The 288,358-nt window shown below is 42.2% G+C and overlaps 3 protein-coding genes, 1 long non-coding RNA gene and 1 pseudogene across 18 annotated transcripts; 1 reads left to right on the plus strand and 4 right to left on the minus strand.

Annotated features, from left to right (window-relative positions):
* Positions 1-18,258: 18,258 nt before the first annotated feature.
* On the plus strand, positions 18,259-213,981 carry COA1 (cytochrome c oxidase assembly factor 1). Of its 12 annotated transcripts, none has more exons than XM_065542070.1 (9): positions 18,259-18,417; positions 22,699-22,752; positions 67,994-68,371; positions 143,318-143,399; positions 203,024-203,076; positions 205,199-205,298; positions 207,427-207,575; positions 212,603-212,679; positions 213,568-213,981. In XM_065542070.1, the coding sequence occupies exons 5-9, from the start codon at positions 203,062-203,064 to the stop codon at positions 213,665-213,667; spliced, it is 441 nt and encodes a 146-aa protein (XP_065398142.1). In that variant the 5' UTR covers positions 18,259-18,417; positions 22,699-22,752; positions 67,994-68,371; positions 143,318-143,399; positions 203,024-203,061; the 3' UTR covers positions 213,668-213,981. The 12 variants fall into 12 exon arrangements, with proteins under 12 accessions (XP_065398142.1, XP_065398140.1, XP_045244992.1 ...); XM_065542068.1 differs by lacking the exon at positions 143,318-143,399 and adding an exon at positions 192,552-192,862; XM_045389057.2 differs by lacking the exon at positions 143,318-143,399.
* On the minus strand, positions 45,639-90,207 carry BLVRA (biliverdin reductase A). Of its 2 annotated transcripts, XM_005549715.5 has the most exons (9): positions 90,153-90,207; positions 78,956-79,063; positions 77,356-77,388; positions 65,722-65,843; positions 62,384-62,503; positions 60,939-61,036; positions 52,575-52,682; positions 49,350-49,521; positions 45,639-46,001 (listed from the first exon to the last, which is right to left on the minus strand). In XM_005549715.5, exons 3-9 carry the CDS (start codon positions 77,365-77,367, stop codon positions 45,743-45,745), a joined length of 891 nt encoding a protein of 296 aa, XP_005549772.1. In that variant the 5' UTR covers positions 77,368-77,388; positions 78,956-79,063; positions 90,153-90,207; the 3' UTR covers positions 45,639-45,742. The 2 variants fall into 2 exon arrangements, with proteins under 2 accessions (XP_005549772.1, XP_005549771.1); XM_005549714.5 differs by lacking the exon at positions 78,956-79,063.
* LOC102116367 (vacuolar ATPase assembly integral membrane protein VMA21 pseudogene) lies at positions 80,694-81,737 on the minus strand (annotated as a pseudogene).
* On the minus strand, positions 117,612-120,486 carry LOC135970161 (uncharacterized). The gene is made up of 2 exons (XR_010585682.2): positions 120,211-120,486; positions 117,612-118,364 (listed from the first exon to the last, which is right to left on the minus strand). It is a non-coding gene; the product is annotated as an uncharacterized lncRNA (long non-coding RNA).
* A 14,152-nt stretch (positions 213,982-228,133) lies between the features above and the next one.
* STK17A (serine/threonine kinase 17a) lies at positions 228,134-273,057 on the minus strand. Of its 3 annotated transcripts, XM_074035178.1 has the most exons (8): positions 272,718-273,057; positions 268,100-268,150; positions 260,368-260,580; positions 245,680-245,824; positions 233,554-233,680; positions 229,652-229,700; positions 229,384-229,563; positions 228,134-228,802 (listed from the first exon to the last, which is right to left on the minus strand). In XM_074035178.1, the coding sequence occupies exons 3-8, from the start codon at positions 260,511-260,513 to the stop codon at positions 228,478-228,480; spliced, it is 972 nt and encodes a 323-aa protein (XP_073891279.1). In that variant the 5' UTR covers positions 260,514-260,580; positions 268,100-268,150; positions 272,718-273,057; the 3' UTR covers positions 228,134-228,477. The 3 variants fall into 3 exon arrangements, with proteins under 3 accessions (XP_073891279.1, XP_005549779.3, XP_015302980.3); XM_005549722.4 differs by lacking the exon at positions 268,100-268,150; XM_015447494.4 differs by lacking the exon at positions 268,100-268,150 and having other exon boundaries at positions 272,345-273,057.
* Between the last annotated feature and the right edge of the window lie 15,301 nt (positions 273,058-288,358).

Raw genomic sequence — 288,358 nt, forward strand, 5'->3', positions numbered from 1 at the left:
AACCTGACCCTTCTAATCTTCATCCTGACATGAATGTGTTCTGACCTTTACCCTCACTCTGACCTTGACTGTGAGCTCCACTCTATCACTGATACTGAATCTCATTAGAACTTGATCATGTGCCTGGCCTTCACCATGCCCCCGACTCTGATCTTTACTTTTACCTTGAACCTGATGATTTTCCTTACTCTGAATAGGACCCTTACTCTGACCCTCACTTCCTCTCCTCTCACCCTGACCCTGACCCTTGCAATAATTCTGACCCTGATGTCAAACTGACATAATTTGACACTGACTTTGACGCTGAGCCTAACACTCACCCTGGTTCTTACTTTCATACTGACCTTGACTCTCTCACATAGACCCCGACCATGAATCTGAACCTGACACCAAATCGCACACTCACTCTCACCCTCTGACCCTCAACTTGAGCCTGACCCTCACCCTCACCCTGCACCTAATCTTAACCTGATTCTAACCCTAACTCTTACCCTCACCGAAATTTGTTCCTGCACTTGAAATTTGAGTTTTGTGGGTCAGAAGTCAGCCATGGGTCTCACTGGACTAAAATCAAGGGGTTGGCAGGGATGCATTCCTTTCTAGAGGCTCCAGAGGATAATCAGTTTCCTCACTGTTTCCAGCTTCTAGTGGCTGCCTACATTCCTCGGTCTGTGGCCCCTGCCTCCATTTTCAAAGCCAGCAGTAGCAGGTCAAATCCTCACTTTACATCACTCTGAAGGTTCTTCTCTGACTTTTCTTTTTCACTTTTAAGGACTGGGATTTTTTTTTTTTTTTTTTTTTTTTTTTTATAGCTTTGCTCTGTTGCCCAGGCTGGAGTGCAGTGGCATGATTTCAGCTCACTGCATCCTCTGCCTCTTGGGTTCAAACAATTCTCCTGCCTCAGTCTTTCGAGTAGCTGGGATGCTGGGATTAGAGATGCACAGCATCACATCTGGCTAATTTTTAGTATGTATGGGGTTTCACCATGTTGGCCAGGCTGGTCTTGAATTCCTGAGCTCAAGTAATTTGCCCACCTCAGCCATCCAAAGTGCTGGAATTACAGGTGTAAGTCACCATGCATGGCCAGGATTTGGGATTATTTTGGGTCCACGTGGATAATCCAGGGCATCTTTCTACCTCAAGGTAAAACGATTAGCAACGTAATCATCTTTGCCACGTAGTGGGATGTTCACAGGTCCCAGGGATTAAGGCATGGGCATCTTTGGGGGCCATTATTCTGCCCACCACAACTCTTAACTGTACCCTTGCTCTGATCTGACTTACATTCTCACACTGAACCTGACCATGAAGTTCAACACAACCCTTTCTCTGATCCTGACACTGAAGTTGACCATCAACTTGTCCCTGACTGGCACCATGACCCTAACTCTGAAGGTGTGACCTGACCCTCACCCTTACTCTGACCTTGGCCTTGACAACGAATAGACCTTCACCCTGACAGTCACCATGACCCTGTGCTGAACTTGACAGTGACTCTCACTGACTCTGGCCCTCGTGCTGACCCTGACCCTATTCTCAACTTTACCTTTATTCTGACCTTTATCCTCACAATGACACTGACCCTAAACCTCAACTTGACTGTGGTTGGCTGAATAATAGCTCCCACAGATGTGCATGTTCCAATTCCCAGAACCTGTGAATATGGTACTTTGCCAATATGATTAAGAGTCTTAATATAAAAAATTAGCCTGGTGTGGGCCTGGCATGGTGACTCATGCCTGTAATCCCAACACTTAGGGAAGCCGAGGCAGGCAGATCACAAGGTCAGGAGTTTGAGACCAGCCTGGCCAATATGGTTAAACCCCATCTGTATTAAAAATACAAAAATTAGCTGGACGTGGTGGCAGCCGCCTGTAGTCCCAGCTACTCGGGAGGCTGAGGCAGGAGAATCACTTGTATCTGGGAGGCGGAGGTTGCAGTGAGCCAAGATCCCACCACTGCACTCCAGCCTGGGCAACAAAGCAAGACTCCATCTCAAAAAAAAAAAAAATTAGCCTCTTGTGTTGCTGTGCACCTGTAGTCCCAGCTACTCAGGAGGCTGAGGTGGGAGGATTGCTTGCTTGAGCCTGGGAGATTGAGATTGCAATGAGTTGCAGTGAACTGTACCCCATCCTGGGCGACAGAGTGAGACTTAATTAGGTTGGGAATGGTGGCTCAGGCCTGTGATACCAGCACTTTGAGAGGCCGAGGGGGACGGATCACTTGAGCCCAGGAGTTCGAGATCAGCCTGGCCAACATGGTGAAACTCTGTCTCTACTAAAAATACAAAAATTAGCTGGGCATGGTGGTGCACGTTTGTAAACCCAGCTACTTGGGAGGCCAAGGCAGGAGGATCACTTGAACCTGGGAGGTGGAGGTTGCAGTGAGCCGAGAATGCATCGCTGCACTTCAGTCTGGGTGACAGAGCGAGACTCCCTCCCCCAAAAAATGTTCTTTAATTAAAAAATTTTTAATTAAAAAATTATTTTTAAAAAAGAGACAGGGTCTCATTATGTTGCCCAGGCTGGTCTTGAACTCTTGAGCTCAAGTGATAGTCTTGCCCCTGCCTTACTAGAATTACAGGCATGAGCCACCACTCCGAGTCAAAAAGAAGGGTCTTGAGATAGAGAGATTGTTCTGGATTATCTGGGTGAGCTCACTGTATTCACAAGGGCCCTATGTTAGTTGGGGTTCTCCAGAGAATAAAAATCAAGAGGATGTGTATCTATGTACCTACTTGAGAGATATGCTTTAAGAAATTTGCTTAGACCGGGTGTGGTAGCTCACCCTTGTAATCCCAGCTCTCTGGGAGGCCGAGGTGGGGGATCACCTGAGGTCAGGAGTTCATGATCAGCCTGGCCAACATGGTAAAACTCCATCTTTACTAAAAATACAAAAATTAGCCAGGCGTTGTGGCAGATGCCTGTAATCCCAGCTACTTGGGAGGCTGAGGCAGGAGAATTGCTCAAACTCAGGAGGTGGAGGTTGCTGTGAGCTAAGACCACACCATTGCACTTCAGCCTGGGCAACAAGAGTGAAAACTCTGTCAAAAAAAAAAAAAAGAAAGAGAAAGAAAGAAAGAAGAAAGAAAAGAAAGAAAGAAAGAAAGAAAGAAAGAAAGAAAGAAAGAAAGAAAGAAAGAAAGAAAGAAAGAAAAAGAAGGAAGGAAGGAAAGAAAGAAAGAAAAAGAAGGAAGGAAGGAAAGAAAGAAAGGAATAAGAAAGAAAGAAGGAAAGAATGAATGAAGGAAGGAAGGAAGGAAGGAAAGAAGGAAGGAAGGAAGGAAGGAAGGAAGGAAGGAAGGAAGGAAGGAAGGAAGGAAGGGAAGGAAGGAAGAAATTTGCTTACATGATTTTGGAGACTTTGTGCTTCCAAAATCTGATAGGGCAGGCTGGAGACCCAGGGAATAGCTGCAGTTTGAGTCCAGAAACAGCCTGCTGGCAGAATTCCTTCTAGGCAGAGGGAGGTTGGTCAGTCTTTTTTATGTTCAGGCCTTCAACTGCTCACCCGAATTATGGGAAATAATTTCCTTTACTAATAAAAAAAATCTTCTTCTTCTTTCTCCTCCTCCTCCTCCTCTTCCTCCTTTCTTCTTCTTCTTCTTCCACCAGGCTGGAGTGCAATAGTGTGATCTCCACTCACTGCAACCTCTGTCTCCCAGGTTCAAGCAATTCTCATGCCTCAGCCTCCCCAGTAGCTGGGAGTACAGGTGTACACCACCATGACTGGCTAATTTTTGTATTTTCAGTAGAGACAGGGTTTCACCATGTTGGCCAGGCTGGTTTTGAACTCTTAACCTCAAGTGATCTGCTCACTTTAGCCTCCCAAAGTGCTGGGATTGCAGGCGTGAGTCACCATGCCTGGCCAGAATAACGTTTCATGAAATATCTGGTCCCAATGGCCAAGCTAAGTTGACACATAAATATTAATCACCACAAGTCCTAAGGGAAAAAGGAGTAAGGATCGTCAGAGAAGATGTGACTAGAGATAAAAATAGTGATAAAGAGAGAGGGAGAGAATGGATGGAGGAGGAGAGAGAGGAATTTGAGGATGCTTCCCTGCTGGCCTTGAAGATGGAGTAAGGGAGATGAGCCATGAAATGCAAGAGACTTCTAGAAGCTGGAAAAGGCAAGGAAATAAATTCTCTCCTAGGGCCTCTAGAAGGAATACAGCCCTGCTGATCCATTTTAGACCTATCTTGGCTAGTAACTATCTAGGGCTGGTGGTGCAAGGAATTTACCAGGACTGTTGTAGATGAAGACAGATTTATTAGAGAAGATATGAAAATACTTGCAAGATTGCAACAGGCAGTACAGCAGAGAAGGGGCTGCCTGCAAAGAGACTGGGGCTGCAAGGAAATTTTGTTTTTGTTTTTGTTTTTTGTTTTTTTTTGAGATGGAGTCTCACTCTGTTGCCCAGGCTAGAGTGCAGTGGCATGATCTCAGCTCACTGAAACCTCCACCTCCTGGGTTCAAGCAATTCTCTTGTGTCAGCCTCCTGAGAAGCTGGTATTACAGGCGCCTGCCACCATGCCTGGCTAATTTTTGTATTTTTAGTGGAGATGGGGTTTCTCCATATGGTAAGGCTGGTCTTGAACTCCTGACCTCAGGTGATCCACCTGCTTCAGCCTCCCAAAATGCTGGGATTACAGGCATGAGCCACCGTGCCCGGCCTTGAAAGGAAGTTTTATAGGGTTTTGCTGGAGGGGGCTGCATGCAGAATGAGGTCATTGTGCCCTAGGGACGAGGTCATTGTGCCCATGGAATGAGGTAGAGGTCACTGTTTGTAATTAGCCATCTCTCAGAACATTGTTTCTTGTTCTTCCCCACCTAGAGCCCTCCTCAACCCAGGGCTCCTTCCTCCTGGTTGCTTACTTATCTTGTCAGGACTCCACACTTCTGATCTCCACAGCTGTAAGATAATAAATGTGTATTGTTTAGGCCATCAAGTTTTTCACTCCTGTAGTTCAGCAAGCAGGAGGGAGTGGTACCCAGTGGCCTCTTCACTTCTGTAGCTCAGCGAGCAGAAATGAGTGGCATCCAGCAGCCTCTTCACTTCCATAGCTCAGCGAGTAGGAGGGAATGAATGTTACAGCTCTTTCACTCCTGCCACCCATAGCTAGGCAAGCAAGAGCTTTACAGCCCTTTCGCTCCTGTGGTTCAGCGAGTTCCAGGTTCTTGTCCTGCAACCAAGAGGAATAAGGTACAGGGACACTGGAGAGTGAGTAAGGCAGAGTAGAGTTTTATTGAGCAACAGAAATAAAGCTCTTAGCAGTGAAAGGGTACCCAAAATCAGGTTGCTGTCTGAGGCTGAGTCCGAGGGTTTTATGAGCTTAGAATGGGGGAATGTGTGCTGATTGGTCCATGGGTAGGCTTGGATGAACCATTCGTTTGGCTAAAAGGCATCATTAAGAAGGAACCAATCAAGAGAGAATGGGTAAGATGGAGATAGAAGCTCTCACTCTGGTTGTGGACTGTACCCAGAAAGGCAGCTCAGTTTTCAGGTTTCAGACACTCCTTGGCCTGAAGGTCGAGTTTCACCAGGGACATGTCCCTGTTTGCCTAGGAATTTGTCTGTCTCCTGTCGCTATCAATAATGTATTACAGCAGCAATAGGAAACTAATATACTACTCAACCTTTAGATGTCAACTTAAAAATCATTTCTGTTTAAATTTGTAAAACAAATGTTAATTGAATCCCACTCAGTAACACACACTGGGCTTATAGCAACCATGTTCTGAGATGGATCTCCATTGTCTCTGACTCCCTCCTGTAGATTTCTTTGTAGTACTGATCACAAGTGCTAATGGAAGAGTGATCTGATGGCTTTCTGTTTAATATCTGTATCCCTGTGCCCCTAGACATAGGCCCTTTGAGGACAGTCGCCATAGTCCAACTTTCCAGGAGACCTGAAGGAAGGGGTTAAATGTAGGCTTTGGGTCCTGGGTCAGCACAAGAAAGGTGGTAGGTGAGGAAAAACTCACTTGGATTCTCATTTGTCCAGGCTCTGTCCTGGAGGGACCAGAGGGGAAGGAGAAAGGGAAAACCTGCCCAGGCCACTAGCCCCCGTGGGCCTATGAAATCAGTGTGGGTGTCAATGTGTAACAACTCGCTCTCCAGGATAGGGGCAGGGAAGCCATCTGCCAATTTCTGTGGTGTAAATGCTCCTGACATGGCTGATTTGCAGACGTCAGTGATGTTCCTGAAAGTGGAGTTGGGAAGTTTAGAGTGTGCTCTCTGATACCAACCAATTCTTCAGATTCTCTGATATCAACTGGGTGTCCAACAATTTAAGAAATAAAAATGAAATCCTAAACCTCCCAGCCAACTGAATGAACTCCCTCTTGGCCAAGGAGACCCCAGAGAAACCTTGAAAACAGTTACAGGCCATGACAGGATGCGAGGTTGGACACATCTTGCTATACCCCTCCCTAATCACAATTAGGCTTATTCCCCTAAGGGCTAAACAGAACAACCAACCAATTGCCTGCTGCTACCCCTTCTTTTGTGGTTTTGGCACAACCACTACCAATCATGAAGTGGTTTTGGCCAGTCTACAGAGGATGTGTAGTAAGGGTTTTTATGTCCTCTGCTTCACTTTTTTATGTCAGAGCGCTGAAAAACTCAACCTTCAGATCATGCTAACACCACTATTTTTGAACATGGGTTTCTTATAAAAGCATAAAGCTCAACTGGATGTGTGCATGGTTCTACATTCATAAATATTCATGACTCCTTCTATAGCTTATTGAATATGTATATTTGACCACACAATTCAGCTAAATCCCTGTCTCATTCTTCTGCCTTTGAAGTGTCTGTTTCTGGCTTCTGGAGCAATGCTATGCTCCCCAGCCTCTCAGAATGGCTACCCTGGAGACTGCAACCCTTTGTGAGAAATAAAGCTTTCCTTTCCACATTTATCAATCTCATTATTCTTCTTTGGTTGACAAATTCATTTCAATTCTGACACTAATCACCCAGATTAGCATTAGACCCACAAGTTAAATGGCTCAGTCCCACAAAACTGACCCCACTTCAGATACCCAGGCCACCTACCCATACCTCTGTCTGGCTGACTACAAATTGGGGGTTCCTACAACACCCTCATTATATTTGATAATTTGCTAAAATGGCTCACAGAACTCAGGAAAACACCTTTACTTACATTTACTGGTTTATTATAATTAAAAAATTTTTTTTAAGAGATTGGGTGTCAGGATATTGCCCAGGTTGGTCTCAAACTCCTGGCCTCAAATGATCCTCCCACCTCAGCCTCCCAAATGTTGGGATTATAGGCATGAGCCACTGTGCCTGGCCTACCAGTTTATTATAAAGGACACAAGTTGGTTTTGTTTTGTTTTGTTTTGTTTTGAGTCTCACTGTGTGATGTTACCCAGACTGGAGTGCAATGGCACAATCATGGCTCACTGCAGCCTCAACCTCCTGAGCTCAAGTGGTCCTCCCAGCTTAGCCTCCCCAGTAGCTGGGACTACAGCCACATGCCACCACACCTGGAATTTTTTTTTTTTTTTTTTTGTACTTTTTGTAGAGAAGGGGGTCTCACCATGTTGGCTAGGCTGGTCTTGAACTCCTGGGGTCAAGAGATCCTCCCATCTCAGCCTCCCAAAATGTTGTGATTACAGGCATGAGGCACTGCACCCTGCCTACTAGTTCATTATAAAGGCTACAACTTGGGAACAGACAAATGGAAAGCATGAATAGGGCAAGCTATGTGGGGAGGAGTATGAAGCTTCCATGCCCTCTCTGGAGACACCACTCTCATATTCTCAGTGTGTTTGCCAATCCAGAAGCTCTTGGGAGCTCATTGTTCAAGAGCTTTTACAGAGCTCAATCTCTAGCTCCCCTTCCTCCTTCCCAGTGGTCAGTGGGTACAGCTGAAAGTTTCCACCCTCTAATCACTTGGTCTTTCTGGTGACCAGTCCCCTCCTGACCCCACTTAGGGGGGCTCATCTCTTTAGCATAAACTCAGGTTATCAAAAAGGCCTTGTTATGAATAACAAAAGACACTGTCACTCAGGAAATTATATGTTTTAGGAGCTCTGTGCCAGCACAAAGACCAAATGTATATGTATTTTTGTATTACACCATAGGAAAAGATATGCCGCAGCATGTTACTGTAACATGCATGAATAAATATCCCTCAAGAAGATAGTGACATTCAAATTAAATTAAAATAATTATGGAAACTGACCAGGTGGTTGAAATAATTAAAAAATTAGATGTGATTGGTATTAGTTTATTTTATGAGACAGGGTCTTGCTCTGTTGCCCAGGCGGAAGTGCAGTGGTGTAATCTCTCACTGCAACCTCCGCCTCCTGGGCTTAAGCAATCCTTCCATCTCAGCCTCCCAAGTAGCTGGGACTACAGGCATACGCCACCACACCCAGCTAACTTTTATATTTTTTATAGAGATGGGGTTTCAGCCTCATCTTTGTTGCCCAGGCTGGAGATGTGATTGGTTTTAAATAGGTATTACTTTTGTTTTAAAAATAATTTAATTGTAAGTTTTACAATTGAATCGTTAATAATAGGTTAACTGCAAGAAATAAAAATAAAATTCTAAGCCACCAACAGACTGAATGGATCCTCTCTTGGCCAAGGCAACCCCAGAGAAACCTTGGAAGACTGAATTAATGGCCACAGTGGGAAGGGAGATCAGAAATACCTCATTATACCCCCTCCCTTACTAATGGCTATTAGGTTTTCTTCTGTAAGGACTAAATAGAAACCACCTCTTTCAAATACTACTAGCTTATCTTCCCAGGTACATAACAAAGACAAGATAAAAGTAATCAATTCTTCATTCCTCCGTGAGATCCCCTGCTTCATCTGTTCCCTTTAGCTTCAAATGTTCACTTTATCTTACACAAAACATAGATTTATTGGGTACTAACAAAACTCTCACAAACATGTAATTATTTGTCTCACTGCTGCCTATCCAGCCTTTTTTCTCTTTTTTTTTTCTGAGGCAAGGTCTCGCTCTGTTACCCAGGTTGTAGTGCAGTGGCTCACTGAAACCTCTGCCCCCCAGGCTCAAACTATTCTCCCACCTCAGCCTCCCAAGTAGCTATGACCACTTACTTGACCACAGGTGTCCACCACCACGCCCAGCTAAGTTTTTTTTTTTTTTTTTTTGTAGAGACGGAGTTTTGCTATGTTGCCCAGGCTGGTCTTGAACTCTTGGGCTCAAGTGATCGGTCCATTTCAGCCTCCTTAAGTGCTGGGATTACAGGTATGAGCCACCATGCCTGGCCCCCCCAACCTTTTTAAAGGAAAATGTATAAATAATAAATCTCTTTGGAAAAATACAGCCACAGAAGCTTCTGTAACTCATGTTTCCCCAGGCATACTCTCTACTTGACTGAACAAACTTTGATGATTCGCAACTTAGGTCTAAATTGCTCATTTTGGTGGTCATCTGTCAGTTCATAACATTCCTCAAAATTTAACAACTGGCTCATGTGAGCTGGTATAAGCTAGCCTCAGCATTTCACCTGTCCATATGACAAGCAATGAAATGTCTGGCAAAGATTTCCAAATATACGCAAACATTTTATATATATTTTAAAATACACATTTATATATTAATATACTATAATACATATTTATAACATAAATATAAATATATGTGTTTATATAAATATATAATGTAATGTATTTATATTATAAATATAGATATATATTTCGAGATAGAGTCTTGCTCTGTCATCCAGGCTAGAGTGAAGTGGTGCAATCTCAGCTCACTGCAACCTCCACCTCCCAGGTTCAAGCGATTCTCCTGCCTCAGTCTCCTGAGTAGTTGGGATTACAGATGTTCACCACCATCCCAGCTAATTTTTTGTATTTTTAGTAGAGATGGAGTTTCACCATGTTGGCCAGGCTGGTCTCCAACTCCTGGGCTCAAGTGATCTGCCTGCCTTGGCCTTCCAAAGTGCTGGGATTACAGATGTGAGCCACCGCACCTGAAAACAAACAGATATTTATTTTATTTTATTTATTTATTTTTTTGAGATGACTCTGTTGCCCAGGCTGGAGTGCATTGGAACTATCTCAGCTCACTGCAACCCTTGCCTCCTGAGCCCAAGCGATCCTCCCAAGTAGCTGGGACTACAGTCACACACCCCTGGGCCTGGCGAATTTTTGTATTTTGTGTAGAAACGGGGTTTCACCATGTTGCCCAGGATGGTCTCAAATTTCTGGTCTCAAGCAATCAGCCCACTTTGGCCTCCCAAAGTGTTGGGATTACAGACACAAGCCACTGTGCCCGGGCTGCAAATATATATTTAAATATATTCTAGGCTTGTGTTCGAAAAGCGGAGTAAGAACAAACCTCACCAGCCCATCTGGTCTCGTTTCCAGTGGTCAGCATCTCAGAAGTGAACAGAGGCCTTTCTCCCGTGCCTCCTCCTGGATGTCCCACGGGCACCACCTCTACATGCTAGTTTCATGGATAGGCTACCCTGGTGAACAGACCACATTTGGAAATGCATATGTTTCTGTTTGCTTTCTGGCCCAGAGCCATTGGACAAGCTGAGTTTTTGGTGTCCCCATAAAGGCCAGTGACAACAGTGACAGAAGCTCATTTACTGTTGGTGGCAGCTTTGGCTTTAGGGCCCCAGGGGCTGTCTTCCCTTTATCCTGCCTGACTCAGAAGATGCCCACAATGGTTTATCAGTGAATCCAAAAGCATGGCCCCAGCCCCAGGTGGGCTGCCTGGACCCTGGTTTGGGTCATGGGCCTAGATCTTTCTACCCTCAATCCGCTGCCTTTTCACCCAGAGCACAGTCGCCAGAGCCCCAGACGGTGTGCATGGCTCAGAGACTGGCATCCTCAGCAGGCAGTGGGGTCAGGGTGGGAGCTGGCTGGTTTTGAGGAAGTGGAAAGAGTTTCCAAGTCAGATTGATCTGGACTGGTATCACTGGCCCACCAAGTCACTTTCCTTCTACCAACTGTTGTGAAGATGGTAATGTTATAGCCCAATGGTTTCTTCTTACCTGCTGCACAAATAAAGCCAATACATTAAGATAATGGCATTGCAGCAGAGAAAGAGTTTGATTATCACAAGGCAGCTGAGTGGAAAGACAGAAGATATTTCTCAAATTGGTCTCCCTGAGAATTTGGAGGCTAGGGTTTTTAAGGATTTTTTTCAAGGGCAGGGGGCCAGAGAGTGAGAAATCCTGATTGGCTGGGTCAGAGATAAATAATAGGAAATTAATTCCTGGTGCGGGTCACTGGTCTTAGTGGCATCAGTTGTTCCACCAGAATGCGAAGTCTGAAAAATATCTCAAACACCAGTCTTAGGTCTTACAATAGCAATGTTATCAATAGGGGCAATTAGGGACATTACAAATTATAAATCTTGTGACCACTGGCTACATGACTCCTGAGCAGTAAGCAAGTTACAAAACATGACTAGTTGTAGTTTATTTAATTTTTATTTATTTATTTATTTTTGAGACAGGGTTTCACTCTGTTGCCCAGGCAAGAGTGCAGTGGCACAATCACAGTTCACTGAAGCCTCGACCTTCTGGGCTCAAGAAATCCTCCCACCTCAGCCTTCCCAGTAGATGGGACTACAGGTACATGCCACAACACCTATCTAATTTTTTGTATTTTCTATAGATATACGGTCTCAAACTCCTGGGGTCAAGTGATCCATCTGTCTTGGCCTCCCAAAGTGTTGGGATTACAGGCGTAGCCACCTTGCCTGGCTTGACTATTTATCGTTTATTGATGCATAGGTCTTAGCAGAATTCAGACCTCTCCTATAATTTTAACTTTGTGGTCTTTTATTAGTTTTACAAAGGCAACTTCCATCCCTAGACAAGTAGGGGGGTAGTTTTGGGAAGGGACTATTGCTATCTTTGCTTTAAGGTTAAACTGCACACTAAATTCCTTCCACGTTAAGCTTGGCCTACACCCAGGAATGAGCAAAGACAATCAGCTTGTGAGGTTAGAAGCAAGATGGAATCAGTTATGTCTCTCACGGGCATAATTTTTGCAAGGGCAATTTCAGTAAGTCCTGTTTAGAGCACTTAGCTATTGGCAGCCACCCTGGTGGTGGAAATGGTGACAATGACAGTGACAATGATGATGATGATGGTAGTGATGATGACAATAATGACTACAATGATTAATCGCCCCCATCAGCACTGCACTGGTGAGGGATGTTCCCCTCCTCTCCACCCTTATATACAGAACCTTCTTTTTTTTTTTTTTTTTTGAGATGGGGTCTCGCTCTGTCGCCCAGGCTGGAGTGCAGTGGCCGGATCTCAGCTCACTGCAAGCTCCGCCTCCCGGGTTTACGCCATTCTCCTGCCTCAGCCTCCCGAGTAGCTGGGACTACAGGCGCCCGCCACCTCGCCCGGCTAGTTTTTTGTATTTTTTAGTAGAGACGGGGTTTCACTGTGTTCGCGAGGATGGTCTCGATCTCCTGACCTCGTGATCCGCCCACTTTGGCCTCCCAAAGTGCTGGGATTACAGGCATGAGCCACCGCGCCTGGCCAAGCTTTGGTTATTATCCAATACTACAGTCTTTTGTTTCTTAGGAATTCAGGCCTGCTTTGGTGACTGGGGGCTCTTTCCATTGGCTCCCTTTTGTGTGTGTGTGTGTGTGTGTGTGTGTGTGTGTGTGTGTGATGGAGTTCTGCTGTTCTTGCCCAGGCTGGAGTGCAATGGCGCTGTCTCGGCTCACTGCAACCTCCACCTCCCAGGTTCAAGCGATTCTCCTGCCTCAGCCTCCTGAGTAGCTGAGATTACAGGTGCACGCCACCACACCCTGCTAATTTTTGAGTTTTCAAGAGAGATGGGGTTTCACCATGTTGGTCAGGCTGGTCTCAAACTCCTGATCTCAGGTGATCCACCCAACTTGGCCTCCCAAATTGCTTGGATTACAGGTATGAGCCACTGCATCCAGCTATTGGCTCCTGTTTTACTTTGACTTAATGAAGCAACATTGTTGGTTTGGGGTAATACCTGAGGTTCGTTGCCTCATGCTGAGGAAATCAAGGATGCGGACACAAGTGGAGTGAGGTTAAGAGCAGAGGTTTAATAGGTGAAAGAAAGAGAGACTGGCTTGCAGAGGCAGTGTCTGATTTACATAGGGCCCAAAGATTGGTTGGACCAGGGGTGACATTTACATAGTGCATGAAGAAGCTGGCTACCCCACCCTAATCTTCTTATTAAGCAAATGGGTGTTCTACTCAGCCAGTGCCATGTTGTCTGCTCCTTACTGTACATGTGGTTGGCAAGGCAACAGGAAGATGGAGCCGCCATGTTGAACATGCTTGGCCCCCAGGTAGCCTTTTCCTACTGGCACAGCTGCCGGCATTCACCTGTGCAAACTCCCAGCTTGCTTATCTATGTGTGTAGCTCGATTTTATAGGCTGCTCTTTGTTAGAAAAGAAATGATTTTGGGGCTGCTTTTCATTAAAAGGGAAATCTTACTGAAGACTTCCTTACCCTCACTATCTGCCTAAATAATTTCTTTTTAACTCCAATATCATTAATTTCATCTGTTTTTTTTTTCCTGAACACTTTTTAACTTTTTTTGTTTGTTATTTTTCATCCTTCTTTGAATGTCTAAAGACCACACTTTTTGATAGTTCAAGATTATCCTAGCTCATATATTTACCGTCCCAACCCTAGTACCAGCCATTTCTTCAAACAGCCCTGACTCTTTTTCTTAAAGAATGATGGCTGGGCACAGTGACTCATGCCTGTAATCCCAGCACTTCGGGAGGCCAAGGCGGGTGGATCATGAGGTCAGGAGTTTGAGGCCAGCCAGGCCACGATGGTGAAACCCCATCTCTACTAAAAATACAAAAATTAGCTGAGAGTGGTGGTAGGTGCCTGTAATCCCAGCTACTTGGAAGGCTGAGGCAGGAGAATCGCTTGAACCAGGGAGGCAGAGGTTGCAGTGAGCTGAGAATGTGCCACTGCACTATAGCCTGGGCGAAAGAGCAAGACTCTGTCTCAAAAAAAAAAAAAAAAAAAAAAAAAAAAAAAAAAAAAAAAAGATATTAGCTGGATGTGGCAGCTCACGCCTGTAATCCCAGTACTTTAGGGGGCCAAGGCAGGAGGATCACTTAAGCCCAGGAGTTTGAGACCAGCCTGGGCAATGTAGTCTCTACAAAAACTAAAAAAAAAAAAATTGCTGAATGTGGTTGCATGCACCTGTAGTCCCAGCTACTTAGAAAGCAGGAGGATCCCTTAAGCCCAGGAGTTTGAGGTTGCAGTGAGTCATGATCACACCATTGCACTTCAGTCTGGGCAACAGAGTGAGACCCTGTCTCAATAATAATAACAAAAAATCTGGCTTTCCAGATTTTCTTTTTCTTTTCTTTTTTAAAAAATTAATTAGGCCGGGCGCAGTGGCTCACGCCTGTAATCCCAGCACTTTGGGAGGCCGAGGCGGGCGGATCACAAGGTCAGGAGATCGAGACCACGGTGAAACCCCATCTCTACTAAAAATACAAAAAATTAGCCGGGCGCGGCTGTGGGTGCCTGTAGTCCCAGCTACTCGGGAGGCTGAGGCAGGAGAATGGCGTGAACCCGGGAGGCGGAGCTTGCAGTGAGCCGAGATCGCGCCACTGCACTCCAGCCTGGGCAACAGAGCGAGACTCCGTCTCAAAAAAAAAAAAAAAAAAAAAAAATTAATTAGATAGAGATGGGGTCTCACCATGTTGCCCAGGTTGGTCTCAAACTCTTGGTCTCAAGCAATCCTGCCTCAGCCTCCCAAAGTGTTGGGATTACAGGTGTGAGCCACCATGCCTAGCCTAATTTGTTTCTTTATATTGCTGATTAGTATTCTATTGCATGAATATATCCCAATTTGCCCAAGCATTTTTGAGAGCAAAACTTGCCTCTTCTAACTTTGTTCCAGTGGTTGAAGATCTGTAAATTAACTGACAATAGATACATTAGCAGGGGGACAATACTTGGCTTCTTTTCCTGCAAGTATCTTTGTAGGACATAATGCACCAAATGGCAGGATGCAGTTTTCAAAGAGGTGAAAATAGCTCAAAGACAACGAACAGGATTAGAATCTGATCCTGTGAGATTCTAAAATCTCAAGAGTGAGTTATCGTTTTCCATTGAAACATAAAATTTTTTGTACAGTCACCCTTATTTTTGTTCAAATATAATCAAAGTAAAATTATTCTTGTTTGCAAAATAAGTCTAGATTAGACTTAGAGTTTGCCTGATTATTTACAAAAGTGCAGTAAGAATGGTAACCATATAGGGTTTTGTTTTTTTTTTGAGACAGAGTCTCGCTCTGTCGCCCAGGCTGGAGTGCATCTCGGCTCACTGCAAGCTCCGTCTCCCGGGTTCATGCCATTCTCCTGCCTCAGCCTCCCAAATAGCTGGGACTACAGGTGCCCACCACTGCGCTCAGTGAATTTTTTGTAATTTTAGTAGAGACGGGGTTTCACCGTGTTAGCCAGGATGGTCTCGATATCCTGACCTTGTGATCCGCCCGCCTCGGCCTCCCAAAGTGCTGGGATTATAGGCGTGAGCCACCGCACCCGGCCCCATATAGATCTTTTTAAGTTGGCTTTGCTGGAACTTTTCATATGGAATGTTAGGTTGAGGCCGGGTATGGTGTCTCATACTTGTAATCCCAGCACTTTGGGAGGCCAAGGTCAGGGGGTCACTTGAGCCTGAGAGTTCAACCAGCCGTCTGACCACATAGCGAAACCTGTCTCTATTTAAAAAAAAAAAAAAAGGAATGTCAGATTGGACTTTTAAAAGCCCCCTTGAGGCTAGGAAGCCAAGCCAAGAATCTACCACCAGACTTCACCTGCAGTAACTGTAGATTTAGGTGAATTCTTCTCTTCTTGAAGTCCCCAAAATATCCTGTTTTCTGGTCTTTTCAGGAAGTGACCATCTCTACTCACTTGTTAGGTTTGGAACTGTGTAATTCAGGTAACAGTATCCCTGTCACACAGAGGGTTTTGTAACCTAGAGGTTTTTGTGAACATTGGTTCTGTAAAGTCAACCTTAGTTCCTTAACATTGGCTGGTCATATCTGATCCTATGTACATCATTCTCAAATGGGACATTAGAGTCAACGCATTAGTGATATTACCAATTGTCTCAATTACGTCCTGTTATAAGGTAAAGAGATTCTTATTGAATTTATGCAAATAACTATATTGCCATGAAACTGAAAATATTCAATAAGAGTTTCTAAATTCTGGAGGGATCAGGCAGGGAGAAAAAGATAAATATTTCATTTCTGTTTATAAAAGTATAGTCTCCTAAATTATCACAAGATATAGTTAGCTTAAGAGAAAAAGTTTCTTTAAATCCAGAAAATAGAACATTAAAGAACCAGCAATAGTCGGGTGTGGTGGTGTATAATCTCAATTACTTAGGCAGCTGAAGTGGAAGGATGCTTCAACCCAGGAGTTCAAAACCAGTGTAGACAACATAGTGAGGCTCTAATACACCAAAGAAAAAAAAAAAAAAGCCTGGTGTGGTGGCATGTGCCTGTATTTCTAGCTACTTGGGAGGCTGAGGTGGGAGGATTGCCTGAGCTCCAAAATTCCAGGCTGCAGTGAGCTATGATGGTGGCACTGCACTCCAGTCTGGGACACAGAGCAATACGCTGTCTCTAAAAATAATAATAGTAGGCCAGGTGCAGTGGCTCATGCCTGTAATTCCAGCACTTTGGGAGGCCGAGGTGGGTGGCTTGCTTGAGGTCAGGGGTTCAAGAAGAGCCTGGCCAACATGGTGAAACCCCGTCTCTACTAAAAACACAAAAATTAGCCAGGTGTGGTGGCAGGCTCCTGTAGTCCCACCTACTGGGGAGGCTGAGGCAGGAGAATCGCTTGAACCTGAGAGGTGGAGGTTGCAGTGAGCCCAGATTGTGCCATGGTACTCCAGCAGCCTGGGTGACAGAGTGAGGCTCTGTCTCAAAAAAAAAAAAAAAAAAAAAAAAAAAAAGAAGATGTAAATTAGCTATGGTTAAGATCTAATGAAAGTTCATTATAATGAAACTGGCAAGGAAATTTGGTTGTTTCAGTGGCATACAACAGTTAAAATAATAACTGGGATTATGGCTGATAACATTACACTGCGATTTATCTTGGACAACGAGGACATTGACAAATTTCCAGGGACTTGACACAATTTCTGAAACAATAACATTTTACCCATACAAATATAATCTAGAGAAGGTTAGTATCTCTTTCTCTCTCTCTTTTTTGAGACAAGGTCTCTGCCACCTAGGTGGGAGTGCAGTGGCCTAATCATGGCTTACTGCAGCCTCGACCTCTTGGTCTCAGGTGATCCTCCCACTTCAGCCTCCCTAGTAGCTGGGATTACTGGTGTGTGCCATCACACCCGGCTACTGTGTGTGTGTGTGAAAGCAAGTTTATTAGAGAAGTAAAGAAACAAAAGTATGGCTACTCCATAGGCAGAGCAGCCTAACTTTTGTATTTTTTGTAGAGATGGGTTGGTTGCCGGGTGCGGGGTTGTCCAGGCTGGTCTCAAACTCCTGGGCTCAAGTGGTTCTCCCACCTCAGCCGCCCAAGGTGCTGGGATTAAGGTGTGAGCCACTGTGCGTGGCTAAGTAGTTGTCATTTGACATTGCTTTCCATGTGATTTAACGTAACTTTAGAATTTTTATAGTTTTGTCTATTATTACTTTTTTTTTGAGACGGAATTTTGCTCTTGTTGCTCAGGCTGGAGTGCAATGGCGCTATCCCGGCTCACGGCAACCTCCGCCTCCCGGGTTCAAGAGATTCTCCTGCCTCAGCCTCCCGAGTAGCTAGTACAACAGGCATGCGTCACCACGCCCTTTTAAGTTTGTGTTTTTAGTAGAGACAGGGTTTCTCCATGTTGGTCAGGCTGGTCTGGAACTCCCGACCTCAGGTGATCCGCTCGCCTTGGCCTCCCAAAGTGCTGAGATTATAGGCACGAGCCACGGCGCCCCGCCAGCTTTGTATTTTAAATTTATGTCAACGGACTACTTTGAATGTTGTGAAACTTGTAAAGTTTAGATCTACATTTATTTCGTTCCGATTAATTGTTCCTTTAACAGTTTTGAGAAAGACACAGGATAGTGGGCCCCATTTTAGTTTGAACGTCCAAAATCATGGCATTAAACAATCTGAACACCGAATTTAATTAATTCAGCTAGACAGCCAGGAGGGGGCACGCGGCCACCGCTAAACAGTGAGCGAGCGCCGAGGGCCCCGCGCTGACCCAGATGACCAGCAGGGGGCGTGCGAGCCGCCTTGTCGGACCCCTGAGAAGCCCCCACCTCCTCCGTGCTCCTCCGGTGGCCGCCAGCGCCAGGCCCGCAGTGAAGACCAGAACCTCGTTTTCCTCAGCACAGATCTAAGCGGACACCGCCTCACTTTGGGACAACTTGAGGCTGCGTCAATGGTGAGTAAAATCCTTCCTGTCACGGTCCTGACTACTGAGGAGCAGCCGGTCTTCAGAGCCCCCATTAGAGGAAGGGCTTCATGTGGAATTTTGGAAATAAAAAACCCCGGTTTCCACCACACACGAGGTCCTTCTCAACAGCTAAGACACAGTGGCTGCTAGCATAATGCCACGCAGCGGCCTTTTAATACTAACATCACAGTCAGAGGCTTACCAGGGAGACTGGTTTCCTAGTTTGGCGGAACTGGATTTGGGTCAGGCTTAGCTACTGGAATGAAGTTTGATGTCACCTCTGCTTTACTGACGCGGTATTGACGTGTTTGATTGACTGGTTGATTGATTATTTTTTTTTCTAGAGACAGAGTCTCCCTATGTTACCCAGGCTGGTCTCCAAATCGTGACCTAAGTGCTGGGATTACAGGCCTGAGCCACCATGCCTTAGCCTTATTTTTCATTTTTGAGACAGAGTCTCACTCTGTCACCCAGGCTGGAGTGCAGTGCTCACTGGTGTGAGTGCAGTGGAGTGCACGATCATAGCTCACTGCAGCCTTGAACGTCTGGGCTGAAGGATCCTCCTGCCTCATGCTCCTGAGTAGCTGGGACTACAGGCATGCACCATCATGCCTGGCTAATTTTTAATTTTATTGCAGAGAAGATGTCTCACTATGTTGCCTAGGCTGGTCTCCAGCTCCTGGCTGCAAGCGTTCCTCATGCAAGCGAACCCAGCCCACATGGTTGTTTAAAAAAGTAATTACTGAGGTCAGAAGTTCAAGACCAGCCTGGCAAACATAGTAAAACCCCGTCTCTACTAAAAATACAAAAATTAGCCTAGTGTGGAGGCGGGCACCTGTAATCCTAGCTACTCAGGAGGCTGGGGCAGGAGAATCGCTTAAACCCAGGAGGTGGAAGTTGCAGTGAGCCGAGATTGTGCCACTGCACTCCAGCCTGGGCAACAGAGCGAGACTCCGTCTCCGGGGGGAAAAAAATGTAATAACTTTTTGAGGCCGGGCAGGGTAGCTCACGCCTGTAATCCTAGCACTTTGGGAAGCCAAGGCAGGAGGATCTCTTGAACCCAGGAGTTCAGGATCAGCCTGGCCAACATGATGAAACCCCATCTCTACTAAAAAATACAAAAACAGCAGGGCATGGTGATGTGTGCCTATAATCCCAGCTACTCAGGAAGCGGACGCAAGAGAATCTCGTGAACTTGAGAAGCAGAGGTTGCAGTGAGATTGCACCTTTGCACTCCAGTCTGGGCGACAGAGGGAGACTGTCTAAAATAAATAAATAAATAAATAAATAAATGTGATTACTTTTTGATCATTTCATTCTTATGGAAAACTTGCAATAGCAATACAAATCCTTGTCCTTTCTATCAAAGTCTCCAGTGGTTATTGCTATACCAGATTTGCAATTTCACACAAAACACTCTTTTTTTACCCAAAGCAGGGACACTCTCCCAGGTAACAATCACTCATCCCCTCATCAGGAAATCAACAAGAATTGGAAAAATTACCTGGGCGTGGTGGCACACGCCTGTGATCCCAGCTACTCAGGAGGCTGAGTCAGGAGAATCGCTTGAACCTGGGAGGTAGAGGTTGCAGTGAGCAGAGATGGACTCACTGCACTTTGGCCTGGGGGACAGAGTGAGACTCAGTCTCAAAAAAAAAAAAAAAAAAAAAAAGAAAAGGAAAAGAAATTAACATTTAACATGGCGTCCACATGACAATCTAGTCCTAAAACCTAATTTGCTTCATCACCTGCTCCAATGTGGGTGGGGAAAAAGATTATCTGCACTTCAAAAATTTTTTCTAACTCCTTGAGTGGCACATAAAGCAATTTTTATGCCAGACAGTGAACTTATATTATGGCTCTGAGCTCAATATTTTAACCTGTCTGATCTTGAGAGCCTAACTTTTCTAAACATTTATATAATTATTCTAGACTATTAATCCTTCAATTACCTGTTTTGTCACCATACACAATTGTTAGGCAGGCAAACCTAAATTTACATTTCCGAAAGGGATAGCTCAGGTGTCTAGGTTGTTTATCATGGAACTATTGTTATTTGTAAAGTCATTAATTTGAAATGACTTTAAGTCTTTCTTTTAAAAATCTTGGCTCAAATGTCATAAGCAGTGATTTTTATCTCAACACCAGCAGAAAAGTCAGCAGATTGAAAGTAGGCAGAAAAAAAAAAAATAAAATAGAGAGATAGAGAACTTCGAAGATTCTGCTTGTTAACCCCATAGTTGGCTGTAGTTTTCTTAGAGACCATCTGAGCTCTGAACTTTCCTTGATATAATTTACCCATCTGTTTCAAAATGTGCATGAGAATGAGCCATATTATTATGTCAGCATGGCTTTAGAGTTTAGGATTCCATTTCTTTTTCTTTTTCCTTTCTTTCTTTTTTCTTTCGTTTTTTGTTTTTTTGAGACAGACTCTTGCTCTGTTGCCCAGGCTGGAATGCAGTGGCGTGACCTCAGCTCACTGCAACATATCTGCCTGCTGGGTTCAGGCGATTCTCCTTTCTCAGCCTCCCGACTTGCTGGAACTACAGGCGTCTGCCACCATGCCTGGCTAATTTTTCTATCTTTAGTAGAGATGGGATTTCGCCATGTTGGCCAGGCTGGTCTCAAACTCCTGACCTCAAGTGATCTGCCCACCTCAGCCTCCCAAAGTGCTGGCATTACAGGCGTGAGCCACTGCACCCGGCTTCATTCCATTTCTTATTAATCTCTTGAGAGCCCAGAAATTCCCATAAATCTTTTCAGGGAATGTCAGGAGTTTGGACCAATATTTTACATGAATTTCAGTATGGTAACCACATTCCTTCATCGAAGTAATACTTTTCACGACACACTGCATAAGTAACATTTGTGGAAACGTCTTTTAAAAATAGTATGTAAATAACATTTCAGAAGCCTGTTTAACATGACTACAAACACTTCACTACATTCATTACTTCCTTACATGGAAGTTACACTGTTCACAACAAACTTTGTAAGTAGCATTTAAAATTTTTCTTCTACTTCTTTCCTATTTGGATGTCTGTCACGCTTTTTCTTGCTTGATTGCTGTGGCTAGGACTTCCCATACTATATTGAATAGACATGGTGAGAGTTGGCATCCTTGTCTTGTTCCTGATCTTAGAGAAAAAAATATTTTCACAGTTAAATATAATGTTAGCTATGGGCTTGTCAGAGATAGTCTTTGTTGTGCTGAGAAACATTACTCTTCTTTCAACATTCCTCTTTTGTTTTGGAGACAGGGTCTTGCTCTGTCACCCAGGCTGGAGTACAGTGGTGTGATCTTCTCTCACTGCAACCTCTGCCTCCTCAGTTCAAGTGATTCTCCTGCTTCAGCCTCCTGAGTAGCTGGGATTACAAGTGTGTGCCACCGCACCCACCTAATTTTTGTATTTTTAGTAGAGATGGGGTTTCACTATGTTGGCCATGGCTGGTCTGGAACTCCTGACCTTAGATGATCCACCCACCTTGGCTTCCCAAAGTGCTGGGATTACAGGTGTGAGCACCACACCTGGCCTAATGGGAGAATTTTCATTAGTGATTAAATCTGCTTATTCATTACTGGTCCTTTCAGGTGTTTTTTTTTTTTTTTTTTTTTTTTTTGAGATGGAGTCTCCCTCTGTCACCCAGGCTGGAGTGCAGTGGCACGATCCCTGCTCACTGCAAGCTCCACCGCCTCCCGGGTTCACACCATTCTCCTGCCTCAGCCTCCCGAGAAGCTGGGACTACAGGTGCCGCCACCACGCCCGGCTAATTTTTTTTTTGTAGTTTTAGTAGAGACGGGGTTTCACCGTGTTTGCCAGGATGGTCTTGATCTCCTGACCTCGTGATCCGCCCGCCTCGGCCTCCCAAAGTGCTGGGATTACAGGCGTGAGCCACTGCGCCCGGCTCCTTTCAGGTTTTATATTTCTTCATGATTCAGGCTTAGTAGGTTGTATGTGTCCAGGAATTTGTCTGCTCCTTCTGAGTTATCCAATTTGTTGGCATATATTGTTCACAGTAGTCTCTTATAAGCCTTTGTTTTTCTGTGGCGTAGCAATCGTATCTCCTCTTTCATCTGCTTTTATTTGAATGTTTATTTTTTCTTAGTCTAGCTAGCTAAAGGTTTATTAGTTTTATTTATCTTTTCATAATCTAATTTAATTTTGTTGATTTTTCTATTGTTTTCTTGTTGCTATTTTATTTATTTTGCTCTGAACCTTATCATTTCCTTCTTTCTGCTAATCTTGAGCTTAATTTGTTCTTTTCTAGATCCTGGAAGTATACTGTTAGTTTGTCTATTTGGAATCTTTCTTCTTTTGTGAGGTAGGCATTTATTACTATAAACTTTTCTCTTAGAGAAGCTGCATTCCGAATGTTTGGTATGTAATTTTCACATTTTTGTTTGTCTCAATAGATTTTTATTTTATTTTTTTGAGACGGAGTGTTTGTCACCCAGGATGGAGTGCAATGGCATGATCTTGGCTCACTGCAACTGCTGCCTCCCAGGTTCAAGCAATTCTCCTGCCTCAACCTCCCAAGTAGTTGGGACTACAGGCACGTGCCACCACACCTGGCTAATTTTTGTGTTTTTAGTAGAGATGGGGTTTCACCATGTTGACCATGTTTCACCATGTTGGCCATCTTGATACTCCTGACCTCAGGTGATCCACCTACCTGGGTCTCCCAAACTGCTGGGATTAAAGGCATGAGCCACTGTGCCCGACCTCAATAGATTTTTAAATTTCTTCTTTGAGGCTGGGCACAGTGGCACACACCGGTAATCCCAGCATTTAGGGAGGCCAAGGCAGGCAGATTGCTTAAGTCCAGAAGTTTGCGACCAGCCTGGGCAACGTGGTGAAACCCCGTCTCTATAAAAAATAAACAATTAGCCAGACATGGTGGTATGTGCCTATAGTCCCAAGCTACTGGGGAGGCTGAGGTGGGAGGATCACTTGGACCCAGGAGTTTGAGGTTGTGGTGAGCTATTGAGGGACTAAGTGGCTAAGTTGGCTGGACTTCCTGGGTCAATAGGGACTTCCCTAAGGGGACTTTCCCCTAAGCCAAAATGAGTCATAGCTGCAAGCTAAGGGATTGAAACTTCAACCAATCAAAGGGGACTTTCCCCTAAGCCAATATGAGTCACAGCTGCAAACTAAGAGATTGAAACTTCAACCAATCATATAGGGAGTTTAAGCTCTAGCTGCAGCCTAATGTTTTTAACCAATCAGGCCCACCAACCCACAAGCGGATAGAAAATAAGCTAATCCTATAGGACAGGAAAAGGAAAAGGGGAGGAGTCATAAGGGCATATGAGCATAAGACACCGAAGCCAGAAACTGCAACCCTTCTGGGTCCCCTTCCATTGTGTGGAAGCTTTACTTTTGCTTTCGCTTTACTTTCACTTTTGTTTTAATAAATCTTGCTGCCACACACTCTTTGGGTCCATGCATTTCTCTAATTGAGCTGTAACACTCGCCACTGTGGTCCACGGCTTCATTCCTTGAAGCCCGTGAGACCACAAACCCTTCCATTGAGAAAAACCTTTGATTGGAAGAAGACTTATCATCTCACTATGGTGTCACTGCACTCCAGCATCTAGTATGACTGATAGAGTGAGACCCCATCTCAAAAAAAAAAATTTCTTCTTTGACCCATTGGTTGTATAGGAGCATGTTGTTTAAATTCTACATATTTGTGAATTTTCTGAAATTACTACTATTATTGATTTCTAGTTTCATACCATTGTGATCAGAAAAGATACTTGTTATGATTTCAGTTTTCTTAATTTGTTATGACGTGTTTTGTGACCTGATACTCTATCTTGGAGAATATTCCATGTGCACTTGAGAAGATTGTGTATTCTGAATGATATGGTTTGTAGCTGTCCATAAGATCTGAAACATTATTTAAACATGTGTCTTCAGACACTTCACTACATACATTACTTCCATTCACTAAAATAACCCTGTTCATAACACATTAAGTAGCTCTGTCACCCAGGCTGGAGTGTAGTGGCACGATCACAGCTCACTGCAGCCTAGAACTCCTGGACTCAAGTGATCCTTCCACTTCAGCCTCCCAGAGTTCTGGGACTACGCCACCATGCTCTGCTAATTTTAAATTTTTTGTAAAGACAGGGTATTGTTATGTTGCCTAGGCTGGTCTTGAACTCCTGGACTCAAGCAATTCTCCTGCCTCGGCCTCCCAAAGTGCTGGGATTACAGGCATGAGCCACCATGCATGACCACTAAGTAGCTTTCAAAGAAGCATCTTTCAAACAAGTATGTTTGTCATTTATTATATGCATGAGTGTGGTAAACCACTTTCATCCACTGAGTTAACACTGTTAACAACATAGTGTGTAAGTTACATTCTTTAGAAACATCTTTTATTTTTTAATAAAAATAATTAATTAATTTTGTAGAGTCTCATTATGTTGTCCAGGCTGGTCTGGAACAAAAATTAGCATAGTGGCATGCACCTGTAATCCCAGCTACACGGGAGGCTGAGGCAGGAGAATTGCTTGAACCCAGGAGATGGAGGTTGCAGTGAGCCAAGATTGTGCCATTGCACTTCAGCCTGGGCGATAGAGCGAGACTCTATCTCAAAAAAAAAAAAAAAAAAAAAAAAAGTTGATTCAGTTCACAATTAATGCAAATGTTTTAAAACTGGGTTTCTGATATTTGTAAATGTCGTTCTTTATTACATAAAAGTGTATTACCATTAAAGTTGGTATTGTATTGCTTTCAAAATGAGAAGATAGGCTGGGCACAATGCCTCACACCTGTGATCCCAGCACTTTGGTAAACCAAGACAGGATGATCACTTGAACCCAGGAGTTCAAGACCAGCCTGGGCAACATAGTGAGACCCTGTCTATACCAAAAAAAAAAAAAAAAAAAGGGTGCAGTGGCATATGCCTATAGTCTCAGCTAGTCTCAGCTACTCAGGAGGCTGAGATGGGAGGACTGCTTGGGCCTGGATGGTTGAGGCCGCAGTAAGCCACACACCACTACCCTCCAGCCTGGGCAAAAGAGCGAGACTGTCTCAACTGTCTCAAAAAAAAAAAAAAAAAGAAAAGAAAGAAATATGGTCTGTAAAACTCTTAGCACCTTGTCTGAAACATAAAGCTTGCTTAATAAATGGTAGTTAATGTAATTTCTAGAAGTTAGCAAAAGAGACTAACTGCCCAAGGGGTTCACCTTACCCACTGCCCAGACAAGAGCCAATTCATCAAGATAGGGGAATTGCAATAGAGAAAGAGTAATTCACATGGGGTCGGCTGTGCAGGAGACCGAAGTTTTATTATTACTCAAATCAGTCTTCCCCAGCATTCACCCACCTTGGCCTCCCAAAGTGCTGGGATTACAGGTGCGAGTCACTGTACCTGTCCTGGGGAGCAGTTTTTAAGGATAACTTGGTGGGTGGGGGGAAGCCAACAAGCCAGGGGTGCTGATTGGTCAGGGATGAAATCACAGGGAGTCAAAGCTGTCTGCCTGTGATGAGTCAGTTCCTGGGTGGGGGCCACAAGATCAGATGAGCCAGTTTATTGATCTGGGTGGTGCCAGCTGATCCATCAAGTATAGGGTCTGTAAAGTATCTCAAGTCCTGATCTTAGGAGCAGTTTAGGGAGGGTCAGAATTTTGTAGCCTCCAGCTTCATGATTCCTAAACCATAATTTCTAATCTTGTGGCTAATGTTAGTCCTACAAAGACAATCTAGTCCCCAGGCAAGAAGGAGGTCTGCTTTGGCAAAGGGCTGTTACCGTCTTTTAGTAAACTATAAACTATAAACTAAGTTTCTCCCAAAGTTAATTCAGCCTATGCCCAGGAATGAACAAGGACAACCTGGAGATTAGAAGCAAGATGGAGTCAGTTAAATTAGATCCCTTTCACTGTCTCAGCCATACTTTTGCAAAGGTGGTTTCAATCCCTCCCTTTGGGTTTTATAACACCTTAATCTGAAGGTGTAGGCTATGAAGATGGGAAAAGGCCATTGATCACTTTGGCTTCTTCCTGCTGAAAGGGGACATAGTGGGAATGAGAGTGAAACCCAAGGTGGGAAGAGTGGAACTGCTTTGCAATTGTCTGAGCATATTCATGCAGACCTGGTTGAGCTTCTAAGGCTTGCAAGGCAAAAACATTAGTATTCTCATCTATAGTTTTAGTGCAGTATTTATGTGAACAGCATACTATAAGGTAAATAATGAGTCCTAGGATGAGAAGTACAATTCCCAAGTTTAAAAGCAAAGATTTGAAAGCATTAGTTTGGTGATTTCTAACCTACAAAGAATTTAGAATTTAGTCTAAACTGCAGAAAAAACCTCAAGAACAGCTAACAACAGTGTACTTTAGTTTTTCTTTTGAAGCACAAGTTTTCTCTCTCCAGTCCCTGTTTTTATTAAAAACAAATCATGATAGAACTAATTTGCTTACAAAATAAACTTCAGTCTTACTGTACTTGGTCTGATTATTTGCATAAAGTGCAGCAAGAATAATTATTTTTCAATTAGGTTTCTTAAATTGGCTTTGATAGAACTCTCTTCCATGAAGAATCTCAGATAAGACTTTTTAAAAGCCAACCCCAGCCATGGATTTGTACCCTCAAATACCTATGAGTTGGGTGAATTCCTCTTCTCTTGAGGTCCCAAGATAACTTGGTGTTCCTGGGCCTATTAGAAAATGACATTCTTTACTTACCACAGATCACAAACCTTGTACAGGGACTCTGTGTGGACAAGGTATAAGGCCAGATGCCCCAGTGGGCTTTAATTGGCTCTAAAAGTCCACTTTGATTCTTTAAAGGAAGCATGTCATTCAAGTCAAAGCCTTGGTAAAATAACCAATTTCTCCAGTTGTGTCCTGTTACAAAAGAAAACAGATTCTTATTGCACTTATGCAATTAACTATACTGCTGTAAGTTGAGAATACTCACAAATAGTTTCCAAATTATGGAGAAATCAGGTAGAAAGGAACAAATATGCTCCAAGTTTTGTTCACAAGAGTATATTTTACTCACTTGTTAAAAGTTGCAAATAGCTCTAAAGAAATAAGTTATCTTGACTCTGAACACAAAAGGTTTAACAATGTTTAACACAGTAGCTCTCCATGAGAGTCCTAGAAGTTTGGTTTTTTTCCTCTATTCCAATAGCACATTTTTTTTTTTTTTGAGACAGAGTCTTGCTCTGTCACCTAGGCTGGAAGTATAGTGGCATGATCTTAGCTCACTGCAACCTCCACCGCCCAGTCAAGAAATTCCCCTGCCTCAGCCTCCTGAATAGCTGGGATTACAGGTGCATGCCACCACGCCCAACTAATTTTCATATTTTTAGTAGAGATAGGGTTTCACCATGTTGGCCAGGCTGATCTTGAACTCCTGACCTCAAGTGATCTGCCCATCTTGGCCTCCCAAAGTGTTGGGATTACAAGCATGAGCCACCACACCTGACCAATAGCCCAGTTTTTAAAATTATCTGAGACCTGAACTCAGAGTCCTGTATCTGATTATAAACTACATTTTGAAAAGGACTAAAGCAAAACAAAATGTCTGTGAATGACAAAAGTCTATAGCTACAACCGACTAGGAATTTTGGTTACTTCTGTGGCACACAACAATTTTACATAGCAATTATAATTATTGATAAAGTACACTAAATTATATCAACATTTTAGAAGTTTCTCATAATTTTGGAACACATACCAATAACGTATTTATGCAAACATAGTCCAAAGGAAACCAAACACTATTCACTCTTATATTTGAAAGGTTTTTTTTCTATTCTAATGTCACAATATCCCAGTTATTCATCAGAAACCTGGATTTAAGAGTACCTGTTAGGCTGGGCGCTATGGCTCACACCTGTAATCCAAGCACTTTGGGAGGCCAAGGCAGGCAGATCACCTGAGGTCAGGAATTTGAGACCAGCGTGGTCAACATGGCGAAACCCCGTCTCTTCTAAAAATACAAAAATTAGCTGGGTGTGGTGGCAGGTGCCTGTAATCCCAGTTACTTGGGAGTCTGAGGCAGGAGAATTGCTTGAACCCGGGAGGCGGAGGCTGCAGCGAGCCAAGATTGTGCCATTGCACTCCAGCCTGGGGGATAAGAGCGAGACTTTGTCTCCAAAAAAAAAAAAAAAAAAAAAAAAAAAGCACCTGTTAAATTTTATAGCTGATTATAAAATTACCTTTTACAGAGGAGCAAAGTGAGACAACAATTGTCTGTGGATGACAAAAACATTTTAGGGCAGCCACAGTTAAAGGCACAATTGACAAGGAAATTTACCTTTGTGGCATACAGTCATTTTTGGACTTTAGAGGACCCAATAGCTAAAATATTAGGTTAGAAAGAGACATAATTTATAATTTGATTTTGGGACGTTTGTCAAATATCGAAGGTTTAAATCAAATAGATTCTCGAACTCCTGACCTCATGATTCGCCCACCTTAGCCTCCCAAAATGCTGAGATTACAGATGTGAGCCACTGCGCTCAGCCAGGCACTTATTTTTCTAAGCCAATTAATTAGAGCTCTTTTATATATAAACACACACACACACCACATATAAATACAGACAGACAGAAGATTCAGCACTTGAAAAATTTTTCATTGCCAGTTTCTTAATTGGATTACTGGCTTCAGGCTGGAGCCCTTGGAGGAACAGGACCAGGAGAGCATCCATTTCTAGGGTCAAATAAGCAGCGAATAAGCAGCTGAAGCCAAAGGCAGAGCCCCAAAATTAAGGGTGCCATTTTATACTGGATCCCCAAAAGGAGAAGACAGTGCAGTGCTTCCACTCTGCATTTCACTGCAGGTACCCAAAGCTAATCAGCCCATTTTGTAATTAGCCCATCCTTCATGGGAGTCTCATCTCCCAGTGTCGGGTGGGGATGTTCCCTTATCTTCCAGGTGGGAGCATGCTTCTCTGATCCAAGTATGCAAAGAGTCAAGTATCCCTCCATAAGTACTATTAACCATCCCTTAAAGTATATTTCCTACCTAGTGGTTATGCACAAAGCTCTCTCATAATGCAGAGTAATTTCTGATACCCCCAAAACTCAAAACCGTCAGATAACGCAATGTAAAACACAGCCTTTGATTTTGAGAGGGAGCTATCCGCTTTTAATTCCTAGGGTTTCATAAGGAAAACAGATGTTTTTTCCCAGAACGGGGTCTGTGATACCTCCTCTGTTTTTCCCAATGAATCCCAGGCTACCAGAAGTTATCTCAGGGCCTCTCATGTGTGCATGAAGAGTGGCAAGACAAAAAAAAAAAAAAAAATTGGAGGAAAATAACTCAGTTGACTGAGAAGAAAAAAAAACCTTTTTCCAGAAAAACAAGGTCCAAGAAGAGAAAAACATAAGGGCCTTTAAAATACATCTATAGCTTGGTTATCCACTTTTAATTAAGCTGAGTTTTAACCATAGTGCTCTTTAAAAAAGAAATCCTTTCAGATCTCTTATTACCTGACTTAGGCATGCCAAGCCGCCAATATTTCTAGTTTCTGAACTTTACCAAAGGTAACCTCCTAGGTGCTTCAAAGACATGGTAGGCAGTTTCTTTTTTATAAGATTTAGAATCTCCACAAAGTAGCTCAGAGAAAGGAAAATTCAAGAGAAGAAATTAGAAGCTATCCATTGGAGGGGAGAAAAACCTCAATAAGCGGCAAAGTTACAGAAGTAACAAACCAGAAAGGAGTCATTCCAGATACCAACAATTGAACCTAGGGCACTTACAAAAGATAATGCTTTAGTTCCTGAGCTATCTGGCATTGAGCAGTTTCTAGCTTTCCCCAGAAGGAGCCTAAAGAAGCCAGTTTCAAACTTGCAAGACTTTTAACTGTTCAAGAAAAAATTTTAGGACTATGATATGAACCCCCAGATTCCTGTCTTTTGGATGGTGGAAACCGAAAGAAAGTATCTCCACATTGTCACAAAGTTAAGTTCTTACGGACACACACACAAAACAAGACAGAGAAATTTCATACAGTATTGGCTTCAGGAACCCGCAGTAAAGTTTGTAACTGACCAGCCTGCTGAGCTGGATTGAAAAGTAGGCTTATAGGGGTCCTAAACCCACGTTCCGTGCTGTGATACCCCTCTCTCCATTACAGAACGCAGAAGGACAAATTCTTAGCACAAACTACACCAGATTTGCTACAGCCTAAGACTAGTCTCGCAAATCCTTTTTTCTACTAATCAAACTCTCGCAGAGGAGACAAATGGTTTACTGTTTACCAAGACAGAGAAAGAGAGAGAGAGACCAGAAACTTGGCCAATAAGAATTTCTTACCCTTTTTGCTGGCGTATCAGGTTTCCGGGTTCCCTTTCTCTGCAGCTTCCAGAAGAACAGAGTGCCTTCTGACGCCCCTGCTTGCTTGTGCTATAGCTGTGGGGTTCAAGCCACTTTACAAGAGAAAATCACCCTTTACTGTTTTATGGAACCACAGACAAGAGTCTTAATTTGCAAGATGCTGCCCAGTGGGCATGTTAATGGACAGATTAACATTTCCAACCCTGCAAAATACACATATCAAAACAGACATTAGTTACCTCTTTCAGCACCCAAAATCAACCTAGCAAAGCTCAAACTTCCCGTTGGTCCCTGCTGTCTTTGATCCACTTCAGGTGTGGGGGGACAACCTCTGAATGGTAATTCACAGTTGGGGTCTCTGGGCAAGGCAAAGAACAGATAGTCACCCCAGAGACAGGCCTGTTTAGCCTCCTTTAGGGCTCATTGAATGTGACCAGACAAATAAGGAGGGTTCTCTGAGTTGGGCCTGCTGGACTTCCATCAGCAACCCCTTCTGAGATCCCTTTCACATGTACAAACACACACAAAGACGAGATGGATAGAACGTCTTCCAAATCAGATCCCTAACCAAGAACTCCAAGAGTATCCCTTCCAAACTATCCTCCTATTCTCCATCTGAGAAACCTCCTTGAAATCTTCCTGATTGAGGAGAAGTCTCCCAAACCAGGACTCTTCCTACTAGTTAGAAAGAGTCAACTGAGACCCCCACAGGAGCGGAACAGACATCCCTCAATGGGGCTACAGACACAGAGACCCCAGGGTGGAGCCACAAACAGACGTCCCACAATGGAGCTACAGACACCCCACCATAGGGCTACAGAACCAGTCAGGAGAAGGAAGGCGGCATTGGCAGTGCCTAGGATACTCACCAATCCAGACACCCCGCGATGGGGCTACAGACAGACGTCCACCATGGGGCTACAGACAGACACCTCGTGATAGGGCTACAGTTAAGGGATGTCTCCCCAGGACTATTACTGCATTGCAATGAAACCCATGCACATTGGGTTGGCAGCACCCCGCCAGTAGAGAGAGTACCAGAGACAGCCCCCAGTCCAAGAGAACTAGGTGGCTGCTTGGGCTTGCTTCTGGATCCATCGCTGGAGGGGGGCCACTGAACCATGGGCAGGTAGCCACACAGGCAATGCTGGGACCAGGCGGTTTTAAGACTTTCCTGTTTCTTAGTAGCTCATTCTTATTCCACAACTAAAAAAAAGAAAAAAAAAGAAAAAAGAAAAAATCAAGAAAAGCTGGGTTTAGAGAATTTAAGGTACCTCTTACATTCAGGGAAAGTGCTGGCCTCAGATGTGGCTGTACACAGGGCTTCTGCACATGCTAGTCCCTCTACCTGGACTGCTCTCCCCATCCCTTGCCCACCGGCACCTGCTGAAACTCATCGATCTTCAGGTTTTAGCACATTCTTTAGGGAAGTCTCCCCTGACCTGCCTGGAAAAAACTCTCCCTAGTTTAAGCCTTTAAAAATCTCTTTGTAGGCCGGGCATGGTGGCTCATGCCTGTAATCTCAGCACTTTGGGATGCCAAGGTGGGACAATCACTTGAGCCCAGGAGTTTGAGACCGTCTCTATAAAAAACAATTAGCTGGGGTGGCCTATAGCCCTAGCTACTTGGGAGGCTGAGGCAGGAGGATTGCTTGAGCCCACAAATTTGAGGTTACAGTGAGCAGAGATCACTCCACTGCACTCCAGCCTGTGCAGAAGTTTAGCTCTCTTGGGCCTCTTACTCCCTTTACACCTCCATCTCCGATGTTACAACTAATTGACTGGGTTATCAAGGGATTTTCCAAAAACAAGCCTTTTCTGGAGGAACTCAGGTGTCATTGACTAAAGTGTAATACTTAAAAATTTTTGACTTGATTCCTTGAGGTGGAGGATCGTGAAGTATATTTTTGGGATTTCAAGGTCCAATAAGGAACATTTTTTTCTCTCCTTCCAATTTTGGGGACCAATTAAGCTATAGATGCAAGAGAGAGACAGAGAGATGAAGTTTTAAAAAATAGTTTTATGGTAAAGTTGGTTGGGGAATGTGGGGATCTGCAGCCAAATAGGTTTGGCTCTGTCTTAGGTTAACTCTGTCTTAGGGTAATACAGAGCACCCGATCCTGTCGCTGTTTGGGACGCCACTTGTAACCTGCAACGTATGGCTGGAAAGTCCAGGGTGAGTTTAAGGTTGTGAAAGTTCTTTAATAAATAAACAGAGTAACCTTAGCTCACTGGGGCTAATAAACTGAGATCAAATGATTGAATTATGTGGTCTCTACTAGAGAGACACTTTTCCATCTTTACCAGACCTATCAGTCAACAGTGTTAAAGCATTAAGTATGGGGGAGTGCAATACCACTTCAAATTGCCTTTTACTTAAAGGAATCCTGATCATATCAGGGTCATAACTTAGCAATTGACTGCATTAATCATTAAGATGGCAAGCTGAAATAAGTAACAAGAAGTTTAAAAAGAAAATCTGAAAGCATCTCTAGAAGCAGAGACTTAAATAATAAACTTTAACCATGTGCTTAAAGCCACAGGCAGAATAGCTTAAATCTTGTAATTGAGTTTTCAGGCTGGCCAAGTTTATGGAGTTTAATCTAGCAAACAGTCTTGAAAACGGTGACTCACTAGCTGGGGACTCACTAGCTGGAGAACTCTTAGCAAGTACAAATCAAAGACTATCTGTAATCAGTGGGTTAAGATAGTCATTCATGCATAAGTTTTCACTACACTTACAAGCAACTTTTCTTCACTTTCTGAGAAGGACACAACATTTTTACCTTTTAATTTAACTGTAGCAGGACGAGCTGCAGACAAAACCCCTCAGACACTGAGTTAAAGAAGGAAAGGCTTTATTTGACCGGGAGCATTGGCAAGACTCACATCTCAAAAACCGAGCTCCCTGAGTGAGCAATTCCTGTCCCTCTTAAGGGTTCACAACTCTAAGGGGGTCCATGTGAGAGGGTCGTGATTGAGCAAGCAGGGGGTATGTGACTGGAGGCTGCATGTACCAGTAATTAGAACAGAACAGAACAGGACAGGGATTTTCACAGTGCTTTTCTATACAATGTCTGTAATCTATACTGTAATCTATAGATAACATAACTGATTAGGTCAGGGGTCGATCTTTAACTCCCAGGCCCAGGGTATGGCGCTGGGCTGTCTGCCTGTGGATTTCATTTCTGCCTTTTAGTTTTTACTTCTTTCTTTGGAGGCAGAAATTGGGCATAAGACAATATGAGGGGTGGTTTCCTCCCTTTTTCCCCCTCTTTGAGAACTTCACTCATTAGTGGGAGTTCTCACTTTCATTCTCACTACCCATATCTTCTTGCAAGACAAATCGATAGTGATTCACATAGTACACTTGTGCTAAAGCATTCTGGTGAACTAAGGTAGTGATGAAGCTTTTTATCATTTGAAGAAGCACAGGTAGCAAACAAGGGAGCAGTAAGCAGGTTCCTATTACAATTATGACTCCTATTATAACAGCTTTAAATCCTCCTAGTGCTGGGAACCATTTTCCAAACGTGGGCTCAGGATCAAATCCATGCCACACTTGCATGGGCACATGTGCCAGTTTTGTCATATCTCTAGCTATGTCTTCAACTACTCGCCCTTGATCAACTATGTGTAGACAGCAATTAGTAAGGTTAAATTTCCTACAGACCCCTCCTTCAGCTGCTAGCAAGTAGTTGAGAGTCAATCTATTTTGATAGATAGCATTTCTCATCTGAGTTTCTTGCTGGGCCAGAATAGTCAAGGCTCTGCCAGTCTTATTAGTGATTATTTCTTTTTTTTTTTTTTTTTTTTTGAGACGGAGTCTGGCTCTGCCGCCCAGGCTGGAGTGCAGTGGCTGGATCTCAGCTCACTGCAAGCTCCGCCTCCCGGGTTCACGCCATTCTCCTGCCTCAGCCTCCCCAGTAGCTGGGACTACAGGCGCTCGCCACCTCGCCCGGCTAGTTTTTTGTATTTTTTAGTAGAGACGGGGTTTCACCATGTCAGCCAGGATGGTCTCGATCTCCTGACCTCGTGATCCGCCCGCCTCAGCCTCCCAAAGTGCTGGGATTACAGGCTTGAGCCACCGCGCCCGGCCATTAGTGATTATTTCTAAGAGAGCTTGTAACTGTATGATTCGGTTGAGCATGTAAATGGGGGTCCAGTATCCTCACAAGCAGTCTTGTGCCCAAGTACCAGGCCCATAATATTGTATGATTCTCTCAGGGGGCCATTCATCATCTTTCCAGTTTCCTATAGCTATGCTGCTCTTTTCGTGGGAAGCATAGACAGGGAAGCCCAGGAGCTCGCCTGTCTTTATGGGCAGTAGGAAGAAAGATGGTTTAATAGTGCCAATAACACAACTACCTGCCCACTGGTTGGGTAATTTGGTGTAAGCTGTATGCCCACATATCCAGTATAATCCCGTGGGGGCTGTCCAGTCCCGATGGGACTCCGGGTGGGTTCACACGGTTTGCAACTTTGGAAATTTACTAAATGGATTTTTCTTAGTGTGGTTTGAACTGCACTAGGTGGCTGTTTTTGTAGTACTATTATACAGTTTTTGCCCAAGGCAGCTGAGTCTTCCCACAGGAAGGGTGAAGTCCTTCCCCACTCTTGCTACACAGTATTGTCTAATGATTGAGGCTTTTAGGACCCAGAAGTTATCAGGGTGATTCTTTTGAGCTGGGAATTCATCAGGAACTGGGTCTGTAGGTACTAATTCTCAGGCTTCCCATGGCCATTGATCTCCCATTACAGTTCCTCTACATACATAACATGAAGTGACATTGAGAGACTGGGCTACATGCTCAGCTAATTGCAAAAACAAATTTATTGTTTTTCCCGAAATTTCTGGTACTGGCACATTATGTTCATCATAGAAGGTTTGAAATACTGGCTCAGCAGAGCGTTTATAAACTTCTCCTCAAACCACGATATTTACTCGAGGATCCAGTCCAGTCCCATCGATTCCTAGGGTTACACACTCCCCTTTTTTCCAGCGAGGATCAAGGGGATTGGTTATTACTAGTTTTAAGGGGTTACACTGACCACTGGTACAGGAAGGGCCACTTTTCCCTTTCTGAAGGTGGACAGGATCCTTTTCATTTTTTATCCAAGTAGCCTAAATGATACAAGACCAGTATCCACATTTATTTCCACACGGTCCTAATTCATGACAAATGTACTTTTTTTTCTGCCATATAGCCTTTTTCCTAATTAAGAGACCTACATTTTATTTCTAACTTATTACTATTAATGATAGCACAGACATTAAAAAGGTGACTTGTTTGGGCACCACTTTTCCTTTTGTTTTGGCTAACACTTTACTCATATCATTTATGCGCCCCCACCAATCCTCAGTCCTTAATCTTATTTCAAAAACTGTGGTCATGGGAGGTTCAGATGGGTCATAACACATGCATACCTTGCATAGAAAAGCATTATACAAACAAGTTCTTTTTAGAGTCCTGGTAAACGTATAACCATAAAATAATGAGACTGTAGCAACTTTTTGTCTTACCTGAGTGACTTGATGTATACACTGGGAATAGTCCTCAGTCTGAGGAAGGTCAGTTGAAGTCCTTACTGTACAAGTCCACATTTTAAGGAAAATGAGCCCCGCAATGAGTTTTCTCATGCTTTGGCTCTGCGTGGACCAGTCAGTTTCTGGGTGTGACTGGAGCAGGGCTTGTCGTCTTCCTCAGAGTCACTTTGCAGGGGCTGGCGAAGCTGCTCCCGCCCACATAACGTTCACAGTCTACTGATGTTCAAGGATGGCCTCGGAGGTTGGGCCCACTAGAATAAACTGAGTCCAATACTTCTACACAGTTGTATTCAACTGGGCTCTCTGATACTGGCAGCAAGGTGGCGGGGTTTAGGGTGTTGCAAACTTTAATGATTATGTGGGGATTTTCACATAGCAAGCTTTGGTACTTGGTTAATCTGGCATTTGTTAGCCAATGATGTCCTCTGGTATTCATCAAAGTTACCACAGCATGGGGGGCCTTTATATTCAGGTTTTCCCCAAGGGTTAGTTTATCTGCTTCTTGTGCTAACAGGGCCATTGCTGCCAGGGCCCTTAGATATGGGGGCCAGCCTTTGGAAACCCCATCTAGTTGTTTTGAGAGATAGGCCACTGGCCTTGCCCAGGGCCCCACAGTCTGGGTTAAAACTCCACCTGCCATTTTTTCTCTTTCTGACACAGAGTGTAAAGGGTTTTGTCAGGTCAAGTAGCCCCAGGGTTGGGGCTGACATTAGTTTTTCTTTTAACTCATGAAAAGCTCATTGCTGTTGATTGTAATAGATGTATTTTATCCAATTTATATTTTTATTAACTGTCACCCACCAAAATATCAACTCAAATCCTGCAGCTATTTGATTTCAAGTTTTAAATTGATCTGGTATTCCCTGTGGCACTCCAATTGCATCTAAATAGACGTGAGAGTCAAAAGACCCATAAGGGGCTTCTCTCGCTTTACGATGTCTTATTTTTCCTCCCTCTGGTTGATGAAATGCCAGGGTGAAAGGGATAGCCAATTGGACTAAAGCACAAATGCCACTCCAGTTATTTAGCAGAGTGCCCAGTAAAGGTCCACCACGATACCACTGCACATCCGCTCGGGGATGAACAAGGGCTGACTGATTGATAAGCTCTTGAAAATTCTTAAGCTCACTGTATCCCTTCAGGTCTCCAAGGAATGCTGAGTTTCCTCCCTGTCGTGAGAGACATGAAGTAAACTTAGTGTTGGGAGATGGAGGTTGGATGGCCCTTTGGGGCTGACCTGCAGGGTGCCAGACTTTGGGATATAACAGAGAGAGCTTGGCATGACTTATTACTCCAGGCTGTAGAATCCTGGAAAAGAGCTACCATGCAGCCCACACCAGCTCGACTGGAGGACCACCTTAGTAGAAAGGGGACAGTCTGGGCCTCTGGCCTGCCATGTGCACGAGCATAACAATTGCTTTTGTTTAACATGTGGATGGAATATTTGATCCATTCCAACCGGCATTTGCATCTTGGTATCCTGTCTTAATTGCCAAAGTTTGTTTTAAGTCTTTAACTTCTATGATCCTCTAGTAAAATGAATGTATTATTTTAGGAAATTACAACAACCAGTTGGGGCAGTCCATCCTTGCTCTTTAGTGGTCCACAGAATGTTGGACCAATTACGGCATAAAAGCTTTACATTGGGGAGCAAGACTCCTGGTTGACACTGCAGTCTTTATTGAAATTTCCCGGGATTAAATTGTTCTAATTTACTAATGCCCAGTCTAAGGAGAGTCAGGAGGGCCAGAGGTACTTTTCTGAAGTAGAGAGCTCTCTTTGACTTGGCAAGACCCCACAAGTATAACAAGACAAGCATTAAATGCAATCGTTTGAGGCAAAATTGACTTGGTTATGTTAATAACTAGATAGTCAGCAATAGAGTGAGGAAAAAAGAAAGACTAATAGAATAGATGAAAGAGAGTTAAATTTTTCTTTGCTTTAGTTTGGTAAGGTTTTCCCCTGGTACTATGGCACAAAACTCTGGAGGGGGTAGTGCTTTCTTGACTCGGTTGTGATGAGTCCATCCTTTCTTCGCTATACGAACAGCAGTCACGGTGGTTAGCAGCACAAGGTAGGGTCCTCCCTAGGCTGGCTCAAGTTTCCTTTCTTTTCACCCTTTGATGAGACCGTGATCTTCAGGCTGGTACCGGTTTACTGGAAATTCTAGGGGTGGTACCTGTGCTAAAAGACTTTTAGTTTTGAGGGAAAGGGAAGTGGAAGATAAACCAAATATATAATTTCTAAGAAATTGACCTTTTGTTTTAAATGTGGGGACATCAGCAGTGGACTTTATAGTCCTTGGTTCCTTTCTGCTGAGAAATTTCCTTTAGCACCTATTTTTATTAGTTTTTGGACCAAAGAAGCCAAACACCATTTTATATTTGACAATGCTTCCTGTATGGTTTTTATACCAAATAAACTAAATTTAACTTTATATTGGTGTGTTAGTTTTAATAAAACTTTGTGTACATATTTATTCAGCTTTTAATGTTGGACCATAAGGTAAGATTTTTATAGACTCTTTTTAACCTTTTATAATCTTCATTAAAGAGCAGGTTAGTGCTTTAAGAAAAATCTGTTGTGTTTTTACTTTAATGTCCAGTTCACAGAAAAACTGGATGGTACCCCTTTAACTTTAGCTAATATGTTTACACACAAAATTTTCTTTACAACTAATGTTTTAAAACTTGCTTAAACCTTTAAAACAATAATTTTTTTAACCTTTTAATGTAGGTAAAAATTTACATTCTTATGCCTCCTTATAATCCTTCTACCAAAGGTATATTTTACTTTCCTTATACACCTTGCATACAAACTGGTTTTTTTTTCTTTTTCAATAGTTTTACATTCTGGAGGCCTAGTTACTTTTAAATTATACAACATTTCTTGCATAAATTCTTTTTTTATAACATTTTTCTCTTTCACAACTTTCGCAGACAATTCTTCGACATGCCTCAACTTTTTGATTTATTACATACATTTATTTTTTTAAACAACCAGTTAATTTATTTCAGGACAAGAATTTATCATGTAACACTTTTTTTACATCAATTCTGCCCCCGCCTTTTTTTCTTTTTCTTTTTTTTTTTTTTTTTGAGACGGGGTCTCGCTCTGTCGCCCAGGCTGGAGTGCAGTGGCCGGATCTCAGCTCACTGCAAGCTCCGCCTCCCGGGTTCACGCCATTCTCCTGCCTCAGCCTCCGAGTAGCTGGGACTACAGGCGCCCGCCACCTCGCCCGGCTAGTTTTTTTTTTTTTGTATTTTTTAGTAGAGACGGGGTTTCACCGTGTTAGCCAGGATGGTCTCGATCTCCTGACCTCGTGATCCGCCCGTCTCGGCCTCCCAAAGTGCTGGGATTACAGGCTTGAGCCACCGCGCCCGGCCCGCCTTTTTTTTCAAAGATGATAACCATTCTTTTCCAAAGCGAACTTCCTTTATGTCTGTGGACTAGACTGTCTAAGGCCACAAGATTAGACCTTTATATGGTAATTAAGATTTAGATGCCCTATTAGGAAAACTTCTGGGTTAAGGGAATTTTCAGTGGTTAACGTTAAATCATCCTTTTTTTTTTTTTTTTGACTTAGGATAGTTCTGAACTGGTGAGGTGCACTCACAACGAGGTTTCCTCTAAAAGCTATTTTTCTACTTTCTTCTGCTAGGAAAACACGCTCAAATGCATTTAATCTGTAGCGGCAACTGTTTTCCTAGCAGAAGAAAGAGGGAGTCAGAGAGAGAGAGAGGCAGAGAGAGACAGGAAGAGACATAGACAAAGAGGGAGTCAAAGAGAGAGAGAAAGAGACAAAGTCAGAGAAAGAGAGAGATAGAAGCAGTAAAGAGAAACCAATGTACCCTATTCCTTTAAAAGCCGCGGTAAATTAAAAACCTCGAATTGGTAATTGAAAGTCTTCTCCATGACGCTATAACACTCCAATACCACCTTGTTGTCAGTGTAAACAAAAGCGTAGCCCAAAAGCACTGAGGCCACTTACAACCCATAGCTTTTGTATAAGGATTTTTTATACGAGCCAATTCGAGGTTTTAATTTGTCTGTCTCTCTTTCTCTCTGTCTCTCTTTCCCCCCTCTCTCTTTCTCTCCCTGCTACTTTCCTCTCTGCTGTTCTTTCCCTGCCTCTGCCAGCCATGTATGCTACTGTTCTCCCCTCTCCTTCCCCTTCCCCTAGGGGAGGAACCAGCAGGAGTGGAGCTACTCTTTCTTCCCCTGAAAAGAGGATGCCCAAGATGGACATTAACTCAATCCAAGTTTATAACTGAGGTCCTAAGATTTGGTCAATTTGGTCTGCCACTCCCTAAGCGTCATCTAGTAGCGGTTTAAGCTCCTTTTTAAAATTCTAGCCTTCTGAACTTGTTAAGGGAGCATTTACAAAGCCAATGCCGCCCCACCCCCCTTGTGGTACCTCTTTCAAAGGGAAGAGGGTCAGGGCTGAACCCTTAGATACAGAGGGAAATGGGAAATTCTGAATATTCTTTTTTACTTTGTTCTACCTCACACTGGAGTCCTTTTAGAGAGGGGTATTTAGGTTGGGAGGGAACAGGCTGGTGGGACGGTAATTCCCAAGAGTCAGGGTTATAAGGAGGAGGGATAACGTGAGTGGAGGGGGGGATTTGGAACAGGATCTGAGGCGGCGGTGGCTGTCTGAGGGGAAAGATTGGGGACACTGAACGGGAAAAGATAGTCTAGGGGATCCTGTGCGCTGGAACTTTTAGGCATGAGAACTGGCTCCTCTGACTTTTCATTTTGAGGTGCCAAATTGGGTTCTTCCCTACTTGTTTTTAAGGGCAAAAGGAGAGCAGGTCCTTGCCTTCAGCAAAGGGCATAGCCTAATTCTTCTTGAGATACTGGACTTTTATCATTAACATATCGGATTAGAAGCTGACGCATTACATCCTCATTTGACACAAACTTTGGCCAGAAGATCGAGGATTTGAGGGTGGGTCCCTGAGTCCAAATAAAACAGCAATATTTTTTATCATTTGTTGCTTTTTCCTATGTTTAGTCCTTTCATTATCCTTCCAGTATTTTACCATGGGACCTAGGGGGCTATCCAGGGGGATATCTTTGTTACCATCTTTATTTCTCTTGCTCCCTGTCTTGCTTGGGGTATTTCCCATCTTGATGGTTTTGGGTTAAGGTTCAAGGTTCAACTTCCCTTACTGGAAACTTCTTGCCTTTTGGAGTGAGGCTCAGTTCCCCCACTGGAAATTTCTTGCCTTATAAGATGAGGCTCAATTTCCCCACTGGAAATTTCTTGCCTTTTGGGGTGAGGCTCAATTTCCCCCACTGGAAATTTCTTGCCTTTTCTACTACTGGGGTTTGTGTGAGGTTCAACCCCCCCACAATGGGGATGTCTTGCCTCTTTTTAACCTCTATGCCTCCCTGACCAAGGAGTACTTCATCGCCCCCGCCCCGACCCCTCCCGCGGCTTTCTTACCTTGGCCCCGACCACCAAGGAAATACTTTACTGGTTCCCATAGTATCTTTTCCTTGGTCCATGCACAGACTTGCATGGCCCTTATGGAGAATCCTTTAAGCTAGGTTGCTGGCCAGTTTCTTTCCACGTTGCTGAGAGCTCTGGTTATTCCTTGCACTGGGTGGGTCCTAATTTCTCACCCTTGAGGCCACCACAAAGGGGTGGGGCGCGCCTCCTCATGAGAGAGGAGCTGAGACCGCCCCTGGAGGGGAATGTAATTACAGGCAAGCCCCCAAATTGTTATAAGTAAAATTTCGGTGCCGCAAAAGAAATAGCACTAGAATATAACATTTTCTTTTTAATTCTCAGCAAGTCAATGTACTTCTATAGAAGGGTGCACCCTTACAGATGGAGCAATGGTGAGCGTACACTCAGACAAGGTAGGGGAAGGGGGTCTTATCCCTGATGCACATGGCCCCTGCTGCTGTGTCATTCCCCTATTGGCTAGGGTTAGACCACACAGGCTAAATTTACTCCAGTTGGCTAATTTCAAGAGAGTGATGGCGGTGAGTGGTTTGGCGGGAAAAATGGTTATGGCAGAGCAGGAAATTGGAATGAGTCAGGGTGGAGCAGGTAATTGAAAAAGATTGCTTTACAAGGAAGTTAAGTAAAAGTAGAAGGCAAAGAATTGAACATACTGACACTGATTCTTTGAAAAGAAATTTAGAACTCATATCTAACAGACTGATGGCTGTGGCATATCCTCTGTCCTTTCTCCTATCTATTGGAGGAGGAGGCTTAGGTAAGACCTCTGTTTCCTGTTATTTTGGCCTGGTGATATTGGGGTTGGGGGAAGAGGAGGTGATAAGGCAGGTGACATTTTCTCCTCCTTCCTCTTTTTAGGCTCTTCTGTGTGTAACTGAGCCAAGGCTGCTCTAATTAAAGCCCATAACATTAAAGATTTTACTGGGACTTGATGCCTTTGCACCTGATGTTGTTTAAGATTTCTCCCCACAGCCGGGCGCGGTGGCTCAAGCCTGTAATCCCAGCACTTTGGGAGGCCGAGACGGGCGGATCACGAGGTCAGGAGATCGAGACCATCCTGGCTAACATGGTGAAACCCCGTCTCTACTAAAAAATACAAAAAAAAAAAAAAAAAAAATAGCCGGGCAAGGTGGCAGGCGCCTGTAGTCCTGGCCACTCAGGAGGCTGAGGCAGGAGAATAGCGTAAACCCGGGAGACGGAGCTTGCAGTGAGCTGAGATCCGGCCACTGCACCCAGCCTGGGCGACAGAGCGAGACTCTGTCTCAAAAAAAAAAAAAAAAAAAAGATTTCTCCCCACTTGCTCCCAGAGTTCTACATCTAGCATTCCTTCCTCTGGGAACCATGGGCTTTGTACTCCGTTACTGACCACATTAATTTTCAATTCCTTCAACAACTGAAATTCTAGTGTGGTGTGTTTGTGAATAAACTGCTGTGGATTATTTGGATCAGGCCTTACGGAAATAGGAAAAGCGCAAGGTCCTAGGGGCTCTCCAGGTATGACAGCAGTGTAAAATTCTTTGTATTGGGGTTTCTATTTCTGCTACCGAAGGAGGCGATACGGATGTTTCTGCAATTGGGGGAGGCAGTATAGGCCAATTTGTATCCTCCCTCTCCTGTTTTTTATTTTCAACTGGAGCTGTTGGTGGGACAACAGATTCTTTCAGATTTTTAGATTCAGCCTGCTGTCCCACAGAATAAGAAGATGATAATGGTAGAAGTACAGTACAAACTAAACTCTAAGTGGAGAAAACAGAAGAATCAGCTAAGACCTTTTTGATGAGCCTGTTTTAATCCTTCTCCTGCTTTATCCCAATTTTCCACATCAAGAGTGTCTGCCTGTGGAAACCATGGGTTATGCGCAATAACCTTTTATGGCTCCTGCAGGAGGTTAGTTCGTGTCTGCAAATTAACCTGAGCTCCAGACTGTCTCAACAGAACTTTAAGCAACTGCACATAACGTTTTTCTTCAATAGACAAATTCTTCCCCTTATTACTCTGATTCAGAAAACTTCCTATTTCCAGTATTTCTTTAAAGCACTGCTCCCAGTACCTCTTTATGGCACTGATCAGTACCTCTTTAGGGCACTGACCTTCTATCTGCTGCTGCAGATTCGTTTCGGGGTCCCCATTCGCCTTGTCAATTTCAGTTCCTCTGCTCCAGCAGACCTTCTTCATTCATGTCCTCGAAGTCCTGTGTTTTCAGATGCCACTATGCAGAGTACCTGATCCTGTTGCTGTTTGGGGCGCCACTTGTCATCTGCATAGACCTTGGGGGACTGAACAAAGGGGGGCGAGTGCGGGAATAAAAGACAAGAGACAAAAGAGTGTATTTGGAAGAAGGGGTCAGGGGCATCTTGCCTCTAGTGGACAAGGGCCCTGAGCTTTACACAGCCCTCTGTATTTATTAGGCGAAAGAGATAAAGGGGGAGGATGGTTGTCGGGTAATTGTCGGTCAGTCGTTTGGTTCACAGCAGGCTTGTGGGACTGCATCCTTTGAATAATAGGCACTAGATTTCTCAATAGATAACTTCCAGGAGCCTGGCGCCAGGGAGTGATGTCCCTCAGCAAACCTTTTGGTGGCAAGGCAGTGTGAGTTTGCCCACATCCTGCATTCATGATAAACAGTTTGCTGTTTGATCATATAGCCTCCAGCGGAATGCTGAGTTGGTCACATCCCACGGGCCTCTGGCTCCCTGCAGGGTAACTCTGTCTTAGGGTAACTCTTAGGCTCCACCTTTGGGTAACTCTGTCTTAGGCTCGTAGGGTAACTCTGTCTTAAGTTAACTCTTAGGCTCTGTCTTAGGGTAACTGCCCTGTCTTAGGGTAACTCAATTCTTCATCACAGCTGCAGGTCATCTACTTGCAGAGGAGGAGTCTGCCTCAGTCATCTGCCACGTGGACAAGCTCCAGCGCATCCTAAGGATGTCGGTTCAGAGGGAGAGGGTGGCTGGGTGTCATGTGCTTAGTTCCTCTTCCAGCTTCAACAGACAGGCACTGTGTCACTGCTGCCACAGGGAGAGGGGCTGAGGGGCAAAGGGCACCGCTGTGTTAACTCTTGCCTGGAGACACAAGGCCCTCCTGGAGGATCCCCCAACACTTAGGAGCATTAGTACAGTGGGATTAAGGGCTTTTTTTTTTCTTCAAATTGGACAGAGGGACAGATTGCTGAGGAATACATTTGGATTATTTCCTTCTGTGACACTCTGAAAGAACTGTGACTGGGGCATGGGGTGCCACTTTCAGAGGCAGGAGTGCTTAGGAAATGCCACAGTGGCACATGGCCTGTGTGGGCTCCAGCAGCAGCAGCAACCCCCAGGGTAGAGAGGGCAGCTGAGAACACAAGAGTAGAAGGGCAGTGGCTCCATCATCTCAGAGGGTTCTGTTCAAACAACATTTTCTAGCATACGGTGAAAAGAGACCTGGTGCCAGGCATGGTGGCTCATGCCTGTAATCCCAGCACTTTGGGAGGGGCTGAGGCAGGTGGATTACCTGAGGTTGGGAGTTCGAGCGAGACCCGCCTGGCCAATGTGGCGAAACCTCGTCTCTACTAAAAATACAAACATTAGGCAGGCGTGGTGGCATGTGCCTGTAATCCTCAGCTCCTTGGGAGGCTGAGGCAGGAGAACTGCTTGAACCCAGGAGGTGGAAGCTGCAGTGAACCGAGATGGTGCCACTATACTCAGCCTGGGTGACAGAGTGAGACTAGGTCTCAAAAAAAAGTCTGCTAGTACCCATCTCATAGGGCTGTTAGGAGGAGTAAGTGAAATCAGACTTACAAAGCATTTAGTTCAGCTCAATCAACGAGTTCATTCTCGCCTTGTCCCCACTGCATAGCCCCTAACCCCAAATATCCCAACACAGCTCATAACAATAAGATTCTTGTTTCCCCAACATGTTTAATTGTAAGAATAGAGATAATGGTCAACTCTTGAGAAGAACCAAACTCTGGTGCCATCTTGGAAGTGCTGCATCACCTCCTCTTCTTACTTCCTTGAACAGCAATATTTCTGGATTTCTTCTGCAAGCCCCAGGCAGTGCAGGATGCGTTTCTTTTCAGCAGCCAGTTCCTTCTCAGAGAACTGGCCCAAGAGTTTCTGGACAAATATATTTTGATCTTTCAGAAATATATTCTTATTCACTCCTACATTTGGCACATTCTCCAGGGACCCAGACTTGAAATGGAAGCTTAAATATCTGTTTCGTTTTAAACCAGGCCCTTTTTCTTCAATCCATGACAGTGGACTGCAAAGACAGAAGACAAAAGAATCATGTTAGAGATTACACAAGAGCACAAGTGGGTGCTTGCTGGCACCAGACCGCCTGGTAACAGGTCCTTGTCAGGTACCCATCCTCCTTGCAGTCACTAGCCTCCCAGAGGCTGTGGGTGACTGTGTCAACCTCACAGCCAAAAAGTCTTTTATTTAATTTTGCCATCAAGCAGGGGAATTCCTTCAGTGACTTTCTTTTTCTTTTTTTTTCTGGGATGGAGCCTTGTTCTGTCGCCCAGGCTGGAGCACAGTGGTGCAGTCTTCACTCATTGCAACCTCCGCCTTCTGGGTTCAAGCTATTTTCCTGCCTCAGCCTCCCAAGTTGCTGGGATTACACACGCCTGCCACCATGTCTGGCTACTTTTAAAAAAGTATTTTTAGTAGAGATGGGGTTTTGCCACGTCAGCCAGGCTAGTCTTGAATTCCTGACCTCAGGTAACCCACCTGCCTTGGCCTCCCAAACTGCTGGGATTACAGACGTGAGCCACCGCACCTGGCCTCCCATGACTAGTTTTAAAAGCTCATAGTGCAGTCTAGCAAATGTTCTAGGAGATGGTAACAAAGATTAATTTTAATGCAATTTATTTAGTGCTTTATTTTGACACCAAATAAAAATAAACGAGGTATTCTACATAGTCTTCCTAAGAAAATTTCTCATGTCCTTTTTTTTTTTTTTTTTAATTTATTTATTATTATTATACTTTAAGTTGTAGGGTACATGTGCATAACATGCAGGTTTGTTACATATGTATACTTGTGCCATGTTGCTGTGCTGCACCCATCAACTCGTCATTTACATCAGGTATAACTCCCAATGCAATCCCTCCCCCCTCCCCCCTCTTTTTTTTTTTTTTTTGAGATGTTTGCTCTTGTTGCCCAGGCTGGAGTGCAGTGGTGCAGTCTCGGCTCACTGCAACCTCTGCCTCCAGGTTCAAGTGATTCTCCTGCCTCAGGCTCCCCAGTAGCTGGGTTTACAGGCACCTGCCACCATGCTTGGCTAATTTTTGTATTTTTAGTAGAGATGAGGTTTCACCATGTTGGCCAGGCTGGTCTTGAACTCTTGACTTCAGGTGATCCAACTGCCTTAGCCTCCCAAAGTGCTGGGATTACAGGCGTGAGCCACCGTTTCTGGCGTCTCGTGTCCTTATAAATAATATGGAATCTTGGGATTTGAGGGAATGCAGAATGTCAAGATCTTTCTTGTACCTCAATTTCCTTACTAGTAAAAATAAGTAATGGTAATAAGTATACAGCTTTACCTATCCTGCTGTGACACTGTGAGATAAAAATGCAATTTGTGGCCAGGTGTGGAGGCTGATGTGGGTGGATTGTTTGAGCCCAGGAGTTTGAGACCGGCCTAGACAATATGGCAAAAACCCATCTTACCCAAAAATACGAAAATCAGCCAGTCCCATAATCCGGTCTCAAAATAAATAAATAAGGAGATAAAAAATTTTTTAAAACTGCAGTTTGGGACATGGAAAGTACTATGATTTTAAGAAGTTATTATTATATTATATTAACTGCTTTCTGTCCCCACCCCTCATCTGATACTTGCCTCTCCTGTGCAAAAATGAGAGTCAGGGCCAGGTGCAGTGGCTCATGTGTGTAATCCCGGCATTTTGAGAGGCCAAGGCGAGCAAATCACTTGAGGTCAGGAGTTTGAGACCATCCTGGCCAACATGGTGAAACCTCATCTCTACTAACAATACAAAAATGAGCCAGGCATGGTGGCAGGCGCCTGTAATCCCAGCTACTCGGGAGGCTGAGGCAAGAGAATCGCTTGAACCTGGGAGGTGGAGGTTGCAGTGAGCTGAGATCGCACCACTGCACTCTAGCCTGGGTGACAGAGGGAGACTCTATCTCATTAAAAAAAAAAGAGAGAGAGAGTGAGTCAGCCTCTGCCTCCCCCACATCTTGCTTCCTCATTGACTCCTACTCAACTTCAAGACCAAACAAGGCACTGCCTCTCGTCAGAAGCATGAGCTGACCTAGTACAGGTTCCCCTTCCCTGTGCTCCTACAGCACCCTACAGTATCTTTACCTCTAATTACAGGGTACTACAACTGTCTGTGTACAGGTCTGACCATGGCTGCAATCCTAACACTCACATGGCCACACTAGAGCCTGGGCCACCACTGTCGGTCATTCCATAGGCAGCACTGCTGAGTTCCATGTGCTTTGCCTTCATCTGCCAGGCCTCTCTGCCTTTTCCTAGCGAAGAAGAAACTCCTCAAAATGGACTAGATCAAGCTTCATTCAGGGACTCAAATTCTTTTTTCTTTTTAAAATACCCAACATCTGCTTCTTTTACTACCAGGAGACCCACCTCTCTGGAAAGGCATCTAGAAACACTCTAAATCCCTTACTGTTCTAAATAATTGACAGAGCCCAGGTGCTTTGGGAGGAAAATTATGAATGTGTTTTTGTTAAAAAAGACTTGGTATGAGAAATAAGTCAGAATGTTTTGGGAACAGTGTGACAGGGTGATGGGATGCTAAAGCTGAAGCACAGAACCTCACACTCTGGCTCCACCGAGGGGTGAATGTGTGGCCCTGCAGGGAACATGTACAGTGTTAATGGCAGAGTCTAGGTGGACGGGTGTTTACTGAAAAATTCTTTCAACTTCACAATATGCCTGAAAACTTTCATAGAAAACACTGGAAAAAAATCAGGTCACAGAGTTAACATAATTTCTTTTTCTTTCTTTCTTTTTTTTTTTTTTCCAAGAAGGAGTCTTGCTCTGTTGTCCAGGCTGAAATGCAGTGGCCTGATCTCAGCTCATTGCAACCTCTGCCTCCCAGGTTCAAGCAATTCTGCCTCAGCCTGCCAAGTAGCTGGGACTACAAGCGTGCGCCAACACACCCGGTTAATTTTTGCATTTTTAGTAGAGATGGGGTTTCACCATGTTGGCCAGGCTGGTCTCAAATTCCTGACCTCAGGTGATAAACCACCACCCTTGGCCTCCCCAAGTGCTGGGATTACAGGCCTGAACCACCATGCCCAGCCAAGTTAACGTAATTTCCACTACTAAATCTGCTATGAATGACTTGTGTGACTTAGGCAACCTGCTGGCATTCTGTAAGCCTCTGTCTACTGACTGGCAGATGGGATTATGTTTGCCTTCTTTACCTCACAGGGCTGCTGAGAGGATGAGATGAGGCAACACAAGTGCAATCTCAGCACTCCATCTGCAGAAGTAGACAGCCCTTCTGGAGCTGGGAGTGAGGGTCTAGCCCCTCGGGGCTCCCTTTGGATCATACCTGCGAATGTACTAGGATGTCCTTAAATCTCCTCCTCCTCATGGCTTCTCATGACTTACCTTTTCTTCTCTGTCTCCAGACAAACTGTCATTTTCATATACTGATCTTCCTTTCGCTCTTCCAAAGTGGCAGACACAAGAGAAAGCTCCCCAAAGAGGGAGACCAGCCAGGTCAGGCGAGAGATGCCACTGAATGCAGGGAAGCCAAACCGCTCTTCTTCCAACGGGCCAGCTGTGGGAAATCACAAATATTGTGGGAACTGGGAAGGAAGAATGCCAGGTGGAGAGCAGGACCCTGGGCCGGGGCTGGCGGGGATGTGAAAAGGTGTGGCTGAGTGATCAGCACAATGGGACCTTGCCTTATGTGGTAGGCAGGCAAGATGATTAATGATACTGATGAAAACTCAGGTGACTGAATTTAAACTCTATCATAAAAGCATTTCTGTGTTTTCCTGTTTATTAAATTCAGTTTTAGTAAAACATTCTACTGGAAACAGCAGTCAATCCAGCCAAACAGGATAATAAAAAAGTTTCAGGCTTCTAATATATATATATGTACACATATGTAGATACACATACATACACACACACACACACACACAACATGTACCTACATATACATACATATATATCCTTTTTAATTAACGATTTAAAGTAGTCTGGTAAAAGTAGAAAAATCAAGATATTTTAGCCCCACAAGCCTGTATTCTTATAACTATCCAATGTGTAAGTGGCAATAAGGTGTGAAGGTATGGAGAAAATGGTAATACCTTTGAGCTATTTCAATATCAAGAAAATTGATACAATGTTAACTGTTTTCTTAGTCTTCCTACTCTTGTGAACAAAAAAGTATACTCAAAAGAGTACTGGGGTCAGGCGTGGTAGCTCATGCCTGTAGTCCCAGCACTTTGGGAGACCAAGGTGGGTGGATCACTTGAGGTCAGGAGTTCGAGACTAGCCTGGCCAACATGGCAAAACCCATCTCTACTAAAAAAAAAATACAAAAATTACCCAGGCATGGTGACGGGTGCTGGTAAAAGCTGCTCAGGAGACTGAGGCAAGAGAATCACTTGAGCCTGGGAGGTGGAGGTTGCAGTAAGCCTAAAAAGGCCGAGTACGGTAGCTCATGCCTATAATACCAGCATTTTGGGACGCCAAGGCTAGCAGATGGCTTGCGCCCAGGAGTTCAAGACCAGCCTAGGCAACATAGCAAGACTCTGTCTCTACAAAAAACACACACAAAATTAGGCAGGTGTGGTGGTGCACACCTGCAGCCCCAGCTACTCAGGAGGCTAAGGTGGGAGGATCATCTGGGCCTGAGGAGTTCGAGGCTGCAGTGAGCCATAATTGTACCACTGCATTCCAGCCTGGATGACAGAGTGACACCCTATCTCAAAAAATATATATATAAATATAAAAAAGAGTATTGGTGTGAGAAATCCATTTGGTCAAGATACTGCTCCTGTCTGCCTCCAGCCAAAATCTTAAACATAACCTAAGTTTAAAAGACTTCATATCTGTTACATTACATTATAAACAAAACATTTCTTATGGCCTTGATATTCACTGAAAACAATGACTAATAACAATGAGTATATTCTTAAAAAGTAATGTTATATATAAATCCAAACAAAAATTAAAATTTTCATAGACAATATGGTTTGAAATCACTAGGGCCTAAGTATCAAACTTACAAAATAAAAAGACTTCCCCAGGGCTGGTTACTGTCTGCTCTAGTTCTTTTTTGTTTTTTTTTGTTTGTTTGTTTGTTTTTGAGACACAGTCTCGTTGTCACCTAGGCTGTGCAGTGGCGCGATCTCGGCTCACTACAACCTCTGTCTCCTGGGTTAAAGCGATTTTCTTGCCTCAGCCTTTCAAGTAGCTGAGATTACAGGTGCATGCCACCATGCCCGACTAATTTTTGTATTTCTTTAGTAAAGATGGTGTTTCATCATGTTGGTCAGACTGGTCTCGAACTCCTGACCTCAGGTGATCCACCTGCCTCAGCCTCCCAAAGTGCTGGAATTACAGGCATGAGCCACTGTGCCCAGCCTAGTTCTTCGGACAGAATACTAAGCAGCCACCCACAACAGTTCTAGCCACTTAGAGAGCTAAGCTCCAATCCAGCTCTGTCTCATGACCGCTACATTACCTCTGTGAAGCCACTCGTGTCTTTGAGCTTCAGTTTATCTGTATAATGGGGGTGGTGAATACCACTTTATAGGATTGTCATATGGATTAAGATAATGCACATCACATACTTAATACGGTACAAATTAATGGTTTGTACTCACATTACCATTTTCAAGGATGAAGACAGATTTTGAAATGAGGTTCTACTATGTATCAGTGGCTTTACTATGCAAAAATGCAAGGCCATGTCCCCCAGGGTCTCCTTTCTGTAATGAAAGCCCTCAGGAATGGTGGCTCAGGTGCCCAACGATATAGCCAGAGAAGGGGCCCATCCGAAAGTGACCACAAGAGCAGGAGCTTCCTGCATGCCCATTTCCTATTGCTAACGGAGCTGCTCAAAGAGAACCAACATCAAGTAAACAGCTACATATACAGCAGATCAGATACAGCAGACCAGATACAGCTGGTTACGGTGGCTCATGCCTGTAATTCCAGCACTTTGGGAGGTCAAGACAGGCAGATCACTTGAGCCCAGGAGTCTGAGACCAGGCTGGGCAACATAGAGAGACACTGTTTACAAAAATTTTTAAATTAGCTGGGTGTTGTGGCGCACACCTGTGGTTCCAGCTACTTGGAAGTCTGAGATGGGAGGACTGCTTGAGCTTGGGAGATTGAGGCTACAGTGAGCTATGACTGCACCACTGCACTCCAGCCTGGGCAACAGAGTAAGACCTTAGCAAAAAAGAAAAAAAACAATATTGTGGTTGCCGCCAACATCCTTATAACTTGCTAGAGGAGGAAGGGAACTCTTCATATTGTATTTGCCTTGTAAGGAAGTATAAAAATGTTCTCCTCTCCGAGCACCTATCTCTCAGTCCTTTTAAAAGAGTTTTAATGTACAACTTCCTGTTGAAAAATAATCTCCAACTAGTTAATAGATTGGGACAGAGCATAAATAAGCTTTGAGATTTCTAATATACTCTTTACCTAAGGGCCACCAAGCAATTAAATCCCATCTGGGAAAATTAAATTGGCCCTGAGTCAGAGAGTCTTGAGCAGAAATGAATACAAGCTCCCATACTAGAGAGCCAGGAAAGAATCTGGCTGGTCTTTGGACCTCACACGTGACCTGTGATCCCACCTAGCACTGACCTGTGAAGAGGAGTGACCCTTTCAGCAGGTCTTTCCCCACCACTTCTTTTTTCAGGAATGCAAATTCCTCCATCAAGAGTTCAACATGCTCCTCGTGCAAGACTTTTCCTGTAATGACAAAAACGGAATAAAAAGGGCAGTTGTCAGTTGTGTCTCGGTGTGCATCCCGGAGTGTACTCTGTCATCCCCTAACACAGGACATGAAGCACTGATAACTGCCCTGGGCACACAGCCAGGATTGCCTCCCTACCACTGTCACCCACCCCAGCTGAAGAGGCTGCCACTTCTAAGCTTACAACAGAAATGAATGAAGGCCAGGCACAGTAGCTCACGCCTGCAAACCCGGTACTTTGGGAGGCCAAGGCTGGCGGATCACCTGAGGTCAGGAGTTCCACACCAGCCTGGCCAACATGGTGAAACCCAGTCTCTATTAAAAATACAAAAATTACCCAGGTATGGTGGTGGGCACCGGTAAGCCCAGCTACTTGGGAGGCTGAGGAAGGAGAATTGCTAGAACCCGGGAGGTGGAAGTTGCAGTTAGCCAAGATGGCATCACTGCACTCCAGCCTGGGCGACACAGTGAGACTCCATTTCAAAAAGAAAAAGAAAAAAAGAGAAATTAATGAAATGAAAACCTAAGAAATGAAATGAAAATCTAAGAGAACAAGATGGTATCTACCCATGTCCAAAGGCAAGATGAGATCAGTGATGTATCTGTGGGCCAGGAGAGAGTTAGCTACTGTTCTAACAGGAGGAGGCAGTACAGCAGAAAAATCTAACAGAGTAAGAACGTGGCCAGGCATGATAGCTCATGCCTGTAATCCCAGCACTTTGGGAGGCCAAGGCAAGTGGATTGCCTAAGCTCAGGAGTTTGAGACCAGCCTGGGCAACATGGCAAAACCTGGCCTCTAAAAAAAAATACAAAAATTTAGCTGGGTATGGTGGCATGCACCTGTTGACCCAGCTACTTGGGAGGCTGAACTGGGAAGATCACTTGAACCTGGGAGGTGGATGTTGCAGTGAGCCAAGATTGTGCCACTGCACTCCAGTCTGTCTCAAAAAAGAAAAAAATTAATAAAATAAAATAAATTTTGGATTATAAAAGAAAGCTGTTAACAATTTTTTTTTGCTGTATAATTTTTTTTTCATTTCTAGGCCAGAAGCTTCCTAAAGCACCAGAACTATTTTGTGATTAAGTACAAAGTGTGGTTATGATCTAGTTTCACTGAAACAGAAATCTGGGCCAGTGGGAGATGCTCCTGGGACAGTTGCCTTTGTCCAACCCAGCTTCACAGCAAATGCTGCCAAATGCTCTGGGCTTGTCCTGCACCTCACGAGCAAGGAGGATGTCTGTCACGGGAGTCTCCAGAAATGTCAGGTGTGTGGGAGGATGGGGTCCTTCCCATCCACTCCCTAAGACGTGAATGTGGCAAAGAGAACTTGTGATAAGTAGAAGCTTTCTGGCACAAAATGGCTTTGCAACAATTAAATGGCACAAAATGCTTTGCAATAAGTAGAAGCTTTTCTCCTCACAGGTAGTTTCGCCCACCGCCTCCCACCCCCACTGCCATGAAACTCTGGGGAACATGTTGTATTTTCCCCAGCACTATGTAACAGTCTCTGTGTTTCCATATCCATGGTTATTAAAGAAACTATGAATTTTTCAACTGTGTCTTTGGTTGTTTTTCTGTCATTCACTCAATGCCTGATTGTGATAAACACACATGGTAACCACAGTACACACACATATCCGTATCTATATATTTCCAGGTCTGTTCACTGACAGGGCTTGCAGAGATAGCCCAAAGCCATAAGCACACCCGGTGTCCAATCTTGCCATCAAAACGTTACTAGCCATTGGAGAATTGACTAATTCCAAGGCTGAGACAGAGAAAGTACAAGATGAACCTTAACCACTTTGTGCCAGAAAGCAAGAATTCAAAGAATAATGGAAACATAACAAAATGACAAGGGAGCTGGCAGGAAGAGGCTCCCCACTGAGCAAATTTGGAACAATGTGGACATCAATATGAATAATAAAAAGTAACAACAGCACTGAATAGAAAAACAAAGCCATGAGTTCCTACTGACATAAAATAACAAATGAATATCAGAAAGTGTGATGAGAATGGATATTTAACTAGTTATAAACTACCTTCTTACAAAATAAGCACTGATTACAAAGGGAAAAAAAGTAACTTTCAGTGGAAAAGCCCGTCAGACACCACTTAATGAAGTTATATCATTAGTAATTAGATGAACTGATAAAGGATGTTACCTGACAGAACACAATGTGAAAAACAGCATCGTTTCCTTTTTTTTTGCTGTGTGTGAGATGGAGTCTCGCTCTGTCACCCAGGCTGGAGTACAGTGAATGTGATCTCGGCTCACTGCAACCTCTGCCTCCCGGGTTCAAGAAATTCTCCTGCCTCAGCCTCCCGAGTAGCTGGGATTACAGGTGCCCACATCATGCCTGGCTAATTTTGTTGGTATTTTTACTAGAGACAGGGTTTCACAATGTTGGCCAGGCTGGTTTCGAACTCCTGACCTCAAGTAATTGCCGGCCTTGGCCTCCCAAAGTGCTAGGATTACAGGCGTGAGCCACTGTGCCTGGCTGCTTCCATAATATTTCTGTGAAAGATGCATACCCCATCTAATCATGAAGAAACATCAGATATATTCAAACTTAGGGACATTTTACACAATAACTAACTGTAATTTTTGTGTTTTTTTTTTTTGAGACGGAGTCTCGCTCTGTCACCCAGGCTGGAGTACAGTGGCCGGATCTCAGCTCACTGCAAGCTCCGCCTCCCGGGTTCATGCCATTCTCCTGCCTCAGCCTCCCGAGTAGCCGGGACTACAGGCGCCCGCCACCGCGCCTGGCTAATTTTTTGTATTTTTAGTAGAGACGGGGTTTCACCGTGATAGCCAGGATGGTCTCGATCTCCTGACCTCGTGATCCGCCCGTCTCGGCCTCCCAAAGTGCTGGGATTACAGGCTTGAGCCACCGCGCCCGGCCACTAACTGTAATATTTATAATTGTCAAGAAAAGATGGAGGAACTGTCCAGAATGAAGGATACTAAAAGCGACATGTCAACAAAAGATAATACATGGTTTTGAACTCAGTCATTTTGCCATAAAGAATGTTATTGGGACAACTGGTGAAATTTGAATGAGGTTTGAGGATTAGATTGTTGTAATGTACCAGTGCCAATTTCCGGATTTTGATGGTTGTATGTGGTTACATGCATACCTCAGAGATTCTGCATGTTTCATTCCAGACCACCACAATAAAGTGAATATTGCAATAAAGGGAGTCACATGAATATTTTAGTTTCTCGGTGCATATACAAGTTATGTTTATACTATATAGTAGTTTGTTAAGTATGTGATAACACTATGTTTAGGAAAACAATGTATATACCTTAATTTAAAAATACATTATTGAGCTGGGCATGGTGGCCTATGCCTGTAATTCCTGCACTTTGGGAAGCTCAGGCGGGTGGATCACTTGAGGCCAGGAGTTCGAGACCAGCCTGGCCAACATAGTGAAACCCCATCTCTGCTAAAAATAGAAAAATTAGCTGTGCGTGGTGGTGTGCACCTATCATCCCAGTTACTCAGGTGGCTGAGGCACAAGAATCATTTGAACCCAGGAGGTGGAGGTTGCAGTGAACAAGATTGCGCCACTGCATTCAAGCCTAGGCAATAGGGCAAGACTGTCTTAAAAAACCAAAAAAAATAAAAACAAACAAACAAACAAAAAATGCTACCATCTGATCCTCCATCTTTTTGCTGGAGGAAGGTCTTGCTTCCATGTTGATGGCTGCTGACTGATGTGGTTGTGGATTTGATTTGCATTTCTATAAGGATTAGTGGTATTGAGCATCTTTCCATATGATTGTTTACCATCTGTATAATTTCTTCAGAAAAATGTCTATCCAAGTCCTTTGCCCATTTTAAAATCAGTTTATTTGGTTGGTTTGTTGTTCTTGAGTTGTAGAGTTCTTTAGACATTCTGGATATTGGTTTCTTATCAAAGATAAGATTTGCAGATATCTTCACCCATTACGTAGACTGCTTTTTCACCCGGATGACTGCTTCCTTTGAGGCACAGAAGGTTTTAAGTTTGATTAGTCCATTTGTCTGTTTTTGCTTTTTTTGCCTGTATTTTTGATGTCGTATGTAAGACATTATTGCCAAATCCAATATCATGATGCTTTCCCATGTTTTCTTCTAACAATATTATAGTTTTAGGTCTTAAATTTAGTTCTTTAATTCATTTGAGTGATTTTTAAATATGGTGTAAGGTAAGTGTCCAACTTCATTCTTTTGCATGTGGATATCCTGTTTTCCTGGGACCACTTTTTGAAGACACTGAAACACTTGGTAGAATTCTCCAGTGAAGCCATCTGGTTTTAGGCTTTTCTTTATTGGGAGGTGTTTAATTACTGATTCAATCTCCTTACTAGTTATAAATCTGTTCAATTTTTGTTTCTTCATGATTCAGTCTTAGTAGGTTATATGCTACTAGGTATTTATCCCTTTCTAGGTTATCCGATTGTTGGAGTATAACAATTGTATAACTGTTCATTGTAGTCTCATAATCCTTTTTATTTCAGCAGCATTGGCTGTAAAGTCTCCTCTTTCCCTTCTGACTTTAGTTTGAGTCTTTACTCTTTTTTTCTTTTTTTTTTTTTGGAGATAGAGTCTCGCTCTGTTGCCCAGGCTGGAGTGCAGTGGCACACAGTCTCTGCTCACTGCAAGCTCCGCCTCCTGGGTTCACGCCATTCTCCTGCCTCAGCCTCCCAAGTAGCTGGGACTATAGGCGCCCACCACCACGCCTAGCTAATTTTTTGTATTTTTTTTTTAGCAGAGACAGGGTTTCACCATGTTAGCCAGGATGGTCTCGATCTCCTGACCTTGTGATCCGCCCGCCTCGGCCTCCCAAAGTGCTGGGATTACAGGCATGAGTCACCGCGCCTGGCCTTTTTTTTTTTTTTTTTTTTTTTTTTTGTGAGACAGGGTCTCGCTCTGTTGCCCAGGCTGGATGGAGTGCAGTGGCACAATCTCAGCTCACCACAGCCTCCACTCACCACAACCTCCACCTCCCAGGTTCAAGTGATTCTCCTGCCTCAGCCTCCTGAGTAGCTGGGACTATAGGCACGTGCCACCATACCTGGCTAATTTTTGTATTTTTAGTAGAGACGGGGTTTCACTATTTTGGCCAGGCTGGTCTTGACTCTTGACCTTGTGATCTGCCCTCCTTGGCCTCCCAAAGTGCTGGGATTACAGGCGTGAGCCACTGTGCCCAGCTGACTATTTTTTCTTAATCTGCTAAAATTCTGTCAATTTTATGGATTTTCTTCAAAAAACTAACACTTGGTTTTGTTGTTTTTTTTTTCTATTGCTTTTCTACTCTTTATTTTATTTATGTTCTAATATTTACTTGCTTTTTTCTGCTAATTTTCGATTGAGTTTGCTCTTCTTTTCCCAGTCCCTTGAAATGTAAAGTTAGGATGTTGATTTGAGATCTTTCTTCTTGTTTAATGTAAGCATTTACAACTATCCACTTCTCTCTTAGCACTGCTTTCATTACATCTCATCAGTTTTGTATTGTTTTGTTTGAACAGAGTCTCACTCTGTTGCCCAGGCTGGAGTGCAGTGGTGCGATCTCCCTCACTGCAACCTCTGCCTCCTGGGTTCCAGCAATTCTCCTGCTTCAGCCTCCCTAGTAGCTGGGACTACACGTGTGTGCCACCACACTTGGCTAATTTTTGTATTTTTAGTAGAGATGGGGTTTCAGCATGTTGGCCAGGTTGGTCTTGAACTACTGACCTCAGGTGATTCACCCGCCTCGGCCTCCCAAAGTACTGAGATTACAGGCACAATCTATATTATTTATTTATTTATTTATTTATTTAATTTTTGAGATGAAGTCTCACTCTGTCGCCCAGGCTAAAGTGCAATGGCGCAATCCTGGCTCACTGCAACCTTCACCTTCTGCATTCAAGCGATTCTCGTGCCTTAGCCTCTGGAGTAGCTGGGATTACAGGCACACGCCACCAGGCCCAGCTAATTTTTGTATTATTATTAGAGACGGAGTTTCACCATGTTGCCCAGGCTTGTCTTGAAATACTGACCTCAGGTGATCCACCAGCCTCAGCCTCCCAAAGTGCTGGGATGACAGGCATGAGCCACCACACCCGACTGCACAATCTGTTTTAAACTGCTAACAACTTAACTTCAAATACAAAATTCTTCACATACAAAATTCTACTCCTTTATATCTCTGACCCCCCATTTGTTATTAATGTTACCAATTACATCTTTTTATACTATATATCCATTAACAGAGATTTGTATTTTTGTTTTTGTCTTTTAAATTCTATACCAGCATTTAAAGTGATATTTATTTATTTATTTATTTAGAGATAGAATTTCACAGTGTTACCCAGGCTGGAATGCAGTCATACCATCTCAGCTCACTGCAACCTCTGCCTCCCAGGTTCAAGCAATTCTCCTGCCTTAGCCTCCTGAGTAGCTGGGACTACGGACATGTGCCACCACACCCAGCTAATTTTTTTATTTTTAGTAGAGATAGGGTTTCACCATGTTGGCCAGGATGGTCTCGAACTCCTGACCTCAAATGATCTACTTGCCTTGGCCTCCCCAATTCCTGGGATTACAGGCTTGAGCCACTGCGCCTGGCCTAAAGTGATTTATATGTCAACATCAGAATACTATGGAAGTCTGTATTTGTCTGTATATTTACCTTTACCAGAGAGCAATATTTTTGTGTTGCTGTCTAGTGTTTTCTTTAACTTGAAAGACCTCCTTTAGCATTTCCTGTAGGGCAGGTCTAGTAGTGATCAACTCACTTGGTTTTTGTTTGTCTGGGCAAGTCTTTTAAATAATTTTTATTTTTATTTTTGAGACAGGGTCTTACTCTGTTGCCCAGACTAGAGTGCTGTGGCCCGATCATGGTTCACTGCAGCCTCAACCTCACAAGGTTCAGGTGAACTTCTAAGTAGCTGGGACTACAGGGGTGCACCACCACACCCAGCTGATTTTCATTTTTTCAGTAGAGATGGGGTTTCGCCATGTTGCCCAGGCTGGTCTCAAACTCCTGGGCTCAAATAATCTACCCATCAGAGCCTCCCAAAGTGCTGGGATTACAGGTGTGAGCCACTGTGCCCAGCTGAGTCTTTTTTTTTCCTTCTTGTAATTAAAAATTTTGTACGCCGGGCGCGGTGGCTCATGCCAGCACTTTGGGAGGCTGAGGTGGGTGGATCATGAGGTCAGGAGCTCGAGACCATTCTGGCCAACATTGTGAAACCCCACCTCTACTAAAAATACAAAAATCAGCTGGGCATGGTGGTGGGTGCCTGTAATCCCAGCTACTCAGGGGGCTGAGGAAGGAGAATTCTTTGAACCCAGGTTGCGGAGGTTGCAGTGAGCTGAGATGGTGCCACTGAACTCCAGCCTGGGTGACATAGCGAGACTCTGTCCCCCACCAAAAAAAAAAAAAACAAAAAAATGTTGTAAAAGATTTTTGTAGAAACAGGGTCTTATTATGTTGCCCAGGGTTGTCCTGAGTTCCTTGGCCTCCCAAAGTGCTGAGATGACAGGCATGAGCCGCTGCGCCTGGTCTGGGAAAGTCTTAATTTCTCCCTTCTGGAGGGTGGTATGGCTTAGGGGAACAAATATGAACTTAAGAGCCCAGTAGGATTTGATTCAAATCTCTACCTCCCGTTTAGTAGTCATGTTATTAGCTTCGTGATCTGGTACAAATTACCTTCTTTGAACCATGTTTTTCTATACAGAATCTAGAGAAAATATATACCTCCAAGGGTTTCTAGAAGAATTAAGCAAAATAACACATGAAATGCTTAGCAGAGTTTCCAAGTTCCTAGCATATACTAAATATTTAATAAATGGTTGTTCCTGTTTAGAAACAACAAAAACTACCAACTATGCAAGTAGGACAATCAGTTTCTCTGATTTGAGCATTTTTAGGATATCCCAGCATTTAGCAATATAAGTATCACATGAATAAAGCCAAAATAATATCATGACATAAGCATAGGTGAAAACTAATTCATATTTTTTCCTTAGAGTGAGTAAAATAAGCTGATAAGCTTTAACCAAAAGTTTCCCACCCGTCCTTCTGCCCTCCACCATGTGTGCTTACAGTGTTGGGGTGAGGAGGCAGTTGGGAGCCCACAGTGCCAGTGTGGCCAGGAGGAGACATCTGAAATGGGGTTAAGTTTTAAAGGCATAAAGATGATATCACAGAAATCCTGGAGGCAGAAACTCTTGGTAAGAGGGTCTGTATTCCAGACAGACAGAGTGTACATTACCTTTCTGCTCAGCCAGCTCCCACAGTTCCTGAGCGGCTGCCAACGACAGTGTCATGGGGTATTCCACAAGGACGTGCTTGCCAGCATTAAGGAACTGCCTTTGGTACACGAGACAAATACAGAGAAAGAACACTTCGAATAAGCTTCACTAAAATGCTCTGCATAATAGAGAACAGAATGTTATAAAGGCATGAGAGTTTCTGTGTGTGAAATGTGTCATGACTGGGGGTAGGAGTCAGTGCCACGGGACACGGAGGAAGAACTATATCCCACATTGTTTTCTCCTATCCTGTGACAGAACGACTTTCTAGTTACGTGTTAATTTTGAGCATTCAACCATTCATTTATTCAACTAAGTACTATTTACCAATTACTCTGGAGGAGAAATAAAGACACATTAACAAATAAATTTCCTATTACCACATGGTAGCTATAAAGGCTACAAAACCCACAGCAGCTAGCTTTGCCTGAGGCAGTCTGAAAAGATTTCACTAAGGACCTGTGAATTGGGTCTCAAAGTATGAGCAGACATTTTCCAGGTGCAACATGATGAGTATATTTCACTGTGAGCACCGTATGTTGGGGCTTGGGCATTTGTGGGGCTTTGTTCAAATGACAAATTTCAGTGTGGCAGGGGAGTGGGCTACAGACCGTGGAAGATAATAATGTCAGAAAAGTAGCTGGGAGCCTGACCATGAAGGACCTAGAATTCTGTGCTCAGCAGTTCAGATTTCATTCTGTGGATACCAGGGTATAAATATTTGTAAGCATGGGACTTATGACAGAATCACTTTTCTTAACGAAATACACTCTAGTGCCAGAAAAGGTTAAGGAAAGCCAAGGAAAGGTATTTTTGTCCACTCTAGAGCTAGACTGATAAAGAGGAAGCATCTTACCCGTGGGAACAGCATGGTGGGAGCAGCTGTAAGAACCTAGAAGGAAGCTAGACTGAGGAAGGCAGCTGGCACTTCCCTGTTAGCTGCCAGGTCCTGAGGGTTAAAGGAACTCTCACTGTTATTTTATGACATTGAAAGTACAAAGGAGAAAACGTTGGAAGCTGATCCAAACTGAGAAAGGAGTATAATTCGCCAAGGATGCTGGCTCCACATCCTAAACTGTCTGGTGAGAAGGAGGAGGCCACTACTGTTAAAAACTACTCTCGATGGGTTTTTACAGAAAAATAAAACACTTTAATTCTGAATGTTTCTAATGTTTCAAATTACACATACTAAATACTAATTTTACTATTTTTTCATTTCCTTATATATTTAGACCCAACAATAAGAATTTCTTAATGTTTTGACATTTCTGTGATTGGTCACAGAGCAACTGTAATTTTCTCATTGACTCTTCTGACACTTTTGCAGGGTGTTTTAGCTTGCTTGCTCATTTTTCCAGTAGTGCACTGCTGCGTAAGGCAAGGACTGCCTGTGTGGAAAACCCACCTGATGTAGTCCTCATGGCTGGAGCTCTCACTGCAGATATAGGCAACCTCCACCTCTTGGCTGGAAAGAGCATCCTCCAGAGAAATCTGCTGGACTCCATCAATGCTCCCAAGCTCCCTTCTATTTCAGAGTAACAGAGAAATGGAACTCAATGGTAGACAGAAGAAAGGAGCACCATCCTTCTCCCCTCCTCCCAACAAGGTCCTGGGGACCCGCTGCCAGAAATGAAGAAATGAGCTGCTTCTCTCCCACCTCCAGGTTGTTTTCCACTGTGGAGTGAGAAAAACAGCCTCAGGCTTCAAGTCAGGGGATCTGGCACCGAGTGCCAACAGTACCATTCACAGCTTGTATGACCTCAGAGAGTCTTGAATTACTTCATCTCTAAAATAAAAGAAACAGCTGGGCGCAGTGGCTCAAGCCTGTAATCCCAGCACTTTGGGAGGCTGAGGTGGGTGGATCACTTGAGGTCAGGAGTTCAAGACCAGCCTGGCCAACATGGTGAAACCCTGTCTCTACAAAAAATACAAAAGTTAGCCAAGCGTGGTGGCGAATGCCTGTAATCCCAGCTACTTGGGAGACTGAGGCAGGAGAATCACTTGAATCCGGGAGATGGAGGTTGCAGTGAGCTGAGATTGCGCCACAGCACTCCACCTGGGTGACAGAGCAAGACTCCTCAAAAATAATGTAAGATAAAAATAAAAGGAACAATCTACTTTTATCTCATGAGAAGTGATCTCTATGGTCACTTCCAGTTCCAAGCACGTGGCCAAACATTGTGACTACCAAACCTAATCCAAATCCAATACACTAACATATTTAGGGTGCAAACTGGCATGCGACTTCAAGCTCCTTTATAGCTAAGCTAACGAAGCCCAGTAGTATGTACGCATACGTGTGTGTGTGTGTGTGTCTGTGTATGTGTGTGTCTTCCTCCCTCTGGCAGACTGAGCTCATTGGAAGGTGAGGAATTCGTTCTCCACGATTTCTCCTACAGTGCCTAGCACATAATAGGCAGTGATAGCCTTGACTAACCAGGAGCAGAGGCAGGAGGGCAACCCAAGGCCTTCTGACTCTTCTAGAGCATGGGGGAGCTGCAGTGTTCTAAGAGCCAAAGCCCCAGCAGTCCATACACCACCCAGTGCAGTGGCTGGGGCAGGAGAGTAGCCCTCTAAGGGTGGCAGTCATGGGAGAATGTGGGACAGCCAGCAAGTAGGAGGCCCTCAGCCAGCTCAGAGCTCCAGCTGAGCTGCAGCAGGCAGAAAGCATTTGGGGAAATTTAGTTCCCAAAAAGTATTATGCTAGGTTTCTTCTAATGGGGCCACCCAAACTAAATTGCTCAATTTCAGCAATACTTATTGCTAGCCTATTATGTACTATGCGCTGTAGGAGAAATCATGGAGAACAAATGAAAATCCTTGCCTTTCAATGAGCTCAGTCTGCTAGAGGAAGACACACACACACACACACACACACACACACACACACACACACACGTGTACATACCACTACCACAAGACTACCAGGAGAAGTGTGGTGCTTGGAAGTAGGAGGTGGAGACTCAGGGAGGGAAAGGAATACACCAGAAAAGGCTTCCTGGGGAGGTGGTAGAACTTGGCAGGTAGGTCGGGGGGAAGGGTATGTGAAGAGGGAAACTGTGTGAGTACTGGCAGGGCTGTCATGCAGCGGTGTGACCTGGCCATCCTCCCACACAACCTGGGTAGTGTACCTGTTCCCACTGAGCTGATCTGCAAGCCAACTGGCAGAGGACTGGGGCTTAAGGGAAAAGGAGAGGTCCCACTTCAGCCTTGAACCCAAGTGCCGTGCATGGTTCCAGCTCCAGACAGGGGTGTGATGGGGTTACTGTGCTGCCTGATCTTAACTTTGCTCTCCCATTTGTGTGCAGCTCCCTTGGAATCTTATGGGGAGGAGAAGGCTGGCCAAGCGCAGATTCTAGCACTCCTAGGTCTCCCTGGTGCCCCAAAGCCCATTTTAAATCCTTAAAAGTGGGGCCACGTTTTGAGACAGGCAGGAAGAGGATGGCCCCATTAACGAAAACATGAAAAAACTTCTGCATGGACCATCACAATCGTTACTTACGCTTTGTGTAAATCTTTATCTGATGTCTCTAAAGCACTAGAAAAAGAGTTGCCTAACTTGTTCACTGCCATGTCTCCAGGCCCAGCCCAGTGCCTGCACCTAGTCCACAATTAAAATGGATAAATGATGTTACACAGAATTAGTCTGATGCTGGTATCTAGTTCACGATTAATATTGACAAATGATGTTATACAGGATTAGTCTGGTGAGTGGTGTGTGTGTGTGTGTGTGTGTGTGTGTGTGTATGTGTGTACAGGGGTAAGCGGAAGAGCTGAGCATGGGGCAGGGAAGAAGAAACAAGGTGGTAAGTTTGATTCTGATTGGAGATAAATGAATCCTTAAAGAAAAGCGGAAGGCTGGGTGTGGTGGCTCATGCCTGTAATCTCAGCACTTTGGGAGGCTGAGGCAGGAGGAACACTTGACCCCAGGAGTTTGAGACCAGTCTAGGCAACATAGGGAGAAACTGTCTCTACAAAAAAATAAATAAATAAATTAGTCAGGCATGGTGGTGTGTGTCTGTAGTCCCAGCTACTCAGGAGGCTGAGGCAGGAGGATCACTTGAGCCCAGAAGGTCAAGACTGCAGTGAGCTGTGATTGCACCACTGCACTGCAGCTTGGGTGACAGAGTGAGACCCTGTCTCAAAAGAAAAAAAAAAAAAAAAAGTGAGGCTCAAAATTACCAATGGGAAAAGAACACATGGTGTTTAAAAGATGGGCTTTGGAAACAGACTTCTGCTCAACTTCAGTTCTTAGACTTTCCAGCTGTGTGACCTCAGGCAGATTACTTAACCTTTCCGTGGTTCAGCCTCCTTATCTGTAAACTGGGGGGTTGATAACACTACCTAGAAGGCAATATCACATGTAGACCCCAGAACCACCTAGGACGGCTGTCATGATGACTATGTCAGGATTCCCTGGTGCACACTGAAAGCCTTTCAGGCCAAAGCCCCATACATATGTTGGCTGTGCCCCTTCTCTAACTGTCAGCCTTGAGCTCACCCTCCTGCCTCTGTCTTCCAGTCTCCCCAGGCCAACCTACTGTGCATCCCAGCTGCAGGCCCAGCAAGCTTCAGTTCCCAGACCCATCCCAACCTGAGATCTCGTGGGGCTGACCCTAAACACTATTCTCGGTCAGGAGATGGCTCTCCCTGCCCTGGGTCTGAAAAATCTCCATGTCCTGCGGCTAATCTGCCTCACTGGGCTTTCCACAAATTGTGAAGCACAAAGACAGTGTGAGCCACCTGGACACAAAGCCAATCAGGTTCAGGAATGCTGAGGAAGGGTGTGGATTCCGCAAGTCCCTCATCCGCACGGAGCCGGCTCTGCCAACACCAACCACCACCACGCCAAACTTCCTCTCGGGCTGAAACACAAGGGACCAAGGTGGAGTTTGAAAACACTGCAGCCATTGAGCAGAGAACAACAAAATAAAGGAGCCAGCAGGGTCCCGACAAGCAAGTTGGAAGCCAGCCCAGAACACACAGGAAGCCACAGCATCAGGATGGGATGAGACAGTCCCCGAAATGGTGGCTTGGAGAGAAGTCAGTCCCGCCAAAACCTGTTCCTGAAGGTGCTCCACCATGTCTTTAGGTTGAAAACCTTCCGAGCACCCACAGAAAGTGTTCCCCCAATTTGGCTCTCCACTTCTATTGCCCCATCTCCAATAATGAAGGAGCTTTCCTCATTAAGCCAGACCCAGCCCATGGCCTGGTACTTCTGCCCTCCCTGGGTCCCTCTTCCAGTAGACACGTGAATCTGATACTGCTGGGAGTCATTCAGAGGGCACAGCTTCTTCATCAGATGCTGGCAGAGGAGGCAAATGGGCAAACCATGACTGGTCACCTTACTCAGCTTGGGAACCACAGGCTTTTACTCTTCACTACAGCCTTCTGAGTTCCACATTTAAGATACTGCAGTATCTTAAATATTATTTAAATGCACTGCTGGAGGCTGTATGTGAGCAGTATTACGGTGAAAAATCAAACCGACTTTTAAGTTATACAGCAACTCAGTATGATAAAAACTGATAAAAATTATCTCCATGCACTGGGCGTGGTGGCTCACGCCTGTAATCCAGCACTTTGGGAGGCCGAGGCAGGTGGATCACCTGAGGTCAGGAGTTCGAGACCAGCCTGGCCAACATGGAGAAACCTCGTCTCTACTAAAAATACAAAAATTAGCAGGATGTAGTGACAGGTGCCTGTAATCCCAGCTACTTGGGATGCTGAGGCAGGAGAATTGCTTGAACCTGGGAGGCAGAGATTGCAGTGACCCAAGATTGTGCCACTGCACTCCAGCCTGGGTGACAGAGCAAGACTCTATCTCAAAAAAAAAAAAAAAAAAAAAAATCATCTGCATGCATTCCTTAAACTCACTTCTTGGATGCCTTGGAGCATAGAAACATGAATGTCATCTCAGATTTGCCCCTTTTCTTCACCTTTGTACCCAGTTGTCACCATTTCCCACTGACTCTGCCCCTCTTCCTGTGCCCACTGCTCTTGTCTTCTTCCAGGATTTCTTCCAAATGTTTGGGGATTTGCCAAATGTTTTCCTATTATTGATTTCTCATTTAATCCCACTGTGGTTAGAGAACATTCTTTAAATGATTTGAATCCTTTTAGATTTATTGAGAGATTTTATGATCCTTGATGTGGTCTGTCTTGGTTAATGTTCTGGGCACACTTGAAAAGAATTTGTATGCTACTATTGTTGGGTGGAGTGTTGTATAAGTCTGTTAATCAAGTTGGTTGATTGTGTTGTTTAGTTATTCCGTATCCTTCCTCATTTTCTGTCTCCTTGCTCTAGCAGTTATTGAGGGTATTGAAATCTCTGAATATAATTGTATATAACTGTGTATTTCTCCTTTCAGTTCTATCAGTTTTGACCCACATATTTCAAAACTCCGTTATTAGATACATACATGTTTAGGATGGTTGTGTCTTTTTTATTAATTGACCCCTTTATCTTTCTAAAATGACCGTTTTTATTCCTAGTAATATTTTTTGCCCTATAATTTATTTTGTCTGATATTAACAAACCATTCCCAATTTCTGTTGATCAGTGTTAGCATAATACATTTTCCCCCAACCTTTCACATTTAATCTATATGTGTTTTCATATCTATAGTTTCTTGTCGGCAGCACATAGTTAGGTCTTACTTTTTTTTTTTACTCAATCTAACAATCTCTGCCTTTTAGTTGAAACGTTTAGACAATTTACATTGTGATTATTGATATGGTTGGGTTTCCATCCAAATTCTATAGAAATCTTGCTATTTGTTCAATCTGTTCTTTTCCCCCTCTTTTCCTGCCTTATTTTGGATTAATTAGAATATTTATTATGATTCCATTTTATCCCATTTGTTGGCTATTAGCTGTAACTCTTTTTCAGAAGTTAAGGGTTTTATATTATATATTTTACTTACCACAGTCTACTTTAAAGTAATATTATGTGCTATTCCACATATACTATAAAGAACCTCACAACAGCATACTTCCATTTCTTTTCTCCTAGACCTCGTACTGTTGCTATATAATTCAATATTGAAGCGAGAGATTCTCCAGAGCTTGCCCAGAAGCCAAGATGTCTGGAAAGGATCTCAGCCTCTCTCAGCCTGCAGCTTGGGAAGAGTGATTCACAGAGCCTGACTGCCCATTGCTGCTAATCTGCACACCGGCCTTGGCTCACACATCTGACTGGAACTGTCTCCTGTGAGTAACTGCCTCTCTTTATTCAGCCTTGCAAGTTTCCTGGGAGTGCTTCTAACAAGCGGACTTCACACATAAAAGGGGACTCTGGGAGACCTAGTTCCTGGCTTCTCTTCTGGAAGTCAGGGAAGAGCACAGGAAGGAGTGGCCACAGTGCCCAACTGACAATTGACAATTTCACCAAGTAAGTCCTTTTTGGGTTACAAGTCTAGTTTTTTTCTTCTTTTTTTCCCCCGTAATTTCTAATTACCAAAAAGCAGTAAGACAGCCTCTGGAGAAATCTGTATAGTCAAAACACATATTCATGATAAAATATTAATATCTGTTTCCCTTTCAATCAAGAAAAGAAGACTAGCAATCCCCTTATTAGGTTAAATATTTATGGCATTCTTAAGGTTACCAAATTACTACATTCCAGATAATAACCAGGATATGCTTCTACCAGCTTAAAAAAAAAGCCACAAGGTTAAGAAACAGCTCTATTATCTATAAATAAGCCAAACTGCTTTTTAAGATTTCACTAGTTAATGATACACACAAACTTGCATACAAAACCTGGCTTGCACAGTGTGTCACGCTAAATTATAAACTGCTTTAGGATTTGGTTTCAGTATTATTGCCTTGCAAAACTGACACACAGGGACAAGATATGGGTGAAAGGCCAGGTGCAGGGGCTCATGTCTGTAAACCCAGCACTCCAGGAGGCTGAGGTGGGTGGATCACTTGAGGTCAGGAGTTCCAGACTTGCCTGACTAACATAGTGAAACCCTGCCTCTACTAAAAATACAAAAAAATAGCCAGGTATGGTGGTGGCGGGCACCTGTAACCCCAGCTACTTGGTAGCCTGAGGCAGGAGAATCACTTAAACTGGGGAGGCAGGGGTTGCGGTGAGCCAACATTGCGCCTCTGCACTCCAGCCTGGGTGACAGAGCAACACTTCATCTCAAAAAAAAAAAAAAAAAAAAAAAAAAAAAAAAAAAAAAAAAGATATGAGGGAAAACACTGGTATCTTAATAGTCAAGCTCCTCTTAGGGAAAGAGCTTTATTTTTTTTTATTTTTTTGAGACGGAGTCTCGCTCTGTCGCCCAGGCTGGAGTGCAGTGGCTGGATCTCAGCTCACTGCAAGCTCCGCTTCCCGGGTTTACGCCATTCTCCTGCCTCAGCCTCCCGAGTAGCTGGGACTACAGGTGCCCGCCACCTCACCCGGCTAGTTTTTTGTATTTTTAGTAGAGACGGGGTTTCACCATGTTAGCCAGGATGGTCTCGATCTCCTGACCTTGTGATCCGCCCATCTCGGCCTCCCAAAGTGCTGGGATTACAGGCTTGAGCCACCGCGCCCAGCCAAGAGCTTTATTTTTGAGAAAAATCACTTGTTAGGACTTTTAATGTGAGCCTCTTCATTTTATGTGAGGGATCCTGAAGGTGCATTCTGAAGGGAAACTGCAAATCAGAGATGGCTAGACCACTCTGTAGTAGCAACTAAAACTTTGGGGCTAGGAACCAGTAGGAGGCAGAGGAAAGGGGAAAGCGCATGCAGGTTAGCAAAAGGCTGAAACCTGCAGAGAAGGGAGCCAGTAAGAAATGCCCAGAAGAGGAGGGAGCAATGGACTTCTAGAAACCAGGACATCTACAATTCCATTTTCAGTTGTCTGCTGTGCTCTGCTATCCTGAACCTTTGGGAAGATGCCACTACAAACGGCCCCATAGAGGTGGTATTTAAGGAAAGAAGAACAGGAGCAGTTTTGAGACAGCAGAAAATGACACATAAGCACAGCAAAGTGACTAAAAAACTCACTCAGGTCCAAATCACAGTCACAGAATGAACTTGCGCCCCACCCTTGGACTTAAGAGAAGCTGGTGTTTGGCACTCCAGACACAAAAATGGAGTTCATAGAAAGTTAGGAATGTGCTCTGCCAACTTAGAAAAAAAATTTTTTTTGAGATAAAGAGGGTAGAAGAAAAATGTAAAAACTGTAGAAAAACTTCAAGGTGTGAGGCATGAGGACAGGTGCTGAAAAGGTGGAAGGAGAGTACAGGCAGTCAGACAGAACAAGCTAGTCATTTTCATCCACTATTTGCAAGAATTAAAAAGAAGTTTGACAACTCATTGGTTGGCCTGGGAAAACAGGCATGTTCATATGTTGCAGGAGGGAGAGAAAAACCTAATTTATGGAGAGCAACTTGGAAATACTCACTACAAATTAAAATGCAAATGCCCTTTGCTCTGGTAAATCCAACTGTAAGAATGTGTCCTACAGAGCTACACAAGTCAAGTGACTTAGGCTTACTGCAGCCTTGCTTATAACAAGCAAAAGATGGAAACAGTCTATATGTCATTATAACAGACTGGCTATGAAAGTTATGATAGACTTGTGAAATAGAGTATTACACGGCTATAAAAAAAAAAAAAAAAAAGGAAGCCCTTTATGTATTGAAAGGGACTGGTCTCCAAGATAGATTATCAGGTGAAAGAAGCAAAGGACAGGCTAGTGTGCACTGTATGCTACAGTCTGTGTAGTAACAGGAGGGGTGGGAGCCAAAGAGAAAACATACTGTCTATGTTTAGGATCTCTTTGAAAGGACAGCCCAGAAACCTGTAATGCTGAAACTGGCGACACGCTTGCTGGGAACATGAAAAACAGAGTGGCTGGGAAACAGGGCTAGGAGGGAAGAGGGCTTCTCATAGAAAATCTTTTTCTCTTTTTTTCTTCTTTAAAGTTTAGAATCACACAAATGTATTCAGTATCTAAAATATAAACAACCCCTGAAAACAGACATAAATATCAGAGGGTTGCTCCAAGAAGGTGAGAACTCTGCAGTGTACAGCGCCTTGGCTCACTCTTACCTCCCTTCCTGGGGCTCCCTCTACAGTGCTCAGCATCCTCTGCTGCCCCTGTCCCTGCCCTGCCCCATCCAATGACCCCAAGTGCTCCTGGCCCTGCTGCAATTGGTTTTCACTCCCATGCTTCCCTGCTTCACCATGGGTCATCCAAGACCTTCTCGTCACCACATTCAAGGGCTCTTCCTCAGCCACATGCTCCTGGACTTCAGACATGGACAACCCTTACCTGGACCTTCTTCAAACTCACTCCTTCCTTTCTTCCCTCACCTCATGCCACCAAGGTTTTCTTTTCACATTTCACTTTCTTTCTTCATTTTGCCCAAGAGGTGTATATTTCCCAAAGCTCAATCCTCATCCCTCTATTCTTCTCTCTCCCCCATATCCCCAGAGTATGGGGGTCCCTCATTCTCAGGGTTTCCATGACCACCTCTATGTCAAAGACCACAAGCATCCTGAGCTGGGGGCCATCCTCTCTTCCAAGCCGCATTCCCAAGACATTTCAACCTGGTTGTCCCACTGCGCTCTGGATCTTCATGCTCTGTGCTAAACTCCAATTATCCACCCTTCCTGACGGGCTGTCCTCTGAACTTGTGGGCAAAAGCCAGTAGCTCTAGGAATCCTGGCAGCACCCAGTTTTTTTTTTTTTTTTTGAGACAGAGTCTTGCTCTGTCGCCCAGGCTGGAGTGCAGTGGTGCAATCTTGGCTCACTGCAAACTCCGCTTCCCGGGTTCACGCCATTCTCCTGCCTCAGCCTCCTGAGTAGCTGGGACTACAGATGCCCGCACCACGCCTGGCTGATTTTTTTTGTATTTTTTAGTAGAGACGGGGTTTCAACATGTTAGCCAGGATGGTCTCGATCTCCTGACCTCATGATCTGCCTGCCTTGGCCTCCCAAAGTGCTGGGATTACAGGCGTGAGCCACCACGCTCAGCCAACACCCAGTTTTAAATGCTTGGAGTGATTCCTGCATTTAACAAATATCCTGAGATCAAAGGCTGACTGTGGCCGATGGTCCTTCTGTGCTTTCTCCCTCCAGCCAGTCTCCAGGCCACAACAAGTTTTGCTTGAAAATTTCTGTCATATGATTTCCTTCCTCTACATTTTCACTGACCCTCCCAAGCTGTGGATTGCATTAGATTACTTAACAGTCTCTGAATCATCCTATCATTTAGGCAACAGACATTTAGTGAAGATAAGCTATGCATGACGCATCAAGCCAGATGCCATGGGGATGCTAAGATGAGCGAGGAACCCCGACAGCTACAGTCAAAGCGGGAGGGGAAGGTAACAAAAGAAAAGACACATAAAGCGCAATGGAAATTCATAAGAGGGAGGTATGACTTCCCGAGAGAGGACTCTGAGAAAACTGTTTGTGCAGTACAAAGGACATTTGAACTGGATGGACGGGATTAGCTGGACACAGACAAGAACAAAGGCATTAATGGGTCAAAAGCATTGGGGCTTAGATCTCCATTATGCCCCTTAACCCCCTGTGACTTAGAGCAATTGACTTCTGGGCTGCTGTGTAGCAGATTAACTATATATGTTGAACATGCAGAAAAATGAAGAATGAGATATAAATGATATAAAATGCAATTACATACATTAAAAGTATATCAGGCTGGGCACCGTGGCTCACGCCTGTAATCCCAGCACTTTGGGAGGTCGAGACAGGTAGGTCACTTGAGGTCAGGAGTTCAAGACCAGCCCGGCCAACATGGCAAAACTCTGTCTCTACTAAAAAAACAAAAATTAGGTGGCGTGGTGGCCCACTCCTATAATCCCAGCTACTCAGGAGGCTGAGGCTGAAGAATTGCTTGAAACGGGAGGCGGAGGTTGCAGTGAGCTGAGATCACACCACTGCACTCTAGCCTGGGTGACAAGGGTAAGACTGTTTCAGGAAAAAAAAAAAGTATATCACACAGGAGGTGATATATGTTGCCAGGGGTCAGTAGCAAGGGGAGGTTGTGGCTATAAAGGGGAAACACAAGGGAATGTTTTGGGGTGAGGTTCTGCATCCTGACATCCTGGGGTGATGGTTATGCATGTGTTTTAATGGGTAAACCTGTACACCAAAAAAAAAAAGAGGCAATTTTACTGCATATAAATGTTTTTGTTTGTTTGTTTGTTGAGGCAGTCTCGCTCTGTAGCCCAGGCTGGAGTGCAATGGCACGATCTTGGCTCATTGCAACCTCTGCCTCCTGGGTTCAAGTGATTCTCCTGCCTCAGCCTCCCAAGTAACTGGGATTACAGGCATGTGCCACCACACCTGACTAATTTTTGTATTTTTAGTAGAGATGGGGTTTTGCCATGTTGGCCAGGCTGGTCTCAAACTCCTGACCTCAGGTGATCTGCCTGCCTCAGCCTTCCAAGGTGCTGGGATTATAGGCATGAGCCACGGCACCCAGCTTACTGTATATAAATTTAGAAGGTATTTGCACAAAAACAAAATTTTTCATGAACATACATAAATAAAAAAGGAAAAACAATTCATTAGAATAGTTGTCTTTGGCAGAGTGAGAATGGGGATGGAGAAAAAAGGAATAAAAAATAAGTAAGTCTGAGAGCAGAGCCTTGCACAGCGCAATAGAGGCAATGTGTCAGGAACTGGGCATGCAGACCATCCCTGTGCCTGAGGTCTCTTCCCCCTGCCTTCTAAAAGGGAGAGGGAATGGCCTAGAGGAGGGTGAGGAAAGCAAAGGAGAAGAAAAGAATTAGTGAGGAAGTGATGAGGAGGCAGGAAGTAGGGTAAGGAAGGGACAGACTGGAAAGTTATGGTGGTCCCAATTAGTGGTAAGTTCCATGAGCATGAGTACCACACTTACATTTTTACCATTACAGACATCAAGCCAGGTCTAGAGTCTGGCACAGTGTGGTGTCACATAAATTTTGGTGACTACATCAAGGCAATAACAGGATTTACAGCCTTGGTCACTGGCTGCTGGCGTGTGGGAACAGTGAGGGGACTGGAGCGCCAGGCTGATGGATGGCCCTTCGAGGAAGAGCAGATTTGGGGCAAGTGAAAGCAGCAAGTCCAGCCTGAGTTATAACAGGCTTGGGGTCCCTGTGGCAGCTCTGACTGAGATGAGTGACAGGCTGCTGGACGTACATGTCTGGAGCTGAGGAGGTACCTGTGTGAACAGATCCATCTGGGACTTTCCCAAACACACAACCGACAAGAAAAGCTGTGGGAGCAGATGAGCTCCCAGGGCAGCAGGCAGGGTGCTGGGAAACAGACTCCCAAGGAGTAGGGAGAAGAGGAGCCTAAGAGAGACTCTGAGAAGTGGTCTGAGAAACAGGAAGAAACCCTGGGGTATCAAGGGGACATTTCAAGAAAAGTGTGGTCAATAGTGTCAAATGCTTAAGGAAAAAGTTTCTGCAAAATTTGGTAATGTGGGGCTCACTGGTACCTTCCCCTGAGAAGTAGAGCAGTGAGAACACAGTCAGACTGCAGTGGGACTGGACAGAAAAGAGAAGGGAGAAGGTGGTCTGACACCAAGGGACAGATGTGTAAGGAACAGCCAGGCACAGTGGCTCATGCCTGTAATCCCAGCACTTTGGGAGGCCGAGGCGGGAGGATCACTTGAGGTCAGGAGTTCAAGACCAGCCTGGCTAACATAGTGAAACCCCATCTCTACTAAAAATACAAAAATTACCCAGGTGTGGTGGTGCTCCTGTAATCCCAGCTACTTGGTAGGCTGAAGTGGGAGAATGGCATGAACCCAGGAGGCAGAGGTTGCAGTGAGCAGAGATCACGCCACTGTACTCCAGGCTGGGTGACAGAGTGAGGCTCTATCACAAGAAAAATAAAAAATAATAAATAAATATATATATGTGTGTGTGTGTGTGTGTGTGTGTGTGTGTAAGGAACAGCAAAGGAGGACCCAAGTCTAGGAATGTTCTTACAAGGTTAAGAGGAAAAGCCATCAAAGAGGACAGAAGAGATCACTGATGACTGATGGAACTGCTCCTGGACCAGGGTGTATAAGCTTAATATTAATGCAAAGCTTCCATTGTTTCTTTAGAACTTAAAAGACCCTAAGAATTAGAGCAAGCCACAGGGTGAACCACAGGGGCCTTCAGATAAGGAGGTCAGAGGCACAAGAAAGTGGTTACCAGAAGTCAGCCCCAAGTGGAGCAGGGCTGGTCGAGATAACGTAATAGGGAGACTTACTTTTGGTTGTTTTCCATTCTGTAGTCTGAGTTTTGCGGTATGAACATGTATCTACATTATTACAAGATACATTTTTATAAAATTTGCAGAGATCATCATTGACCCTGACAAGACTCATTTCAGTATATAATATGGGAAAAGAAACCAGACCGCAACAGGCTGAGAATGACCCAGGGAAGAGAAAATGGAGAAATTAACTGCAGGTATCTTTTTCGAGAAGCCTGCCTTGCAGGGGATGAGAAAGATAGGATAACAGTCACTTGACAAGATGTGAGGTGTTGTTTTGTTCTGAAGAAAGCATTTTGAAATATCGATGAGAAAGAGGTAGTGGGAATTAGGTTAATGATGCAGATGGCAAAGGAGATAACTAAGGAGCCGGCACAAGGTCTGAGCAGGCAGGAGTGTGCAGTTTCAGAGCAGGAGAAGGGTACACCATCACCAGGTGATATGGTTATGCTTTGTGTCCCCACCCAAATCTCGTCTTGAATTGTAATCCCCATAATCCCCGTGTGTCAAGGGAGGAGCCAGGTGGAAGTAACTGAATCACGGGGGCGGTTTCCCCCATGCTGTTCTCATGATAGTGAGTGAGCTCTCACGAGATCTGATGGTTTTATAAGGGGGTCTTCCCCCTTCACTCAGCACTTCTCCTTCCTGCCACCTTGTGAAGAAGGTGCCTTGCTTTCCCTTTGCCTTCCACCATAACTGTTAAGTTTCCTAAGTCCTCCCCAGCCATACTGAACTGTGAGTCAATTAAACCTCTTTCCTTTTTAAATTACTCAGTCTTGGGCATTTCTTTATAGCAGCATGAAAATGGACCAGGAATGTCTCATACCAGAGAGGGATACATACCCCTTTCTCCTTTCCATACCCAGCCCTGGGGCATGGGGGAAGCTGCTCCAGGATGGGCCTGAGTAGTTGAAGCCAGACACAAAATCCCTGCTCCTCAGACACACTATGGTCCAGGACCTGATTCTGGCCAATAAGACCGAAGGTGGCATTTGATGGGGCTTCAAAAAAAGGCTCCCACTCCTCTGAAGGAGTGGCCAGAAGCCACTTCTTCGTGCTGATGAAAGGGAATGCGAACATGTGTGGCCTGCCCTAGGATGTAACCAACAGCTGGATGGAGAGCAGAGAGGTGAAAAGCTCCTGGATCCTTGAGGAGGTCACTGAGCCACAGGATCGACCAGCCCTGAGGCCTGCCCTTCACCTGGACTTCCAGGAAAAAGGCACATTAACTCAGGCTTTCTGGTGTTCACAACTTGGAACTCTCACTGACAAGCATCCCTTGCACTGTGACAGGAGGAATAGGACTAATGGAGAGGCAGGAATGGAGGGAGATGATGTCAGATAGAATGTTTACATTTTCCTCTGTAAAATGAAAAGGGATCCTGATGCTAAGAGTGAGGGGGACCTTCGAGGAGGACAGAGCTTAGGGAGAGGGATGAAACCTGGAGCTGGGAGTTCAGGACACTGGCAAGGAGCTGCCTAGAGTGACAGGGGGCCTGGCGGGTGGTGCTGAGCACCAGATAAGGACGCTGAGACATCTGCCAGCTGCAAACAGCACAAGGGTGTGCCACTCACCAAAGACCCCCCTCTTGTGGGGACGGCCTCTGTGTTTGCCGTGTGGATGGACAGGACAAGTGGGAAAAGCATAGTGGGCATCAGCACAGCAGTGGTTGAAGTGATGAACCCCAAGGTCTAGGCTCCACTTGGAAGGGAGTGAACAGAGGAAGGGGCTGATGGATGAAACAAAAGGAAAAAACAAAGGGATGAGGAGCTAGACATCTCCATGCATCAAAGAACTGAAAGTGAGAGCACCAAGGAGACAATGCAAAGTGTTTCCAGAATAACACAAAGCAGGGATCTGGGCCCAGCAACCTCCATGCCCCACTACTAGCCAGAACTAGGAGTGTTGTTTCAGGATTAGCTGCAGTGGGTAAGTTTGAATGAAGCCAGACAGACACAGATAAGAACTCAGAGGGGCCTAGTTCTTCCTGCGTCACTCAGAACCACGTGCACATCAGTAGACTGGAGGGGAAGTGTTCTCAAGTTTGTGCTGATGTTTCTGAAAGGGAATGGAGACCCTGCAAAGGAGAAATGAAGGACACAGTAAGAAAAGCATCCCTTAAACTGGTCTTTGTAAAGAACTCACCTCTGTATTCATCTTGGTTTCTTCCTTCGGTCACTGTAAAGACAAAAGCAGAGGTTCAGGTCCCTGGTGGCACCTGCCCAAACTCCATGCAAACACTCCCCTTTGCCACCCCACGCTCCCCCACTGCTTCCTGTCCCATTGGTCTCATCTTCCCCAAATGCCTTCACCACCTGTGCCTTCCAGCAAGGATATCCAGGCCAGTGTCTATTCTGGCCTGGTGACAGCTGACTTCCCTGGGATGTCATACCAGCAATGCTTCCTTAGAGAAGGGCATTTCCAAGCCCAGGTCCATCTCCTACATTGGAAGAGCAGCTGCAATTGGGATGCCTCCATGGGAAGGATGCACTTCCCAAAACTGGTGCTTGAAGAGGACAGCTTTTTATCTGGCTTTTTAAATGGGGACAAGCAAGGCAATAAGAAATATACACTTTTCTTTTCTTCTTAGCTGAGTTTCCAGAGGACTGCAATTTAATATGTTCAAAGAATAGTTCAAAAAGCCACTCCGGACCCTCAGCATTAAGACAAAGGAAGGAGGGGGCAAACAGGTGAGCGGGAAGGAGGGGTGACAAGAGGAGATGAGGGGAGACCACAGAGTAAAGGAAAAGAAAGACAGCAACAGCACGGCTTAATAGGGGTCCTCAACTTTAATGTACCCCTAGGATTCTTGTTGAAAATGTGTATTTCTGGGTTTCACTCTCAGATTCTGATTTGGAAGGCCAAGAGTGGAGGGGAGGCCACGAATCTGCATTTTCACCAAGCATCCAGGTAAATGCACACAGACGGTCAGGAGCCATACCTGGAGAAACACTGGAATGTCGGTAGAACAGAGGCCTGTAAAAATTAACTTTTTCCCTCACTTGTTAGAGCCACTAGAATTGCCACTGTATTTTTAACTAAAACTGGGCAGGCAAGGGCAGGCAAATGGATAACCAGAGGTGATGAAAAATGCACTACAGATGCCTCTCCAGCCCCTCCACCTGCATAGGCAGTCCAGGAAGCCAATGCCGATGACCACTTGTAGCTTGCAGAGGGCCTCTGAAAAGGGAAGACTGTGGCAACCCCTGCCCTTGGACCCAGCACAGCATTTGATCTTATTCTCTTTGGTTAAGCACAGGGATGAGAACCATGAATGACAGTGAAATAACCACCCCCATTCCAAAACAAACAAAACCAAACCTTGGCAACCTTAAGATTACCTGGGGAAGGGTGCGTGGGTGATTGTGTGGGCTTTGTGTTGAAAATAGCCTGCTTTTGGGGCTGGACACTGTGGCTTACGCTTGTAATCCCAGCACTTTGGGAGGATGAGGAAGGCAGATCACCTGAGGTCAGGAGTTCCAAGCCAGCCTGGCCAACATAGTGAAACCCTGTCTCTACTAAAAATACAAAAACTTAGCCAGGTGTGATGGCGTATGCCTGTAATCCCACCTACTCAGGAGGCTGAGGCAGAAGAATTGCTTGAACTCGGGAGGCGGAGGCTGCAGTGAGCCAAGATCGAGCCACTGCACTCCCAGCCTGGGCAACAGAGTGAGACTCTGTCTCAAAGAAAAAAAAAAAAAAGAAAATAGCCTGCTTTCGGCAACTCCCCTCCCTTCTCTCTTACCATTGCTCCTTCCTGCTTTGAGAGCGGGTCTCATGACCCAACCTGGCCAGCACACATGATGCCTTTCCTTTTGCAGTCTGGAGCCTTTTCACATCTCCTGAAACAAATCTGAAAAAGGGAACCTACTAGAAGAAAAACTCCAAAAAGCAGAATGTGACAAAGAAAGTGGACTTTCTTCTCAGATCCTGGGGAGGCAATGTAGGTGTGATGTCTCTTTATGCATAAAATATCTCAGAAAGGCCAGGCACAGCAGCTCACGCCTGTAATCCCAGCACTGTGGGAGGCTGAGGTGGGAGGATCACTTGAGCCCAGGAGTCCAAGACCAGCTTGGGCAACATAGCGAGACCCTGTGTTTACTTAAAAAATTAGCCAGGCATCATGGCATACGCCTATAGTCCTAGCTACTTGGGAGGCTGAGGCAGGAGGATTGCTTGAGCCCAGGAATTTGAGGCTGCAGTGAGCTATGATCATGCCACTGCACTCTAGCCTAAAGTGATAGTGACATGAGTCACTGACATGTCACATGTCATCACCTCTGTCACTCACAGGATGACAGAGACCCTATCTCTTTTTTTCCCCCCAAACTACTTTGTACCCAGATGAGAGACCTTGTCTCATTAAAAAAATATATATATGTATCTCAGAAGGATAACTAAGACACTGAGAGCTGACCCACAGGCAGTGGGTGGGGTGGGAGCACCAGCACTAAGTGGCGGATGCGTGAAGACACAGCAGCAGAGGGTCCCCAGCAAGCACACTCTGCTCGTCCTCCCCTGCTACCTGGAGGCCCCACAGAGATGCCCTCCCCAACACCCTGCTGTGCTTTACTTCTGTTTTTAAGAACTTTCGTTCAAGTCTCCCTTGGAGCTTGCACATGAGTGACAGAGTCACATAACAGAACACCCAAACGTGAGGAGGATGAGAACAGATATGAACCTCTCTGGGTCAGCTAGTTCATACACATTAACCCTAATCCTCAGAACCCTGGCAAACAACAACAACAACAACAAAAAAACCAAACTAGTATTAATTCCATTTTACAGATGAAGTGCCTGGAGTTCAGGGAGGGTAAAGCACCCTGCCTCACAGCCAAGGCACTACAGCACTGCCCTGCAGTTTCCAGACTTCCTGGTTCTAGACTCAAACCCCAGGCTCTGCCAGAGGCCTTGACAGGTCCTGTCTTACATTCACCCAGAGAGCTTCCATGCTAAACAGGAGACCTGGTGTCCAGTCCTGTCAGTCCTGAACTACCCAAGCAACTATGACAGTCAAACAGGTCACAGGCTGTAGGCTGAATGGCTGGACTTCATCTCTAAGGTCTGCTCCAGCTCTAAATTGCTCTATGGTTTCCAGACAAGGAAATTCAGGTAACTCTTGTAACAGACAGAATGATACCCTCAGTCATGATCACAGAATGTAAATTATGATTATAGCAAGAAGGCCTAGCTGACTGACAGATCAAAATGTTTGCCAGAGTGTGGTGGTTAAAGTGTGGTCAGGAATACACTCTGACATTATTGGGGGACTAAAAGTGGGTAGCATCTCTGTGGAAGGCGGTGTAGCAATAACTCTTAAAATTCCAATCTGACCTAGCAATTCTACTGCTTCCTATTTCTGTCTCCAGCCCCCAAACTACATTCAGAAGAAACTGCCCTGAGTCTTTTGACCTTGAAGAAATCTCAGTACTACTTGCTTTTTTTTTTTTGTAATAAACATATGTATTTATAACTAATTTAACTTTTCCAAATTCTCATTTGCAAATGAGATTTATATAGTTAAAACTGAATATACAAACCAACATATTAGGAGGATCAAAATTTACACTACTCAAACGTGACTCCTTAAGACTGACTTTAACATGTTCTTTCAACTTTATTAAAATCAGATGTCCCCCCTCCAGCATATATCATTTTAAAAAAAGAATTTAATGCTATCAAAAGGTGATGTTCACTTTAATCCTGTTTGCCTTCACACCACTGTCGTGAGTCTTCATTCCAGGCCACATACATAAAGAGGGCCAGCACCACATGGCCGCCGACCACTGCAACACTAGCAGCATAACAATATCTGTCCCTATTGGACATCCCAAGGGTGCCTTCAAATATGTAAGATTTAGTTGTGAAATATAACCCAATAGGAACGGTGATCATTAAAGCTGTGAAGAACAGGAGTGTCTTCAGTGTAGATGCTAATGAGCTTTCTTTTCTGAACTTAGGAGGCTGCAGTGCGTTCAGTGCCGCTTTATCCGGGCGCTCCACGGTGTAACTGTGCTGGCACAGGCACTCGGTGGCAGGCTACTTGCTTTTCCTTTCTAATGAGATCTTAAAGGAAAATTTTCCTATAAAAGTGGTCTACAAAACATTACTTATGAACTTTATTGTTTTCCTACATAATCTGGGGAATGCAAAACAAAAGAAAACAAACAAACGAAAGGATGTGGACAGATGCATATGCATGAGAAAGAAGCCTACCTGGAACTCGTACACTGGGCATCAGGGGTGTACCAGCTAGAATAAATGGCATTGCTGTTTATTTGTTTATTTTTCAGGGTCAGGGTTTTGTTCTTTAACCCAGACTGGAAAGAAGTGGCATGCATGATCACAGCTCACTGCAACCTCGAACTCCTGGGTTCAACTGAACCTCCTGCCTCAGCCTCCCAAAGTTCTGAGACTGCAGGCATGAGCCACTGCACCTGGCCACACTGCTGTTTTTAAAGCACATTCAGCTGGGGTACCCCAACTCGTTGCTCACAGAGCTTTGAGTGACTGGCAGGACTTGCCATGGTCACATAACTGTAAAGGCCAGACAGATCCTTTCTGTGCTGTTTCCCCTTCTGCTTTCAACTCCCCCTTATAATAAGATGCACTGTCAGGAGAGGCAGCAATCCCAGGCCAAGCGAGATCTGGCTCCACCTTACAACTATCTGCCTGCCCATCACACAGCTCCCTCTCCTTTCCTCCCCATCATCTGGCCAGGACTAGTTAAACACTGAACAGAATCCAGGAGGAACTTTATTCTGTATTTTAATATATCTTAAAATATCTAAGACCTAATCCTGTAACAAAAAGGTTTTGGTTTGTTTAGTTTTTCTTTTTATTTAAATGTCAAAGGTTTAGTATTTAAATGGTCAAACACAGAAACATTCTGTTTTCTAAGTTTTAGTATTATGCTGAGAAATATTTTCCCAAAAGACATATTAAATAGATATATTTTTATTTTCTTATAGATTTTTAACTTTTTTTTTTTTTTTTCTTGAGACAGCTTCACTCTTGTCACCCAAGCTGGAGTGCAATGGTGCGATCTCGGCTCACTGCAACCTGTGCCTCCAGGTTCAAGCCATTCTCCCATCTCAGCCTCCTGAGTAGCTGGGATTACAGGCGCCCGCCACCATACCACCACGCTAATTTTTATATTTTTAGTAGAAACGGGGTTCCACCATGTTGGCCAGGCTGGTCTGGAACTCCTGACCTCAGGTGACCCACCCACCTGGGCCTCCCAAAAAGGTGGGATTACAGGCATAAGCCACCACGCCTGGTCTTAACCTTTCTTTATTTACATTTTTATTTTTTAATCAAATCTAAACAGTATTTTGGTATATGGCAAGAGATAAGGCTATAAATTTACATTTCTCCAAATAGTTGTTCCTATGTTATTTATTGAATATTTAATCCTTTCCCCCAGTGACTCCACACTTAAATTTTTATGAATACAGTTATTCTTTTTTTCATTTTTTTCTGCTGTGCCACAGACCTCTATTCCCATGGTTATAACATACTGTTTACATGATTGTGGCTTTACAGTGTTTCAATACCTGGTAATTCAAGTTCTCTCATTAATCTTGTTCAGTATTATTATATATTCTTACTTGCCTAGACCGCCATATTAATTTTAGAACATCTTACCAAGTTAAAAAATTCCACTGGGACTGCGACTATGATTGCATCAAATTTATACATTAAATTAGGGTGAATTAATAAGCCTTCCCATCCAGAAACATGGTATGCCTTTCTAAGAGCAGCCACTTTAAAAATAAATAAATAGGCCAGGTGTGGAGGCTCATGCCTGTAATCCCAGCACTTTGGGAGGCCGAGGCGGGCGGATCACTTGAGGCCAGGAGTTCAAGACGAGCCTGGCCAACATGGTGAAACTCTGTCTCTACTAAAATTACAAAAATTAGCAGGGTGTGGCGAACAAGCCTGTAATACCAGCTATTTGGGAGGCTGAGACATGAGAATTGCTTGAACCCGGGACGCAGAGGTTGCAGTGAGCCGTGTTCACGCCACTGCACTGCAGCTTGGATGACAGAGCAAGACTCTGTCTCTAAATAAACAAATAACTTAAAAAGAAGAATCTTGAGTTAGTTCCTGAATTATTGCATAATGACAAACAACAGCTTAGGCTGTAGTGGCTCACCAGGAAGTTGAAAGAAAAAAGTCAACACCTTTGCAGAAACAACTTGCTTGAAGCAATTTAAAGCAGGTTTCTCCTCCCCCCATATCTACTGCAGCCGGTCTGCAAAACAGTCTTGGTGTTTGAGCCTTTATTTGCTTTGACTCCAAAACACAATGGGCTCAGGTGCACAGAGATGAACTGTCTCTCTAGGGGATGAAGAGCCAGCCTGTGACCCCAGAGAACAGAGTTCTAGACCTGGCTTGGCACCAGGTGATCAAGAGCAGGGCACGGGGTCCCTTGTGCCTTAGTTTCTGTACCTTGAAATAGAAGAGGGGGCAGATGAATTTAGATGACCCTTATGTTCTCTTTCTGTGCTAACATGGTATCACTTTAACCCACTTTACTTCTTTTTTTTGCGGGGGTTGGGGGGTTCTCTTTCGGTTTAACTTTCTTGGTGTCTGGCTTGGTTAACTGAAGGTTTTTAGCTTCTCTTCTGGCTCCACAAGCAAACTAGGTTGAGGCTCAGGTTGCAGCCATTAAGGCCCCAGGCACAAAAGTGCTGTACAGATAGGGCTTCTCCTTGGCACTCTGCCAAAGAGAAGCCACTCTCTTCTCTGCCCCACTTTTTCAGCCCCCATCTGCTCTATGTCCCTTCTGTTCCTCCTCCTCACCACTTCAAAAGCTTCTACCTTTTACTGAAAGTGATCTTAATATAACAGGAGAGAAATGAGATGAGGTCAATGACTTTCATTAAGCCTAGTGTATTTAAACTTGGAAGGGCATAATCATGTTTGAAAAGAGCTGCTTATTAACTCAAATAATTGTAGAACAATGTGCAACTCGACTTCAAAATAGGGTTGAGAGCAGAACTTTCTGGAGTCCCATACAGGTTTTTGGGCACTGACCCCCGCCAGAAGGTCCAGGTCATAACTATGTTCCCTTACTGTTGAAAGATGAGTTCTGCCCAGCCAAGTGCAACAGGAACTGCCTAGACAGGCACAACTCACAAGTGCGGGGGTGGGAGAGGGGTGGGCAGGGGAAGGAATACAAATCTTCCACAGAGCCAAAACATGTGTGGGTCTAACTTTTGTTTCTAACATTTTAAAAGCTCAATAATTATGCTTTCAAAGATCTCTAGAGAGAACATCTTTCTTCAGCAGATCAAGATTTTTTACAAGCAAGATTTCACAATGTGTTATCTGCATCCTCAATATTAATTACATAAATAATTTTATTCTTTACACCAATTGTATCATGTTCTTTCACTGTTTTGTTTTCCCTTAGATTTTTTAAGGTGCTCCAAGTTCTCAGATTTCAGGTGAGGAACTTCAAGGTCTTTTCAAAGTCTGAGGTTTTCTGAGTTTATCAAAGAGAAATAGCTAAGTTACAAGAAAAATCATTACGTATAAGTGTGAGTTATATAAAATATTCAACTATTCACTCAGACATCAGCAAATATTCGTTTTAGCACAACAAACAGCACACATGAGTTGAAATAGGGTGGACAGAAAAAAACCTAAAGAAATCCTGTAGCACCTAAAAAAGAGAATGACATGACATCACAGCGTGAAACAGAGCCAGGGGTCAAAAGCAGCAGTGGCCCATGGGTGTGCAGTATGTGTTTTGTTTTTCAAAAACATTTTTTGCCTATTTCCTTTTATTCCCATAATATCCCTAAGAAGTAGAGCCCCCCCAACCTTCATTCTGCAGAGGCAGAAAGACATTGGATCCCTTGCTGATGGTGATCCCCAGTGGCCCCTCCAATGGCCTCATCAGGCAGGCTGACTGTACTCTTAGCGTCCACCTGGGTTTAGCCAGTGGAGGAGATCAGCAGGCAAGGAACAGAAAGAGAGAGGCTGGGGGTACTTGTGCTCCCCCTGCCCAGTCCCCAGGCTGCTGCTCTGGCAGTAGCTGCATTCTCTGATGGCCACAGCAGCTCTGGATGGGGGTGGCTCCTCCAGCAGTACTCCAGCCCTCTCCTCCCAGCTCTGGTCTCCTCCCTACCCCTTCAAACCAGAGTGGGGGTGCCCACTGAAGCTCTTTCCTGTGTGCCTCACCATCACTTGTTGGTTCCTCCAATCCTGCCCACTCTTCTTTAAAAATTCTCCTTAAAATTCCTTTCATTTTTATGCTTTTCACTGTTGGGATCTCAACTGATAAACCTGGTGGTATATCAGTTTGCAGCATCCCTGGCTTTTCCCCACTAGATGCCAGTGGCATATACACTTTTCCCCCCAGCACGTCAATCAGAAATGTCTGTAAGAACTACTGGGTTAAGGGCTGGGTGCGGTGGCTTATGCCTGTAATCCCAGCACTTTGGGAGGCTGCGGCGGGCACGGTATGGATCATAAGGTTAAGAGATCCAGACCATCCTGGACAACGTGGTGAAACCCCATCTCTACTAAAAATACAAAAATTACCTGGACATGGTGGCACGCACCAGTAGTCCCAGATACTCAGGAGGCTGAGGCAGGAGAATTGCTTGAACCCAGGAGGCAGAGGTTGCAATGAGCTGAGATCGTCCCACTGCACTCCAGCCTGGGTGACAGAGCAAGACTCCATCTCAAAAAAAGAAAAGAAAACAAAACAAAACAAAACACAAAAAAACCCAAAAAACAACTACTGGGTTAATGGAAATCACTAAATTATTGCTGACAAAGCTCTAGAGTTTCACATTCCAATTTGCACGTGGGAGAGATGCAAAACCTCACAGTAAATTAATAGCACAGCCAGGACTAAACAGCTTCCTTGGCTTACATTATGTTTCCCTTTTGATTTCAGTCTCTCTCCCACATGCAAATTGGAATCTGAAACTCTAGAGCTTTGTCAGCAATAAATTACTGATTTTCATTAACCCAGTAGTTCTCACTGACATTTCTGATTGTTGTACTCGGGGGAAAAGGGTATGTGCCATTGGCGTCTAGTAGGGAAAGGCCACGGATGCTTCAAAACATCCTGTGATGCACAGGACACCTTCCTACCCCCACTACACACACACAACAAAGAGTTATCCAGCCCAAAATGTCAACAATGCCAGAGTTGAAAAAGCCTGGATTACTCATCATGCAGAATGAACTACAGCTGTGACCTTCCTCCTCATTCCAGAAGTATGGGGAAGGATAAGGGAGAGGGTGACCCTCTCAGGTGGGGCCAGCTGCCAGCCTCAGAGGTCTAAGAGTAAAGGTAAAAGCAACTCTTGCCCTGGAGGGAGTTGGATACTTTGGAATCTATTGAGAAAAATATAATAGCTACATGGGACACAAGTCTGGAAATATAGATATCAAAATATTAACAGTAATTACGTCTCTGAGTGGTGAAACTTTTAGTGACTACTTTCTTTTTGCTTATTTATCTAAACTTTTCTATAAAGGTTAGTTAGCATAATTATTCAAAACTCTAAAAAACATTACAAATTATGCCACTTCCATTGACTGCATCCCTCCTAGCCCCAATTCCTTAACTGAACAGACTTTCACAGGGCAATAACATATCAAGGTGCTCTGATAATGAAGCCCACAGAAAATTTTTCCTATAGCTGAGAATCAGGAAAGGTTCTGCTTCCTTCAAGGCCATTAACATTTGGGGGATCAATGAATGAATGAATGAATGAATGAATGAATGAATGAAGTTGCTATGTATGTTTTACTTTCAAATGACAAGAACCATGTAACTGACCAAGTTTACCTTTCTAGAAACAAATTTGGGACTCAACTACAAAAATATAGGCCTGCACTGACCTATAAGGGAGCCACTAGACAGAGTGGCTATTGGAATGTAAACTAACTAAATATAGCACATTTTCATAATCATAGAAAATTCTATTGGATAGTACTGAAACACTTTATTCTTTTTTTCCCTGCAATAGTTTCTTGTACTTATACTTTCTCTCATCTCAATTCCTGGCTATATTTATCTTCTATTTATTTGTTACTATTCTACATGATTTTGTTGCAAATGACCTTCATTCCTTTGTGGATCAATTTGGGGCACTGTACTTTTGAAATATCAGTGTGTATATATATATATCACTGTTTCTGAGAGTTCAACCTTCGTTTCTGACTGTAAGGCAGATCTAGCAGCTCATGTAATGTAGCTAGTTGCTCACAGTTCAAAGACTGAAGAGAGGCCGGGTGAAGTGGCTCACGCCTGTAAATCCCAGCACATTGGGGAGGCCTAGGTGGGTGGATTGAGAGCAGGAGTTCGAGACCAACCTAGCCAACAAGGCAAAACCCTAGCTGGTCGTGGTGGTGTGTTCCTGTAATCCCAGCTGCAGGAAGCTGAGGAAGGAGAATCACTTGAACCCAGGAGGCGGAGGTTGCAGTGAGCCAAGATGGTGCCACTGCACTCCAGCCTGGGCAACACAGTGAGACTCCGTCTCAAAAAACAAACAAACAAAAAGACTCAAGAGAACACTGTCAGGAACTAAGCTCCCCTGTCACAAAGGCACTACATTCAGTGTTTTTTTTTTTTTTTTAATAAACAAAAAGGTATATACACTGTCCATTAATGAAAAGTTTCGGCCGGGCGCGGTGGCTCAAGCCTGTAATCCCAGCACTTTGGGAGGCCGAGACGGGCGGATCACGAGGTCAGGAGATCGAGACCATCCTGGCTAACACTGTGAAACCCCATCTCTACTAAAAAATACAAAAAAAAACTAGCAGGGCGAGGTGGCGGGCGCCTGTAGTCCCAGCTACTCGGGAGGCTGAGGCAGGAGAATGGCGTAAACCCGGGAGGCGGAGCTTGCAGTGAGCTGAGATCCGGCCACTGCACTCCAGCCTGGGCGACAGAGCGAGACTCCCTCTCAAAAAAAAAAAAAAAAAAAAAAAAAAAAGAAAAGTTTCACTATTTGATTAAAGCTTAATTTGAAGCTGAGTCATGAAATGTCTTTTTCAAATTCCAAAATATATGGCTATCAACTTATTTCTAAAATCTTAAATATATGATTTATGACAAAAAACAAATGGCCCAACCTGTTACTACTCATATATATATGATCATGTCATCAGAGTCCTGGATACGCCAAAGAGAATCAGAAATGAAAACGCATGCAGCTCCTGCACCGTGGGATTCCCTGTCAGCCCACGGTTCTGGTGGAGTGTCGCCTCTACATAGAAGTCTATGCAATTTTGAGTATTTTACCAGATTTTCAGTTCTATAAAAAATGACTGGGAGTAATAAGTAGTGTAGATCAAAAACTAAATACAATTAGAACAAAGATGAAAATTAACAGATGTGGCCCAAAGTGGCAAATCTTTGACTTTAATCAGATGCTAACTGGATAGGCAGGGGGTACAAAGAATAAAAAAGTAAAGATCGGCCGGGCGCAGTGGTTCATGCCACGCCTGTTATAATCCCAGCACTTTGGGAGGCCAAGGTGGGTAGACCACCTCAGGTCAGGAGAATAGCTTGAACCCAGCAGGAGGAGGTTGCAGTGAGCCAAGATCGTGCCACTGTACTCCAGCCTGGGGACAGGGCGAGACTCCGTCTCAAACAAAACAAAACAAAACAAAACAAAACAAACAACAAAAAAACCCAGTAAAGATTACATATGAAATGCGGAAAAACACACTGAGAATTATTCCTTAAAAAGGCCAAGTATAATTAGAGACCCTTTTGTAATTTTTAGCTCCCTGGCTACAGAATCTCCCTTCTGATACTTTGTCTAACATTTGACTTAAGTTTGTTTTTCTGGAATGCATACCGTTAAGGGAAGGATGAACATATTTATCAATACAATCTTTTGGGAAATAATTAGCAATATACCAATACCTTTATTTCCATAATTTTAATATCTTCTTGGAAATCGTACCATAGAAATTACATTAATGATGGAAAAACTTTCAACACAGTATTGCTTGCTTTGTAGGTGGTGATGATGACAACTAACATTCACCGAATCCTTCCCATGCTGAAAACCCTATTGTAAGCTATTTATGTTCGATAAGTCACTTATTCTTCACGGCTATCCTACCAAGTAAGCATTATGATTATCCCCACTTTTACATGTGAAGAAAATCGAGGCACCAAGAGGTTGGTTAACGTGCCCAAGATCAGATCACACAGCGGTATAATAGGATGGTAAACTCCTATCATATAATGAACGTTAAGTGGAAAAAATTAGTATCCAAAACTGTAAGTCTGATGTCGCAAACTCTTTTTATAATTTAAGTAGTTTATAAATACCCTCATTACTAGCCATATTTCTGAGCACTTCATATGTAGAGTGCACTTTACAGAACACTGTCATGTAACCCTCACATCGTCTATGAAATAAGTGATAGTTTCCAGTTTCCAAAGACGAAAGCGGGGCTAGGAGAGGCCAAGTGCCTCGCGCGGCGCCTCAGGGTTCGCCCCCGCGGAGCAGACCTCAGGGCATCCCAGGCGGGCCCCGGCCGAGCTCGCGGCCCTGCGGTGGCTACGCCCGGGCCCAGCCGCTCGCGCTCCTGGAGCCGCCGGACTAGGCGGCACGCGGACGCCGAGCCTGCCCTCTTGGGTCTACATAAAAACCGAAACTACGGGCAGTCTTAACCGAAATGGAGACTTAATTTTTTAGACTGTCTTTTGTGTAGTTGAGAAAGCCCCTTGCCGGGACCTGCGCTGCTGGGCCTCCGACCGCGTCCTCACTCCGGGCCCGGGCGGGGCGGGGCGGGGCAGGCGGCGCCCAGGGTGCGTCCCGGCTCTGGCGGCCGCGGGCCCGGGCCTCTTGCGGGCCTGGGGCTTCAAGCTCAGGTCCGAGCGCTCTATGGAAGCAGCGCGCGACCCCCGCTCCCCTGCGCGCGACCCCCTTTCCCCGCGCGCGCCTCACCTGACGCGGGCACCGCTCTCCGTGCAGCCTCCGGGCGCCACTGGCTTTGCGGACCGGGGCGGGATCCCAGCTCCGATTGGCTGCCCCGCTGGGGGGCGGGGGCCCAGACGCGGGATGGCGGAGACCGGGAGAGGACTGGAGGCGGAGGGGAAGGGAGTGGACTGGAAGGGGAGGGAGGGTCCCGGCCTCGTGCGGTCGCGCGTGAGATCCCGGCCTCTATGCCCTGGGCCTGGCGCCTGGGCCCGTAAAAACCGTCCGTGCGCCTGACCTCTTCTCTGCACCCAGCTTGGTGGCGAGGGGTGGGTGGTAGGTGCTCGCCGGCCGGAGGGCGTATGGAAGTGGCTGGGCCCCTCACGGTGTGCCTGGCCCCGGCGTTGGGGGGTCGAGGGGGTGTCGCATCTCTCTTATCCGCCCCCCACTCACCACGTAGAACCCACTGAATCCCTTTGGTATTGGTGGCCCCGGGCCGACTGAACTGGCGCGGAGGCTTACTTGAGTCTTTCCTGTAAATGTGAGAAGCGGAGGGGAATATTCCAGGAGGCCGGTGTCTGCGATGTCCTGTTCTTGGGTAGCTAGGAAGTGAACGTGGTCTAGGGAACTGCCTGGGCTCTTATCCACCTGGGAATGGGCTTGTTGGGGATCCTGATGTGGGAGAAGCCAGGGAGCTTCTAGCCTAGTGGGGCTGAGGGGAAACCAGGGAGCGGGGTGGATTAGGCTGAAGGAAAGAGATCTCTTTGATCTTAAAGGCAGCGTTCTGACGGGTAAGGTTGACCGGCATTTTCCCCAACCAAGAGTTCTATTACTTTATTCCATGACCTGACAAGCCTGTTTAAGTGAGGTTTTGTTGAGTGCGGAGAGAGAAGGCTTGGCTTTGAATTTTTATCTCCAGGAGGGACCTGTCTCCTGAACGCCATACTCCTCTATGCAGGTGCCTACTTAATACCTCCTCTTGGATCTCTAAAATACATTTCAATCTCAACACATCCAAATCTGTGCCCCTGATCTCTTCTCCATAGCATCACCATCTCGATGGCAACTCCATCTTCCAGCTGTCAAGGCCAGAAACCTTGCTGTTATCTGGCACTCACCTTTCTCTCACATCCCACCTCCAGGGCCCAAAAATTCTGTTGGTTGGATCTCCCTAGCATACCCAGAGCCTGACCACTTCTTACCTCTGCCTCCATCATCTCCTACCTGGTCGTGACAGTGGTCCTCTTCCTGCAGCCTGTCCTCATACAGCACCCAGAGTGACCTTAATAAAAGAAAGCCAGATCAAATTCCTCCTCTGCCGAAAACCTTCCCAGTGGTTTCCCAAACTCTGGGTAAAAGCAAAAGCCCTGCCTGATCTGCTCCTCTGTTACTCCTGCAACCTCATATTACTGCCTCCCCACTGGCTCACTCTGCTCCAGTCATTCTGGCCTCTGTGCTATTTCTTGTGCAAAGCAGACAGGGCTCTGCTGCAGGGTCTTTGCACGGGCTGGTGTCTGTTTGGAATGCTCAACTACTTCTCACTCTTCTTGATCTTCGCTCAAATGCTGCCTCATTGAGAACTACCCTAATCACTCCATTCAAAATTGCTACCTGTCCTGCTCCTGAGTGACATTTATTTAGCTCCTGACTGAATTTGTTTATTTAGCTTATTGTTTGTTATCTGTCTCTTCCACCCACCTGCTACTGCCCCTTGGGCCATGATATGTCCTTTCTCGGAAAAATAACTGCCACTAATGAGGTACCATATTTTCACTGGCAAGGCCTAGGACATAAGCCAAACTCTGGGGTCTGATTGTGCTGTCACTTTAAATAAACCACAAGAGGAAAGAGTGATTCCCCAAAAGGACATGCTGAGTGCTACTGCTAGGAGAAGGGATGCTGGCTAGGCAAAACCACAGATGTTCACTTGCTGAGTCAGACCAGTACACCCAGAGGAGCTTTGGGAAAACCTGTGAGAGGGGCCCTCCATGTCCTTGAGAGCAGAATTTAAGGATGAGGCCTCTAACCCCCTCACTTTCTGGTAACGATGTGTTATGAATGCATTGATTTATTTACCTTATCCTTCTAAAGTCTAGTTTTGTATTCAGTTTCTACTTTTTGAATAAGAGCTTCCCATTCTACAAAGTGGTGACTCTCTTCAACCTGAAGAACTCTGTGGGAGGTTGGGGGGGACAGTAAGACTGCTGTAGGCCACAAGTGACAGAAACCCCATCCAAACAGATTAACAGTTAGGAGGAGTATTAAGGCTCCAGCTCCATTTCTGTGTCATTCTCTTGGCTGTTTTTCCCCTATGTGTAACAAGATATGAAAATATAGATTTTGATTAGGACAACAAGATACACTGATGTGAAATTCTAGGGACAGATCTCTAAGGATATAAGAAGGAATCGGGGGGGAGCCACCTGTAATCACAGCACTTTAGGAGGCCTAGGCAGGCAGATTGCTTGAGGCCAGCCTGGGCAACATGGCAAAACCCTGTCTCTACTAAAAACACAAAAAGTAGTGCTATCAGTGCTATCACTGCTGCACTATAGGCTGGGCGACAGAGTGAGACTCCATATAAAAACAAATAAATAAATAAATAAATAATAAAAGTAAAGAAATCAAATAAATAAATAAAAAGAAGGAATTTGAGAGTGGAAGGGGGGTTTGGTGAAGAAATCTCTGACAGAGGCCAGGTGCGGTGGCTCATGCCTGTAATCCCAGCACTTTGGGAGGCCGAGGCAGGCAGATCACTTGAGGTCAGGAGTTTGAGATCAGTCTGGGCAACATGGTGAAACTCCCTCTCCACTAGAAATACAAAAATTAGCCGGGCACAGTGGGGCGTACCTGTGTTGTTCTAGCTACTCAGGAGGCTGATGCAGGAGAATCGCTTGAACCTGAGAGGCAGAGGTTGCAGTGAGCTGAGATCTCCCCATGTCACTCCAGCCTGGGCGACAGAACCAGACTCTATCTCTAAAAAAGAAAAAAAGGGGCAGGTGCCGTGGCTCACACCTGTAATCCCAGCACTTTGGGAGGCCGAGGGGGGCAGATCACCTGAGGTCAGGAGTTCAGGACCAGCCTGGCCAATATGGTGAAACCCCATCTCTACTAAAACTACAAAAAAAAAAAAAAAAAAAATTAGCCAGGCATGGTGGCACGTGCCTGTAATCCCAGCTACTCAGGAGGTTGAGGCAGGAGAATCGCTTGAACCTGGGAGGCAGAGGTTGCAGTGAGCCAAGATCGTGCTATTGCACTGCAGCCTGGGCAACAAGAGCGAGACTTGGTATCAAAAAAAAAAAAAAAAAAAGGCCAGGCGTGGTGACTCACGCCTGTAATCCCACCACTTTGGGAGGCTGAGGCGGGAGGATCACCAGTTCAGGAGATTGAGACCATCCTGGCTAACACGGAGAAACCCCATCTCTACTAAAAATACAAAAAATTAGCCGGGCGTGGTGGCGGGCACCTGTAGTCCCAGCTACTCGGGAGGCTGAGGCAGGAGAATGGCTTGAACCCGGAAGGTGGAGCTTGCAGTGAGCCGAGATCGTGCCCCTGCACTCCAGTCTGGGCAACAGAGTGAGACTTCATCTCAAAAAAAAAAAAAAAAAAAAAAAAAAAAAAAAGGAAAAGAAAAACGAAAAAACGAAGAAGAGAAATCTCACAGAGCTTTTGCTGTGCTGTGAGTTTACCTCCTCCCCACTGAGGGAAGCTTCAGGCAGCCCATTTCCTTCACTTCATGCCTACAGGCTTCCAGCCATTTGGGGAGCTTGTCAGGTATGTTGGTGCACATGGAGACTCTCTGGTCACTTACTGCCCACCTGAAAAAGGCAGGCAGTGGTCGGCTGTCAGCCCACTCATGCAGAGGCGTCCCAGGATGTTTTTGTGTTTCCCATGGATCAGATATGGCCATGCAGGACACAGTGCCCTTGGATCCCGTCCAGTAAGGCTACTTGGAAGGGCAGGAAGCTGAGGGTGAATGCCAGATATGTAGAGGTGAGGAGGAAGTCAAGGTACATGCACCCAGGGATAATCACTGGAGAGAGGTCTGGCATGGTCATCTCCAAAGAGTTGATGAACACTACAGTCCAAAAAATAACATCATGTATTGTCGTAGTCTATTCGGGCTACTATAACAAAATACCTTGGACTGGGTAGTTTATAAACAGCAGAAATTTATGGCTCTTAGTTCTAGCGGTTGGGAAATCTGAGATCAAGGTGCCAGGAGATTCAGTGTCTGGTGAGGGCTCAGTCTGCTTCAAAGATGGTACTTTCTCACTGCATCTTACATGGTGCAAGGGGCAAGCCAGCTGTCTTCACCTTTTTTTTTTTTTTTCTGAGATGGGGTCTCACCCTGTCACCCAGGCTGGAGTGCAGTGGCTCATCTCAGCTCACTGTAGTCTCTGCCTCCCGGTGGAACCTCCTGAGTAGCTGGGATTATAGGCGCATGCCACCACGCCCAGCTGATTTTTAATTTTTTTGTAGAGACAAGGGCTTGCTATACTGCCCGCGTTATCTCAAACTCATGCACTCAAGAGGTCCTCTGCCTTGGCCTCCCAAAGTGCTGAGATTACAGGTGTGAGCCACCACACTCAACCAAGATGTTGTAGTTTTGAAAGCATCTCAGGCAGAAGCAGGAGAGTGCAGTATCCAGCATATATTAGCTTATTTATAAAGTCCTCTGAGATGCTACCAGGAGAGGGGGCCACTGAGTAAGGTTCTGCAAGTACAGGTAGAAATAATTATCTAGGAAAAAAAAAAAAAAAGGAGAATAAATGTAAATGTGAACTTATTTATAAATACAGGTGAGAGAGGTTTGAAAACAGAAAAATATATGTATCTTCTAAAATTTTGAATGTGAGGAACACACAGTGAGGGAAGGATTCCCATATTTTTCATTATAGCAGGAAAAAACAAAACAAAACCCAAATACCCTCGACAGAGATGCATCTGGACCGCCTTTAAGATTTGAAGGAACGGCCTGGTGCGGTGGCTCACACCTATAATCCCAGCACTTTGGGAGGCTGAGGTGGGCAGATCTCTGAGGTTGGGAGTTTGAGACCAGCCTGACCAACATGGAGAAACCCCATCTCTACTAAAAATACAAAATTAGCCAGGCATGATGGCGCATGCCTGTAATCCCAGCTACTCAGAAGGCTGAGGCAGCAGAATTGCTTGAACCCAGGAGGCGGAGGTTGCAGTGAACCGAGATCACACCATTACACTCCAGCCTGGGCAAAAAGAGTGAAACTGTTTCAAAAAAAAAAAAAAATTGAAGGAACTCTTCCTTCCTCAGAGGAGAGTGCACAGGAAACCAGGAAAATCTTCCTTATTTTTGAAAAAGGAAGCAGTGATTTAAAATGTTTACCATAAAAATGATTCAACTATTTGTTTCATCATGTACCTCTCCACCCCTATTGACTTCCTCTGTAATCTGCAGTGGGATTTTTTTATTGACTCCTTTTATTGACCAGTATTTTATTTTTCTTCTGCAAAATGTGCTAACTCATGCCAATTACCCACAGCTCTAGGACGGCACATCCACTTTTTTTCCCACCACCTGGGTGATAGACTTACCAAGAGTCAGGGTAGTGAATGGACTACCCTGAGTGGAATTGCATCCCCCCAAAAAAGATACATTGAAGTCCTAACATTTAGTTCCTCAGAATGTGACTGTTTGTGGAGATAGGGTTGTTACAGAGGTAATCAAGTTAAAATGAGGTTATTAGGGGAGTCCTATCTAGTATGACTGATGTCCTTATGAGAAGAGGAAAGTTGGATGCACAGATGCGTATTAGTCAGGATTCTCTAGAGGAACAGACCTAATAGGATATATATAGGAGTTTATTAAGGAGTATTGACTTACATGATTACAAGTTCCCACAATATGTACTATCTGCAAGCTGAGGAGCAAGGAAACCAGTCAGAGTCCCAAAGCTGAAGAACTTGGAGTCCAGTGTTCCAGGTCAGGAAGCATCCAGCGCAGGAGAAAGATGTAGTCTGGGAGGCTAGGCCAGTCTAGTCTTTCCATGTTCCTCTGCCTGCTTTCATTCTGGCTCCACAGGTGGGTGATTAGATTGTGCTCACCCAGATTGAGGGAGGGTCTCCCTTTTCCAGTCCACTGACTCAAATGTTAATCTCCTTTGGCAACATGCTTACAGACATACTCAGGAACAGTACTTTGCATCTTTCAATCTAATCAAGTTGACAATATTAACCGTCACAGACACCCACACAAAGAAAATGGCCACATGAAGACAGAGAAATGGACTGATGCATCTACAAGTCAAGGAGTGCCAAAGACTGCCAGCAAACAACTTAAAGACAAGGAGAAGTAGCGAAAGAGCCTTCCCCTCCAGGTTGCAGATGAAACGCAACCCTGCTGTCAAGACTTCCGGCCTCCAGAGCTGAGACAATACATTTGTGTTGCTTTAAGCCACCTAGTTTGTGGAACTTTGTTGGGTGGCCCTACAAACTAATGCAGCCTATGTATGCCAATGCCAGTTATGTTTTTTATTGTAATTATGTGATTTAGGTAAATATATAAGCTCATGAATTAATTTAAAAAGAAGTTGTTCCTAAGAAAATTAAGTTGAATGCTTTGGAAAGACTTGATAGAAGAGGATCATTTAAAAAACTGCTATTGGATTAGAAGCGGGAAAGCAACTGTAAAATGCTGGAAGGAAAAAATATAAGGTTCTGCACTCAAAGTACTCTGAAAATATTTTAAAGTTCTCCTTTAAATAAATATTAGAAATCTTTGATGATGCTTGTTGTGGGTCATGCAGAAATGATGATATGAAATTCTAGGCCAGGTGCCGTGGCTCATGCCTGTAATCCCAGGACTTAGTGGGAGGCCGAGACAGATGGATTGCTTGAGTCCAGGAGTTCAAGACCAGCTTGGGCAACATAGCAAGACCTTGTCTCTACAAAAAATACAAAAATTAGCCAGGTGTGGTAGTGCATGTCTGTAGTCCCAGCTATTTGGGAGGCTGAGATGGGAGGATAGCTTGAGCCTGGGACGTCAAGGCTGCGGTGAGCTGTGATCATGCCACTCCACTCCAGCCTGGGTGACAGAGTGAGAACCTCTCACCCACCCACCCGCCCACACACACACACACACATGCACACACACACGCCAACCTCTAATCATCAGTTACATATTCAAATAAATGCTTTGAATCTATGGAAAAGATTGACAATCAAATATATATTTATGTGTTTTAGTTTAAATTATGTGAGGTATGTGTGTGTCATTTTTAAAATTTTATTTTAATAAAAAAAATAGAGACAGGGTCTCACTATGTTGCCCAGGTTGGTCTTGAACTCCTGGGCTCAAGCGGTCTTCTTGCCTCAGCCTCCCAGGGTGCAGGGATTACAGGCATGAGTCACTGCGCTCAGTGTGTGTATAATTTTTTTATTTTGAGACAGATTCTCACTCTGTTGCCCAGGCTGGAGTGAAATGGCATGACTTCGGCTCACTGCAACTTCTGCCTCCCAGGTTCAAGCAATTCTCTTGCCTCAGCCTCCTGAGTAGCTGGGACTACAGGTGAACGCCGCCACACCCGGCCTTTTTTTTTTTTTTTTTGTATTTTAGTAGAGATGGGGTTTCACGTGTTGCCCAGGCTGGTCTCGAACTCCTGAGCTCAGGCAATCCATCCACCTCGGCCTCCTAATGTGCTAGGATTAGAGATGTGAGCCACCACGCCCGGCCCGTGTAAGAATTTTAAAGTAATTCTTCATTTTGACTTTTGTGGTTAGCTGATCATCTATGTGCAGACTAAATGAGTAAGAGGGCCTCTGTTGTGTTGTTTTGGGGGTTTCAGAACTAGACATGAGTTTGAAAGTTCGTTCAAGGAGCTGTGCATATTATGCATGGTACTAAATTTTTCTAAGTTTCAATTTCCTCATTTGTATAAAATGGGAATAATACTTATGACCCACAAGTGTTGTGAAATTAAGTGACACAATGAACTTCAAGGGTCTAGTAGTATTAGAGGTTTTTCCACTTAAAGTCGGAGAAAACTCAATCTACCATGGCTTAAACAAAAAGGGAATAAATTGATTTGTGACAATAATGAAATTCTAAGGGAGCACTGGCTCCAGACACAGCTAGTCTAAGTCCTGCAAGTGACGTCCCAGAATCTGCTTTCTCTGTGTGCATCTGTCAACTACTCCTTGTTGGCTCAATCCTTGGACACAATCTCTCTGGCAAGGTGAGCATAGCAGGCATTTTTTTCCCCCATATCTTCCTAAGTTCAAATTCAGTGGCAAAGAGTGCCTGCTGAAGCCCCTCTTGGAGCCCTGTAAAATGTTTTCTTGCGTCCCCTTCTGATATGGTTTGGATCTGTGTTCCCGCCCAAATATCATGTCGAATTGTAATCCCCTCCAGGTTGGAGGTGGGGCCTGGTAGGAGGCGATTAGATCATGGGGGCAGATTTTCCTCTTGGTGCTGGTAATGAGATCAGGTCGTTTAAAAGTGTGTGTCACCTCCCCCACCCCCGCTCTCTTGCTCCTGCTCTGGTGATGTAAGATGAGTCTGTTAATCCTTCCTCCATGATTATAAGTTTCATGAGGCCTTCCCAGAAGCCAAGCAGATGTCAGTGGCAGCGTCTGCTGCCATCACGCCAGCTGCAGCAGAGGCTGCACACTCCATGGGGCTGGTGGGAGCCTCGCCCCTTCTGAGTTGCGAAGGAAGCTCCCTGGGTCCCGCTGCAGCTGCTCAAACTGCAGCTGCAGACCCAGGCCTCCAGCTCTACCGAGCAGGCTGGAGCCATGCCCTCCTGGGTGGGGCTGCAGCCGCCCAAACCTCGGCTGTGGATCCAAGCCTCCCTGTGCTCTTGGTGGGGACCGTGAGCAGGTAGGATCTGCCCTCTCGGGTGCAGATGCAGCCTCCCGACCACAATTGCAGACTTGGGCCTTCCACTCCAGGGAGCAGGCAGGAGCCGGGACAAACGGGACCCCCACCCCTTCCGAGTTGGTGGGGCAAGAGCTCCTGGGGTACAGCTTTGGACTCCGTCCCAGGCGCAGGACCCAGGCATCTCTGCACCGTGCATCCCTCACTTAAACCTTAAGTTTAAGTCTAGGAAGAGCACCCCCCAGCCTCCCTGCAGGCTGGGGGTGTCTGCTTCTGCTGCCTGGCCTCTCTCCTCTCCGGGACCTGCTCTGATCTTGGAGAGGGGGTGGGGCTGAGCCCCAGGGCCATGAATGGCAGTGGGAGGCAGACAGATTCCTGGGTGGAAGGGGGCAGGTCCCTGGTAAGGCCCCTCCTTCAGGCCAGGGAGGGTCTGAAGCCTGGTGGCGGGGCTGCCAGTCCTGCAGACTGGAGTGGGGACTAGGTGCCTCTTCCGGCCGCCCATGTCCACCCATGGACCAATCAGCATGCACGTCCTCCCCTCTGAGGTCCATAAAAGCCCTGGGTTCAGCCAGAGGAGGGCAGAGGGTGGGGAGTACAGAGAGAGTTGAAAGGAGAGGACGACCAGCTGCAGAGAGGAGCCACCCTCTCTGCTGAGAGCTTCAGGGACCTGCAGGTATGTCAGGACTACCAGCTGCAGAGAGGAGTGACCCTCTCCAGGGCCCCCTCTCTGCTGAGAACTGAATGCTCCATGGGATGACCTCCCTACAGAGAGGAGCTGTCCCCTGCCCGTCTCCTCTGAGCTGTTCTAACAGTTAATAAAGCTCGTCTTCATCTTGTTTACCCTTCACTTATCTGCATATCTCATTCTTCCTGGATGTAGGACAAGAACTTGGACAAGAACTTGGGCAAAGGTGCCATCAGTCACAGAGGTTTCTGGCCGGGAAATTGACACCCCAAAGATCCCATAACACCGGCATCATGCTTCCTGTACAGCCTGTGGAACCATGAGCCAATTAAACCTCTGTTCTTTATAAATTATCCAGTCTCAGGTATTTCTTTATAGCAGTGCGGGAGAACAGACTAATACACCTTCATTCTGATTAGGCTACATAACTACCTCCAGGTTAATCAGTGTCCTAGAGGAAAGCATGATTTGATTTGGAGGGAGTAGGTCTCCACACAAAGCATGTGCACTGGGTGGGGCGAGGGAGTTCTCTCCAGAGAAACTGGAATGGTATTGAGAACAAGGGAAGTGGATTCTGGGTAGCTAAAAACACTGACTGTTCATACACTAGCTCTGAGGGTGATGTCTAGTAAGAAATCAGCATTAGCTGACTCCCTGCAGTGTCTTCCAACCCAAACCCTTAACTCCAGCTTCCCTTTTGGCTTTAGTGAGAGCACTGCCTTTGTTAGGAGAGATGTTCCTGGCATTCCCCCAACTCTGCTATTCCCTTTGGTTTTATTTTATTTTATTTTATTTTATTTGAGATGGAGTCTTGCTCTGTTGCCCAGGCTGGAGTGCAGTGGCATGATTTCGGCTCACTGCAACCTCTGCCTCCCAGGTTCAAGCAATTCTCCTGCCTCAGCCTCCCGAGTAGCTGGGGTTACAGGCACCTGCCACCACACCGGGGTAATTTTTGTATTTTTAGTAGAGGTGAGGTTTCACCACGTTGGCCAGGCTGGTTTCAAACTCCTGACCTCAGGTGATCTGCCTGCCTTGGCCTCCCAAAGTGCTAGGATTACAGGCATGAGCCACTACACCCGGCCCCCTTTGGCTTTAAATACTCAGCTGTGAACCCAGCTCATCTGCCAGGCCAGAATGTGGTGAATCTCCCCGCCTCCAGTCCTGCTCTTCCAACTGCCTGGCGATGTCCTTGGCTATTAGGGCCATTATCAGCCCATCCCTCCCACCCACCACTCCAGTTCAGTTCAGTGCCTCCTTCAAGTTTCAAAGTTGCCTCTTAGTTTCAGGACATCAAGATGTGGTAAAGTATCAACTTCTTCGTGAATCTATACATTTAATGCTTATCCTTGTTTTTTTTTTTTTTTGTCTTTTCGAACTTAAATTTTAATTTTTGTCTAAGCCACATATGGAAACTTAGCCATGTCCTATTGTTTGCATTGGAAAACTTGACTTTGTCCACTTCTTTAAGTGTTTGTAGTGTAGTAGTTGTCCACCCAGTAAAGTTGGCTGTTCAATACAATACTGCGGTAAAAACAAGGAATCAACCCCAATATCTATTCTCCTGCTTTTGGTTCCCCAAATGTTGGCTGGACACAGGCTGCCCAGAATAGACCATGTTACACAGCCTCCTTTGCAGCAAAATATGGTTATGAGATTAAGTTCTAATTGAAAGTATGCAAACTGACGTGACTTGTCCAATTTCCAAGGCATTCCCTTAAAAGACAAGAGTGTTCCCTCAACTGCTCACATTTCCTTCCATTTTGGCTGGAATGTAGATCCAGTGGACATGGTGGCATGCTCTTTTGCCTTTGTGGAAGAGGGCGACACCCTAGAACAGGGAATGGCACATGTCTTCTATAAAGGGCCAGATGGTAAATATTTTCAGCTTTATGGGACACCCAGGCTCTGTCACAGCTGCTAACTCTGCTGTTGTAGGGGAAAGCAACCACAGACAATATGTAAACAATGGGCATGGCTGTGTTCTAGGAAAACTTTATTTACCAAAACAGGGAGTGGCTGAATTTTCTCTGTAGGCTACAGTTGACCGACCCCAAATCTAGAACACAATAAGGCAACAATATAAAAAAAAGTGGGGCCAGGTGCAGTGGCTCACGCCTGTAATCCCGGCGATTTGGGAGGCTGAGGTGGGTCGATCATGTGAGACCAGGAGTTGGAAACCAGCCTGGGCAATATGGCGAAACCCTGTCTCTATGAAAAAAATACAAACATTAGCTGGGTGTGGTGGTGCATGCCTCTAGTTCCAGCTACTTGGGAGACTGAGGCCAGAGGATCACTTGAGCCTGGGAGGTTGAGGTTACAGTGAGCTGAGATTGTTCCACTGCATTCCAGCCTGGGCAACAGAGTGAGACCCTGTCTCAAAAAAGAAAAAAAGATAATAAAAAGCTTCTGGTCCCAACACTATCAAGGTATGAGGGGTAGGGGAGAGTTAACTGGTCTTCTGTAGAGAGATATCTTTTGTTTAAGCCACTGTATTTTGGGGAATCATTGTTTCAGCAACTGTCTTTTAATAATTTTTATTTTTTTAAATACCATCAAGCCAGAACCTTCTTACCTTTTTTTTTTTTTTCTTTTTTGAGACAGAGTCTCACTCTGTCACCCAGGCTGGAGTGTGGTGGCGCAATCTTGGCTCACCACAACCTCTGCCTCCCGGTTCAAGTGATTCTCCTGCCTCAGCCTCCCAAGTAGCTGGGATTACAGGCGCCCACCACCACCCCCGGCTAATTTTTGTATGTTCAGTAGAGACAAGGTTTCACTATGTTGGCTGGGCTGGTCTCAAACTCCTGACCTCAGGTGATCCACCTGCCTTGGCCTCCCAAAGTGCTGGGATTACAAGCTATGAGCCCCACACCCAGCCTCTTCTTAACTTTTTGGACCACAAAGCTCAGTCCTTCTCTCTCATTCTCTGACTCTGTCCTCACAGAACCCTGTGAGGTTATAAACTGGCTGGACTCCTAGAAATTCTCATGGAATCTACATAGCTCTCAGGCCACTCTTCCTGTTTTTTTTCTTTTACCAACAGACTTTGCTCAGTGTTTCTCAGTGTGTTGAAGTCTGGCTTCTACCTCTGTCCTCCAGCGTAACTAAAGATCCCTACTGCCAGCATGGGCTTCCCAGGTGTCACTCCACTTAGCCTCTCCATTGCATCTGCCATGGTGACCCCCTTCTGCAGCCCCTTCTCCCCACAGCCCCCTTCCTTCCTGCTTTCATGAAGCTCTCCCCCGTTGCGTTCTGCAGCACTAACCTATCCTGCCATGTTTCTTCCTCACACATCTCTGCCTAATTCAGCTTAGCCACTTTAATTAGTTATTCTTCCTCTGCCTAGCCCTTCATGTTGACAATATGGCCAGTTGCACCCTTGGTTCTCATTCAGTCCCCTCCTGGATTCCCACAAATTCCCCAGGCTTTCATCATGCATCATATTCTAATGACTTCTGAATGTGTACCTTCAGGCTAGATTGCTCTCTAAAGTTCAAACCTGTATGCCCAACTGCCTATTTTGTTCCGGGTGATCTTCTAAATCTGTCATTCTTGGGCTTGGCACAGTGGCTCACACCTGTACTCCCAGCATGTTGGAAGGCCAAGGTGGGCTGATCACTTGAGGTCAGGAGTTGGAGACCAGCCTGGCCAACACGGTGGAACCCCGTCTCTACTAAAAACACAAAATTAGCCAGGTGTGGTGGCACACACCTGGAATCCCAGCTAGTCAGGAGACTGAAGCAGGAGAATCACTTGAACCCTGGCAGTAGAGGTTAGAGTGAGCCAAGATGGTGCCACTGTACGCGAGCCTGGGCAACAGAGTGAGACTGCTTCAAAAAAATAGAATAAAATGAAATAAATCTGTTATTCTCCTTTTGTTTATTAGTTGGAATTCTTCTATTCAGAAGAATTTTCCCTCATCAGTTATTTGGTTACCCTGAAATATAATATATACAGAAAATGCAGGTGAATGCTTACTTGTTTTTCCTTATTTACCTATATTCAGAACACTGTGTTGGTGTTCTAACAACCACCAAAAAGAATCAGGAAATGTGTTTTCTGTAATTATCACTATGAACTCATAGGTTTTCATATAGATTTAATGAATTTTGATTCAAAATAGTCATTATTTATTTTGATTCTCAAATTTGTCTCATATTGGCCAGGTCCAGTTGATGTCTGCATTCTTTTCACGTGATTCCAGTAGTCTTTGATAGCTTTCCTGCTTTCAGATACAACAAGATATTTCAGGCTCATTTTTCGTATTTCCAATTCCATATCTGGAGATGATAAAGAGCCCTGGTTTCTCTTGGAGAGGAATGGTATTAAAGACCACAGTTTGGGCCAGGCGCGGTGGCTCACACCTGTAATCCCAGCACTTGGGGAGGCCAAGGTGGGCGGATCACGAGGTCAGGAGATCAAGACCATAGTGGCTAACACAGTGAAACCCCATCTCTATTAAAAATACAAAAATGTAGCCGAGCGTGGTCGCGGGCGCCTGTAGTCCCAGCTACTCGGGAGGCTGAGGCAGGAGAATGGTGTGAACCTGGGAGGCGGAGCTTGCAGTGAGCCGAGATCGAGTCCTTGCACTCCAGCCTGGACGACAGAGTGAGACTCTGTCTCAAAAAAAAAAAAAAAAAAAAAAAAGACCACAATCCGAGCACTAGAGATATTCATTGCTAATGGGTTATCATTATTTGTAGGACTTTTTGGTAAACAGGGCTAGGATATTATTTGTTTGTTTGTTTGTTTGAGACAGGGTCTTATTCTGTTGTCCAAGCTAGAGTGCAATGGTGTGGCCATAGCTCGCTATAATCTCCAACTGCTGGGCTCAAGCAATCCTCCCACCTCTACCTCCCAAAGTGCTGGGATTACAGGTATGAGCCATCATGCCTGGCCTGGAAATATTTATTTCTTTGGGAGAGAAAAATAAGTTAATTCTATACTTATTACCAATACTTTTAATTCAAAATAAAGACTACTAGGTTTTTATTCTTTGATTTTGTATTTGCATCTCATTTTCTTGTTGTGGAAATATTGGCTCCCAGCAACACTTCTATAATTATTTTTTGTCTTTTATCCTAATACACACATATACATTAAATATATGAACTATTATAATAACATCAAAATAATGATATTACTCCAAATAGAAATGTACTGAATTCAATTTATAATTTATTTGCAGATATTTTTGTCATGAGATGTATAGTTAAAATATAGTGCTTTAAAGTCATGATAATCATGGCCGGGCGCAGTAGCTCACGCCACCTGCAATCCCAGCACTTTGGGAGGCCGAGGCAGGTGGATCACTTGAGGTCAGGAGTTCGAGACCAGCCTGGTCAACATGGTGAAATCCTGTCTCTACTAAAAATAAAAAATTAGCCGGGGGTGGTGGCACTTGGCCTGTAATCCCAGCTACTTGGGAGGCTGAGGCATGAGAATCACTTGAACCTGGGAGGTGGAGGTTGCAGTGAGCTGAGATTGAGCCACTCCATTCCCAGCCTGGGTGACAGAGTGAGACTGTGTCTCAAAAAAAAAAAAAAAAAAAAAAGCTGGGCGTGGTGGCTCACACCTGTAATCCTAGCATTTTGGGAGGCCAAGGTGGGCAGATTGCCTGAGCTCAGGAGTTTGAGACCAGCCTGGTCAACATGGTGAAACCCTGTCTCTACTAAAATACAAAAAAAAAAAAAATAAGCCAGGCATGGTGGTGGGCGCCTATAGTACCAGCTACTCGAGAGGCTGAGGCAGGAGAATTCCTTGAACCTGGGAGGCGGAAATTGCAGTGAGTCGAGCTCGAACCATTGCACTCCAGCCTGGGTGACAGAGTGAGACTCTATCTCAAAAGAAAAAAAAGAAAAGGAAAAAAACCATAAAGCCATGATAATCTTTCTCCAAGTGTTTATACCATTACCTTTTTTTTTGAGACAAAGTCTCACTCTGTAACCCAGGCAGGAGTGCAGTGGCATGATCTTGGCTCACTGTAACCTCCGCCTCCCAGATTCCAGTAATCCTCTTGCCTCAGCCTTCTGAGTAGCTGGGACTACAGGTGCACACCACCACGCTGGGCTAATTTTTGTATTTTTAGTAGAGACAGGGTTTCGCCATGTTGCCCAGGCTGGTCTCGAGCTCCTGAGCTCCAGCAGTCCGCTTACCTTGGCTTCCCCAGGTGCTGGGATTACAGGCGTTAGCCACTGCACCTGGTCCTAACTTCATGTAGAATTAGTCTCATTTGTTTCATTTTTCCTTTGTTTTTAGAGTTTGACATTTAAATGTAATTTTAATTTAAATTTCTGTTTTAAATTATATATAACATATATCTGGTTCCAAAATATAACCATAAAACTTGGTATTTTCAGAGGATTACTTTCCATCTCTGTTTCCTTTTCTCTGTTCTTCCCCTATTTCCTATAAAATGGGAATTTATTTCCAATGCTATGCATTAAAAACAATGCTCATGGATGTACATTTTCATATTGCTTAAAGTTATATATTCACAGTAGATTCCCAGAAGTAGAATGGCTGTGTCAAAAAGTACCTATTAGCTTTGTTAGACATGGCCAAAATACCCTTTCAGAAGAGTTGCACAAATTTGAAAATCCACCAGCAATGAGGTTTATTTCCCTACAGCCTCACCAACAGATGTATTGTCATGCTTTAACATTTTTGCCTAAAGGTAAAGTATTATGTCAGCTGTATTTTTCTATAGTGAATGAGTTTACGCCTTTTTCCTATTTTTCATGACCTTTATATTGTGAATTGTCAGTTCATGTCTTTTTCCAAGTTTGTATTGGATTTTTGTTTCTTTATCCCTCAACTGACAAGATTTCTTTATAAAATAGGGATATTAGTCATTTTTACATGATGTATTTATTTTTATTTTTGGAGACAGCGTCTTACTTTGTCACCCAGGCTGGAGTGCAGTGATGTGATCAGAGCTTACTGCAGCCTCGAATTCCTGGATTGAAGTGATCCTCCTGCCTTGGCCTCCTTGGGACTACAGGTACATGTCACCATGCCTGGATAATTTTTAATTCTCTTTTTTATACAGAAGGGGTCACACTATGTTGCCTAGGCTGATCTTGGACTCCTGGCCTTAAATGATCCTCCCTCCTGAACCTCCCAAAGTGCCCCACAATACATCATGTGGCTGCACCCCCATGATGTATTGTACCCAGCCGCATAATATATTGTGTACCCAGCCACAAGATATATTGCAAATTGAGTATTTTCTTACATTTTCTAAGTTGTCTTCAGATTTTGTTTATGGTACTTTTGTCATGCAAAATTTTAAAATTTAATTTTCTGTCAAATTTATCAAATTTTTTTGTTTTGTTTTGTTTTTGAGATGGAGTCTTGCTCCGTTGCCTAGGCTGGAGTGCAGTGGCGTGGTCTCAGCTCACTACAACCTCTGCTTCCCAGGTTCAAGTGATTCTCCTGCCTCAGCCTTCCGAGTAGCTGGGATTACAGGTGCCTGGCACCATGTCCGGCTAACTTTTTGTATTTTTAGTAGAGATGAGGTTTCACCATGTTGGCCAGGCTGGTCTCCAACTCCTGACCTCATGATCTGCCTACCTTGGCCTCCCAAAGTGCTGGGATTACAGGCATGAGCCACTGAGCCTGGCCAAATTTATCAATCTTTTAATGCCTCTAGATTTGAAATCATAGTTTTGAAAACGTTTTCCTACTCCAAAGTGTAATAGGAATTCACCCATGGTCTTTTTTCCCCCTCTTACTTGTATAGTTTTATTTTTTACATATAGATTCTTAATCCGTTTGGAGTTTCTTCTTGTTTATGGTGTGAAGTATGAATATGATTTTATCATTTTTCCAAGTGGCTACCTAGTTTTCTTGGCATCATTTACTAAAATGTCTACCTCAGTGATTTGAGATATGGCTTCTATCTAAATTTCTGTATGTACAGTACTTGGGTCTATTTCTAGGCTTTCTATAATATTCCACTTATCTACTTATCTATTCATATGTCTGTATCATTGTTTTAATTATAGCAGCTTTATAGTATGTTTTAATGTCTAATAAGGCTACCCTCACAGTTTTTCTTTTTCATTGTTTTCCTGGCAACTCTGGAATCTCTGCTTTTCCATATAAACTTTTCTATATAAACTTAAGTATTGACTTGTCTAATGCTCTAAAATAGCTTGTTGGTAATTTCTTTTAGATTGCATTGAATTTATAAATTAACTTAGGGAGAACTGTCATCTTTATAACGTTGAGGTTTTTTTTTTTTTGAGACGGAGTCTCGCTCTGTCGCCCCAGGCTGGAGTGCAGTGGCGTAATCTCGGCTCACAGCAAGCTCCGCCTCCTGGGTTCCAGCCATTCTCCTGCCTCAGCCTCCCGAGTAGCTGGGACTACAGGTGCCCGCCGGCTAATTTTTTGTATTTTTAGTAGAGACAGGGTTTCACCGTGGTTTCGATCTCCTGACCTCGTGATCCACCCGCCTTGGCCTCCCAAAGTGCTGGGATTACAGGCGTGAGCCACGGAGCCCGGCCAAGGTGTTTTTTTTTTTTTTTTTAATGGTGGTATTCTAGTCTGTATATGTATCTTTCACGGGTGTTTTGAAATGTTTCTCAGGTAGGTTTTGCATATTTCTTGATAAATTCAATCCAAAAAGTATTTAATCTTTTTTTGTTGCTATCATAAATAGGGTTTTCTCTACCTTTTTGTCCTCTGTTTAATGTCTGTGTCTATGAAGGCATATATATGATCATCATATATTAACTTTATGGCCTGCATTTTTAATAAATCATGTCACTACTTGAGTTACTTTTATTATTGTTTATCTGAGGGTTTTCAGGTTTTACTATCATATCATCTGCAAACAAAAATAGTTATGGTTGGGCACAGTGGCTCACACCTGTAATCCCAGCACTTTGGGAGGCTGAGACTGGCAGATCACTTGGGGCCAGGAGTTCAAGACCAGCCTGGCCAACATGGTGAAACCCCATCTCTACCGAAAAATACAAAAATTAGTTGGTCATGGTGGTGTGCGCCTATAGTTCCAGCTATTTGGGAGGCTGAGGCACGAGAATCGCTTGAACCTGGGAGGCAGAGGTTGCAGTGAGCCGAGATTGCACCACTGCACTCCAGCCTGGGTGACAGAGTGAGAGCCTGCCTAAAAAAAAAAAAAAAAAATAGTGTTACTTATATGTTACTCATTCTTCTGACCGATTGGATTTCTCTCTACAATGTCACATTATGGTGAAAATAGTTACTTTGTTTCTGATCCTGGTGGAAATGCTTCCAGTGTTTCCCATTAAGTGAGATATTGACTTTAAAACTAAAATGTGTGTGTATATGTACATATGTGTGTAAACGTTGTCATATTAGGAAAGTCTCCTTCAATTCCTTTTTTCTTAAGAGGTTTCTTTGTTTAAATAATGAAAAGGTATGAGAATTTATTATCATTAATTTTCGTCATTTATGGAAAGAACCATGTGAATTTTTCCTGATATTGGACCAATGTTGCATCCTGAAATAAATCCATTTATTCATGGCGTCTTGTTTTCTTAATGTGTTGTTAGATTCCGTTTGCTAATATTTATGCTTCTGCATCAATATTCATGACATTGACCTGTAGTTTTCTTTCTTAGCACTGACTTTATCTGGTTTGGTATCAGTGTTACACTTGCTTTATGAAAGGAATTAAGTTTTTCTTCCTTTTCAATGTTCTAGAATGATGTAGAAAACATTCGGACTATTTGGTCTTCGAAAGTTCAGTGGAATTTCTCTATGAAACTATCTGGGCCTGGTGCTTTTGGGAAGTAGTTTCTTAATAACGTTCTCTATTTCTTTTATGGAAATAAGTTTTCTTATAACAAAGAATGTGATCAATTTTGGTAATCTTTTGTGCTTCAAAGAACACCATCAAGAAAGTGAAAAGACAACTCATAGAATAACATAATTTTTTTATTTTTGCAAATTATGTATCTGATAAGGGACTTGTATCTAGAATATACAAAGAAGTATTGCAACTCATTTTTTAAAAAAGACCAAGAAACCAATTTAAAAAGGGGTGAAGGATCTAGACAGGCATTTCTCCAAAGAAGACATATATAAGCACTTGAAAAGATGCTCAACACCAGTACTTATCAAGGAAATGCAAATACAAAACAAAATGAAATACCACTTTGCATCCAGTAGAATGGTGGTATAGTTTGTCATCTCATGGTGAATTGTAATCCTCAGTATTGGATGTGAGGTATGGTGGGAGGTGATTGGATCATGGGGGTGGATTCCTCATGAATGGTTTAGCACCATTCTCTTGGTGCTGTCCTCGTGATAGTGAGTTCTCAAGAGATCTGGTAGTTTAAAAGGGTGTAGCACCTCCCTCCAACTCTCTCTCTTGCTCCTGCTGTGTAAGACTCTAGCTTCCTCCTTTGCCTTCTGCCATGACTGAAAGCTCCCTGAAGCCTCCCCAGAAGCAGATGCACTATGCTTCCTGTATAGCCTGCAGAACTGTGAGCCATTTTCTTATAAATTACCCAGTCTTGTGCAGTGGCTCATGCCTGTAATCTCAGCACTTTGGGAGGCCGAGGTGGTTGGATCACCTGAGGTCAGGAGTTCGAGACCAGCCTGGACAACATGGGAAAATCCTGTCTATACTAAAACTACAAAAATTAGTCAGTCGTGGTCGTGGGCATCTGTAATCCCAGCTACTTAGGAGGCTGCGGCAGGAGAATTGCTTGAACTCGGAAGGTGGAGATTTCAGTAAGCCAAGATTTTGCCACTGCACTCCAGCCTGGGTGAGAAAGTGAGAATCTGTCTCAAAAAAAAAAAAAAAAAAAAAAAAAAGGTAAAATCACTCACATCTGCTGGTCGTAGTTGTTTTGTAAAGCACTGGAAAAAATCATCTTTCAGAGTAAGAGGAAGAACTGGAGAATAGAAATTTAATGACAGTAGGTTTGCAATAACCTTGGTATAAAGTGTCTTGGATAATCTGACTACTAACTGAAGGAATTTATTAGAAGCTTTAAAAATCCAAGGTGAAGATGCTACCAAGGTTCTCACAAAGTAACACTGGCTATAGTGAAAGCTATATTGTAACTGAAAAGACAGCATACTTGCCATAAAGTTATAGAGATGGAGAACAGATTAGTGGTTGCTAGAGCTTACAGAGAGGGTCTGGCAGGAAAGACAGGAATTGACTGTGGCTATGAAAGGGAAGTAGCAGGGATCCTTGTGATGAAATTGTTTGGAATCTTAACTGGGGTGATGAATAGAAATGTGATAAAATTGCATAGAACCACACACACACACACACACACACACACAAATGTGCATACAAAACTGGTGAAATCTGAATAAATTTTGTGGATCGTACCAATGTCAACTTCCTGGTGTTACAGGATCTCTGGGGTGTCAACTTTTCTGGTCAGAAACCTTTGTGGCCGAGGCGCCTTTGCCTGAGTTCTTGTCCTGCGTCCAGGAAGAATGAGGTATGCAGGCAAGTGAAGGGTGAAGAAGAGGAGTTTTATTTAGTGTTAGACTAGTTCAGAGGAGTGGGTAGCTACTCTCTGTAGGCAGGTCTTCTCATTGAGTGTTCAGCTCTCAGCAGAGAGGAGGCCCTGGAGAGGGTGGCTCCTCTCCGTAGGCAAGTCATGTGGATGTCTCTGCAGGTCTCCGGAGCTCTTCCAGAGAGGGTAGCTCCTCTCTGCCAGCAGGTCGTCTCCGCAGCTCTCAGTGGAGAGGGTACTCCTCTCTGCAGCTGGTCCTCCCATCCTCTCTCTGTCCTCTTCCTCCTCTGGCCATCCTCTGCCCTGCTCTGGCTGAGCCCAAGGCTTTATGGACCTCAGAGGGGAAGAAGGGCCTGCTGATTGGTCCATCGGCAGCCATGGGCACCCAGAAGAGGCACCAGGAGTCCCCACTCCGGTGGTGGGACTGGCAGCCTGGCCCCCAGTCTTCAGGCCCTCCCTGGCCTGAAGTTGGGGCCTTACTGGGGACCTGCCCTTTTCTGCCCAGGAATTAATCTGCCTCCTGCTGCCATTCATGGCCCTAGGGCTCGGCCCCAATCCCCAGTCAGAGATCAGAGCAGGTGCTGGGAGCGGAGAGAGGCCAGGCAGCAGGAGAAGACACCCCCGAGCCTGCAGGGATGTTGGCGAGGGGGAGGAAAGGGGGCGGCCACAGCTGCACCTGGGAGCTCCCACCCTGCCAACTCAGAAGGGGCAGGGCTCCTGCTTATCCCCACCTCCTGCCTGCTTCCTGGAGCCAGGAGGCCCACGTCTGCAGCCGTGGGCATGGGCAGCTGCAGCTGCACCTGGGAGGGCAGATCCTGCCTGTTTCTGGCTCCCCTAAGAGCACAGGGAGACTCGGATCCACAGCTGCAGTTTGGGTGGCTGTAGCTCTGCCCAGGAGGGCAGGGTTCCTGCCTGCTCCTTAGAGCAAGAGGCCTGAGTCTGCAGCTGTGGTTTGGGAGCTGTCCCAACTCAGAAGGGGCAAGGCTCCCACTGGCTCCATGGCATGTGCAGCCCCAGCCACGCTTCCCGGCTGCAGTCGCCATGATGGCAGCAGTCACTGCTGTCACTGGTTTCAACACTGTTGTTGTATAGCTATGTAAGATGTTACTACTGCAGAATACTGGGTGAAGGGTACACAGGACTGCTCTTTGCATTTTTTCTCCTAAATTTCCTGTGAATCTATAATTATTTCAAAATAATTTTTTTTTTTAAAAAAAACAAGATATTTGGAAATCCACATAAAGTTTCAAGAATTTTAGAAATTATCTCCTCCTTTTTGTAACTCTGCTTTGTCTCAGTATTTCCTTGGTGGAAATGCTCTTCTTTTCCATTGCCTAAATCCTACTTTTAAAGGACATCTTCCACGATGCTTTGCCTAATTAATTTTTTTCTTGTTCTTTTGTTGGGCTACTGGTACATCTTAGATCTAATCAGACTGTCTCCAAATATTTTCCTCCCTTCCTCTCATAGGTGGTTGCTGTGGTGCATAGCCTAGGAATGAAATGCTCATTACCCCACCGCTTAGGTGCTTCCTTCAGGAATTACCTCAGTGGAAAAGAACTGTTTCATCCTTGGTCGTGGTTCCCTCCTGGAGTGGCTGATATACAATGTGGGGTTGTTAAAGTTTAACCTTTTGCTTCATTTCAGGACATCTGTGAAGGTCATACCATCTTCAGAACTTTTAATGCTTGCAGGATCTGTAATAACTCCTCTTTCATACCTGATATTGTTAATTTGCTCTCCCTCCCTCCCTCCCTCCTTCCTTCCTTATCTCACTCTGTTGCTCTAGCTGGAATGCAATGGTGCAATCATAGCTCACTATAACCTCGAAGTCCTGGGCTCAAGCAATCCTCTCACCTCAGCCTCACATCTGTAGCTGGGACTGCGGGCGTGTGCCACCATACTTGGCTATTAAAAAACAATTTTGTTTGTTTAGAGATGAGGTCCTGCTATCTTGCCTAAGCTGATCTTGAACTCCTGGTTCCAAGCAATCCTCCTGCCTTGGCCTACCAAAGTGCTAGCTTTATAGGAGTGAGCCACTGTGCCTGGCCTCCCTTCAGTTTTTGAGTCTTAGATGGCTCAAAATGTTTGACACATGTATGTTTCAGGTGTCAGCCAGAAATGTGGGCAGCTCATACACATACAAATAGTTTGGTTTTCCTTCTCTCTGACTTCTTTCCTTCTTGCGTGATTTCCTTTCTTGGATTTTCCCCCACTTTCCAGATGTGCTATGTATCCCAAACTCTGTCTTCTGGTTTTTGAAGCCAGTAAGATTGAGAGTAACAACTGGGCCCTGTCCTCAAGCAGAAAACCCATGACAATGGGAAACTCCTTGGGTCCCATTCCTTTCTTCCCAGCATCAACTTCCCTCTGGTATCTACCTTCTTAGGGTGTTCTCCAGTATCTTCAGGTAGTTATTTTTTGTACTTCGTCCAGAGTTTTTAGTTTTTATCTATGGGAAGAACGGTCCAATAGGAGGTACTCAGTTGTAACCAGAAACAGAACTCCTTATTTTTCTTCTAATGTCTCTACTGATCTCTACTGATTTTTCTTCTTTCATTCCTGATATTGGTAATTTGTGTTCTCTCTCTCTTTCTTTTGACTGATCAGTTTAGCTAGAGGTTTACCAATTTTATTGGTCTTGTGGGTGGAGGATCACCTAGGTGCTGAGGCAAGAGACTGAAAGCACAAACTGTTTCATTATAATAAGGAAAATAGTTAGAATGAGAATAGCCATAATACAAATTAGATACAGAGATGATCATGGACAATTATCAATCATTATTATAAGCATTATTAATCATTAGCTTTTAACATTACTCTTTGTTGCATTATTAATATAATCTAGGAATAACCGGTGGGTATAGGGTCAGGTGCTGAAGGGACATTGTGAGAAGTGACCTAGAAGGCAAGAGGTGAGCCTTCTGTCATGCCCACATGAGGGTCGCTTGAGGGCTCCTTGGTCAAGTGGTAATGCCGGTGTCTGGGAAGGCACCTGTTACTTAGCAGACCGCAAAAGGGAGTCTCCTTTCCTTGGAGGAGTCAGGGAACACTCTGCTCTACCAGCTTTTTTTGGAAGGCTGGATATTATCCAGGCCTGCCCGTAGTCATCCAGAGGCATAAATCCCTCCCTGTGGTGCTGTGCTTCAATGGTCATGGTCCTTGTCCACTTTCATGTTCCTCCCGTATTCCTGGTTCCTCTTTGAAGTTCGTGGTAGATAGCGGTAGAAGAAAAAGTGAAAGTCTTAAAGTCTTTGATCTTTCTTATAAGTGCATAGAAGATGCTGATGTATGCTGCCTTCTCTTTTTTTCTCTGCTTTGGTTACCTAAGAAGGAAGGGCCCCCTGTACTATGATCATGTGACTTGCTTCACCTTGTCAATCACTTAGAAGATTCACCCTCCTTACCCTGCCCCCTTGTCTTGTATGCAGTAAATGTCAGCTAGCCCAGCCATTCGGGGCCACTACCGGTCTCTGCATCTTGATGGGAGTGGTCCCCTGGGCCCAGCTGCTTTCTCTTTATCTCTTTGTCTTGTGTCTTTATTTATTACAATCTCTTGTCTCTGCACACAGGGAGAACACCCGCTAAGCCCCATAGGGCTGGATCCTACAGGTCTTTTAAAAAAACCAGCTGTTTTAGCTGGGTGCAATGTTGAGTGCCTGTAATCCCCAGCTACTCCAAAGGCTGAGGTGGGAGGATTGCTTGAGCCCAGAATTTTGTGACCAGCCTAGGCAATGTAGCAAGACTTCATCTCAAAAATAAATAAATAAACTGAAAAAAGAACTAGCTCTTTTATTTAATTGATTTCCAAAATTATCTTTATTATTTCATTTTCTATTATTTTTAGTTTTCCCCCTAATTTCTTAAAGTGGAAGCTAAAATAATTTAACTTATACTTTTTCTTTTCTTATATTTTTATTCCTTATATTAAGCATGTAATGCTATAATTTTCCTCTCTAAAGAAAGCACTACTTTAACTGCATTCAATGCTTTTTGATATATATTTTTATTCAGTTCAAAATATGCTTGTTTCCTTTACCATTACTAATTTGACCCATGAGTCAAAGTGTGTACTTAATTTCAAAAGAAGTGTATTACTTAATTTCAAAATATTTGGGTTTTCCACATATCTGTTATTGATTTATAAGACAACATACTGTATACAATTTCAATCTATTTAAATTTATCAATGTTTATTTTATGAACTAGCATACAAATATTCTACACACTTAAAAGGTGCATTTAGCTATTTATGGAGTGTTCTATAAACATTAAATAGGTCAAGTTGGTTAGTAGTGTTGCTCCGGTTTTTTATGCACTTACTGATTTTTTTGTCTAGTTTTTCTATTAATTGCTGAGAGATGAAATCTCCACTACAATTTTCAATTTTTCTTTTCTTTTTTTTTTTTTAAATGGAGTCTCTGTCACTGAGGCTGGACTGCAGTGCTGCGATCTCGGTTCACTGCAACCTCCAACTCCTGGGTTCAAGCAATTCTCCTGCCTCAGCCTCCTGAGTAGCTGGGATTACAGGTGCGTGCCATCATGCCTGGCTGATTTTTGTATTTTTAGTACAGATGGGGTTTCACCCTGTTGGTCAGGCTAGTCTTGAACTCCTGACCTCATGATCTGCCCACCTCGGCCTCCCAAAGTGCTGGGATTATAGGTGTGAACCACCGTACAGGGCCTACAATTTCAAGTTTTTTGAATTGTCCTTTCGGTCTTTGCTTCACATTTATTGAAGCTCTGCTATTAGTTCCAAACAATTTTTTTTTTTTTTTTTTGAGACAGAGTCTTGCTCTGTTGCCCAGGCTGGAGTGCAGTGGTGCAATCTTGGCTCACTGCAACCTCTGCCTCCCAGGTTCAAGCGATTCTCCTGCCTCAGCCTCCTGAGTAGCTGGGATTACAGGTGCGCACTATGACACCTGGCCAATTTTTGTATTTTCAGTAGAGATGGGGTTTCACCATGTTGGTCACGCTGGTCTTGAACTCCTCCTGACCTCATGATCCACTCGCCTCAGCCTCCCACAGTGGTGGGCTTACAGGTGTGAGCCACTGCGCCTGGCCAGATTCACACAAATTTAAGACTGTTATATCTTCTTGATGATCTAATCCAATTATTATTATAAAATGTCCCTTACTTTTTGCAACCAGCATATCTGAACAGCTACAATTTCTTATAACAAAACTATAGGAGGTGCACATGATTTTCTATAATAAACATGTAGAGCATGTACTTGGAGTACATGTAAAAGCAAACACAAAAGCAAAAAACAAAAAACATTAGAGCAAGCATTAACTTTACATTAAACAGGACATATTGTAAGAGATAAATAACTTTTTCAGGGTTAAAAATCAGGATATCACAGGTGAATTTCTTGTAAACAAACTAGGCAGGACTGAATTTCATGCTGGTAGGAAGATAAGCAAGAAAGGACATTCATACCAATCTAGCTAATGTTAATTTTCTTAGTGTCTTTGAGGTAAATACTGTCTAACTTTTACTTATTTTTATGACAGGACACTATGGCATGCTCAATGCTTTGTTTTCTCAAAGCTCTAATGCCAACATTTTCTTCATTCTCTCAATAGGTGGATAGTTCCTTAACATGATAAAAGATATCTACTTCGGTCCTTAAAACCAACATCATGCTTAATGGGAAAATTCTAGAGATATCTCATTAAAGATAGGAATAAGACATAAACATCTACCGTCATTATTATTATTAAATATTTTACTGGAGATACTAGCCAAAGCAATTAGATATGAGAAAGTAGAGGTATAAAACTTGGAAAGAAGTAGGTAAAACTATTTGAATGTTGGGAGGCCGAGACGGGCGGATCACGAGATCGAGACCATCCTGGCTAACCCGGTGAAACCCCGTCTCTAGTAAAAAAATACAAAAAAATAGCCAGGCGAGGTGGCGAGCGTCTGTAGTCCCAGCTACTTGGGAGGCTGAGGCAGGAGAATGGCGTAAACCCGGGAGGTGGAGCTTGCAGTGAGCCGAGATCCGGCCACTGCACTCCAGGCTGGGCGACAGAGCGAGACTCCATCTCAAAAAAAAAAAAAAAAAAACAAAACTATTTGAATGATAAGATTGTAATCCTAGAAACTCTACAAGAATGAACTCCAAACAATAAAGCAACTTAGTAAGGCAGTGGATCACGATATTAATATGCAGGAAATGATACTTTCATGTATACATACAACCACGATGTGTAGTAACCCCATTCAGATTTGATAGTTCTAGGATCCTGCTGCTCTTGAGTGAATTTCTCAAAGTGGCCATTTAACCACTTAAAAGTACCCCTCATATGGCATTATAGTCAGTCCCTCCTCTCTCCACCTCCTACCCCTTCCCTGACTCCTTAGAAGTTGAGAAGTATCAAAACAGACCCTTTCTTTAAATATATAGAAAAAGAAGGGTAGACTGTGTATTTGATGAGTACTTCTGGCTATAAGAAACAGAATCCCTGACTTAAGGTGAGTTAATAATAACTAAAATTTATTAAGCACTCTTACAATACTTACAATATGACCAGCACTATTTTAACCCATTTAATCTTTATGGCATCTTTATCAGAAAACAGTAAGGATCCCAGCACTCCGGGAGGCTGAGGTGGGTGGATCACTGAGGTCAGGAGTTCAAGAGAAGCCTGGCCAACATGGTGAAACCCCTTCTCAACTAAAAATACAAAAGTTAGCCAGGTTTGGTGGTGCATGCCTGTAGTTACAGCTACTTGGGAGGTTGAAGCAGGAGAATCGCTTGAACCTGGGAAGTGCACGTTGCAGTGAGCTGAGATTGTGCCACTGCACTCCAGCCTGGGAGACAGAGTGAGACTCAGTCTCAGAAAAACAAGAAACAAAAATAATAAGGAAACTTATTAGACATCCCTACAAGGCGTTCAGATACAGGGTGAGCTCCAGGTTTGGAATGATGTCACCAAGGACATCATTTTATAACTTTGTTCAGTTGTCCTCAGCATTGGTCCATCAGTTTTATTCCTCGTGATGGGCAGGATGGCTGTTAATGACAGTGTGGGATAGATGTTTCCACCTCAAGAAGACAGTATATCAGAATTCTCCTGAGCATGAAATAGTGGTCCTTTCCTTCAGTCAGATTGAGCCAACTTGGGTCATATACTCATTCCTTGATCAGCAAATATTTCCAAAAAAATTCTGTATGATGACTGCTTTAATCAGTATCATTTTGATTCTGGAATAGGGCAGCTATCTGAATGAAATAAGGATTTTAGTACAAAGGAGTTAGAGGAAAATGAATATTGGATAGGTAATATTATTCACTATAGAGTTTTGTTTTTAATGTAAAATTTAGACAAAAACTTTAGCAGATTTAAGTCCAGTGATAGAAATGCTAAGTTCTGAGTTTTCAAGCAAATGGTCAGAAAAGCCTCTTTAATGTTTTGTTACGTACAAAGTAAACATATTTCTCTGTCTGGTACAGAACAGGAGCTAACTGATTTGGGGTTCATTTTCATGAATGTTGTATGAGATGCACATATACCAAACCTCATAAGCTTTTTATTAGTTGATTTATTCTTTGAACTATTAAGCTTGGTGTAAGGTATTATAATCTCAATCTCTTTCTTTGAAAATGTAAGAAGTCAATAGTCAATGTTGCATCAATGAATATTACTCAGTGGATGCCTATTTTATTTCTTCTTTTTCTCTAAGAACCATTTAAATAGTCCTTATGGTTCAAGTATCTCACAGTCTGATTAGTTTCTATTAATTCTTTGGAAAAGAAACATTCTGGGAACTCAGAATTGAACGGTAGGTTGCTTTGATAATGTTCTCATTTAGCTAGTGGATTCCAGAGAGATAGAATGTATGTTTGGCAACCTAATTGTGTAGGAAGAAAAGAACTTCTGTTAGCAGTTTTTTTAAGAAGTTTAAAAATTGTTTTTACCTCACTTAAAAAAAGTTTGATGTCTTGTGAAAGTTTTATAGCATGCATAATATATTAATGCCATACATGATACATGTAAATTTTTTTTTTTTTTTTTTTTTTTTTTTTTGTGATAGGGATGTGTGATCAAGAGTTTAAGAATGCCTTAGTCCAGGCCGGGCGCGGTGGCTCAAGCCTGTAATCCCAGCACTTTGGGAGGCCGAGACGGGCGGATCACAAGGTCAGGAGATCGAGACCATCCTGGCTAACACGGCGAAACCCCGTCTCTACTAAAAACACAAAAAATTAGCCGGGCGAGGTGGCGGCGCCTGTGGTCCCAGCTACTCGGGAGGCTGAGGCAGGAGAATGGCGTGAACCCGGGAGGCGGAGCTTGCAGTGAGCTGAGATCTGGCCACTGCACTCCAGCCTGGGCAACAGAGCGAGACTCCGTCTCAAAAAAAAAAAAAAAAAAAAGAATGCCTTAGTCCAAAGTTAGTCTTGGAGTCATGGCTTCGCAGAGGAAAGATACTGGATTTCAAGCTTGACATTAAGATGATAATAGTGGGCCGGGCGCGGTGGCTCAAGCCTGTAATCCCAGCACTTTGGGAGGCCGAGACGGGTGGATCACGAGGTCAGGAGATCGAGACCATCCTGGCTAACACGGTGAAACCCCGTCTCCACTAAAAAATACAAAAAACTAGTCGGGCGAAGTGGCGGGCGCCTGTAGTCCCAGCTACTCGGGAGGCTGAGGCGGGAGAATGGTGTGAACCTGGGAGGCGGAGCTTGCAGTGAGCTGAGATCCGGCCAGGGCACTCCAGCCTGGGCGACAGAGCGAGACTCCGTCTCAAAAAAAAAAAAAAAAAAAAAAAAAAAAAAAAAAATAATAGCTAACATTCACTGAGCGCCTACAAAGTGCCAGACACTATTCTAAGCGCTTTACATCCTCATAACAAACTTATGAGGTAAATGCTATTATTATCCACCTGACTTCTGAAATTTTCTTACCCCGGTACTCCCTGGTGTTAACTGGGCACTCAATTTGTAGAATAAAATAAAATTTAGTGCTGCCAAATTTGTCAGCTGAACGGGGCGGCATGGATTTCAGTGCTGGAGTGGGGGTCAGACGGCCCGGGGCTTTGTGTCCTTAGAGGCCAGCGGAAGCGCCACATACCTGCGAGAAATAACGTGAGCCGGTGCTTAAATTTCCTGGGTTAGTGCTACTGGACTGAATGCATTTGCAATAACCGGACGCAGAAAAAAAAAAAAAAAAGCGGGGACCAGGGGAGGCGAACCCCTTCCCAGCGCGAGTCCGAACGTCTGAGAAGCAGAAGCCACAAGTCCCGGCGACCTAAGTCCTGGATCCGCCGGCCCGAAGACCCGCGTTAGCATTTACAATCCGGTGTGAGCTGAAGCCTCCGGTTGCCCCGATTCGACGCTCTAGCCCTGCGAGCTGCAGACGCCGGAAGTCTCGACTGCTCCCCGCTGGCGCGCCGTACCGCGGTCATTTACCCGTGCTCCCCCCACGCCTGGAAGAACTGCTCACTCTCCACAGCGTGGTGGTTCTGTTGCTCACAGGTTAGTCTCCTGCGGCAGTAAGAGTCTCCGTCTTCCCCCGCCAGCGAGAAGCGTTTGTTCCTGCAATCCGGGCGGCCGCCTTCGCGCGCGGGGTGCTCTGCTGCTTGGAGAGTTCCCTCACGGGTCACATCGCGGAGGTTCGCGCCGGCTCCGGGTCGCGACCTCCCTGCGCTGCTTCTTTGGCTCCTGGTAACCCGCGCTGGCTCCGTCCGCTTGGAGTTAGGAGACTGTGTCGAGCTAACGTTGACTTTGTCCTGCAGTTTTTGCTGGGCATCCCCAACAGCACACTGTAAAGAGTTGGGGTCCTCTCGAAGAGTTGGGACTGGGTACTTTTGTTGGTAGTACTAAATTTCAACACCTGGGGAGTACGCTGCCCACATTATTGTAGGAAAGAATTATCTGGTTTAGTGGTTATAATACTTTTTGTCCCCGCCACACTTGAATGACAGAAAAACCCTACCAACAGGAGCTGACTACAAAAGTGAGTTTCTGTGTAGGGGACATTGGATGTATGTATCAGTGCCTGTCAGTCTGTATGTGTGTTTGGGGTGGATGCTGTGTAATTTTTAAAAATCTATGGAGATTCTGATAATTTGATAACCTGTTTCTCCAGTCTTCCCCTAATTCCTTCCCATTTTCCCCTGGGGGAAATGGTGCCTCACTTTTGGATAGAAGTAGCAACTCTTCGCTTACACTTGCACGTTTAAAACATATCTGATTGTGTTATTTCTGTCCTCAGAATCTTCCTGGACTTCCCGTTGCCTTCAGGATAATACACATTTCTTAGCCTAACTTAAGGGGCCTTCGGGGTCTTGATTCTGCTGAATTTTTCAGTCTTTGCTACTTTCATGGAAAACACACCTGCAGGTACACTCATATTATGCTCCCACCATGCCAGTTTACAGTAATTTAATAACTTTAGATACGGCAAAGTTTCATATGGTTTACCCAAGTTTTTATTTTTGTTTTAACATTTAGCCAAAATCGATTGAATTCATAATATTGCTAGGCACTGTTTTAAAAAACGGGATAAAATGAAAACAAAACAAAACAAAAGTCTTCAGTCCTTTAAAAAAATAAAACAACTTTCTGACACATAGTTCACCCACCATAGAATTCACCATTTAAAATGTAGCGGTGGCTCACGCCTGTAATCCCAGCACTTTGGGAGGCTGAGGTGGGCGGATCACGAGGTCAGGAGATCGAGACCATTCTGGCTAACACGGTGAAACCCCGTCTCCACTAAAAATACAAAAAATTAGCCGGGCGTGGTGGCTGGCGCCTGTAGTCTCAGCTACTCAGGAGGCTGAGGCAGGAGGATGGTATGAACCCGGGAGGCGGAGCTTGCGGTGAGCTGAGATCGCGCCGCTGCACTCCAGCCTGGGCGTCAGAGCTAGACTCCGTCTCAAAAAAAAAATAAAAAATAAAAAACAAAAAACCAAACCTAAAAGTAATTAGTACATTCACAAGGTTGTACAACCATCATCACAAAATATGCTGTAATCTTCTTCAACTTCATTAGTTGGTTTAATTTTATTAAGTCTATTTCAGACAGACTGCAGTAAGTTATTCTTGTATTCTTTTGTTCATGTTTAATGTGCTGCATTCAGTTTGTGAGAGCCATATTGGAACAATTTTCGAACATTTTCATCACTCCAAAAAGAAACCCTGTACTGATTCAGCAGGCTCACCTGACTTCCCCATCCCCACTCCCCATTCTAAGCCCTAAGCAACTATGAATTGACTGACTGTATATTTGACTGTTCTGGATTATTCATGTGAGTGAAATCATACAGCATGTGGTCTTTTTCAGCTGGCTTCTTTTACTTAACATTCATGTTCGTCTGTGTTGTATTTAATAGCATGTGTCAGTACTTCTTTAATTGCTGGTTAATCTTTTATTTTATAGGTATTACCACGATTTATTTTCCATTAGTTAGTGGACGTTTGGATTGTTTCCACCTTTTGGCTATTATGTATAATGCTGCTGTGAACATTCACCTACAGGTTTTTGTGTGGACATACCATGTTTTCATTTCTCTTGCATATGTGCCTAGGAGTGAAATGGCTGGGTCATATGGTATCTCTGTTTAACATTTTAAGAAACGGTCAGACTGTTTTCCAAAGCATCAGTGTGCATCTTTTTAACATTCTCACCAGTAGTGTATTAGGGTTTTGATTTCTCACTCCTTGCCAACACTTGTCATTATCTGTCTTTCTGATTCTGGCCATTCTAGTGGGTGTGAAGTGTGTGTCATCGTGTTTTCATTTTTTGTTTCGTTGACATGTAGTAATTGTACATATTTAGGGACTACAGAATGTTATTTTGATAAATGTATACAATGTGTAATGATCAAATGAGATAATTAGCATGTCCATCACCTCAAACATTCATCTTTTCTTTGTGTTGCAACCATTAAAAATCTCCTAACTTTTTGAAAATATTGTGGTTTCAAATCGCGTTTCCCTGATGGCTAATGATGTTGAGCATCTTTTCAAGTGCTTATTGCCCATTTATGTATCTTCTTTGGAGAAATGTCTGCTCAGATCCTTTGCCCATTTTTAAATTAGGTTCTTTTTTGTAATTGAGTTGCAAGAGTTCTTTATATATTCTAGATACAAGTCATTTATCAGATATGTGACAGTCTTTTAGATTATGCTACCGTTCTTTTAGATGAAAAGCACATGAGATTAACTTTTAGTAGCCTTGGAGACCTCCTTGTGGGTGTGTGATTGTAGTTTAGAGAGTGATGGTTTTCCGACAGCTACATGGGAGGCCAGGCCCAGGAAAAATGCTGTGAAAGAACCTGTGAGGAGTGTTTTAAGACTCGAAAAATGAAGCAAGGGGAAACTTTGTAATTTGCCATTGCGTATTGAGTTTTATCTGTCTTTATTGATTTTTAGGAGTTTCTTCATGCAGGAATATTAAGCCATTGACTGTTAGGTATGTGGCAGATATCTTCAATCTATTTAGTTAACTTTGTTTTATCTTTTTTACTATACTGTTGTTTTACATTTTTGTGTAGTCAGGACTTTTCCTCTAAAAGCCTTCTGGCCAGTAGTTTAGAATATTGTTCTTTAATTATAGGAGTTAGAGAAACTGACATAGTACTTCCCAGTTAGTGTGACATCTGAGTCCCTGGTGTTATGTTTAGCCTAATAGTGTTCATTGTTTCAGACATTGGTGCCTCCCTGTCTCTCTGCCTCGAAAAATATGCCATGATCTGCTTCAACTTTGTTCATTTAACTCTCTACTTTAAACAGACTCTAAGAAGTTATTCTTTTATTCTCTTGTTCATGTTTCATATACTGCATTAGATTTGTGAGAGCCATATTGGACAGTTGGTCACCAAATATTAGGTACTTTTTTCATACTAGCAGGTATTTATTTGAAGATTTAATGTATGCAGAGGTTGAGTGTAACTATTGTGTTCTGTATTGTTTGGGGCGTGTTGGAAAAATTAGTTTTATAAAATCCTGTTAACATTGTAATTTTTTAAAAATTTTATTGGTTAAAAGGCAGTAGTAGTTATATACATATGTGTGTGTGTGTGTGTATATATATATATATATATATATATTTTTTTTTTTTTTGAGATGGAGTTTCGCTTTGGTACCCAGACTGGAGTGCAATGGTGTGATCTCAGCTTACTGCAACCTCTGCCTCCTGGGTTCAAGTGATTCTCCTGCCCCAGCCTCCTGAGTAGCTGGGATTACAGGAGGCTGCCACCACTCCCAGCTAATTTTTGTGTTTTTAGTAGAGACGGGGTTTCACCATGTTGACTAGGTTGGTCTGGAACTACTGACCTCACCGCCTTGGCCTCCCAAAGTGTTGGGATTATAGGTGTGAGCCACTGCGCCCAGCCAGTAGTAAAAGTATTTTTAGAAACTGAGCATTTTGACAATCTAAGGGAAGTGATGTACAATAGCTTCCAGAAAAAAATTGCATCTCTCTGTTTACATATAATGGCCAAAATTTCATTCTTTCACCATGGCTTGATTCCAGTTAGAACTCTGTGCTTCTTGTTTCAGTGTTTTGTCTTTTCTTTTTAAAAATTGTGATAGAATATACGTAACATAAAATTGACCATTTTAACTATTTGTAAAGGTACAGTTCGGTGCCATTAAGTACTTTCTCATTGTTGGGTAACCATAACCACCATCTACCTCCAGAACACTTTTTTCTTTGTTGCCCTGGCTGGAGTGCAATGACGTGATCTCGGCTCGCCGCAACCTCCACCTCCTGGGTTCAAGTGATTCTCCTGCCTCAGCCTCCCGAATAGCTGGGAGTACAGGCATGCGCCACCATGCCCAGCTAATTTTGTATTTTTAGTACAGACGGGGTTTCCCCATGTTGGTCATGCTGGTCTTGAACTCCTGACCTCAGGTGATCTGCCCACCTCAGCCTCCCAAAGTGCTGGGATTACATGCATGAACCACTGCACCCGACCCAGAACACTTTTATCTCCACACGCTGCACCCATTAAATGATAAATCTCTGTTCCTCCCTCTCTCCAGCCCCTGGCAACTACCATTATATTTTCTGTCTCTATGAATATGACTCTTCTAGGGTCCTCATAAAAGTGGAATCATAAAATATTTGTCCTTTTGTGTCTGGTTTATTTTATGTAGCATGTCTTCAAGGTTAATTCATGTTGTGGCATGTGTTAGAATTTTCTTCTTTTTAAAGACTGAATAATATTACATTGTATTCCATAGAACACATTTTGTTTATCCATTCATTAGTCGATAGATATTTGGGTTGTTGCCACCTTTTGGCTATTGTGAATAGTGTTGCTATGAACATTGGTATACAAATGTCTGAGTTCCTGCTTTCAATTATTATTATTATTTTTTTTCTTTGAGATGGAGTCTTGCTCTGTCTCCCAGGCTGGAGTACAGTGGTGTGATCTTGGCTCACTGCAACCTCCGCCTTATGGTTCAAGTGATTCTCCTGCCTCAGCCTCTTGAGTAGCTGGGACTACAGGCATGCACCATCACGCTGGCTAATTTTTATATTTTTAGTAGAGATAGGGTTTTGCTGTGTTGGCCAGGTTGGTCTTGAACTCCTGACCTCAAGGGATCCGTCCACCTCAGCGTCCCAAAGTGCTGGGATAACAAGTGTGAACCACCATGCCTGGCTGTGCTTTCAGTTCTTTTAGGTATACGTACCCAGAAGTGGAATTGCTGGATTGTAGGGTAATTCTTTTGATTTTTAAGGAACTGCCCGTACGCTTTAGTGTTTTTGTTATTTACATAAAAGATGAGATTTAAAAGAATTATGTAATTTAGCCATGGATTATCACATTTACCTTTCTAAAGGGCCATTTCCTACTTGAAGGGGTGTAGGTGTTTTTGTATTAGGACTTGGAGATCTTTGAGTTTTAAAATTATTGCAGTTCACACTAAATAAAAGGTTTATCTTGGATAGTTTTCCAAATCCTGAACATCTCTATGATCCAAGATTTTGTTGTTGTTGTTGTTGTTTTTTGAGACAGGGTCTCACCTTGTCACCCAGGCCGGAGTGCAGTGCCATGAACATAGCTCACCGCAGCCTTGACCTCATGGGCTCAAGTAATCCTCCTGCTTCAGCTCCTCCAGCAGTTGGGGCTACAGGCATATGCTACCATGCCCGGCTAATTTTTGTATTTTTTGTAGAGATGGGATTTTTGCCATGTTGCCCAGGCTAGGCTCAAACTCCTGAGCTCAAGCAATCCGCCTGCCTCAGCCTCCCAAAGTGCTGGGATTACAGGCGTGAGCCACCTCGCCTAGCCTTTTTTTTTTTTCTTAATGCTTTCTGTATTTTTAGTCTTTTTGGGGAAATTACCCATCATGACAGACTCTAAAATGGAGGTGAGTTTGCAAACTTGTATAGTTCCAAAAGTCTGTGAATTGTTCTGGTATCATACTACTGCTCCATTTGGATGCTTTGGCAGTTACCCTGGTGTGCTGTGACTATTGCTGCTTCTGACAGGCAAGTTTACCTTCCTCAGTGCAAAGATAACCATGTCATTAGTTAGTTGAAGATTAGGAGATGACCAGCATTATTCTCTTTTACGACTGTATCATTCTTTTTTCAACTATTTTCCTGTTGTTGGAACTGCAAATTATTGTGGGTACTGCAGTCCCTTTGAATAGCTGTGACCTCCCAGGTATGACTGGGAAAATGTAGAAAAACAGATAACAGTATGGCTCAACCAAAACTTAGAAAACTAAGATTGCGTGTGGCTGCCAGATCCTGGGAACAGGATGGCTTAAGGGCAGCCCTAAGGGATAAAGCGTAGAGGATTTTTATGTGTTACACCTTCTCTAACAACCTCTCCCTCCCATTGCAACATCTTTCATAAGGTCTCAGTTTAATATTCCATCATTGCTCTTACAACCAATATCACTTTATTAACAGCAAGTGTATTATCAGGAGAGATGGGAGGAACTAGTGTGTTAATGTGACTTTTGCTCTTAGTTTGGGTCTCTTTGTCATTTGGACTCTGATCTGGTGATCTGTTATCTTGTGGGCTCTTGGTGCCTTATGACATTTGGCATTTGCAAATGCACTGGAAAGGTCCCCAGATGGATTTAGATGTTCCAGATCTCATGAAACTTTGATGTCACTTACATTCATAAGTGATCTAGCAAATACCAAGATTACTTAGATGCTAAGCACTCAACTTTCCCTGTTTATGCACCAGCTTTTTGAGGGAGATGAAACACAATCACATAAAGGATGTACCAGATGGGCGTGGTAATCTCAGCACTTTGGGAGGCCAAGGCAGTCGGATCACTTGAGGTCAGGAGTTCAGACCAGCCTGGCCAACATGGTGAAACCCTGTCTCTACTAAAAATATAAAAATTAGCTGGGCCTGGTGGCAAGTACCTGTAGTCCTAGCTACTCACAGGCTGAGGCACCAGGCACAAGAATCGCTTGAACCTGGGAGGCAGAGGTTGCAGGGAGCTGAGATTGTGCCATTACACTCTAGCCTGGGCGACAGAACAAGACTCTCGTTTTGTTGTAGGGAAAAGCATTTCCTAGCCAGGTGTGATGGCTCATGCCTGTAATCCCAGCACTTTGGGAGGCCAGGGTGGGCAGATCACTTGAGTCCAGCAGCTTGAGACCAGCTTGGGCAAAATGGCGAAACCCCATGTCTCTACTAAAAATACAGAAGAACTAGCCGGGCATGGTGGTGCACACCTTTGGTCCCAGCTACTCAGGAGGCTGAGGTGGGAAGATCACCTGAGTCTGGGAGGTCGAGGCTGCAGTGAGTTGCAGTGGCACGACTGCACTCCAGCCTGAGTGACAGAGTGAGACCCTGTCTCAAAAAATAAATAAATAAATAAATAAATAAAAGTTACCAGAATCAAAGGTGAATACTCCTAACTTTTGGTTATAGATTGTTCCTTTCGTTGAAATGTTGTATGCTAGGGGCAAAGATTGACTTCTGATGTGCAATGGTAGCCTTTAGAAACACTTCTATTCTACATCCATATTTAAGTATGTCATCATGTAGTATTACATTAGAATTTTTCTAATGTTTTTGGGCCTCAAGCCTTTCAGCTATAAGTAGCAAAACTTTGAAATTTATGTGAATACTTTCACATTATAACTTATGATTTTTCCCATGGTACTGAGTATTTGTATTGTCTTACCCTGTTTTTTTTTTTTTTAATTACCATACAGCAAAATAAACTTTTTATATTATAAATTTTAACCCATGTACTGATTTGTATAACCACCACCATAGTCAGGATGCAGAATAGTTGCCTCACCTCAAAAACTCCCTAGTGCTATCTCTGCATGGTTAAACCTTCCCCTCATCCAAGTTACCAAAACCAACAAGTAAATACCATTTTGTGTTTTTATTGTGGGAAGCAGTTACGTTGCGTCCTTGCTTTTCCTCTTTATTAGGGATTTAATTTAAGCATGATGGGCTAGAAAGGATAAAGTCAACATAGGCTCTTCATTTTTTTTCAGAAATTCATAAACTTTTTCATGCATTTAGTGTTTAGGAATAAAAACATTTGGCTAGCAATGTCTTCCAACAGGTGGCAGTGTTGTGCTATATAATAGGACTTACTAATAAAGATTGTGGCTTTTTGTCAGCTGGACAATAATTGCTGTACATTTTTATGTCAGAAAATCAAGATGGTTAATTAAGAACTGACATTTAACTATTGAAACTATTTTTTAAAGTCTATTTCAAAATTCATCTTATCCTTATAATGTTACTAGTAAAGCAGTCTATGGATGAAAGTATTCCTTAATACATTTGTATTTGTTTTCAGAGTTTGCAGAATTATAAATTAACTCTTTCCTTAAGGTTAACCTTTGTGGCAGGAATAACTCCAGTGTTGTGGATGAATCTGTGAGTCATAGAGTCTTATCAGTGCGACTTCAGATGTTTTATGTTTCAGCCTTCTCTATCACATGTAGGAATCCCTTTATAACATCTCTGGTAGTTGGTGGCATTGATCAGTAAATGGAGCAGACATGGAAGAAAGATACAGGTTCTAATTGCCAGCTTCCTGATTGTGAAGCCTTAATGGAGATGTTCAGTGAGAAATGATGAAGTGGAAGCTTGTGAGACATTTGCACTTAGGTGACTCAGGTTTTCAAAGCTAACCCATCCAAAAAATGGATTCTTTTTTTCTTTATACTTCCAGCAACTTAACGTCTGGCAGTATATACTTCCCTAGGGACTGGGGCTGCCATTCATCCAGATGCTCCTGAGTAATATTCAGGGTCACTTTAAGACCCCTCAGTGTTCTTTAAATTCTACCTCCTAAATATTTTCAAATATGGCCACTTCATCTCTACCTCTCTCATTGAAAAGAACAATGATTTTTCACCTAGATATACTGCTTCCTAATTGATTTGCCAGGATATATTATTACCCCCATTTTTCACACAACAGCCATTTTAAAAAAATGTAAAATCTGATCTTGTCACTCCCCATGTTTTTATTCCTAAACAAGTTTGTGAGAAAGTTTGTAAGTTTCTGAAAAAAAAAAAAAAAAAAAAAGAAAAAGAAAAGGGACTGTGTTGATTTTATCCTTTCTAGTCCATCATACTTAGATAAAACCCTTAATAAAGAGGAAAGGCAGGGATGCAACGTTACTGCTTCCCACAATCAAAACACAAAAATATATTGAGCATTGAAACTCTTTTTTTCCTTTTTTTTTTTTTTTTTTTGACAGAGTTTCGCTTTGTTGCCCCGGCTGGAGTGCAGTGGTGCGATCTTGGCTCACTGCAATCTTGCCTCCTGGTTTCAAGCAATTCTCCTGCCTCAGCCTCCTGAGTAGCTGGGATTACAGGTGCCTGCCACCATGCCTGGCTAATTTTTATATTTTTAGTAGAGATGAGGTTTCACCATGTTGGCCAGGCTGGTCTTGAACTCCTGACCTCAAGTGACCTGCCCACCTTGGCCTCCCAAAGTGCTGGGATTACAGGTGCGAGCCACCACGCCTGGCCTTTTACTTTTTATTGTACTTAGAATAAACCCCAAATATTTAACTTGACCCACAACATTCCTCCCTCCTCCCTGTTCTGTGATCTGGCCTCTCTTCTTTCATAGCTTCATCTCATGCTAGTTTCCCCTTGTTTACTGTGCTCCAGCTTCTCTGGTGTTCTCTTTGCTCCTTGATTGGAGGAGGTGGGGAGAATAAATGCAAAGAAACCTGTTTGTAAGCAAACATACATTTCAGGTAATGAAAAAAATGCTTAATAGTATATTGAAATTTGTGGGTCAGGGGACATTTTCATAGTATTCAGGAAGCCATCCATCCCTTTGTCACTTTTCAACTCCTCAGATTGAATCTAGGGATAAATGCACATCTGAGTACAGATGCTGTGTGTGGGGAAAGTTATGTTCTAATAGAAAAGGAAATTTAGAACTCGACAGTGATTACCTGTAATACTGTTAGCTGTGGATAATCCTTTATATTTGGTAGCTCTCGCTTAGTTTGACTTTATTTTTGTAATTTCATTCTTCTAGCATTTCATTATTTATTAACTTTGTTTTTTCTGTGTGACAGCCTTGCCTCACCAGCCAGTTGGACTATACAGCCATATGGGGCTTAGATGCTATTAGTGGCATCCCTAATAAGTGATAATTGTGCAGTCTGTGCTTGAGTTTCTTGTTTCGCAAAGCAGTTCATTCCTGCTGGAGATAGTTTTATTTATTAAGAAGCTCTTCTTGGCCAGGTGCGGTGTCTCACGCCTGTAATCCCAGCACTTTGGGAGGCTGAGCTGGGCAGATCACTTGAGGTTAGGAGTTCGAGACCAGCCTGGCCAGCATGGTGAAACTTCATCTCTACTGAAAATACAAAAATTAGCTGGGTGTGGTGGCGCATGTAATCCCAGCTACTTGCGAGGCTGAGGCAGGAGAATTGCTTGAACCTGGGAGGTGGAGCTTGCAGTGAGCTGAGATCGCGCCACTGCACTCCAGCCTGGGCGAAGAGTAAGACTCCATCTCAAAAAAAAAAAAAAAAAGTAGATTCCTGGTAGATTGAATCTGTGCTTCTAATCTTGCTCCCTGTTGAAACTCCATTAAAACTGCAGTAAAAACCCAATGGACATGGAAAACAGACAACATCAACACAGTGTAGATTTCTGAAAAGCCTAAGAATGAGTTGAAATTAACTGACACCCAAGACTTATGAATCCTGAGTTGCCAGAGGGAAAAACTATGAACCAACCAGATTTATCCTCTAAATCCTCATAAAGCTTAAGAAGTAACAAAGCCAGGTGTCTCTGAAAATTGGGGTGCAAAAGACAAGAAATAAGAAAGATTGGATAAATGTTGCTAAGAAACAACTCTCCCAATGCATGCTATTCACCTTGGGACAGATTCTGGAGGTTCAGAGCAGATGATCTCTGGATAAAGTTGTGTTTCCATATGGGAAGTCACTCCCAGAATTTCTCAGGAAATTTGTATGTTATTTTATTTTATTTTATTTATTTATTTATTTATTTATTTATTTATTTATTTGAGACGGAGTCTTGCTCTGTCGCCCGGGCTGGAGTGCAGTGGCCGGATCTCAGCTCACTGCAAGCTCCGCCTCCCGGGTTTACGCCATTCTCCTGCCTCAGCCTCCCAAGTAGCTGGGACTACAGGCGCCCGCCACTTCGTCCGGCTAGTTTTTTGTATTTTTTTGTAGAGACGGGGTTTCACTGGGTTAGCCAGGATGGTCTCGATCTCCTGACCTCGTGATCCGCCCGTCTCGGCCTCCCAAAGTGCTGGGATTACAGGCTTGAGCCACCGTGCCTGGCCTTGTATGTTATTTTAAATCCCAAACCCTGAGGAAAGTTACTGGTAATTCCAAGTTGGGAAAACAGAATCATTTTCATGAGAGTTAAAGATCAGTAGTCAATACTATTAGATATGATTGGTTCTTAGAGCTCCACTGATGTCAAGTGGAAAGCAAGAGCAGGACATGCCGACACCGACTAAAACCTTAAGGTGTACATCTCTGGGAGCTGAGACAAGAGCATCTAGGAGATAAGCTTGTGATCTAAACAACCAGTCTCATAGCTGTTACCATCTTATAAATAAATGTGTTTTTATACTCATCTGCTGCTAACAGTTATTCTTACAAATAAATAATAATACATTTGTATCCATAGTCCACTTCATATAAAGCCTATTAGTGGTGTTTCAACAAATAAAAAATCTGAAAGCAAAATAAGTCCTAAAGTTGGCAATACAATATATTATTCTGTATGGTAGTATATTGGTCTGTTTTCACACTGCTGATAAAGACATACCTGGGACTGGGCACTTTACAAAAGAAAGAGGTTTAACTGGACTTACTGTTTCGTGTGGCTGGGGAAGCCTCATAGTCATGGTGGAAGGCAAGGAGGAGCAAGTCCTGTCTTATATGGATGGTGGCAGGCAAAGAGAGAACGAGAAAGATGCAAAGTGGAAACCCTTGATAAAACCATCAGATCTTGTGAGACTTGTTCACTACCACAAGAAAAGTATGGGGGAAACCGCCCCATGATTCAATTATCTCCCATTGGGTCCCTCCCACAACGCATGAGAATCATAGGAGTACAATTCAAGATGAGATTTGAGTAGGGACACAGAGCCAAACCATATTTTTCCTCCCCTGGCCCCTGCAAAATCTCAAATCCTCACATTTCAAAACCAATCATGCCTTCCCAACAGTCCTCCAAAATCTTAACTCATTTCAGCATTAACCCGGAAGTCCACTGTCCAAAGTTTTGTCTGAGACAAGGCAAGTCCCTTCTGCCTATAAGCCTGTAAAAATCAAACACAACCTAATTACTTTCTAGATACAATGGGGTTACAGGTATTGGGTAAATACAGTTCCTAATGGGAGAAATTGGCCAAAACAAAGGGGTTTCAGGGCCTATGCAAGTCTGAAATCCAGCGGGGCAGTCAAATTTTAAAGCTCCAAAATGATCTCCTTTGACTCCAGGTCTCACATCTGGGTCATGCTGATGGAGCTGCCTATGGTCTTGGGCAGCTCTACCCCTGTGGCTTTGCAGGGCACAGCCTCCCTCCAGGCTGCTTTCACAGGCTGGGGTTGAGTGTCTGTGACTTTTCCAGGTGCATGGTGCAAGCTGTCAGTGGATCTGCCATTCTGGGGCCTGGAGGATGGTGGCCCTCTTCTCACAGCTTCACTAGGCAGTGTCCCAGTAGGGACTCGGTGTGGGGGGGTCCAACCCCACATTTCCCTTCTGACTGCTCTAGCAGAGGTTCTCCATGAGGGCCCTGCCCCTGCAGCAAACTTTTGCCTGGGCATCCAGGCATTTCCATACATCTTCTGAAATCTAGGCGGAGGTTACCATACCTCAGTTCTTAGCTTCTTTGTGCCTGTAGACTCACCACCATGTGGAAGCTGCCAAGGTTGGGGCTTCCATTCTCTGAAGCCACAGCCCAAGCTCTACATTGGCCCCTTTCAGCCACAGCTGGAGTGGTGGGGACACAGGTCACCAAGTTCCTAGGCTGCATACAGCATGGGGACCTTGGGCCTGGACCACAAAACCATTTTTTCCTCCTGGGCCTCTGGTCCTGTGATGGGAGGGGCTGCCGTGAAAGTCTCTGACATGGCCTGGATACATTTTCCCCACGGTCTTGGTGATTAACATTGGGCTCCTTGCTACTGTTGCAAATTTCTGCAACCGGCTTGAATTTCTCCTCATAAAATGGGCTTTTCTTTCCTATCACATTGTCAGGCTGCAAATTTTCTGAACTTTTATGCCCTGTTTCCCTTTTAAAATGGAATGCTTTTAACAGCACCCAAGTTACCTTTTGAATGCTTTGCTGCTTAGAAATTTCTTCAGCCAGATACCCTAAAAATCATTTCTCTCAAGTTCCAAGTTCCACAGATCTCTAGGATGGGGCAAAATGCTGCCAGTCTCTTGCTAAAACATAACAAGAGTCACCTTTGCTCCAGTTCCCAACAAGTTCCTCATCTCCATCTGAGACCTGCAGCTTGGAACCTTGCTGTTCATATCACTATTAGCATTTTTGTCAAATCTGTTCAACAAGTCTCTAGGAAGTTCCAAACCTTCCCACATTTTCCTGTCTTCTTTTGAGCCCTCCAAACTGTTCCAACCTCTGCTTGTTACCCACTTCCAAAGTCACTTCCACATTTTTGGGTGTCTTTTCAACACCCCACCCCTGGTACCAATTTACTTTATTAGTCCATTTTCATGTGTTGATAAAGATATACCCGAGACTGGGCAATTTACAGAAGAAAGAGGTTTAATTGGACTTACAGTTCCATGTGGCTGGGGAAGCCTCACAATCATGGTGGAAGGCAAGGAGGAGCAAGTCCCATCTTACATGAATGGCAGCAGGCAAAGAGAGAATGAGGAGGATGCAAAAGTGGAAACCCCTGATAAAACCATCAGATCTCATGAGACTATTCGCTACCATGGGAACAGTATGGGGAAAACTGCCCCCATGATTCAATTATCTCCCACTGGGCCCCTCCCACAACACGTGGGAATTATGGGAGTACAATTCAGGATGAGATTTGGGTGGGGACACAGAGCCAAATCGTATCAGGTAGTAGTATTCTTGCTATGTTGTGTATTTAAATGCTACCCAATAATGTTTGTTGGTGTTTTTGAGTTTAAATATTCACTATAGACTGTCATCCTTTGTAAATACTTTAGGAGAGGAATTGCAAGAGAAATAGATATGAGTGTTTTTGTGGGATACTTCAACATGAAATGAGAACTTGATCTAAAATTAGTGAAAGCAATATTCAAAGGCAAAACAAATGAGAGGAGGCAGACAAAATAGTTAATCATTAAGAAGGTAAACAAGCTTATATGAAGCAACATACTCTTTATTTATTTATTTATTTTTTGAGATGGAGTCTTGCTCTGTCGCCCAGGCTGGAGTGCAGTGGCATGATCTCCGCTCACTGCAAGCTCCGCCTCCCAGGTTCACGCCATTCTCCTGCCTCAGCCTCCCGAGTAGCTGGGACTACAGGCACCTGCCACCACACCCGGCTGATTTTTTGTATTTTTAGTAGAGATGGGGTTTCACTAAGCAACATACTCTTAACATTCAATTTAAAGATGCGTTTTGATGCACTCAGATTAATTTGATCAATGTCAATGTTAAATAGATGAATTTTTTCCTGTATCAGGCATATTATGAAAGAAAGATCAAGACTATTGGAAAAGGCAAGTAATACTTGGTGTGTTTCAAGCTTTCATATTAAGAATAACTTCTAAATATAGTATTATCTTTCAGTTTTTAGAATGATTTTTATTTGGCATTTATTTTTGTATTAAAGGTTTCTTTTTTTTTTTTTTTTTGAGACAAGAGGCTTGCTCTGTTGCCCAGGCTGGAGTGCAGTGGTGCAATCTTGGCTCACTACAACTGCTACCTCCCGGGTTCAAGTGATTCTTGTGCCTCAGCCACCTGAGTAGCTGGGATTATAGGTGTGCACCACCATGTCCAGCTAAATTTTTTGTAGTTTTAGTAGAGACGTGATTTCACAATGTTGGCCAGGCTGGTCTCGAACTCCTGGCTTCAAGTGATCCATCCGCATTGGTCTCCCAAAGTGCTGTGAGCCACTGCGCCCAGCCTATTGTTTCTTTTTTAATTTCTTGTGGTATCCCGTGTCTGTGTCAGATACAAATCATTTTTATACATTTTCTCAATATATAATTTTTTTTTTGTTTGTTTGAGATGGAGTTTTGCTCTTGTAGCCCAGGTTGGAGTGCAATGGCACTGTCTTAGCTCACTGCAACCTCCACTTCCTGGGTTCAAGCGATTCTTCTGCCTCAGCCTCCCAAGTAGCTGAGATTACAGGCATGCACCACCATGCCTGGCTAATTTTTGTATTTTTTTGGTAGAGATGGGGTTTTACCATGTTGGCCAGGCTAGCCTCGAACTTCTGACCTCAGGCAGTCCACCCTTCTCGGCCTCCCAAAGTGCTGGGATTACAGGCGTGAGCCACCATGCCTGGCTTCAATATATAATCTTTATAGGGTATTGGTTCATACTAGTAATAAGCCATAGGTTTGTTATTATATCTTTATTTTTTAAGCAGAAAATCTTTCAAAGTTTTAGTATAACTCTATTACAGAAAGATGATTCACTATTTATTTTTATTTTTTATTTTTTTAGAGGCATGGTTTTGCTCTATCACCCAGGCTAGAGTGCAGTGAGTGGCGTGATCCTACCTCGTTGCAACCTAGAAGTCTCGGACTCAAGTGATCCTCCCTCCTGAGTAGCTGGGACTATTGGTGCATACCACCATGCCTGGCTAATTTTTTTTCCTGCCATGTGTGTTTTAATATATATATTTTTAAACAGAGTGCAGTGGTGTGATCTCGGCTCACTGCAACCTTTGTCTCTTTGGTTCAAGGAATTCTCCTGCCTCGGCCTCCTGAGTAGCTGGGATTATAGGTGTGTATAGGTATAGCCACCATGCCTGGCTAATTTTTGTATTTTTAGTAGAGACAGGCTTTCACCATGTTGGTCAGGCTAGGCTCGAACTCCTGACCTCAAATGATCTGCCCACCTTGGCCTCCCAAAGTGCTGAAATTATAGGCCAGAACCAGTGCACCCAGCCCCAGACTCCCAGTCTTAATCATAAGCAAATACCCGAGGATTACCAGTTATTTGAGGAAAGCATCCAACAATCGAAGGTGGATGGTGAGAATTAAGCAAAACAGAAAAGCAACTTGGAAGAAATGGACTTTGCAGGGAAAAAAAACAATTACCAACAACCTCTACCCCAATTACGGAAATATTCGGAGAGATGAGATGAAGATTAATAAAAACAGGATGCTGTATAAAAGACTAGCCATAAAACTTACCAGCGACTTGGGCAGGGAGAAGGGAAGGTAGGTAGGGAGAGGTTGTTCAAATGAGTACAAAGTTACAGTTAGGAGGAATAAGTTCTGGTATTCTATTCCACAGAAGGGTGATTATGGTTAATAGTAAGGTATTGTAGCAAAATAGCTAGAAGAGAGGCTTTTGAGCATTCTTACCAGAAGGAAACGATAAGTGCGTGAGATGATGGACATGCTAAATACTCTGATTTGATCATTATGTAACATGTATATGTATTGAGGCTAGGCATGGTGGCTCATGGCTGTAACCCCAGCACTTTGGGAGGCCAAGGTGGGCAGATTACTTGAGGTCAGGAGTTCGAGACTAGCCTGGGCAACTTGGCAAAACCTCGTTTCTACTGAAAATACAAAAATTAGCCAGGTATGGTGGTACATCCTGTAATCCTAGCTACTTGGGAGGTTGAGGCAGGAGAATTGATTGAGCCAGGAGGCAAAGTTTGCAGTGAGCTGAGATCATGCCACTGCACTCCAGCTTGGGTGACAGAACGAGACTCTGTCTCAAATAACAAAAGAAAACAAAACAAAAAAACCATATATATGTATTTGCACCTCAAATTTTACCCCTTAAATATATGTAATGACAATGTGTCAATTGAAAAAAAAAAAAGTCCGGCTAGAAAATGAAAAAAGTTTAAAACATGATAGTGGAAATGAAAATCTTTGGAAGGTTGTAAGATAATGTTCAGGAAATCCCCTAGAAAGTAGGCAAAAAGACAGAGGACACTTAGCTGACTATTCCTGAGGTTCAGTATTTATGCAGTTGAGTTGCAGATAAAATAGGAGGAAATGAAAAGATGAAAATAATTCAAGAAAATGGCCAACAGTGGAAGATTGAAGTTTGCAGATTGGATGTGCCTGCCGTGTGTTCAGCCTAATAAATATACCCATGCTGGGGCCCATCATTAGGAAATTTCAGGACACCGTGTGGTAAAGAGATGATTCTGGAGTGAAAAAAACCCAGATCACATATACAGGATCAGGAATCAGAATGGCTTTGGATTTCTCTGTAGCAACCTGGAAGTGTGAAAGCAGTGGAGCAATGCCATCTTCAAAATTCTGGAGGAAACTGAACGCGGTGGCTCACACCTGTAATCCCAGCACTTTGCGGGGCCGAGGCAGATGGGTTACTTGAGGTCAGGAGTTCAAGACCAGCCTGGCCAACATGGTGAAACCCCATCTGTACCAAAAATACAAAAATTAGCTGGGCATGGTGGCAGGTGCCTGTAATCCCAGGTACTCTGGAGACTGCGGCAGGAGAATCACTTAAACCTGAGAGGCGGAGGTTGCGGTGAGCCGAGATCATGCCATTGCACTCCAGCCTGGGAGACAGAGTGAGATGCCGTCCCAAAAAAAAAAAAAAAAAAAAAAAAAAAAGCTGCTTTTTCCCTAGAGGGATAGAAGAAAAACAAGAAAGGAAAAGCGAAGCAAGGGAATGATTAAATCAGGATAATAGCTACCTTGGTGGAGGGAAGGGGTTGGATTCAGGGTGTCTTTAATGTCTTGGTAAAAATCTGTGTTTTAATAGGGGTAGTGGACACTTGGGAGTTTATTGTATTTCTCTTCATATTCACATATATATTTTATATATTCTTAAATGTGCAGTCATGTGCCGCTAGTAACATTTCAGTCAACAGTGAACTGCATATATGACCCTGGTCCCATAAGATGATAGTACTATATTTGTACTGCACCTTTTCTGTGTTTAGCTACACAAATGCTTACCATTGTATTATAATTGCCTACAGTATTCAGTACAGTGACATGCTGTACATGTTTATAGCCTAGGAGCAGTAGGCCATACCATACAGTTTAGGTGTGTTGTAGGCTGTACCATCTAGGTTTGTGTAAGTGCACGCTGTGATGTTTGCACAATGATGAAATTGCCTAACTATACATTTCTTAGAATGTATCCTGATTGTTAGGTGACACATGACTATTTGATACACGTGAAAATACAAACTTTTTAAAAAGCAGATTCCCACCTTTTGACTCAGTGGATCAGAGACTTTCTTTCTTTCTTTCTTTCTTTTTTTCTGAGATGGAGTCTTGCTCTGTTGCCCAGGCTGGAGTACAGTGGCGTGATCTCAGCTCACTGCAACCTCCACCTCCCGGGTTCAAGCAATTCTCCTGCCTCAGCCTCTTGAGTAGCTGGGATTACAGGTGCGTACCACCATGCCTGGCTAATTTTTACTAGAGACATGGTTTCACCATGTTGGCCAGGCTGGTCTTGAACTCCTGATCTCGTGATCTGCCCGCCTCAGTCTCCCAAAGTGATGATATTACAGGTGTGAGCCACCACACCTGGCCAGAAATTTTCTAAATAATGGTCAGGAATCTGCATTATAAGTCTTACTCTTTGGTAAGAATATTACTGTAGTTGATCTGTTGTTCTTACTGTGTTACCTAGTATTACTGATGTGGTATGATAAGCACATAATAAAGTGGGTACATTATTTCCCTACATTGAGTTACCATTCTCTCTTATATATGTATATATGGAAATTGTTGGTCTCTGATTAGTTACACCGAGGTGTATCCTAGTCATCCCTTATTTTTTCATGAGCCTTTAATACCCTCATTTTAATTTCTCTCGGAATATGTTAAGAACCAAACCACAAGATTTCTGCTGTCACTGCACTGAAATTGTAAAAAATGTGGGATGGGATATTACATGTGCTCTAACATGTATTAAGGATCCAACATCTTTTTACAAAAATGAAAAAAAAACATAAACAAATACAGTATCGTTCTTAAAGATTGCTGGTTGGGGCAGTTATGTCAAAAGGCTCCCATGTGATTTACTGCATTTAATCACAATGAAACCCTGGCAGCTGCTTATTGTTTTAGTGTCCCTTATATATTCCCTGGTGGAAAATTTAGTTTTTCAGCTCAGTTATGAAGCAAATATCACAGATATCAGCACTGTGGTGTTTTGGAAAGGGCTTAGCACCTGAGGTTTCAGTTAAGATCTGATATCCAGTAATTTATTTTTCACTTTGGACAAGTTTACCTAACCTTTCCGAATCCTTTTGTTTGTTTGTAATTTGGGTCACCAATAATACCTGCTGGAGTTGGGAGAATAAAATGAGATAGTTTATGTCAAGCACCTGCTACACTGCCTAGTTGTTAAAGAAATATTATTTTCCTTCTGTAAACATCCTTTGCTCAAGCTAGACATCTGGGAATCATCCATAAGTCTTTTCTATTATTTGTTTACCAAAGAGCTACCCATTTCATCTTCTTAGTAGCTGTAGAAAGAGAATGAGACATGACCCACATTTTATAACATTGGACTTTAGGCAGTAACTATTAATAAATCAACTCTTTAGGACATATATTAAAATTACCCATCATATATATATATATATATATATATATATAATTTTTTTTTTTTTTTTTGAGACAGAGTCTTGCTCTTTTGCCCAAGCTGGAATGCAGTGGTGTGATCTCAGTTCATTGCAACCTCCTCCCAGGTACAAGCGATTCTCCTGCCTCAGCCTCCCAAGTGGCTGGGATTACAGGCGTGTGCCACCACACCTGGCTGATTTTTGTATTTTTAGTAGAGGCAGGGTTTTGCCATGTTGGCCAGGCTGGTCTCAAACTCCTGACCTCAAGTGATCTGCCTGCGTCAGCCTCCCAAAGTGCTGGGATTACAGGTGTGCGCCACTGCGTCTGGCAACTCATGATAATTTGAGTTGGTGTTGGAATATTGCTTCATTTTTTTTTTACTTTCATATATTTTTATTTTTAGGCTTAACATTTTCATGTGTGAGTTTAGCCCTGCAGGATGTTATAGTGAAAAAGTGTGCACTTTGCACAGAGACACTCCTAGGTTCAAATCTAAGTTTTGCAGTCTTAGGACCTCAGGCAAGTTAGATACCCCTTCTAGGCTGGCTGTTTGATATTTTTTAAGTATGTTAATAAGATGTAGTTACGGGCTATCACATCATTAAAAGATAAATTTATATGAAAGTGCAGAAGGCCAAGAAGAGCCAAGATACTCTTCAAGAGTAAAGTGGAACAATTTGTTTTATCGGATATGGAATTAAAAAAAATAAAACTAGATTAACAAAGACAGTGTTATATTGGTGCAGGGATACACAACAGTCTTGGTTAGTATAGTAGATCAGTGGAACAGAGTAAGGAATACAGAAATAGACATGTGCATATGTAGATAATTTATTGTAAAGATAACATGCAGAACAGTGACAATATATTTCAGTAAATAGTGCTGGAGCATTTTATATATCTGCATGTTCATGTGTACACACATACACACACACACACACACACACACATATATAATAAAACAAAGTGAATCAAGACCTGTATCTCATACTACACCGCAAATGAATTCTCAGTGGATTGTGGATCTACCTGTGAAAGGCAAAACAGTAAAGATTATAGGAGATAGGCTGGGTGTGGTGGCTCACACCTGTAATCCCAGCACTTTCGGAGGCCGAGGCGGGTGGATCACGAGGTCGGGAGATCGAGACCATCCTGGCTAACACGGTGAAACCCTGTCTCTACTAAAAAAATACAAAAAATTAGCCAGGCATGGTGGCGGGAGCCTGTAGTCTCAGCTACTTGGGAGACTGAGGTGGAGAATGGCATGAACCCAGGAGGCAGAGCTTGCAGTGAGCGGAAATCATGCCACTGCACTCCAGACTTGGAGAGACAGTTGGACCCTGTCTCAAAAAAAAAAAAAAAAAAAAAAAAAATTATAGGAGATAATATAGGAAAATATCTATGTGACCTTACAGTATGAAGAGTTTTCTTAAATGGACACAAAAAAGAACCATAAAAAATGATATATTGGAATTTATTAAAACCAAGAATTTCTGCTTATCAAAAATCATGTTTAAGAGAGTGAAAGGCAAGCCAAAGAGTAGGAAAAGATGGTTGCAACTCTGTGACAAAGGGATTATGTATGTATAGGATATGGGAAAGACTACAAATCAGTGAGAAGAAGGCCAGTAGAATAATGGGTAAGAGAGAAAAAGACAAACCAATAGAATAATGGGTAAGAGACTTGAATAGGCACTTCACCAAAAAGAATATCCAAGTGGCCAGTAAAAATAAGAAAAGGTGCCAAAGACCACGAATCATTAGAGAAATGCAAATTAAAATCATAATGGCATACAACTGTTACACACTTGCCAGAATACTAAAATTAGAAGGATTAATAATACAGAGGGATATGGAGCAATGGAGCAAGGAATTTTTTTTTTTTTTTTTTTTTTTTTTTTTTTTTTAAAGGAAAGGTCTTGCTTTGTTACCCAGGCTGGAGTGCAGTGGAACGATCTTGGCTCACTGCAGTCTTGACCTCCCAGGCTTAAGCAATCCTTTCACTTCAGCCTCCTGAGTAGTTGGGACTACAGGCATGTGTCACCTCACCCAGCTAACTTTTTTTGTAGAGATGAGGTCTCACTGTGTTGCCCAGATTCATCTTGAACTCAAGTGATCCCTCCACCTCAGCCTCCCAAAGTGTTAGGACTTTTTTTTTTTGAGATGGAGTGTCGCTCTGTCGCCCAGGCTGAAGTACAGTGGCGTGATCTCGGTTCATTGCAACCTCCATCTCCCAGGTTCAAACAATTTTCCTGCCTCAGCCTCCTGAGTAGCTGGGATTACAGGCACGTGCCACCATGCCTGGCTAATTTTTGTATTTTTAGTGGAGACGGGGTTTCACCATGTTGGTCAGGCTGGAAGTGTTAGGATTATAGGCATGAGCCACCATGCCCAAGGAAATTTTTTTATACTGTTGGATATAACCACTTTGATAACCTGGCAGTGTAGAAGCAGAATATGTGCATGCCCTGTGACTGTAATTTTTACTTCCAGAATTTCCCTCCTTAAGGGAGTGCCCACAGAAATGGTGGGCATGTGTGCAACAAAGTAGTGTGTATAAGAATGTTTATAGCACCGCATTTTTACTAGCTCCAAATTGTTGTGTGGGGAGATTTCCATCAACAGTATAGTAGGTAAGTAAATTATGATACATTTCAAACTTGGACTACTATACTGTAATGAAAACGAACAAACTCAATTTACACAATATGGATGAACCTTAAAAACATGATGTTGAACAAAACCCACACACAAGAATCTATACTACTGTATGTGATTCCACTTAAATAGATTTTAAAATGAGTACAAAACTAGAATGTTAGAAGTCAAGATGGTAGTTACCTTTGGAGAGGAGGGAGGGGTTAATGATTGGAAAGAAATGGGAAGGAACCGATGGGCTTCTGGCAATGCTCAATTTCTAGGACTCTGGTGGTTACATGGGTGCTTGCTTTGTTTTAATTTATGGGGCTGAACATTTATGTTTTCTGCTGTTTTCTTTGTGTGATAGACTTTTTTAAAAAAAGAACCGCTCAGTTTTTAATACCCAGCGAATATTCAATATGAGATCTTCCTCCTCCTCCATCTAATTTGTAAGTATTTACATATGCCTTTTGCCCATTAATCTGCTTCAGTCTTGATGTTGTATTTATTAATTTGACTGAACTCTTTAAAAATTACTAGGGACAGTTTTAGCCAGCACCCATGAAGAGGCTTTGCCCTTGAAAATTCACTCAGACTGGACGTGATCTTGGCTCACTGCAACCTCAGCCTCCTGGGTTCAAGAAATTCTCTTGCCTCAGCCTACCGAGTAGCTAGCTGGGATTATAGATGTCTGTCACCATGCCCAGCTAATTTTTGTATTTTTAGAAAAGATGGGCATCTCCATGTTGGTCAGGCTGGTCTCAAACTCCTGATTTCAAGGGATCCGCCCACCTCAGCCTCCCAGAGTGCTGGGATTACAGGTGTGAGCCACCATGCCTGGCTTTTTCTTTTTCTTCTTCTTCTTCTTTTTTTTTTTTTTTTTTTTGAGACAAGGTCTTGCTCTGTTGCCCAAGCTGGAGTGGAGTGGTTCCATCGCGGCTCACTGCAGCCTCAACGTCCTGGACTCAAGCAATCATCCCATCTCAGCCTCTCAAGTATCTGGGACCTCAGGCGTGCACCACCATGCCCAGCTAAGTTTTGTATTTTTTGTAGAGACAGGCTTTCACTATGTTGTCCAGGCTGATTTTAAACTCCTGGGCTCAAGTGACCTGCTGACCTTGCCCTCCTAAAGTTCTGTGACTATAGGTGTGAGCCACTGCACCTGGCTGGATTTTTTTTTCTTTCTTTCTTTTTTTTTTTTTTTAAAGATATGTTCTCGTTTTGTTACCCAGGCTGGAGTGCAGTGCCATGGTCTCGGCTCACTGCAACCTCTGCCTCCTGGGCTCAAGTGATTCTCCCACCTCAGCCTTCTGAGTAGCTGGGACCACAGGTGTGCACCACCATGTGTGGTTGTGGTTAATTTTTGTATTTTTTTTTTTTGTAGAGATGAGATTTCGCCATGTTTCTTAGGCTGGGCTCAAGTGATCTGCCTGCCTCAGTCTCCCAAAGTACTGGGATTGCAGGCGTGAGCCACTGTGCCTGGCTTGGATTCTAATATTAATACATACTTTTTTAGCTTTTGAATCAAAATAAGCATTTGTGTAAAAGAGATTTTTTTCCAGCAGTGTAGGAGATGAAAACTTCACTTTTATTCAAGTTATGAAAATTGCTTTCATACTTTATTCTTTAATAATAATTTTGGACAAATAGCAAGATGGCTAACTAGAGGCAGCTAGGAAGAGCCTCTCCCACTGAGAGAGACCAGACCATCAAGTAGGCCAGCACACTCTGAACAGATCTTTGGAAAGAAGGCATTGAGAGTGGACAGAGGGAGGATGCAGATGCCAGGCCGAAAGGGGAGGAAGCTGGAAACCCGACACAGGGTTGCCAAGCACCACGGTTTGTCCCTGGCCCTGAGTGGCTCCTAGGGAAGGGGTGAGTGAAATAGATGTGGAGTGGCCCACTCTTGCCACAGACCTCTGGGAGCCTAGCTGCGGGAGACCCCATGATTCTCATCAGCATCTGAGATGGCAGGGAGAACTTCCTGGAGAGTTGGCAGAGATGGAACTCCAGCCTGTGTGGAGCCCAGAGGGTTTGTTGTGGGAACAGCTGCAGTGGAGCACGGCTATGGATATGCATAACCCAAGGCCCACCATACTCCTCTAGGCAGCTCTAGCCTTTGTTGGCTGCCAGACCTGGACAATACAGGGCTGGCTTGCTTGTGGAATGGTTTCAATCTGATCTGAGGACCTCCCCCAACTCCCCGTTGCTGGTCTCTCCTAGGGTCCCTCCCTGCCTGGCTGTACCTGCTTGCAGCATAGCGTCAGCTTGCCAGCGGCCATTTCCATAGCTTTTTGCTGTAAGACCATATCTGTCCATTGGAGTGGTTTTGCAAATGGACCCGGACCCCTGCCAATGTGCATCTGCCAGTAGCCTTCCCCTGCTGGCATGTGCCCACTTGCAGCCTTCTGCCAATGTGCGTTTGCCCACAGCTTCCCCGTGCCAGTCTGCAGGCATGCATGTGCATGGGAGCCTACTGCTGCCCCACCAGAGTGCTTTTGTTGGCAGCTGCCATCAGAGTGTTGTTGCCAGCGGACTGGGAACATCTCAGCTCCTCCAGAGCAGCAGGTACTTAACCTCAAGGAGCCAGAAAACAAAGCCGCAGGCCTGGTCCCAGCACCACAAGGATTAGAGCATGTAGCCCAGGAGTGCTCAGTTGAGCCTTGGCCTCCTGAAAGCATCCACAATGAAGCCAGTTGACTAAACCAAACAAATATTAGTCAAACTTTCAAGAGCATCAAATAATATAAAAGCAAGAAGTCCCATGCAAAAAGTAACAACTTCAAATATTACAGGATATCAGCCCACACAGGTAAGAACTAGTGCAAGAACTCTGGCAACTCTAAAAGCCAGAGTGTTTTTTCAACCTCCAAACGACTGCACTAGCTCCCCAGCAATGGTTCTTAACCAGACTGAAAAGACTGAAATGACAGACACAGAATTCAGAATCTGGATGGCAAGGAAGCTAGTTGACATAGAGGAAAAGGTTGAAACCGAATCCAGGGAACACAGGAAGAGTGCAAGAGTTGAAAGACCACATAGCCATTTTAAGAAAGAACCAAACTGAGCTTCTGGAAATGAAAATTTACTACAGGAATTTCAGAATGCAATTGGAAGCATTAATAACAGAATAGATCAAGCTGAGGAAAGAATCTTAGAACTTGAAGACTGTTCCTTTGAATCAATGCAGGTAGACAAAAAGGAAAAAATAGTTTAAAAATGAACAAAACCTCCAAAAAATATGGGATTATGTAAATAGACCAAACCTATGACCCACTGGCATTCCTGAAAGAGATGGAGGGAGAGCAGTGTCTTGGAAGACATAATTGAGGATATTGTCCATGAAAATTTCCCCAACCTCGCTGTAGAGTGACATGCAAATTTAGTAAGTTCAGAGAAGCCCTGTAGCATACCCACATACTATACAAGGTGACCTTCCCCAAGACACATAGTCACCAGATTGTCCAAAGTCATCATGAAATAAAAAATCTTCAAGGCAGGTATATAGAAGGTACAGGTCACATAAAAAGGTAACCCCATCCAGCTAATAGGAGGCCTTTTGGCAGAAACCTTACATGCCAGAAGAGATTATATTCAGCATCCTCAAAGAAAAATTCCAACCAAGAATTTTATATCTGGCCAAACTAAGCTTTATAAGTGAAAGAAAAATAGAATCATTTTCAGGCAAGCAAATGCTAAGAGAATTCGTTACCACCAGACTTACAAGAGGTCCTTAAGGGAGTGCTAAACATGGAAATTAAATACTGATACCTGCCACCACAAAAACACACTTAAGTACATAGCCCACTGACACAATAAAGCAAGTATATTATCTATATAACAACTAGCTAACAACATGACAGGATGAAATTCTCACATAGCAATATTAACCTTGAATGTAAATTACTTGAATGTAAAAGAGTGGCTAACTGGATAAAGAAGCAAGACCCAACTATATGCTGTTTTCAAGAGACTCGTCTTGCATGCAGTGGCATCCATAGGCTCAAAGTGAAGGGATGGAGAAAGACCTGTCAAGTAAGCAAACAGAACACAAACAAACAAAACAGAGCGGGGATTGCTATTCTTATTTCAGACAAAACTGACTTTAAACCAACAATAATCAGAAAGGACGAAGAAGGGCATTACATAGTGGATGATAAAAGATTCAATTCAACTAGAAGACTTAATGATCCTAAATATATATGCACCCAACACTAGAGCACCCAGATTCATAAAACAAGTTCTTAGAGACCTGCAAAGAAAGTTAGATGACCACACAGCAATAGTGGAAACTTCAACACCCTGCTGACAGTGTTAGAGCATCGATGCAGAAAACTAATAAAGATATTTGGGACCTAAACTTGACACTTGACCAAATGGACCTAACAGACATCTACAAAATACTTCACCCAACACAAACAGAATATACATTCTTCTAATTTATACATGGTAGCTATGCTAATATTGACCACATGCTTGGCCATAAAGCAATTCTAAAACAAACAAAAACTAAAATCATGCCAACCACACTCTCAGACCACAGTGCAATAAAAGTAGAAATCAATACCAAGAAGATCCCCAAACCATGCAATTACATGAAAATTAAACCTGTTCCTGAATGACTTTTGGGTAAAGAATGAAATTAAGGCAGAAAAACAACTATTTGAAACTAATGAAAACAAAGCCACAACATACGAGAATCCTTGGGACACAACTAAAGAAGTGTTAAGAGGAAAGTTTATAGTGCTAAATGCCTACATCAAGAATTTAGAAAGATCTCAAATTAATGACCCAATGCCACACCTGGAGGAACTCTAGAAAAACAAGAGCAAACCAACCTCAAAACTAGCAGAAGAAAGGCGATAACCAAAATCAGAGCTGAACTGAACAAAATTGAGACATGAAAATCTATACAAAAGATCAATGAAACCAAAAGTTGGTTCTTTGAAAGAATAAATAAGATTGATAGATTGCTAGGTAGTTTGATAAAGAGAAGATCCAAATAAACACAATTGGATATGACAAAGGTGACATTACCACCAAACCCACAGAAATACAAAAACCCTCAGAGACTACTATGAACACGTCTATGCACAGAAACTGGAAAACCTAGAATAAATGGATAAATTTCTGGAAACATACAGCCCCCCAAGATTGAACCCAAAAATGGCAAAAGCAATCCTAAACAAAAAGAATAAAGTTGGAGGCATCATACTGTCCGACTTCAAACTTCGCTACAAGGCTACAGGAACCAAAACAGCGTAGTACCTGTAGAAAAACAGACACATAGACCAATGGAACAGACTAGAGAGCCTGGAAATAAAGCTGCATACCTACAATCATCTGATCTTCAACAGCATTGACAACAGTAAGCAATGGGGAAAAGACTCCTATTCAATAGATAGGGCTGGAATAACTGGCTTACCATATACAGAGGAATGAAACTGGAGCCCTGCCTTTCATCATATACAAAAATAAACTCAAGATGGATTAAAGGCTTAAATGTAAAATCTAAAACTATAAAAACTCTAGAAGAAAACCTAGGACAGTTATGTCATAAGTTTTGTCATAGGTCCAACATTCTGGACGTAGACTTTTGCAAAGATTTCATGACAGTCTTCCAAAGCAATTGCAACAAAACAAAAATAGATAAGCGAGACCTAGTTTAAGTAAAGAGCTTCTGCACAGTGAAAGAAACTATCAACAGAGTAAACAGACACCCTACAGAGTGGAGAAAATATTTGCAAACTGTTCATCTGACAAATATCTAATATCCAGAATCTGTAAGTAACTTAAGCAAACTTACAGGCAGAAAACAACCCCATTATAGAGTGGGCAGAGGACATGAACAGACACTTTTAAAAGAAGACATATATATGGCCAACAAACATGAAAAAATGCTAAATATCACTTAATTATTAGAGAAATGCAAATGAAAACTACAATGAGATACTATCTCACACCAGTCAGAGCAGCTATTATTAACAAGTCAAACAGTAACAGATGCTGGCAAGGTTGCAGAGAAAAGGGAAGCATATACACTGCTGGTGGGAGTTAAATTTGTTCAGCCATTACGGAAAGCAGCTGTGACGATTCCTCAACTGAAAACGGAACTTTTTTTTTTTTTATTGCAGCGCTATTCACAATAGCAAAGATATGGGCACCCAGGTGCCTGTCAGTGGTGTACTGGATAAAGAAAATTTGGTACATATACACCATGGAATACTGTGCAGCCATAAAAAAGAACAGAATCATGTCCTTTACAGCACCATGGAATACTGTGCAGCCATAAAAAATAACAGAATCATGTCCTTTACAGCAACATGGATGCAGCTGGAGGCCATTATCCTAAGCAAATTAACACAGGAATAGAAAACCAAATACCACATGTTCTCACTTATAAGTGAGAGCTAAACATTGAATGCATGAAGACACAAAGGGGAACAATAGACACTGGGGCTGTTGATGGAGGATTTGAGGATGGAGAGTGGGAGGAGGGTGAGGGTTGAAAAAAATACCTATTGGGTACTATGCTTACTATCTGGGAAATCATTTGTTCACCAAACCCCAGTGACACGCAGTATACCCATGTAAAAAATCTGCATATATACCACAGACCTAAAAAGTTCAAAAAGATTTTAAAAAGTGAAAAAGATAATTTTGTGACAAGGAGGTATTTCAACTTTGTTATGGAAAAAGAATCTTCAAAATATATTGCTGTAAGTCTATGTAAACTTTTTGGTTTTGTTTATAGCTTTTGTAGGAGGGAAAGCAGGTGAGATAGGCAGGATTTATTAGCATAAGCTTATTGCCACTGTTGGCAAAATGCTTTGTTTATGGCATCATTGCTGTGAGTCAAAGGAGGTTTCTGTGTTTCCAGTAATAGCCTGAGATGTACCTACTTCTTTACGGAGCACCTAGTAGGGAGGTGTTTGTTTTGGGTGCGGTGGCCAGTGTTGCTATGGCTTCATTTTCTTAACTCACTACACTTGTAAACTGTAAAGAACATTTGCCAGGTTGTTTTTTCTTTAAAATAGGACTATTGTAAGAAAATGCAGAAAGGTTAGTGTGAGCATTGAATATTAAAGTAGCCATTTAGGTGCCTTACCCTAATATATGTATATATAAATCTGCCTACATTTTTATAAAAGCTGATTACAGGGCGTCTTTGTCAGTTTTTTTCTGTGATGGCAACATATTTGAAATCTCAGGCCGGAATGAGTCAGAATATGGGTCTAGAAGAATTTTCTATGAGACAAATCAGACTACTTTCAGAAGCTTTCTTTTTTTGTTCTTTTGTCCTAGAAAGCTTTATGTATACACAGATTTAAAGAGCCTGTTAGATAGGTAGTGGATACCTGCGTTAACTATCATGTGTATTCAACAGCTATCAAAAGCATTAATTTGTACTGATGTTGAAATATTATTACTGATTGAGGTTTTTCTTTTTTTTTCTTTTCTTTTTTTTTTTTTTTGAGACAGAGTCTCGCTCTGCCGCCCAGGCTGGAGTGCAGTGGCCGGATCTCGGCTCACTGCAAGCTCCACCTCCCGGGTTCATGCCATTCTCCCGCCTCAGCCTCCGAGTAGCTGGGACTTAAGGCGCCTGAGAGGTTTTTCAATACTTATGATTGTGGTCCGTATTTTTTCTCCAACTTAAAAAATAGATTTGCCACTAGATGGTGCTAAATATTAAGACGCCAATTTGGACAAGCTCCATTAAAGCCATTGAGCATCCAGGATTTGCTGGTACAGTCTTGATTTTTGTTTTTTTGCCATAAGTATACTTCACTTCATGTTTTTATTTTTTAATGAGGACACTGAAGAGGTTGAAGTTAAGTCTTGTCCTTAGAGTGTTTACAGAGCGCTGATAAAGATATATATATATGTATGTATATATATATTTAATAGTTACTAGATGAAAAGTCAAAGGACAAACCAAAAACATACCTAAAATAATCCCAAGCCCTGGCATTTGTGTACCTGACTCTGTTTTTGTAAGACTGACTCTAATCATGCCTCAAGAATTCCGCACCTACTGCTTAATTTCTCTTTCAACATATTTCTCAAGTGCCTTTGGCCATACCTTCTAAGATAGCTCTAGTTCTGAAATGATACTGTTTATGATATGCTAATTAGGTATTGGGATGTTGACAGCATTCTAAATATGCTTAGGGTCACTATGAAGCCATCAAATAAGCTTCTGTGTAGGACATATTGAAACAAAACATTATCACAATTGTTTTACATTTGCTTCTCATGTCTGTGTGGCAGTTTTGCTGTGTTAGAGAGTCAAGTGGAAATCTAATCTTTCAAGACTGGAAACTGTACTAGGAGCAAATATAAAACATACCCTTGCTAATTGGTACTTAAAACATATTCACTTTTTAAAAAATACAAATAGTAGGTTGGCTCTGCAAATCCCTCAGTTCACTTTAAACAGACATAATTAACTCTGTAATTAATAAAGTGAATAAGAACTTCTAATTAAATCGTAATAACTGCCTTGGTTACAGCCAGAAAGATGCATGAATTTCTCCTCTCAACGAGTTATGAACTGGGTACTTCTTGTTGCTGTGCTGTCTGTAAAATTCACTAAGTGAGGGGTATATGTGTGTTTTTTTTAAATTTTTATTTTCTTGATTTAATCCAGAAAAAGTGTGTGGACTACAGGGTTCACTTTTAAGGGTGTGTTCTTTTATGAGTGTCTCAATTAATGTCTTTACCTCCCACTCCTGTAATTTGGTGAAGGCAGTCAAGATATAATTGTAGCTTTCCTAACCCACGCTGTTCTGAGTTTTCCCAAGCCCTAGATGTCACTTCAGTGCTAAAATAAAGTACTGAGAAATGTAAAACTTTCTGGTTGACAATTGCAAGAATATTTATGCTAATATAACGTGGTGGCAATGAGGGCTTGTGATTTTCAAATGTTCATTTTTCAGAATGGATTTATCAGTCTTTATGCAGATGCATAATTTGTGTGGTGGAAAAATATGTGCTTGATGGTGTAACCTTCAAGCCGCATCTAATTGTTAAATGATTTAATCAGTGAGAACTAATAATGGACTTTTAAAACATATTCTAGCTCAGATTAGTGTCCTTTAAAACTGGGAACCAGGCCAGGCGCTGTGGCTCAAGCCTGTAATCCCAGCACTTTGGGAGGCTGAGACTGGCGGATCACGAGGTCAGGAGATCGAGGCCATCCTGGCTAACACGGTGAAACCCCGTCTCTACTAAAATACAAAAAACTAGCCGGGCGAGGTGGCGGGCGCCTGTAGTCCCAGCTACTCGGGAGGCTGAGGCAGGAGAATGGCGTAAACCCGGGAGGCGGAGCTTGCAGTGAGCGGAGATCCGGCCACTGCACTCCAGCCTGGGTGACAGAGCGAGACTCCGTCTCAAAAAACAACAACAACAACAACAACAAAAAACTGGGAACCAAAGATCATATGTAAGTATGGTATGCTATTTATGATTCACATCTCACAGCCACTAACAATTTATACAAATGATTAGCATAATAAAGTTGTCGGAGCTAGTTGGCTGGCATCGTTGTTGGCTCATGGAAGCCTACTGCATCAACTTTAAACCTTTACCATGGTTATGTATAAGAGGCTTTGCATTGCCTTTTGTCCTATGAGTCTCAAAGGTATTATATAAAAATTAGTGGATGGCAAGTTTCAATATCTGTATTGAATTAGAACAAGGAAACCTTGAATTATAATAAGGAAACCATGGCATTGAGAGGTTTGTCATTTATACCAATCAGCTGGGCTTATACCTCTGTATCTGTAAATTGTATATCAGTTTTCACATTTGAGATTTAAAAAAGTAGTCTTGCCTGTAAGAACAAGTCGGTTAGCAAGCAGTGAGATTCCTGAAAAAAAGAGTTTAAGTTGGTTGTATTGACATCACTGAAATTAATTATCACTGAAATTAACCTTTCTGATTTACCTACTGGCTGAACATTTGTTTTTCATATTGTTTGTGATGCCATAAATGTGTTTTGACTTTGCAAAGTCAGTTTTTCTATAGATTATGCTTTAATGTTTCTGGATTTTCATCCTGTATTAATCTAATTAATAAGCGATCTTGGTAATTTTTCTACTGATTTGAACTAACATAGGCACTTTCTGGTTTTGGTAAAATGTCTGAGAATGCAGAAGAGATTATCCTTCTCTTGCTGTGATTAAAAAACTCATGTCCCTAAATGAAAGAGCCGCTTTCTATCTTTTTATTAGTCATCCGTGGCAACTGGTGATTTTAGATTTTCACACGAGTCTTGGTGCCTTTTGCTATGGTGTGTCTGCTTCATATTGCATTTCCATTTCATAGCCCTTGCCTAGAGCAGTGCATTTATGTGGGAATGTTTACAAATGATTAATATTTAAATAGAAATGTGCCATGGAAGGACTTTTTAAGGAAAAGAAGCTGAGGTGGAATGCTGAGTGAGGGCAGCCAGATCTTTTCTTGTGGAATTGCAGAATTTTCTGGAAAGCCCTGACAGCTTTACCATTCATTTCAATTAGAAGAAGCTGGCAATTGCCATTTATGAAGTTTGGAAAGAAATTTTAATTAAGTAAGTTTCCAGCTGGGTGCAGTGACTCATACCTTAATCCAGCACTTTGGGAAGCCAAGGCAGGCGGATCGCTTGAGGTCAGGAGTTTGAGACCAGCCTGGCCAACATGACGAAACCCTGTCTAATACAAAAATTAGCTGGGCGTGGTGACACGTGACCCTGTAGTCCCAGGTACTCGGGAGGCTGAGACAGGAGAATCGCTTGAACCAGGCAGGCAGAGGTTGCAGTGAGCTGAGATTGTGCCATTGCACTCCAGCCTGGGCCACATAGTAAGATTCTGTCTCAAAAATAAATAAGTTTCCATGTGATGTAATATGCTTAATTAAGATTATGAATATGTTAAGCATACAGAAGAATTTAGATAATAACATAACAAATACCCATGTACCTATCATTTACTGATACCAGATTCTTATATTTTTCCATATTTGCCAGGCTTTTCTTTTCTTTTTTTTTGTTTTTTTGTTTTTTGAGACGGAGTCTCACTCTGTCGCCAGGCTGGAGTGCAGTGGCATGATCTTGGCTCACTGCAGCCTCCGCCTCCCGGATTCAAGCGATTCTCCTGCCTCAGCCTCCCAAGTAGCTGGGACTACAGGTGTGCACCACCACGCCGAGTTAATTTTTGTATTTTTAGTAGAGATGAGGTTTCACCATTTTGGCCAGGATGGTCTCGATCTCTTGACTTCGTGATCCACCTGCCTCGGCCTCCCAAAGTGCTGGGATTACGGGCATGAGCCACTGTGCCCGACCAGGCTTTTCTTTTTTGTAAAGAAAGAAAATAAAATGGATGCAGTTGAAGCACCCTGTGTAATCTTCCCTGATTCTCTTTTTCTGTCTGCCTTCCTGCTCAGAAATAACCACTGTGTGTATATATATACACACACACACATACATACACACACACACACATATATGTATATATATAAACATTTCTATTTTTATTTTATTATATATGGATGTAGCCTACACACACACCATCATACCTTACATATCATTTCTGCAGTTTGCTTTTTATTAGTTTAGCCTTGTGATTTTGAACTACAGTCATGTTGGCATTTGTAGTTTGGTCATTCGTTTTAGCTGCTGTGTAGTATTCCATTGTATGTTTCTATTATAGTTTATACATTTCCTGATGATAGTCAAGTTTCTGGTTGGTTTGCTTTTATAGACAATAGCAGTGAATATCTGATATGGTTTGGCTCTGTGTCCCTACCCAAATCTCACCTTGAATTATAATATTCCCCTTATGTCAATGGTGGGGCCAGGTGGAGATAATTGAATCATGGGGGATAATTGAATCATGGGGGCAGTTCCCCCCGTACTGTTCTCATAATAGTGAGTTCTCACAAGATCTGATGGTTTTATACGCATTCGGCATTTCCCCTGCTGGTTCATTCTCTCTTTGCCTCTTTACTGTTCATTTCGATTAGAAGAAACTGGCGATTGTTATTTATGAAGTTTGGAAAGAAATTTTAATCAAATAAGTTTCTGGCCAGGTGCAGTGGCTCATACCTTAATCCCAGCACTCTGGGAAGCCAAGGCAGGCTTCCAAGATGTGACTTGCTCTTCCTTGCCTTCCACCGTGATTGTGAGGCTTCCCCAGTCCTGTGGAACTGTATGTCTATTCAACCTCTTTTGTAAATTGCCCAGTCCTCAGGTATGTCTTTATCAGCAGCGTGAAAATGGGCTAATACAATATTCTTGCACAAGTTTCCTTTCGTATTTGTGAGGGAGTTGCTGTAGGCCCTAGGGTCTAGGATGTATATGCAGAACTGCAATTGCTAGGCTGAAGGGTATATGCATTTTCAGTTTTACTAGTACTGCCAAATTGTTCTGTAAAGTGTTTGGATTAATTTACACTCCCAGCAGTGGCATATAAACTGTGTTCCAGATTTTGGTCACTCTTGGTTTTATCAGACTAAATTTTTGGCATATGATTGGTATGTAATGACTTTTTATATTTCTCTAATTTGTATTTGCGTTAGTATTAATGAGTGTAAGCACCATTCATTCATTCATTCAACAGATGAATTGAGGACTGCTCAGTGACAGGCTAAGTCCCATGTGCGTACATTCTAGTGAAGGGAAATGGAAAATAAATAGATGTGAAAATGCATAGTAGAAGATGGTAATAAATGCTGTGGCTAGAGACAGCGAGTAGAGAGCATGTGCCATGTGGATAACTGGAGAAAGAACATTCCTGGCAGAGAGAATACCAAATAAGACCCACATGTGTGACATGCTCATAGAACTGCAAGGAGATCAGTGTGACTGGGTTAGAGGGAGTAAGGAGGTAGGAAGAAGGAGATGAGGGGAGACAATAGAGAGGCCATAGTAAAGACTTCGTCTTTTACCTTGAATGTGATTCCATCTGAAATTTGAGGGTTGTAAGCAGAGGAAACAATCTTATTTAGGCTTTAAAAGGATCACACTAGTTGCTTTGTTGAGAGGGGACTGTAAGGGAGGAAGCAGGAGTTTATTAGGACGCTGCTGTTACGAGCCAGGGAAGAGATGATGGTAACTTAGTCTAAGAGTGTGGACAATGAAGGTGGCGAAAAGTGGTCGGTGTAGATCTAGATATATTTTGAAAATAGAATCAACAAAATAAGCTGATGTATTAGCTGGGAAGTGTGAGAGAAAAAGTACAAGGTTTTTGGCCTGGCAGATAGAAGGCTGGCGTTGCCGTTCATTGAAAGGGATCTGTGGCAGAAGCAGGTTTGAGGAAGAGGGAGAAACCTGGAGTTGAATCTTGAACAAGCAAGTTCCAGGTGCCTGCTCAGCACTCAGGTTGAGCTGTGAATTACGTGGGTGATAACATGAGCCTGGAATACAAAGAGGCCTCAGAGGAATAAATATAAATCAGTATAGAGGAGTGGCTTAAAGCCATGAGACGGGATGAATGAGTGAGTGTAGAGAGAGAAGAGAAAGTCCAGAGTGAGCCCTGGGCTATTCCAGTGTTTAGAGTTGGGAGGATAAGGCTTACCAATAACAGAGATTGAAAAGAATTGCTTGATAAGGAGGAGAACCTAGAGTGGTGTGTCTTGGAAACAGTATAGATGCTGTTTCAAAGAAAAGACTGCTCAGCTGTATGGAATGCACTGATAGATGGAGTAAAATGAGCGCTGAGAATTGACCTTTGGTTTTAACAATGTGGAGGACATTGAAGACTTTCACAGTTGTTTTGGTGGAGTGGTGAGGAGCGAAAAGTTAAGTTGGTGGTGTATTCTCAAGAGAAAATGGGAAAGCAGGAATTGGAGATGGCAAAAATAGACATCATTTGTGAATAATTTCTTTCCAAAGGGGAGTAGAGAAATGGGACCATTGTTGGAGGAAGATATAGGATTAAGAGTGTTTTTTTTTTTTTTTTTAAAGATGGGGGCTGTTACAGTGTTTTTGATGCTGATGTGAATAATATAGCAGAGGGGGGAAATTGATTCATGAGATGGGTGAATTGCTGGAATGTGGCTGAGGAGATGAAAGGAACTGGGATCTAGTGTACAGTGGCGGGGTTGGTCTTAGTAGGAGCACAGAGCATGCATCCATAGAGGCAGACGGAAAGAGTACTTTGGCAGGTGAACTGGTAGATCCTTGTTGCTGTTGTTTTCTTAGTGAATTAGGAAGCAAAATCATCTGCTGAGCCTGAGGAGAGCAAAGGAGATGTAGAGGTAAGAAGAGGAAAAGTTGTGACCTTGTCAACCAGGAGACTAAAATGGTGTGTGATTACAAGGCTGTACCAAGGCCCACTTGGAGTCAGCTGTCCTAAGTGCACAGCGAGGTCATCAGTAGAGTTATGTTTGTTTTTTTCCTCCAGCCAAATTCACTTGTGCGGATTAGTTAGAGAGTAGGATTTATGCAGGATTGGGGTTCCTGGTGATAATGATAGAGGAAGATGAGGTACGGTAGTTGAGGGTATATTCAAAGGAGGGAAACTTTTGAGTCTTAACGGTGGATCTAGACTCTAAGCTGGATGAAGGACCCTGAAAAGATGGTAGGATCAGTGGATTATGGAACTTTAAAAATTATGGACTTAAAAAATGTTGGAGTGAAGACATTTGAGGAGGGGAATTGAAAAGATAGGGGATGGCAGGAGAGTGGGATGCTAGAAATTGAGATTGTGGAGGGTGTCAGCTATTGGTAATGACAAGTTCTGGGGCATGATTGTGGGAATGAACTACCGAGGTCAAGTGGAGTACTGGATTATGGGAGGAGAGGTTGAGGTCTAGGATGATCTCTAGAGATACTAAAATCATTATGCATTTTGACAAGAACAACATTGGAGAGAGTGTCATAGCCAGGAGCTAAAATCTTTAAGGATTGAGGTTGGGGGTATCCTAATCCTGTAACGAAGGAGGATTAGGGATGGATGCAGTGATAATAAAAGACTTGAAGCTGGGATCTTAGGCAGGTAGATGAGATAGTGATTTGGAAATGGCAATGAGAAACGAGAACACCTGCCCTGTCTCGAGGCCTGCTGGGAAGAGGGATGTAAGAGAGAAGACAGCCGTGACTGAGTAAGGCTGCAGTGGAGAGCCAGATTCCAGTTGGAAGTGGCTCTCAGCCCTGGTTGCACATTAAAATTGCAGGGGAGGGCTTGTAAACATACCATTTCCTGGTCCTAGCCCCTGGACATTCTGACTCAGTCTGAGGTGGAGCTTGGACATAGGTAATTTGTTTTTTTTTTTTAAAAAAAACCCCAGGTGATTATAATATGCCATTACATTTAAGTCTGGGTTGTATCCCAAGCAAGAACCTTCAGAAAAGAGGTTGAGTAGTTGGGAATGATGGACATGCATTTCTGAGGGTATGGGGAAAGGGGTTTGGGAGGGGTGGGGCATCTTTACAAAGTTTATTGGTCCTTTGGATTTCCTATCTGGTGAATTGCTTGTTCATACTCATGACTCTCTATTTCTGTTGGTAAATGTTTGATTTGTTGTTTGTTTTGGTTTGAGCTTTTTATTGAAGTATTACATGAGGGCTGAAAAATACACATCTGTATACTGTGAAATGAGAACATTTCTAATAGCCAGAAGTTGCACTTGTGCCCCTTTCTATCCACTGTCCCTTCTGCTGGGGAAGGCATTTTGTTGTTGTTTTTTTAAGACGGGGTCTCGCTGTGTTGCCAAGGCTGTAGTGCAGTGACGTGATCATGGCTTGCTGTAGCCTTGACCTCCTGGGCTCATTTGATCCTCCCAGCTCAGCCTCCCAAGTAGCTGAGACCACAGGTGCCTGCCATCATGCGTGGCTAAGATTTGTATTTTTTGTAGATACAGAGTTTGTCACCATGTTGCCCAGGCTGGTCTTGAACTCCTGGTCTTAAGTGATCTGCCTGCCTCGGCCTCCTGAAATGTTGGGATTATGGGTATGAGCCATTGCGCCTGGTCCAGGAAAGTTTGATTTTTAAAAGGAACTTTTATTAACTTGGTGATTATCAATTTCTCTCAGGATCAAATGTGGGACAGAGGCTGGCGGGTCCATCACAGAGGATCAGATGGTTGGATAATTCCCAGGCTGTGAGATATGGGGGCTCTCTCTCTCTGGGTCTTTGTGTGAACCATGCTAAGCTGGGGGCCACAGCTGAGGGGAGATGGAACCAAGTTACAGGGTAACTTCCAGGTCCACTGCCGAGACTGATGCTGGTATGCAGATGAGCCTCTCTGCTGAGGCACAAGTGGGTGCAATTCCTCCTGGACACCTGGGCAGATGATTTTGGTTGCAGGCTCTGGGCCAAATGGCTGTAGCCAAACCCTTTGGGAATGGGGCTGTTTCTGAGTTTGAACCCGGGAGCACAATCAGCAGGTCTGCTACCTGTGTGCTGGCCTACACTTTCAGAATAGGCTTCCTAGGTCTTGGGCTTTACCTTGGTTTTATAAATGCCTACCTGAATCCTGAGGCTCTTTTTTCTGTGGATGGATGCAGAATTCTTGTTTGCAGGGGATAGAGCAGGTGTCCTCTTATTCTGCCATCTTGCTGAGGTCCTAGTGTAATTTTTTATGTGACTGGGAGGCTTAAATTCACCCAAAGTTTGTCTCCTCAGCAGACTATATGTTAGAGCCGTCCCTTGTGCTATTTGTCACATATTTTATTTCTATATGTTATAAACCCCATAATACATTACCAGGATTGCTTTAGTCAGTTAACTTTTAAAGAGCTTAGAAATGAGAAAGTATGCCTTTAACATTTGTCCACATTTCTCATAGCACAAGTCTGCTTTCAGTGAATTCTCTGAGCTTTTGTTCGTCTGCAAGTATTTATTTTGCTTTCATTTTTTGAAGGTATTTGTGGCGGGGCATAGACTTCTGGGTTGACAGTTAAAAAAAATTCTAGCTCAACATTCTGCCTGCTGGGAAGTGTTCTTTTGACGCAGAGACTGATTTCCTGCCCTGTGAGACCCCTCATTTCTGACCACTAAATACCAGCAAGATTCTCCACAAACACACACACACCAGATTACAGTGTCTGCCTTGCCTTAATACACTTACATGGATGAATGGAGAGTTCCTCCTTTGCCAGTATGGCCTATGTGAGCCTGAAGGAGAAGGCATGGTGCCTCCCACTTACATGATCCTTTCCATGATTAAGTCAGTTTGTATTGTTCTTGAGTTTCTGTGCTCAAATGGAATCACTCATTTCTATCTGGGTCAAGGAGATCAGTTAGGATGCTATTATCCAAGCAAAGGTGATGGTTGTGTGAATATAACTTCTTATTGGGTTGGTTTAGTTAAATTATAAAGAACTGAGGAGGTTTAAATATGTAGGGTTAGAGAGAAATAACACAGACTGTGAGCCAATCTCAGCTTCCCTTTTCTTCTTTTTTATTTTTTGTGTAATAGAATCATAATTTGTAGCTGGGCACATTGTTGCTCTGTTAAAAAAAAAGATTACATTTTCAAGTTCTTTTTGTAGCAAGATGTAGCCATATCACTGTATTAAGATTAGTGAAAGTGGAAGCTTTGTGAAAATTCTAGAAAGTATTATCGAAAGGACTGAACCCTGCTTTACTTCTTTCCTACTGGCTGTTATGTACATTTGATGGCAGCTCAAACAGCCATTTTGGGCCTGGAAGTGGAAGGTGCATTTTGAGAATGACAGGTCATTAAGATGGAAAGAGCCCCTGACATTATGAAACTATACACTGGACTGACTACATCTGGACTACATTTTTTTTTTTTTTTTTTTTTTTTTATGAGGATACATTCACTTTCTATCTTGCGTAAGTCATTGCTTTTGTCTGTTTTTGTTCTTGTCGTATGTGGTTGCATGCAGCTGAACCTAATCCTGACTAATGAAGAAAATGTGATAAAGAGGTTTTTAATCCTAGAAGACTGAGCAAATAGTGATACATTTGATAAAGTTATGGAATACAGAAGAAACAAACAGGTTAGGGGCTTCTGAGGGTACATAATACTTACTGTAAAACAACTATATACTATTAATATGGAAAAATCTCTTCAATTAGTTTTTTATCATAAAAATATTCAAGTTGTATTTGAATCTTTTGTTTTCTGAGGCATAAGCATTACTTGCATACATTAATTACTTTAGGAATTTGATGACTTAGTCTTATGTCCTAGAGGAGCTTTGAAATACCAAGTTTCCTTCTGCTTCATCTTCCTGTCCATATTAGTTTGTTTTCATGCTGCTGATAAAGACATACTCAAAACTTGGAACAAAAAGAGGTTTAATTGGACTTAAACAGTTCCACATGGCTGGGGAGACCTCAGAATTATGGTGGGAGGTGAAAGGCACTTCTTACATGGCGATGGCAAGAGAAAAATGGGGAAGAAGCAAAAGTGGAAACCCCTGATAAAACCCATCAGATCTCGTGAGACTTATGAGGCTTATTGACTGTCGAGAATAGCACAGCAAAGACTGGCCCCCATGATTCATTTACCTTTCTCTGGGTCCCTCCCACAACACATGGGAATTCTGGGAGATACAATTCAAGATGAGATTTGGGTGGGGACACAGCCAAACCATATCACTGTCTGTTAATGAAAGTACAGGTTTCAGCCACCTTTTTGAATTACAAAGAATTTTTTTTTTTTAGGTTTTGGGATGTTCAAAAGATATGTTGAAATAAAGCATGGAAGAACATGATATGTTGGAACTATTTATAAAACACTTTTCTTTTTGGATTAGGTCTTTTGCCTCAATCACTATAAAATAACTTTTATCATGTGTTTTGAACATTAATGTCAATTTTTGTCAAATACACTAGGGAAAATTAAATTCCATTTACTTTTTTTGCTTTATTTATCATCATACAACTTTCAAATGCCAGTAATTTGGGAGTGTAGATTTCACAGTCCTTTTTTATTTAAGCTATTCAGAGAATTTTTAGGATGCAGCTATGTGTTTATATACATTTACTCTCTCCCTCTGATCTTGCTCTCTCAGGACAAATATGTTGGATTTGTAATGGTAGTTTTAAGCCTGAAGCTATCGAGGAAGCACTTTAAAATGTCTTAGGCAAGCTTGTTTTTCCTATTTTCTTGTCTGATAGTAATGAAAGCTGAGTGTCTCTTTTTATGCCTTTTAAAAAATGTCTTCTCTAGATGCTGGCAAACAAGTTGGAATATGAATGAACCATGAAATCGTTCATGGCAATGACTGTGGGAGGGAATAGGAAACTCCAGGGCAGATTCTGAGCTAGAGCTGATGTAATGCATCCTGGGGAAGCACTGGTCAGTCCTCAGGTAGCTTTGATGAGGTAAGTTAATAGCAGAGGATACTGCCAGAAACAAGCCATGGATAAAGGAAGAAAAGAAATGAAAACAGTAAGACCATTGATAATAAAGTATAGGAGGGAATAGGATTTGGGGCTTCTGTGGAAATCCTTAAGAGGCCAGAGGCTCTAAAAGCTGGGACTGCTTCATTTTTCCTTTGATATAATAGTCATTAAAAAACAGTAGTAAGGCACAGCTAGTATCAACATAGAAACTCATTATATCAATGTAGATTTTTAAAATACTTATAGGATAGTGTCATATAGAGAGCCTTTTTCTCGTTGACAACAAAGGCAAGCATACTTTGAACTGAATTGACAGCTTTGCGCCTGTACAGATAAATATAACACTTTTCAGGTAGTTAATTCATGAATAGTCAATGAACCAGTAAAGGACAAAAAGTGACATATGGCAGCCTGGTGTGGATTAAGTGTGACTGTCACATTCCCCTCCCCACCTTTTTCCTTTCTGTAATTTATTAAAAGAAACAGAGCCAGAACACATAGCCAAAACACAGTACCTCTGGAAAAATTTACTTAAGGGAAGTCTTAACAGAAGAGAGTTTATTCATTAAATGTCTCATCTACTGTTTGGTTGTTAAGTTGTTTGTATTAATTGAAATTTTATTCAAAATGAAAATTTGACCCAAAGTCTTCAAATAAAGTTAAACTGGTAAAGCAGTTTTTGTTTTTTAAAATTATTACTAAACCAGTATTTCCAAATAAGTAATATTTAGCCAGTTGTGTTAATTTTGCCAGAATGTTTCTTTGTAAATAAACTACAGGTGTAGCCTGACTGTTTCTGTGCATTTTAGTACATAAACCAAAATAGAAAGCAATCTTGATTTTTCTTTTTGTATCAACCAAGGATTTGTTAAAGATAGTGGTTTTATTATTTTTAGCAAATAATCAGATTTAATAGAAATTTCTTGGTGACTTTGAGGTGTTTACAACAGTGTTGGGAGGAACTCTTAATGGGGAGGTATTTGTTCACAACCCAGTTAATAACCCTACCACTTAAAAAACATCAGTCTCCTTGGCTGTTAATGAAGGTTGTGGTGGTTAGTTTGGTGAGACAGTTTGCACCTTGCTTTTGTCTGGCTTTGTTCCAGGACTCTGATTCTGACAGATTTAACATTGGAGAGGGTCTTCATAGCCTGATTCTCGAACTCTCTCAGTTCTACTCTAGTCTTTCCAAACCATTTGAAATCAGCAGAAGAATTAGCAGTAAGTTTTGATTAAGTACTTGTGATATAATCAATTAATATTTGTTTGGCTGCTCCCCAACTTCCCCCACCCACCCCACTGCAAACCAAAAGATTCTGGAAACTTGCTCCTAGAATTGCAACTTTCCTTCTGATATGAGAAAATTGTTGATATATATGTAAAGCATGTAGATCTTGTGTTGTAGATGTTTTAATGACACATCAGAAATTAAAATCTCATTTGGGTTGGATCTGTAATACTGGACACCAGGTGATGGTGAGATACTGGAAGTCAAGTCTGTGAGAGTAGGATGTTGATAGGGCACCCCTTTCCCTCTTCCAGAGCATTTACAATGATTTTTTGTGATGGAATTTGCCACCACTGGAAATAACCATGATGGAGAGGGTATAAGAGACACATATTTTATTTATTCTTTTCCTTTTTTTTTTTTTTTTTTAAAGAAATGAGAGTCTTGTTGTGTTGCCCAGGCTGCTGGATTGTAATGGTGCAACTATGAATCTCTGCAGCCTCAAACTCCTGGGCTCAAGTGATCCTCCTGCCTCAGTTTCCCAAAGTATTGGCATTACGGGTGTGAGCCACTGCTCCCAGCCTTGTTTTTCTTGGTAGAGAATCCTCTCACTGTCTTCACTGATAGCTTCCAGAGGGACATGAATATGAAGATACTACAGTCTAAAGAAGTTTCTTCGGAGCTCAGTCTCTTTCTCTGAGGTCCCATTGCCTATTTCATATTCTGAATGGTATTTCAGGCCACCCCAAAACTGTCAGATCTGGTCAAGAGTGTGGTTGTTATGTACTATAGAGTGTGCCACTTTTTGAGCAAGCAGTCAAGTATGGTAGTTAAGAGCATGCACTGTGAATATTTGCTATAAGATGGTGGCATGTTATACTTTCCAGACGTGTATTTTCCACTTTCAGCCCCTTGCTCTCTCTAGTCTCCATTGAGAAGAGGGGTCTCTATCCTCTACTCTTGAATCTCTGCACAGGCTCACGACTAACCACAACTAGCTTATGACCAATAGAATATGGTGAAAGTACTGCACGATGACTGAGGCTAAGTCAGAAAAGGCAGTGCAGCCTTCACCTTGTTTTCTGGGACACTTGCTTTTGGATCTCTGCTGCCATGTACGATGCTTGACTATTCTGAAGCTGCCTGCTGTGAAGAAAGCTCAGGCTACAGAGAAAGGCTTTCTGTAGGACCCTAGTTCAGGGGTCCCCAATCCCATCCTCCCCATCCCCCCACTCCCGGCTGCACAGCAGGAGGTGAGCTCTGCCTCCTGTTAGATGAGCAGCTGTATTGAATTCTTACAGGATTGCAAACCCTATTGTGAGCTGTGCATATGAGGGATCTAGGTTGCGTGCTCCTTATGGGAATCTAATGCCTGATGATCTGAGGTGGAAAGTTTCATCCCAAAACCATCCCCCTGCCCTCCTCTGTGGAAAAAAATTGTCTTTCTTGAAACCGGTCCCTGGTGTCAAAATGGTTGGGGACTGCTGCCCTAGTTGACAGCTCCAGTTTAGATTCTAGCCGACAGTAGCATCAACAATCACACATGTAAGTGATTTCCTCAAATGACTGCAGTCCCATTGAGTCATCCCTAATTGTTGTGTCTTTTCAGTTGTGACCTCAGACGTTGTTCCTTACCTTTGTGTTTGCTCTAAATTTCTGACCCACAGAATTCATGCGTATGATAAAATTGTTTTTTCAAGTTGCATTTTGGTGAATTTCTTATGCAGCAAGAATAAAAACCTTGGCAAATTCTTGACTTTTGTGTCCCCTAGTTTCCAGTCTTTAAAATGGGGATAATAATAGTACTTCTTCAGAGAAATCAGTTAGTATGTGTAAATCTCTTTAAAACAGTATCTGGCACATAGTAAAGGTTCACTAAATTTGAACTACTTACTAAGAGAAATTCATTAGACTACTGAATTTTTTTTTTTTTGGAGAGGGAGTTTCGCTCTGTCACCCAGGCTGGAGTGTAGTGGTGCAATCTCAGCTCACTGCAAGCTCCACCTCCTGGGTTCATGCCTTTCTCCTGCCTCAGCCTCCTGAGTAGCTGGGACTACAGACACCTGCCACCATGCCCGGCTAACTTTTTGTATTTTTTTGGTAGAGACGAGGTTTCACCGTGTTAGCCAGGATGGTCTCTATCTCCTGACCTCGTGATCCACCTACCTTGGCCTCCCAAAGTGCTGGGATTACAGGCGTAAGCCACCACGCCTGGCTGAGTACTAAATGTTTTTGGGAGCATAGTTATCTTAGAAATAGTGAGCTCAGGGTTACTTTACTAATGAAATGATCATTATGATATGTAAAAAGGAAAAAAACACAATTATATGACTTTTCTTAATTTGAAGTTATTTTCCACATTTGAGGAGTTATGTTTCTGATAATTGTTCTCAAGAATATCAGCTGGTGGCTGGGCATGGTGGTTCATGCCTGTAATCCCAGCACTTTGGGAGGCTGAAGCGGGCACATCACTTGAGGTCAGGAATTTGAGACCAGCCTGGCCAACATGGTGAAACCTCATCTCTACTAAAAACCCTGTCTCTGCAAAAATTAGCCAGGTGTGGTGGTGGGCACCTGTAATCTCAGCTATTCAGGAGGCTGAGGCACAAGAATCACTAGAACTTGGGAGGCAGAGGTTGCAGTGAGCCAAGATCGTGCCATTGCACTCTAGCCTGGGTAACAGAGCAAGACTCTGTCTTCCCACCCCACCCCCTAAAAAAACCCTGAAAAAACAAACAATATCAGCTTGTATGGGTAGGCTGTCTCCTTAAAATTACCCTGCCTTTCCTTGCTTGCCTGTTTATAGCTACCTATGCATTAAATGCTTTTGAAACACATTTATGTCATTTCCTTGATTATCTAGAATGACAAATTCTGTTTACTTGATAGAGTAGAATTTGTCTAGAGTGATAAATTCTGTGTTTACTCGATAGAGTAGACATCCTAAAATGTCATGTTCAAACTTTAAGTGACGTGGAGAAGAAATCAGTGTTTATATCATTATGTGTAAAATCATTATAGACATTTATAATTTTCAGATGTTTACAATAATTATGTCTCAATTTTCATCTTTCTGTTGTGAAATAATTCATTCACTTTCTGTAATAGTCAGCACCTGTCACCATGACATTTTAGTTGACCATGTTCAAACATAGAGATTAATATCAACTTCTTTGTTTAAAAAATGTACCTATCGAAAAATACTTACTTTAGGCTTGCCATGTATGATATGCTTTCTTCCAGTTTCTCATTAAAATATGCGTATAGTTCCATAATGGCATTGGGAAAAGTAGTGATCGATAATTTCTCAGTTTTAGACTTGTTTCTACTAACTACTTACTACATTGGAGTAGACTAAGAAAGTCTTAGTGGTCTGTTTATGGTTTGATTTCTAAAACAGGAGATTAAGGTGGGAAGTGGATAGGAAGAGGCTGATCCATTCCTGTTGTTTGTTCATACCTTGGAGACACAGGTTACCATGTATGACTATGGGGACTTGCACTATTTCGTTCATATTATATATTTTGTTACATATTAAAAGCCCATTTGGGAGGCCGAGATGGGCGGATCACGAGGTCAGGAGATCGAGACCATCCTGGCTAACACGGTGAAACCCCGTCTCTACTAAGAAATACAAAAAATAGCCGGGCGAGGTGGCAGCGCCTGTAGTCCCAGCTACTCGGGAGGCTGAGGCCGGAGAATGGCGTGAACCCGGGAGGCGGAGCTTGCAGTGAGCTGAGATCCGGCCACTGCACTCCAGCCTGGGCTACAGAGCGAGACTCCGTCTCAAAAAAAAAAAAAAAAAAAAGCCCATTAACCTCCTCAGAAATTTTTCTCTCTCCTAGCTCTTCCAAATCCGCATGTTCCACACTATTTTTTATACATCTATTCAGAGACTAAATTTCCAATGTGCAATCTGGAAGAGAATGAAAGGAAAGTGTTAGGATATTACATTCCAGGGATGTGATGTAGCAGTAGATGTTGTGTTCAGAAGAACCTTAAAAGGAGTGTGCTTTTGGGTTTTCAGGTTATCATTTATTTTCTGTTAAAAAACAAACTACAGAATGTTCCTGTTGATGTAGGAATGAATTCTCATAATATGAGAAGAAAGGAATAATAGATTTTAAATCAGCCCAATTTGGTTGTACTGCCTGCTTAGTACTATAAATTCAGCCATGGACTGTGTATATCAGCCTGTACACTTAAAACCTAACCAAATTAAGTATGAGCAATTTTTCACCATCCAAATTGATAGTGATGGGAATCAAGGGCAATCTATATACCCTGCCATTAAAAATTATATCTTATTTTTGCAAGGATAATTTTCATGAGGACTGTGAAAGAAATCTGCATGAAAGATATCTGCATAAAAGAAGGGAACCATTACCCCAAAGATGAGGAAGAAAGTCTTTTTTTTTTTTTTTTTTTTTTGAGACGGAGTCTCGCTCTGTCGCCCAGGCTGGAGTGCAGTGGCCGGATCTCAGCTCACTGCAAGCTCCGCCTCCCGGGTTCGGGCCATTCTCCTGTCTCAGCCTCCTGAGTAGCTGGGACTACAGGCGCCCGCCACCTCGCCCGGCTAGTTTTTTTTTTTGTATTTTTTAGTAGAGACGGGGTTTCACCGTGTTAGCCAGGATGGTCTCGATCTCCTGACCTAGTGATCCGCCCGTCTCGGCCTCCCAAAGTGCTGGGATTACAGGCTTGAGCCACCGCGCCCGGCCAGAAAGTCTTAAAAATAATATTGAATATCATTTATTATGATGTACAAAAGATATTTATGAGAAGTGTCAGATTTTATTCTTAGTAACAGAGCAAAAAGTAAGACCTCTAGGAAACCAAAACATAAAGTTATAACAAAAAATCAGAATGATATTTTAAAAGAAGCTGGAATAAAGATGACCAAAATAAAACAGTGACAACAATCTGAAAATGCAATAGCCAAAATCTGTAATGGCAATTGCACACAGCAGAGCTGATCCTGCAGAAAATGGAGTCAATCCTCTATATGATGAATGGGTCAATCCTATAGTATTTATTTGAGATTTTTTTTAGGAGGAGAAAATAATGACGGAAATGATGAGGGTGAAAATGACAGATGCTGAAGACATAGAAGTACCATACTGATGAATAAGTTCCCAGTGGAGAAACCAGAATAAATGGAACAGAAGCAAAATATAAAAGCAGTAGAAAACTTTCTTGACCTGAAAAGTTTTTTATTTTTTGTTTATTTTTTGTTTTTTTTTTCCCCCAGAGACAGGGTCTCACTATATTGCCCACGCTGGAGTGTAATAGCACAATCTTGGCTCACTGCAACCTCTTCTTCCTGGATTTAAACCATCCTCCCGTCTTAGCCTCCTGAATAGCTGTGACTAACAGGTACACGCCACCACACCTGGCTAATTCTTTTGTATTTTTTGTAGAGACGCGGTTTTGCCATGTTGCCCAGGCTGGTCTTGAACTCCTCGGCTCAAGTGATTCTCCTGCCTCTGCCTCTCACGGTGCTGGGATTACAGGTGTGACCCACCATGCCCAGCTACTTGAGCTAAAAAGTTCTGAAGCTGTAGTTCCAAAGCATAGGCTTCATTGTAGGCAAAATTAATGAAAATAAATCTCTGTCTCAATTCTGGTAGCATTTATAATTTTTGGAGATAAAGGGAAAAACTCATAGATTTAAAAACACAAAGGCTACTCTAATGATACGGAAGTCAGTCTTACTTCATTGCAGATTTCTTTTTATCCTGCAATGCATTCATTTGGCTTCTTAAATCTATGATTTGGTAATTAGTTCTGGAAAAAGCTTAGCCACTAACTGATAAAGTGCTTCTTTTCTCTATTCAGTTTTTGAAACTTTAATTAAATATGTTTTGAGCCCTCTTTTATACCCTTTACATTTCTTACCCTCTCTTCCCTACGTACTTTTTTTTTTTTTTTTGGTCTCCCTGTCCCAGATTCTGTATGGTAACTTCCAAATATGTGCTGGTAAAATGGCTCTCCAGGGAGAAAGAAGCCCTGATTTATAGCATTTGTTGATTTCCGTAGTATAAATATCCTTATCAAGGGTAGTTTCAGGCAACCAATTTGACTGTACTGATGCAGAATTAGGAAGAGCTACACATAATTGGTTCTTGCAAGCTGATTCAAACTACTTCCAGCATATCTCTAGACTTGCCTGTTGTCTTTTCATTATTAATTATCTCTGAAGGTGAATCTAATCTGTTAAACCTTTCCATTCAGTTCTTAGTTGGAGTTATATTTTATTTTTAGTTCTAGAGTCTCTATTTTTTCTTGTAAAAATCTATTACTATTTATAGTGTTTAGTTCTCTGCTAAATGTTTCCAACCTGTCATTTTATTTCTTCTGTCACAGAAAACACATAGAATCTGCATCTGATAATCCACTTTCTAAGGTTCTTTCCTGACCCCTTTTCCTTTCTGCTGCTTATTCCTACATTTCTTGCATACTCCACTATCCTTGACTGGGGCCTGGATATTGCATTTGAAGAATTATTTATAAGAGTACTTTTAAGTCCACAGCGTAGGTACTTAGACAGTGTGCACTTCTGTCTGACCGACACTTGGGAGTATTCTAGTCCAGGGGATGATTACAGACCCAAGTTTGAAGTTTGAGAAAAGCAGTGTGACCTTAGACCATAATCTAGTTCATGTCATTCTCACTGTGAGGATGTGCCCCTTTAGGATTCCAGCTTATTGTGAGGAGAATCTCAGATTAGATGGCCCTTGTTGTGTGACCTTCAGCTTTATTTCCATCTTGGTCATCCTGAGAATCTTTTAAAACATAGGTTCTAGTTTCCCATGACCGATAAAGATACTTTAGAGGAAATGTGGTTTCAGAACTTGCTTTTTATGCTGAGTTTTCATTCTCCTTTTACTTTTTTTTGTGGTAAAATATACATAACATAAAATTTAGCTTTTTTTTTTTTTTTTAAATGGAGTTGAGCTCTGTCATCCAGGCTGGAGTGCAGTGGCGTGATCCCAGCTCACTGCAACCTCTGCCTCCCAAGTTCAAGTGATTCTCCTGCCTCAGGCTCCTGAGTAGGGATTACAGGCACACGCCACCACGCCCAGCTAATTTTTTTGTGTGGGATTTCACCATGTTAGCCAGGCTGGTCTCGAACTCCTGACCTCAAGTGATCAACCTGCCTTGGCCTCCAAAACTGTTGGGATTACAAGCGTGAGCCACCATGCCCGGCCCTCAAGATGCTTTTAAATTTTCCTTTTGATTTTTCTTTGACTTAAAGGTGGAATTGGTGGATCATATGGTAATTCTGTGTTTAATTTTTTGAGGAACTGCCATATTTTCCACAGCAGCTGCACCATGTTATGTTCTCACCAGTAATGCCGTAATGGTTACAGTTTCTCCACGTTCTAGCCAACATTTGTTATTTTCTGTTTTTGTTTTTGTTTTTGTTTTAAATAATTGCTGGCTGGGCGTGATGGCTCACGCCTGTAATCCCAGCACTTTGGGAGGCTGAGGCGGTTGGATCAAGAGGTCAGGAGATTGAGACCATCCTGGCTAACACGGTGAAACCGCATCTCTACTAAAAAAAACCACAAAAAATTAGCCAGGCGTGGTGGCGGGCGCCTGTAGTCCCAGCTGCTCGGGAGGCTGAGGCAGGAGAATGGTGTGAACCCGGAAGGTGGAGCTTGCAGTGAGCTGAGAATGCGCCACTGCACTCCAGCCTAGGCAACAGAGCGAGACTCTGTCTCAAAAAAAAAAAAAAAAAAATTGCCGTTCTAATGGGTGTGAAGTAGTGGTGTCTTATTATGGTTTTGATTTGTGTTTTTCTGATGATGTTGAGCATCTTTTCATATGCCTATTGGCCATTTCATATCTTCTTTGAAAAAACATCTATTCAAATCCTCTTCCCGTTTCTGAATTAGCCTATTTTTTGTTGTTGAGTTTTAAGAGTTCTTTATAAATATTCTATATAGTAGTTCATTATCAGATGTATGATTTGCAAATATTTTTTCCAGTTCTGTGAGTTGCCTTTTAACTCTGTTGATAGTATTTTTAGTTTTGATGTAGTCCAGTTTTGTCTATTTTTTTCTTTTGCTGCTTGTGCTTTTGATATCATATCCAAGTAATCATTGCCAAATCAAATGTGACAGAAGTTTCCCCATACGTTTTCTTCTAAGATTGTTACATTTTTAGCTCTAATGTTTACGTATTTGATCCATTTTGAATTTATTTTTGTGTATGTTGTAAGGTAAGGGTCCAGCTTCATTCTTTTGCATGTGGATATTTATTTTCCCAGTGTTATTTGTTGAATTCTCTTTTTAGTTTTTACTTGATAATTTCTTACTATCTTGTAATTTTTCAATTCTTTTGAAAAGATGTTTTAAAATAAATTACTGAGTTGTTTTCAACAGGAAGGTTGATCTCTCAAACCCAACTCACTGTTATTAGTTATAGGAAATATTATTAATGTTTTAAATAAACTTGATGAGAACACATGTGATACCCTAAATCCTACAGAAGGGAAATTGTCTGTAGTCAGTGTTGTTAGTTTTTAAATACTGTTTGGTTGCAATTTTCATGGGAAAAAGGTACAGCCCATTAGCACATATCTATATCTATATATTTATATGTATATATTTTGTATAACTAAATTCAGTAGTCTGAATTTCATCTTAGGTTATAAAGCTTTTTAAATATTAAAAGACTAGTTAGAGGAACAAAGTACTTTTTTTTTTTTTTTTTTGAGACAGAGCCTCCTTTTGTCACCCAGGCTGGAGTGCAGTGGTATATGATCTTGGCTCACTGCAACCTCTTCCTCCCAGATTCAAGCGATTCTCTTCTCTTGCCTCAGCCCCCTGAGTAGCAGAGTTTACAGGCACGCACCACCACACCCAGCTAAGTTTTGTATTTTTAGTAGAGGTGGAGTTTCACCATATTGGCCAGGCTGATTTCGAACTCCTGACTTCAGGTAATCCACCCGCCTTGGCCTCCCAAAGTGCTGGGATTACAAGCGTGAGCCACTGCGCCCAGCTACAGAATAAAGATACAATTTTTTTGTCAAGGATATGGGAATCATTAAAGCATCCTGTTTCTCTCTTTTATTTGGTAAACCTGTTTTATTATCCCAAAACTTTCTAAAGAACAATTTTTCCTTTTTTAGTCATTAAATAATAAGTTCATACACCACATATATTAAATAAACAGTGTAAGAGTTTGTCCTTCCTTTTATGTTGTTAACTGAAATTACGTTTCTTTCCCAGATGCTTTAAAAGGGCATTTCTTGAGGAATAATGTAGTTTTTAAAGACTCCACAGTTTCTTTACCAATATTGTAAAAGTATGTTTAGAAAGAATTGAGTATTTTTCTCTGTAGTATTTCCATGAACTTTCTTCTAATATTCAACATGAGAAATTTGAAAATACTTACAAGAAAAACATATAGAAAGCAAAGAAAATAAAGAATTCTTAAGGCCAAGAAAGTGGAACATTAAGCATTTTTATCTGTTAGGCATCGTACAAAGGATGAAGAGACCCACCCCAAGGGGACTTAACAGTTGGCAAGGACAACCATAGTATCATAAATAAATTAAGCTAGAAAAAATACTAATGCGCACCATACCTCTATTAAGAGAGTAGAGCTTTCTCACACAATTCTTAGTGATAAATTCTCTTTGCTACTATTGACCATATAGTTTAAAATTTTCAGTTATTTTTTTCAGCCAACTTTGGATATGTTCTGAAGTTTTTTTTTAATTGACACATTAATTGTACATATTTATGAGGTACAATGTGGTATTTTGATACGTGTACAATGTGTAATGATCAAGCCATGGTAATTAGCATATCCATCATCTGAAACACATCATTTCTTTGTGTTGGGAACATTCAGTATCCTCTTTTTGCTGTTCGAAACTATATATTATTGTTACCTATAATCATCCTACCATGCTTTAGAACATTAGAACACTAGAATCTTCTGCTCTACTTTTTACTTCTATGAGATCAACTTTTTTTAGCTTCTGCACATGAGTGAAGATGTGGTGAACTTTCTGTCCTGGCCTATTTCACTTAATGTCTTCTAGTTCCATCTGTGTTGCTGTGACTGACAGGAATTTCATTCTTTTTTTGTGGCTGAATAATAATCTATTGTGTATATATACCACATTTTCTTTACCCATTAATCTGTTTTTGGACACTAGGTTGATTCCATATCTTGGCTGTTGTGAATAGTGCTTCAGTAGACCTTTTCTCTTTTTATTGTTTGTAAGTTTTTCCCCCAGTAGGAAATCTGTAAGACTTACGTCTTCAATTTAAAATGTCACCTATTTAATAATGTTTAACTAGGTTGATGGACGGGCAACTTTGCTATTTTAAAATTTTGAAAATAAAGTGAATACTAATCATACTTTCTTAAAATAGTATGCTGCTAACATTTTAAATTTAATGTTTTAAATTGTATTTCTTTTAAGAGATTTCTTTATTAGTAGCTACTTTGTTTATGAGGGAGCTGGGCAGGATTCCTATAAGTGATAATAAGAAGCAGTTATCACCAATGGGTAGTAATTTTTAGGGGTCTATTAGGGGTCTCTTAATATTAAAGGAATCAACAGAATAATGCCATAATTATTTTATTCAAATAGTACAAGTGGGCCATTGATTAACATCTGGCTTAGATGTTAATCTAATGTTAGAATTAGATGTTAGATGTTAGAATTCAGTATAGGATCCCTTGATAAGATTTTTAAATGTAAGTTCTCTTGAATTAGTAGCACCTTTTTTTCCCTTCAAACTGTAATCTTGACATCTCTCTACAATTCAGAGTAGTGAATGGTCCTCAAGTGTTTAGCAGGTAATTTGTTACATCTAAGAATTAAAGTTTGTAACTAATTTACCTCTATACTTCAAATTAGGATTGATTTACACTTACTTTTGTTTTGACTTGTTTCCTTGAGCAGAGGAGAAAGTGATGGTGTGACAGTGAGTGCACTTATTTATTCTATAGCCTGACAGAGTATTTGTGATTGTAAATGTCATCTATTTGTGTTGGGGAAGAACAAAAAATGAAGGGCCACTCCTGTGTTCGGGGTTTCTAAGAAAAACACAAAGTGTAATATCTGTTGAAAACAAACTTGGATGATGACTTTTAACCTTTAAAATTACCTTCAGCCAAGCACGTCTATCAACTTTATCAGCTGTTTTGAAAATACCTCATACCCGTGCCATGGTTCAGCCGTGAAGAGGACAGAGTTGGTCTGAATAAGAGTAGTTACGGGAAGTTTGTCCTTAAAAGTCCTGAAGATAAGTCTTGATGCTGAATCATACATATTTACTCCCTCTGTGACCAACTGAATAAACTCAATTCGTCAAGGAAATTGTGTCCTTGACTCAGGTCCATTCATCACAAATCACACCCTCCAACTTTAGGATTACATCAGACTAAAATTATGGACAAAGCAAGTTGCTCTGTTAATTCTTTTCTAACACAAGGAATTATTTTCTATCACGTTGCCCACAGTAATATCATCGCAGTTTTATATGTTTAGGGTGATTTCTCCAACTCTTCCTGAAAATTATAGAGTTTTATAAAGCCATTTTCAGTTTTGGAGCAAGAAAGAAGTAAGCTTTGTTGTGTATTAGATGCTTACCACTTGCCAAACATTATATTATATTGAACACAAGACAAGTAACACAGTTTCTACTTGCTGGCAAACAAAAAGGACCCATATAACACTTGAAACAGATGAAAGTTTACTCAGAGTTGAATTTTAAGAATAGTTTTGATTTTTATCAAAGACCATCTTAGTTATTGATATGTGTTGAAGATTTATAATCTGTAAATCTGAAGTGTTAGAGCTATTATTAGGTGGGGGAGGAAGAAGACTTAAAAATTCTACTTAGGAAGCTATTTGTAAATTCTCTTTGTTTTTAACTTTTATTTTAGGTTCAGGGGTACGTGTGCAGGTTTGTTATATAGGTAGATTTTGTGTCACAGGGGTTTGATGTACAGATTATTTTGCCACCCAGGTAATAAGCATAGAACCTGATAGGTAGTTTTTCTGTCCTTACCTTCCTCCCTCCCTCCACCTTTAAGTAGGTCCTGGTGTCTGTTGTGCCTTTCTTTGTGTCTATACATATCCAATGTTTAGCTCCTACTTAGAAGACAGAACCTATGGTATTTGGTTTCCTGTTCCTTTGTTAATTCACTTAGGATAATGGCCTCCAGGTCCATCTGTGTTGCTGCAAAGGACATGATTTTGTTCTTTTTTTTTTTTTTTTTGAGATGGAGTCTCGCTCAGTCGCCCAGGCTGGAGGGCAGTGGCACGATCTCGGCTCACTGCAAGCTCCGCCTCCCGGGTTCACGCCATTCTCCTGCCTCAGCCTCCCGAGTAGCTGGGACTACAGGCGCTGCCACCACGCCCGGCTAATTTTTTGCATTTTTAGTAGAGATGGGGTTTCACTGTGTTAGCCAGGATGGTCTCGATCTCCTGACCTCGTGATCCGCCCACCTCGGCCTCCCAAAGTGCTCGGATTACAGGTGTGAGCACCACGCCCGGCCGATCTTGTTCTTTTTTATGGCTACAGTATTATTCCATTGGGTATATATACCACATTTTCTTTATCCGTTCCACCATTGGTGGGCATTTAGGTTGATTCTATGTCTTTGCTATTGAATAGTGCAGCGATGAACATACGTGTGCATGTGTCTTTATGGTAGAGCAATTTTTATACCTTTGGGTATATACGCAATAATGAGATTGCTGAGTCAAATGGTAATTCTGCTTTGCATTCTTTGAGAAATTGCCAAACTGCTTTCCACAATGACTGAACTAATTTACATTTCTACCAGCAGTATATAAGTGTTCCGTTTTCTCTGCAACCTTGCCAGCATGTTATTTTTTGACTTTTTAATAATGGCCATTTTGACTGCTGTGAGATGGTATCTCATTGTGGCTTTGATTTGCATTTCTCTAATGATTAGTGATGCTGAGCATTTTTTCATATGCTTCTTGGCCACTTACGTGTCTTCTTTTGAAAAGTGTTCATGTCCTTTGCCCACTTTTTAATGGGGTTGTTTATTGATTTAAGTTGCTTATAGATTCTGGATATTAGACCTTTGTTGGATGCATAATTTGCAAATATTTTTTATGAAGGTTGTCTGTTTACTCGTTGATATTTTCTTGGCTGCACAGAAGCTCTGAAGCTTAATTAGATCTTACTTGTCAATTTCTGCTTTTGTTGCAATTGCCTTTGGCATCTTCATGAAATCTTTGCCATGTCCTATATCCAGAATGTATTTCCTAGGTTATCTTCCAAAGTTTTTGTAGTTTTAATATGGTGTAAGGAAGGGGTCCAGTTTCAGTCTTTGGCATACGGCTAGCCCATTATTTCAGTACCATTAATTGAATAGGGAGTCCTTTCCCCATTCTTTGTTTTTGTTAACTTTATCAAAGACTAGATGGTTGTAGGTGTGTGGCATTATTTCTGGGTTCCCTGTTCTGTTCTATTGGTATATCTGTTTCCTTCTCTCTCTCTCTCTTGCTTTTTTTTTTTTTTTTTTTTTTTGAGATGGAGTCTTGCTCTGTCGCCAGGCTGGAGTGCAGTGGCATGATCTTGGCTCACTGCAACCTCTGCCTCCTGGGTTCAAGTGATTCTCCTGCCTCAGCTTCTTGAGTAGCTGGGACTACAGGTGTGCACCGCCACACCCAGCTAATTTTTGTATTTTTAATAGAGATGGGGTTTCACCATGTTGGCCAGGATGATCTCAATCTCTTGAACTCATGATCTGCTCGTCTTGGCCTCCCAAAGTGTTGGGATTACAGGCGTGAGCCACTGCACCTGGCCTGTTGAGGGTTTTTAACCTGAAGGATGTTGAATTTTATTGAAAGCCTTTGAGCTTTGAGATTATCATGTGGTTTTTATTTTTAGTTCTGTTTATGTGATGAATCACATTTATTGATTTGCGTATATTGAACCAACCTTGCATCCCAGGAATAAAGCCTACTGATGGTGGTGGATTAGCTTTTTATGTGCTGCTAGATTCGATTCACTAGTTTTTTTTTTTTGACGATTTTTGCATCTGTGTTCATCAGGGATCTTGGCCTGCAGTTTTCTTATTGTGTCTCTGCCAGATTTTGGTATCCGAATGATGCTGGACTCAAATAATGAGTTAGTGAGGAGTCCCTCCTTCAGTTTTTTTGAACAATCTCAGTAGAATTGTTCCATACTAGCTCTTCTTTGTATGGGGTCAGTTATTTGTTTTTGCCTGTTAAATTGTTTCAATTTCTTACAGATTCTGGTTATTAGACCTTTGTTGGATGCATAGTGTATTAGTCCATTCTCATGCTGCTATGAAGAAATACCTGAAACTGGGTAATTTATAAAGAAAAGAGGTTTAATTTACTCACAGTTCCACATGGCTTGGGAGGCCTCAGGAAACTTAGAATCATGGCAGAAGGCACCTCTTCACAGGGCAGCAGGAGAGAGAATGAGTGCAAGCAGGGGAAATGCCAGACGCTTATAAAACTGTGTCTGGAATTGGTGGGTTCTTGGTCTCACTAACTTCAAGAATGAAGCCGCAGAGAGTGTTATAGTTCTTAAAGATTGTGTGTCTGGAGTTTGTTCCTTCTGATGTCTGGACGTGTTCAGAGTTTCTTCCTTCTGGTGGGTTTGTGGTTCTTGCTGGCTTTAGGAGTGAAGCTGCAGACCTTCGTGGTGAGTGTTACAGCTCTTAAGGCGGCGCGTCTGGAGTTGTTCGTTTCTGCTGTCTGGAGTTGTTCATTCCTCCCAGTAGATTCGTGGTCTTGCTGGCCTCAGGAGTGAAGCTGCAGACCTTTGTGGTGAGTGTTACAGCTCGTAAAGGCAGTGCGGACCCAAAGAATGAGCAGCAGCAAGATTTATTACAAAGAGTGAAAGAACAAAGCTTCCACAGTGTGGAAGGGGACCCAAGTGGGTTGCCTCTGCTGGCTCCGGCAGCCTGCTTTTATTTCCACATCCTGCTGATTGGTCCATTTTGTAGAGAGCTGATTGGTCGATTTTATAGAGAGCTGATTGGTCCGTTTTGACAGGGTGCTGATTGGGACATTTACAATCCCTGAGCTAGCACAGAGTGCTGATTGGTGCATTTACAATCATCTAGCTAGACATAAAGGTTCTCCAAGACCCCACCAGATTAGCTAGATACAGAGCACTGATTGGTGTGTTTATAAACCTTGAGCTAGACACAGAGTGCAGACTGGTGTATTTACAATCCTTTAACTAGACATAAAGGTTCTCCAAATCCCCACCAGATTAGCTAGATACAGAGTGCTGATTGGTGCATCCACAAACCCCAAGCTAGACACAGAGTGGTGACTGGTGCATATACAATCCTCCGGCTAGACATAAAAGTTCTCCAAGTCCCCACCTGACTCAGGAGCCCAGCTGGCTTCCCCTAGTGGATCCCGCACCAGGGCCGCGGGCGGAGCTGCCTGCCAGTCCTGTGCTGCGCGCCTGCACTCCTCCGCCCTTGGGCGGTTGATGGGACTGGGCGCTGCAGAGCAGGGGTCGGTGCCCGTCGGGAGGCTCCGGTGGCGTGGGAGACCACCAGGAGGGGCTTGGGCATGGCGGGCTACAGGTCCCCAGCCTTGCCCTGTGGGGAGGTGGCTGAGGCCCGGGGAGAATTCGAGCGTGGTGCAGGCAGGCCAGCATTGCTGGGGGACCTAGTGCCCCCTCCGCAGCTGCTGGCCCGGGTGCTAAGCCCCTCACTGCCTGGGGCAGCTGATGCCGGATGGCTGCTCCGAGTGTGGGGCCTGCCGAGCCCATGTCTATGCGCTGGCCCGCAAGCACTGTGCAGCAGCTCCGGTTCCGCCCCTCCCCCCCCCCCCCCCCCCCCCCCCGCACCCCCGCACCTCTCCCTCCACACCACCCGCAAGCAGAGGGAGCCGGCCCTGGCCTCAGCCAGCCCAGAGAGGGGCTCCCACAGTGCAGTGGCAGGCTGAAGGGCTCCTCAAGCGTGGCCAGGGTGGATGCTGAGGCAGAGGAGGTGCTGAGAGCGAGCGAGGGCCGCCAGCACCTTGTCATCTCTCAAAACCATCAAATCTCATGAGACTCACTGTCATGAGAACAGCATGGGGGAACCGCCCTCCTGATCTGATTACTCCACCTGGTCTTGCCTTTGACACATGGGGATTACAGTCCAAGATGAGATTTTGGGTGGGGACACAGCCAAACCATATCACGTAGTTTGCAAATATTTTCTCTCATTGTAGAAAAATATTTATCTCATGGCCTGTAGCCATGAGCATGGAATGTTTTTCCATTTGTTTGTTTCATCTCTGATTTCTTTGAGTAGTATGTTTTGTAGTTCTCCTTGCAGAGACTTTAATCCCCTTCATTAGATATATTCCTAGGTACCTTCTTTTTTTATTTTTTGGTGGCTATTATAAATGGGATTTTTTGTTCATTTTTAATTGGGCTTTTAATTATTGAATTCAGTAGTTCTTTATATGTATTCTAGATACAAGTCCATTGCCAAATATATGATTTGCATTTTTTTTTTCCATTTTGTGGGTTGTTTTCACTTTCTTCATGGTGTCATAAATATTTTTAATGTTGTTAAAGTCTAATTTATCTATTTGTTTTTTGTCACTTGCGCCTTCGGTGTTATACCAAGGAACCATTGTCTAATCCAAGCTAATGAAGACTTATTCTCATGTTTCTTCTACGAGTTTTAGAGTTTAGTGCTTACATGTAGGTCTGATTCATTTTCAGTCGATTTTTGTGTATCGTGTTAGGAAAGGTTCCAACTGCATTTATTATTTTGTATGTGGATATCCAGTTGTTTCAGCATCATATGTTAAAAAGACTTCTTCCTCTATTTTATTGTCTTGGTACTCTTGTTGAAAATCAAATGACCTTAGATAAAAGGCTTTACTTCTGAACTCTCATCAGATGTTTTTAAATGGCAGTTTTAATTTTAATAAATTTACCAATAATTTATTGGAGAAATGATTATGGGACATATCCTGTGAGCCAGGCACTGCCGTAGGTTGCAGAGTTACAGCAGCAAACAAGACAGAGACTCCCTTGACCTTGAAGATTACATTTTAGTGGAGAGTGAAAAGATATGTGAAGAATATAAAACATTTGGGAACATTAGAGAAGGACAAAAGTATATGTTTGTGGGCATTACTTTATTTTCTTCACATAGCCTTCTATGTCTCTTTTAATGCATTTAGGCCTTCCTGCCATGTTTATAGTTAATATTTTTATATATACGTGTAATCTACCCGACTAGGCTAAATACTTCTTCAGGTCAAAGTCAGTCTTTGCCAGTCTGTCCCATCTAGATATAGTATGTGTTTAGTGGGCATGTGATGAATGAATAAATAGATTAATTACTTTTGGGGACTGAGTTTTTGAGTTTTTGAGTTTTTTTTTTTTTTTTTTTAAAGACGGAGTCTCACCCTGTCACTCAGGCTGTAGTGCAGTGGCACAATCTCAGCTCACTGCAGCCTATGCCTCACTGGTTCAAGTGATTCTTCTGCCTCAGCCTCCCAAGTAGCTGGGACTACAGGTACCCGCCACCACACCCAGCTAATTTTTTTTTGTGTTTTTAGTAGAGACCATGTTTTACCATGTTGTCTAGGCAGGTCTTGAACTCCTGACTTCAAGTGATCCTCCTGCCTCGGCCTTCCAAAGTGCTGGGATTACAGGCGTGAACCACTGCACCCAGCCTGAATGTTTTATACACATCCATTCATATATACATAAACCTTTAAAATATCCATGTTATTCAGAGCTGTTAGAATAGTTTGGAAATAAGAGTGGAATCCTTTATATTCAAGTTGCTCTATGTTACACTTTCTTTTTTAATCTAGAATCTCAGGCTAAGTCTCCCTGCTTCAGCCCAGATTTCTGTTTGGTACTTAACCTCAGCCAGGGACCCGCTTTCCTTTCCTTCCTCACTCAAGTAATTTCAGCCCTCACTCTGTCCATAATGAGTCACTGATCACCTCTCTCTCTCCTCTGTTTCCATCAGGGAGTGAACCAATATTTTAAATTTTCACTCGAGAACAGAGCTGTCGGGCAAGTCCTGGGTAGGGTAAAGTTATTTGATGTGATTTTTTTTTTTTTTAATCTTTTTGGTTTTAAGGAGTGAAAAGTTTAATAGGCAAGAAGGAAGGAAGAAGAAAACAGCTCCCCTGTACAAAGATAAAGGGAGGGGGCTATTTGAACAAAGAGAAAACCGTGTGTGCAGCAGAAAAGTGTCTGCTTATATGAGGAGGCTGGAGGAGGTGGTGCCTGATTTGCATAGGGCTCAAGGGATTGGTTTGACCAGGCATGTCACTCACATAGCTCGCGGAAAAAACTGGCCCTCCCACCCTAGCTTTTTAATATGCAAATACAGGGTGCCATGATGCTCTACACACATGGGGATATGTGGGGGCGGCCATGTTGCCAGGCACCTGTGAGCAAGGGCAAGAAGTCGGCAGGAATCAAATGTTTGGGTGGACCCAGTTTCTGATGGCCTGCATTTGCATATCAATGACTTGGCTCTAAGAGCTGGGGCTTTCTTGCTAGACAAGAAGTGTTTCTGGAGCTGCTTTAAAGGAAATGAAAACTTCCCCAAGGACCCCTTTTCCTATCTGCCTGAAATAATTTCTTAATCAACTCCTATAACATTCCCCACTGTGGAGATGTCACCGTCAAGGGGTTTTGGGCGATGACTCTTTCTGGCTATTTCCTGCTGAAAAGGGGCATCGAATGGGGAACAGCAGCTAGGGCTTCTCCTGGGGTTGATCTAAGGGTCTTTGGAAGAATGGCATGTCCATGTGTGGTTCAGTTTGCAGCACTGTTTGGAGTTTGATTGCTTCTAGGTGAGAGGAAACAATTCAAGTTACAGTATTGAGTATACAGGGTCAAAATATTAATACAAGACATAAGCTTTCTGTCCAATATTTCAGTTAGAAGGTGCTACTGTGTATAACCCTACGGCAAATAGTACAATGAGTATAGCAATTCCCACAAGTGTGGTATAGTAGATAATTTTAATCTAAAATTTTACTTGCCAAGATATAGAATTTCCCTTTGGGGGTTTTCCTTGCTTTTATTTTCCAAACAAAGAAACCTTAGGGTTATGGGCACCCTACTCACTTTCATTACCTGGCAGAATTTGCAGGATAATTGCCCAGAACTGGCGTAGTGATCCAGATTTTTATGTTACCCATCTCTTCTTGTTTCTTCCAAGCTGTAGGAGATCGCCACTTGATTCACAGGAATAAGCAGGGTTAGTCTAAAATGTAGGCAAAAAGCTTTAAAACAATTAGTAAGACTAGGATTTAATGACAAATTTACGATAAGCTTTGGAGCACAATTTCTCTCTCCAGCCCTCATTTTTGGTAAAAACAAATTATGATAGGATCGTGTGTGTTGTTTGTAGAATAAACTTTAGTCTTATACTTCGCTTGATTATTTGCATAAAGTGCAGCAAGAATGGTTATTTCTACATAGGCCTTTTGGATTGGCTTTGATGGAACTCTGTTCCACAAGGAATCTCAGAAAAGACCTTTAAAACTGAGTCCAGCCATGAGTTTGTATCCTCAGAACACCTGTGAGTTGGGTGATCCTGTCCTCTTGAGGTCCCAAGATAAACTTGGAGCTCCTGGACCTGTTAGAAAGTGACATTCTTTACTGATAACAGGTTAAGATCCCTGTTCAGGGACTGTGTAGACAAGGTATGAGGCCAGTACTCCCCAAGGGGCTTTTATTGGCTCTGCATGTCAAGCTTGATTCCTTAAAGGGAAACACACCCTTTCAGTCAAAGCCTTGGTAAAATAGCCAGTTTTTCCAATTGTGTCCTGTTGACAAAGAAAAATGGATTCTTATTGCACGATGCAAACAACTATATTGCCATAAGATAAGAGTACTCACAGATAGTTTCTAAATTCTGGAGGAACCAGGCAGAGAAAAACAAACATGCTCCAAATATTGTTCACAGGAGTATACCTTATTCAATTATTAAAGGCCATAAATAGTTCCAAATAAGTTTTCTTGACTCTGAAAAACAAAACAAAGATCAGCAGTATTTCAAACAAAAGTTTGAAAAGCTTGCTTTAACATTCTGATTTCAGTCCATTAATTAGCTCTTGTTTTGCTTGGTATTTGTGAACATGTCAGTTCTTTGAGTCCTGCACGTTCTTTCTCTATTCCAGTGTTAACAATCTTCAAGGCTATTAAAAATCCACATTTGAGAACATCTGTTAAAGTTCTTAATATAGCTTGATTGTAAACCATCTTTTGAGAAGGAACAAAGTAAGACAATTGTCTGTGAATGACAAAATTTCCAGGATACAGTTAAAAACATGACTGATAAGTTTATCTTGGTGGTTTACAATAACTTTACCCTTAATTATGGTTGATAGCATGTACTTAGACATTAGAATTTTAGAAATCCCATACAATTTTGGAACATATATTAGGATTACTCACCAAAATAGAACTTAAGGAAGATTGGACATCATTTTGGCAATCTCATGTGACTAAACATGTCAAATAATCTTGTTTACCTCTTTTCTGAATGTTTCAGGGTCCAAAAAGTCAGGCATCAGGAAGGACAATTTTGAAACTTGAAGTTTGATTTTGGGAGGCCTGTTAAATGTTAGAGGTTTAGAACATTTGATGTTAGGAAATAGAATTCTAGATTACCAAATGATGACTCAAAAGGCAAAAACCTTTCATTAGCCTTTACCATGACATGGAAATCCTGTTCAAAGCCAAAGTTTACCCTTGCATTAATTTATTAATGTTAACCCCAATTTGTTTCAGTGAAACTTTATAGATCATTGCGTCTAATCATAACCAATTTGACTGTTGAAATTTTTACAAACCTTTTATAACGCTTTTACTAAAGGGCAGATTAGTATCTTAAGACCTGCTTGCCATGCTTTTTGTTTTTGTTTTGTTTTTTTTTTTTTTGAGACGGAGTCTCGCTTTGTCGCCCAGGCTGGAGTGCAGTGGCCGGATCTCAGCTCACTGCAAGCTCCGCCTCCCAGGTTTACACCATTCTCCTGCCTCAGCCTCCTGAGTAGCTGGGACTACGGGCGCCCGCCACCTCGCCCGGCTAGTTTTTTGTATTTTTTTAGTAGAGACGGGGTTTCACCGTGTTAGTCAGGATGGTCTCGATCTCCTGACCTCATGATCCGCCCGTCTCGGCCTCCCAAAGTACTGGGATTACAGGCTTGAGCCACCGCGCCCAGCCTGCCATGCTTTTATTTCAGTGTCTAATTTATGGAAAGACCATATAATACCCTTTTGAGTTTAATTAATGTTCACTGTTAACTTCTAGCAACTTTTATTTTTGGTGAAAAATATGGTTAGTAAGCAGTTTTAATTATATACTAGGTGTGGATCCTAGGACCCAGAGAGAAGTGCAGATAAAGTTTGACTTTTCACCATCCAACTCTATATGTCCCAGCTTTACCTATCTATAAAGCAGGCAGTATACAATCTTGGAACATTTGGCAAACCTAGTATCTAGGTTGTATGATTTAGACCACCTGTTTGCATTTTGACGACACTTGCATTTTACCAATAATCCTTAAGACTGTTTTTGTTTTTTGAAGTCACATGAACTAAAAAATACTTGATTTAAGTGCATATTTTTCTTTAAGCCAATCAGAGCTCTTTTTATAGACATTACACACAACGCATGTATAGCAACACAAACATACAGAAGATTGAGCACTTGTTAAGATTTTTCATTTGCTAGTTTCTTAATTGGATTACTGGCTTCGGGGTGGAGTCCTTGGAGAAACAAGGCCAGGTAGCATACATTTTTTAGGGCCTAATAAGCAGGTATAGCTGAAGGCAAAGACAGGTCCCTAAAATTAAGGGTGCCGTTTTTTACTGGATCTTGGGTCCAGTATAAACAGTGTAGTGCTTCTACCATGCTCTTCATTGCAAGGCAACCCAAAGCCAATTGGCTTATTTTGTAATTAGCCCATGCGATGGTTATTTTTATGTGTCAGTTTTAGTATAAGTATATAACTTAAAGAAGATTGGAGATCTTAAGTGGCTAAAAGATGTCCAGATGGCTGGTTAAACACAATTTCTGGAGGTATCAGTGAGGGTATTTTCAGAAGAGATTAGCATTTGAGATTAGCATTTGAATCAGTAGACTGAAGATCTCCCTCACCAGTGAGGTGGGCATCATGCAACACATTGAGGGCCCCAAAAGAATGAAAAGGCAAAAGAAAGGACAAATTTACTCTGTGATATGATTTGGCTCTGTGTCCCCACCCAAATCTCATTTTGAATTGTAATCCCCACGTGTGGAGGGAGGGAGGTGATTGGATCATGGGGGCAGTTTCCTTCATGCCGTTCTTGTGGTACTGAGGGAGTTCTCAGGAGATCTGGTGGTTTTATAAATGGCTTTCCCCTGCGCTTTTCACTTTGTCTCCTGCCTGCTGCCATGTAAGAGGTGCCTGCTTCCCCTTCTGCCATGATTGAAAGTTCCCTGAGGCCTCCCCAGCCATGTGGAACTGTGAGTCAACTAAAACTCATTTGTTTATAATTACTCAGTCTCAGGTGGTATCTTTATAGCAGTGTGAGAACGAATTAATACACTCTGCTTGAGCTGGGTTTCGCAGAACTATTCTCAAGTTCTGTGAAACTACACATCTGAGTAGGGCAGTGCTTTTGTATTTTTTCCTGAAAAGTACAGAAGAGTGGTATATGTGAATGTTTACCTAAGTAATACCTTTCCTGTTTATAGCAGAAGGAGCCACTGTATTTTCTTTAAAGCATGGAATAGTAATGATTTATTTTCCTCACAGCTGCAGATCCTTGGATTAATAGTTGTTTTTCTTCAATTTTGATGCTCTATACTGCTTGTTAAATACTGTGTATAATTTGGGATGTTGAGCAGTATGTTTTGTGATCTCATATCAGGTTTAGATTGAAAGCTCAAATCTTTTCAGGAAAATGTCTGTTTTTTCTCATTTTATTGAAGTTGTAGTTCACAGTAGTAATAACGGTGTATATTATAGTGGATGAAATTTTTTTCCCCCCCAAAAGCCATTAATGTGTAAAACACCTAGCTCAGGGCCACTGTGCCAGGAGGTGCTTAGTACAAATTCGTTTCTTCTTTCTTTTCTTGTTTCTGGATCATGGAGCAATTTCATGTAAGAATGGAATAAATTTCACCTCTCAGAAGAATATTTTGAAATGAGCAATTTTCCTGTTTGACTACACAGACGTCTAGTATGCTTGCATAAAAGGAAAAGTCATATGAGAACATCTGAATTTAGAAGTACTTGAAAGTAAAAGACTGAAGACATAAAGGAAATGTTAGCAGGATGATAAATGTCCATTGATTTAAACTGACAGGAGCTCTGTTCTGCTTGATAGCGTATTCTTGTAGGGAAAGCTGATCCTAGCTGATGGCTAGCTCTGGAGCAGGCTTGTTGAAGCTGTTCATAAATTTATTTATTTATTTTTTAGAGACAGTATCTCACTCTGTCACCCAGGCTGGAGTATGGTGGCATGATTATGATTCACTGCAGCTTGAACCCCTGGGCTCAAGTGACCCTCCTACTTTAGGCTCCCAAGTAGCTTGCATGACAGCAGTGTGCCACCTGTTCATAAATTTAGAACAATATTTAATGTCAAGTTAGTGATTTTTCTAAGGGCAGAACAGGGATTTCTACAAGGTGAGCATGCTTCTGTAATCACCACACAGGTCAGGAAATAAAACGTTATTTATATTCCATATTTCTTTATGCGATGTCTAGACACTGTTTTCATATTCCCCAGAGGTAACTACTGTCCTGATTGAAAACACCATAGATTTGGACTGGGTGCGGTGGCTCACACCTGTAATCCCAGCACTTTGGGAGGCCGAGGCAGGCAGATCACAAGATCAGGAGATCGAGACCATCCTGGCTAAAATGGTGAAACCCCATCTCTACTAAAAATACAAAAAATTAGCCAGGCATGATGGTGGGCGCCTGTGGTCCCAACTACTCGGGAGGCTGAAGCAGGAGAATGACTTGAACCTGGAAGGCGGAGCTTGCAGTGAGCCGAGATTGTGCCACTGCACTCCAGCCTGGGAGACAGAGCAAGACTCTGTCTCAAAAAAAAAAAAAAACAAAACAAAACATAGATTTTATGTGATTTAAAAATATATGGACACAGTATTATTTAGCCTAAAAAAGGAAGAGAATTTGGTCACCTTGATACTATGCTAAGTGAAATAAGCCATAACAAAAAGACAAATAATGAAGCTGGGTGTGGTGGCACATGCCTGTAATCCCAGCCACTTGGAAGACTGAGGCAGGAGGATTGCTTGAACCTAGAAATTAGAGGCTGTAGTATGCCATGATCACAGCAGTTAATAGCTATCACAATCCAGCCTGGGCAATATTAGCAAGACCCTCTCTCTCATTCTCTGTCTCTCTCTAAAGACAAATACTTAATGATTGCATTTTATTTTTAATTTATTTTTTGAGACAGGATCTCACTGTGTCATCCAGGCTGGAGTAAAGTGGCACGATCTTGGCTCACTGCAACCTCTGCCTCCTGGGCTTAAGGGATTCTCCATTTTTCTCTTTTTAGTAGAGACGGAATTTCACCATGTTGCCCAGACTGGCCTCAAACTCCTGAGCTCAAGCCATCTGCCTGCCTTGGCTGCTCAAAGTGTTGGGATTACAGGTGTGGCCACTGTGCCTGGCCTAAATGATTCCATTTAAATAAGGTATCTAAAAGTAGTAAAATTCATAGAAAGTATTAATAGAATGGTAGTTGCCAGGGCTTGGGGGATGGGGAAATGGAGAGTTAATGTTCAATGGATTTTTAGGGTTTTGTTTGTTTGTTTGTTTTTGAGAGAGGGTCTTCCTATATGTCGCAGAGGCTGGAGTGGAGTGTCATGATCATGGTTCATTGTAGTCTCGAACTCTTAGGCTCAAGTGATCCTCTTGCCCTGCCTCAGCCTGCTCAGTAGCTGGGACCACAGGCACGAGCCTGTAAGTTTTTGTCTTTAATTTTTGATACAGTAAATGTGTTGAAATGCAGTTATCGCAGATATCAAGAATTAGTATAAATCTAAGTAATTAAGGCAGAGTGGTATTGTCACAAGGATTGACAAATATATCAGTGGCATAGACTAGACTTGTATTAGGCTGTTTTTATTTTGCTATAAAGGAATACCTGAGTAATTTATAAAGAAAAGAGGTTTAATTGGCTTATGGTTCTGGAGGCTGCACAAGTGTGGTGCCGGTATCTGCTCAGCTTCTGAGGGGGAGCTTCTGAGGGGGGCCTCAGGGAGCTTTTACTCATGGCAGAAGGTGAAGTGGGACCAGGCATATCACATGGCAAGAGCAGGAGCAAGAGAGAGGGCTAGAGGAGGTGCCACATACTTCAAACAACCAGATCTCGCAAGAACTCACTCACTATTGTGAAGACAGCACCAAGAGGATGGTGCCCACCCATTCCTGAGAAATCCACCCCAGTCATCCAGTCACTTCCCACCAGGCCCCACCTCCAACATTGGGGATTACATTTAAACATGAGATTTTGGGGGACAAATACCCAAACTATATCAAGACTTTGGAAACAGGTCCACACTGGTATGACACTTGATTTATGACAAAAATAGTAATAACAGAGCAGTTGAGATAGGCCTGGGTTTTGAGAGCTTGGGTCTCTTGGTTCCTTGGAGAAGCAATTCTCAAATATTTTGGTGTCAGGGCCCCTTTACATTCTGTTGTTTATGTGGGTTCTATCTATTGCTATTACTGTATTAGAAATTAAAACTGAGAACTTAAAAAATACTCATTTTGAGAAAATAAACCTAGGTAACATTAACATAAATGGTATATCTTTATGAAAATTTTAAGATTTAGTGACAATTACATTGTTTTACATTGTTTCAAAAATTCTTTAATGTCTGCCTTGATAGAAGACCAATGTACCTGCTTCTGCATTCAATCTGATGCAATATATTTTTTTGGTTGAAATATATGAAAATAGGCTGGGCGCGGTGGCTCACTCCTGTAATCTCAGCACTTTGGGAGGCTGAGGTGGGTGGATCACGAGGTCAGGAGTTCAAGACCAGCTGGCCAACATAGTGAAACCCCGTCTCTACTAAAATACAAAAAAATTTAGCTGGTTGTGGTGTCAGGTGCCTGTAGTCCCAGCTATTTGGGAGGCTGAGGCAGGAAAATTGCTTTAACCTGAGAGGCGGAGGTTGCAGTGAGCCAAGATCACGCCACTGCACTCCAGCCTGGGCGACACAGTGAGACTCTGTCTCAAAACAAAAAAAGAAATATGAAAATAATCTGTCCTCAAATAGATGCGTAGTTGGAAAAGGGAGGAGCATGTTCATAGTTTTTTCATGTTAATAGTCTTTTCACATAATTGTAGATCTTCTTTGATACCACACCAAAACTTGGCAAGTGGTAATTTTTTTTTTTTTTTTTGAGATAGAGTCTTGCTCTGTCGCCCAGGCTGGAGTGCAGTGGCGCAATCTCAGCTCACACTGCAAGCTCCGCCTCCCAGGTTCACCCCATTCTCCTGCCTCAGCTTCCCGAGTAGCTAGGACTACAGGCGCCCGCCACCGCGCCCAGCTAATTTTTTGTATTTTTAGTAGAGACGGGGTTTCACTGTGGTCTCCATCTCCTGACCTTGTGATCCGCCTGCCTCGGCCTCCCAAAGTGCTGGGATTACAGGCTTGAGCCACCGCGCCCGGCCGATTTTTTGTATTTTTGATAGAGACGGGGTTTCACCGTGTTAGCCAGGATGGTCTCGATCTCCTGACCTTGTGATCTGCCCGCCTCGGCCTCCCAAAGTGCTGGGATTACAGGCGTGAACCACTCTGCCTGACCTGGAAAGGTCTGTTTCTTAGTAGAATCCCACTCTTTACCTACCACAAATCTAGTAACATCCTGTTAGATTAATGCCACAAACATTTTGTTGAGCTCCTATTCTATGTGTTAGATATGAGGCATTCTAAAATGGAAAACCCAATCCTAGCCTTAAAATAGTTAAATGTCTGTTGAGAATTAGATAATTTAACACCCATAGCATACTAAAGTAACTATTGTAAAAGTGTAGATGAAAGAAAAATTAAGTTTGCCTTGGTAAGCCAAGGATCTCTTCTAACATTATAATTAGCATTTGAGCTGAGACTTAAAGGGTGGTTAGGGTTGCCAGGGTGGACAGGAAGTACCAGGGCCTGTGGCACTTACCATATTCTGCTCAGTGTAACTCAGGAGCGTGGTTGGGTTTAAGAATGTGGTGAGGAAACTGGGCAGTAGGGCCATGTAATGCAAAGAAGCTTAGATTTTTTTCTGAATAGGATGGGGAGCCATTGAAGAATGTGATACAATCAGTTTTCTGTATTAGAAGGAGTCTAGACTAGAGAGGAATGAGGACAAAGGCAGAGCAGTCTTGGTAACCCCTTGGTTGAAAGAGATACTGGGGGCCAAATTAGGGCATTTGGGGGATAAAGATGAGGTGGAAAACATCAAAAGATATTTAGGAAACAGATTGGATGGGTTTGAGGGGGCTTGATTAGATTGGGGGTAATTTAGGTTAGGGGCATAGGCCCTGGAGTCAGGCAGACCTGGGCTCAAATCCTGACTCTGTCACTTCTTAAAGGAATGGCTCTGGACAATTAACCCAAATCTCAGCTTCTTCACCTATAAAATAGGGAGAGTAATTCCTGCTTTATAAGACCCTTAAGAAGATTTGATAAGATACATGCAAAGCTCTTGCATGTTGAGTAAACATATGGAAGCTACTTTTGTTTTTGTGAGGATGACTCCCAGGTATCTATCTGATTTAGGCACCTGGGTTGGTTCCATTCACCAAGTAGGGAATGCAGGAAGGGGAGAGCTGGTGTGGAGTGGAGGAGGGTCAAGGCAGGAGCTCACCTGGGGACTTGTGGAAGTATTTACTAGGAATTTCAAGTGCAGAAGGGACACCTGGCCTGGAGATAGAGATGTGGGAATTATTTTAGTAGACCTAGATTCATGCCCTTGAATGAGATGTTCTTGAGTTCAGGGAGCAGGAAAGGGCATATAGAGTGTATTAATTTGCTAGGTTCGTCATTAACAAAATAGCACAGACTGGGTGGCTTAAATGTTTAAATGACAGGAATATATTTTCTCACAGGTCTGGAGGTAGAAGTTGAAGATGCAGGTGTCACCAGGTTTGGTTTCTTCTGAGGCCTCTTGCCTTGGCTTGTAGATGCCACCCTCTCCTTTTGTCCTCATGTAGTCTTTTCTCTTTGCGTGTGTGTGTCTGAGTCCAGATTTCTTACTGGATTAAGATGCACCCTGAAAAAATCTCATATTAATTTAATTACCTTTTTAAAGACCTTTTTTCCTAATACTGTGATGTTCTGAGGACCTGGGGATTAGGGCTTCAACATATGAATTTTAGGAGGACACAATTCAGCCCCTAACATAGAATGAGGGACTATTTAAAACAGGCAGGGGAGGGGAGAGGACTGTCCAGAGAAGTAGAAGGCAAACATGTGTGTCTGTGAGAATAAAGGGAGGGCTCTAGGGAGGGAAGAGTCAACTGCAAACCTCCCAGATTCCTTTTGTAGTCACTGATACCAAATTGTTTTATTTTTTAAATGCTTTCTTTTTCTAAAATGGAGGCTCTTAATAGGAATGCTGAAGTAAATGTTTAATAGGGTTTGCCCTACTCATACTCATTTGCAAAATGGTTATGAATCAGAGTCCATTCTATGAAGTTTTTATGCTAGAAAGTACTGAATACCTTCTTGCTGTGGTTTAAAATCTACAAGAGAATGGCCTTGAAATGTATTTGTTCAAGCAGATGAGATGTCATGACTAATGATTTGGAAATCATGGTTTTCTGTTTAAAACTTTCCACCAAGACTCTTTATCATTACTAAGTTCCAACTGCATGGTAGTTTTGAATGCTTAAATTTTTTTAAGGAGGTTTAAGGATAATATTGATAAATTCAGAAATCACTCTGCTATGCGCCTTGTCCTTCACCCTTTCCCCAGTTTCTGTTAATAATTTTGTCAACGTGTCCTGTTAATTCTGCTTCATATCTCAAGTGTATTTACTTCTTTGCAGGTCTGCTACTACCAGCTAGTCCAAGCCACCACCAACTCTGCCATGGAACCTTTTAATTGGACTCCCTCCTTCCATTCTTGTCCTTTCTAGAGAAATCTTAAACGAAAAACAAGTCATACTGTGTCATTGCCTGATTGAAACCCTCAGCATCTTCTCATTACACTTTGAGTAAAATCCAGACTCCCTACCATACCTGCAAAACCTGCACGATGAAGACCCTGCCCTCTTGACTGGCCTCTCTTCCACACCTCATTCACGGCCTGCTTTCGGCTTCTTGAAGATACGGAGGCTGTGGCTGCCCCAGGGCCTTGGTGTGTTTGCCATGCCCTTCCCCTGGTTTTCAAATGATCCCTCCAGTTTCAACTTAAATGTCACCTTGGCAGAGGTGCTGTTCTTCACTGCCACAGTTAAAATTGCGCCTTCTCCCTTTCATATTCTAGTATATGCCATGTGATTTATTTGTTTGCTTATTTTTGAGAGAGTCTTCACATGGCATTTCCCACTTGAATATTTCAAGGTTTTGATAGCACTGGCGAGAGGTAGGAGTGAAGTTAGAGCAGATTTTAGAGGGAGAACAACCCTTACTATGTTATTTGGTCTTAAGAAAGTGCAGTTTAGAAAACAATTCGATTTCATTCAGTATTTGGATTTTATAATTCATTGTGAACATTAGCATATGTTTTATCAGGTGTTTATGCTATATCTTAGTTTCAAAAGGTTTGATTTATTCTCAGATGACATTTTATCACATCTTTGAGCTAATTACTTTTCAGCGGTAACTTTTTTTTTTTTTTTGAGACCGAGTCTAGTTCTGTCACCCAGGCTGGAGTGCAGTGGTGCGATCTTGGCTCACTGCAAGCTCCGCCTCCCGTGTTCACGCCATTCTCCTGCCTCAGCCTCCCGAGTACCTGGGATTACAGCTGCCCACCACCATGCTCAGCTAATTTTTTGTATTTTTAGTGGAGACAGGGTTTCACCGTGTTAGCCAAGATAGTCTCGATCTCCCAACCTTGTGATCCACCCGCCTCGGCCTCCCAAAGTGCTGGAATTACCGGCGTGAGCCACTGCGACTGGCCTTCAGTGGTAACTTTTAAAAAATAAATAAAAAAAATAGACTTTATTTTTTTATTTTAATTTTTATTTTTTGACACAGTAACACTCACTTTGTCGCTCCGGCTGAAGTACAGTGGCACGATCTTGGCTCACTGCAGCCTCTGCCTCTTGTTTTAATTTGCAATTTCCTAATAAACATATAATGTTGAGCATTTTTCATATGCTTATTTGCCTTCTGTATATCTGTGGTGAGATGTTTGTTTAGCTTTTTTGCCCAGTTTTTAAATTAAGTTGTTCATTTTCTTATTGTTGAATTTTACAAGTTCTTTGCATATTTTGGGTAACAATTCTTTTATCAGGTGTCTTTAGTAAATATTTTCTCCCAGTCTGTGGCTTTTCTTCTTATTCTCTTAACACCCTGTTTTCTTTTTTTTTAAGTACTTATTACTAACTGAAGTGATCTTATTTGTTTACTGTTTGTCTCCTCACACTACAGCACAGGGTAACATCCACAAATGACCTGTTTTGTTCTCTTTTTTATTTCCTGGTTTTGTATGCAGTTGGCAAATATTTGTTGATTGAATGAATGGATAACAACTGTTAACATTTTCAGTTTGTTTTATTCTCATTGAAAATGGCATCAAACTGATTTGACTTCTTCCATCTTCTAATTTAAAACTTAAATTTCAAATTTTTACTGTAATTTTCAAAATTAGGGATAATGGTTAGCCACTTGCAGTAGTATGAGAGAAATTTCCACTGTGGTTCAGATGAAGTTGATTTAAGATATATAATTGCTAATCTGTACACTTGCTTTGCCCTCTCCAGAGCGGTTCAGATTTACTTTCCAGGAAGTAGTCACAGGACTGGGCAGTGAAAACGGGATGGTTTATGTCAGTCCCACAAAGCTTTACGGGATGGGAGCTACCTACTAGGCACTGGAAGGTCTCGGTATTTACACATATATCGCCACAGATAACACATACACACATGTTGTACCTTGCAAGGTAAAAACTATATTACTCAAATTTTCTGTTCTTGACTGGTTTATTTTATTTTTATTTTATATTTCATTTTATTTCTTTTTGAGATAGGGTCTCACTGTGTCGCCCAGGCTGGTCTTGAACTCCTGGGCTCAAAGAATCCTCCTGCTTCGCACTCCCAAAGTGCTGGGATTACAGGCGTGAGCCACTGCGCCCAGCCTTGACTGCTTTTTTGTTAGCTGGATTTGTTAAAGCTGGAAAGCGATCTGTGGTCTCCCTCTCTAGTTCTGTTCTGTTCTTTTTCTTTTCTTTTTTAAATATTTGTGGTAGTTTTTGGCTTTATCTATTTTGGTATAATGATATTTGCTACGTTATGTTTATAACTACTATATTATTGTTAATCTTTGTCTCAATTAAATACTTTTTGCCTTTTTTTTTTTTTTTTTTTTTTTGAGATGGAGTCTCGCTCTGTTACCATGCTGGAGTGCAGTAGCGCGATCTTGGCTCACGCAAACCTCCGCCTCTCGGGTTCAAGCGATTCTCCTGCCTCAGCCTCCCGAGTAGCTGGGACTAGGGCTGCGCCACCATGCCCAGCCAATTTTTATATTTTTAGTAGAGACAGGTTTCACCATGCTGGCCAGGATGGTCTCGATCTCTTGACCTCGTGATCTGCCTGCCTTGGCCTCCCAAAGTGCTGGGATTACAGGCATAAGCCACCATGCCTAGCCTACTTTTTGTCTTAAATTCAACTCTTTGAATATTTCTACCCTCCTCTTGTTTGTTTGAATGTTCCAAGTCTTCTATTTTTAAGTCTTCCTTTGCTTTTTAAATTGCTGCTCTAAAAAGTAACATATTTGAAAGAGGTTTTTAAAAATCCTTTCAGAAGATATTGTAAAAGGCATTTTCATTTTCAATTGCTGCATAACAAATCATGTCAAAATGTAGTAGCTTATAACTAAAATAATTTTATTATCTTTCATGATTCTGTAGGTTGACTTGGATCAGCTGATGGTTCTTTTGCCCCATGGATGTTCTGCTGGTACTGCAGTCATCTGGTAGCCCACTTAAACTAGAATGTCCATGACAGCTCATTCATATGGCTAGTGCCTTGGTAGGGATGACTGGGTTCAGCTGGAATATTGAAACAATGGGGCATCTCCCTGCCACCCATCTTAGGCCTCTTCCTCACAAAGTGGCTTCTTACATGGTCTTTTTATGTTGCAAGGACCCCACCAGCAGGATAACCATAATTCTTATATAGTGGCTTAGGCTTCCCAAGAGTGCCAAAGTGCAAACTGCCAGGCCTCCTTAAAGTGGAGATATGGAACTGTTCCAGCATCAATTCTGCCTCCTCCTGTTGGTTGAAGCAAGTCATATGGCCAGTCGGATTAATTGGGGGAATATATAAATATCAGGAGGTGTGGTTCACTGGGGCTGTCTTTACCTACATTTTATGTGTTAATTCTGGAGTTTTTTATTTTTTTTGAGATAGAATCTCACTCTTTCTCTGAGGCTAGAGTGCAGTGGCGCAATCTCAGCTCACTGCAAACTCTGACTCCAGGATTCAAATGATTCTTCTGCCTCAGCCTCCTGAGTAACTGGGATTCCAGGCGCCTGCCACCATGCCCAGCTGATGTTATATTTTTAGTAGAGATGGGGGTTTCACCATGTTGGCCAGGCTGGTCTCGAACTCCTGACCTTAAGTGATCTGCCCGCCTCGGCCTCCCAAAGTGCTGGGATTAGAGGCATGAGCCACCACGCCCAGCAATATCTGGAATTTTAGGCTGTATTGTAAATTTAAATATTGTATGTCTTTTTAAAAAAAGTACTAGTACTTGGCAGGAGGATTACTGGAGGCCAGGAATTGAAGACCAGCCTGGGCAACCTAGTGAAATTCTGTCTAAAATACTAAAAATAATTAAAATAATAAAAAGTAAAATAAAAAAACCACTAGATGTTTCTGTTCATTTTATAAGTAAACAATAATTATTTGAATTAAACTAATTTAATTGATCTCAGTTCATGCTGCTAGTCCTAATATGCTATTATTTTTAAGGAATTTGCCTTTTTTCCCAGTAAGTTACAATATGTTTTCAAATAATGTTCTCAGGATGTCTGTATAGATTATATAGTATCTTGAGTTTGTTCCAAATTTATAATGTCTTCCTCTTCACACAGTTTGGTTGGCCCTTTATTCTCAGGAATTTGTAGTTACAGAGAAATCTAAGGCTACTCCAATATGTCATCATTTGTTGGTATACCTTTTGGGAAAATTGTATGTAAAATTTTACCTGTAGGTGTTGGTGAATGGAACTGGAACATGCTCTACATTTTTGTCTTTTTTCAGGTTTTCTTTTAGTATCATTTTTGTTTTATCTCATCTTCCATTTACTCTAGTTATTTAACACCAGAAGCAATGATCTATTGAATAGATCTTAGTTTCTAAATCTCCACTTGCCATTTTCTTGCTCTTCATTTTTATATTCTTGTTCTTTCATTATACATTTAGATTTTTTTCAGTAACTTCCTGAATATGATTTCATTATGAATTTGGCTTTTTGCTATGTTAATTCTAGTTTGTGAGTTTCCTTGAAATCACTCCTTATTTGAGTTTGTTCCCTTTCCTTCTTTAGTGTGTAGTGTCCTTTTTTTCCATCACATGTGGTTCTTATAGGCAGTCTTTCTACAACCAATTGAGTACCCAAAGCGATATTTTTCTCCATATTCTTTTATTTCTTAGAGTGAGTTTGTTATTGCACCGCTGCCAGTCCTGCGTCTCCTTACTGCTGGGTTTACTTAGGATTGTAGTCTCTGAATGGGTATAGAAACAGAGTGGGGTGGGGAAATGACAATGGCTGTCTCTGGAAGCAGGATTCATACCAAGTTTGGGGCTGGCCAACCTGTTTCCTGATTGCTACAAACTGAGAAACTTTGAGCTGGGTGTGGAGAGAGGTGAAGGGCCAAACTGTTTCCCCACATACTTTCTGGCCAGCTGTGCCAGGGTTCATTTGTCCATGGACATGTTTCTCTTTCTCTCTCCACTTACATTGGTGGTTAGTGGAAATTTCCTTAGACTTTTGCAACTTGTTATGGTTCCAAGCAGGCCCTACTTTCTGTCTTTTCTTGTGTGTATCTTTATAGGTATTTTAAATGGAATTTGTGAAGTCATATCAGGAAATGGTAGCTTGATGCCCTCTTAAACTAAATGGCATCTTCCTTCATCTTATAGTTTATTAATCTTTAAAAAAATTGTTAATCCCATTGGCACAGGGACCCTCTCTCCAGGCACTCTTGGTTTCCATGGGATGAGTAACAGACATCTCTGATATTAGGTTGGCACAAAAGTAATTGTGGTTTTCGCCAGTACTTTCAATGGTGAAAACCGCAATTAGTTTTGCGCCAACCTGTAGAAAGGTATTGGACAGCCTTTTATTAACATCCTTAGCTCAGCTCAACAAAGGGAGCTTGCCTCGTGATTAAGAATAAAAGGTTACAGGAAGTCTTTCCTCTACAAGCATTCAAGTTATTCCATGATTTCAGAGCCAAAATGAAGTTAAAAAGTCAGCGCTAACATTTGTATGCTTAATTTTTTTTTTTTTTTTTTGAGACGGAGTCTCGCTCTGCCGCCCAGGCTGGAGTGCAGTGGCCGGATCTCAGCTCACTGCAAGCTCCGCCTCCCGGGTTCACGCCATTCTCCTGCCTCAGCCTCCCGAGTAGCTGGGACTACAGGCGCCGCCACCTCGCCCGGCTAGTTTTTTGTATTTTTTAGTAGAGACGGGGTTTCACCATGTTAGCCAGGATGGTCTCGATCTCCCGACCTCGTGATCCGCCCGTCTCGGCCTCCCAAAGTGCTGGGATTACAGGCTTGAGCCACCGCGCCCGGAAATGCTTAATTTCATAGTCTTTTACTTAAAAAAAAAAACTTTTATCATGTTTACTCGCATGCTTTTATCATGTTTTTTGGTACTATCCTTTTGTCTCCCTTACCTTACATTTGAGACATTTCATTCTTCAAAAAAGTTTAATCTTCTTTTATTTTGTTTTTGCCATTCATACTTCTTTTTCTTAAATGCCAAATTTTTAATCTTTATTTTCGGCCTTTTGGGTTTTGTTTCTTATTCTTTTTCATTTCAATTTATATTGCGTTACTTTTTTTATTTCTATTGTCTTAAGCATAATTCTCTGTACTATCTTTCTGCCGCCCCCCCAACCCCCTCCACTGTGGCCCTTGACAATTTTTCGATTTTTAAAGGCTGAACGATATGTAATCCGCGGGGTGACAGTAGCAATGAGCTGTGCCCATTCAACAACAGGGAGGAACGATCTTTCCATTTCCTCCCAGTAGTCGCTAAGTGATTTTGTATCTCTTTGTTTTACCTTGTTCCCTTAAATTATAACTTGGAGATACATTGATTAAAACTTTCCCAGTGTAGCAGTGATTTGCTTCTGGCAGATGGAAATGGCTTTTGGACAGCACATCCTACCTGTGTGAAAAGCTGATTGTTCTGAAATCCATGGTCTTGGCTCAGTGGAGAAACCATGGCCTCTGGAGTCAGATGCATGTAATAGTTCTGACAGGGAATAGCTGCATGACCATAAGCAAGTTTCAGAACCTTTCTTAAGGCTTTTTTTTTTAGTTCAGAAAGGCAAAAATAATATCTACCTTTTATGATTGTTTTAAGAAATAGGAGTAGTGCATATAAAACATCCTGCATGGTGCCTGGCCCATAGTAGTTACCCAGTTGTAGGACAAGCCAGGCCAGCCATGTTACCCAAAGGAACAGAGGTGAAGTGAATAGGTTATGCTTGGCAAAACGCTGCTTTAGAAAGGACTCTGGGTGTTAATAGGCCTGCTGGGAATGTCACATGGCCTGTGTTCATAGCCGGGCTTTTGACCCTGCTCCTGCTTCAGCTACCTGTAATGCTGCTTTATGTACTTTGTTTCCAGTATACCACTGGTTCCCAAGCCCGGCTGCATATTGCGATTACTTGAGAAGGTTAAAAACCACCATTGCCTGGGTCTTGCCCTTGCCGATTCTATTTTAATTGGTCTGGATGTGGCCTGGACATCTGCCTTGTTTGTTTTGAAACAGGGTCTTGCTTTGTCATCCAGGCTGGAGTGCAGTGGCATGGTCTCGGCTCATGGTGACCTCCACCTCCTGGGCTCAAGCCATCCTCCTGCCTCAGCCTCCTGAGTAGCTGGGACCACAGGTGCATGCCACTACACCTGACTAATTTTTGTATTTTTTGTAAAGATTGAGTTCCGCCGTGTTACCCAGGCTGGTCTTGAACTCCTGGGCTCAAGTGATCTTCCTGCCTTGGCCTCCTGAAAGGTGGGGATTACAGGCATGAGCCACCGCACCTGGCCTTTTTTTTTTTTAAGTGCTTCCTGTGATTCTGGTGTGCTTCTCAGCTTGAAGTTGCACCACCTGCCTGCTTCCACCCTTCCCTTGTGGATCCTGTCTATGGCTTGAACTCCCTGGCTGTTCTGTTGATCCCCCTGGTGATGCTTCCTCTGGTCCCAGCTGAAGGGAGGCTGACAGGATCCTCCAGCCTGTGCCAGCTTCAGTGTCTGCTGCATCTGTTTAGCAGACTGTTCTTTGGCTCTAGAAAGGATTTAGTACTTTGGAAAAGGTTTATAAACTATTTGCCTTTGGAGGCCAAAGTCACCCCTTTGTGTATCAGAGCAGAGCTAAGACTGCTTTCCTGAGAGACCCTGGCCAGTGCTTTGTGCCACCTTCCTGTGGCTAACAAGTTCCTTGATTTCCAATACAGATGCAACCCTTGCCTTTTGGCGAACTGTTAAGCAAATAAATCTGCCCTTATTTGGCAACATAGTAGACTGGTTGAACTTGAGTTTATTGCAGAGAATGGCACATCACATTTTTAAATTTTCGCCTCTTACTAGAAGACTAGTTCTAAGAGGTAACATTCCTGCAGTTAGCCTGAAATCCATCTCTATTCCTCTACAGTGCCTTTTTGAAATTTTGTTTTTTTTTGTGAGGTCGGGGAATACTTAACACTCTTCAAAAGGCAGCTGAAGGGGCAGGTAAACTGAAGCTGGTTGAAAAGGAGCTCTTGCTACCCCCGACTCACTCCTGAAGCCATTTCCTGCCCACCACTCGCACCCCAACCCCTTCTTTGATGTGGAAGGGCTCTGGGGAGACTTGGTTGATCCTCACTGCCTAAGCACTCTTGAGTCCTCACTCTTTTGACTGCTTGTAAAATAATTCTTCTGTTTTTTTTGTTTTGTTTTTTTTGGTGGTGGGGGAGTATGAATGTGGCTTTCATAGTTGGATGTTATAAAACATAGTCATTTGGTAGTTGGGAACTTTTTATTTTTGTGATCTTGTTTTTAATTCTCAGGATGTTTGCAACACCAGTCACTTGAGAGAATCTCTGAGTCTTGGCGAGGGCTTTCTGAGGCTTCATGTATTCTTAGCAGCTGTTGTCTTCTGACTCAGTGGTTGATTTGCCTTTCCTCACGGACACTCTGGATCTTGTAGCTCCTCAAGCTTCCCTGTCTGCTGAGCAGATAGGAAGCCGTGTCAAATATGTGGCACCTTGAGGAAATGCCTAGTGAATGACAGTATGTCCTATTGTGCTCTAATTTTATTTCAGCCCCATTTCTTTTCTGAATATTATTTTTCATTTATCTTCATTTCCTCATCTATCTGTTTTCTTCTCTTCTAAAGTATGTATCTTTGTTAGCTCCATCATCCTTTTTGGAATGAGCAAGTATAAAAATAAGTAAATAAATAAGTAAGACCCATCCTGAATATTTTAAGAAACCACCGTTTTGCGGCACACTTGCTGCCTTGGTCTTAGCTCTGGGCTTTGTTGTCCTCTGGCAGTACTGCTGCATTGTCTTCTCTCCCCGCATCTGCCCACCCGTCTGTCCCAGAGAGATTTTTCTGTAGCCCCTCATCTGCAGAGTCCGACAGCTCAGGGTCGAGGGTCTTTCTTAGCAGTAACCACCCCCTATGCTGCCGCCCCTCCATTTCCGGACCCGTTTCCTGTGGCTCCTCTCCTGTACTTTACACTTCAGCAGTTCTTGTTTCTGCCCACTCTGCCTTTGTTTATCATTTCCTGGATCTGAAGCTGTTCTCCTACTCTTTCACCTTTCTCTTCTCCGTAAACTGTGAAACCTCCACTGATTCCGTGCAGCGGCGTCGACCACTTCCTGAGTGTTACTTCCTCTCTTGGTGCATATATCTGGTTGCACTAACCGGGCTGCTGCTAGCCCGAAGGCACCTTTGTGCAAATTAGAAAAAGACACCCACACCTTCTTCAGGATACTTCATAGTACTTCCAACTGTTGGCAAACTGTCTTAATAAAGACAGAAATCTTTGATGTCTCTAATGTGCATGGTGCCCTGCAAGCGTTGTGCAGTGCATAGCTGTGCAGTTGTATGTGATAGATCTATGTTATCATTATTTGTTTAATTGTCTGTATCCCTTCAGGACTAAGGAAAATTCCTTATATCTTGATACTGTTTTTATATTCTTACTGTCTGACCAGATCAGACCCTCAGTAACCGTTTGCTAAACAAAAGAAGGAATGAAGGTACAAATATGTATCTACCTTGTCTGGAAAAATAGCAGGAAAGGCATGCCTGCCAAGGACTTTTACACTGAACAGTAAGAATGTATTTTAGCTCAGAGACACTGTTTTCACATTTCAATATTGCTTTAATTAGATATCTTAAAGCTGGTGTACCACAGTGGTTGAAAGAGCAGATGGCTGGAGCTAGACTCCATGAGTTTGAATCCCCATTCTACCACTTACTTATTAGTGCACCTTTGGGCAATTTACTTAACCTCTCTGTGCCTCAGTTTACTCATCTGTAAAATGAGGGTGATGATAATAGTTCCTACTTCGAAGGCTTGTGAGAATTAAATGAATTATGTAAAGTGCTTAGAATAGTACAAGACACATAATAGTAAGGTATTAGGTATTATCAATATTGTTAAAAGTGTTAGGTATTATCAATATTGTTAAAGTTCATATATGGGTTTACTGTACTGTGGTTTCTTTTTTACTGTGAAGTGCTGTTTTCACTCTGTCATGTACAGCTTTTATTGCTAGCATCTTGCTTCTGAGGGTCCAGCCACCTGCTGATGGGCCCCGTGTTTGTGCTGTGGTCAAAGCAATTGCTGCCTGCGGTTCTCCCTTGTGCGCACCGGTTCTCTGGTTGCTGTAACAGAAAGTACATAGGACACAGACAGGAAACCCGTAGGCTTTGTTTTTTCTTCCTAATTTGGCAGAAGGGGGAAAAACCAGGGCCTTTCTCAGACAAGGCTTGTTTTAGAGCTTAAATTTAACTCCTTGTTCATGTTCTAAAGCTTGGGTTGGTAATAAATCTTGGCTGTATGAGACTAGAGAGAATTGGGCTTTAAAAAATGATTTTAATGTAAAATCTTTTCTAATTGCAGGACAACTTGCCTTTGCTGATTTTGAAGAGAGTTGTGCTATGATGTGGCAAAAGGTAATGGAATGTTCCAGGGCCAAGTTCCCCACTAAAACGTGCCAGGGTATTCTTGAGTTAGACAATAGAAGAAAGTCACTCCCTGAATAGTTACGGGCTTCTCCTGGTCTTTAGGGTTCACTTGTGCTTTAACTTCACAGGAGGGATGGGAGGGGCATTTTCTGCATTGTTTCCGGCTTTGTCTTTCTCTCGTGTCTCATGCTGGCGTTGGAAGCTGTAACACTCTGGGAACGTCTGCATAACCCAGTCTGGCTGCCTCACCCTGTTGAGCTCTCTTCAAATTAAGCAAGATCTGACTAATACATTCTTCAGAGATGCTCTGACCATTTTCATTATGAGAAAAATGGCTTTTCCCAGATCACATTACTGTAATTGACTTTACACTCATTTTGATACTCTTACATATTATAGGGCACTAGCTAGAACTCTCACAGCAGTTGCTGTACATTTGTTTGTGGTTTCAACAGCCTTTTCTTAGTTGAACAAAACAGCATATAAGCAGATAATACAAAGATGATCTAAAATGTCACCCTCCTTCATTTGTTAAATTGATCAAAACCCTTTATATACATAAACCTGGATTAAATATTTTAGTATAGAACTGGTCACCTGTAGCCTGATTCAAGGGTATGTTTAGTTACTAGTTCTCAGAAAGAATGTCTCCCTGAGGAACTTCCTCCAACAGGGTTTCTATGGATTCCTTTACATTCAAGTTTTCAGAAATGATGGGTAGACAATTAGTTGTTACTCTGTGTTCTGGAAGGTGGAGAAGCAGATGGTGAGAATGTGTTCCAGCCAGCAAAGGAACTCGCATTATACCTAACTTTTCTGCACTGCGTTACCTCTGACCCCTTTAGGACACATCAGAGGCTTTGTTTTGTGAAAGGAGCACAATTAAAATCTAAGGTTAAATCTTCAAGTAGGGACACAGACACGGAGTTTTTTCCTTTATCTAAAACTGGGATTTCCATGTCTGTCCAAAATCTCTATTCGTTTTGGAGAAATGTCAGCAAAGACAGACAGGAATTTACCTAAATCTCACTTAGGGTTGGGATGTGCTGATGGTCAAAGCAAACTGAAAACCCACAGAAATAATTTGATTCACAAATGCATTTTGTTAGCAATTTTAAAAAATTGGTTGTCAGCATTTAGAATCCAGGCAGTTTCACATTAAAAAAAAAAAATCAGATTTCTGACCCCTCTTGAAAAATGGAAAGATCCATTGAGACTGGGGCCACACAGCCACAGTCAGCGGGAGCCAGGTTGAAGCTGTCTTCTTGGCTGGGCCTTACGTCCTTGTCTTTGCAGTGTCTGCTGTCTTTTATGTGACCTGTCTGGCCCTGTGGGCATTTGAATTGTGACCCCTCTCCTGTCCTTTCCTGTCCTACTCCTATAGCCCACGTCCTACTGTTTTATGGTCAGGTATCTTACACTTTTCAGAAAGCCTCAGGCCGCTGTGAGCAGTGGTTATGGCCACCAGGAAGGAGGAGAGTTGGCTCCAGGGAGTCCACTGCTGCTCCCAGCCCCACCCAGGCCTTCAGGGGACAGGAGCTAAAGCCAGGGTGGATGTGGTGTGCTGTATTTGCTGAGCTGGCATCCCTCCATCTGTTCATTCAGCCTGAAAGTCATAACCAAGGTTTCCTCATCCCAAGGGTGGGGCATTTTTCAAAATACGAAAGAAAGGAGCCAGTGACAGCTCCAGCCCATTTGCAGGCTTATAAGGACCAGCCATTGCCACAAAGGATAAGCTTCCTGTTTACCAGTTGGCCTGAGACAAAGTGGTTGTGCTTCCTGGCCACGCGGGGCTTGGCACACAGTCTGGGCTCTGTCTGTCAGGATGGTGGGCTGAATGCTTGCTCTGTGCTGGGCCGGCTGGGGGCGGCAGGGCCCCCACAGCATGGGTCCTGGACATGGGCCACTCTCGAGAGGGCACCCTCAGAAGGGCACTCAGTTTGGCTCCAGAACCAACCCTGGCATTTGGAAAGGAAGCAAATGAGGGAGGGCGGTCTGGCCTCCTTGCTGACTTCCTTAATGCTTCTTTCCTTGAGGGGCCCACGCCAGGCAAATCCCCTTGGCACAAAACAGGGAATCCTACAATAAATTTGTATCTTTTGTTTTTAAGTATCCAGGAAGCAGGCAGTCAATTCCTCTGGGAATAAAGGTCCTTTTCGGCGGTGTGTTCGGTGCTGGGGGCTTTGCCCTTGTGTATTACCTCATACAAAGTAAGTATCCTGCAAGCCGCCTGCGGCCTGACTTCCTCCTAGCAATCCTGCTCCTGCTCCTGCTCCTCCATCAGAGGAAATACTTGAGATGCTTTCTTTAGATTAGAGAAGGAGGAGAGGGTGATTTTAAAGGCTAGTCCACCATTTCATTGGCTGTAGCTTCCTCTGTATCCTGTAATCTCAGTTTTTCCAGGAGCAACGAGTACAAATAAAAGGACCAGGACTCATTTGCATAAGAAGCCTAGCAAAGCATGATGGGCTTTCAGTCCAGTGCACACACAGTGGCTCCATCAAGATTCTGAGATTATATAAAGAAAGGACAGAGGGAAGGGGAATACCAGATGGTTCACAGGTGGGGAAAGCTGTGAGTATGCGTCCAGTGTTGTCAGCCTTCGTTGCACTTTCATTCTCTGCTGTTGATTTAATGGAGGAGGGACCACAAGCAAGGGACTCTGACAGGGGCAGAAAATAAAAGCAGAGACCACGATGGCAAAATCCTGACACATGCAGCTTCCAGCCCCACTGCACTCAAAAATTTGAATTTGTAAAGACAGGCCACAATTACTGTCAGCAGCCAGGACATTTAAGGTCATTTTAATGCTACTGGTGGCAAAGCGGCAGCAGGTTTTTCCAGACTGACTTTTTTAAGGCCCCTTTATCCCCACCCAGCTTGGCTCTTCATCCACTCTGCAACATTTTCACTTCTTCCCAGGATGTAAGTGTCACCAGCAGACAAGCAAACAGGCTCCAGTGTCCTCTGCAGCCTTTCGGCACCTTCCTGCAGAGTTGGTGAAGTTGCTGAGTCTGAAGGGGGCTTGAGATGAGCATTCCCAGGAATGATTCAGACTGAATAATTTGGCCTCCTCTTCCCTCTGCCAAAGGACAGGGGCAGGACATGAGAGGAATGGGTGCATTTTTGGGTCAGGGTTCAGCCTTCTGGTGTGACAGCCTTTCTCCCTTAGGAGGCTGCTAAGTTGGTGAGACCTGGGCACTGCAGCCGACTGCCTGGGTTGAATGGTTGAATCTTGGCTCCAGCTCTTGACCAGCTATGTGGCCTTATGGGGGAGTCCGTCACCTTTCTGGGCGTTAGTTACCTTATTGGTGTGATGTGTGGTAATGTTAGTGCCTGTGCATGAGGTGAGAATTGAATCTTACAACATGAGAGCTATTGAACATTGTGAGATGTGTGAAATATTGAACAGTGGTGCCTGGCCATAGAAATCACTCAATAAAGATTACCTGTCTGGACTCTGCTTCTGTCCCTTCTTTTCCTATCATGGCTGGCACAGCGTTCATTCCTGTGGTATTCCCTGTATCCCTGTTCCTGGGAAGCAGCCGAGGAGGGGGATTCCCTTGGCCTCTCCAGGGTCAGGTCACCTTTCCCTTCATTAGTGTGATGGGACCTTCAGAAGGGAAGCACTTTCTGTGGCCAAACTGAACAGCCTGCTTGGGAAGCCTGCCTGTGCTCCCGGCAGCTGATTATTAGAACTTACAGCTTCTGGGAGGTGCTGCCCGGAGTTCCCAGGTAGCCTGTGGGCTCAGAATGATTCCTGAGACTGAGAGCAGTTTGACTTGAAATGTTGGCTTAAATGTCGATGAGTGAACATTCTCATATCCTGTTTCTTGGCCTGAGGGTTTTGCTAATGTTGTAGCCTATTTTACGTCTCATGTTAGTGGAACAGGCAATGTTGAGAAGTCAGGTGTCATGACTTCTGGCCTCGGCTTTGCCGTGGACAAGCTGTGTCACTTTGAACAAGTCATGGAATCATAGGACTTTAGAGGAAACTTAGAGACTTGAGAGGAAACATAGGGAAGAGCTGATCAAACCCCTTAGGTGTAGAAATAAGGCAATGAGTGAGGGTAGAAATGAGGTGAAGCAGAAAGGGTCTGCTTGAGGTCAAGGCCTAAGGTCATCTGCACATCCCTGCAAAACACTGCCTGCCAGTGCTTTGGTTTTTGAGTCTGTAAAATGGACAGTTTAGAGTAGATGGTCCTAATTATTCGTCCATCCACAAATTTCATGTTTCTGTTTCTACCCTGTACATCAATTGTATTATTTAATTTTCTTTGTAGTAGATTCTACCTGACCAAGTTCAACAAGGAAAATAAGTGTGTCTTTCGTCCTTAGAGTTTCATTCCAGGAGTTTATATTACAAGTTGGCAGTGGAGCAGCTGCAGAGCCATCCCGAGGCACAGGAAGCTCTGGGCCCTCCTCTCAACATCCATTATCTCAAGCTCACCGATAGGGAAAACTTCGTGGACATTGCTGATGCCAAGGTAACGTGCTTTCCCTGCGAACTGCAGGCTAGTGCCTGCTGAAGGAGAGGAGAGTCTACTGTCTCCTGGAAAGTCTTGGAGTTAAGGATTTGGGATGGGAAAATCCACTAAGTAAAGCTAGGTTTAGCACCTTTAAAAAAAGTTTTTTTATTATGGATTTTAATGTTTATATAAAATATATTTTATATTATAGATATATTTCTATATACTTTTCTTCCATTCTGGGGAATTGATGTGGCAGGGAATGCAGTGGGTATGCAGGGAATGCAGTGGTATGCTACTACCATCTTGAATTGAAGGTAGTAGAGAAATGACCAGTGGTGGTTTGCTACCATGTTGGCTTTGATAGCTCTCAGCACTTTGGGAGGCTGAGGTAAGAGGATTGCTTGAGCCCTGGGGTTTGATACCAGCCTGGGCAACACAGCAAGACCCTGTCTCTATCTCTCTTTCTCTCTGCCTGCCTATCTGTCTGTCTGTCTATCTATCTATCTATCTAAATCAATCAATCATCCATCTATCTATCATCTACCTGTCTATCAATCAATCATCTATCTGCCTATCAATCAATCATCTATCAATCATCTATCAATCATCTATCAATCAATCATCTATCAATCATTTAGTCTGTCTATCTAGCTCTCTATCTATCTATCATTTAGCCAGTTTATCTCTATCTATCTATCTATCTATCTATCTATCTATCTATCTCAATCAATCATCCATCTATCTATCTATCATCTACCTGTCTATCAATCAATCATCTATCTATCTGCCTATCAATCAATCATCTATCAATCATCTATCAGTCATCTATCAATCATCTATCAATCATTTAGTCTGTCTGTCTAGCTCTCTATCTATCTATCATTTAGCCAGTTTATCTCTATCTATCTATCTATCTATCTATCTATCTATCTATCTATCTATCTATCATTTAGCCAGGTATGATAGTGCACACCTATAATCCCAGCTACCCAGGAGGCTGAAGCAGGAGGATCACTTGAACTCAGGAGTTGGAGGCTGCAGTGAGCTATGATCATGTCACTGCACTCCACCTTGGGTGACAGAGTGAAACTGTCTCTAAAATAAAAAAAAAATGAGAAAGCATCTGTATCCAGTCAGTGCTCATTCAAATGTAACCAACTCTTTAAACTTTGATTTTTAAAGTGTATTTATTTACATTGCTTCCACAGTATACCAACCCATTGTTTTTTAGCTGTAACTTACCTTTTTGTACTTGATCACACTCACTTGCATGTAAAATGCATTTGTTCTTCTGTTTAACAAACATATTTTGAGTATATACCCTGGTTTGAGGAATGATTCTAAGCTATGTGGGGAATAGAGGTGCAGAAGGCTTTTGGGGTTTTATAGTTGAAAATTCCTGAGTAAGACAGGGTGATGCAAGCCCTGTCACTGTTATGCAGGCCTAGGGGGAGTGGCTGGAGGCCTGGGAGACGGCTGTGAGGACTTTGAACGGTGGAGAGGAACACCCGGCTGAGGAGCAGCATGCCCCGGGAAGGTCGTCACTGTGTCCCCTGTCAGTGTGATATGGCAGTGGAAGCACAGGTGGGCGAGGTGGGTGTGGGCAGGTAGGAGAGGCCGTGGCCACCAGGGGGCCACAGTGTCATCTTGGAAGGTGTGTGCTTGACTCTAGCAGCAGAAGCCCGTAAAGTGTTGGAAGGATAAGAGTGAGGTGATCTGACCTACATTATTTTTTGTTATTTTTAGTATGTTCTTAATGGACCTAGCTCTAATGAGACTTTTTTTGAACTACAAAAGCAATTCATGCTCTGGTATTCTGATTAAAATACTCGGTTTTAAAAGAAGGTATGTTTGTGTAGATTGGTGATGTCCAGGGACTGGCTACAGTGAGCCACCTTTAGGAGAGAGACGCAGCCACACTGGTGTGCAGTGGTGAGAGCATGAACCAGAGGTGTGGCCTGGAGAAGCAAAAGATGGATGTAAAGGCATTGTGGCATCCAGGTGACAGAACTTGGTAACAGTCATGTATCAGGAGTGGGTGGGTCGGAGGTGATGCTCCATTGTCCAGCATGGATGTGAGTGGAAGGACGGCAGCGACACCGCGTGAGAGAGGACACGTAGGAGGAGCACAGGGAAGGGCTGGGCATGTGTGGAGTGCTCACTCTGTGCCAGGCCACTGGATTGCTCCCATGGTGTGGTGGAGCCCGTCTGTGCTTCCTTGTCTTTGGTCACTTGGCTAGACCCCAGCAATCCTGAGAACCTGGAAAAGCCAGCAGGTAGGTCTGGCTGTTGCATTTCTCTCGGCTCAGAGCACAGAGCCCAGCTGTAGCACTGAGGAAGTGGGTGCCAAAGGCGCCTTTGCCGGGGCTGGTTGATGCAGCATCCATGATCTGGTGCTCCAGGAACCCCAGTGAGAGTAGGGTGAGGCCATGGTTGTTTTGGTGGGAGCTTTGTTCTGTCCAGCTTTCACTTTGGCCCCAGTGGTGCTGAGAGGGTGCCTTCCTGGGCTTCCGCACATCCCTGGGGCCTTGGCCATGCTGTGACTATGTTGGCTGTGGTGCTAGGTTCTGAGTTCTACTGCTGCCAAATGCTGTGACTCCGCAGTGACAGGAGTTCAGAGTCTGCTGCATCACAGCCACCCGGAGCCTCAGTGCATGCCTTCCAATTTGTGGACTATTTTTGACATTCTGTCAGGGTCCTTAGTTTCTTTATAATCAGCTGTAAGGATGCTTGTATACAGCATATGCCCTATTATCCCAAATTCCTTTATTTGTACTTCTTACAGTTTTTCCAGAGGTGAGATGTTTCAGTTGTTTATGAAGTAATTATCATACATTGGGATTTTTTCTAGAGTGTGTGTGTGAAATAGTCACCAGTGACCAACTTTTGCTTTACCAGAACTCCTGCTTTAATCTTTGGCAAGGTCGGGCTGGGTGAAGGAACCAACCTGTAAAGTGTCACATCTACACACGGAAGCACAGCTGCGCACAGTTCAGACATTGGCCTCTCAGAGTTTGCTGTTCTTCAGAATCCTTCTTGCTTCTGCCCTTTTCTTTCTCCTTCCTTTTTTTTTTTTTTTTTTTTCTTAAAGCATCCAGAGATGCTCAGTGTATACTCTGTTGCTTAATTCTATAATCTCTGGAGAAAAGCTTTAGCTTGACTCAAACAGTGGGACCCTGAAGATTTGTTTTTATTTTTTATTTTTTATTTTTTCTTGAGATGGAGCTTTGCTCTGTTACCCAGGCTGGAGTGCAGTGGTGTGATCTCGGCACACTGCAGCCTCCCCCTCCCAGGTTCAAGCGATTCTCCTGCCTCAGCCTCCTGAGTAGCTGGGACTATAAGTGCGCACCACCACGCCTGGCTAATTGTTTGTATTTCTAGTAGAGATGGTGTTTTGCCATATTGCCCAGGCTGATCTCGAACTCCTGGCCTCAAGTGATCCACCCGCCTTGGCCTCCCAAAGTGCTAGGATTACAGGCGGAAGCCACCATGCCCGGCTAAAGATTTGTTCTTGAAGTGTGACTAGTTGACTGCCTATTCACCTGAGTTATGGAGCCATGTTCCAAATCCTGTGCCTTCCTTCAGGTGTGTTTAAAGGAAAGAAAGAGTTTTGGAAAGCACAAATGTGTACCTCAGTAGTTTCTTCTCTTGGTGGCAATTTGGAATGGGTGGGATACTCCCCGCCACCACCCCCACCCCGCCCCCGCTCCGGGAGGTGTCTTTGGCCATTACCGAGGACACGGGAAGGCACTCTGGGAGGTGCCTGTCTCATGACGGGCTTCCTTATTACTGTGCCTGTCTCTCTTTCGCGAGGCTCATAGCTTCTTTGGTTTTCGTGAGAAACCAAAAACATCGCATTCACTATTTTTTTTTTTTCTAAATTGGAGTGTAATCAAACAAGTGCTTAGGGGCTGTCAGGCCGACTGCCTGGGCACGGGCATGGCAGCACCTGGCAGCACCCTGTGGTGCGAACCCAGCCTGTGGTGCTGGGGATGAAGGAGAAACCCAGGACTCCGTGTCGTCTTTCCCAGACAAGCCTTCATGTATTATATTTTCCTTAAAGCCTGTTCTTTAGGGTCCAGGTCAAAATATGTACCAATTTGCTGGCAATAGGTTCCTCTTTAAAACAGTGAATTTTCTTTTGGTATTTTATTATGAAAAATTTCAAATGTACAAAAAAGATAAAATAATTTATACTGTGAGCACCTATAGCTGGTACCTGGATTCTACAGTTAGCATTTTGCTCTGTTTCCATGAGTCTATAGTGTTATTTTGATGGATTACAAAGTAATTTTCAAACATTATACATGTAAGCACGTACATCATTAAGTGGAGTTTAATATTTGTTATGGTGCCTAGTTTTTTGGTTTTTTTTTTTTTTTGAGGTAAAATTTACAGTCTGTGAAAGGCACAAATCCAAGTGTCCTATCTCTGATGAGTTTTAACAAATACACCCAGTCGTGTCACTCAAGCCGTTATCTAGATGTAGATTGCTCCCAGCACCTGAATTCCCTCGTTTCCTACCCAGTGGGTTCCTTCTCACATCTTCCAGCTCTACCAGAGGCAGTCACTTTTCTTTTTTTTTTTTTTGATGTTTGAAAATTACTTTGTAATCCATCAAAATAACAGGTTTCCAGCATAGTTTAGCCTGTTGTAGAATTAAAATAAATAGTTATATACTCCTCCTGTGTAAAGCCCTTTGACTTGGCGTGTTTTTGATACTCATCCATGTTGCTGCGTGTGTCAGGAGTTTGCTCCTTTTTAACAGTGGACTTTTGAGCGATCATTGGAAGTAGGATCATAGGAGGCCTCCTTGCCAAATGCAGAGACTGCCATTGACCTTACCAGCCAACCAAAGAGGGGCAGGACATTTGGAAAATCAAGTGGATTCTCCAGCTGGGCTGTTAGAAAACAACTCACTTCTGTGGAGAATCACTGGATTTTATAGGCTTAGCTCTAGAAAGCATCATTTTGTCATCATCTTCTGAAATGACAATAATGTATCCAATTACATCTCTCCTTTCTGTCATTTTACACCACAGTTGAAGATTCCTGTCTCTGGATCCAAGTCAGAGGGCCTTCTCTACGTCCACTCCTCCAGAGGTGGCCCCTTTCAGAGGTATTCTGGGAAGGTGACGGCAGTCCGGGGGGTGGGAGGAGGACTTCCTGATGGAAGCAACCCCGACTCTGTTTTCATTTGTTGGTAAATTGCTGTGGGCATAGGAAGAACTGTTTTTCAAGCTTGAAGCTGAAAGCTTCGTGGCCTGGGCAGCAAGCCAGTACTGCGGCTCTTAGTTGAGTCCAGTTTATCCATACAGTCTACTGAATTGCCCTCTCCTTATGCCGTTGAATTCATAAAACTTTCCAGTTATAGTGATCTAGGTCTGTCATAATTTGATGCTATGTTACAGCTTCTCACTTCACTGCCTCGATTGTTACAAATGAATAAAGGGCATGGATTCTTGTTCCAGAATTTATTCATCACATTCTTTGCATAAGCTCTCCACCCCTTAATTGGCTTTGCTTGTCTGGTTGCCAGTAGCTACATCCACTCACTTCCCCCACGGGAAGCCTCTCTCATAGATGCTTGCTGTTTAGCCAGGCTGTGTTTTAATTCCCAAGGACAAAAGGAGCAGGCGGGCCCACCTAGCTCACCCTGGGCTCACTGACCTCTGAGCCTGGGATTAGTGCACGAGCTGACTGGATTCCATGCCAGGAACTGAAGGTCAGTGTGAATTAGGAAATGAGAAATAAACTGCTCCTTCTCCTTCCTGGTGTCCCTTCCATTCGCCTGTCATTGTTAAGCCTGCCTCGAAGTCGAAGCTGGTTAAATAATGAGAGCCCATGGTAGAATGTTACGAATTGTGTTGACACAGCACTCACACAAAATGTTTACAAAAATTTAAGGCATTATTCAAAACAACTGCTTTCTGCACCCCTTTTTTTGACTATGGCCGTTGCCTCAGTGTTCATAGATTAGAGATACTGTACTTCTGGTTTCTCTCAGGTGGCACCTTGACGAGGTCTTTTTAGAGCTCAAGGATGGTCAGCAGATTCCTGTGTTCAAGCTCAGTGGGGAAAACGGTGACGAAGTGAAAAAGGAGTAGAGACGACCCAGAAGACCCAGCAGACCCAGCGTGCTTCTAGTCCATCCTTCCCTCATCTCTACCATATGCCCACTGGGGTGGTGGCCCATCTGAGTGGCAGACACTCCTGCAACCCAGTTTTCCAGCCACCAGCGGGATGATTGTATGTGCCAGCACATGGTAATTTTGGTATAATTCCAACTTGGGCACAACGAATGCTATTTGTCATTTTTAAACTGAATCCGAAAGAAACCCCTATTACAAATTTAAGATAATTGATTTGAAAGTGCTTTGTATAAAAAAGCAAATGATAAAAGGAATCAGAATTAATGAAATGTTTGTTGATCTTTGCTGGTTCTCATTTCTTTCCTTTCTCTTCCTCTTCCTTTCCCCTGGAATTTTCAGTCTTCATTACAAAGCCTGAAGCTCAGTAGTACTGAAGGGATTTTTTCTAAATTATTGACATGAGAATGATGAGGAAGACCAGTTTGGTTTTTCACTGTACCTTGAATTCATGTTGTTAAGTAGCTTGTGGACATTCTCCATCACTTTGGAATATTTTGTTTGCATTTATTTCTATTTCAGATACCAGCCATCTGCCCAGTTGAAGATTTGCAAAATAATTTTTATTCCAAACATTTTGAAAGCTTAGAAAATTTGTGTGTGTACATATACACATAAAGTTAACTTAGGAAAGTTAGTTTGAAGGTAACAGCATCTGGCTGGGCGTGGTGGCTCATGCCTATAATCCCAGCACTTTGGGAGGCCGAGGCAGGTGGATCACCTGAGGTCAGGAGGCCTGGCCAACATGGTGAAATCTCGTCTCTACTGAAAATACAAAAATATTAGCTGAGTGTGGTGGCAGGTGCCTGTAATCCCAGCTACTTGGGAGGCTGAGGCAGGAGAATTGCTTGAATCCAGGAGGCAGAGGCTGCAGTGAGCCAAGATTTCACCATTGCACTCCAGCCTGGGCAACAAGAGCAAAACTCCGTCTCAGGAGAGAGGAAAAAAAAAAAAAAAAAAAGGAAAGAAAAAGAAGGAAAAGGGAAGGAAAGGAAAAAGCTAACAGGTTCTTACCTATCTGCTTTCCAAACAACTTAACTGCTTGTTAGATAATCGTATCCTTAGGTTTTATTAGTCTTATAAGGAAACATATTATAAAGCAAAAGAACTTCCTTCTGGCCACCAGAGCCTACAAAAACAGAAATCTGGTATCTGTGCTTTGAAAAGGTCAGTTTAACCCTCTTAGCATTAGCAGGCTTAATGCCATTGTAGTGTTGTCCGCAATGAAGGACAGCCATGAGCTCTCTTCCTACATTCTTAATATTCAGTGAAGAGAAGCCTCTCAGAAAAAAAGAAAAAAATGAGCTTAAACATGCTGGTAGAATATGAGGTCTTCAGTTGTTACAAGTTATCTCTATTCTGGAGTTGTTTCTTTAAAAACATGTTTGTGTGTTCTTTGAGTAGATCATACAGTGAAAAGTCTCCCCCTGAGAGCGCTTTTGTCAGTGTGTTTAGATAAATATTCCAATCTCTACAGTCTTTTAAAATAAATGGCAGAGCACTGTACAGTTTTGTGCTTTTGCTCTTTAAGTTACACACTGTCCTATTGTGTGTATGTTGTGAATTTATGTGTTGCTTGCTGTCTATTCTCTGACAACTTCTACTTCATTTTAGTGTTTGAATTTTTTTTGTTTCTTTGCTATGGCCAAATTATAGAAAACCAGGGCTCAGGTTGGCCATCTGTTCTGAAGTAAAAATAAGTGTAGAGTTTGAATTAATGAAGAGGCTTTTCTAATCCACCTGATAGGAAATAGTATTATGTAGTGAATAGCTCCTTGATTCCTATTTGAAAGCCGCTATCTTGGGTGTTTTTTCTCTTCACATTTACTTCCTGTGCACTTAATGCCTTCATGGGTGATTCTGAGCAGGCTGGAACTTGATCATTGCAATAGACACTGTCTTTCCTGTTCTTTGAGGATAGCAATGATGTGCACTTGCAGCCCACTGTTTCCTGTAGATCCATTAATCACTGTGACTCAGCCATTGACTCCACTAACTACCTTAATGATGTCTTGGATAATGCATCAGAGGAAAAGGTGACTTTTTGAGGAAGGGCCCCCAGTGCATCCCATAAAGAGACAGGATAGCCCAGAGACCAGAGAAAGGGGTTTCCTAGAATTACACAAACTGTAGATGTAAAGACTGCAGGAGAGGGATCACAGCCAACAAATGGTAGCGTGACTCCTACGTGCTTTACTATAGAAGAGGCTGCAGGGCCTCTACCCGCAAGTTCCTTACCAGCTAGTGTGCTGGGCGGATGGGCAGGGGCTGTGGAGAGTATTATAATACTGTGCCAAAAGAATTTCAAGCTCTGGTGCTAAAAATGATGTAGAAAATAGAGATATCAGTTAGGAGGAATCTAAGAGGCTATCCGGAGGCAGTAGTGTCCCTGTGGGTCTTGAAGTCCAAGATTTTGATAAGCAGACATGATGGAGAGCACCCTGCAAGTGGAAAGCACAGCATGAAGAGAGGCCCCAGAGCAGGCAGGGGGGAGTTGTGCCCCAGAAATAAGAAGCCCAGTTTGGACAGCGTGTAGATGAGCATAGGTAAAGTAAAAGAGAGGCCTGGAAAGGTAGGTTGGCCACAGTGTGTGACTGCCAGTGTTGACATTTTGCATACCATTTGTGGCCATCAAAGATTTGGGGGTAAGCACGTGATTCTACTGCTAACGAGGTTTCAGAGACTGTGCTGAATGTGTACTGACAAGGCCTGTGTGCTTTCAAGTAAGTCACAGATTTTACCGTCTTCGTTCAGTTTTCCTAGAATTAGCCGCCTCTTGCCTGTAAACATTCCCTATTCTCCAAACCCAAGGACTTGCTAATACCTGATAAGGTTTTATTACTCTGAGTTTTGGTAAAGTTTGTATACAGCAACAATGAAACTGAAATGACATATACACCAAACAGCCAGAACTTAGTTCCTTCTGTCCTCTGGCCACCAGCAAGGCCAGGGAAATGCTCAAGAAGCAGCAGTTGTGAAGCGTTTTCCCAAAGCAAGCAGCTTTGGAAGTGGCTTTAGGCCACTTGACTCTGGCATTTTCAGTTTGTCCATCTGAAAAATATGAATAAATATTTGCCAATCACTTGCCTTACAGGTGAGACAATGTTTATACTGCTCATTGGGATGCTTGGACAAAAGATGCTGTTTACACAGGAGGCTCAATGACGGGGGCGGTCAAGAAGGAGGTGAGAGGGTGAGAGGAAAACCTCGTCTCCACCCACTAGAAGATTCTTGCCTCCTTAGTAATGCCCTCCCGGTTCAGGCATGCTTTTTGGCAGAGTTGCTCAGTTGAAAGCACTGTCAGGAATGTGTACAGAAAAACTGCGCCCACTTTATAATCCAGGGCAGAAAAGTAGGAAATGAAAATATTAAAAACATGCCTCTAAGACACGGGTTGGGTGCAGAAGTGAAATCTGACTTTGCAGGAGAGAGTACTTTTCATTCCTAAATTATCTTCCAAATTTTTTTCCCCTTAGAGGAAATTTCCAAAAGGAATTTTTTTTAAGGAAACGTTTTAATTGATTTATCAGATCACATAAGGTGTGTTAACCTTTTATTATTACATAATAAGCTGTCAAGGCAGAAATTAGACCCCCTACTATACACCTATAACACTTATCTTTTAACTTGAGCTACCACATCAGTCACCTTGCAGTCTTAATGACAAAGTAATTTTTCACTTCCAGATTATTTTTATGAAATGAGAAACTATAGACCTGTCTCCCTTATGAAGGTTGATGCAGATATTCAAAATAAAATATTAGTGAACTGAATCCAATGATATGTAGTGGTATATTGTATTATTTTTCACGAAATGGGTTGGTGCTTCTCCCTCTCAGTGCTCTTTCCTGTGGGAGGATTATACATCCCCTCGTTGAACTTAGGTGTGACTGTGTGGCTTGTGAGTGGAAGTGGCATATAGGACTTCTGAGTAAAAGTTTTAAGTGCCTGCCCTTGGTTCACACTGTCCACTTTGCCTTCGTCCCTAAGATTGGTAATATTCCAGATGGTGGCTACTTCAAGGGCTTGGGGGTTGGGACAGCTGACCCACAGTGGGACATGGAGCGTAAGAGACACATAAACCCTTACAAGCCCCTAAGATGGGGGGCTATTTGTTACCCCAACTTAACCTGGTGCACGCTACTGTTAACAGTGACTAAGAGAGGTTTATTCCCGGAATGCAAAGGTGGTTCAATATCAGGAAATCCTGGAATTATTTTAACCTAAGACATGGCTTAGATCGAGGACTTAGCATTCAATTGGAAACACACACAAACCATTGATTGTAGAACATGTCCTCAGTGGTTTGACTGAGTCAGTAGTTATTTATAAAATTATATAAAAGTTATGTTTATATTTTGCAAACTAAGCTACTTTCTAGGACCACATTTTTAGAAAATTCACTATTCAAAACAAAGTAGAAGAGACAAGAAAGAATAGACGCACTTCTCCCTATTCCTCCACTAAGAGCAGCCTGGACTTGCATAAAACAAACATCAAACTACTGTGAAAGCTGAGAAGACCGAATGGAAAGGAACTTCAGTACCCAAGGAATAACACAGCATTGACTTCCCTGGGTTTTCTGTTGCCTCATATTGGGCAAATACGAGGCACTGGAGAAACCAGCACCCCAGAAACACCAATGGGAGCCAATGGCTAAAAGCCTGGTATCTCTAGCCCAAGGATCAGGACAGGGCAACCTAGAAAGATGGAGAAGTCTCAGACAGTAACTTCCATACTCTATCCAAACACCGTGGAAAAACCCATGGCCCCAACCCCACAGCCTCACCAGCAAGGGCCAAGTGGGGAGCCTAGACCTTCTCCTTTGCCTGTTGCAATGAGGCCTCCCCAACCCCTGCTGGAGCGGGGTCAGAGCTAGCCCAGTAGGGCGCTTGGGACTTCTATCCCTGCAGGATGGTAATGAGGCCCACCCCCATAGTGTCAGTGGAGGCCATGTTGGGAGCCTAGACTTTTACCCTGACCCAGGAGGAACAACTCCCCCCACTCCCATGGTATCAGTGGGGCCCACGTGTTCTAGTGGGAAGCGGCACTGAGCCACTCCTCCCTCCCGCCTATACTCAAACGGGGCTCAGTGGTGAGCCTGAACCGTCAAACCCACCACATGCCCCCTTCACCCACGGGGGTGGTGTCAGAGTAGACCTACTAAAACATTCAAACAAGTCCAGGGTCTCAAACCCAAATGGGCAGAATAGAACAGAAAGCCATGCTCTTGTGCCAAGAACCAGGCAAATGTCAACCTGAATGAGAAGAGAGAGTTAACAGACACAGACACCAAGATGACACAGATCTTAGAATTACCTGAGAAGGATTTTGAAGCAGCCATCATTTAAAACTTCGGTGAGCAATTATGAACATGCTTGGAATAAATGAAGAAACAGGAAGTCTTAGAAGACGGCAAATCAAATGGAAATTTTAGAACTGAGAAAAGATTAAATGAAATAAAAATCTCGCTGGATGGGTTAAACAGCAGAATGAGGAGTACAGAGAAAAGAATCACTGAATTTTAAGATGAAATAAAAATCTGAGCAGAGAAAACAGACTGCGATTGGTACCTGTGGGCCTCTAGCTAAAGACCTAACATTTGAATCATGGGTCTAAGAAAGAGGAGAAGGAGGGTGGGGCTGAAAAAGTATTTGAAAAAAATAATGGCTGAGAGTTTACAAATTTGTCAAAAACAAATGAAACTTTTATAGGCATATATACCTAGTTTTATTGTGTTTTACTTGATTACACTTTGCAGATGCTATGTCTTTTACAAATCGTGGGTTTGTGGCAACTGTCGAGCAGGTCTTTTGGTGCCACTTTTCCAGCAGCTTGTGCTCACTTTGCATCTGTGTCACATTTGGTAATTCTCACAATACTTCAGACTTTTAAATTATTGTTACGGAGAGCTGTGACCAGTGATCTTTGATGTTACTATTGTAATTGTTTTGGGCACCATGAACCTCACCCACCTAAGACGGTGAACTTAATTGATAAATGTGTGTGTTCTGATTGCTCCACTGATTGGCCATTCCCTCATCTTTCTCCCACTTTTCAGGCCCCCCTATTCCCTGAGACACAACAATATTGAAATTAGGCCAATTAATAACCCCACAATGGCCTCTCACTAAATGTGAGAGGTCAGAAAGCTGCAGGAGAAAATTTGAAGCTCGCAATATTCATGAGGTTTAAGTAAAGAAGCCATCTCCATAGAAGTACAAAGTGCTGCAGCAGTGCTGATGGAGAAGCTGCAGAAGTTACCCACAAGATCTAGCTCGGATCATCGATGCAAGTGGATACACTAGACAACAGATTTTAAGTGTAGATGAAACAGCATTTTATTGGAAAAAGATGCCATCTAGGACTTTCATAGTTAGAAAGACTCAATGCCTGGCTTCAAAGGACAAGCTGACTCTTGTCAGGGGCTAGTGCAGCTGTGACTTTCAGTTAAAGCCAATGCTCACTGACTATTCTGAAAATCCTAGGGCCCTTAAGAGATGCTGTATAAACGCAACAACAAAGCATGGATGACAGCTGGTCTGTTTACAGCATGGTCTACTGAATAAGCCCACTGTTGAGACTCAGTGCTCAGAAAAAACAGACTTCTTTCAAAATATGGCCGGGTGCAGTGGCTCATGCCTGTAATCCCAGCACTTTGGGAAGCTGGGGCAGGTGGACTGCTTGACGTCAGCAGTTCCAGACCAGCCTGGGCAACATGGTGAAACCCTGTCTCAAAAAACAAACCTAAAAAACCAAAATATTGCTACTCATTAACAATGCACCTGGTCACCCAAGAGCTCTGATGAAGATGTACAAGGAGATGAATGTTGTTTCATGCCTGCTAACAGAGTATCCATTCTGCTGCCCATGGATCAAGGAGTACTTTTGACTCTCAAGACTTATTAAGAAATACATTTTGTGATTTCTCTGATGGTTCTGGGCAGTCAGTTGAAAACCTTCTGGAAAGGATTCACCATTCTAGATGCCATCAAGAGCATTCAATTCATGGGAGGAGGTCAAAATATCAACATTATTTGGAGTTTGGAAGAAATAGATTCCAATCCTCATGGAGGACTTGGAGGGTTTCATGACTTCAGAGGAGGAAGGAACTATAGATGGGGTGAAAACAGCAAGAGAACTAGAAGTGGAGGGGCCTGGAGATGTGACTGAATTGCTGTAATCTCAGGATCAAACTTGTATGGATGAGAAGTTGCTTCTCATGGACGAGCAAAGAAAGTAGTTTCTTGAGATGGAATCTAGTACTGGTGAAGACGCCATGAACATTGTTGAAATGACAACAAAAGATTTAGAATATTCCATAAACTTAGCAGTGGTAGGGTTTGAGAGAATTGACTCCTAATTTTGAAAAGTTCTACTGTGGGTAAACACTATCAAACAGCATTGCATGCTACAGAGGAATCTTTCATGAAAGAAGGAGTTAATCAATGCAGCAAACTTCACTGTTGTCTTATTTTAAGAAATTTCCAGTCATTGCAGGCTTCAGCAACCACCACCCTGATCAGTCAGCAGCCACCAACATCGAGGCAAGACCGTCCACCAGCAAAAAGATTATGACTCAATGAATGGTTGTTAGCATTTCTTAGCAGTAAGGTATTTTAAAATTATTATCTTTTCCTACCCTCCTCTTGCATTTAAAAGTACTTTTTAATTAATGTATGTACATTATTTTTAGGCATAACACTACTGCTCATTTAAACTACAGTATAAGCCATGTTATATGCACTGGAAAGGCAAAAAATTCATGTAACTTGCTTTCTTGTGGTATTTGGTTTATTGCAGTGGTCTGGAACTGAAAGTGATGCATATTTCTGAGGTATGCCTGTATTTAAGAAGCTGAGTGAAACCCAAAGAAATCCATGATAGGACTTCTGAAAACTAAAGACAAAGAAAAAAGCTTGAAAGCATCAAGAAAGAAATGACATCTTACCTATAGGGAAAAGTAACTCAGATGACAGTGGATTTCTCTTTGGAAACCATGGAGGCCAGAAGGAAGTGAGACAAATTATTTTAGTGCCAAAAGAACTGTCAACTTGTGGCTGGGCATGGTGGCTCATGCCTGTAATCCCAGCACTTTGGGAGACCAAGGTGAGCAGATCACTTGAAGTCAGGAGTTTGAGACCAGCCTGGCCAACATGGCAAAACCCTGTCTCTACTAAAAATACAAAAATTAGGCAGGCATGGTGGCACGTGCCTGTAATCTCAGCTACTTGGGAGGCTGAGGCACGAGAATTGCTTGAACCTGGGAGGTGGAGGTTTCAGTGAGCCGATATCCTGCCACTGCCCTCCAGCCTGGGCAACAGAGCGAGACTGCCTCAAAACAAACAAAACTCTGTCAACTCCAAATTCCATATTTGGTGAAATGATCCTTCAGGAATTATGGGGTAATAGAAACATTCTTGGATAATAGAAAACTAAAAGAATTTGTTGAATGAGTCTACCCTACAGACCTTGAATAGACCAAAGGAAGTTCTTGAACCAGAAAGGAAACGTTTAAAAAAAAAAAAGTTTGGGGATGTCAGGAAGAACGATGGAAACAGCAAAAATATGGGTAAATACAATTGACTTTCCTTCTTGAGGTTTCTAAATTATTTGGTAGTAGAAGCAAAATTGTGTGACATAGATCTCAATGCATGTAGCAGGTTATGTTTAAGACAGTTATAAATGGGGTGGGGAGGGGACGGGCAAGAGAGTTTTCTACATTTCACTCAAACTGGTAAAATGTAGATATCAACAGATCTTTATATAGCAATGAAGCAGTTCTGTATCTCAAATGTGTTGGTAGGAAGATAAAATGGCATAAAACGATATACATTGTGCAAATACCAATTTCCTGTAGTTATGTAAGATGTATCTGTACTGTCTTCAACTCCCTGTAACTCTGTAACTATTGCAAAATCAAAAACTTTAAAAAGTATAGGATGAAATTATTGAATATGCTGCTTTAAAAGGGACAGGGTACAGTTTTATTGGCTTAGAGAAAAAAACGGGGGCAGGGATGAGGTGACGGTCCTCCTCGCCTGAATAATTCCAGCTGAGGATTAAACATACCTCTTCCCAAATATTTTGATTTATCTTCTAGGTATACTTCTCTTACAATTTATTAGAAAGCTGGTTACTTAATAGAGATAACTAAAGAGATACTAATTTTCATGCAAACCCATCACAATGTATTGAACTGAGACACTTTTCTGTTGCTAACATACTTAGGAAAAATAGTTTTATTTTTAGTAAATAAAATCTCCACTTATTTCAATAAAAATGGCAAGAAGAAAATGTAATCAAGTCATAAGATTATCCTGCCATGTAAAATAAGCTGCTCCCCAAAGGACTGTGTCAAGATTGGTTTTAAATAGAAAATATCTATTTTAAATATATTTAGATTATAATTGCCTGGGGGTTGGCAAACTTTTTCTGTAAAGGGCCAGACACTAAATACCTTAGGCTGTACAGGCCTTCAGATCTCTGTCACAAGTATTCACCTGCGTGGTGTAGTGTGAAGGCATCCACAGACAAAATGTAAACACACGGGTGTGGCTATTCCAATAAAACCTCACCAAACAGGCAGCACAGGCCACAGAATATTGACCTCTGCACTAGCCTCATCTCAGGTTACCTGTCCTCCAGTTATTAAAAAAGAAACCCAAAATTAAGTTACACAAAAGTAATTTTTAAAAACTACTTTGGACATTAAAATGGGGCCAAAGGTAGTATCCACTGAGATAAAAGTTCTTGACAAGCAGTCAGGAAATCTGAATGATTCTGTCCTTTGTTCTGCCCATAACTAGCTGTGAGCTCTTGGACAAATCACATATTCCCTCTGCAGTTCCATTACTGCATCTCTAATTTGAAAAAATAGAGGAGGGATTCTGTCCAATTTTGTTACTATAAATTTCAATTCAGAGAACTTACTCCCACTGTTACCAACAAAAGTTTCAAAAGACTCATTTAAATAATTTATAACATAGTTCTAGTTAGGCATCATGAGCTAAAAATGAGAGCTGGGGTATTAAAAGCAAACAAAAAACTGAAATATGAAGAGTATCCAAAAAACAACAGCATCAAAAACCATGAAATACACAGGGATAAAGTTAAAGGATATACAGGATCTCTGCACTGAAAAATGTAAAACACTGCTGAGAAAAAATGAAGTAAATGGAAAAACATGTTTATGGATTGGATGACTACTTGATTTACAGATTCAGTGAATCTTAACAAAAATCCACAGGGCTTTTTCTGGGAGTAGTTTGGTAGAAATTGACAAAATTTGTTTGGAAATGCAAAGGACCTAGAATAAAGCAATTTGCAGAAGAAGAAATTAGAACATCTGTTTTACCTGAGATCAAGACTTACCAAGTTTTGACAAAAAGATAACAGAATGGAACAGAAAACTAGATCCACAGATATATGATCAAATGATTTTAGACTGGGCACCGAAACAGTTTAATGGTGAAAGGAGAATCTTTGACAAGTGGTGCTGGAACCACTGAACATTCACTAGAATGTTCAAAGGTATTTGACGCCTACCTACCTCATGGCATATAAAAATACTAATTCAAGGTGAATCACAGACCTGAATATTCGCTACAATTATCATACTCCTAAGAAAAAACAGTATCTTCATGAGCTTGGGTAGGCAAAGACTTCTTAAAGAGCACACAGAAAACATTAACTATAAAACAAAAAGCCATAAATTGGATTTCACCAAAACTAAACCCTTCTTCTCATCAACAGATACTATTGAGAAAATAGGCAAGCTATAGATGGGAAAAGACATATGTGACACACAAATCTGACAATCCAGATGCACAAAGGAGTCCTATCCAATTAAAGGGAAAAAAGGACATGAAAAGTACTGTCCGTTAGTCATCAGGGAAATGCAAACTAAACCACCATGAGATACCGCCACACATCCAGGAGCATGGCTAAAATGAAACAGGCGGACAATACCAAATGTCAGCAAGGATGTAAAAAAGAACCAAAATACAATGTGCTGGTAGGAACAGAAAACAGCAAAATGGTTTTAGAAAACTGTTGGGCAGTTTCTTAAAAAGTTAAATATACAGCTACCATAAGACCCAGCAATTCTACTCCTAGCTTTTTAATCCAAGAGAAATGAAAACATGTCCACAAAAATTCCTGTACAAGAATTTTTATAGCACATTTATAATAGCCCCACGGAAACAGCTCAGGGGTCCATGAACAGAAGGACAGCTAAATAAATTCATGCATTCAAATAGCATGACACAACAATAAAAAGGAACAAACCAGGCTGGGCACGGTGGCTCGTGCCTGTAATCCCAACACTTTGGGAGGCCGAGGCGAGTGGATCACTTGAGGTCAGGAGTTTGAGACCAGCTTGACCAACATGGTCAAACCCCATGTCTACTAAAAAAAAAATACAAAAATTATCCACGTGTGGTGGTGCATGCCTGTAATCCCAGCTACTTGGGAAGCTGAGGCAGGAGAATCCCTGGAACCTGGGAGATGGAGGTTGCAGTAAGCCAAGATCCTGCCACTGCACTCCAGCCTGGGCAACAACAGCAAAACTCCATCTCAAAACAAAACAAAACAAAAACAAAAACAAAAATGGAACAAACTGCTGATATAAACCTCGACATAGATGAATCTCAAAGACATCGTGCTGAGTTACAGAAGCCAAATGGTGCCTGCTGTATGATTCCAAGTATATGAGTTTGAGGATAAGGAAAACTAGTGCAACAGAACAGGAGTGTGGTTAAAGGAGTGAATACATTTGTCAAGCCTGATGAGACTGTATAGATTTAGATCTGTACATTTCATGATATGTAAATTATATCCCCTTCTCTCCAAAACAAAACAATAGTGATTAAGGCTCTCGAGGTTAAGATTAAGGTATTCAATCTAGCTTTTTAAGTTCTGCAACAGATAGAATGGATGAGGTGGCCAATCTTAGACAATAAATACAGTACATGGCTATTTTTCATTTTTATCAGTGCAATTCAAATTGAGGTGTGAATTTAAAATGTATTTAGGATTAGTTTGCCAATGCTAGTCATCTTTCTCCTGTCTATATTCATGTATGTTGGTGTCCATGGATTGGTATTTACTACTTCTAAACATGCATAGGCCTCTATGGACTGAGCCACGCACCACCCCCATTACATTACTGAGGACTATAATTCACGTTCTGTCTCACATTCTCTAAGTGATCTTTATAACCCTTTAATACATTTTTCTTCCAAACTGAGGTTAGCTGGAGAAATTTAAGAGATTCATCAATGAGCATCTGTCCTTCCTCTATACCACTACTAGAGAAAGGTATCAATTACCTCCTAGTTTTCATGTGAAAACAACAAAACACAAGATCAAATATCATTTCCCAGTTGATTAAAACTACTTATACATCTTGCATATTACATAAACATCTCATCCCATCAAAATACTGTTGAATTATAGTTAAAACTGGATTTATAAACCAAGTAAACTCAATAGCACTGTTTAGTCCTTTATAAATTTGGTGATAGAAAAAAAGGAACATTAACAGCTTTAGATAAGTGTAGAGCTAGCTGGCAGCTATTAATAGATTTTATTTGGCCTAGTATTATGAAGGTTCTTCATGCCCTGTTTTTATCTTATAAACCAAAAAATGCCAATTTATCTTTACAAGTATATTCTGAAGGGCTTCTTAAAAAAGCACCCTATGACTCAGTATTTAAGGCACAACAGCAGCTAAAGATACGCAGCAAACTGAAGTGGCCAGCTAAAAGAGAACAGATCTTTTTCACAAATACAGCAATTATATTAAATATATTTATTACGAGTATAAAATGGTTTTTAAAAAGCCCAAATGATTCTGATTTTAAAACCTGATGACAGATCCATCAAGTACAAACGTGTCATTCAATAGTGGGTATTTTTTGCTGGTCACCTCCCTCCCTATTTTTTCAGAGAGATACTTATACAAATTTGCCTAATACTGTGTTTTACTTCTTCCAAGACTTACCTGAGACTCAACACTGTGGCCATGGGTGTTCATTAAAAACTCTATCACTGTGGCACAATTTCTTCTGCTTTTTGGAGCTTGTTTAGGAATGCTAGATTCCAAGAAACTGTATAAAGCAAGCCAATTTAATGAGAAAACAGTGCAACCTGGTTGTCTGAACTGCCTGATGAATTTCATCTAATGGTGTAAAGAGCGCTCCCAGGTGCTTCGACAGGTTCACTCAGCAGGACTGGGCGAGATTACTGACTTTGTATATGTCTATGACATTTACACACATTTGGGTATTTACTGTACATACTTTAAAATAGTGGTTAGGTGCTGTCTTTTTCATGATTTTGACAGCTGAGAAATCATGTTAGGGAGAAAGCTTTGTGCAGCACCCTAATCAGACCGTGAAGGGACAGGTCTGAGTTGTTCATAGTACAGAGCAAGGCATGGCCACGGTACACAGCACACAGGTGATAGGCAAATATTTAATGCGCTGAGCCTAATAAAAGATAAATAAGGACTCTCAGACTTCTGTGTGTGAGGATGATTAGTTACTTTAAGGTATTCGGCATATACTTTCACATTTCCATTTTTTAGTTGGACTTTACTGGTCACTGTGGGGCCTAGATACACCTGAACTGTTCAATCCTAATCAAATAAAACTATTAGTACATTCTTATACATCTTTTTGGGACAAAGTACCTCCTAATGACAGAGTATCCAATGTAAATTTTTTATGGACAAAGTAAATGTTTATAAATATTTTGGCATTTTATAGCTTTTCCTAGCAGAGCTTGAGGGCTGATAAGAAACTCAGCAGAAACAGGCTCAGTGGTCGGCATGAAGACACACTCTCTCTCTCTCCGTTCTAGGGGATTTTACTCACTTTGGGACAAAAGCAATATAGTAGCATCTTTTCACTGACCAAGGTAACCAGAGTGTTGATCAGATCACACTGATACCTACAATTGGCCAAAATTAAATGAGAAGCATGGGGGGAGGTGCCAGGAAGCGGCAGGGGTACAGCACGTGAGACAGCAGATGCATGTGAGTGTGGTGTGATGAGGGAAGTGGCTGAAGAGCTGACACTTAAACCAGAATAATTTCAGAGGTGAAAAATTACCACCTGTCTTACTAGTGATATTGAAGAGAAAAAAAAATTAGGGTTTTTCACTGATATGTTACAAGCATTTAGGCAAAAACACAACAGAAACCAAATCAAGTCACTATAAAGCAGTAAGAAAATATTAAAAAAAGACAGTATCAAACTTTAGTGAATGTTATTCTAGGTCTCGAAAATTTAGATGTCTGCTTAAACTAAAATTTTGCCAAAAACAAATCCAAAGTGAAAAAGCAGCAATTTTAGTAAACACATTAACAAATATGCAGATATAGATACACATATGAATAATGCAAGAGATTTACAGAAATGTAGTTTTGGCACTTTTACTTGGATTTTTTAAAGAAAGTGAATACAAATATCTTTGTACACAAATTCTCATTCTGGAGAAACAGGGTGTAGAATTACAAGGTACCAACATCTCCCTTCTTAAAAATAACATTGAAATGGATAACTGTACCTGTTAAATCTCCTGGTTGGCAACTTTTAAAATGTGACTTCCACCTAACTCCACAAATTTGACAAAGTTATTTTTGTTTGTGTAAGTGATACTGGTTATCCACTTCCAGTACATGTACCATTTGGCCAGAGGTCCATAAATAATATTAACATTTTTCAATGTAGAAATCTTAAAGTTCTAAAGGGAAATACTGCTCAGTAGATAAATTCTCCTGGAATTTCTTGTAGCAAAGGTTCCTCAAATTTAAATCGTTTGGAAATGGCCTTTTGCTCCATTTTCTCTTTTTCAGACTGTCTGCACTGTCCTAGAGTATATGAAGTAACTACAATTAACTCCTCAGTTACAATGGATTCCTCGGTTTCTGATTTGTCAGTATCTGAATTAATTTCAGGCACAGAATGACCTTCTTGGAGGGCATTTGCTTCTTCTAGTGCCTTTTCCATTCTGAAAGAAGGCTCTTGAATACTGCTCTGTGTCAACCAGGGGTGCTTTAGACATTCTTCAGCAGTGGCTCGATCCCTGTAAAGATACATGTTTTACAGTTAAGACATGTTAGAACTTCAGTTAAAATTAGAGCATAAGGTACTGTATTTATTGTATTATACTTTGGGAAGTATGACAAGTTCGCAAAAATCTTAACTGCGATTCCTGAATAAAACTATTAGTCTTGGAATTTGGGTGCAATTTCCCACAACGCTGAAAATTTTGTGAAAATGTTGAAATATTTTAAGTAAGTTATGTTTGAAACGCTCTCTTGAGAGACACCAAGAACAGATGGGAAGTATCTGCTAGAGATTAGCTGTCATTTCACTGTCAACTTCTACTAACCATGAATTATGAGTGCTGTTTACTGCCATGACACATTTGCAGTAATACAGTTTTGCTAATTAATATTTAAATCCTGTTATACCGAGGTATGGTTCACATTTTCTCAAAATATTTTCATTTTTGCCCCCTTTTCTTTCAACAGTTATATTAAGTCAAGGGTCTCACTTTTGTGTTCCCATTTTGGTGTTTTAGATGTTGAACTATTTTTGGTTGGAGGAGATTCAATAAAAAACTGACAAGATCAATATTAAACTAATAAAAGTAATACTTACTCAGGTTTCTTAACTAAAAGTGTCCTGATGAAGTCATGAGCTGACTCAGACAAAACATCAAATTCTTCCTCAGAATAACTTAAATTCATCTGTGAGATGTTTAAGAATGTTTCTTGTTTATCATTGCCTAAGAAAGGCGATATTCCTGTAAGCATGACATATGTTAACACTCCAATGCTCCTAAATTAGAAAGAAAATGCAAGAAAAATTTAGTACCATACTCATTTCTTGAAACTAATTTGATCAATTTTTCATTAATAACTCTTACCACATATCTGTTGCCATGCTTATAGGATCGTAACTAAGAATTTCAGGAGCTGGTATCAGAAAGAAAAGAAAACATTTAGTTTTGTGGAAAAAATTCCTAATTTGCTCTTAGAGATAAAAAATTAAGCATTAGAAACTATAAGGCACTATTCAATGTTTGGGCCAAAATGAAAGGTTACCATGAATTAATATAAATTAATATAAAGCCTGACCAGATGTTTGTAATTAACTTGTTTACTTTTCACACTTCTACCCATCATTGTTGAGTCCTAGTATTTTACAAATATTTAAATATTTTAAAAACATCAAATATAAACTGACAATTTCTACGTAATCAAGCATTGTCTCTATCAGATGATGGCTTTTAAAACTTTCTCACTGCCACTGACATTTCTGCTTCTCCATTGCCCCACCCTCACCCGTGGCACTTTCTCCTCTCACCTGGGCCTTTTCAACTACTTGTCCCACCCCTCTGATCTGTTCTTTCTGTTGCAGTCAGAGTGAGCTTTTTAAAACATCTACCCATTAACAAAAAGTCAACAAGATTAAAAAAAAAATTGGGCATTCTGAGACTACAGGCATGGGACAAAGGCAACTAAGTTGCATCTATAGAAGTGAGAAAAATAATATGCTTCGAGGCTGGGTGCCCAGCACTTTGCAAGGCCAAGGCGGGAGGATCGCTTGAACCAGGAGTTCAAGACCAGCCTGGGCAACACAATAAGACACTGTCTCTATAAAAAATAAACAAAAGCTAGCCGAGTGTCATGGTGCATTGCCTGTAGACCCAGCTACTGGGGAGGCTGAGGTGGGAGGATCACTTGAGCCTGGGAGGTAAAGGCTGCAGTGAGCCGAGACAGTGCCAGTGTACTCCAGCCTGGGTGATAGAGTGAGACCATGTCTCCAAAAAAAAAAAAAAAAAAAGAAAAGAAAAAAAAAAAGCTTTGATATAAAGTCAATTGCTGCCACACATAAACACAATAGAAAGACACTGTCAAATATGCAAGGATTCAGGAAAAATATTATAAAAATACTCCTTTAAAAAAATCTACTCAATCCAGTTAACTAAAGATAATTTTTTTTCAAAACTATACAAATAAGGAGGCTAAACTATTAATAGGCAGTCAATAAGTACTGAATCCATGGAAAAACATTAAAAACTAAAAAACTGTGGTAATTACAATTTAAAAAAGGAATGAAAATGTTCTATTTCTATGAAAAAACGAAATACTCAAGGTCATGTATCTACTACTAATTTGTGACAAACCCCCATAGAATAAGTGAGTGGGATGAGGAGGTTGGAAAGGAAATGCTAGGTATGCTAATCTCCTAAATTTTGATTTCTGAAATGGTTGAGTGAGAAACAGAGGTTGTAAATGTTAAAGTTTCAAAGGAAATGACTAGGAAATTAAAAATGAAATGCATAGCATCCAAATTACCGGGGAAGAAACGGTAAAACAGAGACCACATAGCAAGACTGTGGGAGGAGGGGTGCAGAAAATACCAATAGCTTACTTTTTTGAGTGCTTATTATGTGCTGAATACTGGTTTAAGGACTTTGTACAGCAAATCCAATGAAATCCTTATAAATTCCCTATGAGGTCGGTACTATTACTAGCCCCTTTTTGTGGACAGATGAATCTGAGGTATAAAGAGATTTAAGTCAAGGTCACACAGGGCCAGAACTCAACATCAGTTTCTGTGTATATGTAAAATGACTGTGGGAAGCATAAACTCACCTCTTAAAAGGTGAGTCAGGGAAGGAAAAAGAGGAGAGTCCCTTTGTTTTTCTGTGTAATGTACTTCTGAATCATTTTTAGTTTTCTTCTTTTTGGATTGAGCTTGTATTTCCATTATAATGTTTTGAGATGGGGAAAGGCTCTTGACAGAAAATGTAAAATTTACTAAGGAACAGAAAGCTCTAAAACAAATCACTAGCCTGGGCAACACAGTGAGATCCATCTTTACCAAAAAGAAAAAAAACACAACAAAAAGTGGCCCGCTGTGTTGGCACGTGCCTGTGGTCCCAGCTACTTGGGAGGCTGAGGCAGGAGGAGTTCAAGTTGGGAGCTGCAGCAAGCTATGATGGTGCCACTGCACTCCAGCCTGGTGACAGAGTGAGAGTCTCTCAAACAACAACAACAAAGAAAGCATTAAAACAAAACAAAAACCCACCCCATTCAGGGCAATAATTACTATTTTGATTTTTCAGCTCACAGACCTACATTCTTCAGTCTTGTATATTGGAGCTTACAATGGTACCCATTAATTTTGGCTAAAACACTTGGGTTGCTGCTTTCCCTAAAGAGACACTATTAAGTCACATCCCAAAAACTTACTTAGTGGTCATGATGCATATTAGTCAGCATACTGAAAATTAAGTATTCTGGCCCACTAAAATATATAAAAAATTTTAAAGGTTGTTTCTGTGCCTGTGGCATCTTTTATTACCTAATTAAGGATCTTTTTAAAAATCTCTAAATTATTTTCTGGACTATCATTGCCATACAGGTTTGTTTTCTTCAACCCTATCGCCCCTCCTCAGTCTTTCTGTGCTCCGGATACCTCTTTTCTTATAACATCCTCAGTCTTTCAAGAACTACTCACTCCTTTTACCCTCCTCTCTGAAAGAAGACCCCTCTCTCTTCATTCCCCCTCTTATAGCCTATTTGCCCACTTCACGCTTCTACTCTCAGGCAGAGAGTCTTCCCTCAGGCCCAGGCCACAGCGTTCTCCATTCCTACCACAGCCACCCTCCCTTCTCCCAGGTCTGCTGGCAGCCTAGGTGACTTCCACACTGATGTCCATGACTCAAGACAGCCTACCTTCACAGCTTTTTGATTTCCTGGTCTAAAAAATTGCCTTTCCAGCCTTATATCCAAGTCCTCATAATTACAAAGAGCTATTTCACCACTGAAATTTTAAATATTAATATTCCTTTTTTTTTTTTTTTTGAGACGGAGTCTCACTCTGTTGCCCAGCCTGGAGTGCAGTGGCACGATCTCGGCTCACTGCAAGCTCCGCCTCCCAGGTTCATGCCATTCTCCTGCCTCAGCCTCCCGAGTAGCTGGGACTACAGGTATGCACCATCACGCCTGGCTAATTTTTGTATTTTTAGTAGAGATGGGGTTTTGCCATGTTGGCCAGGCTGGTCTCAGATTCCTGGCCTCAACTGATCCGCCCACCTTGGCCTCCCAAAGTGCTGGGATTACAGGTGTAAGCCACTGCACCTGGCCTAAATATTAATATTCTAATCTCTGGTCACAACCTCTCAATTTCACAGCCTTATTCTATAGATACCTTTAAAAAAACATCAAACTATTAATCTTTCAAACTCCAATTTTCCTCAGTCTATCAAAGAAAGTCATAGTTGACTTCTTTGATGATACGCCTAGACCCATGGCGTATTCATCATTCAGCTGCTTTCTTGCTGCTACCTTCAATGTTTAAGCTCCTTTTTCTTTCTCCCAGAAACACTCAACCATGGATCCAACCAGATGCCCTCTCTGCTCCACACTTCTATGGAACCTCAGACTTGGCAATGCCTTCGTCAATGTTTGTTACCAACCAAAACATCCTTAAAGATCCTTACTTGTTAAATATCCTCCCACCCTCAAATAAGCTAATATCCTACTTTGTTAAGAAAATCCTGTCCTATTCATTTTAGAAGTAATCCCTTCAAATTCTCTTAGCCCTGTAGTGAAGAGACAGTGAAGACATCACCAGTTTAGTATCTTACTCTTGAAAGTTTTCCATTGTAAAATGTAATCCAAAGGAATAAATCTCTGATGGTAGAATTTCAACATAGCAGACAGCTGGTTCCACTATGAGTCATGCCCCATGGACAAGTCCCCTAATGAAGGTGATGCCTAACCCCAGAGCAAAACTACTTTTATGAATACTTACCCACATATTCAGGGGTACCCATAATTTCTCGGAGCTCTTCACTGTTCTTCAATATTCTTGAAAGGCCAAAATCAACAATCTTAATGTCACCCAATGGAGATTCGCTTGTCAACAGAATATTCTGAGGCTAAAAAACAACATACCCCCACAAAAATCAATACAACTAAGTACACAAAACATGTAGCCCATAAAACATACATTTCACCTGTGAAACTGAGACTGAGGAATTTAACAGTAAACAGTCATTTGTTAAAGAAATATTTTTACAATGTACTTCCTACTATGTATAAGGTAGCAGGCCTGTACTCTCTTGTATTTTCAGTCTTTTCCCCTACCCTGGCTCTTCCTCAGCATATAAACAGGTTTCTGTCCCCACCTCATGGAAACCATTCCCCATGACCCTGAATCTCCTGCAGGTAGTAGTATCTCCTACTATTCCCTCAAAACTCAGCTTCTTGAAAGCATGGTCAAGCACAATTGGTATCGTTTTCTCTGTCCAACTAAATCTCTTTTGCCCCCTCGACTGAATCTGCCTTCATTAAGGTCACAATAACTTCAATAATCAAAGACCCACCAAATCCCATCTGTGTCTTTCAGGGACTATTTTGCATGCAATGATTTCTGTAGCACTGGGCACTGTTAAGCATCCTTATATTGATGAAATTCCTCCTCGTTTTCTCCACCTTGGATCTCTTCCTTCTTCTACAGAGCCCTCACTATTTTCTCAATGTTTTCCTTCTGTCCTCCTTTTAAATATTTGTGCTGTTCAGGATCTCTCGCTGCATGGCCAACTCTTCTCCCACCACTCTGCATTCTATTTTGGAGCAATTTCATCTACTTCCAAAGCTTCAGCTGCCACTTACATACTGATGACTTCTACCCTAAGTTCTCTCCGGACTTGTGAGTGGGGACATGTGGGGTGAGGACACGTACAGTAATGGGAAAGAGCTCCCCAGAGCCACAGAATCAGTGGGGTTCATATCCGTGGAGTCATTTTTACCCAAGGGAAAATAACCTAAGATACTTTCACATAAAAAGACAAGTAAATATATTATGGACTAGAATGTAAAATTCATTGAATTTTTAAAACACGAAATTTGAAAGGAAAGTTTGTGTTTGCATTATAAAGAGTCCTCACTTAATGTTTTCTGACATTAAGAATATTTCCAAAGGTAAGCTGAGAAACATTGGTAAATTACAAATACTTCACTATAACACCCAGTGTTTTAAGATTGGGTCCCTGCTTCCTTTTCAAGATTAATTTCCTGTCATGGCTCCAAAGGCAATCTGTGCCCCAAATCAAACAGTCTGTAATCCCTAAATAAGACAGCTACTCCCACATCTCATGCCTTTGCACATGTACCGCCTTTGTTCAGGATGTCCTCTCCCCTTCTCTCCCTGACAGATTTATTCTCATCCCTCATTCCATGCATGATGGGTCTCAATAAAGCACCAATTCCTCTGTAAAGCCTGCCCTGGCTTCCCCTGCTCCTTCCAGGGAGGGCTTGATGGCTGCCCCATTCCTGCTGCACAGCATGGTGTATACAGCATGCTTACTCCATTGTTTGGTTAGCTGTTTGTTTCTGTCTCCATCACATTGGTCCCCTAGATGCACAGAATGAATGTTCACATTTCCTTTCCTTCCATTCATATTCTGCCCCTCCGTCTGACTTCTGTCCTCTCATTCCACTACAAATCACAAAATCAAGTGATATTTTTCAATGCTTTCTTCTGAACCACTCCCTTAGCAGTGTTTGACAAACCACTCCTTCCTTGTTTATATATTACTTTTCTCTTGGCTCTCACGACAAAACACTGTCCTGGCTTTCTTCCTATCTCTGGCTGCGTCTTCCATTTTCTCTGAGGGGCCACCTTCTTTTACCTGGTCCACTGGATGCTGGGTTTCTCAAGGCTTGATCTTGAGGCCTTTCCTCTTTTTACTCCAAACTCTCAGCTTACATGATCTGCACCCAAGGCTTAAATATCACCTACACCTTATGACTCACAATTTTTTTCTTTCTTTCAGACCTCTTCAACCAGCTGCTTACCTATTATCTCCCCTTTGATGTCTCAAAGGTACCTCAAATTCAACATGACCAAAAACAGACTCCTATTTTCCTTCCTAAATCATATTCTCCTTATGCCAATGACAGGTGTCTCAGTGAATGCTATGATCATCCCTCAGAACAGGAGAGAACACTAACAATCATCTTGGCCATTCCTTTCCTCCCCGCTCTTCCATTTAGCTAACATGTCACCATAGTTGATTTTAAGTACTAAATTCCAAGCATTTCTAGACTTGGCCTTTTCGTCTCCATCCACAGTAAACCAAAGCTACCTTTCTTGCTCTACTGCGATGGCCTCTTCAGTGGTTTGCTAGGATCCATTTTGCCCACACTGCAGCCAGGAGGTTCTTTTGTATTATATAAATTAGATCTGTTGTCCCCTTTCCTAAACCCTTCCACAGCCTCCCACTGCTCTTAGATAACCTCCAAACTCCTTTGCATGGTGTGCATGTCCTGAGGTCCAGCTTCTGCCGAGCTAGCTCTCCAGACTCATCATATGCCATGATACCCCTGGCTCCATGAAGATGGGTCCCACAGGACACTTTCCAGTCTCTCACACTTGCCATGCTCCCTCTCACAAGAGTGAATTTGTATATGGTACTCTCTCAGTCTAGAACACTTTTTTCCATTCTTTGCCTAGTCTCAACTTGGTGAGAAGGCCTAAGATGGCAGTGATGCAGATTACAATTTCCATCCATGAGAGGGGCTGCAATATGAAAAAGGAAATTGAGGCATAGATGGTCCCTCTTTTTTTGAGACGGAGTCTCGCTCTTTCACCCAGGCTGGAGTGCAGTGGTGCAATCTCGGCTCACTGCAAGCTCCACCTCCTGGGTTCACACCATTCTCCTGCCTCAGCCTCCCGAGTAGCTGGGATTACAGGCGCCCACCACCACGCCCAGATAATTTTTTGTATTTTTAGTAGAGATTGAGTTTCACCGTGTTAGCCAGGATGGTATCCATCTCCTGACCTTGTGATCCACCCGTCTCGGCCTCCCAAAGTGCTGGGATTACAGGCGTGAGCCACCGCACCCAGCCAGATGGTCCCTCTTTTTAAAAAGGATCTTACCTTCTACCCAACCACCGATCCTACCCTTTTCTATTATGAAAATGCCTGTAAGTTTATCAGGCTGAATTCAAAGAATGGGAAGAATCTACAGCTTCATGAGCACAGAAACCACAGTACTGATTAATCTTTTATCACTGTGATCAGTGCCAGCCACACATTAATATTGTTGGGTGAATGAATGGGAGAAACATAACTAAAAAAATTAAGAGGGTGTCTATTTTGTGTCAGGCCTGGTAGTAGTATAAATATAAGGAATAAGAACACCCTACTGTCAGAGTTTATAATCAAGAGAAAATAGACGGACCTGCCAGGCTCAAGTCACTCCTCTGTGAATTGCACTGTGAGAGCAATATATACAAAGTACTCAGGCGATAAATATATCAGAGTGATTAATTCTGCCCTGGAAAATTACAGAGGAGCTATGTGAGCAGACCCTGAAGGGTAAAAAGATTTCCTCATTTATTCAACAAATATTTACTGATTGCCTAATGAGGTAGGCCCTGGAGAAATAACAGAAAACAAGACACAAGTCCTCTCTTTTGGAGCCCTGCATCTTAATGGAGACAAATAAATACACCTTGGGTCGCTTTAAGCACTATGGGGAACTCAAAGCAGGGTGATGGGTGAGAGGGGTTGCCTGGGGTGTGTGCACGGGCATGCTACCTTTAGGGGAGTCAGAGAAGGCCTTTCTAAGAAGGCAACCTGAAGGAGGAGAGGATGATGTTAAAAAAGAGCCAGTCACGGCTCAGTGTCCTGGAGGGGTTGGGGTAAACAGGAGGCATTCCAGGCAGAGGGAAGAGCAAGTATAGAGGCCGTACTGCTGTGGAGCATCTGCAGGAAATCCTGTGTGGCTGGAGGACAGCACAAGGCAAAAGGGGTATGAGTGGTAGGAGGCATGAGGTTGGAAAGGAAATGGCTAGGAGATCACAGGGCTTTGTAGGCTATTCTGGAGTAAATGGCAGAAGGCAGGCCACATTTTCTTTGTTAATTAGCTTCTAGCTAATTCTTCAGGAAAAAAACACCTATGTAACATCATGACTATGAGTCCTCAGACTTTTCAAGGCAATTTTAATTTTAGTACGTTAATAAAATACTATAGTACAACAAAAGGGCTGGGCGCAGTGGCTCATGTCTTTAATTCCAGCAATTTGGGAGGCCGAGGTGAGTGGACTGTTTGAGCTTAGGAGCCTGGGCAACATGATGAAAACCTGTCTCCATCAAAAATACAAAAAATTAGCCAGGCTTGGTGGTGTACATCTGTAGTCCCAGCTACTTGGAGGCTGAGGTGGGAGGATCACTTGAGCCTGGGAGGCAGAGGTTGCAGTGAGCCGAGATAGTGCCACTGCACTCCAATCTGGGTAACAGAGTAAGACCCTGTCAAAATCAAAAAACAAAACAAAACAAAAAAACTATAGTAATTTTTTGATGACCACAAAATGTCAATTATTCAGGCAAATTCGATAGGAGGGGTTTGGTTCAGTGACACATATTCATAATTGAATGTTTTGCCCTTTCTAGTGCACACAAAATGCCAAGTGAAATACTGCTAGGGAAAATCTTCACCAAATCTTGAGATATTCTTGTGATTAGTAAACATGTACATTATATGAATGTTCTTAAATACCATTTGTTCCCTTAAAATAGTTTAAATGTTTTTCCCTTTTATGTGTGTACACTTTATATTCCCTGAGAAATGCTTTCTTTAGTTACTACGCAAAAACTAATTGGTTCGGTGGTAATGTTGTAAATCCTAAATTAGTGTGATCAAATTATTAAAATCTTCTTGTATGAGACGCCTAGGCCCTGTTACATGCATCTGTGATACACCAGTGTGACAGACTTTCTAAAAATGAAGTTAAACAACGGAGAGAGAGGTTGCTAGAAAAAACACATTTCTCATAAAATCAGAGCTATTTCAGGGGATTTCAGTTAATATTTATTATGTGGCCTTTACCAACTGTGCCCTACTTTGACCACAGGGCTCTTTTTAAAAATAGACTTTGCTCCTCTGAATAAAATATATGTACAATTACAGGACTATAATCTCTGTCTCTTCTTTGATAGTGAAATGTATCTACTTCCAATAAGCTGAAATACATGTCCTGAAAACAAAGCTAAGTACCTCAGCATTTACAATTTAGTTAAACTTCCTTTCTAGGGAATCCAGTTCATGATAAAGAAGTTGTGGCACATAAAACCTAGTTCTATTTAAAATGTATGAATCCCAGGTAGTAAGGGAGAGAAAGAAGCAAGGTCAATCAGTAGAGAGGTGATGACAGTGGAATAAGCAGAAAACCTGCAGACGGTCCTTAAATAGTGGTGGCTGTAGGGAAGTCTTTTATTTATCTCGGTATCTTCATCTTTGTACATAATCCATTTAACGTTTACTGAACAATCACCACTGGAGAAGATTTAGTGGCTAAGATCATTGTAAAGTTGAGGTTAACCTGCTCAATAAGGCTTAGGGTATTATGGACAGGGTTTTAAGGAACATTTTATCAGGCAATTAAAGTTCTAGTACATTAACTATTAAAACCCAGGTTAGAGTAGAGAAATAGGTAAATAATCCTGTCTAAATTAATTTGAGGGACTGTTTAGAAATGTTTTTGTGGCCGGGCACAGTGGCTCAAGCCTGTAATCCCAGCACTTTGGGAGGCCGAGACGGGCGGATCACTAGGTCAGGAGATCGAGACCATCCTGGCGAACACGGTGAAACCCTGTCTCTACTAAAAAATACAAAAAACTAGCCGGGCGAGGTGGCGGGCGTCTGTAGTCCCAGCTACTCAGGAGGCTGAGGCAGGAGAATGGCGTAAACCCGGGGGGGCGGAGCTTGCAGTGAGCTGAGATGCGGCCACTGCACTCCAGCCCGGGCGACAGAGCCAGACTCCGTCTCAAAAAAAAAAAAAAAAAAAAAAAAAAAGAAATGTTTTTGTTACCCCTACTTTCAAGTAATATACTGATGCTTAAATTTAAATCTCATACGGAAAGTCCCAGCTTCTGGCCACTTTTTTTGAAATTAAGTTTTAGAAATTAAGGTTTTAATTAAAAAAAAAAAGTTTTTGAGACAGGATCTCATTCTGTTCCCCAGGCTGGAATGCAGGGGTGCAATCTCAGCTCACTGCAGACTCGAACTCCTGAGCTCAGGCAATCCTCCTGCCTCAGCTTCCTCCGTAGCTGGGACTATAGGCACATGCCACCATGGCTGGCTGAGTTTTTAATTTTTTGTAGAGACGAGGTCTCGCTATGTTGCCTGGGCTGGTCTCAAACTCCTGGGCTCAAGTGGTCCTTCTACCTCAGCCTCCTGAAGTGCTGGGATTACAGGTGTGAGCCACCACACCTGGCCTTCTTCTAGTCCACTTTTAACCATGAGCATAACTGGGTGGAAAAATTAAGTGATAGAATCCTAGTATAGTTGTCCCTTGGTATCTGGTGGGGATTGGTCCAGGGACTCCTTGCAGATACGAAAATTTGTGATGCTCAAGTCCCTGAGAGGAAGTGGTGTAGTATTTGCATATAACCTAAGCATATCCTCCTGTAAACTTTAAATCATCTCTAGGTTACTCAGAATAGCTATTATAATGCCACACATCACCTCATTTGTATGGATTCAATGAAATACTTGGTGGGGGGCCAATTCAAGGTTAGCTTTTTGGAACTTTGTGGAATTTTTTCCCCCTGAATATTTTCAACCTGTGGTTGGTTGAATCCATGGATGCAGAGGGTTGACTGTACTAACACTCCTGAAAGACTGAACCAGTACACCACCATTTGAAGAAAAAAGAGCAATGGATTTTAAGACCAGATTTCTTTGTGCTATTTTTGGTCAGTCCTCCCTCCCTTGGACAGGACTAAAACCAGGTCACTCTATTGAATGACTAATTCACCAAATTATTGAGACTGTTTTGGTACTTTTAGTTGGTTTTGTTCTGACTTTGCCAGAGTTGTTGTTTCTCAGATTTGCAGTTTCTGCAACATTTTATATATTTAATGAATGGGCTTTCTCTTAATCATGGTTGTCTTTTCTATTTTTGTGGATTTATGGACTCATACTTTTACAGACTCCTAAATCTGTATCTGCTACTCCCTCACCCACCCCAAGAACTTTCCCAGCTCAATTTAAGATATTTGGCTGAGAGTCTTCAGTGAATCAGTCTTTTGGCAAATTGATCATTCAGGTTTTGCACCAAAGCCAAACAGTGTATTTCCCATAGTGTCAATTATATCCTTAAAAGAAGCAACTATAGGCCGGGAGCGGTGGCTCAAGCCTGTAATCCCAGCACTTTGGGAGGCCGAGACGGGCGGATCACGAGGTCAGGAGATCGAGACCATCCTGGCTAACACGGTGAAACCCCGTCTCTACTAAAAAATACAAAAAACTAGCCGGGCGAGGTGGTGGGCGCCTGTAGTCCCAGCTACTCGGGAGGCTGAGGCAGGAGAATGGCGTAGACCCGGGAGGCGGAGCTTGCAGTGAGCTGAGATCCGGCCACTGCACTCCAGCCTGGGCGACAGAGTGAGACTCCGTCTCCAAAAAAAAAAAAAAAAAAAAAAAAAAGAAGCAACTATAATAGTTATTTTAACTTCCAACTAACTTCTGTCACAGGGACAGGAGTTTCCCATTTTAACCAGCATGGAGACTAAATAGCTTAATAATTCAAAATTACCATATATATTGGGATTATCAGTTTTTAGAGAATGAAAACATAGTATATTTAGCTTTGAGGCAATGTGGGAAAATAATTTCTTAAAAAATAGCCTAGTCTTTCAAGCTCTTCTAGAGACCAAGAGTCAGCATTATGAGCACACACTGTCGAAGACAGAGGACAGCAGACTCACTTCGTCCAGACTCACAGAGGCCAACTGGAAAGACCTTTTAGTAGAAATCACTCTCGCCTGCATAGCTGCCATACCAACCCATCTCTGTCCTCTCCCTCCAGTAGCTGACTCACAGACATGTCTGACTGCACATGGAGGGGCAAAAAGGCAGAAGGAAGGCTGAGAACCCTTTGGACCACTTTGTCTTCTACTTCCTTTGGGTCGAGGAAACATGGAGAGTCCAGTTTTCAACATCAAAGGCCCATCATCATCATCAAGGCCTCTACTGAATCTGGAAAGAATTCTACACCAAGTGTATTAGAGAGAAAGGAATATGATACTGAATGTACTGAGGAGAAAGGGATATAATTTCCTTGTGTAAACACACACTTAAAGTTGGTATTCAAGAACTTAATATTCACCTTTGATACTCTCAAGTGACATCAAAGATCCATGACACATGGTGTTGACAAGCTGTTTGACTTGCTACTTAATTAGTTCTTGAATAGTCACAGGTTGAACTGTCATAAGCTGAAAGCTCATTTCCTATAGGTGCAATGCTATTTAAATTGGGGTTCTGTTCCTGGAAGTCCATCATAAGACTAGTAAAACATCATTAAAAAATAAAACAGATACACGATTTTGCAAAGTTAAGAGTATAAAACCAAACATGAAAGAAGTTACAGCATAAACATTTATTTTGGGAATTCCTCTGCACAGCTAATACCGAGGCTTCTTAAAGTATCAGCCCCAGTGAAAGTCTACTGCAGAGACCATCTCTTCCTGGTAAATGTTCCTGAGGGAAGCAAGGTGGAAATTTCTTGCAGCAAGGATCTTTGAACTTCTTATGCATATGACAGACTGAAGGGGAAAAGCGAAGTCCCCACCCAAGCTGTGAAAGGTTTTAACTAGTTAACCTTGAGCATTAACATCAGGCCACCTCAGCATGTGGGTGTGCACATGTCCACACTCGCTTTCAAAAAATGCCACTGTATACCATGTGGCTCCTGGGTCCTTAGTGTCCATTTTAGCCATGGTATTAAAAAATTAATATCTTTGAAAAAAGATAAATGTGTATAAAATGAATTTACATAGGCATCTTTCAAAAGAGAACAAGAAAACTTCCAGATTGTTTTCTTTTCCGTGTATTTTTCTGTAGGAAGCCAGCAAATTTTTCTGTAGGAAACTAGTATTTAAAAAGAAACTACCTTTCCACCTAAATTCAAAAGGGACATTATCAAGTTTGCTTTAGAAGTCAACCTCCAGATTACATACACTGTATCCTCTTTTTTTTGTTTTGAGATGGAGTTTCGTTCTGTCAGCTGGGCTGGAGTGCAGTGGCGCAATCTCGGCTCACTGCAACCATCATCTCCCGGGTTCAAGCGATTCTCCTGTCTCAGCCTCCCAAGGAGCTGGGATTACAGGTGCCTGCTACCACTCCCAGCTAATTTTTGTATTTTTAGTAGAGATGGGGTTTCACCATGTTGGCCATGCTGCTCTTGAACTCCTAACCTCAAGTGATCTGCCCTCCTTGACCTCCCAAAGTGCTGGGATTACAGGCATAAGCCACCACGCCCAGTCTGTACACTCCTTCTTGAGAGTGTGCCTTCATGCAATAAAAATTAGGCAGTTATTTATACAGTATTAAATATGTACATATATGAATTTATATTTATATAGTATGACTCTATCTATCTATCTAAATAAACAAAGGTATTATGGAATGTGCCATATAGCAGTTTTTATTTTTTTTGAGACGAAGTCTCGCTCTGTTGCCTAGGTTAGAGTGCAATGGTGCAATCTCAGCTCACTGCAACCTCCACCTCCCGGATGCAAGCCATTCTCCCCACTTCAGCCTCTGGAGTAGCTGAGACTATAGGTGTGCGCCAGCATACCTAGCTAACTTTTTGTATTTTTAGTAGAGATGGGATTTCACCATGTTGGCCAGGCTGGTCTTGAATTCCTGACCTCAAGTGATCTGCCCAGCTCAGCCTCCCAAAGTGCTGGGATTACAGGCATGAGCCACCACAACTGGCCATATAGCAATTCTTTTTTTCTTTTTTTTTTTTTGAGACATCGTCTCACTCTATCACCCAGGCTGGAGTGCAGTGGCACGATCGCGACTCACTGCTAGCTCTGCCTCCTGGGTTCACACCATTCTCCTGCCTCAGCCTCCTGAGTCGCTGGGACAACAGGCTCCTGCCACCACGCCCGGCTAATTTTTTTGTATTTTTAGTAGAGACAGGATTTCACCGTGTTAGCCAGGATGGTCTCGATCTCCTGACCTCATGATCCACCTGCCTCAGCCTCCCAAAGTGCTGGGATTACAGGCATGAGCCACCACACCCGGCCCTGGCCATACAGCAATTCTGGCCTGAAGTTTAAGCATCACTTTGCCCTACCTTGAATCTGAAACTTTAGGGTTGTGGCCTAGCAATTTATTTTAACGAGCCCTTCCAGGTGATTCTGATTCACGTCTGGGTCAGAGAACACTGCCATAAAGCATCTACTTTCTGCTAGAGGGGATATTATAGCAGATGTCAATCGTGGTGTGAGATGACCCTGCAGTTCACAATGGGAAAGTTTTTTTGGGGTCAGTCTAGAGGCTTCAGCCTTCTCAGGTTACCATCCTTCCTAACCCTATTTCCTCTCGCCAGTAAGGCCATCTTTGTAAATGGAATAAACACTAGGAACTAGGGTCGCTGCGGCATGTTCTCTCTTTGAGGACTGTTTCATTTTCCCACAGTTTCACCTGGACTTGATATGAAAGTAACCATCAGAAAATCAACAGAAATCTTAAACTTACTGAAAGCTCATTTCCTATAGGTGCAATGCTATTTAAATTGGGGTTCTGTTCCTGGAAGTCCATCATAAGACCAGTAAAACATCATTAAAAAATAAAACAGATACACGATTTTGCAAAGTTAAGAGTGTAAAACCAAACATGAAAGAAGCTACAGCATAAATATTTATTTTGGGAATTCCTCTGCATGGCTAATACTGCCATGCAGACACCTGCAGGAATATACTAAGAATAATCATAGTGGACCTTTACGGTCTCCTGGGCATCCCATTCTCTGTTCTTTCAGAAAAAGAACTGGTTTGAGAATCCATCCCTTCTCCACTCAGTCCGCGTAAAGGTTAGGATGGTAGAAAGGGTTATACCTCCAGAGTTGGAGCCTATGACACTGATGACACTGGCATGGCAAGCCAAAGCCCTACACCCATCAGCACACTTATTAGTTCCAGATTGATCTACGCTGGTGTAATCAGAGTGAATCTCAGAACTTTGGACAGAGCTGTAAGTAGAGACTGACTTTCGTGTTGTCTCCGGGTAGTTGCAAGGCTGAACAGCAGCATCTACTTTATTACCATCTTATTGTCATTCAAAGAAGGCAGAGCTGAATGCTGGAGAAAAACTGAGTACTAGCAACAGTTTTTGAGCCCTGAATATTGTCATAACTGAAGCTAGAATTATCTCTGGACTTGTTTGCCACTAAAATTTCCTTGTTTTGCTTACCCTGGTTTCAGTTGGCATCTTGATCACTTGAAAGGAACATCACTGATATACCGTCCTTTGTTTTTCCTTCCTTCCTCTTCTCTGCCTTTGACAATTTTAAATTAGAAATCTACCTGCTTTAATCTCTTTAATTTTCTCATTTATTTACTGCTGCCTATTTTCCAAAACACTGTTTCTCGAATATTCCTGGCTCAAAAATCATCTATGTCTTTATGACATATGAAACCCCTAGAATCCAGCCTTTTCCCAGCTTTTAATATCTCCTAATTGATCTCTCAATTCCAGTGAAATGATTCCATTTATTTTTTTCCCAAACACATCACAAATATTCCTGACTCTTGTGAGGTAATTTTCTCTTACTCTTCTCAACTTACCTAAATCCTAACTTTTCAAAAGATCTAGCTCAAGTTCTATCTTGTCATATTCTGAGTTCCTTTCTTTGGCATTGTATTATTATGTATCTTTTCATGTACACACATGTGCCTTATCTCCCTGATAAAACTAACTGGCTAGAGGATAGGAGTAAAGACTCAATTCTAATATCCTTGTTAGCTAATAATACACAAACATGAAATATGTTTGAATAAATCACTGTTAAATATTTTATGTCTTGAATGTCATTCTTTAGCAATCTCAAAATTGTAAAGTAATTTGAACCTTACCTTCAAATCAAGATGAACTACATCATGAGTGTGTAAAAAGTGAACACCTTCTAGAATCTGTCGCATAAGTCTCTGAACATCTTTTTCTTTAAAGGCTTCCTCTCTGTCTGCAACACACTGGTCAAAGATTTCACCCCCAGCAGCACTAGAGAAGGGCAAAATTAAAGTAATATATGACTCATAAGAAATGGCAAACACTTACACCAAAACTACAAAGTAAATTAATTACAGTCTGGCAGTAACGGTATACCTTTTCAAAAAAATGTATTTTTATTTTGAAAAATAGAGACGGGACCTCACTATGGTGCCCACTATGTCTCAAACTCCTGTGCTCAAGCGATCCTCCCACTTTGGCCTCCGAAGGTGTTGGGATTACAGGTATAAGCCATCGTACCCAGCCTGTATAACTGTTAGTATGGATTTGACAACCTGAATCAAAACACAGTATAGGCTGAGCCAACTCAGTCCCAAGCAGCTCGAGATGCACCACAATGTAATGTACAGTTTACTAAGCACTCTGCACATATAGGCCACAATTTGCTGATAAAAGAACTTTGTTCCTCAATTGAAATAAAGAACTGCATTTTGGCTGAAACAGTTTCTTAATCGCAGTTTATTGTCATCTGAGTCCCTCAGCCCATTACTATCAATTTACATAAATACAAGGATTTCTTTACCTAAATTTTAAGAGCAATTAGTCTCTTTACACATAAAGTTACCCATTCTTGCTTTTTATTCTTTTTCTTTTTTTTTTTTTTTGAGACGGAGTCTTGCTCTGTCACCAGGCTGGAGTGCAGTGGCGTGATCTCGGCTCACTGCAACCTCCGCCTCCCGGGTTCAAGCGATTCTCCTGCCTCAGCCTCCTGAGTAGCTGGGACTTCAGGCATGCACCACAACGCCTGGCTAATTTTTTTGTATTTTAGTAGAGACGGAGTTTCACCAGGTGGGCCAGGATGGTCTCGATCTCCTTGACCTTGTGAGCCACCCGCCTTGGGCTCTCAAAGTGCTGGGATTACAGGCATGAGCCACCACGCCCGGCCCCATTCTTGCTTTAACAAATGATTCCCTCTTGGTTTTCTCAACAATTTAAGTAGTTTACATAAGCACAAAATATACTGCTAACTACAGTTTTGTGAAAATGTTCAAGTATGTATTTCAAATATAGACTATTATAAGAAAATTGAGGCCAGGCACAGTGGCTCATGCCTGTAATCCCAGCACCTTGGGAGGCTGAGGCAGGCGGATCACCTGAGATCAGGAATTCGAGACCAGCCTGACCAACATGGAGAAGCCCCGTCTCTACTAAAAATACAAAATTAGCCAGGCATGGTAGCATATGCCTGTAATCCCAGCTCCTCAGGAGGCTGAGGCAGGAGAATCACTTGAACCTGGGAGGCAGAGGTTGCGATAAACCGAGATCACACCATTGCACTCCAGCCTGGGCAACAAGAACAAAATTCCATCTCAAAAGAAAAAAAAAAAAAAAAAAAGAGACTATATTCCTCTCGGTACAACATATAATCATATAACCCTGTTTAACTGTGGATTTTACCCATTAACTAAACTAAATACCATATTAACTAATATCACTAAATGGGATCTCACTAAAGAACAATCTGAGATGTTAAAAGCATCTCTCAAGTATAGTAAATATAATATTAACTATTTTACATAAAGTACTTTCCTTCACATGGAAGCTAAAGAAGCCCTATAATAGCTTTGCTTTTTCTATCTTTAACTACAGCAACATTACTTTTTAACCAAAAAATTTCACTGGGAAATTAATTAAAAGACTGTTAACAAAGTTTTGCACAAAAACTACTTTTACAAAAAAACATTTAGAACTTTAAAATTTCAACTTTCTAGTGGTCCTTGGAAAGTTATGAGATGATTATCTTTTGACCAACATTATTCAGAGCTATATAACTGATGTTTAGAAGCTAACAGTAACTGAGTTTCCCTAGCTGCCTGTACCTTGGCTGTATCATAGCTTCCCGCCTCAGACCAAACACTGTTTTTTCTATCTAAACTAGCATTTCCATTTCTGTCCTGCTCTGAGGCCCAGTTTGGATCTTCACTTTCTCATTATTCAAATTCAACAAACCATCAAATACGTTAGGCCCTATATTCCGTCCTAGAGATAGAAAGATTATTACAAATAAGTATGTCTGGTCCTTCAAGCTCTAGTGGGGAAGAGAAAAATGAAAGATATTTAAATAACAAATACATATGCATTTATATGTGAAATTATATATTAAATGACTTGATAACTAAGCAATTGAGCAATTAATTGGAAAGGAAGTAGAAAAACAATCTTGGAAAGATGACATTTATTCTGAACTTGAAAGATTACTAGGAGTCCACTAGATGAAATGCTAACAGCACATCCCAGATAGAGGGAGCACATGTGTGACGGCACATTGTGTAAAAAATACATGGTACACTCATTAAAGGGCAAGTTTCTACTCCCCCATCCAACCAAATGGTATGGCATTTGCCCTCTGGCTATAAACAACTAGAAAATTAAAGCATATGAATCAACTATTTCAGGCATTAGAACAACAGGTATAGGACCATGAGCTGTGAGAAGAGGTTAAGCCCTCTAATCTTCCTACTTGGTAACAATATATGGATAGTGGTACAGGGTAGGGGAGGAACCCAAGCAGAAGCAGCATGCAGCAGCCTTGCTAAGCTGAGAAGACAGACTCGGAGTTTGGCAAGGCTAAGACAGCTGGAATTGGCAGGTGAGTACCAGAGAGGAGGGAGCTACAGAGAGAGATCTGTTCAACAGTATTTTTAAGTCTTAGACAAAATAACTCTGGAAAATCATAAGGCTGAGAAATTCCCAGTGTTCACAGAGAATAAGGTAAGACATTTGAATTTTGTCAAGTTGGAGTAGAAAAGCCACTCTAAACACTGGGGCAATGAACAGACTCCTTTGGGAGGGCCATCCTTCGTATTAAGGCTAACCTAGTTCTAGGTCTGTCCTAACCAAGCTGATCCACAAGTAATTTAAATGACTGCCAAAACAAACGTCACCATTCTTTAGTGGGATAAAATCTACTTAACCCTGCAACATTCCAAATGTACGTCATTTTACCAAAAATTTCTAGATATCTGAAAATGCCACAAATTACAATTCACAACCAATAGGAAAAATAATAAAAGCAGATCCAGAAATGACAGAGATGATGGAACTGGCAGATAAGGACCTTAAAACCGGCATTATAAAGATGCGCAAAGATTTAAAGTAAAATATGAACATAATCATGTAAGAGATGGAGGTTATGAAAAGAACCAAAAAGAACTTTCACAGGTGAAAAATACAGTATCTGAAACGAAAAACCCATTGGATAGTCTTTATAGCAGATCAGACAATGCAGAAGAATCAGTGAACTTTAAAACACAGGAAAATAAGCTGTCTATGTGAAGCACAGAGAGAGAGGGAGGGAAAAGACTGAACAAAACAAACAGGATCCCAGGGACCTATGGGACAGCATCAAGCCGTTTAATACACTGTAGGAATAAGAGAAGAGAGGTAGGGGTAGGAAAATATTAGAAAACATAATAGCTGAAAAATTTCCAAATCTGATAAAAACTAACTATAAACAAAAAAATTTAAGTAGATCAATGAACTCCAAGCAAGATAAATACAAATAAAACCAAGGCACCATACTCAAATTGCTAAAAACAAGTGAGAAAGAGGAAAATCTTTAAAAAGGCACATTTATGGCCGGGTGCGGTGGCTCACGCCTGTAATCCCAGCACTTTGGGAGGCCGAGGCGGGTGGATCACGAGGTTAGGAGACCGAGACCATCCTGGCTAACAAGGTGAAACCCTGTCTCTACTAAAAATACAAAAAATTAGCTGGGCATGGTGGTGGGCGCCTGTAGTCCCAGCTACTGGGGAGACTGAGGCAGGAGAATGGTGTGAACCCAGGAGGCGGAGCTTGCAGTGAGCAGAGATTGTGCCACTGCACTCCAGCCTGGGCAACAGAGCCAGACTCTGTCTCAAAAAAAAAAAAAAAAAAAAAAAGGCACATTCATAGGTGAATCAAGGTAAGAATGATCACAGACTTCTTGTCGTGAATAATGCAGGGAAGATGACAATGCAATGACAAAAAAAGAAGTGTGCCGAGAATGTAGGGTAAGGTAGAAAAGGACTAAAAGGAGATGAGGTAGAACAGAAGTCAGGGAGACGAGCACAGGATGAGGGCAAAACAACTAAAAAAATTCAGAGTAAGGCAATGATGGGCTAATATATACTGTGAAATGCCTCCTCCTCCAGGAAGCACTCCCTAACCTCCCAGGCAGAGTAAAGGAGCACAGTATATGGATAAAAGCAGAAGCTTTGGAATCTCATACTCCTGGACTAAATTCTGGCTCTGCTATTTGTAATATAGCACAACCTAAGGTTGATTTTTTTTTTCTGAGTGTTTTCTTATATATAAAATTGTGTTCTAAAATTTATGAACAGTGTAAATAAAGCATATAAATAATATATATGAAGCTGGAAGACAGCATAGCACGTGGCACATAGTAAATGCTTAATACATTTTGACTATTATACTCTAGTTCACACAACAACTAGTAAGAACTCCTGGTAAATCATCAACATTGCTGCAATCATTTATAGGCTGAATATCCCTTCTCTTAAATGTTTGGGACCAGAAACGTTCGGGATTTACATTTTGAAATATTAGCATATGCCGGGCGCGGTGGCTCAAGCCTGTAATCCCAGCACTTTGGGAGGCCGAGACGGGCGGATCACGAGGTCAGGAGATCGAGACCATCCTGGCTAACACAATGAAACCCCGTCTCCACTAAAAATACAAAAAAAATTAGCCGGGCGTGGTGGCGGCGCCTGTAGTCCCAGCTACTCGGGAGGCTGAGGCAGGAGAATGGCGGGAACCCGGGAGGCGGAGCTTGCAGTGAGCTGAGATCGCGCCACTGCACTCCAGCCTGGGCGACAGAGCGAGACTCCGTCTCAAAAAAAAAAAAAAAAAAAAAGAAATATTAGCATATACATAATGAGCTATATTGGGGGAGGGGACCCAAGTCTAAACACACAATACATTTATATTTCATATGCAACTTACATAGCCTGAAGGTAATTTTATACAATATTTTAAATAATTTTGTGCATGAAACAAAGTTTGTGTACACCGAACCATCAGAAAGTGAAGGTGCCACTCTCAGCCACCATGTGGAATCACAGCGAGTTTACACTTATGCACACCTGCTGCATTAGCCCAGCCCCTAGCATAGTTATTCTATCCTTAGCATCCTTAATTCCTGTAAAGGTGATCTCATCAGCTGTGGTCAGCAACTTTCTGGGATAATATATGAGGTCAGATGTGGAATTTTCTACTGTGGCATCATATTAGTGCTCAAAAGTTTCAAACTTTGGGACATTTCATTTCCAGGTTAAGAATGCTCAACCTCCATATCTATTTCCTTTGCTAGACTTTTAGCACCTGGAGATAAGGGGCTATGTTTTTTCACTTTTTATATTATCAGTACCTATTAGTATCTAGTGCACACGGCAGGTGCTTCAAGAATGATTAACTGATGCAGTGATCATAACCTGCCTGTTTCCATAACAACAATATATTGATGTGGCTGAGAATTTTGATATCTCAGTATCCAGAGCATATCTCTAAGACTTCCTCTTCAGACTAAAAGTAGAACATGAAATTTTTTGACCAAATCATACTGATTTTTGTTCTAAAAAAATCTGATCATCAAAGAAACAGAAGCCACCAAAAGTTTCTAAGCAAGGGAATAATATCACCAAATCTGTTTTTATTACCTATCTAACAGTAGCAGGAGGGATTTCCCAGGATTGAAACCAGGGTGACCAGCTGAAAAGCTACTGGAGAGGTTTAAGTAGAAGACTTGGTAATTCATTATATTGTACATGAGTGTTAAAGAGAATAAAGGAATTAAGGATAACTTCAAGGTTTCTAGCTTGAGCAATGAAACAGATGGGGATACTAAACAAAAGAAAAACAGGCCTTAATAGGGTAATGCAGGAGTACTGATATTGACTGCTACTGACTGCACTGATACTGATATATTGACTAATAATGATCTGCAGTTGGACACATGTATACGCAACAGGCAGCTGGAGCTTAAGAAAGGGGCTGAGGAGACTGGGCGAGAGAGCGACACTCCAAGATGGCTGAATAGGAACAGCTCCAGTCTACAGCTCCCAGTGTGAGCAACGCAAAAGACAGGTGATTTCTGCATTTCTAACTGAGGTACTGGGTTCATCTCACTGGGGCTTGTCAACAGTGAGTGTAGCCTACCGAGCGTGAGCCGAAGCAGCGCGAGGCATCGCTTCACCCAGGAAGCGCGAGGGGTCTGGGAATTCCCTTTCCTAGCCAGGGGAAGCTGTGACAGACAGCACCTGGAAAATCAGGTCACTCCTACCCTAATACTGCACTTTTCCAATGGTCTTAGCAAGCAGCACACCAGCAGATTATATCCCATGCCGGGATTGGAAGGTCCCACGCTCATGGAGCCTCGCTCATTGCTAGCACAGCAGTCTAAGATCAAACTGCAAGATGGCAGCGAGGCTGGGGGAGGGGTGACTGCCATTGCTAAGGCTTGAGTAGGTAAACAAAGCTGCCAGGAAGCTCAAACTGGGTGGAGCCCACCGCAGCTCAAGGAGGTCTGCCTGCCTCTGTAGACTCCACCTCTGGGGGCAGGGCATAGTCGAACAAAAGGCAGCAGAAACCTCTGCACACTTAAATGTCCCTGTCTGACAGCTCTGAAGAAAGCAGTGGCTCTCCCAGCACGGAGTTTGAGATCTGAGAACGGACAGACTGCCTCCTCAAGTGGGTCCCTGATCCCTGAGTAGCCTAACTGGGAGGCACGCCCCCAAGAAGGGGCAGACTGACACCTCACACAGCCAGATACCCCTCTGAGACGAAGCTTCCAGAGGAATGATCAGGCAGCAACATTTGCTGTTCAGCAATATTTGCTGTTCTGCAGCCTCCGCTGCTGATACCCAGGAAAACAGGGTCTGGAGTGGACCTCCAGCAAACTCCAACAGACCTGCAGCTGAGAGTCCTGACTGTCAGAAGGAAAACTAACAAACAGAAATGACATCCACACCAAAACCCCATCTGTACGTCACCATCATCAAAGACCAAAGGTAGATAAAATCACAAAGATGGGGGAAAAACAGAGCAGAAAAGCTGAAAATTCTAATAATCAGAGTGCCTCTCCCCCTCCAAAGGAACGCAGCTCCTCACCAGCAACGGAACAAAGCTGGACGGAGAATGACTTTGACGAGTTGAGAGAAGAAGGCTTCAGACGATCAAACTTCTCCAAGCTAAAGGAGAAAGTTCGAACCCATTGCGAAGAAACTAAAAACCTTGAAAAAAGATTAGACGAATGGCTAACTAGAATAACCAGTGTAGAGAAGTCCTTAAATGACCTGATGGAGCTGAAAACCATGGCATGAGAACTACGTGACGAATGCACAAGCTTCAGTAGCCGATTCGATCAACTGGAAGAAAGGGTATCAGTGACTGAAGATCAAATGAATGAAATGAAGTGAGAAGAGAAGTTTGGAGAAAAAAGAGTAAAAAGAAACGAACAAAGCCTCCAAGAAATATGGGACTATGTGAAAAGATCAAATCTATGTCTGATTGGTGTACCTGAAAGTGACGGGGAGAATGGAACCAAGTTGGAAAACACTCTGCAGGATATTATCCAGGAGAACTTCCCCAACTTAGCAAGGCAGGCCAACATTCAAATTCAGGAAATACAGAGAATGCCACAAAGATACAAAGATACTCCTCGAGAAGAGCAACTCCAAGACACATAATTGTCAGATTCACCAAAGTTGAAATGAAGGGAAAAAAAAAATGTTAACGGCAGTCAGAGAGAAAGGTTGGGTTACCCACAAAGGGAAGCCCATCAGACTAACAGCGGATTTCTCAGCAGAAACTCTACAAGCCAGAAGAGAGTGGGGGCCAATATTCAACATTCTTAAAGAAAAGAATTTTCAACCCAGAATTTCATATCCAGCCAAACTAAGCTTCATAAGTGAAGGAGAAGAAAGGGGCTGAGGTTGGAAACAAAGATTTGGAAATATCCAGCATGTAAATGATAGCTGAAGTCACAAAAATAGATTTTATCATCCAGGGTAAATGTATAAAACATAAATATATGACATCAGTAACGCTGATGGAACTGTGGGGAACACTTACATTTATATAGTAGAAAAGGATAAAAGGTTCTGAGAGGAGGAGGAGATTTTTAAAAAATAGGGCTGTGAAAGCCAAGGAAGAACATGATTTCAAGAAAGAAAGGAAAATATCAAGTGTTTAAAGAGAGCAAGAACTGGAATGAATACTAAAACGAGGAGACTAATTTTGGCACACAGGACTGGTGACCTCATCAAAGTATCAGAAGAGCAGATGGCATTAGATTAAAAAGTGAATGGAGTATTGGCCCATGAACAGATGAGTGGATCAATGAAGTAGAACAAAACTGTAAGGTGAGGAATGCTGTAAATTCAGCCTATTCTTTTAAGAAGTATAGCAGTAAGGAAAAGAGAAAGGCAAGACGTAAGAGTCAAAGCTGAGGAAGGAATTTTAGCATAGAGGAGACTGAAATATTAGAAGACAAAGGGAAAAGAACCACCATGGGAGGAGGATCTGAAACTCTAGAAGAGGTTACATAATTTACAAAAAAACGAAACACAGGTCCTAGAAAAGGAAGGATGAGAATTAAAGAACTTAAATAAGGGTTTCAGTCTTGGAAATGATTAGCTGAATCTCTTCCATCGAACAGCAGGGACGGGCATGAGAGCAACAAAGACAGATATTAGAGGAAGGGGGGAGGGATGCTTGGGGAGTGTGTCTGATGGCCTTGATTTCTCCATATGGGGGAGAAAAGGCTAAGTATCTCATGAGAGGTGGGAAGTAGGTGACACAGTAAGTGTGGTAAAGATATTGATTAGCTCAGGGGGTAGAGGTGTTAAAAGGACGTAAGAGATTAGGTACAGACTTGCTAAGCTATACCATGAGCCTAGCTGAAGATGGAACTCTTACACTTGTACTAAGTAGATGAAAAACGATCCAAGTCCTTCCAAGAATGTGTGGCAGCACAGGAGGAGGGACACACAGCATGCATTCTGGGTTTAAAATGGGCAAATGAGTTGCAGAGGATGACCAAGAGGAAGAGGGAAATAACGTAGGTGCTGGTAAGAGAGAAGTTAAATTAACTACCAAAGAGGAGAAGGGAAGAAAAGGGAAGAAAAAAGTCAGGAGCCGGGTGAAGACTGGAAGAACTGAAAAGGGTCCCAGGATGAAAGGCTGAAGAGCAGGTTTTGCAAGAAGGAGGAGATTTTGGAGACAGAATATTTCAGGTGGTCTTTTCTGGATCAATTTCCAATTCTACCTTAATCCCCTCTGTAATAAACAGAAAAAAACAAATCCTTGGTAAGCAGTGGGCTTCCATATGAGATTCCTAAACTTATTTTTTAAAAAAAACTTTTAACCATTCTGCCATTTTTGGGTATTTCTACTATCATAAATTAGAAATGCATTGTGACAAGCACTTTTGTGCTTCTCATGTTCGTATTATTTCTCTAGAAGGGATTCCTACAAGTGAAATTATTGAATTAAAATATATGAACACCATACTTTTGAATTACACTATCAAGAGTAACACGCTTAATATTTTAGCCATCCAGACTTCACCCTCTATAAACTTTTAAATAAAAACAACATAATGCCATACACATTATTTTGTAACATGCTCTTTTTTAAACTTAATATTTTAAATCTTTGAAATATATTTACCTTAGCTTCTTAATGACTGCCCAGTAATCCATTTTGTGACATCACTTATTTAACCAACCTTTTTTCTAACAAACATTTAGACTATTTCTACCTTTTTGCTACATAGAGAATGCCATAAGGAACATTTTGGTAACATATCTTTGCAAAACTGCCTACTATTTCCTTGTGAAAAAATTAATAAAACTAAAATTAGGCCATGTATGGTGGCTCATGCTTATAATCCCAGCATTTTGGGAGGCTGAGGCAGGAGGATTGCTTGAGGCCAGGAGTTTGAGATAAGCCTGGTCAGCATAGTGAGACCCCATTATGTACTATTAAAAAAAACTTTAAGTAAAATTGCTGGGTTAAAACATATTTTTTTAAGGCTTTTGATACATACTTCAGACTGTACCCCAGAAAAGTTATACTAAAATGGCTCAATTAATGAATATCACTTTTGTTTATAATCATTGCCAGTCTGATAGGTGGAAATTCACAACCTATTTTAAAATTTACATTATAAAAATAAAAATATTTTCATGTGTATATAGGTAATTTACATTTGCATGTGTGAAAATTTCATATCATTTGTTCATTTTTTTAAAACCAGAGCTGATCATAATCCTGAAAGATACAATCTCAGATGCCATGATCCAGAATGTCAAAATCCCAAAAGATCAAAATCCTGAAAGATAAAAAAGTCCTTAAAGTCTAAAATCCCCAAATCACAATCTTGAACAATTAAAATTTCGACTGTTGAAATCGTGAAAACTGAATTCTAGGGAGGGAGGGGATTTAGGGAAGGGACTTCCACTGTGTTTTCAGTTGTATGAGGCTAGGTGCATCACGGTAGGTGCATCCTGTTAGGTGGAACTATTACCTTGTTGCTGTCTTTATTTGGAAATTAAGTACAGTTTAAAGGAGATGCATTATGGATGCCAAACTGACAAGGGGTGGATTTATGGTCTTAATTTCAGTTGTTGACTTGACTGGATTAAGGAATACCTAGAAATCCAGGATATTATTTCGGGTGTGTCTGTGAGGGTTTTTCCAGAGATTAGCGTGTGAGTCCGAGTGGACTAGGTAGGAAAGATATGTCTTCAATGTTGGCAGGCACCATCTAATTAGAGAGAAGAAATATAGAAAACAAGCTGGTCTCTCTCTGAGAGCTGGGACCAATTTTTCTCTTGCTGCCGTGGATATCAGAACTCCAGCCTTTAAATGTCAGGATTTACACCTGACCACCCCTGCTCCCTATACTCCCACTCCCTGGGGTTCTGAGGCTTTTGGCCTGGATTGAAAGGTAATGATTGGTTTCCCTGGTTCTGAGGCCTTTGCAATTGGACTAAGCCATGTTACCAGCATCCCAAGGTATCCAGCTTGCAGGCCTGTTGTGAAACTTCTCAGTCACCATAAGCACATGAGCCAGTTTCCTAATAAGTTCCTTCTCGTATTTATTCACATATCCTATTGGTTCTGTCTCTCTGGAGAAGGTTAACTATTAAATAATAGAGATTTGGTCCTGGGGAAGTCCAATATCATTCCTTCTCACTGTATTCCTTACAATACAATGGAAGAGATCTGTGAAATTGTTCCTTCAAAAAAGGGTGTGATTAAGTTAAGCATACAATGATACCTAACGGTTTAAAAGCTAATTATTATCGGTGCTTTGAAAGCAGAAAATAATTGAATTGCAATGGCTGAGCAATAACCAGGTTTTCCGGTGGACAACACATACTTACAAAATTTGTAGATCACAACCACTGTCCAAATACAAGTGCAGCAGGTGTTTCAAAGATTATAGAAATGAAAACGCAGGTAAAAAAGAACTCTCCCCTGCCAAATTATTCAATCATGTACAACATCTGCCCCTTCACATATAGCACCAATTCACTATGCTATGCATTTCATCTTCGCATAATTTTCAATACTGGAGGTATGAACTGGGTGAAATTTTGAGGAGAGTTAATTCATTTTATGAATATTTTGCAAATTTGACTCCATCAAAATATATTATCACAATGTTGATTTTGTGTATGTAAAAACACTGAGGGCAGGCCTGGTGGCTGATGCCTGTAATCCCAGCATTGGGAGGCCAAGGCAGGTGGATCACCTGAGGTCAGGAGTTTGAGACCAGCCTGGCCAACATGGTGACACCCTGTCTCTACTAAAATTACCAAAAAACTAGCCAGGCACGGTAGTGTGCACCTGTAATCCCTGTTACTCAGGAGGCTGACACAGGAGAATTGCTTGAACTGGGAGGTGGAGGTTGCAGTGAGCCAAGATCATGCCACTGCACTCCAGCCTGGGTGACAGAGGGAGACTCTGTCTCAACAAAAAAAAAAACCAAAAAAGAACAACAAAAACATTGAAACTTTATTAATAAATGAAGATATGTCCTTTTTGTACATCTGCATTTATGAAAAAAATTTCTTGAGATCTTGGCTCTTTGGGCAACTGCATATATGGTGATGACACATTGAGATTTTCAATCAATTTTGTCAAAAGACTTAGGTTGCTTGTCATGGTATTTCAGATGACCACAATTATCAATTTAAGTGTACAGAATTATCAACTATGGAGATATACGTTTATATATTTCACTTTTAGAATTTTTTTTTTTTTTTTTTTTGAGATGGAGTCTCACTCTGTCACCCAGGCTGGAGTGCAGTGGCGCGATCTCTGCTCACTGCAAGCTTCACCTCCCAGGTTCACGCCATTCTCCTGCCTCAGCCTCCCGAGTAGATGGGACTATAGGCGCCCTCCACCACATCCAGCTAATTTTTTGAATATTTAGTAGAGACAGCGTTTCACCGTATTAGCCAGGAAAGTCTCGATCTCCTGACCTCGTGATCCACCTGCCTTGGCCTCCCAAAGTGCTGGGGCGTGAGCCACTGCGCCCGGCTGAACTACTTCTTTTATAAATATGGTTTATCTGGCTCATAACTGTTACATTTGTGTGACTGTTAGTATATCTGAGTGTTATGTCTGTAAAAACGTATGTTATTACTGTCTGTTTTAGCATGTAAATAAAGTGGCCATGAAATGTCATGTATTAAAATTTTATTTTTAATTAACATAATTGGACAACTTATGGTATACATAGTTATTTTTATGTTTCCTAAATCAATCCCCTTTTAAAATGTAAATAAAATTTTTTTTGTTTTTTGAGACAGGGACTCACTCTGTTACTCAGGCTGGAGTGCAGTGGCACTATCTCAACTCAATATAGTCTTGACCTCTTGGGCTCAGGTGATCCTACCACCTCCGCCTCCCAAGTAGCTGGGATTACAGGAGTGCACCACCACACCCAGTTAATTTTTGTATTTTTTATAGAGACAGGGTTTCGCTATGTTGCCCAGGGTGGTCTCCAACTCCTGGGCTCAAGAAATCCTCCCACTTCAGCTGCCCAAAGTGCTGGGATTTGACTGGGCTCACGACTATAATCCCAGCACTTTGGGAGGCTGAGACGGGTGGATCATCTGAGGTCAGGAGTTTGAGACCAGCCTGATCAACACGGTGAAACCCCATCTCTAACAAAAAATACAAAAGATTAGCCAGGCGTGGAGATGGACGCCTGTAATCCCTGCTACCTGTGGGGGCTGAGGCATGAGAATCGCTTCAACCCATGAGGTGGAGGTTGCTGCACCTGACCAAATAAATGTCTTTTAGAGAATTTTTAGGATTATTTTTTCCATAATTATATTTTCAGGATTTTGATCTTTTGGGATTGTGATTTTTGAGATTTTAGACCTTAGGGTTTTTGATTTTTTGGAATTTCAACATTTAGGATTGCATCTTTTGGGATTATGGGCCAAGCCCTTTTCAAACTGGGAGGTTCATGTGTTTGTGTGTATTTGTAAGACCTGGTTATATATTCAAGCAACTTTAACTGCTTTGGCTAGATGAATATTAGAGGTATTTTTCCGAGTTTGTCTTCTCATTTTGTTTGGATTTATTGATGTATTAAGTCTTTTTTGTTTTCTTTTTTAAATTAATTATTTTTTAAAAGAGACAGGGTCTTGTTATGTTGCTCACGCTGGTCTCAAACTCCTGGGCTCAAGTAATCCTTCCTGCCTTGGCCTCCCAAAGTGCTGGGATTATAGGCATGAGTATTAAGGCCTTTTATTTTATGAGATGGAGTCTCGCGCTTTGTCACCCAGGTTGGAGTGCAGTGGCGCAATCTCAGCTCACTGCAACCTCCACCTCCCTGGTCCAAGCAATTCCCCTGCCTCAGCCTCCTGAGTAGCTGGGATTACAGGCACATGCCACCACGCCAGGCTAATTTTTTTGTATTTGTAGTAGAGACTGGGTTTCACCATGTTGGCCAGACTGGTCTTGAACTCTTGACCTCAGGTGATCCTCCTGCCTCGGCCTCCCAAAGTGCTGGGATTACAGGCATGAGCCACCGTGCCTGGCCTGAAACCACGATTTCTTAAGGAGAAAGAACAGTCCTTCGTTTTTCAAAGCTGTTTTCTGTGCTGTATCTACCTACTTAAATTGAAAACATAGTAAGAATCAAGACTACTGTTTCTAAAAGGAGATTAACTCAGACTATAAGAACATGTAAGGATTATAAAATGCCTTTTATTGTAATATTAGTTTGGTATTACTTCGTTAAGAGTGCCTCTAATAAAATCGTAAGATAACCTTTTATCCTATTATGAGAAGAATTTCATTAAAGAATGAAAATAAAAAAGCTAATATACATGCATCCTTGCAAATTTGGAACATGTTAAATAAATAAGAGGAACACTTGAAGATGATCTAGAAAATTCTGAGATTTCCAGAGAACCAGGCCTGGCAACATTATCACAGATGAGTGGTATCCCATAAAGGAAGTGTAGACTACCAAACAAACTTAATCTAAGAAAGACAATACTTACTATTCCAGAACTAAGATCATTTCTGATGCAGTCTCATAAACTTCATGTAAATTAATGACCCAAGGATTGTCCTGTGCTAGTTCAAGTACAGCAATTTCATGAATTATTTCCATCCGACAATCTTGGCCTTTTCTTCTTTTTCTCATGAACTTTGCAGCAAATTCTATCCCAGAATCTTTCTTTATACATTTCCTCACCACTGCAAATTTCCCCCTAGAATTAAACAAAAACATTCACTGTTAAAGTTGACAACTTTCCACAGATGGCAGATTTCAACGAAATTTCCAAATAACCATTGGTAGATATTCAAATTTAGCTCATATACAATCACAAAAGTAGAAATATCACTTAGAGATTTATATAGGCTACATCTATAGATTTATGGATTTATCAAATAAAACAAAATGTATAAATCTGCACAATTCATTTTCTAAATAAAGAATAACAAATATTAAAGTCCATATTTTTTGCAGAGTTACACATAACTTAATTTTTGGCACATTTGTACACAAAATGATTTAAGTCTTTAAAAAAGCCATTTGAGGCCAGGCATGGTGGGTCACCTTTGTAATCTCAGCATTTTGGGAGGCTGAAGCAGGTGGCTCACGTGAGGTCTGGAGTTCTGGACCAACCTGGCCCACATGGCGAAACCCCATCTCTACTAATAATACAAAAATTAGCACATGATGAAACTCTGCCTCTACTAAAAATACAAAAATTAGCCAGGCATGGTAATGCTATGCCTGTAATCCAGCTACTCAGGAGGCTGAGGCATGGGAATCGCTTGAACCTGGGAGGTAGAGGTTGCAGCGAGACAAGATCATGTCCAGCCTGGGTGACAGAGTAAGACTCTGTCTCTGGGGGCGGGGGGTGGGGGGAAGCCATTTGATTTTTTTAAGAGAAATTGGTCACCAGAATCCCTAATGCGATGAATTTCACTGCATTAACTGACTCTAAAGAGCACTATCACTTTCTAAAGGTAAGGATCTCACTCATATATCATTTTAACTAGAGCATCAGCTAGAAATGTTGTATTTTCTCACAAAGACAGATATAACAAAGTGTTATCTTGATGCATTACTATTTGTCATTACACTAATAAGCAGGTAAACCAGGGACTCAGTATAGCATACTGATTAAAGGTATGAGCTCTAGAATTAAACCTATGTGGCCTTGAACCCTGTAAGTGGCACTTGACAGTAACCTTAGGCGGTTTCTTTAACCTCTTTTAGTTTCATTTTTCTTTTCTTCTTCTTCTTCTTCTTTTTTTTTTTTTAAAGAGACCGGGTCTCTCTATGTTGCTCAGGCTAGTATTGAACTCCCAGCCTCAAGTGATCCTGCTAGGATTAAAGGCATGAGCCTCCATGCCCTAAGTCTCATTTTTCTAATCTGTATAATAGAGACATAAATGGCATCTACTTCACAGGGTTGTGAGAATTAAATAATATATTTCAATTGCTTAGCATGGTACTTGCCACACAGTAAGTGCTCAATAAAATATTATTAATCACACAAACATCATTAAGCTGTGATAGTCATCACCCATAAACATCCACTGAATCCTTAGGTTGAAAGACAACTTAGAAATCATATAATATTTTACCTAACGCCAAATGCCAATGTCTTATTTCAGACTGTGAGGTAATCTTTTCCACTACTGGGTACATATTATTGTAATAAGGTCTTCACTACAAGACTAAACCTGACTTTAGCTGAAGGGCTACAGTTAGGGTCCTTTGCTGAGCAGTACAGACCAGACCTCACACTCTTTTCCACATGGCAGTCTATTAGATAGTGAACACAGCAAACACCATCTGTTAGCTGCCATTCCCTCTTCCCTTTCCCAATTTGCAATAAATCCTCATCACCATAGGGTTTTTTTTTTTTTTTCTTCCTTTATCAGATAGGGTCTCACTCTGTTGCCCAGGCTGGAGTGCGGTAGCACGATCATAGCTTACTGCAGCCTTGGACTTACGGGCTCAAGTGATCATCCCACCTCAGCCTCTTGTATAGCTGGGATTACAGGCGCGTGCCACCATGCCCACCTCCCCATAAGGTTCACTTCCTATTATGGCTCATCAGAAAATGTGCTAACCAAATCTGAAGCAACTAATCCAGGTATAATCAATCAAAGCATTACATCATTATTACTTTTGTTGCTCTTGGGACAATACAACCTAAGATTGCTTGTTAAAAAAACTTGACATGTTTTTCATATTTCAAATTGGGCTGATAAACTACCTAGATTTTTTCCACCTTGAATTTTTGTCAAGTCAGTATCCTCATACTACATTTTAAAAATGATTGCTAAAAAATTAGGAATAATCAACAGCATGAATAGACAACCTACAGAATGGGAAAAAATATTTGCAAACTATGCCTCCAAAACCGGTTGAGATCCAGAATCTACAAGGAACTCAAAAAACAAGAAAAAAACCAACCCCATTAAAAAGTGGGCAAAGGACATGAACAGACATTTTTTTCAAAAGATGACATACAAGCAGCAAACAAACATGAAAAAATGTTCAAGATCACTAATCATCAAAGAAATGCAAATTAAAACCAGAATGAGGTACTGCTTTATACCAGTTGGAATGGCTGTTAGTAAAAGGTCAAAAAAAACAAACGCTGGCGAACATACAAAGAAAAAGGCTTATACACTGTTGGTGGAAATGTAAATTAGTTCAGCCACTATGGAAAGTAGTTTGGAGATTTCTCAAAGAACTACCATCTGACTTGACTATCCCATTACGGGGTATTTACCCAAAGGAAAAGAAATTATATGAAAAAGACACCTGTACTCATACGTTTATCACAGCCCTATTCACAATAGCAAAGGTATCAACCTGTGTCCATCAGTGCATGACTGGACTAAAAATATGGTGTGTGTATGTATCATGGACTAATACACATCCATAAAAATAATGTCTTCTGCAGTAACGTGGATGGAACTGGATGTCATTATCCTAAGTGAGATGACTCAAGCAGGAAGTAAAAAACTGCCTGTTTTTACTTTTAAGAGGGAACTAAATGGACAGACAGGCATACGGAGTGGAAAACAGACCAAAAGGTGAGAGAGTGGGAAGGGGGTGACATTAAATACTACCTATTGGGTACAATGTATACTATTTAGGTGATGAGCACACTAAAAGCCCAGACTTCACCATGACCCAATACATCCATGTGACACAAATGCACTTGTACCCATAAATCTATTTTTTAAAAAAAGCTTTCTAAAAAATTAAGTGCAAGGCTTTAATTGCCCTGTTAAATTCTTTTTTGTTGTTGTTTTTGAGACACAGTCTCATTCTATTGCCCAGGCTGGAGTGCAGTGGCACGATCTCAGCTCACTGCAACCTCCACCTCCCCGGTTCAAGCAATTCTCATCCCTCAGCCTCCCAAATAGCTGGAATTACAAGCGCATGCCACCATGCCCAGCTAATTTTTTTATTTTTATTTTTTTTAGTAGAGATGGGGTTTCGCCATGTTGGCCAGGCTGGTCTCGAACTCCTGACCTCAAGTGATCCACTCACCTTGGCCTCCTAAAATACTGGGATTATAGGTGTGAGCCACCGTCCCTGGCCTGCCCTGTTAAATTCTAACTTCTAGGCTTTGAGCCAGCATTCTAGACTACTGACATAATTTTGAGTAGTAATTCTTCCTTCCCAGCGATTGTTAACTGCAAATATAATTTTCATTTCTTTCATGTTTTCATCATTAGTAATATAAATGTGGAATGACAAATCCTTAGGCAAAGGCCTATGGCTGTTCAGTTTGGAAACAACGTACCTAATAGCACCCTTATTCAGATCAAAGTTCTTTTGTTCACAGAAATATGAAAGACTTCTACAGATATTGGAGAGAGTAACTATAAATGAATTCCTCAAAGACTAATACCTTTCATTTTATCCCACAAAATCATTAGGCTAACATCTCCATCAAGTTTTAAAAGGTTCCCAATGATCTCTTAATTCCTTTGAGAAAGAAAACAATTATTAATAATTTGATATTTTCATACCTACATGTCTGAAGTTAAGAGAAAAGTTTAATTTGTAAAAAATTCGTCTGAAATGAAGCCTCAACATATAATTGGCAGCAAACATGTTCCTGGTAAATTAGAAATGACTCAGTAGAACGGCCCTCAAACACATATCACACATACAAATGTTTACTGTTGCCACATCTGACATTCAAACAATAAAGTACTGTGCAGTAAGTAAAAAACTACTTATTACATAGCCTGAAAGTATATTTTTAAGGACCGAATGGGAAGACAGCTAATTCAGCAAACAGAATTGGAACTCAAAATTGTATCAGTAGTCTAGAACGAAAGATCAAAATCTAGAAGCTAGAATTTAACAGGGCAAATTAAACACGGACTCACACACATTGCTAACCTGTGAACTCTGGGAGCCCTGTTACGGAACAGCCATTGCTAAATTCTGGGGCCTCTTCCCCATACTTACTCATCTGCTGCTCATGCTCCTCACCCATTCCTTTAGGTGCCAGAATGCAGTTCCCACGGCTCTCTTTTCATTTCAGTGACTACTCTGACACCACCTCTGTTCTTCTGGAAACATTCCTCACAGTTCTAGATTTATTATTTTCTTTCCATCATATCCTGTACTATACTGGGGTCAGCAAACTTTTCTGTAAAGGGCAAACAGGATGGTAACTCTTTTTGGCTTTGTGGACCAGAGGGTCTCTGCGGCAATGACTCAAGTACACTGTTGTAGAACAAAAGCAGCCATACAAGAAAGGTAAATGAATGGGTGTCTTTGGCTTCCAATGAAACTTTTACGCCGAAATTTGAATTTCATAAGATTTTCACGTTATTAAATATTACTCTTATTCTAATTTTTTTAACTATTAAAAAATGTAAAACATAAAAAATGTAAAAACAGCTTGTGAGCCTTTCAAAAATAGGTGGCTGGCTGTAGTTTGCTGAACCCTGCTCTACCCTTTCAAAAATAGGTGGTTGGCTGTAGTTTGCTGAACCCTGCTCTATCCTATGCTGAATAAAACTCTTCCATCGTTCTAACACCACATACCACTGAAACTGACATCATGACAGCAGCTCGCAATGATTTGAGGAAGCATGCATGCCTTCATCTCTAAATGACTGGTGCAATGGGAATGGGACCCTTCAAACCATTCAAAGAGTCAGAGGAGATAACAACAGATTTCTTGGAGCTGTTCTACACAGCCACATTGTATAAAGAAAACATGAGATTCAGTATTCAAGCTGCAAAGTCCCAGTGTATATGCTCAGAATTACATTGACAGAGTTCCCTAAATTCCATACCTCAAAAGGGTTCCAACATGCATATTTTACCATGACTTTATGGTAAAAATTGTGACTATACCTCAACCTTTAACTTTAGGTTATTGAGTCCTCTACAAAACATTTTAAAAATGATGTTTCTCTGACATTAGGGGCCATGGTTATATATAACTGACTTGGGGCTGATGAGGTCCGAAGGGCATGTTTGCTGCACATCTACTTTTTTTGTTGACTCAAAAGCCAAACTTCTTCCTAGAATATACAGTTGCCATGCTTTTCAGGTTTATTTTTTCATTTCAAAAACATCTACATTTCACTAATAGGTACAAAACTGGGAACTTAGGTTTTCATTAAATATTTTGGGATAAATATCAGAAATGAATACATTTCAGAACTACTCATTGAAAACATATTCCAGAGAGGTGGGAAAGGTAAGATACATAAACAATTATAACAAGAGGAGGTGACATTTGATTGAGACCCACCAGTCCAAGCTCCTTAAGAACTTTGCATTATCAGTGCCTAAAAACAGTGCTTAGGGAGACAGGGGGTATCTTTAGGTAGGTATGTTTGCTAAGGAGTTTGGGCTTCATCAGGCTTAAAATTGGAACCTATTAGAATACTGAAAATAACTGTTTAAAAAAGATAATTCTGGTTGGGCACGGCGGCTCATGCCTGTAATACTAGCACTTTCGGAGGCTGAGGTAGGCGGATTGCTTGAGCCCAGAAGTTCAAGACCAGCCTGGGCAACATGGTGAAACCTTGTCTCTACAAAGAATACGAAAATTAGACGGGCATGGTTGTGTGCACCTGTGGTCCTGGCACTTGAGAGGCTGGGATGGGAGGATCACTTGAGCCTGGGACAACTAGGCTGCCGAGATCATGCCACTGTACTCTGGCCTGTGCAACAGAATGAGACCCTGTCTCAAATAAAACAAAACAAAACAGATAATTCTAATAGTGTTATGAAGAGTAGATTGCCAGTGATAACTAGAAACAGGCCAATAAAATAATTCAAAGCAGTAGGCCTGCACTCAAGTACCAGCAGTAGGGACTGGGAAGACAGAAAACGTTTAAAAGACACTTAAAGTCAAGATTTATTAGCACTCCCTGGCAGGTGTGAGTTGTAGGCAGAGATGAAGGAGAAGGGAAAGGTGAAAGTCACGGATGACTTTCAGATTTTTAATATAGGTACTATGTAAATGTGGTACCAGTTATAGTACTGTGTAATGTGGTACGAGTTATAGTTGGACAGAAGTTTGAGCTGCCTTTTTTGGTAAAGAGAATCCCATTTATTGAAGGGATTCCAAATATAAATTCAAGTGTTGGATTATAGGCAAAGGTGAAGAGATAATAGAATATATAACATTCAGGTGAACATCAGAAAACACACATGCTAATTTGAGCAGTACAGAGGGTAAGTAAAATAATGTCCAAGGTCCTGTTTTATTCTAGGTTGAAGTGCTTTGCTTATACCTTTATCATATTTATGTCAATCTTACATATTACAACTTGTTGTACTATGTCTCCCAGTTGGATTGTGAGTTTCAGGGACCTCACTTATTATTCATCTTTTTATCTCCATAGGGCCCTGCACATGGCAGGTGTGCAAATATAATCAGCACACCTAGTATATATATTGCTCTTATTATTTTGTTAAATAAAGGTTTTATGGCAACTTAACCTCATGACATTTAATATACTGGACTATTTGCCATTCTCTCTTCACTGAATTTTTCTACCGCTCTGACTTGGTGTTTTACTGACAATGGTAACTACTACTGAAATTCCACCCATTCTTTACAGCCCAACTGAAATGTTATTTCCCCCATAAGACCTTCCAGTGGCATATCATCTTGCCTATAAGGGGACAGTGATCGATCTGTTACATTGGGAATAGCTTCCAGAGCCTATGGTAGTGCGCCTTTATGTACTTGATACATAAGTACAGTATTTGCCTAATTACACTGGGGTGATGTCTTTTTTCTTTTTTTGAGACAGAGTCCCGCTCTGTCACCTAGGCTGGAGTGCAGTGGCATCATCTCTGCCTCTCAAGTTCAGGCAATTCTCCGACCTCAGCCTCCCAAGTAGCTGGGACTACAGGTGCGTGCCCGGCTAATTTTGTATTTTTAGTAGAGATGAGGTTTCACCATGTTGGCCAGGCTGCTCTCAAGCTTCTGACCTCAAGTGATCCACCCACCTTGGCCTCCTAAAGTGCTGGGATTACAGGTGTGAGCCACGACGCCCAGCCGAGTGATGTCTTAAAGGTAAAGAAGTTCCATTCAAGAAACACCTAGAATGGATTTTGTCTTCCTTACCGCTGAAAGGATCAAGGAAAAGACCCTAGGCGTAAAAATCAGTGAGTCCATTCAAATAAGACATTAGCATGCGTGATAAGAAAAGGCAGGGCTTTACAAGTCAAACTTGGTTTTAAATTCTGGCTAATACCTGTGTAATACTTGGCAATTTATTAATCCTTTGGATCCTGGGATTCCTCATCTGTAAAATAAGATCAATGGCACTTTACCATACAGGGCAGTGAAGACTATACAAAACTGCATCTTTAAAGTGTGTAGCATTCAGCAAATGATCAGTAATCAGTGGCTATTTTTATTGATTTTGGCATTAATTTCAGATCTATGATATAACCAATGATAATTTTTTAAAAAATCATAGAACAGGAGTTCTGGGGGTGAGCTATTTAGTCTACATAATGTATAAATTCTCTCAAGAAATCTAGTTAACTTCTTACTTACCTGAAGAGGTGACTCAATGACTATAGCTACTTAGTTTTCTAATGCATTTGGTTCAATAATCAGATTTTATAAAACTGTGTCATCTATAGTTTTATGAAGAGACTAAAATTCAAATTCTTAAATTTATGTATTTTAAATTAATTTAACATTTTAAGCATGAACTTTTCAAAATTGAACAGCTGACTGACTTAAAGTACCTGTCTGAGAGCAGAAGCCATACTTTCCAAGCAACTTTATTGTTGAACCACAAATATGGCCAATTTTCTTTTATCCATCCAAAGTATCAGATTATCCAAAATTGTTTGTAAATAAAATTCTTCAAACTAATGACGAGTTGTCAAATCTTAAATAACATCTCTGTTAAAACAAAGCAATTTCTGCATGGATATTACTTAATAAAGGTCTTTATTTCTTTTTTTTTTTTTTTTGAGACGGAGTCTCACGTTGTCACCCAGGCTGGAGTGCAGTGGCGCGATCTCCGCTCACTGCAAGCTCCGCTTCCCGGGTTCCCGCCATTCTCCTGCCTCAGCCTCCCGAGTAGCTGGGACTACAGGCGCCCGCCACCACGCGCGGCTAATTTTTTGTATTTTTAGTAGAGACGGGGTTTCACTGGGTTAGCCAGGATGGTCTCGATCTCCTGACCTCGTGATCCGCCTGTCTCGGCCTCCCAAAGTGCTGGGATTACAGGCTTGAGCCACCGCGCCCGGCCAGGTCTTTATTTCTTAAAAAATAACTTATGACACATGCTTAAGTTGTTGTCAGATACAAAAACTGAAGCTATTACCTACAGCCATAAATCTAGGTAAGGATACACAGTCCCCAAAATACCCACCCAGAGTCCCCTTTCAGTTTGAATATTCTTATTCTCTGAAAAAAAAAATCCTTTCTTGTCCCTGTTACCCCTACTGCTCTGAGGAGAAGGAGATAGGACATCCCTAATTTACTTCAAGGCCTCAGTGGTGACTTAACTATATGACACTGAAGCTTGACCATGTTTGTTCCAACGTCAAACTCATTAACATATCCTTTCATTAGAATGATATGAAATTGCTTTAGTCGTAAGATATGACTATAGATTATTCTTTGAAAAATATGTGTGGTGTAATGAGAATGATTTCAAAGTCAGGAGTCCCAGCTCTGTTATCTCTCACAAGACTTAAACTCTGTCTTTGTTTTCTCATCTGAAAAATGGGACTTTCCAAACAGCCTTGTGGTGAGAATCAATGAGATAATGCATGTGAAAGCACTTGCAAAACTGTAAAGCCTGCACACTTATAAAGTACCTGTTTCAGATGGGAACTTGTATTTGTAATTTTTTGCCTTAGGAAAATCCAACTATTAGCATGCATCGATATTTTTAAAGTGTTCTTTTGGCTTTTTTTTTTTTAAGAAAAAATTTATGAGTATATTAAAAACATTACAGTTGAGGACTAGATAATGAAAACAAATGTAAGGCAAATCATTTGATATGAAATTGGTGTATCTTTAAGTTCCTAGAAACATCTTTCTGTTCCTATATTATCAATAAACTCAAGGGAAATCAATGTGAAAAAATTCTCAGAACCCAAGGTCATTTCTCTTGTGTGCCCCAGTAAGGAAATCGTCAATATGGTTTACACTGGCATACATCCTGACTCAAAGAAAAGTAACAAGCCTTAGGAATAACCAGTCAAGCTCCAAGTAATAAAACAATGTTTTACATCATATATTTACTCTTACTTATGCTGCTATGGACTTTACTGGAGACATGAAAGAATGTGACATTTCTTAAAACGATCAACATCACATCCTGTCATTACTCTGGAATCAATGTTGACCATTGAAAAAATTCTCTTTGAACAGTGATCTCATTGAAAATTTTAGATCTGTGATAACACAGTAGCACCTGAAAAAGATCTATTTGTTTGAACAGTTAACTCTTCACACCCCTTCTGCATTTTACTAAATGAAAGGCCACAGAATAAAATGAAAAAAAAAAAAATCTGTTTTTCTTCCCACATTATTAAAATATAAACGAGTATTCTGCAAGTTCTTTATCAGAATGAGATTAATTAGAGTTATATCAGAAATGCAACCAGAGTTAATAGTTGGAAAAATAAGTTTTCTACCTTATCAAAGATCAAGCAAAAACACACTTAACTATATGTTAAAACCATAAATACAGGCAAAATTTATAAACCTTAAATAAGGACTGCTTATAGCACAAACAGAACTTTCACTTCCTGAGACTTCATTACTTTTGCCAGAAATAGAGGCAAATTTTGAGATTGTGCAGGTTTTCTTTTTTGGTTACATTTAAAATAATAACGTTTATTGAATTACACTATGAATTACATTTACTGAGTGCTTCCCTTAAGCTAAGCACAGCCTTAAGGCTACGTGTTTTACTTAATTCTCTCACCAACCCTATGAGGCAATAAGTGGTTAGGTAATGCACTCAAGTCCACATAACTAGTAAGAGCCAAGATTCAATCTCACACTGTCTGACTCCAAAGCCAATATTCTTAAGCACTGCATTAAACTGCTATGCGATAAAAAAGGGTGCCACAAGGAAAAGAATAGATTTAATTTTATTTTTCAGTTCCAGGCTCTTATATCAAGTATTTATCTAATAATTGCATTCTTATGCTGCTTTATGACCTACTCCTTTTGTAAAGAAATTTATGTAAGAAAAGGTATGTACCACCACGCCCAGCTAATTTTTGTATTTCTAGCAGAGACGGGGTTTCACCACATTGGCCAGGCTGGTCTCGAACTCCTGACCTCAGGTGATCCATTCGCCTGAGTCTCCCAAAATGCTGGGATTACGGGCGTGAGCCACTGTGCCCGTCCAGTTTTCCTTCTTTCGGGTAATATGGGTTACTTCAGAATGTTTGGAATGTCGACAAATTAGAATACACAGCTAAGTCATAGTTCCCTTCACCTTTTGTCACAATTAAAGTATGCACAGATCCAGTCAACTAGGGCCTAGCAGTGAAGTAAATCTTGCTCCTGAAAGGTATTTTTCCTTTTGTTAACATTTAGGAATAAGTAAGACTTTGTTAAGGTAGGATTCCACACTCCCTACCCCGCCCCCCCAAAAAAAAACTATTTCCAAAAGTTACCTTAATATGTGTAAGGCAGTGTGTTTTTAACATTACAACCTATGTTACATTGTTTGCCTTTTCAAGACCCCAGCTGAAGGCTGTTCCAACTGTCAGGCCCTTTCCCATTACAACATGGTGCTATTTTGCAACCATGACAAATGCTGGCAATAATGAGAACATTTACTGAACGCCATGTGGCAAGCCCAGTGGTATGCGCTTGACAGGCATGGCATCTTCAGGACACCTCTGAGGTAGGTAGTGTCATCATTATACTGATTTTACGGATGAGGAAAGTGAGGCTGGGGAGTCTAACCCCTCCAGAGGAAAACACAGCAACCAGGGCACGAATATGAACTCAAGTCTGCCCCCAAAGCCAGAGAATTTAACAACTTCCCCAAGCTGTTCTCAAGGAAGACTCCCCAAATCCCACAAAAATCACTCGATCACCCCTCTTCAGCATGCAAAATGTAAAGCATCCGAATAGCCTGCACTTGCAACTTTGGAGACAAGCTCTCCCTATTCCCACAAAAAAAAAACGGTGGGCTAGGGTAGGGTGAGGGGAGAAGGGAAGAATCGGTTCCCAGCAAAGTAAAAAGAGCGAGAAAAGGGCCAAGCGCCTACGAAAGAAACCAATCTAACTCGAGGCAAAGGGACCTAAATATTTTAGAACTAAAAAGGCACAAAACCAACCAAGAAAACGAAAATGAATTCAGCAGAAGACCGACACAAGGTAACAGAGCACCGGTGCAAAGGAAGCTGTCACAACGGATGCTGTATTTTATTAAAACCACACAGAGAGACCAAGAAAGTCGCAAGAGTTGAAGGAAAAAAGCAAAGCCGGCTCCACAGACCTCTGGTTTTCAGACCCGCTGCTCGGGGTGAAAAGCAGAGCGCGGTCCGCACCTTCTCTCGTTAAATCGCCATTCGAAACGCCACAGAGAACCAAAGGGCTGAGGAGAGGAAAGTGTCCGCGCCTCCGGGACCGCCATCGAGTTACCATCACTCGCTCGCTGGGCGCGGCGCGTGGTGGGGGTGGGGAGGCGCTGGTGCGACTCGGCTGCCCTACTCGCCGTCAGCACCCAAGTTCGTGCCAAGTCACAAAGCGCGTTATCGGCAGCAGCAACGCCACCTCAGGCTCGCCGCCGGGGCCCAGGCGCTTATCGGCGCCCGCGTCCCGCCCCGCGCGTCCGGAAAGGTTCCGCGCCGGGCCCCGCCCGTCCTCACCTGCCCAGCTCCCGGCCCGGGCACAGGCTGTAGCTGTCCTGGAAGGGCTCGGTGCGCACCGCGGCGCGGATCTCTGTCAGCAGCCCGCGGGCCTGTGGCGGCGGCGGCGGCCGGCACGGCACGCTCAGACCCCGGCCGGCCCGGCCCGAGCCTGAGGTGGCGGCTGGGGAGGAGCTGCCGCTGCCCGGCTTCTCCAGAGGGATCATGGTGTTCAGGCCCGCTTCTTTCCTGGCCGCCTGTTCGCTCCGAGAAGCCGGAGGGTCACGGACCCGCCCCCGGCTCCTAGTGCCGGTCCGCGGAGCCTTCAAACACCCGCTCTCCCCAGCGCGGCGCTCGGACTGCGGCAGGCAGGCTACCGGCAGCTCGGCCCCGCCCATGGCCCCGCGCCTGGCCCCGCCCCGTGACCATCCCGCGCCTGCCCTGCGCCCTGCTTTTGGCCCCGGCCAACCCCACCCCACGTCCGCCCCGCACCTAACCCCGCCCCTCCCCGTCCAAGCCTCACTCCGTGGCTGCCCCGCCCCCTCGCTGAGCTCCTGCGGGGTCCTGAGCGCCCGATGCCTCACGCGCGCCCTCTGCAGCTCAGGGGGAGAAGGTGCAGCTTTCAGGACGGCCCGGAGGCTGGAGGCGACTCACAGCACCACCCTTTGGCCAGGACTGCCTACTGCGTTAGCAGAGTTGTGCACCTGTTGAGCATCTGAGTCACAAAAGCTGACCTTCGGTTAATAAAAGGCATTTGAGCTGTAAGCGGGACTTCACGTGGTGGGAAGGGGTGATGAGACCCTGATCTCCGTACACTGGGGGAGGGGTCTGGAGGCAGGAGTTGTATAAATATTATTAACCCTGCACGCCAGCCCTTTGAAATAGACACTATTATATCGTCTGTAGTCGTCCCTATATTTACTTTAGAGGTCTTCTCATCCAGTCTTACGACTTTAATTACCATCTATATGCTCATGACTACAGAATTTGTATCTCTAGCTTTCAAATATTTCCTGAACTTCAGAATGGTGTATTCAACTATGCATTTGGCATCTCCACTTAGATGTCAAATTAGCATCTCAGGCTTAACATACACAAAAGTGAGTTCCTGATTGGTCTTCATGAATGCACTCCTACCCAGCTTTCCCCGTCTCAGTTTTCTTCATCTCCTTCCTTCTAACTCTTCAGGCCAAAAATCTTGGGATGAGCATTGACTCCTCTCTCATGCCCATCTGCAGTTTGTCAATGCGGCATTTGATCATTTCTCTCTATTTCCACCTTACCACCATGGCCTGAGCCACCGTTATCTCTTATCTGGATTACTGTGATAGTTTACTAACTGGACCACCTGCTTCCATCCTTCTTCCTCCCTAATGCCGCATAGTTCATTTTCAAGGCAATGAGAGTGATCTTTTAAAAATCGAAACCAGGCCGGGCGCGGTGGCTCACGCCTGTAATCCCACCACTTAGGGAGGCCAAGGCGGGCGGATCATGAGGTCAGGAGATCGAGACCACCCTGGTTAACACGGTGAAACCCCGTCTCTACTAAAAATACAAAAAATTAGCCGGGCGTGATGGCGGGCGCCTGTAGTCCCAGCTACTCGGGAGGCTGAGGCGGGAGAATGGCGTGAACCCGGGAAGCGGAGCTTGCAGTGAGCCGAGATGGCGCCACTGCACTCCAGCCTGGGCAACAGAGCGAGACTCCGTCTCAAAAAAAAAAAAAAAAAAAAAATCGAAACCAAATCGTGCCACTGCTCTGCTCAAACTGTCTCGGAGTTTTGCTTCTGGCACTGATAATATTAGTTTATTTGTGATCAACATTCTCACTAAGAAAAAACAGAAAAGTTGGCAAAAGTTAAAAAATTCCTCTCCCAGCAAAGACTTGGATGACTGAAATCCTGGAAAGATAGGCAGCTCAGAAAGCTGCCACTTTTCCCATGAGGTATTCGATGATTTTAAAGCAATGGCTGGAAGAGTGAGAAAGTAAGCAGAGCTTTCAGCCATCTCATGGGGTTGGGGAGAAAAAAAAAATGGAGTTTAGGGCCTATTTAGGATGAGGGGCTGGTAAGCAACTAGGCTTTCAGCTGGGACTCCGAAGGGCTATACCCTAGGGGCCTGGATGAAAGGGAAGTAGACCCAAGGGGCGGAAGACCAGCTTCAAAGGCAATAGTAAATATTCTCTCTGGCGAAAAAGAGCATCATCCAGAGCCACACATTATCCATATAATATTTTATACACCATGTCTGAAACTTAATTTAAACAAAGGACACAGAATTGTCTTAAAAACTAAGGGAAAAAAACAGAAATAAAAACCAGATCCAGATATTAAAGTTTAAAGACAGATTTTAAAATAATTCTGTTTAATATCTTCAAGAAATTAAATGACAAGATTAAGAGTTTTCAGCAGAGAACTGGAAACTCCAAAGAAGAATACAATGGAATTTTGGAATTGGAGAAAAAACCACACTAACTATAACTACTACAGAATTACGGGTTTAATAACAGATTAGATACAACTTAAGCAGGAATTAGTGAAGCTAATAAGCAAAACAAAATATGCAAAATTAAATACAAGAGATATAAAAACTTTATATAAAAGACAAGGTTTCAGAAAGGAAACTATAACACATGTGGTAAAACATTCTAACACACATGTAATTGGAATATCAGGAAGAGAGGTGAGAGAAAAAAGGAAAAGAAGTAATATTTGAAAAGATAATGGCTGGAAATTTTTAAAAATGAATGAACTACAATTCTCAGAGTCAAGAAACATTATGAATATAGAGCAGGATTTCAAGCAAAGGAAACCATATCTAGGCACATTGTAAACTACTGAGAAACAAAGTCAAAAAGAAAAGGTTTAAAATCAGCAGAGAAAACAGAGATATAATCTGTAAATGAGCAACAATAAAATTAAGAGCTTATTCTCAGAGAACCAGTGGAAGCCTAAACATTTTCAAATGTCTTCAAAGCGCTAGGAGAAATTACCTGTCAGCCTATATTATATACCCAGTAAAAATGCTTTTCAAAATTAAAAATAAAATACAGACAATTTTATAACCAAGAAACACTAAGATCATCAGCTGATTTACATTAAAGGAAATTCCAAAAGGAGTTTTTCAGGCAGATGGACTATAATCCCAAATGAAATCATGGAGACATCTAAAGGAATGAAGATCAATCAAAGCGTTAATATATGGATAGAAGTAAATACACACAATTTGTATAAAACAATAAAAATGACATGTGAGGTTTAAATATATGTAGAATTAAAATATACACAATAATAGCACAAAAAGTGAGATAGAGTAAATGAAAGTAAAATGTTCTAAAGTCCTAGGATTGTGTAGGAATTGATAAAAGTACTTGGCTTTAATACATCAAGAATGAATATTATAATCTCTAGAATAACAGCAAAAGTAATAGAAAAAGAATAAATAACATGTTAAAAAAGGGGGAATGGAATAATAAAAAAATATTTAAAAGATGCAAGAAAGGGAAAAAAAGGAACTCAGACAAGTAGAAACAAATAGATGATCACTTTGGAAGGCCAAGGAGGGTGGCTCACCTGAGGTCAGAAGTTCAAGACCAGCCTGGTCAACATAGTGAAACCCCATCTCTATTGAAATAAAACACAAAAAACTAGCTGGGCGTGGTGGCAGGCACCTGTAGTCCCAGCTACTCAGGAGGCTGAGGCAGGAGAATCACTTGAACCCAGGAGGCAGAGGTTGCAGTGAGCCAAGATTGTGCCACTGCACTCCAGCCTGGGCAGCCAAGTGAAACTCTGTCTCAAAAAAAAAAAAATAATAAATAAATAAAATAAAAAAGTTTTTAAAAAGCAAAGAAGCAAATAGGTGGTAAATTTTTTAAAACAGGAGATTTTTTTTGCAAGTACATTAAATATAAATGGAATCTATACTCCAATTAAAAGGCAAATGCTATGGACAGAATTAAAAAGTACTATCAATTATATGTTGCTTCTAAGAGACACCTCAAATAAAAGGCTACAGAAAGATTGAAAGGATGGAAAGAATTATGCCACGTAAATACAGGCATATCTCATTTTATTGCAATTTGCTTTATTGTACTTTGCAGATATTACTTTTTTTTACAAACTGAAGGTTTGTGGCAACCCTGCATCAGGCAAGTCTACCAGTGCCATTTTTCCAACAGTATATGCTGTCTTCATTTCTTTCTGTCACATTTTGGTAATTCTCACAATGTTTCAAACTTTATTATTACTATTATATCTGTTATGGTGGACCGTGATCTTTGATCTTTGATGTTATTATTGCAATTGCTTTTGGGTACCATGAATTGCACTCATGCAAAGTTAATTGATAAATGTGTGTGATCTAACTGCTCCACCAATCAGCCCCCCATTTCTCTTCCTCTCCTCAGGCCTCCCTATTCTCTAAAACACAACAATATTGAAATAGGCCAGTTAAAAACCCTAAAATGGCCTCTAAGTGTTCAAGTGAAAGGAAGATTCTCATGGCTTTTACTTGAAATAAAATTTGGAAATGGTTAAGCTTAGTGAGGAAGGCATGTAGAAAGCCAAGATGGGCTGAAAGCTAGACCTCTTGAGCCAGCTAGCCAAGTTATGAATACAAAGGAAAAGTTCTGGAAGGGAATTAAAAATACTACTCCAGTGAACACAGGATTGATAAAAATAGTGAAACAGCCTTGTTGCTGATATGGAGAAAGTTTGAGTGGTCTGGATAGAAGATCAAACCAGCCACAAGATTCCCTTAAGCCAAAGCCTAATCCAGAGCAAGGCTTTACCTCTTTTCAATTCTCTGAAGGCTGAGAGAGGTTAGGCAGCTGCCAAAGAAAAGTTTGAAGTTAGCAGAGGTTGATTCATGAGATTTAAGGAAAGAGACTATCTGCATAACATAAAAGTTCAAGGTGAAGTAGTAAGTGCTGATGTAGAAGCTGCAGGAATTTATTTAGAAGATCTAGCTCAAGTACTTGATGAAGAGAGCTATATGAAACAACAGGTTTTCAATGTAGATGAAATGGCCTTCTATTGGAAGAAGATGTCATCTAAGACTTTCAGAGTTAGAGAGTAAAAGTCCAGGCTTGATTTCAAAGCTTCAAAGGGCAGGCTGACTCTCTTGTTAAGGGCTAATGCAGCTCGTGACTCTAAGGTGAAGCCAATGCTCTTTGACCATTCTCAAAATCCTAGGGCCTTTAAGAATTATGCCAAATCTACTCTGCCTATGCTCTAGAAATGGAAAAACAAAGCCTGGATGACAGCACATGTGTTTACAACATAGTCTACCTAACATTTTAAGCCCAGTCTGGAGACCTAGTGCTCAGAAAAAAAATAGATTCCTTTCAAAATATTACTGCTCATTGACAATGTACCAAACACCCAAGAGCTCTGATGGAAATGTGCAAGGGGATGAATATTGTTTTCATGCCTGCTAACACAACATCCATTCTGCTGTCCATGGATCAAGGAGTAATTTGACTTCCAAGTCTTGTTACTTGAGAAATTTATTTTGTAAGGCTATAGCTGCCATAGATAGTGAATCTTCTGATGGATCTGGGCAAGGTCAATTGAAAATCTTCTGACCATTTTATATGCCATTAAGAGAATTCATGGTTCATGGGAGGACGTAAAAAATATCAACATTAACAGGAGTTTGGAGGAAATTGATTCCAATCCTCATGGATGACTTTGAGGGGCTCAAGACTTCAGTGGAAGATGCTTCTTACGGATGAGCAAAGAAAGTGGTTTCTTGAGATGGAATCTAATCCTGTTGAAGATGCCGTAAACACTGTTGAAATGACAACAAATGATTTAGAGTATTACATAAACTTAGTTGATAAAATGGTGGCAAGGAAGTCCTACTGATAGAGGCAAGAGGCAGACAAAGGCCTAGGCAGATAGGGAAGGGTCCCCAGAGAATCTCCAACTCGCCCCACAAGTGTTTACATCAGATGTTTTGTGCAGATAAGGGAACCTGCACAGGGGACTTGCCTGAGCATGCCCATAGTGGACTGGAGACCCACAAGCACTGGGGGAATGGGTTGGAGCCATCAGGAATTCGCATCTTATGCAGGGGAGGAGCCTGGCTAAGGAGCCTAGCTAAGGAGCAAAAAAATCCTGCATCACTACTGTGTGGGTAAAATCAAACAGCATTGCATGCTACAGAGGAATCTTCTGTGAAAGAAAGAGTGAATCAATGTGGCAAACATCATTTTTGTCTTATTTTAAGAAATTGCTACAGCCACCCTAACCTTCAGCAACCACCACCTTGATCAGTCAGTTGCCATTAACACGGAGGCAAGACCCGTCACCAGCAAAAAAATTACAACTCACTGAAGACTGAGATGATCAATAGTACTTTTTAGTAATATAGTATATTTTAAAATTAATGTATGTTGTTTCACATATACATTCATTAAAATGTACAATGTATGTACATTGTTTTTCTAGACATAATGCTGTTGCTCACTTAATAGACCATAGAATAGTGTAGACATAACTTATATATGCACTGGGAAACCAAAAAATTTGTGTGACTTGCTTTGTTATGATATTATTACTGTAGCAGTCTGGAACTGAATCTGCAATATCTCCGGGTTATGTATGCCTGTTGTGCCTAATAGAAAATTGGTTGTAGCTATACAAATATTAGACAAAGTAGATTTTAAAGCCAAGTATTGTAAGAGATAAAATGCATTCGTGAAAAGGATCAATTCAGTGCTATCTTAAAAAAGATAGTATTGAAATATATGAAACAAAATGACAGAACTAAAAGGACAAATATACAAATCTACCATCACAACCTGAGATTTTCAACACATTCCTCTCTGTAACTGATAGAACAAGCAGGGAAAAAAATAGAAAGGACATAGAAGTGTTGAACAACACAATGAACAAAATTGACATGATACAAATACAGCACTACAGAATATATATTATTTTGCTGCAAAAAGAATATTTATTGATTATGTAGTGGGTCGTAAAGCACATTTCAACAATTTTAAAGGACTGAAATTCTATAGAGCATTCCCTATGACCATAGCGGAATTAAGGAAGAAACCAAATGTCCTCTATTATTTTGATATACAACAACAACCACAACCAAAAGCCACAATCACAAATAGGTGGAACTTGGCCAATTTACTTCTCATCTATGTTGACAGAAAATGCTGGGAAAAAACATTGCATAATATGCAATACCCACTCATGACTGATTAAAATAGAAAGGAATTTCCTAAACTTAAGAAGATGCATCTCTAAAAAAATCTACAGAAGTATTATTGTTGAAGTCAGAGGCACAGCAAAGCTACGCGCTATCACCACTCCTATTCAGTGTTGCAGTTGAGAACCTAAATAGTGCTGTAAGACTACACTGGCATTAATATTGGAAAGGAAGAATTTAAGTAGTCATGAAGGAATTGTCACAATTGTTAAATGTAGAGAATTCTATATTCTACTTCTAGAATATCCAAAAGAATAAACTGGACCTGGCTCATGCCTGTAATCCTAACACTTTGGGAGGCCAAGGTGGGAAGATCGCTTGAGCTTAGGAGTTTGAAACCAGCCTGGGCAACATAGTGAAACCTTGTTTCTATTAATGCTATTTTAAAATGTAATTAAAAAAAGCTGGGTGTGATAGCTCATGCCTGTAATCCCACCACTTTGGGAGGCCGAGATGGGTGGATTGCTTGAGGTCAGGAGTTCAAGACCAGCCTGATCAACATGGTGAAACCCTGTCTCTACTAAAAATACAAAAATTAGCCAGGCATGGTGGCGGGCATCTGTAATTCCAGCTATTCAGGAGGCTGAGGCAGAAGAATCGCTTGAACCTGGGAGGCGTAGGTTGCAGTGAGCCAGGATAGTGCCACTGCACTCCAGCCTGGGCGACAGTGTGAGACCCCATCTCAAAAAAGAACATTTCAAAATAAAACAAAATAAATAAATAAGTAAAATGTAATAAAAAAGGATCAACTGAAAAATATTAAAATTAATACATTTTAAAAGACAATTAGGTTTAATAAAAATAAATCAATAGCTTTCCTACATAATAACAATGAGATATGAAAGCTAATGGGGAACTATTCCATTTGCAATAAAATGAAAATAAAGCATGCAGAAGTAACCCTCACAAAAAATGCATAAAGCTTATATTTTATTTTAAAGAGTGTAGTTATTCTAAGAGACATAAATACTTCAAGAGAGATGCATAGATGAAAAGATCAGATTCTGTGATTCTTTGGAAATAAATCAATATATTTAACAAAATTCTAATAAGTCTCAAAAATATGTCTTTTGGAATGTGTTAAAATTATCTCAGAGTTCATCATGAAGAATATCCAAACAAGTGTAGCTAGAAGATTTTTGTAAAAGAAAGTCGTAAGGAGAGAACTGTCCTAACATATTAAAATACAGTGTGAAATAAGATAGCTCAACATAACAGAATAGTTTTGAAATAGAGTTATAATATTTAAGAAACCACAAGAAGCCCCAAATCTTCTAAATCATTAAATGTAAAACAAAAACTACAAAATCTAGAAAGAAATAACATATAACAAGTAGCTGACTTTTTCTCTTTTTTTTTTGAGACAGGGTTTCACTGTCGCCCAGACTGGAGTGGAGTGGTGCCATCCCAGCTCACTGCAGCCTCTGCCTCCTGGATTGCAGGGGTTCTCTTGCCTCAGCCTGCCGAGTAGCTGGGATTACAGGCGTGTGCCACTATGCTTGGCTAAATTTCGTATTTTTAGTAGAGACAGGATTTTGCCGTGTTGGCTAGGCTGATCGTGAACTCCTGGTCTCAAATGATCCATCCTCCTTGGCCTCCCAAAGTGCTGGAATTACAGGCATTAGCCACTTTGCCTGGCCTTGACAATTAGCTGATTTCTGAAACAAAAAGTAACTTCTAAGAAATAAAGCAGTGGAAAAAAACTCCAAGAAAAATATTTGATTACCTAATAATTAAAACATTATTGCATATCAAAAAACATTATATGCAAAATTAGAAGGCAAACAAACTGGAAATATATTTGCAAAAAATATTATAGACAAAAATCATACCCTAAATGAAGAACACATAATAAGAGGTGTGCCAACACTATATTAGAAAGAGGTCAAAGAAAATAGAATATTTTTTTATAGTGAAATGTTCAAATTTAATTTATATTTTCTTGAGAAATATAAATGGGTTTCAGTTTTGCAAATAAAATTGGCGAAGATTTTTAGGGCAATTCAATGCCCATTGTTAGTGATAATGGGGAGAAACACTAGAAAGATAAAAACATAAATGCTTTTTGTTTCCTTGTGTTGTTCTGATCTGTGTTTTTCCATATAGAGTGCTATACCTGATTCTATCAGAGATTTTACATGGCCCACCTGTTTTAATATCAACCTGAGTTTGTCTTTATCAAATTGCATTATAAGTGTATACTTTCTTTCTTCCTACATAGATCAGAAGGGACCATTTATTCTATATCCTCAGTGTGTATGAGTGACACTTTGTAAATATTGATGAATAGATGTGGTTGAGTTGAAAATGCAACACTCTTACTATCCAAGTAAGATAATGGTTAAATGAATTTTGATATATTTACCTGATAGGTTATTGTGCAATACCTTTTTCTTGAGATGGAGTTTCTCTTTTGTTGCCCATGTCGGAGTGCAATGGCATGATCTCAGCTCACCGCAACCTCTGCCTTCTGGGTTCAAGTCATTCTCCTTCCTCAGCCTCCCAAGTAGCTGGGATTACAAGTATGCGCCACCATGCCTAGCTAATTTTGTAGTTTTAGTAGAGACTGGGTTTCCCCATGTTGGTCAGGTTGGTCTCGAACTTCCCACATTAGGTGATCCACCTGCCTTGGCCTCCCAAAGTGCTGGGATTACAGGCGTGAGCCACAGCGCCTGGCCATTATGCAATACTTTTAAAGGGATTTAAGAACACTGGACAATATTGGTTTTGCAAAAAAACTCTAAAAAAGAATGATTTGAAATCATTTTTACTGTACTTTGTTGAGTAATTTTCTTTTATTTTCTGTACTCTCCAAATTTCCTTAAATGATTACATATTACTTTTATTGCAGAAGTAAAAAAAAAAATAAAAAAAAATTGTTTTTAACATAAGTACTCCACAGTCCAGCCAGGCAGGCATGGACTGTGATTATTTTAAACACAACTCACACTCACCTAGTTACTCTCTATCCCTCCATTTATTGTTGGGGGCTTAAGTCACAACCTCTCTGCCCCACATCAATTCAAGTTGAAGTTTGCCTTATGTCCAAACCTCTGTTGTTTTTAAATAACAGAGTACTGTTCTGGGAAATTATGTGCAAGTTACAGATCTAAGCCCTTCAAGGATAAATATGCCTATCAGTAGTTAAGCTAAAAAACATTATTTCCTTTGACATCTGCTGTCAGAGAAAGAAAGTTGATTTGTACTTCTCATTCTCCTGCCAAAATTAGTATTTAGGTCAAATGTAAGTCTGGACTATTATCTTTCAGTAACTATTTTTTAGAATTTAGGTAAGAAAGAGACAGCTTACATTGGTCATCTCCTCTCTTTTTTTCCTTGCCATTTAGCCTTTCTAAAAACAGAGAATGGTCGGGTGCGGTGGTTCACGCCTGTAATTCCAGCATATTGGGAGACTGAGGCAGGCGGATCACGAGGTCAAGATATCGAGACCATCCTGGCCAACGTGGTGAAACCCCATCTCTACTAAAAATACAAAAATTAGCTGGGCATGGTGGCGGGTGCCTGTAGTCCCAGCTAGTTGGGAGGCTGAGGCAGGAGAATCACTTGAACCTGGGAGGCGGAGGTTGCAGTGAGCCGAGATCGTGCCACTGCACTCCAGCCTGTTGACAGAGCAAGACTCCGTCTCAAAAATAACAACAACAACAACAACAACAACAACAACAACAACAGAGAGCATTTGAAAGAATGACAGTTGTTCTATCAAAATTATACCCAGCAATTCTGGTGAGGAGATTTGTTGTGAAACTAAACAAAAATCCACAAACATTTGAGGGTCATGATTTGAAGGCATGCGGATCTGGGAGGTTAAGTAGTGAAGTAGCTACACCATGTTACATGTCAGCTGTTTGGAGAATGTTGTAGAATCCAGTGAAATGATAAACCAACATCTATCAACTTCGAAAGACTGATAAATGTGTGACTCAGTTCCCAGGTTAAAATGTGACACATGACTTCTGATATGTTTACTGATTAAGAAACCAAAATATCTTAATACATGTAGAAGAGTTAATGAAAATATAAGAAACATTTTCATGGACTGAGTGAACTTCTCTGCAATTTTGTGTCTTACAATGAAAGTGCTAAAAGGAGAGCATGTTGGCTGAAGAAAGAAAATGTGGAGCACTTTGAATTGGTTGAAAATGTAATATTGCTGGTATTTTACTGTCTGTAATGCTTGGGGATTTTATTTATTTTTATGTAAATTACTATAGGAATCTTTGAGCATGAAGCAATGACATTGTCATAGATCTTTGGGGTGTCACTTTTCTGGCCTGAAACCTCTGGCCAGTGGTGCCTTTGCCTGAGTTTTTCTTGGGCCCACTGGGCTTGTTCCACCCACTCAGCCTGGCAGGTTGTGATTGGCTCATGCTACCAGCCTGGATCCCACCTCTGCCAAGGGAGAGTCAGGTGTGGAGTGGCAAGGAGGGTGTGAGCCAGTGTGGGGTCCGGCCACTGCACAGTCAGACATGCCAGCTGCTGCAGCTGGGTGGGCAGCTCCAGGTGCTGGCACAGGTGCTCACTCTCTGCAAGGCTGTGGCTGGACCAGGTGTACTGCAAATAGCTTCCCCAGGTGGCACTGAGGAACACAGTGGTGCCTGGAAGCCTAAAGATGCCAGGCACTGCAGGACCCCAAAGAGGGAGTCACAGCCCTGGCTTGGGGAACTCCCAGGTCTGGGCTCCCCAAAAGGCTGCAGCTCTTCTTTCCTCTTCATCCACAAAGTGGTGAGCAAGGGGAACATTTCAACCCTGTTTGTGTAACAGCTCTTTAACTCTGCCATTTGGTGGATCCCAAGTTCTTGTCCTGCAACCAGCAAGAATGAGGTATGCAGGTAAGTGAAGGGTGAGCAAGACAAAGAGGAATTTTGTTGAGCAGTAGAACAGCTCAGAGACCTTCTGTGGGTAGCTCCTTTCTGCACCCTGGGTGTCCCCACAAGTATTCAGTCCTCAGCAGAGAGAAAGAGACCCTGGGGTGGGTGGCTACTCTCTGCAGTTGGTTGTCCTGGAGTCTCCTGTGCTCTGGCTGAGCCTGGGGCTTTTATGGGCCTCAGAGTGGGGAAGTGCTGATTGGTCCATGGGCAGCCATGGGCCTGCCCAGGAAAAGTACCAGGAGTTTCCCCTCTAGTCTGCAGGACTGGCAGCAACCCAGCCCCCAGGCTTCAGGCCTTCCCTGGCTGAAAGGTGGGGCTTCACTGGGGACCTGTCCTCTTCTACCTAGGAACCTGTCTGCCTCCTGCTGCCATTCATCATGCCTGGGCTCTGCCCAGACTTTTCTCCAAGATTGGGGTGAATGCTGACAGCAGGAAGAAGCCAGGCAGCAGGAGCAGGTACTTCTGAGCTTGTGAGGGCTGGTGGGGGCCTTCCCGGGCCCCCAAGAGTGCTGGGATGCATGGGTTTGCAGCCTTAGTTTGGGCAGCTGCAGCTGGGGGAGCAGGAGACCTGGGTCTGGGCAGCTGCAGTGGCACCCAGGGAACTCTTTGTCCCCACTCAGAAAAGGCGGGGCTCCCACTTGTCCCCAGCACCCCCCAGCTCCAGGGAGCATGCAGCTCTGGCCTGCATCCCTGCTGTAGCCAGAGTGATGGCAGTGGCTGCCCCAGATGGCCTACAACTGCTATCAACATCATGAAAAGAGTCTGAGTGTCTCAGGAAGCATCAGCAGCATAGGTGAATGGAATCTCCTCTCATAACTTCTCAGGTAAATAATTAACAAAAACCTGCCTTTAGAAATACCCACCTGAGCTCTGGAAGATAAGAATGAACAAAATATACCACGGGGTTGATTCTAGGATTAGTTTCTGCTATTTACAGTTCTGAGGTCTGAAGACATCAGTTTAGAAAACAAGATGAACAAGTATGCTTTAGAAGTTGTTTCTGATGATCTTCTCCTGGGAAATTGGAGGATAGGAAAGGTCAGCCTTTCTCGATTCTGCAGTGGCTATGGAGACAGCATAAGTAATGGTCTCCATTGTGAAGGTTTTTGAGAGATATAACTTATTAAGTTTAGGAAATATTTTTCTATTCTTAGGTTAATGTATGTATGTATATATATATGTATGTCTGTATATATGTGTGTGTATATATATAATTTATATAGATATATAATATAGGTATATAATTTATATATATATATATAAAACTTTTTTTGAGACAGGGTCTCACTCTGTCACCCAGGATGGAGGGCAGTGGTGGGATTAAGGCTCACTGTGGCTTCATTGACCTCCTAGGCTCAAGTGATCCTCCTGCCTCAGCCTCCCATGTAGCTGGGACCACAGGTGCATGCCACCATGCCTGGCTAATTTTTTATATTTTTTGTAGAAATGTGGTCTCACTTTGTTGCCCAGGCTGGTCTCAAACTCCTGGGCTCAAGTGAAGCTCTCAGCTCGGCCTCCCAAAGTGCTGGGATTATAGGCATGAGCCACTGCGCCCAGCCAGGTTACCGCAGTTTAAAAATTAATCATGAATGGGTATTGAATGTCATAAAATATTTTTCCCAGTATGTATTAAGATGATACTATTTTTTTTTTTACCTCTCATCTGAACATGTAGTGAACATCTTTGCATTCCTGGATAAAATCTACTCCATCATAATGTTGGATTCTTTTAAAACATTGCTTTGATTACTTTGAGTAATATTGTTTAGCCCATGCCATGTAGTGTGCTATTTGTATCTTGTTTACTCAGCATAATGTTTTTAAGATTTGCCCATGTGGTTGTATAGATCAGAAGTTCCTTCTTATTGCTCAGTAGTATTCTGTTCTATGCACAGAATAGAATACATGCACGTGGTATTTATCCATTCTCCTGTTGACGGATACCTGGACTGTTTTCAGTTTTGAGCTATTATGAATAAAGCAAAAATTCTTCTACTAAGCTTTGTGTGGACATATTTTCCTCTCTCTTGGGAAATACCTAGAAGTGGAATTGCTGGGTCATAGGGTAGATATATAATTATATTCTTAAGAGACTGCAAAAGGGTTTCGAAAAGCAATTATAACATTTAACACTCTTACCAGCAATGTAGAGACTTCCAGATCCTTGCCAATATTTAGAATTCTCTGAGTTTTAACATTTTAGCTATTCTGGTGAGTGTATAATGGCCCCATATTATTGTTTTAATTTGTATTTCTCTGATGACTAATGCTGTTGAGTACTTTCTCATGTGCTTATTAGCTATTTGTATATCTTTTTCATGAGGTATGTGTTCAAGACGTTTGCTCATTTAAAATTTTTTTTCCTGAATTGTTTATATATTCAATCTATAAATCTTTTGGAAGATTTATGTGTTGTAAATATTCTCATCTAGTATGTTGCTAGATACATCCAGTCTGTGCATCCATTTTTCTTAACAGCATCTTTGGATGAGCAGAAGGTTTAAATTTTTTTTTTTTTTTTTTTTTTGAGACAGAGTCTCGCTTAGTCGCCCAGGCATAATGTTTATCGATTTGTAATTTCATGATAGTGCTTTCTATGTGCTTTCCAGGGAATATTAGCCTACTCCATGGTTGTAAAGATGTCCTCTATGCTTTCTAGTTCTAGCTTTTAGGCTTATGTGTAGGATCCATCTCAAGTTAATTTTTGCATATGGTGTGAGACAGTTGCTTTGTTCTTCTTTTTTTTTTTTTTAAACATCACTATTCAGTTTTTCAGCACCATTTGTTGAAGGAGTTTTCCTTTTTATAAGAAAATGCTTCGGCACCTTGGTTATAAACCATTTCACCTTGTATTTATAGCTCTGCTATGGGACTGTCTATTCCTGTACTGTTCAATATGGTAGCCACTAGCTACATGTGATTATTTAAATTACGTTTAAATTCATTAAAATTAAGTTAAAAATTCAGTTCTTCAGTCACACTAGCCACATTTCAAGTGCCCAACAGCTTTATGTAACTAATGGTTATCGTGATGGATAGTGTAAGAATAGAACATTTCCATAATCTCAGAAAATTCTATTAAGAAGTGCTGCTCTAGACTGTTCCACTGATTTATTTTCACTGTCTTGATCACAGTAGCTTTACAGTAAGTCTTGAAGTCAGTACATTCAGTCTTCTAACTTTGTTTTTCTTTTTAAGATTTTTATGACTTTTCTAGGTTCTTTGAATTTTCATGTAAATTTTAGAATCAGTATTCTAAAATTTTGTCATTTCAAAAACAAGCATTTTGTCAATTTCTACAAAAACCCTACTTGGATTTTGGTTGGGATTGCATTGAATTGTATTAATTCGACATCTTTTTTTGGACACAGAGTCTCCCTCTGTCACCAGGCTGGAGTGCAGTGACATGATCTCGGTTCACTGCAACCTCCGCCTCCCGGGTTCAAGTGATTCTCCTGTCTCAGCCTCCCGAGTAGCTGGGACTACAGGTGCATGCCACCATGCCCAACTAATTTTTGTAGTTTTAGTAGAGACAGGGTTTCACCATGTGGG

Source organism: Macaca fascicularis, chromosome 3 (assembly GCF_037993035.2).
Source record: "Macaca fascicularis isolate 582-1 chromosome 3, T2T-MFA8v1.1".
Taxonomy (NCBI): Eukaryota; Metazoa; Chordata; class Mammalia; order Primates; family Cercopithecidae; genus Macaca; species Macaca fascicularis.

Excerpts from the sequence above, each read along its gene's own strand:
- BLVRA (XM_005549714.5), bottom strand. Across the intron at positions 61,037-62,383 it reads AGCCATGAGGACTACATCAG|GCAGTTCCTTAATGCTGGCA; the intron begins GTGGGTTTTCCA and ends CGTGTACCAAAG. Across the intron at positions 49,522-52,574 it reads AGGGTCACTCCTCTTCACAG|CTGGCCCGTTGGAAGAAGAG; the intron begins GTCAGTGCTAGG and ends GATTTCCCACAG.
- STK17A (XM_005549722.4), bottom strand. The coding sequence starts at position 272,923 with ATGATCCCTCTGGAGAAGCCGGGCAGCGGCAGCTCCTCCCCAGCCGCC. Across the intron at positions 233,681-245,679 it reads TAGTTCATCTTGATTTGAAG|CCTCAGAATATTCTGTTGAC; the intron begins GTAAGGTTCAAA and ends GTTGTTTTTTAG. Across the intron at positions 228,803-229,383 it reads CTTTTAGTTAAGAAACCTGA|GGATCGAGCCACTGCTGAAG; the intron begins GTAAGTATTACT and ends GTATCTTTACAG.
- COA1 (XM_074035179.1), top strand. Across the intron at positions 205,299-207,426 it reads TGTGTATTACCTCATACAAA|AGTTTCATTCCAGGAGTTTA; the intron begins GTAAGTATCCTG and ends TTTCGTCCTTAG. Across the intron at positions 212,680-213,567 it reads AGAGGTGGCCCCTTTCAGAG|GTGGCACCTTGACGAGGTCT; the intron begins GTATTCTGGGAA and ends GGTTTCTCTCAG.